Raw genomic sequence first — 234,841 nt, 5'->3', positions numbered from 1 at the left:
GTTGTCTCATTCTTGTCATTCTCTTGAATGAAGTTGTTGATTGTTTCTATAATTTGTTGTTTAATTCACTCATTCTTTAGGATTAGATTGTTTAGTTTCCAATAGCTTTTGGTTTATGTTTCCATGGCCTTTGATTACATATAAGTTTTACTGTATTATGATCTGAGAAGGATGCATTGACTATCTCTGCTTTTCTGCACTGGATTGTGAGGATTTTATTGCCTAATACATGGTCAACTTTTGTATATGTGCTATGTACTGCTGAGAAGAAGGTGTATTCCTTTCTATCCCCATTCAATTTTCTCCAGAGATCTATCATATCTAGCTTATCCAGAGTTCTATTCACCTCCTTAACTTCTTTCTTGTTTATTTTGAGGTTAGGTTTATCAAGTTCAGAAAGGGGGAGGTTGAGGTCCCCACTAGTATAGTTTTGCTCTCTATTTCTTCCTGTAACTCCCGTCACTTCTCCTCTGAGAATTTGGATGCTACACCACTTGGAGTACATATATTTAGTAATGAAATTGCTTTGTTGTCTATGGTGCCTTTTAGTAGGATATAGTTTCCTTCTTTATCTCTTTTGATTAGATCTATTTCTGTTTTTGCTTTGTCTGACATTAGGATTGCTACCCCTGCTTTTTTTATATCAGCTGAAGCACAATAAATTCTGCTCCAGACTTTTACCTTTATGCTATGTGTATCTCTGTTTTCAAATGTGTTTCTTTTAAACAACATATTGCTGGATTATGATTTTTAATCCATTCTGCTATCCATCTCCATTTTATGGGAGAGTTCATCCCATTTACATTCACAGTTATGATTACTATTTCTGTCTTTCCCTCCATCCCTTTCCCCTTGTTTATGCTTTTAGTTCTCTTTCTCCCTCCCCCTCCCCAATAATTTTAATTTTTGACCACTGCCTACTTCAGTCTTCCCTCCCTTCTTTCAGTCCCCCTCCCTTTTAATCCCCCTTTCCCTTACTACTTCTTCCCTCCCTTTTAGCTTCCCCTCTCCTTTCTTTCTTCTTTCCCCTCCTACTGCCTATAGAGTTAATTGTATTTCTATACTTAACTGAGTTTGTTGCAACCTGCTTGAATCCAATCAGATGAGGGTACCTCTCAAACAATACTCATCTCCCTCCCCTCTTTCCCTCTACTGTAATATATTTTTGTGACTCTTCCTGTGCTGGAATTTATTTTTTTTCTCTCTCCTCCTTTTCACATCTCCCATTATAATCCCTTTGCACCCCTAAATCACGTTATCATCGCATCATTTAATTTATATCTACTTCCTCTATCTAAGTATATCTCTTTTACATTTCATAATAAATATATAATTCTCAAGATTACCAAGTATCATCTTCCCTTATAGGGGTGTAAACAGTTTGCCCATATTGTGTAACAAGATTTTTTCCCCCTATTTACCTTTTTATGTCTCTCTTGAGACCTGTATTTGAAGATCAGATTTTCTGTTGAGTTGTGGCTTTTTCATCAGGAAGGTCTGGAAATCCCTTATTTTACTGAATGTCTATCTCCTTGCCTGAAATATTATGCTCATCTTTGCTGGGTAATTAATTCTTGGTTGTAGTCCAAGCTTCTTTGCCTTATGGAATATTGTATTCCAATTCCTTTGATCTTTTAATGTAGAAGCTGCAAAGTCCTGTGTGATCCTGACTGTAGCTCCTCAATATTTGAATTGTTTTTTTTTTTCTGGCTGCCTGAAGTATTTTCTCCTTCACTTGATAGTTCTGGAATTTACCAACAATATTCCTTGGTGTTTTTAGTTTGGGGTCCTTTTCAGGAGGTGAATGGTAGATTCTTTCGATGACTATTTTGCTCTCTGGGTCTAGGACTTATGGGCAATTTTCCTTGATGATTTCTTGGATGATATTGTCCAGGAACGTTTTTTCATCATGACTTTCTGGTAGGCCAATAATCCTTAGATTTTCTTTCCTGGATCTATTTTCCAGGTCAGTTGTTTTTCCAATGAGATATTTCACATTTTCTTCTATCTTTTCATTCTTTAGATTCTATTTGACTGATTCTTGATGTCTCATAGATTCATTAGCTTCTACTTTCCCAATTCTATTTTTTATCAAATTGTTTTCTTCAATTAACTTTTGCATCTCCTTTTCCATCTGTCCAATTGTTCCTTTTAAGGAGTTATTTTCACCAGGTAGGTTTTGTACTTCCTTTTTTATTTGTCCAATTTTCCTTTTTAAGGAGCTGTTTTCTTCAGTGAATTCTTTTTTCATATTTTTAAAATCATTGGCCAGTTTTTCTTCTATTTCTCTAATTTGGGTTTTAAAATCCTTCCAGAGCTCCTTCAAGAAGGCTCTTTGTGCTTCCAATCAGTTCACATTCCCTTCTGAAGTTTCAGATAGGAGTACAGTCTCAATGCTGACCTCTTTGGTATTTGTGTTTTGGTCCTTGCCCCATAGAAAGATTCTATGGTCTTTTCTTTTCTACTTTACTTTTTTACTCATGAAAATAACCCTTTTCCTGGCTTTTAAGGTACATATCTCCATCTGTGGCACAGGGAGCTCTGTCCAACAGTTCTTGTGCCTAAAACTTGAGGCTTTGTTTGTTGTGGCCTCTGGGTCTTTCAGCTAGAAATTAAATGCTGCAGCTTACCTAGTGCTGAGCTGGCTGGTGTTTGTAAGCAGAGGCTGGTTAGGTCTTTTTAGGTTTCCCTGCAGTTACCCTGGAAGTAGCTCATTAAGTGTGGTGGAGGCATGGTCTGGATGCTGGAGGCTCCTCTGCTGAGCTAGAGCATAGGCAAGTTCAGCTTTCTGCGCTAGTGACTTTCTGATTCCACTGGGTTGCTGAGGCATGCCTGGGGTCCTAGTGTTGGCAGTTGCTGGCTTCATCCCCCTGGGGTTCAGGATCTTCTCCCAGTTTGTTGAGGTGGGGCTGTCTGGGACAGCTCTGATCCTGCACTGGTCACCTTTGGCCCCAGCAAGAGAAACCTTTCTTAGCAATCTTTCTAGCCTCCTGGACTGAGAGTCTGTTTACCCCTTCTGCTGTTCCCACTGTTTTTCCTGGAGAGATTATCTCTGGGCTGGTCAAGGTCAACAAGGGGAGGAAGATAGCAATTACCAATCACTCCACCATCTTGGTTCCCTGGAAGGTATGGTAACCTTTTATTGTGGTGAATGTGGAAGGAGGGGTTGAGAAAAATGTATTCTTCAGTCACTATGTGGGTCTGGGGTAGGTGATCATACTGTCCATTGGCCAGATACACTACATACAAGAATTAAAGTATGTGACATGTAGCTGTGTCTAGCTAGCCTAGAACTGTATCTCCTAATTGTATTAACCGAACTTACTCCTTAGAAAAAGAGTGCTAGGCAGCAGGCTATGAGAGAAAAGATGTATAAAGTGATAGAGAAGTTTTAGAGAGGAATTGGAAGGTGAAAATTAAGGAATCCCACATTGTATAGCTACAATATTAATACATTGTAGGAGTTAAGGGCCACCTGTTGAAAGCATGTGTTGAGGGTTTTCTGAGTAAATCAAATACTTGAAATAGTTTCCATGAATATGAATTTGGGGTGTAAGACATGTTGAGGGAGAATTAGTACCTCTGGTGTGAGGACTGCTTATCCACCTTTGGTGTCCACTTGCCACCCAGCTTTCTCCTATGGCTCCAAGAAAGTATAGCATGCACAGAGGCTACACCCTGGTAAACTGTCTGGGATGACAGGTTAAACCAAGTTGAGGGTAACCAACAGGCCTCAAACCCATCAGGGAGTCAAGCGTGTGAAGATTTCCATGGTTTGAAGGGGCAGATGTGAACATTTTGTTTCAATGGGCCATGAAGGTGATGGAAGAGGCACTATGAAATGCTTAGAGCTTGGTTAGACACTGAAGACTTCAAGGTCATCCACCTGATCCACAGCCATCACCAGTCATCTTGACTTTTGTTATTCCACCGGACTTCAATGACTCTAAGAGAGAAAGTAAAGCTGATTGCTTCCCATAACTCTGCTTTACTTAAATTCAATGTATGCAAAGCCTAAAGTCATCACCCATGCCATTTTACTATTTCATTATTTTATTATTCAATAATTTTACAATATTATCATTTTATTATTTTACTATGTTACTATTTTATTATCTTACTATTTGACCTATCTCAAATTCCTGTAGCAATGGGCCAGTGAGTGACAAAGCAGCAGGTGTGGATACACTGGGAGCTGTAGTCACAACCCTGTACAAAGGTGGCCCAGACTAAAGAGTTGTCTTCTCACTGTACTAAAGCAGCAGTGGGATTCAGTAGCTCCCTGAGTGTCTGAGCATTCTAATTAAGGACTATACTGCTCACCTTCTGATGTGAGGAAGGAGCTAAAAAAGGTGCTTTAAAAATTGTCTTCTTCGCCTAACCCTGGCCTGCTTATTAAGGTAGGGGGGATCCCACCCTATTGTCAAAACACAAGAAAAATGTACAAAAAATACAAAAATATATATTTTTCAAATATGAGTCCACTTACCATTGGTACATAGAACGTGAACACGCTTATGAACAACATGAAATCCAGTAGACCTGAGAGACAAACAGCTGTTATGACAGAACTCAACAAGTATTGCATCCAAATAGCTGTCCTGAGTGAAACAAGGCTTGCAAATGAAGGGCAGCTTACCAAAGTTGGAGCTGGATACATCTTTTTTTCTTTTCTGTAGAGGTCACCATGATGAGGAATGCAGTGAAGCTGGTGTAGGTTTTGCAATCAAAACTAATCTAGTCAACAACTTTGTTTGCCTCCCAAAAGGAATGAATGACAGTGTCATGACAATGAGACTGTCATTTGCAGGAAAATGCCACGCCACCATCATCAGGGTTCATACTCCCAACATAATAATCCCTGATGAGGTCAAATAAAAATTTATGAAGACCTGGAAACCCTCATCATCATAGTACTAAAAGAGAACAAGCCTGTAATTGACACAGATTATCAGACATGGCAGGGAGTCCTTGGGAAGAATGGAGTTGGAAACAGCAGCCATGACTTACTATTGAAGGTTTGGGTGTCTCACAACTTTCTCATCACCAACACTGTCTTCCATTTATCTAAATGCAATAAAACTTCTTGGGTACATCCTTGAAGCAAAATTATCACTTCATATACTATGTCATTAAGTTGAGAAGAGACAAACAGGATGTGATGAAGGCTTGTGGAGCAGAGAGCTAGACCTATCATAGACTTATCCTTTCCACGGTAAACATTCACATTCTATAAAAGCAGTGGCCCCAAGGCATGATGACTATCAGAGGACTCAAAGTCAACAGATTCTCCCTTCTCCACACTGAATGGTTTGTTATTGACTTGGAGGGAAAGGTGAGCCATAACACTGTTGGTAATAGTGGAGGCCTTTGATACTATAAGTTGCAAGAACCAGTAGAAGATCATGGCAAAATTTGGTTGCCTGGAGAAGTTCAGTACTCTGGTTTCATGACAGCATGCTTGCAAGGGTCCTAGATTATGGACAATGCTCTTGTTCTTTCCCAGTCACCAATGGAGTGTAGCAGGGGTGTGTGCTTGCACCCATGTATGATGTTCTTCCCAGAGATGCTTATCAGATGCCTTCAATGAGAACAAAAATGGCTTCGAGGTCAAATACCACACTGATGGCAAATTATTTAGTTTGGAAAGATTACAAACCAAGAATAAAGACTTTTTGTTCACAGATGATTGTGCACTCAACTCAGCCTCTGAAGCTGAGATGCAACTAAGTATGAATTGATTCTCTACCACTTGTGCTCATTTTGGCTTAACAATTAACACCAAGAAAATAGAGGTTCTCCACCAGTCAGCACTGCACTCATCTATACCTGGAACCACTGTTTACAGCAAATGGAGAAATTTTAAATGCTGTGCATAAGTTCATTTACTTTAGCAGTATACTTTCCAGGGATGTACACATAGATAACGAGGTGTATGCACACATTGACAGAGCTAGCTCAACATTTAGGAGGCTCTGAAGGAAAGTGTGGGAGAGAAGAGACATTAGACTGCTTACCAGACTGAAGGTGTACAGAGCCATTGTGATGACCCCATTACTATACATACCTCTTTCTCACTCCTTCATATTTTGGGGAAGATAATTCCAACAGAATTGGCTCACATGGACGTCCTCTGTTCATGTAAATTTGACAAACTGAGACCTGGGAAAGACCGTAGCTTAAAAAGGCCAAGGTCTCCCACTGCATGCAGGACCATTGCCAGTTGTTTTGACTTATCTTGCCACTGGACTCCAATGATTCTGGAGGAGAAAATGATGCTCATAATTATGCACATCTCTTCCTCATTTAAATCCAACTCACTTGCAAACCAAGACATCACCTTCCTGATGTCATTGGTCCTCTCTGAGAATGAGAAGGAAGGATGAAAAGAACAAGTAAGGCCTGTGAAACCTGGACATTCTACCATTGCCATGCCAGAAAACTGAACCACTTCCATTTGAATTTTCTTAGGAAGATTCTGAAGATCACCTGGCAAGACCAGGTACCAAACACTGAGGTCCTTTCTGGAGCTGAAGTGATAAGCATTCAAACGCTACTGCAGACAGTGCAATTACAATGTGCTGGTCACATTGTTCAAATGCCAAGTGTATATTTGCCTAAAAGAATATCTTATGGAAAACTCACACAAAGCAGACACTCACATACAAGGACACTCTCAAACTCTGTCTGAAAAACTTCGGCATCAATTGTGAGACATGGGAGACACTAACACAGGATCATCTAGCATGGCATGCCCACATCAAAGAAGGCACTATGCTCTATAAACTAAGCAGAATTTTGGTAGCTCAAAAGAAATATAAGATGCAAAAATTTAAAGACATCTCTCTTCCAAATTGTCATACAAACTATTCGTGCTCAACCTATTGTAGAACAAAGCCTTCTGAGCTTGTATTAGTGTGATCAGCCACATTGACCCTGATATCATGATATCATGGTCTTCTTTGAACAGCAAGATAAATATGAATTTAATGGATCATCTAATTAGTGAATGATTAATTCATATTTGCTAATGTTTTATATTAATCCAATTCTAATCTAAAGATTAAAAAGATGCTCATCTCTCTACTTGAGAACAGAGTGATGGTGATTATTCCGTGGTGGTGACATGCTTAGCATGGCAAAGAAAGGTTCAGAGGAAATGTGTCCCTCTATGTAACTCCAGCATGCAGAGGTATTTGTGCAGGGCAGGGCATCTTTAAAAGGAAGAGCTCCTTGTCATGACATCTAGATGTAAGAGCAGAAACTTCTGGGAAAGACTGGTTTCTTTACATCACCAGAATATTTATTCTTTCCTAATAACTGACATGACTGTCTCATTCCTAAAATGTGACCTTTGATAATGTGCTTCCACTTCTTTTCTCTGCTAATACATTCTAAATGAACAAAAAACATACAAATATTCCATGTTTCACTGCCTTTAAGGTTGACATTACAGAGCATTTTTATTACAGGGAAAGATTGTAGCATAGATCTAATCTTAAATTAGCCTTAAGACATAAACTCTCAGGAAGTTTGAGAGGGGAGATAGTTGGAAGTAGCTAAGAAAATATCAACATTGTGTCATAACTAATGGATAGCCTGCCTACACCCTTTCCTTGTGCCACTGATCACATCCCTCACCTAACTGAATGCTCCTCCAACTCAGGAATTGCTAACTGCAGCTCTGCCAGTGCTTAACCTAAAAATTATCTGCTGATGACTAAATCCAAAAGATTTGGTATTCCTCACAAGTAATTGTTAGGTTACTGGTAAACTTACCCCTCCCCCCCATCTTTATATTCTTCTTATGCCTTACACTGCCTCCCTCCCCCCATGTACTTTTTGATCCAGTGAAACTAGCCTCTTTGCTGTTCCTCAAAGAATATTCCATCTTTAGACTCTGGGCATTTCATTGGCTGTCTCCCTTGCCTGGAATGCTCTCTCCTCCTGGCTTTTTGGTTTCCTTTAAGAACCAGCTAAAATTATACCTTTTATACAAAGGCTTTTCCAATCCCTCTTAATTCTAGTGCCTTCCCTTTGTTGGTTATTTCCAGTTTATCCTGTATGTAGCTTGGTTGTACATGGTTATTTGCCTATCATCTCTTCCATCAAGTTTTGAGCTCCTTAAGAACAGGGAGAGACTATCTTTTACCTTCCTTGTATTCCTAGCACACAGCACAATACTTGACACATAGTAGGCACTTAATAAATGTGTATTGACTAAACTGATTGACTAGAAAAATTGCTTTTTCCAAACCTCAGCAACCAGACAAAGATGTAAATATGGGTGGGAGGCCAAATGAGTGAAAAGAAATGGATCTATTTATCATCTATCTATCTATCTATCTATCTATCTATCTATCTCCATATGTCTGTCTATATCTAGAAATAGACCTACAGATAGATAGGAACCTATCTACAGATATAAATGAGAGAAATTATTTCTCTCTTGTACTAATAACAAATTATTGAATTAGGATGAAGATTTTTCCCTTTTCTACTTCCTCATTCAAAAATCAGCCTTGGTAAGTTTTTCAAGCAGACTTTGAAGTGCAGGGATGATCCTGAGAGGAAGAATCAAATCTGTTCAAAAGATAAAGTTAGGTGAATTGATGTATTCAGGTCCATTGTGTTTTACTCAGACAGGTCTGGGAAAAATGTAGATTCTCTCTTTCATCAGATAGGCGACATGAATACAAATAATTCTCTTTGACCCAGACTGAGTGATCCCCATCACATCTCCTAGCCCCTCATTAGAATGAGCTTACCTCTCATTATAATATTCACTATTCTCATTACTTGTTATCCAATCAGAGTTGAATTCCACCCTCAGAAACACCCTCTCTTCCAATGGCATATGAGCATTCAATGAGTTCAGCTCTGATTGGTGTGTTCCAAGAGAGACAGCCAAATGGCCATCCTTTTATCAATAATATGCTAGCATTATTAATAAAATGATTAAATCCCCAGAAATTATGTCTCTCAAACTTTTAATATGTCACAGATGGATATATATTATATTATTATCTCATTTCTCTACACCCATAATCATAGATATAGATAGGCAGGTAGATAGATAATGAGAGACTATGAGATATAATTAACAGGATGTCTTGTGAGGGAAAAAACCAACAACAAAGCTACAGACCTGACTGAAGTTTTAACATGCTTCCTTCTCTGAAATAGGGATTATACTCTCATCCTTCTTCCCTTCATGCCTCGTGATTTGGAGGTGTCAGATCCTATCAAACTGGAAAAGCTTTAAGAACAGTCCTAGTGATGGAATGTGTGCCTGTCGTCCAAAGACGTAGCCTGAGGTTCAACCACTTGGGTCTACTCACTATTCCTCAATTTCCATGCCACACAACTCACTTCCCATCTCTGTGCTTTTGAACAGGTTGTCCCCCTATACCTGGTAAGCACTCCTGTTTTACCTCCACTCTGTTAGAATCCCAAGTTTTGACCAAAACTTATCTCTCACATGCCACCTCTTACATAAGGCTTTTCCTGATTCTCCCAGATGCTTGTTCCCTGTCCCCATACTGAAATGACCTTGAATTCACTTTGTATATCATCTTGTGTCTGCTTATATGTGTACAGGCTTTGTTCCCTGACATAACTTTAACTACTTGAGGGCAAGAACCTTTTGTTTCAGTTTTTGTATCCTAGGGGCCTAACACAGTGCTTGGTATGTAGCAGGTACTTAATAGATTCTTGTTGATTGATTAATTGGCCTACCTATAAATTACAAACAGGTTCTTCACCACAAAAAAGTCTATACCAGATGATCTTTTGTTTTGGTGGCACTTCAACTCATAAGCTCATGATTTATAGTTCAAAAGTTTCTTAGAGATAATCTAGTCCAATCCCTTTATTTATTTAGTTCAACCCTACTTCAAGATTCTCCGCATCCCTTTTTTTTTAGACTAGGTTTCCCTGTCTTACCCAGGCTGGATGTGTTGAGGCTACTCACAGGCTCTATCTCACTGATGATTGACAAAGAAGCTTTGCCCTCTTCCAATCTGGGCTGGTTAATCCCTCTTCAGGCCAGCTAGTAGGCCCTTGCTCTTGGGAAGAGGTCAAACCACTTTTTAATTTATGAGAGTTTTGAATAACTTATTTTTTTTCTGTGGGTCAGCTATCCTCAGTATAGAAAAAAAAATTTTTTTCAAAGTAATTCATTTATAAAAGCATTTAGCTTATAAACCTCAATGAAACATGGAATCACATGCCTGAACTATGTCAAATCTTACTTTACTGCATCTAGCCACATTTTTTCTAGCATTAGTTCTCTCTTATCTTGATTGACTTTCTTATGGAGGAGGAGAAGGAAGAGGAAGAAAAGGGTGTTGAATAGCTGCCTTCACTAATTAAAGTTAACGGGTTCAATATTGAAAGAACTGTTGGCTGGTTTCTAGCTTAGCACACTGCCTGCCACATAGTAAGCATTTAATAAATATTTATTGCCTGCCTGCCTGCCTTTTCTCCCACAGGTGATTCTGGGGTTGGGATAAAGGGAGGGGAAACATCTGGAACCTTAACAGAACAACTGGGCCATCTCCTACTTTCATCCCCATTTTTCTCTCAAAGAAAGAGTCCTTGCAGAAAACATTTTTGTTTAGTCAACTTTTGGTCATGTCTAACTTTTCATGACCCTATTTGACATTTTCTTGGCAAAGATATTGGAGTGGTTTGCCATTTCCTTCTCCAGGTTATTTTTACAGATGAGGAAACTGAAGCAAACAAGGTTAAGTGACTTGCCCAGGGTCATATAGCTAGTAAGTGTCCGAGGCCAGATTTAAACTCAGGAAGATGAGTCTACCTGATTCCACTCTATCCACTGTGCCATCTAGATGCCCAGGCAGAGAACCAAGTAAGACGTAATGGAAAGATTAAGTGGGACAATAGTTAACATATGTTCCAGAGTAAGTCATTTTTAATCTCTGGGTCTCCTACTCTTTCTCTGTAAAATAAAAGAATTAGATTAGATGATTCTTGATGACCTTCCATTGCTAACATTCATAACTGACATTTACTTACTGCTTTAAAATTTTCAAAGCATTTTACATATATCATTTGGTCTTCACAGCAGAACTGTTAGAGTCTGCAAGTATTTTTATCCTCATTTCGTAGATAAGTAAACCAAGACTCAATGAGTTGAAATGACTTACTTTTGATCTTGCAGCTAATAAATATCAGTGGCAAAATTTTAATCAAAGTCATCTTGACTCCAGTGCAGAACCAATGCTACATCACCTTTTAACTCAATTCTGAATTCTCATTACCCAATATCACAATCTGTGGTTTTTCCACAGAAACCATGAGATCATAGATTTAGCCATGGAGAGAAACTTAGAAGCAATTTAGCTCAAACCTTTCATTTTACAGATTAGGAAACTGAAGCTTAAAAAGGTTTTGTGAATTGCCCAAGGACATAAGACTAGTAAGTGGTAAAATGTATCTATAAAGCAACTCCATTCATTACCTTCAAAAGAAAATATGAAGGGCCATGTTATATTTATTCTTATTTCACTATTTACTTTCTATTGTGATTTGCCTCATGTTAGACATCTTCCTGTCATGCCACCTTGCTACTGTTAATACTAGAATTCCAAATGTGTAAATTTAGAGACATTTTCACCCCAAATGCTCATATGGACTATCTGTGGTAGAACCTTCCACAATGTGTGATTAGCTACATTAGATGCACTGTACCTTTACCCCAACATAGCGATATTATCTTGGTCCTCTTTGAGAATGAGGGACCACCACCACTAGAATGGCAGTGTAGCTCAGAGCTGTTCTATTCTGATTGATGAGAACCTATGATGTATTTAGCTGTTCCCAGACCTTCCTTGACTCCTCATTCTCTCTTACCACCCCTATTCAATTTGTTGTCAAGGTGTACTGATTTTACCTTTGTAGCACTCCTTGAATATAATCCCTTTTCTCTTCTGATACTGCCATCTTCATCACTTCATTGGTGGAGTGCCTGTTGTTTGGTCTCCCTGCCTCAAGTCTCTCTCCACTCTAGTTCATTCTCCATTCAATTATCAAAGTGATTTTTCTAAAGTACAGATCTCACTATGTCACCCTCTTATTCAATAAACTTCATTGGATTCTTACCCAGGATCAAATATACAACCTGGCCTCCTTCTATCTACAGTCTTCTTAAACCTTAAAATCCATTCCATCCCTTTCCATGTAGTCTTGTGATCCAGTGATTCTTGTTTCCTTGCCATTTTGTGTAAAGCAGTCCACCTGCTGATTCCAGGCATTTTGGTTAACTGTCCCCCATTCCTCTCATTCTCTATTTTCTAGCTTCCATCACATCCCAGATAAAATCCTTTTTCTACAAAAAGCCTTTCCTGATCCCTTAATCTTAGTGTTTTTCCTCTGCTGGTTATTTCCAATTTTGCATCCCTTCTGTTCTGTTCCCTTCCCTTGTTTTCTTCTCTTCTCTCCTCCCCTCTTCCTTTCCTTCTCTCTCTATGTAAATATATATATACATACACATGTATATGTATGTGAGTGTTCTTGCATATGGATCTTGTTTGTATATAGTTCATTTCATGTTGTCTCCCCCCATTAGAATCTGAGCTTCTTGAAAGCAAGAATTGTCTTTTGCCTTTTTTATCTCCAATACTTACCATATGGGTAGGCACTTAATAAATGCTTATTAACTGGCTGACTATCTATTGAATTTCTATTGGTTTTCTTCTCCATACTTTTAAAATGATTAATATTCTTTTTTGTCACTATCGCTACCTACTAATGTACTCCCTAAACCCAAATAACCATGTATGATTACTTCATTCATTAACACATGATCATTTTTTATGAAAGTACCATATAATCCTGAGATATGTATATTCTTTAATATTATTATTTAATGGTTACCATAAGTCAAATCTATTTTTTCCTACATATTGTTTAGTTTTACATTTTCCTGCTTGTTTATTTTCTCCTTCATCTATCTAGCTCTCAAAGTTTCCTATTATCATTATGCAGGAGGTCTTGCTGCTACAGTGTTGTTCTTAATGTATTTTTGCGATCCATCTAGCATTTTTAAAGAGTTTAGATGCTGCCATTTGGTTTAAGTTAACAATTCTATCTTGTCATTATTTACAGCATCTTTAAGCATAATTTTATTGTTCATCTCTTTTGACATTATCAGTTTTTATTATTTTCTCATTTGAAATTATAATCAACTTTTTAGAGTTGTCTAAAACATAATAGATTCATTCACTTTTCACTTTGTATCTGTCTAGATATTTTAAATGTTTTTTGTATACAGAAAATTATTGGGTTTTATTTTTAATCCATTCCTCCATTCTTTTAACTTTTATTAGAAAAATTTTATCCATTCACACGTAATGTTATTATATAATATTTCTGTCTTTCATTAAATGTATGTATATATATATATATATACATACATATATATGTATGTATATATATATATATATATATAGATATAGATGTAACAAATACATATTCTTCCTCTTTTAATTGGCTCTTAACCCCTGCAGATTGTTTTGGTTATACTAATATGTATTATTCTTTCCCCCTCCCTTCTGGCACCCTTTTATTATCCTGCCCAATCCCAAACATCTTTTTTTAATTTTTATGGTTACATAAAAATACATGCTCTTCTTCTCTTTTAACTCTTTCCCTATCCCAGGTCAAATAAAAGTGAAATACATAATCCTTCCTGTCCCTTTCTCTACTCCATCCATTCTTCTATTCAGTGACATGAATTTGTAATACCCCTTTTCAAGAAATGTTGCTTTCACTATAGCCCTTCTAGGATGCTCTAGAACAAGAAATATTAATGTTTTTTTTTTCATGGCCACTTTTGGAAGTCTGATAAAATCTATGGACTTCTTAGAATAATGTTTTTAAATGCATAAGATAAAATACATAGGATTATAAAAGGAACTAATTACATTCAGTTACACAAAAGTCAATACAACTATCAAAATTTATTCTATTTATTATTTATTTATTTTAAAAGATCTGTAAAAGATCTCAGGTTAAGAATTCTAACTCTAGAATTGATTCCTGGAAAGAAAGTTTAGGACTATTCTGTATCTGTTGCCTTGCTGCCTGTCCCTGCTCAACTTTCTCCTACCACTGCCTTCCCCTTATTCCTAGTGGGTTCCAAGACACTTAGCATCCATGGGGAGAAGCTAATCTCTCCAGGAGATTAGTCTCTAACAATCTGGAACTAATAGTATTTCTCTAGATTCACATTTTCAACTTTTCTTAGTCCTTTTTATGTTTCCTACATAAGTTCATAGAGTCAGCGTCATAGAATCGTGATTCTGTGATTCTGTAGCATAAAATCTTATTATAAAATCTTGGAGCTGGAAGAAGTTTGGGGCCCATTTAGACCAATGAGTATCTGAGTAAGAATTTCTACCATTATGAACTTGACAAGTTATCATTCACACTTTGCTTGAAGACCTCCAGTGAAAGGGAAGCCATTACATCTAGAAACTCACACTGCTTTAGGGAAGCTTTAACTGGTGGGAATTTCTTCCTTACTTTGAAATTATTTGAAACCCATTGTCCTTAGTTCTGCCCTTGGAGACTAAGCAAAATAATTCCACATATAGCCCTGCATTGGCAAAGAAATTGATCACAATTGCAATGTTTCTCAGCTGGAAGGAGGAACCCAAAAGAATTTTTGCTCTCTGCAAGGAGGGGAAGGACCCAGTGGTGAGCAGGACAGGGAAGGATGCTACTCTGAACTGAAAACAATCATGAGCAGCTGGGGTTCTGTCTGGTGTACTGCCCCAATATAGGGGTACATCTGTTTGCACTAAATTTGCTGTTTCCCTGAATGTACTGCTTGCTGTGCGTTATGGTGAAGAAAGCATTTGGTTGATGAAGGTTTTTGTGAAGTGATACAAGCCAAGAAACTAGGTGGTGAAGAAAAGGACTCATGTGAATGAATTTAAGATATTTGGGAACAACTTTCTTATGAGTGCACAGTTGACTTGACAGCATAGAATCTGTCATAAAGTCAGAAGCTTTATGATTATAATTAATGTGAAAAGCCTTCTACCAGAATAGAGAACTTGCTTAAACATCAGACCATTTATACTCTAAGAATGTAACAAATGTAGGAAGGCAATTTTGTGTTAGCACACTACTTACACAATATCTGAGAATTTACCTTATGAATGGAAAGAGTGATAGGACCTCTGCCAGGGCAAACACAGACAGTTCATACTAGAGAGAGAGAAATATGTGAACTATTCAGTCAGAAGTCACACCTTTTCTTCTTTCTTTAATAACAAAAACATACCTTTTACCTTTTTATAAACAAAAAGGATCAATTCATATAGGTGCAGAAAGAATTTATTTTCTGGCTTGTAAAAGCAGTCATTAGTTTTCAAAATATTTTTGTTACATATGCAGCAACTTTTAAAAATAATCAGTCCATCCCTTTAGTCTGTCTCTCTGCTTTCCCATTGACTCGCTCCAAAAACAAATTCTGAAAAATCAATTTCTCATCATAAACATGCATAGTCCAGCAAAACAAATTTCCACATTGGCCATATCTGAAAATATATGTTTCTTGCTACATTTTAATTTCTAGTAGAAATGAGTAGCATGGTTTTTCAATATTCTGGGCTCATAGTTTGTCAGGTTTCTTCTCTTGATACTTTCTTCTTTCTAGTTTTTGCAATACTACACTCTCCTGGTTTTCTTCCTGCTTCTCTGACTGCTTCTTCTCAATCTCCTTTGCTGACTCTTCATTAAAGTCATGCCCACTAAGTGTGGATGTTCCTTAGGGATCTGTCCTAAGCCCTCTCATCTTTTCCTCTTCATACTATTTCACTTGATGATCACATCAGTTTTCATGGAATAAATTATCATCTCTCTACTGATGTTCTTAGACCTACTTCTCCAGCTCTGACTTCTATCCCAATATCCAGACTCACCTTTCCAGCTGCCTATCAGACATCTCAAATTGGATGTCCCTTAGACATCTTAGACTCAATATGACAAAAACTGAACTTATCTCTCATTATCCCCATTATCTCTTTCCCTTTCCAAACTTATTCTTTTCGAGGCTACCATCATCTTCCCATTTACCTATCTCACAACTTATCTTGACTCCTCATTCTCTCTCAGTCACCATATTCAATCTCTTGTCAGGGTTTATAGATTTTACCTTTGTAACATTTCTTATGCGTACCCCTTTCTCTCCTCTAATACTGCCATAACCCCTCTAGAAGCCCTCATCATCTCATGCCTGGACTGCGTCAGTAGCCTTCTGGTTGGTCTCCCTGCCTCGTTTCTTCCTAATCTAGTACTTCCTCTATTCGGCTATCAAAGTGATCTTCCTAAAGCATAAATCTGACCACACCACTTTCTTACTCAGTAAATTCCATAAACTCATTTTAAGCCCTCTGACTGGCATTTAAAACCTCTCATAACCTGTTTCTCCTCCCCTCCAACCTTTCCAGTCTTTATACTTTATACATATGTATAAATACATACACATGTACTCTGGGATTCAGTGACATGAGATTGTTGGTTGTTCCTTAAACAAGACACCATCTCCTGTCTCCTGGAATTTTCTCCAACTGTTCCCCATACTTGGAATGCTCTCTCTCCTCATTGCTACCCCTTGGCTTCCCTGACTACCTTCAAATCCCAGCTAAAAACACATCTTCAACAGGAAGTTTTCCTCAATATTCCTCAATTCTAATGTTATCCCAGTTGATTATTTAAAATTTATCTTGTATGTAGCTTGTTTGTAGATAGTTGTTTGTATGTTGTCTTATTCCACTGGACTTTGAGTTTCTCAAGAGCAGATATGATCTTCTACCTTTCCATCCCTCGTATTTAGCACAGTGTGTGGCCCACACAATAGGTACATAATCAATGTTTATTGACTAACTGACTGATCTGGGAGCTAAAGTTTTTCAAAATTGTTTTTCTCTACTATGCTATGATCATTGAATAAATGTTTCCAGTTCTACTCACTTCACTATTCTGCCCCAAAAAGACTTCCCAGTTTCCTCTCAGTTTACTCTAATATTTCTTATGGCACAATAATATTCCATTCCCTTCATATACCATAATTTGCTTAGCCATTCCCCACTAGGATAGCCCCTTAATTTCTCATTTTTTGGCTTCTCCAAAAGGAGATGACATATCGTTGTACATAGAGGTCCTTTTTCTCTTTCATTTAACTCTGGGTATAGGTCTAGTAGTAGAATTACTAGGTCAAAAAATGTCACAGTTTATTAACTGCAGGGGCATAGTTCCAAATTGCTTTTCAGAATGACTTAACCAGTTCAATTCTCCACCAATAGTGCACAAGTGTACTTGTTTCCTAGAAACCCTTCTAATATTTGTAACTTTTCAAATTTTCCAAAATTTGTAAATTTTCTCTTTTGTCATCTTTGCCAGTCATTTATGAGAGTAAGCTAAATCCTCAATGTTTCTTTAATTTGAACCTAATTATTGAGGATTTAGAACATTTATTTTATCACATGTGCCAACTTACCCATTTTTACAGTCCCAGCATATGTGTCCAATTCCTGGCTTCCTTTAAGAATCAGCTCATGTCCCACCTCCTGAAGGAAGCCTTTTTTGGTCCCACCAACTGCTAATTCCATCCTTTCTACTGTTGTAGCCCATCTGCATTTATCCTTTATTTTCTGCCTTTTGAATATAGGCTCCTTGAGGGCACAAGCTGTTTTTTTTTGTTTTTATTTTCTTTGTATCACCAAAACTTCACACAGAGCCTGAGAGAGGATTCTGGGAGGATGGCTGTGTAGGTCAGAAAACTGCAGACTCTCCAGATTTCCCCCCAAACAAGATAAAATATTATCTCAGAATGAACATCAAGCAGTTAAAGAAGACCTCAAGAAAAATCCCACCAAGGTTTGGTCCCTGTGAAGAGTAAACACCTCCAGGCTAGTTCAACCTGGACCCCTAGGGCTAACTGTGCTGGGAGGTATCCTCTGCCTTAGCCACTTCCCTGACAATGTTGGGAGTTCCACATCTGAGCCCAGGAAGATTAAGGAAGCCTCAGCTGATAAACTGTGCTGCCCAGATGTGGCCCTGGACCAGAAGGAACAAGCATATGCCTGGTAAGTATAGAAGCAATGAGGCAGAGATGCCACTGGCTGTAAGCACTTACAGGAGGACTTGGTTTGGTTTAAGACTAGAAGGGAGAACTGAAAGAGGATCTGAGGACAGAGGCACCATCCCTCATACCCCAGGACTAGAGGTGATTACAAAAAATAAACTGCTACCAAAAAAATGAGCAAGCAAAGGAGAAAGAACCTAATTATAGAAAGTTACTATGGGAATTGAGAAGATTGCAGTTAATCTTCAGGGGAGGATACTGAAGTAATAAAAGTCTCTCCTACCCCAAAGAATAATGTCAAATGATCATTTTCCCAAAAAGAATTCATAGAAAAACTTTAAAAAGATTTTAAAAATAAAAAGAGAGAAACTGAGGAAAATAAGAACAATCCAAGAAAAACAAGTAGATTATGAAGAGAAATTCAACCAATTAGAAAAGGAGATTCAGGATCTTAAGGAAGAAAACTATTTCTTGAAAATCAGAATTGGGCAAGGGTAAACTAGCAAAGTTATAAGAGATCAAGAAATAATAAAACAAAATACAAAGAATGAAAAAATAAAAGAGAATGTGAAGCATCTTATAAGAAAAACATCTGATCAAGAGAACAGATCAAGAAGAGAAAACATAAGAATAATCAGACTACCTGGAAGCTATGATCAAAAAAAGAATCTTGATACAATAATACAAGAAATAATTTTTAAAAATTGTCCTGATGTATTAGAAGAGGGGAAAGTAGAAATAGAAAAAATTCACCAATCATCACCTGAAAGAGATTTACAAGAAATATTTATAGGAATCAGTTAAATTCATAGTTAATTTCATCATAGTTAAATTCAAACCCCTAGCTCAAGGATAAAGTATTATGAGCAACAAGAAAAAAAACCAATTTAAATATGGTAGTGCCACAATTAGAATTACACAAAACCTAGCAGTGACAACATAAAAGACTGTAGATTTTAGAACACTATATATAGAAGAGCAAAAGAACTGGGGTTGCAGCCAAAAATATCATACCCAGCAAAGTTAAGCATAATCCTAAATGGAAAAAAAAGGATATTTAATCAATTGTCCAACTTTCAGGATTTTATTTAAAAAAAAAACCCTGAATATAATAGATGATTTGACATATAAGAACCAACAGAAATATAAGGTACATATCAAAGACTAATTAAAGGGAACTTAGGAAAGACTGGGATAGATCTAAGTATGATATGATTTTAAAAAGTAAAACCATTTAGGACAGGTAAAAAGAATAATTATTCTATGCAAGTGAGGTGTGAAAGAAAGAAATGACATGGAGGAATTAGATGGGGAAGAAGGGCTAGTAGTTCTGGAACCCAAATTTCATTCAGAATGGGTTTAAGAGGAAACAATACATATATATATATATATATTTAGAAAGGTATAAAAGTCTTCTACATTCAGAAAGAAATAAAAATAAAAGGATAAGGAGATAGGGAATGGGGAGAGGATACAGGAGGAATTTTTTTTAGAAGGGAGGGTGAGGAAATAGATTGGGGGGGCTAATAGGAGGGTGTTTAGATCAACAGGATTGGGAGAATAAGGAAGAGATTCTTGGAAGGGAGATAGGTTAAGTAATAGGAGGGCAAGGTAGTAGTAGGTAGAAGTACAGGAGTCAGGAGGAATAGGAAATAAAAGATACACACAAACATAAAATAAAGATCATCAGTAGAATTTATTAGGGAAAAAAAGCAGGAGTAGTAATATGATCTCAGACAAAGCTGAAGCTACAATAGATTTAATCATAAGAGAAAAATAAGGAAATTGATAAACCATATTAATCAATGTTGTTTTAGACTATTTAAAATAATTAGACAGTATAAGATTGGAATATTGCTGTGGTGTAGGAAATAACAAATTGGTGGACTTAGAAAAATATGGAAAGACTCGGACTTATGAAGGTAGAGGTTACTGACTCTCAGAGAGACAAAGACAAATAAGAACAGTATGGTCTTACATACATGCATATGAATGGATATGTCTATATATGAGTAGGATTATAGATATCTTAGTACATGCAAGTATACATATGTATGTGTATAATCATGTAAGCATGTTTGTATGTGCATGTATGTATATGTGTGTACATATATGTGTGTATATTATACATGTATATATGTACACATATACACACAAATATATTTGCACTTAATTGTACCTTCTTGGAGGGGAGGGAGGAGAAATGGGGAGAAAAAGAACAAAGTAAAAAGTGCGCAGCAGAGACCAAAAGAAAACTCACAAGGAAGTAAAGAAAAGATGGATAGCTCCGAACACAATACATAGTATTTATTATGTAGGCTTTCTTGAAATAGAAATTTATTGCTGTATGTTTTGAATCCTCTTACATCCTGCTGTGCACATGACAATGCTGTTTGTTTCTTTTCTTATTTTGTATTTGTTTTAATATTTAAGCTTATAATGTTTTTTCTTTTCTTATTGTGTATTTAAGTTTTTAAATTTAAGTTTAAAATGAATATATTTTTTAAAAAAAACCAGAGCCTGGCACATAGTATGTGCTCATTGACTTGATTTAGCCTAATATATACTTTTTATTGATTGCTTGAAGTGCTATTCTTCTGAAAGCAACACTGCTGAGGCAATAGTAGAAATTAGCTATACAAAAGAAAGAATGTTGCTTGCCATACGAAAATTTTTCTATAATTTAAATTTCCGTGTTACCTGATTGTTTCAATAAATCACAAGGTCATTAACAGCAAACTGAGAAGAGGGAGGTAGAGAAAATAAATGCTTATTAATTTTAAAAAATTAACAATTTAAAAAGTAAATCATCAAATCTTATGAATTGGGCACTATGAATGAGGAAGGAGAAATCCAACAATAATTTGGGGATTTATAGAGAAGAAATGGAAGATATTCCTTTTTTTTGGTAATTTGGAGAACATATTCCACATCATGCCTCTAGACAGTTATTGAACCTAGGCGCCAGCTGCTGCCTCATCTTGTTCCCTGGGTTAACCGTTGTTATCGTTCAGTCATTTCAGTCATGTCTGACTCTTTGTGACCTCTTCTGGGGTTTTCTTAGCAAAGATCCTGGAGTGGTTTGCCATTTCCTTCTCTAGCTCATTTTCAGATGAGGAACTCACGGAAACAGGGTTAAGTGATTTGCCTAGGGTCACCCAGGTAATAAGTGTCTAAGGCCGTATTTGAATTCATGAAGATGAGTCTTCCTGCTTCCAAATCCAAGGTTCTATCCACTGTGCCACCCAGCTACCTACTGAGTTATATACTCCTGGGTATTTGTGGAAACATCTTGTTGCAAAGCAATTTTTTACAAAATTGAAGACGAAGAATGGAACATTGTGATAAGTATTGCCTTATAAACAGCTAAATGCAGTGGAGAAGAAAACAAGCCTGCTGAAGCTTATCAGCATGGTTAGCTAAACTACACACACACTTGAGAACATTTGTAGATGAAAAATAAGCTTTTGATTTAGTGGTACAGAGTGCAATCTGGGAGGTTCATAGTATCACAGGATTCAAGTAGTCATTGGATCACTGATTTAGAACCCGAAGGGACCTCAGGTGCCACCTAGTTCAACCCCCTCATTTTATAAATAAGGAAATTGAAGCACATTATCTTTAAATGAGAAGTCTCTGATGCACATGTCGATATCATTCAAGATTCTTGGATAGATGCTTTAGGCCTGGATCACACAGCTCATTTGTACTCTATCCCTGGTCTGGAACTCACATATCATGAGTAGCCTTTGTGAGGAGAAGGGGGAGAAGGGGGAGAAGGAGGAGGCTCTTCCTTTCCTCTGACTGGAGGGTAGAGATCTTTTCCCAGAACCACCATTTAAGAAGGATATCATTTCTTCATTTCCCACCAGGCTGTACTCCTGAACTTCTCTATTATGTTCCAGCTGTGTACCTTTCCTTCCTTGCCTCCAGTTTTCAGTTCCTTTTTTGTGTTTTATGTTCCTTCATTAGACTGTAAACTCCTTAAGAGCAGGAAATATTGTTTGCCTTTTTTTGTATCTCCAGTGTGTGGTACATAGTAGGTGCTTAATAAATGTTTATTGACTGTGAGATATAACTTTGTTCAGTAATTTTCTTAGTATTAACATAATGCAAATAAACAACAAAAGGTGTTCATCTATGTCATGTGGGTGAACAAGGCCCAAACAGATGAGGAATTCCTTTAGATCATGTGTATCATGTACCCCTTTGGCAGTCTGCTGAAACCTAGGAACTCCTTAAAATATAGATTTTAAATGCATAAAATAAAATGCATAGAATTATAAAGGAAATCAATTATGAAGAAAACCAATTAAATGGAAATAGTTATTGAAATAAAAAAACATTCATGACAATAGGTTAAGAACCCCTTTTTTAGATAGTGAGGTTCTTTAGATGCTCCTGTTAGGAGATGGATGGCATTGTACTCCCTGCACCAATCCCAAGAACACTGCAGGGTTTTTTCAATAAAATCCACAGTCACTCAAAAACTACAGCCCCAGCAATCTTTATGGGAAAACAAAGAAACAAGAATGAAGAATGTATTTCCCTCATATTATAACATGTTGCTGGATGAGTAAACCATCAGTACATTCATCCTAGAGAGACACTGCAGATGGATGATGAGCTGAGTCCAGAGCTAATAGGAGGAAAACAAAGAACTATATTACATTTTAGGAAATCATGTAGTGCCTTTAATGATCACAATCTGTTGTTCCCCATTGCAAAATGCCTCTCAAACCAATATTCTTCAGGCAGCAAATTGAAGACCAGTACTCTAACAGAATTCAGAGTAACAGGTAATTCAAAGGGTGATAAAAAGGTGTCTAGTGGAAAGGGAACAAACAGTCATTAAGCACCTACTGGGTATCAGGCATTATGCTAAGTGCTTTACAAATATTGTATGATTTGACCCTCAGAACAACCTTGAGATGTTGGGACTTTGAATATCCTTACTTTGTAGTTGAGGAAACTAAGGCAGACAGTGGTTAAGTGACTTATCCAAGGTTAAACAGGTAGTGTCAGAGACCAAATTTGAACTCAGGTCTTCCAGACTCCAGATCCAGCGCTCTGTCCATTGTACCACCTAGTTGTTCCTGCAACATATTACTGACAATGGTTTGCCTCTTCCATCAAGCACTTGTATAACTGGAAAGGTAGGTGGGCAACTGAGAAGTGAGAAGGAAGGGCAACAGAGAGACAGTCCGAGTGCTCTTCTGAGATGTATAAAATATTTAAGGATCAGGAGAAAGTCCTTTATTGGGTTGAGTAGATTGGAATTGTAAAAGATGAGGATTTTTAAGCAGTGAGAGAGAAATATTGGGAGGAGAAAGGGAGAAATTGAATGGGGCAAATTCTCTCATAAAAGAGGCAAGCAAAAGACTTATTAGTGGAGGGATAAAGAGGGGAAGCGAGAGAAAATCATGAGGTGTACTCTCATCACATTCCACTAAAGGAAAGAACAAAACGCACACTCATTTTGATAGGAAAACCTATCTCACAATACAGGAGAGTGGGGGACAAGGGCACAAGCAGGGTGGGGGGGAGGATAGAGGGGAGAGCATGGGGAGGAGAATGCAATCCGAGGTCGACACTCATGGGGAGGGAAAGGATCATAAGAGAATAGAAGTAATGGGGGACAGGATAGGATGGAGGGAAATATAGTTAGTCCTATACAACACAACTAGTATGGAAATCATTTGCAAAACTACACAGATTTGGCCTATATTGAATTGCTTGTCCTCCAAAGGGAAGGGGTGGAGAGGGAGGGAGCTAAAGAAGTTGGAACTCAAAGTGTTAGGATCAACTGTAATGTTCTTACCACTAGGAAATAAGAAATACAGGTTAAGGGGTAAAGAAAGCTATCTGGCCCTACAGGACAAAAGAGAAGACAGAGACAAGGGCAAAGAGGAAGGATAGAAGAGAGAGCAGATTGGTCACAGGGGCAATTAGAATGCTTGGGTTTGGGGGAGGGAGGGGATAAAAGGGGAGAAAATTTGTAACCCAAAACTTTGTGAAAATAAATGTTAAAAGTTAAATAAAAAAAAAAAAGATGAGGATTTTTGAGATCTACCTTCTGTAATCTGACTTCCAGCTTCATCACTCAACTGAAACTACTCTCTTCAAAGTTACCAATGATCCTTTAATTACCCAATCTGATGGCCCTCATCTTTCATCTGGACTATTGCAACAGACTCTTAACTAAACTCTGTAGGGGATGGCCCTCATCCCCAAGTGGCTTGGTGATGCAGTGGTCAAGAAAGACACAGGCAGATGAGAGAAGATAGGATAACTCTGTTTACTGACCCAAGGGTCAGGATTTTTTTTTTTTTTTTACTATTTTTTAAAATTTAACTTTTAACATTCATTTTCACAAAATTTTGGGTTCCACATTTTCTCCCCTTTTGTCCCTTCCCCCCACCCCAAAACACCAAGCATTCTAATTGTCCCTATCACCAATCTGCTCTCTCTTCTATCATCCTTCTCTGCCCTTGTCTCCATCTTCTCCTTTGTCCTGTAGGGCCAAACAACTTTCTATACCCCTTTACCTGTATTTCTTGTTTCCTAGTAGCAAGAACAGTACTTGCCAGTTGTTCCTAAAACTTTGAGTTCCAACTTCTTTTCCTCCCTCCCTCCCCACCCCTTCCCTTTGGAAGGCAAGCAATTCAATATAGGCCAAATCTGTGTAGTTTTGCAAATGACTTCCATAATAGTCGTGTTGTATAAGACTAACTATATTTCCCTCCATCCTATCCTGTCCCCCATTACTTCTATTCTCTCTTTTGATCCTGTCCCTCCCCATGAGTGTTGACCTCAAATTGCTCCCTCCTCCCCGTGCCCTCCCTTCCATCATCCCCCCCACCCTGCTTATCCCCTTATCCCCCACTTTCCTGTATTGTAAGATAGGTTTTCATACCAAAATGAGTGTGCATTTTATTCCTTCCTTTAGTGGAATGTGATGAGAGTAAACTTCATGTTTTTCTCTCACCTCCCCTCTTTTTCCCTCCACTAAGTCTTTTGCTTGCCTCTTTTATGAGAGATAATTTGCCCCATTCCATTTCTCCCTTTCTCCTCCCAATATATTTCTCTCTCACTGCTTGATTTCATTTTTTTAAGATATGATCCCATCCTCTTCAATTCACTCTGTGCATTCTGTCTCTATGTGTGTGTGCGTGTGCGTGTGCACGTGTGTGTGTGTGTAATCCCACCCAGTATCCAGATACTGAATAGTTTCAAGAGTTACAAATATTGCCTTTCCATGTAGGAATGTAAACAGTTCATCTTTTGTAAGTCTCTTATGACTTCTCTTTGCTGTTTACCTTTCCATGCTTCTCTTCATTCTTGTGTTTGAAAGTCAAATTTTCTTTTCAGCTCTGGTCTTTTCATCAAGAATGCTTGAAAGTCCTCTATTTCATTGAAAGACCAATTTTTCCCCTGAAGTATTATACTCAGTTTTGCTGGGTAGGTGATTCTTGGTTTTAGTCCTAGTTCCTTTGACTTCTGGAATATCCTATTCCACGCCCTTTGATCCCTTAATGTAGAAGCTGCTAGATCTTGCGTTATCCTGATTGTATTTCCACAATACTTGAATTGTTTCTTTCTAGCTGCTTGCAATATTTTCTCCTTGACCTGGGAACTCTGAAATTTGGCCACAATGTTCCTAGGAGTTTCTCTTTTGGATCTCTTTCAGGCGGTGATCTGTGGATTCCTTGAATACTTATTTTGCCCTCTGGTTCTAGCATCTCAGGGCAGTTTTCCTTGATAATTTCATGAAAGATGATGTCTAAGCTCTTTTTTTGATCATGGCTTTCAGGTAGTCCCATAATTTTTAAATTATCTCTCCTGGATCTATTTTCCAGGTCAGTTGTTTTTCCAATGAGATGTTTTACATTATTTTCTATTTTTTTCAAACTTTTGGTTTTGTTTTTTAACTGCTTGGTTTATGTCATAGTCATTAGCTTCCCTGAACTCAATTTTCTCTTTCAAAGAACTATTTTGTTCAATGAGCTTTTAAACATTCTCTTCCATTTGGCTAATTCTGCTTTTGAAAGCATTCTTCTCCTCATTGGCTTTTTGGACTTCTTTTTCCAATAGTTAGCCTCTTTTTAAAGGTGTTATTTTCCTCAGCATTTTTTTGGTTCTCCATTAGCAAGCTCCTCACTTGCTATTCAAGCTCTTCTATTGCCTGAGTGCAGTTTAAGTTCACTTTGAAGGCCCTGGAGGTAGGGGCCTTGACTTTCTGTGACAGTATGCCTTGTTCTTCCTCATTGGAAAGGATGGGAGGAGATACCTTTTACCAAAGAAAGTAACCTTCTATGGTCTTATTTTTTTCCCCTTTTTTGAGTATTTTCCCAGCCAGTTACTTGACTTCTGAATCCTTTGTCAAGAGGATGGTCCTATTGCCCCTCCTCTTCCCAGTATCTTGTCCAAGGCTGAGATTCAACTCAGCTGCTAGATTCCGCTGGGCTTTGGGTGGGGGTGGGGCCATCACTCAGGGCTGAGGTTTAGATCAGCTGTTCCCTGCGACCAGAAGCTTTAAGCTGAGCTGCCTGGACAATGGATCCCAGTTGCTTCCTGGCCACTGTAGCTGCTGGCAGTCCGCTGCTGCTGCTGCTGCCATCACCTGGGGCTATTGCTGGATAAACCCTGTTACCCTCTTGCCCAGTTGGGAAAACCCTCCTACACTAACCTTTGGAGCTTTCTTTGCTGCTTGTGGGTTGAGGTATCTTGGACTTTCCCTGCTGAGAACTCTGCTCTGGAGGTCTGTTCAGGTCCTGTTCCTCCCAGTGCAGCATGGCCAGAGCTGGGTTCTGCTGTGGTCAGCATCCCATGAGATAGACCTTTCCTGTCGGCCTTCTAGGTTACCTTTGGCTGGAAACCTCTTTCGCTCTGTTGTGTTCTATGGCTTCTGCTGCTCTAGAATTTGTTGAGAGTCATTTTTTACAGGTATTTTGTGGGTTGCGGGGGAAGCACTAGAGTATATGTGTCTTTCTACTCTGCCATCTTGGCTCTCCCCCCCCCCCCCAAATTATTAAGAGAAGACTGGGCTTACTAAATGTAGAGGCTGGTTGGCTTGTGATCTCATGCTGCTGTGGCCCATCCCCTACTCTAGGTGAGGATAACTCAAATTCCCTGCTGTTCTGTAGCACTCTCTTCCCTTGATCTAATCTCAGATGAGAAGAGTTAACAGAATTTACTAAAATGTTTTTAACTGTCCTAACTATTCAGTGCATCCCTAGCTCGATGGTCAAAATCAGGACTACAGGGTAAAAAGGGTTCTAACTTTTACTCAAGTAAACTTTACTTCTATGTCCACTCTTTAAAAACTTCTTTGAAAGAGAGGGCTATGAATCTGCCAGTTGAAGTGAGGGAGAATCCAGAAAAAAAAAAAAATCCAGTGGCACCTAGTCCCCTCCTCTCTACAGGAGAGTTCAAAACTTTATCTCTGAGGTGTCTCTTTTTCAGATCTACGCATTTTCCCAATTTGCCTTAGTGCCAAATAATACAACAAATTCTGACCTGTTTTAAATATCCACGTAGGAGTGATATGTTTCACTTTAAATATGACCAGAATAATTACCTTTTGGTTGTTTCCCATTATACAAAAACTTTTGTCTTTTAGGTGAAGCATGAGATAATGAAAATGTTAGTTAGTCTGCCTTTCTAATGTAAGGGGAAAAGTTTCCCTGATTTCTTCTTGTCTTTCTCCCTACCTTCACAACCTGGCCAGGGTCAGAAAGTAGAAAGAGAGAGAAAATTTTATGAACAATTTCCAAAACTTTTACTCTTTCCTTAAACTTTGTACCCATGTTGTTCTCCTAGGAGGCTTTGATTAAAGCCCCTTTAAAACTACACATACATTATTTCTTTGTATTTCTGACCTGAAACTGCCTTTAGCAATCATATAAACTAAATAGTATAAGATTTGTTTCTCTCTTTCTCTCTTCCATCCTCCTCTCTGATTCTGCAGAATCAGAGAGAGGGGAAGAGGTGGAGGGAAAGAGAGCACTGCATTCCAAAGTCCAGCTGCAATGAGGCTGGCTGCATTAACACAGAGACACATGCATACAGAACACATAAAGACAGAACACACACACATACACACACACACACACACACACACACACGTACAATAAAAAAGAAGAATCCAAAAACTGAGAAAAGATTGTCAGGAATCCTCTGCATAAAGTAGACCTTTGGCTTGATTTCTTTTACTTTGTTCCAAACATCCTTTATAAAATTCAGATTTCCACACTTCAAGAGTGGTTTTAGTTAAATTGCACCAATCAGTGGGCCATAGAGCTGTCTGAGAAATACTGTCTAGAAGGACTTGAATATAAGGACTATTTGGTCTATAACTGGTTGCCCCTTGTTTTAATTTCTTTAAGAATTTAAAATCCAGAGGGGTATGTTCTCTTATAATCACTCCTGGGTTATTGGGATCTGGGGTTTCTATTACTGGCAAAGCTAGCTTCATTTTCAAAGGTATTTCTTCTCCTCTTTCCCTGGCCTGCTGAAGGGCCTTTTGTACAATCCCTTCAGGCTCTTGGATTTCTTCACAAACTCATGATCTAGACCTGTATTATGGAGGAGCAGTGGGAGGAAGAGATTCCTCCTTTATACTAAGTTTTTGTATGACACACTCCATCAGGTCTTCCTCCTCTCTCATATTAGAGACTACATTGTGGTTAGTGGTATTTGCTCTGGTTTTTGTAAGCATATTTTAAGCACATTCCAAATCGAAAATACTGTTACAGGAAAAGTGCTTGGTCCAACCTCCCTATAATACTCACTCATTTGATTGCCTACTATTTCCCATTTTTCAAGATCTATAGTCCCTTCCTTGGGAAACCAATGACAGCAGACATGAACTATCCCTAAAAATTCTGTAATTTGTTTAGTTGTGCAATATAATCCTCTCTCTCTCATAAGCTGTTTTAATACCCTGGCATAGGATGCCTTGTCTCTGTCCTTAAAAAGTGTCTGTCCCATTGTTAACTTTACTTTTGCTTTTTACCTGTCAGCCCTAATTTCTTATGAACAGAATCTGCTTTTTGGTTCTGTAACACAGTAAACTCCCCGTTTAAGCCTGAAACTGATGAGATACTACTGTGCCTGCATGAATGCTTGGATAAAGTAAAATGCCTCCACAGAGGTTCTTGGAGCCTTTCCCTACCTTATGCTGTTTTGGCAGCATGGAGTTCCTTCCAAGGGGCTGCTGTCACAGAAGGACAAGTCTGTTCCTAGGTCTCTGGTCAAGTCTCTGTCTTCAGGCGCCAGATGTAGGAGACAGCCCACGTCCCCAAGTGACTTGGTGATGAAGTGGTAAAGAAAGACATGGGCAGGTGGGAGAAGATAGGACAGCTCTGTTTATTGATCCAAGAGTCAATTTTTAAAGAAAAACACCACAAGTATATGTGACAAGCTACTCATCCTCAGTCTTAGTCGTTTTGGCTAGTTCTTTGTTCTCAGGAATGTTATCCTTGATGACATCTGTTGACTTTACCTATCTCCTTGTACTCTGAACATTCTCTGTTTCCCTCATGGTTACAGCAAAATCCAGAGGTCATGGAGAGCAATACCAAATGATAGTGAGCACAGTCTCAGAGAACAGGCTTCACCTAAGTTCTAGCCTGGATCTGATACTGCACTCCATCCTTGCCCTCAACAGAACTCCCTTCTGTAATTCATCTCACTGTATCATACACAGGAGGGCCTGCTGCACGGGTTCTTAGATCTGCTTTTCTAAAAGAAAAGTAATTGTTAAGGAGTCAATAATCTGCTTTAACCAAGCACATATATCATTCACTTAGTTCAGGGGGAAAAGTCAGCACCGTGAACTTCAGAGAAAACACAAACAGAAATTACAAGCAGAAATGACAAACAGAAAGACCAACAGACAGGGCTTCCAACTGTCTCACCACAGACAACACACACATCATTACCAGAGAGAGAAGCACCAACATCTGGGTTTTCGAAGCAGGGGGTCTAATCTGGCACAAGAAACTTCTTCCAAAAAATAAGCCCCAAAGCAAAACCTCACCTCAGTGTATAGGTACTCTTTTCAGGGCTGGAGGGTACAACCCTCTGACCCAGTGCCTCATTAGAAATTAACAAAATGTGTCTGAGGTCTATTAATGGATGAGAAAGATCTTTAACTCTTCTCCCCATCCACCATTAACCTTACACTCACTTAGCTGTCAAAATGATTTCCCTAATGCACAGGTCTAAGTCACTCCTCTGCTCAACTAACTTCATTGGTTCCATTTCCTCAAGGGTCAAATATAAACTTGGATATTTGACTTTTAAAGTCATTTATAACATGGGCTTAATCTGTACTTCTAAATTTTTAAAACATTGCTTCCTAGGTTCTATGGTCTAACCAGATTGGCCTTCTTACTGTTCCTCACATAGGACACTTTAAACCCTATGAGTGGCTTTGCACTAACTTCCAGGCCTTGAATGCACTCTTCCTCCTCACTACCAATTCTTAGAATCTCTTGTTTCTCTCAAAACTCAAAAAAAGACATATGAATCCTTTAGACAACCTTCCAGATGCTTGTGCCTTTTTTTGACAAAAAACATACCATGTATTAACTATTAATGTATTTACATACAAGTTGCCTCCTCTTATAGAATGTAAGCAGGACTGTTTTTTGTAATGACTGTTGATTGACAGCTGTCAAGAGAGAATCCAGCACATTCTTCCACAATAAGATTATGGGGCCCATTGTTCTCTACTTTTTCTTTTTTTTCTTTGTTGTCTATGTGAGACTCAGAACTATGTAAACTCAGGTATAAGGTCAATTAAGGTTTCACCAGGCAATCACAGACTTCTAAATCGCTCTAACAACTGCACAAGACTCACACACTCTTAGACCCACCTGGATCCATACTCACCCCTATAAACACCCATAGGAACAGACCCAGCACTCAGTTCTGAGATTCTGCAGTGCTGGGGTTGGCACTCATATACTGACTGCAGGATTTGTACTCGGGTCCTTCACAAACACACTACCTGCTTTTCTAACCTTTCAGGGCACTCAGGACAAACACTCTTCTAAACTGTGGGATTTGGAGGTGAAAGAAAGTCATTTATGTCATAACAACTTTAAATCTAACAGTTCCTCAATTTTAACAGAGGAACATATAGTTTACAACTCTTACCACTGTAGGGGGTGACCTATGTGGAAGAGATGAACAATTTGTCAAAGAATTACTGTATTTAAGACTTAGCTAGGAATTTTTGCACAACAATCCTCTGAAGTGGATACCAATAGTTATCCATAGTTATCCATACTAATACCAATAGGAAACTTATGATTTCATTGGTATTGGGACCATCTGGATGAGGAAACTTCCTTTACCAATGCCAGCCAGCATATTCTCTGTAATTTATAGTCTTAGAAAATTGCCTTGAGCAATGAAAGAAGAAGTAACTGCCCAGTGTCACAGATGGTGTCAGAGGCAGAAATGAATTCATATCCTCCTGGCTTTGAGACCAACTCTCTCCATGCTGTGTCTCACATTCAAAGCAGATAATATATTATTACCCCCATTTTACCAAGGAGAAATCTGAAGTCCCTAGAGAGTAAATGACTTGACCAGGGTCACACTTGTCAAGTTAGTGTGGGAACTGGGTTTCAAACTCAGGTCTTTAAATGCTAATCTCAGTCATCTAAGATTTCATCAGCAAGTACTTCATCCAGCAACCTAAATGCTCTATGATTTAATGGGTTGTCTTTGAGAATTGTTGTGGCCAAAAAAATTCCTCATCCTGAAACTGATCTGATGATTATGTCCTTCAGATTTAGCCATGGTAATCCTTAGAGGAAAGACAGTTTATCCCTGGGCCTACATCTTAAAACCTTTACAACCTGGGAGGGTATTTAGAACTTGTATTCCCCTAGTATAATTTTCAAAAGCATAAGGTTACCTCCATACTAGTTCAGGCCTCAGAGAAAGACTTTCCACAATGTAAGATCCAGGAGGATTAATGATCTGCAATACAGATGGTGCATAGAGCAACAGACAACACTCAGAAAATATAATTAGTAAAGATTACATTTTGCTTTCCCATGGGATCTACATTGCTCTGGGATTGCTAAACGGAGTTTCGGAGGATTCAATAATCAGCCTTGGGGACTCAGCATTCACAATTGTTTGGGATCCTTTTCGCTACTTTAGAAAGTCTTGTAGAGCCAGGAGAATCTGGGAGCTGCAGGGAACATCAAAAAGTCAGTTCTGGAATCCCCGGGCAACATTTGTCCCCTGGGCCAAGTTAGAAATGTTGAAGGTTCTGGAGGGCAAGAGAAGAGAGGGTATTTTTAATTTCATTTCCATGTGGCTGTAACTTGTTCCTAAAGGAACAAGTTCTTTCTCTTTCCCCTCAAACTAGAATTTCTGACTAAAACTAAAAGTTATGGATGACTCTTCCCTTATTTACTGAAAATATGGGGACCAGTGCAGAGAAAAACACCTACTTACTTTTGTAAGTTTGTAGACATGCAAACTTATATGAAAGTGCATAAGTTCTAGCAAAATGCAGACAATCACTTTCATACGAATCCTTGGCTGTGACTAGAGATAAGAGGCAAAGCTCAGAGATAGAGGACACAACTAGTTTAGAGGAAGAGGAATTCTTTCACTCATTCACTTAACCAGTTTTTCATGTATTAATAGATTCTAGGACAGGCCAGAAGCAAAAAGGCTACATGTAGATTTACCCTACGCATTTACCCTATGTGTCTTTAGGGAGCATAATTTGTCCCAAACTTGCTTGTTTTTGTTCACTTGAATCCTTGTCAGAATAGATCCTTGGTATACTCCATCAATTCTAGGTAACTTCTAGAATTCATTTCTCTACTGATGGCTTCTGCTGGAACAAGCAATCCTCAGCAGCCCTCTAAGCAGAAGAATCCCAAAGAAGCAAAGTAGGTGGGAGGTCATTCTATGGAATATAACGTTATAACTATTAGGTCGTTTTCTTCCTAGCTATGCTTCTGACTTTCAGGGCTTCACCACCATGACTCACCTGCTTTCTTGCTCTGAAACTTTTCTGAGCTTGAAGAACCTTGAACATCCCTATAAGGTGCCAGCTCCTTCTCCCTTCCAATTGTTGATTATGGACCCAGGATGGCCATACTTCATTCCCCTACTAGCTGCACTTCTGACTTCCAGGACTTCACGGTCTCTCCCAGGTATTTTCTCTTTCTCCTCCACTCCCAACTCTTCTGTTCCCTTTTGTGTATTGTCTTTCCCCCTTAGAATGTAAATTCCTTTTGGGGAGGGATTGTATTTCTTTTTGCTCATATTTGCATCTCTAGAACCTAGTACAGTGTCTCACACGTAATACATGCTTGTTGCCTTTTTTCTGCCATATAAGTTAACAACCCTGATTAAATACCTTACATATAGCCCCACACTATGCTAGGTGATAGGGATAGTGATTTGACCTTTGATTTTTTTGGAATAGGGAACTCCAGGAGAAGAAAACTCTTTACTAGAACACACAAGCACTTTCTTTGCAACTTAGAGTTTTAAAGACCTGCATAGAGCACTGAAAGATTGAGTTATTTGCCCACGGTTGCAGAATCAGTCTGTGTCAATCAGTACGTGAACTCAAATCTTCTTCACTCCAAGGACAGCACTCTACTATGCTGTCTCCCTGTACTAAGTGATAGGCAACAATACTAAGAAAGAAATACTTTCCCCTCTAGCCAGTTCTGCTGCTACATCTCTGTTCCAAATAACTTTTCCTTCACATTTGGAAGACAAGCAGAGTGGCCCTCTTTTGGGGCTTTTTATAAGAACTGGAGTACTGAGTCTACCGTAGGACTGAATACAGAGATAAGGGGTTCCTAAGATTCAAAGCTGGAAAGAACCTTCTAGGTCAATTAGTCTATCCCCTTTAGTTTACGGATGAAATCCAGAGATTCTGAGGAGCATAGACTTAAGAGTTATAAGGCATCCTTCAGGTAGTCTGAGTTACCTTTCTTATTTTAAAGACTAGGAACTGAAGCCTGAATTAAGTAAATTGCCCAAGGTTACTCAGATAATGATAAGTAATAAGGGACAAAGAGAAGTGTTCTTAGACAAAGTAGCCAGGGGCATAAAGGCTTCCTTGGCTTAAAAAAGGCTCCAGTTCCTAAAAGAGACTCAGCTATAAGTTTCTTCAACTTTTTCTCCTTTCTTGAACCTTGAATGAAGCTAGAGATTCTCTAACGAGGTAAAGAAGGAATGCTTTTCATGTATGGGAAATAGACTATACAAATGTAGAGTGTGGAGATGGAATCTTATATCTGGAGAACAGCAAGTTGGAAGTTTGGCTGCAACATATAATGCATAAATCATGCAATAAATCTGAAAAGAGAATGATCTGAAAGGGTGGAGAATTCTAAATGCCAAACAGAGGAATTTAATTTTCTTTTAGAAGGAAAAGGGATACACTGGAATTTCTTGATCTAGGGAGAGTGACATGACCAGGCTTATATTTTAGTATCAATTTGTGTGGAGGAGGGATTAGAAATTTGAGGCAGAAATATCAGTGAAGAGGCTATTGCAATGGTCCAAGGAAAGAGGTGATTAGTGTGCTAACCCTGAGTAGAGAGAAAAAGATGAATGAAAAAATGTGGTAGAACTGACAAGATTTGATAACTGAGTAGCAAGTGATTTTGAGGTTGAAAATCTGAGTGATGGCAAAGATGATGATGCTTTCAATAGAAATAAGGAAATTAGAATAAGGGAGGATGGGGTGAGGCAGGAATGAGTTATTTTCGGTGTGTAGAGCTTAAGATGCCTATGGAACATGCAGTTTAAAATGTTCAGTTCAGCTGGTGCTGGAAGACTGAAGCTCGGCAGAGAAACAAGGCTGGATATATAACTAGTGGTCATCTGCATAGAAATGATAGTTGAACCTATGAAAGAATCTATAGAAGGGGACCCAGGCCAGAGGCCTGTATATTGATCATGATCCGACAGAGGAGACTGACAGAAATTGTTGGGGGAGAATCAGGAAACAGTAAAGTAGTGAAAACCCATGGAAGAGAGCTCAGGGCAAAAAAAAAAGATTTTAAACCCAGATACTCTTACTTCACATTCAGCAATCTTTTAACTATAAAACACAGAGAGAAATACAAAAACTCAAATCCATTTTTTTTGCCAGAACTAGGATCATTGATTTAAAGTTTGAAATATACTCTAAAACCTCACATAACAGAGAAGGGAAGTTTACTCTCAAAAAGTGAAATGACTTACCTAAGTTCATATAATAATTTTGAGTAACAGAAAAGTGGAATTCTAGCCCAAGAACTCCTATTTTTTTTTTTTTTTTACTGTGGTATAGAGGAAAAAGTATTGGATCTAGAGTCAGGGTACCTGGGTTCAAAAGCTGCCTTTGTGATCTTACTCTCTCTCTGTGATCTGAGCTAGTCATTTAACTATTCTGGGGTTGTTTCCTCCTCTGTAAAATGAGGGATTGGTTTAGATGGTCTCTAGGGTCCCTTCCAGCTCCATCTATCATCCTAGGGAACTCTTTAGGCCTCATTTCCTCAACTATAAAATGAGGTTAGGCTTTCCAGCTCGAAATCTATGACCCTCTGCACATCTCTGAGCCTCAGTTTCCTCCTCCGTAAAATGAGGGATTGGTTTAGATGGTCTCGAGGGTCCCTTCCAGCTCGATAAGCCTCTGTGAGCCCCACTTCCTCAGCTATAAAATGAAGGGGTTGTACTAAATGACCTCCAAATCCTTCCCAGCTCCAAACCTATGGTTGGATGACCTCTCCATCATGCATTCAGTCCATTGCAGGGCTACCTCAGTCAAGAGGGACTCTGCCTTCTCATTACAAGGGTAAGAAGGAATTGGGGAAAAAGAAGGAAATCAGAAAGGAAAGAAGGACAGATGGAAGGGAAGGAGGGAAAAGAGGAAGAAAAAAAGGAAAGGAAAAAGCAGAAGAGAGGGAGGAAGGAAGGAAGGAAGGAAGGAAGCAAGGAAGGAAGGAAGGAAGGAAGGAAGGAAGGAAGGAAGGAAGGAAGGAAGGAGGGAGGGAGGGAGGGAGGGAAGAAGGCGAGAGCGGGAGAGCGCCTTCGGTAAGCAGAAAGGCCACCCCGGCAAGCTCCACAGCTGGCTCCCACTCCCAGCCTGGGGCTTAGCGGGCAGGGAAGACAAGGCGAATCAAGCACCCTCCCGGAGGGCTGGGTCTGAACGCGCGTGCGCAGGGCGCCCGCGACTGCATCGCCTGGGCCCCCGATCCCGGCGCTCCCGGCAGAGGGCGCTGTGCGCCGACCTTCTCTCCCGCTAGGCCCCGCCCGCCTCTCTCTGGCTTTAACTGGGAGGGGCTCCCGGCTCAGTCCGACAGCAGCTTCCTGCTCCGACAGCCTACCCGCTCACAGACGCTCGCTCATTTCGCTCTGGGTCTTCCCGAACCCACCCGTGCCAAGGAGCCTCCCCGAGCCGCGCTGCGCCCGCCGCCGCCGCTTGCCCCGCACCCCGGCTCCGTAGGGAGGGCCTTGTCCGCCGCCTCCGCCCGCGTCCCGCCTGCCCCGCCGCTCCCCGGCCATGCTGTCCTTCCAGTACCCCGACGTGTACCGCGACGAGACCGCGGTGAGTGCGACCCCCGGCGCCGCCGAACCCCGCCGAGGCGGGTGGGGGACATTCATTCCCGGGCGACGGCTCGAGGCTGCCGTGCCGCCCTCTCCACTTTGTGCCCGTCCTCCTCCGGCCCCCCGCCCTCGTCCCCTTCCTCGTGCCTTTTGTTTGCGAGGAAACGTGCTGGGGCGCCCGGGCCGGAGGCGCTCTGCGAACGAGCTCTGGCTCCTGGGGAGCTCTGGGGCCGCGCGCTGTCCTGGAAGGCCCAGCGTGGGGCCGTTCCCTAAAAGCGCAGGGGTCAAGGCCAAGGTGGCGGTCAGGGAGGTCCCGGGCCCCGCGGCTGGCTCCTGTTTGGAGGTTAGCAGAAGAGGTGACCTGAATGCCTGGAGAAAATCTGCTTTCGAACAGTTGTAAAAGCGTGTGCGTGCGCGCGTGCGTGCGTGTGTATGTCTGTGAAATAGACGCCTATGTTTTAAACAGTTGCAAACAAAGATGCATGTCCTCAGTAACAAAGTATACATGCGGTCCCCTCGCTCAAGTTTTCCCAAACCGGAGGGACAGGCAGCGAAGGAGGAGAGACGTAGCAGTAGACACACACACAGAAAGCGATTTCCTTTCCCTTTCCTCTCCCCCTCTTTCTTCTTCCTCTTTCCCCTCCACTTCTCTCCCCCCAGTCCTCCAATCCAGGGGTCTGTTTTGCTCCGGGTGAAGGTAGGGGGTTGACTTTTGAGATTCCCCTCGCCCCCCATCTTCCCTGGAAGGATTTGGCGTTTTAGGTTTGGATTGGGTCCACAAGTTGTGTAGCACATTGTGGAAGCGAGAAGTAGGGGTAGTTTTGGCTAAAGCTGTCAATCTAGTCCAATCCAAAAAACATTTATTAAGCAACTTTTATGTGCAAGGTTCCCAGCTAGGTGGAGGTTGGATAAAAAACAAAGCAAAAACTAGTTTCTTCCTCCAAGGAGTTTATTTTCTGCTGGGATAAGACAGATATATAAAGATAGTTCAGGAGAGAAGATGCTAACAGTTGAATCAGAATTTCTGTTATTTGGTGGTGGGTTTTATGAAGTTCACTTTAAGTGATATTAATAGCCAAATATACCGTTTGAGTTTTTAAATTTTCTTTGAGTCATTTGATGTTATAGTCTTCCACTTTAAAGAAAATCTTGCTTTATTGTGATTGAAAGGGGGCTAATACTTTAAAAATAGTGTAATATGTGTTTATATTTAAAATGTTTTCAGGTAGTTCTTATACAGAGACTTGTTTGAACAGTGATCATTTAGTAACCATGTTTTGGCAAGTTTCTTGACTGATTTTTTTTTTTTAGCTTGACCTAATATTGCAAAAATCCAAAGAACACTGCAATAGTGGAATTTCAATTAGTGCTTTCTTTTCCCTAAGAAAGTGGAGTTGTCTTATGAAGTGTACCTCTTTTGGTATCCAGATGTGCATTCCACTTTCATAAGTGGCTAAGTCCCTGGCTTTGATTCCAATCTTCTTCTGTGGTGACTTTGGCCATAACATGTTTGATATTTGTACTTTTTTTAATCTAGTATATTAAATGTTATGAATTCATTCAGGAATCATTTCTTGACCTTAAGTACAGAATGGAGAATACAACAAATATGATCCTTTCTAAGAGCACGGAATAGGTATAGGACATATAAGGAAGTATCAGCAGTTTGTTCAATATGGGGAATTCATTGTGTGGAAACTCTTCACCCACACATATCATAACCTGTTTATGATTTAAATTGATAAATTCTAGGAGGTTGCCTGAGACACAGGTTAGGTGACTTGCTTAGAATCTTAAGATCATACACTTAGATCTGGAAACAGATCTTAGAAGTAATCTGGTCCAACACTTCTAAGATCTTTTTCCAGCTCTAGATGAGGAAACAGACTCAGAAAGATTATAACTTTACCAAAGTTTTATAAATTGCAAATGGCAGAGTTATGATTTGAACTTTGATCTTGTAACTCCAAAGCCATTCTACTTTCCACCACATCATGCTATGTACAGAAGTCTGTAAATGTCAGAGGAAGATTTGAACTCAGATTTTCCAGACTGCAAGCCCAAGACTCCTATCCACAGTGCCACACCAAACATAAATGTAAGAGAGGAGAGTGTAACATGTGCCTCCTGAGTCCCAAGTTCTCTGAGTTCAGAGGAGGGAGAAAGAATCTTTTATGGAAAGATTAGGGAACGTTTCATGGATTAGGTGGCACTTGAACTAGACCTTGAATTTCAGCATTTGGGAATGTCTGGGTGGAGTGACGAGATCTTTCAATAGGTAGAAAATTGTGATAGTACTTGTGGATGATGATGTGTCTTCACGGTAATTTATAATGTAATTATATATCATTATATAAATGCTTCTGCAGCCTGGAATTTAAGGTCTTCAACAGTCTGGCTCCAACCTACTTTTCTATCCTTATTTCCTGGTCTTCTTCATGTGTTTCATATTCTAACCAGAATGTCCCATTAGCTATTCTTTGCCTTCCACTTGCTTTCCTACATCTATGCATTTGTGCCACTTGTCACGCTGGACTAGAACACATTCTCTCTTCACCTCCACCTGTTGAAATCTTTCACTTTTTTCAAAGCCAGCTCAGTGACCATGTCTTCTGTGAAGCTTTTCCTTATCTTTTCCAGGCTAAAAGTACTTTTTCTCTCAATTTTTCTTCAGAGTATTTTGTGTAGATCTCTTCTTTGTCCATATTATAGTCTACTTTCTTTGTATACCTGTTATATTTTCCCTTTTAAACTAGTTTTTTGAGGTGACAGAGACATTTTTTTTTAGAGGGTCATTTTTTTTATCATGGTATACCTAGCAATGCCTTGTGTATAGTAATTAACAAATGTTTTGTGATATTGAATATGTATCATCATCCACAATAGCTTAAAATATTTTGTATTTCTTTCAGGCTCACATCACTGTGAGAATGTGGGCATAACGGATACCTTTTCATATGGAAACTGAGACACTATTGATTGGCCTTCAGTGTTTTGGAATGCTCTTTTGAGTTTTGATAAAGCAACATCATCATTTTGCACAAGGATTTAGAGTCATGATTTTAGAGTTGAAAAGGGTCCTAGGGATAATCTAATCTAAATTCCTCATTTGACAGGTAAAGAAACTGAGGTTCAGAGAATTGAAGTAATTTGCATAAAATAACACAGTTAACCTTGGCAGAGCTGGAATTTGAACCTAATTCTAACTCTAAATCATCCCAAGACTTAATTTTGCCTCTCTCTCTCAAGTATGAGTTGTAAACTCTCTAAGAGTTTAGAGTCTAAATTAGACAACACTTAGGGAGGAGGTGGCAGCTAGGTGATACGGTGGATAGAGTGCTTGGTCTGGAATCAGGAAAACCTAAGTTTAAATATGATCTCACATTTAACCAGCCGAGTGACCCTAGGCAAGTCTATTAAACTTTGTGTGTTTCAGTTTGCAAAATGGGGGTAATAGCACCCACCTCCCAGAGTTACTGTAATGATAAAATGAGATCTTTGTATAGTAATTCGCAAACTTTAAATTGCTATATAAATGCTAACCATTCTTGTTATTATTAACATAAACATACGGTTGAGATGATGAAATAAGTATTAAAAAAAATGAATGTGTACCAGAGATACTTCTGGAAAATTAGAATAAACTTTTATTCCCTGGCTTCTTTCAGGCCTCCCCTCAGATCTCTGCAATAGGCCATTGACAGTCCTCAATGCTAGTGCCTTTTCTCTGAGATTACCTCCAGTTGACTTTGTATGTACACAGTTATTTGTATGTTTGTATGTTTCCTTGAGGGTTCAGATTGTTTGCTTTTCTTTATCTCTCCAGTGCCCTGGTACATAGTAAGTACTTAATAAATGCTTGTTGACTTTAGAAGATGCATTTCCATACAGGGCGAGAAACACTGGGCATTGATAAAGTCATTCTTTATCTTTCAGTTTTATATGAACAGCCATTTTTGATGCAGAGGTGACCTGGGTTTTCTAAGGCTATACCACCCCAGGTCAAACATTCATGGTTTGCTTCCACGCAGGTAGAAAGACTTTGAGTGAATCTATTGAATAACTCTGTCTGTTGCCTGAAAACTGACCTAGTTAAATTCAGAGTCAATAATAGTTTGGTGATAATGTAACATTTTTAACTACAGCGATTCAAAGACCATTTCCTAAGATGTAGAGGAATAAAGATTTTTATTGAGAGTGGGTACCCCTCCCTCCCCATTGATAAAATTACTATTTGGGAAGTATAAAAGTAAGTATCTGCTTACTAGATTATAAACCCTGTGTTATTTAATCTTTGTATTTCCTCTGCCCTGGATACCTATAGTAGCCACTTAATAAATGTTTATTTAGTTGAATTAATTACATCACCAACACAGAACAGAATATTTTGTCCATACTTTGAGGATGTTATTGGGCCTGTGGAATACCAAAATTTAATCCTAGCTCTACCATTAAGTCACTGTTTGATCTTGGCCAGTTTCTTTATAAGGAAGCATCTATTAATATGAGTGCTTCACATGGATATTTGTGGGTTAACTATTGCCCAATATAAATAATAATAATAATCATGATGTCATTACTTTAGAAGACTTCTAAAGATTTCCGAATGGAGACATGCAGTTCAGCAAACATTTATTGCACACCTACTTTGTGCCAGGGATTGTACTAAACTCTGAGGATACATAGACAAAAATAAAAATAATCATTGTGCTCAGGACCTTAACTTTTAACAAAACTCTTCTACTCCATCCTTATCAAATCCATTTTTTTGTTCCACCAGGAACTGTTCCAAACTTTAAGTTTCAACTCTTTGACACTCCTGTTACCCTTTCCTTCATTGCTAAATTTCCTGAAAAAAATGTTAATACTCAGTTCTTCCACTTCTTTATTACCATTCTTTCCAATCTGACTTCTGCACCCATTACTCTGATACTAAAATTACTCTCTCCCAAAGATTATTTATGACTTCCAGTGCTTTGGGTTTTTTTTTTTCCAGTCTTTATTCTCCTTTAATACTTGATGAACATCTACTGAAATCTTTCTTTTCTTTTACTTTCAGCTCATCACGCTCTCCCTTGGTTCTCTTTTTATCTCTAGCTATTCCTTTTCTCTCTTCTTGGTTGACTCTTCATCTTCTCACTGATCCCTTAAAATGGATCTCCTTCAAGGGTCTTTTTTATGGCCTTCTCTACATACTCCTCCTTAATACTCTCCATGCCTTCAGCTACCACTACTTATGCAAGTAACTCTAGAATTTCCAGTTCCTACTTCTCTTCTGAGCTCCAGACCCACACCTCTGATACCCTCTAAGATATCCCACTATAACTTCAACTCATCATATCTAAAACCAAGCTTCTCTTAAAGTTGCTTTTTTGACTTTGCAATTTTTTTTTTTTAAAGAATAGATTCCCCTCATCTGACTCAGCATGGTAGAAGTTCAGGGGCTACTCATATTGAAAGTAGAAGCTTTCATGGCTGTTTTCCAACTTTGGCCAGTTCATTTCTCTATAGGCAAATCTGGATTTCTTCCCCATTCCCATTTCCTGAAGGCTTTCATGTTAATACTGTTGTTGTTTATCCTTAGTTCTCAAAGAGAACTGTGACATCAGGAAGGTGCATATTAATGCTGAATTTAGTGTGGACACTTGATTGGTTTAGTCCACTTCAGCCAGAGCTCCCAAGCTCAAAAAAATCTGCTAGCCTTAGAAATACTGGTAGCAGTGATTATGGGTGAATACTATTACATTTGCCTTTCATTATTTTCTTCAAGACTAGCTTCATTTTCCCCTTTCTTTGAATACAGTCTTGGGGCTATCCTTGACTTATTCTTTTTCCTTAACTCATATCCATTGAGGTACCTGTCACCATCTTTCTCATCTGTGCCTTCCTGTCTCTTCTCACTGCCAACACCATACTTTAGGCCCTTACTACCACCCAATTTGTACATTATTATAATAGCTTCCTAATGGGCTCTTCCTTTCTGCATGCCATCTTTTACAATCTCTTTTTTTCATTTTCACTGTTACGTTAATCTTTTTCATGTAGAAGTTTGCTCATGTGGTTGTTCTACCACCTTTTTTACTCATGCTATTCGTTGAAATAACATTTTTTTAAAGACTACCTTAGAAATGTTTGAAAAGCACACTGAATTAGAAACTAAGAACCCTGAATTCTAGTTTATATTCTGATAACTGGTGTGTGTGTGTGTGTGTGTGTGTGTGTGTGTAAACATATGTTCTCTATTAACCTTGCAAGATTTCATTTCTCTAAAAGATGAGGGGGTTGGAACTAAGTAAACTCAGATTTTTTTTATAAGCTCCAGACTTCTTTATGCCATAATTTCTTCCACAGTGAATTGCCAGGTAGAAATTTTTAAAAATAAAATTCTTAATTGAAAATTTTTTTGCTGTAAGATATGTACATTTTGTCAGGCTTATTAAGAGGAAAGAGTCAGCACAGTTATATCGAGGATAGAGGCCTGGCCTTGGAGCCAGGAAGACATGCTTCTGATATATATTATGTCACACTGCTAAAGTCATTTTACCACTTATTTGCAGGCAAATCTGATAAGTCTAGAAAAGTTACTGTTCTTCATCAGTAGAGGAATCAGTTATTAAGGTTCCACTATGTGCTAGATAGACCCTGCTGGGCACTGGAGATACAACAACAATATAATCTTGGGAAGTTTACATTTTAATAGGGGAGAGAATGTGTGTGTGTGTGAGACACATACATGTATATAAACATATATACATATGTGTGTGAATATATACGCACACACATATAAGTACACAAGATACATATACAAGTATATAAAAACAGATAAAGCAGATACAAGGTAACTTTGTAGGGGAAGGTACTTGCAGCTATGGAGTCCAGGAAAGATTTCATGTAAAAGGAGTTATTTGTCTTGGTTATTGAAGAAACCCAGAGATTTCAAGAAACAGAGGTGAGGAAAGAGAGTTGGAGCACGGGGGGACAGTCATTGCAAAGGCACAGGGAGGAGAAATTGATTATAGGTACAGCAAGTAGGCTAGTATATCTAGACTGTACCATGCATGGAAGGGAATAATGTGTTTTGAAGGTTAAAAGGGTAGGATGCAGCGAGGCTCTGAAGAGCTTTAAATGCCATAGAGGATTTTATATTTGAGCCTATAGTCAATATGGAGCTACTGAGATTTATTAAAGCGTTGAGGGACGAGGAGGCCTAATGATATTATTATATTACTTTTGTAGCCATGGTGTGTTGGAGTGGGGAGAGGTTTGAGGCAGGAAAACTAATTAGGATGATATTGCATAAATTCATATGAAAGGTAATGAGGACCTAAACTTAAATATATGAATAGAGAAGAGAGGGCATATGAGAGCAGTGTTGCAGATAGAAATGGGAAATTTTGGTACCTGAGAAGTGAGGGAGAATGAGGAGTCAAGGATGATACTAAGGTTGTAACCCTTGGTAAAAGTTGGTGATACCCTCAACAGTAAACCAGTGCAAATTGTATAGCTAAGGATAATTTGATTCTGGTCTGTAATGAACTAGGCATCAGTAAATTGAGAAGATTATATCATAAATCATAGATTACTTAAGTAGTTTCTGTAACTGAAGTTCCATGTTGTAGTTAGGGTTTGTCCTTTCTCCCTTCCCTTTCTCACAAAATTAAGGAAGAAAATATGAATTAATATGAAAATTAGTTTGGGTAAAGGATTAAAAAGGTCTTAAAAGTTCCTGTTAGTTTCTTTGACATTTAGCAATGTGAGTATGGTACCAGTTTTAATTTCTTCTTTATTTCTTATCTACTGATTATCTAATGAGAGCATGATTTTCCTTGATTAGATCAATGCTGATTATCATAAATAACATTGCTTTAAATGTCTTTAGTCCATTTATATACTTTTGTGCTTTTTGGGAGCAGTTGTGAACATAAGAGGACCCTCTGTGGAAAACAGGAACCTGTTGCTAGAGCAACATGCACTCTTGTTAGATGTCTAATAAAACCTGCTGCTGATAGAGAAGCCCTAGCCACTCTTCTAGCAGTGATCCATTTCACTGGGACCCAGTGTGCTATTTTGATGGGGTATGATTCTGACAGCATATTGCTTGCTTCTCATATTCTGGAGTAAGCACTAGGTATCAGCTCAAGGTCAAACAGCTTTGTAGAGGGAGTGGTCCTAGCATTACTGCCAGATTCAGAGTGTGCTTTGGTGAAAGCAAGTTCCAGTAGCTTTTCCCCACCTGGTGACATGATTACTGACTAGCAGCCAAGCTTAATATTTTTTAGGCATCACTGACAGTGCCTAGTTGTTCTTTGGGGGAAATAATGTATTTTTTTGATGAATGAATGTTGCTTTCTCAGTGTTCTAGAACAAAAGATGTGAGCCAGGTAAAATAGTTGTTCATGTACTGATCAGCTTCCCCTCAACAAACTGAAACCTTGTTGCAAAAGTCAGAAATGTTCATAGAGACTGTGTTGGAAAGAAATGGCCATTTCAAAATGTGCAAGCTAGAGAGAGTTTCTAATATTTTTTTCCTGCTAAATGATTCATTTAGGCATCATCGCTGATATACAGAAGGTTATATTGATATCAGATCCCTGTCACTCTTAAGAATTTCTCTCATTTCCTCTAAGATGATAATAATCTGAATGGATAATGTTTGGATAACTTTTTCTTTTTTAAGAAAACACTGCTGTTCCAATACAGAGACTCAAATCTTTGAAATACTCTTCCACTAAATGAGTTAGATTTTTCAGTTGGTGTCAAGAAAAGATGTACTGGTAAGCCAATAGTTCATGGCAACTTTTGTTTTCCTGTGTTTTAAACTCATTTTTTAGAAACTTGTTCACATGACATAATGTAGGCATGTTTCCTTTATATTTAAGTCATTAATAAGCATGAAATGAAGAACAGTAAAGTATGTCTGTTTTCATAAACATGTCCTACCCACACCCCCAGCCATTCTCCTTATATTGTATAACTATGTACCTTTTCGGGGAGGAAGGATTTTTAGCTTTCATTAGCATAGCAGAAGGTTTTTCTATTGCATTGTTTTGCCCAAGCGTTTTCTGTTCTGACAGTTTGTCTCTCTTCTCTGAGCATCCCTCTACCTCCCACCCTCATCACCAGCTGCCTTGACACCTTTCAGAAGCTGCCAAATCTGTCTTCATGTAGTAATCAGCCAAAAGAGAAGCCATTGAGTTGATGAAGGCATTCTGTCTCTCCACAGGCCTTTAGTATAAATTTCCTCATATATTCAGTTCTCTAGAAAAACTTCCTTTGAAGCAGTCACTAATTATTTCATGCTTTATTTTGTTTGCAGGTACAAGATTACCATGGGTCTAAGATTTGTGACCCCTATGTTTGGCTTGAAGACCCAGATAGCGAACAGACAAAGGTAATTAATGATGTTTAAAGAAGAGAACACCTTGAAAAACATGAATTGACTTTGGAGCTAGTGGACAGGATTTGGCATAAGAACTTCATATTTCTTTTTTGTATTCTCCTTTTGTCCTTCTTTACTTTCCTAGCCTTTTCTGCTTCCCATTTTAGGAGCCTTTAAGCACTTGACCAATAGAGACATATGTAAATGAGGTTGATCTGACTGACATATTAAGATATAACCCTCAGTCTCTCATCTAAATTATTTTAGTAACTCAATAATGTTGTTATGCCAGTTTTAGTGATTATTTGTAGGCCTGTGTGTGTCTGTGTACACTCAGTTTTTCCTTTACATGTAATATGTTGCTTCATTGGGTGATAAACTGAGACCCTTTCTCATGGATGAACTCTTATCATTAGAGCTCTAATGATTACAGGGAAAGTAACAGGCATCTTGGGGTTGACAGCTTCCAGTTGCAAAAACCAATGGGACCAGCAGTTTAAGGATGTTATTTTTAGGTTTTCTTCTAAGTATTTATAGGAAAATATTTAGCAAAAGATAAAGTGAAGCCACCAAAAAGAAAAGCTTGAGTTCTGGTGAACTCTTAGAAACATTGAATCTGCAGAATTCTTCTTGTATTTGAAAGGCAAACTTTTTATTCATTTTATTCATACAACTAATACTTAGATTGCTTAGAGTTCTAAGTGGACCATTCCTTTGAAAATCTTTAGTTAAGAGGGAGGAAATGAAGGCATTCTTTATTTTCATCGCAGGATGCTGCAAGACAGCTGACGTTTTTTCCTCAGTGGATGTTGTAGCACTATCTAGTGTATTTGTTGCATTGTTGCTATGAGATACTCATAGTAGCATCTGAATAACATTAACAGACTTCATCAACAACTTGCAAGCACCTACTCCATTCTGTTTTCCTTTGTGTAGAGCAAAAAAAAAAAAAAAAAGGAATCGGCGTAGTGGACATACAAGACCGTGTCTCCTTTGTCCTTATGTTGACTTGATATGTTTTATGCATGTTTGTGGGCTACATATTTTTAAGCTGCAAAAGTTCATGGACCTAACTCTGGACTGCGACCCTGGTCAGTATGGTCACTTCAATCCATATTGGCCCCAGAACAACTGGGAAAGATTCACTCTAATTGAGAACCTTCTCCTGGACACAAACCTGAAACCACTTACAGACTTAGGAGAAAATTTAGGTATGAAGTGACTTTACTCTATACATTACTACCAGGAGTGACTTATATTTACAAGTGCTTGAAGTTTTACAGAGTGCTTTCCACAAAACAATTCAGTGAATTATTTCCATTTGTCATATTATTATATTGACTTTCTTGGGGTTCAGTGACTTTGGTAGGATTGATAGTTATTGTCAGAATCAGGATTCAAACCCACATCTCCAGACTTCATCCAAGTCTAGTTTCCCTAGACCCTTTTCCCCCATTTTACGGATGAGAGAAGTGAGGCTTCACGAAGAAGTCTGAGGTCACCAAACCAAGACAAAGGTCTTGGTTCCTTCTCAGGCCCAACATGGTGTCTTTTTCTGTAAATGGGAGTTCAGCTGAACTGGTATAAGTTTACTGGGATGCTATGGTGACGGCATAGCATATCGAGAGGAACAAGTCTTATGCCTGACCAGCAGGCTGCTCGTCCTCCTGTGGAGCTCACGAGTAAAAGAATGAGGCGGGAGAGCGGGTCATGAAGCAACTCCGATTTATTCAAGCAAGCACTCTGATTATATAGTCTCTGCCAGCCAGGCCAGTGAACCATGGTAACACACACAAACAAACCCGAAACTATAGTAATGAACACAAGCTGAAACTATAGTAACAAAAACAAACCAGGGGTGGGGCCGTCCCTTCCAACGCCATCTTGTTCACCCTTCCCTGCACTGGACTCAGTTTACCTGATGCCCGTCAGCGTGGCGTCCCAGATGACATGGTGGTCAGCGCCTCTTACACTGGGATCCGGTGTGGTAAAACTTATACAGACTAAAGAAGTTTTGCTTTTTAAAAAATGAAGAAAAAGTATTCATTCCTCCAACAAGCAGCGATCAAGTGCCTACTGTGTGCCATACACTGTGCTTGGTGCTGGATATCAGCAGTAGTATGAAGTCCTTCCCACTACACAGTTGAAGAACTCAGGTAGATGTGTGTTAGAATATGCAGGACCTTTATGTCCTTTAAGGGTTAAGAAAAATCTCCCCTGAAGTTTATTACTGGTATCAGTAAAAAAAAGAAAAAAAGTTAAATGAATAGGTCCTTTTTGTCACTGAATTCTGAGAACCAAAATGCATACGTAGTGGGGTTTTTAATTTGAGTTACCTATCTTGAACAATGTCTAACATTTCCAGAATAAGGATGAACTTTGTTTTTAAAAGATGGTAGAAACATGAAGCTTGCTTCACCAAGAAGTTTGTTATCATCAGTTTCCCTTTGGCAAAGTTAAACCTCAGAATAATGTTGGGATTTTCCCAGGGTCAGACATCTGTTCTGTCTACAAAGTCATTGGCCATCCCACTTCTCCCACTCACCAGTAACACCATTGAGCATGAGAGACTCTTAATAAATGGTTGTTAAAAAGAATAATAACTAATAGCACATAGAGGACTTTAAAGCACTTCATATACATTATCTTATGATATGAGTTTCTTATTATTCCTCTGTGGTTTAGTGCTATAGGTATTCTTATCCCTGTTTTACAGATGATGAAACTGAGACTCAGAGAGGCTAAGTAACTTGCCAGTACACAGACAATAAATGTCATAGATTGTGGGCTCAGGTTTTTCCTTGGTCCAGGTATAACCTTTGTTCTACTGTACTATGCTTCTTTTGATCATAAATCTCTCAGTTACCAACTAGGGTCTCAGGAATTTCTAAAGAGAAAAATGTCATATCAGCTTTGTGGCATTGGAAGCTTGAGATTAGTTGGTGACTAAATTACTTTTCACTTTTCCCTTTCCCCATTCCCTATCCTCACCCCCTAATAATCACTATTTTTCCTTCCCTTGACATTTACATGTTTCCATCCTCTCTGAAAGGGGTATGTGGTATATAGTGAGAAGAGTCCTGAGCTCATAGTCACCACACTTGTTTTCAAGTCCTGGTTTTATTACTTTAGTAACTATGAACCTGGACAAGGTAATTAACCTCTCTGAGATTTAGTTTCCTAAAACAATTTTTCAGGTTAATAAATATATAAAAAATAATAATCTATCCCTTTGCCCCCATTGAGCAAATTAAAAAAAAAAACAAACCATTAATCCACAAACAAATTCTTCAGTGTATCTCTACATAGTACAGCAAAACAAATTTCAACATTAGCCATGTCTAAAAATATGTATTTCTTTCTCCACTTTAAGTTTATCAGTGTCATATTAGGAGGTGAGTGGTGTGTTTCCTCTTCATTCTTTTGGACTCATGGTTTATCAGTTCATTGATCATGGTTCTGAAGTCTTTGAAAGTTGTTTTTCTCAATAATGTTCTTATTGTATAAATCATTCTCCTAATTCCACCAACTTGCTCAACATTATTAAGGTTTCCTTTGAAGTTGTCCATTTCATCATTTCTTAGAGCACAATAACAATCGTTTAAATTTTTATACCACAGTTGGTTTAACTATTTCCTAATGGGAGGATTTCACTATAGTTTTCAGTTTTTGGCTTGCCACAAAAAGAGCTGCTATAAATATATTTGTACATATAGATCTTTTTCCTGTTTCTTTGGGGTTATTTCTTAGCAGTGGTATATCTGGGTCAAAGGATGTGCAAAGATTGGTAACTCTGAACATGGTTCCAGAATGCTTTCCAGAATAGATTTTGTAGCTCCACCAACAATGGCCGTAGCATACTTGTTTTCCCATAGCTCATTTTATCCTTTTTGTTCTTTTATTCCCTTGTGTTAGGTCCTCTTATCTAAAAATGAAGATGATATTTTAACTGTCTTTCAGGGTTGTTATGAGGAAAGTATTTTGTTAGTCATACAGTCCCGTACAGATGTTGGTAGTTTTCATTTCTTGATCAGCTTCCTTCTTCTTGATTATCTTTGATTTTTTTCCTCTGTTATTAACTTTTTTCAACTATTACCCCCACTTAGGTTTTCATGCCAATGTATCTCAGCTCCAGTCTTCTCCATTTTAGTTTTCCACCTTGGCTAGCGTATTCCTGTGTTCCCTGTCAAACCTTTTTTTGTGAGTAAACTTACTTTTATTCAGTCTTTTTTACATGGATTATATCACTTGCTTTGCTTTGAAGCCAAATATCAGAGGATTAAGGGTTAGAAGCTACCATAGCCTAAAAATCATCCAAGATATGGGTTCTTTTTTGTGTTAAGGACCCCATCGGCAGTTTGTGAAGTCTATGGATACATTCTCAGGTTTTGAAACCTACCGATTCATTCTCAGAATAATATTTGTTGCCTACATTCATAATTGAAGGACATGCTAAATTTCTGTTAGAGATTAGTAAAAATAAAGATGTCATTTTTTACCCTACCCAACTTTATTGGGCCACTTGAAATCTATCCTTGGATCCAAGGTTAAGAACCCTTGGTCTTTGTTGAAGAAATTGATACCCAAAGAGTTGAATTGTGATCACATGGATATAAATGGCAGAGCTAAATTTCAAACTAATAAATACAGTGCTCTTTCCTTTATACTACAATCTTCTGACTTTCCTCAAAGGATACCATGACTCCTAAGGTGTCCACTCCAATGGAAAGGTCATTTTTTTTCCTTGATCTTTTTGCTTCAAAAAGAGATAAGGAGGAGCTAGTCTATTCCTTACTTTCTATTGCCACTTCTAAACCAGGGGTGTCCCATTTTCTCTTGGCTTCTTATCATGTCTTTATTTAAAATAATTTTTTTTGGAATATTTTGTTTTTATATTACCTACATTTTCCAATGTATCCCTTCCCTCTCCCTTTTGAAGAGAGCCATTCCTTATGAAAATGAATAAAAGAAAGGAAAAAAAACAATTTGAAGCTAACATGTTAAAAAAAATCTGACATATGCAGAACCTTTTTTTTTTTTTTGAGAAGTATTATCTTACCAGTCACTTGACTTGAAGTATTTCTTCTCTTTATCTAATCAGTCTGTGAATCAAGTATTCGTTAAGGTACTGTGCTGGGGATTCAAAGGTTAAGAAAAACAATTCCTTCTCTCAGGGAGCTCACAGACTAATTGGATAGTCAGTCATCTAGTCCTATTGATTCCTCTTTTATAGTATTTCTTGTACAATGGAAAGAATACTAGCTCTGGAGCCTGGAATCAAAGCCTACCTCTTGTATTTATCACCTGTATGACTTTGGACAAGTCAGGTATCCTAAATGAGGCATTCGTACTAGATTACCTCTGAAATCACTTCTGGCTCTAGATATGTGTTCTCTAACCCTTTTCATTCTCAGTCCTTATTATAGTCTAAGTTTTCATCACTTCATGTTTGGACTACTGTAAATCTTTCCTAGTTGTCCTCCCTGTCTCTAGACTCCTTTGCCTTTGATTCATTCTTTTCAGTACAGACAAATTTAGACTTGATACACAGGATTTGATCTCAATGATACAGGTATACCCTTCAGTTGTGCAGATACAGGTATACTCTCCAGTCGTGTAGATCTCAGTCTGTCCATATCTTAGAACTGTGTGATCCTTGTCACTGTCATCCTGCCAGTCTTTCATGATGGATCTATCCAGCATCCCTGGAGTCCTTTCTCTAGATGTTTTAATATATTAGGGACTAATACAGCAATTGTACACTCCATCTTTTCCTCTTTTCCTCTTGCTTTTTGACTGTTCTACTCCCTTTTCTGATCATACCATTCCGATATGATGCCTTTTATATCATTTCTTATGCACTAGTTGTTGTTGCCGGTATGTTGTATTCTGCTTACAGTACATCATGCATCTCTCCATTGCCCTTCAGATTACCCACAATTTTGACTCTTCAGAAATTGTGGTACTCTGTGATTGCAACAATATAGCATCACTGGGAGGGTATTGTTTGTGTCAACAAGTAGCTTGAGCTTACTGAAAGCACTGTACATTTCCCTAAATAGGGTCCATCCCATTTTCACCTCTTATTCATTTCTAGGCCCAGCTCATTGATCTTTTGATCCAACAGATTTATATTAAACTCCTATTAAGTATAAGGTTTGTACATGGTCCAAGGTACTGATGGACTCCTTCAGTAGGCTCATCATAACATGTTACAGTTGAACAATAGGCATTTGCTGTTCCTTTGGGGTTTTTGTTCTTGTTTGTTTTCCCTTTGGAAATATTTAGGATGTCTCATTAGATGTTCCCAATAGTACTGCGAGTTGCTGTTATTATTCCCAGAATTTAAACCGAGGTCTTTCTGACACCCATGTTTTTAGCACCTTATCATGTATGTCACATTGACTCTCAAATGATGAATTGTAGGGCGCCAAGTACATAGGTGTTTGGTAAATGTCTGTTCACTGGTTTTTAAATTTCAATTTTATTTGTAATAACATTAGTTTCCCCATAGGTAAATAGTTTTCCACATTTAGCTCTGTATTAAGACAGAAAGGCTCAGAGATAATATGTTCAGAACAATAGTAATCACAGAGCATATTGGACTTCATTTTGGATATTAATATTAGTAAATATTAATCCAGTCTGGGTGGTGTTCATAAGATCATATATTTATAGCTAGAAGAGACTTGAAAGGCCATTCATTTTGCAAATAAGGAAACTGAGAACCAGGGAGGTGAAGTGATAAATCAAGATTAAGAACTGGAAAGGACTTTAGAGTAAATGCAATGTTTTGGGAAAAATGTAAAAGGACTGCTCCTTTAAAGGAGAGAGAGACTGACAGGGAAGAAGATGATAAGTGTTTCCTGCTGCACAGAATTTAGAGCCTTCTGTATAACATGTTGCCATGGTACATTTCCTACTTTGGAAAGTTTCCTTTTTGCTCATTGAGAAGTTTTACATTACACCTTTCTCTTACAATGGTGTGGAAGAGAGGAAAAGTTTTAAAATTTTAGTAGAGCTACGTTTGCTTGGGTCTCTATGTCGGTGATTTGTTAGTATTACTGTGTGTAGCTGTTGGCTTTCTGCCTGTCATATTGATCTGGTATTTATGAAGGTCTTGCTTAAAAGATATATGGCCAGGAGAATTTTCCAGAATGTTTCGAATGTTCTTCCTAGGGCAGGGACAAACTATTGCGAAATAGATTGTGAGGTAGGAGAATTCAGTTTAAAAGATAAGCAGTAAAGCCTCTCTGACTTCTGGGTCACAAACCTCACTAGGGAAAATAATAAAAGAGAGGGACTTGTTTGTGTAGTGATGATAAAATATTAGTCTTTACATTGGGAGTTCAAAGCCCTAGGAATTTTGATAGGAAGATAATCAGAAAATGAAAGTGCAAGAAATTTAGCGAACTCCAGGGAAAAACTTTCTTGCGCTTTGTCTAGATCACTCCAACCCTCTTGGAAGCTGAATGTATGGTGGTTGGGAGGACAAAGAAAAGAATCTGGTGTAATGCCTCTACTTATGGAACAAGGAAGAGGCTCTTCCTTACTCCCTCCCTTCTCTCTCTCTCTCTCTTTCTCTCCTCTGTCTTTTTTTCTCTTTCTTTTCAAATCATTCTATAAAGAGAAGACAGAGGGAAGAGGGAGGAAATTGAAGACAGAGGATGCATGTGTACAAAAATGGACATTATAACCTACCCCCCTCCTACCTCCCTCTCCATGCTATAAGATAGCATGATATAATGGAATAAATATTGGATTTAGAGTTAGAAGACCTGGGTTTGAATCCCATTTCTCCTTTTTTTCACTCTAGTACTTGTATGACCTTGGTCAGTTGACTCGGTATCTCTGAGCCTTTGTTTTTTCATCTGTGTAATAGGAGGGGTGGGGGGAATGAGGGAGGGGTATAACCTTTAAGGTCCATTTAAGTTACAAATATGATTCTTTCATGAAAGTTACGTGGAAGAAATTTTTGCCTCAACTTGGGGACAAACTTTCTAACAATTAAAACTGACTAAAAATGGAATTGCTCCCTTGGACGTTACTAATCTTTGCCCTGTTCTTGAAGTTGTTTACGAAAAATTGTTGGAAAACCACTTGTTGGGAATGTTGTAAATGGGATTCATGCTTTTGGAAGGGGTTGTACCAGATGGCCTTGGAGGTTCCTTTCAGATTTGATAGTTCTATGATTCCGCCAAGCAGAAAAGACTAATGTTCATGAGCCAAATGGCAATCAGTTATGTAAGACTTATTCTGGAGGCAGTAAACACAATATTTGTTTGTAAGAACAAAATACATATACCTTGAAGATGGCCATTCAATCACCTATCACCTTGAAGCAAAGAAAGGCTTGTTTATCTTTTGAGGGACTGTCAGTTATAGAACACAGCTGGAGGTAATCTTAGTAATTATCTAGTTCAACTCATTTGTTTCACAGTTGAAGGAATTGATTTGCCTGGCTCTGTAGTTTTAGGAAGTCTCCCAAATGGCATGTATTTTGCTAAAATCAAACTTGGGCATGCCTTGTAGGGTCTTTCTAATCAGATCAATGGTTTTTAAGTAACTTTTTCTATCAGCAAAACATCCCAAACCAAAAAGTAGTACAGAGGAAAGAAGAAAACCAAATTTGGTTAATTGAGGATATGAGAAACTTCAAATATTCAAAGTTAAATTTTGGAAGATGAATAGCTTTTTTTTTTTTTAAAAAGATTGCATAAAGTGTGATTTGGCTCAGTGATGAATTTTTTACAGAATCCTTTTACTGTACTAGAAAAGCTTTTAAAATACCTCAATGCTGATATTTATAGCATGGAGTCTGCTTTAGAAATTGAAGCCACCCACTTTAATATTAATTCTTTTTCAGAAACATGAAGGGAAAATTAGAAAGATAATGTTGTATGACCAGAAATCTCAGATCCTTTTCTTTTAGCTTTCCTTCCCCCTCCCACCTGCCAACCCTCACCCCCATTCACATTCTGTCTTCTTAAAAACATTTCTCTTCTCATATTCTTCTATGTTTTTCGTCATAATCAGCCAGGCTATAAATTATTCCTGCAGACTAAGCAGACCATTTGGGTGGATGCATGGATTCTTTTAGATCACTTCAGTATCTTTCCTGCAGACAATCACCTTTCTTTTACAGCTATACTATATCCACAGACTTTCTATCCATTTTCTAATTTGCCATCCTGGTTGTTAGTCCTCTCCCTACATACTTACCATTAGGTGGACAGTTCTGGAAGGCAGTGCCTGTTGCAGTAACTACTTTGCAGATAACATTTCGGTAAGCTGTTGGGGTTGCCATCTTGCTGCTAAGGAGTTGGACAGGAGGTTAGGGAGGGAATGATCAGGTGGGAGAAGAGGAGTAAGATTAGAAGTCCAAGGAGGAGTTGGGGAGCTGGAGGCAAGTATGAACAGGAAGGAAGTATCCATTATATTTGAAGTGTCATAGTGTGCAGAGCTTTCTATGAAAACACTGTACTCTCTGTAATTGAGAAGTAACCCAAGTGACAGGTGATAGATACCAATAGATCACTTTGTCCAGCTTCCAGCTTTATAAAGTCATTGAAAATAATTTGAATTGGTTCTGATGCTGTTTATTACAAAGGAATCTGAGGTTATTAAGAGACTAAACATTGTTCTTGGGCAGCTTTTGATCTGGGAATGGTCATTCTCAAAATTTTAACTGAAATTTGTAGGGTAAGTGGTAGTAAAATATTGGAAGCAAAAATCTAATATTTGCCTATTTCTTTTTTTATTAATTTATTTTAAACTTAAATACTCAATAAGGAAAGAAAAAGAAACATTATAAACTTAAATACTAAAACTTAAAAACAAAATAAGAAAATCAAAAAAAAACATTGCCATGTGCATAGCAGAACATGAGAGGATTCAAAATATACAGCAATAAATTTCCATTTCAAGAACACCTATATAATGAATACTACACATTATGTTCAAAGCTGTCCATCTTTGTTTCCTTGCTGTTTTTCTTTTGTTCTCTGCTGTGCACTTTTACTTTGTTCTTTTTCCTCCCTTCCTCCCCGCTCCCCAAGAAGGCTACCATTAAGTATTTGTGTGTGTATATATATACACACATTTCATGTATATATATATACACATACATATATTTAGATATCTGTAATCATACTCATACATAGACATATACATGCATCTATGTAAGACTGTATTATACTTGCTTGTCCTCTGTGTCTTTGAGAGTGGATTGCATCTTCCTTCATAAGTCCAAATCTTTCTGTGTAAGTCCACCAACTCATCATTTTCTACACCACAGCAATATTCTAACCTTATACTGTCTAGTTATTTTAAATAGTCCAGAACAATGTTGATTAATATGGCTGACATATACTTCAGTTTCTCTATTTTTCTCTTTTGATTAAATCTTTACCCCTGCTTTTTTTCTCTTAATAAATTCTACTTCTGATCTTGATTTTATGTTTATGTGTATCTCTCATTTTTGTAGGTTTCTCTAGTAAGGAAAGGATAAGTATCTTTTGTTAATGCTTTGATTGTATTGATGAATGACATTTCTTATTGGAAACTTTTATATTTGACTTGTTTTGTATCCTGTTTTATTTTTTAATCCAGGCTTTTGTGGAGGCCCAAAATAAGCTTACAGTACCCTTTCTTGAGCAATGCCCTGTTAGAGGCTTATACAAAGAAAGAATGACTGAATTATATGACTATCCCAAGTATAGCTGCCACTTCAAGAAAGGAAAAAGGTATATGTAATTTTATTTTTAATTAGTTATTGAAAATTATTTTCCTAGACTATAGAAAAATGGTTTAACAAAAAAAGCATTTTATAAAAATTCATGCATTTATAAATTTTGTATGTGAGAATAACATCTCTTTGACCTATGAGATATTTCTCCAGTTATAGAACTGTCCCTGGAAAATAATTGACTAGAAAAATGTTTGCCAGGTGACAAGGGTCTGGATCTAGATTCTGAAGAAGAGTAAGACAAATTTCAATTTAATTGAAGTCATTGTGGTGCTAGTGTGATGCCTACAGCACCTGCCATAGTTATGCAGGTGTATTTCTAGGGTAAATTCGCAAAATATAAACTCTCTTACTCAAAGAGGAAACCAAAATATTTATTCAGGTATCAGAAAGCCAGTTCCACCCTGATAACACGGAAGTTTGTGCACATTACCAATAGAGGGAAGCCTTCCCTCCTTCAGGCCTCCCCACATGCAGGCACAATGCCCCTCTCTCACCCGGGCTAGCTCTCTGCTCTGCCTACTGCCTCTCTCCCAGCTCCTCTCACTGTCTCTTCCTGCTGCAACTTTGCTGCTCCACTTACCATGGACTTCATGTGACTCAGGCTATGGGCTGGGCCAAAAGTTCAAAGCAGGTCACATGGGCCTCTTAAGGGACAGGGAAGATCTTCAAATTCCCTTAACATTACAGTCATTACACATATGTTGAGTACCTATTACATGTTTGCAGTAGTGCATTGTGTCAGCACTGAAGCAGCTGTGTAAGTTGATTACTTATGCTCCTGTAGATTTATACCTAAGCTATGTGATTTGAAAAATTTTGTTTTTGCTTCAGTTTTTTATGTTTGTGTTGTACATTATATACAGATGTATTAACAAAACTACCTAATGATCTTATCTGTGTTCCAGGTATTTTCATTTTTATAATACAGGACTGCAAAACCAACGAGTATTATATGTACAAGATTCTTTAGATGATGAAGCCAGAGTATTCCTTGATCCAAACAAGCTTTCTGATGATGGCACTGTGGCCCTTCGAGGTGAGCAAGCCTCATAGAATATCTTGTTCAATTCACAACAGCTTAGAATTAGATCTGAGCTGGAAAGACTCTTACAAATCATCTTTTTCACTTGTGCAGATGAGAAAACTGTGACTTAGAGGGATTAATTGGCTTGCACAAGGTCCTAGGTCATATGTGTCTAAGCCAGGGTTAGGATACAGGTCCTCTGACGCCATGTCCAGTGCTTTTTAAAAAGCTGATACAGGCTAATGTGTTATTGGGAGTATGGATATTAGTTTGGTTTTTTTTTTTTTGGATGTCTTCATTCCATATCAGAAAAACAAAATTTCATCTGATATAATCAAAATAAAATTTCAGGTCATGCTTTTCCATATTGATGGTATGAAGTAGAAATGGGAATCATTCACATGCTTTGTATAGAAACTTTTAAAGAACAATATGTCTCAAACATGGAAAAAAATAAACACATTCTCTTCCCTTCTCTTACAGCTGGCTCCCTGCTTTGATTGTAATTCATTGATAGGGTGCTCTAAGGTTAGTTGTTTGTACAGGAGAAGCCATTCATGCAGCAATTAATGCATTGGGACAGTGAAATAGGGATATTGGGGGATCCAGAGAGAAGGGCTACACCTCACTTGAATCTTAAATGTTTTTGCCATGGCTACCTAATGATTTTTATAATATGTAGAATTGCTTTTATTTCCTATAAATACTTAGGCCTGTTTAGCTCTGTGACTTTCATTCTTGTGACGTGGGAAAAAACCTAGAGGCAGGCTTTTAAGTATCGGAAGAGAAAATTTTATGCAATGAAATATGAAAGAAATGTCCTACGCTTGGGAATATGGACTATTAGTTGAGCAATCAGAGTTTCTGGTGTGAAAATGTAGGAAAAAAGAGCAGTCTTTGAAAGAAATCTCTTCTGTTAGCAGTGACCCACCTCATCCCAAGAATTCTAGGGTGACCAGATTTTACTAAGTCTGCATTTTGCAGATGTAATTCAGATCGCTAAAAAGGTGATTCCTTTGATGTCCTCCTTGAGGGTACAGATTTTTCCCCCCTTATTAGTATTTTTTTTTATAATTACATGTAAAGATAGTTTTCGGCATTCATTTTTGTAAAATTTTGAATTCCAATTTTTTTTTCTCCCTCCCTCCTTTCCCCCTCCAAGACAACAAGCAGTCTGATAAAGGTTTAACATGTACAGTCATGTGAAACATATTTCCACATTAGTTGTGTTGTGAAAAAAGTAGAATCAGAACAAAAGGGAGCAGCCATAAGAAAGAAAAAAACAAACCAAAAAAAGTGAAAATAGGATGCTTTGATTTGTATTCAGATTCCCTAGTCTTTTGGTGTTGTCTTGAATTGTTATATTGTATTGCTGAGAAGAGCTGAGGCTATCATAGTTAATCATCACACAATTTATTGTTGCTATGTGTAATGTTCTTTTGGTTCTGCTCACTTCACTCAGCCTCAGTTCATGTAAGTCTTTACAGGTTTTTCTGAAATCAGCCTGTTCATCACTTATTATAGCACAATATTATTCCATTACATTTACATACCACAACTTGTTCAGCCGTTCCCCAATTGATGGGCATCCCCTCAATTTCCAATTCTTTGCCACCACAATAAGAGCTGCTATAAATATTTTTGCATGTGTGAGTCCTCTTCCTTTTTTTTTGGTGATCTCTTTGGGATACAGAACTTGTAGTAGTATTGTTGAATCAGAGGGTATGGAACAGTTTTGTAACCCTTTTGGTACAGTACCAAATTGTTCTCCAGAATGATTGGATCAGTTCACAACTCCACCAACAGTGCATTAGTGTTCTAATTTTCTAACATCTTCTCCAGTATTTATCGCCTTTTTTGTCTTATTAGCTAATCTGATAGATGTGAGATAGTACTTCATAGTTGTTTTAATTTGCATGTCTCTAATCAATGGTGATTGAGAGCATTTTTTCATAAGATTATGGGGGTATAGATTTTTAAGGAAAAATTAATAAGTAGGTTTGATAGTGTTTTTTTTCTTTTGGGCCATGTATGTGATTTCTTTGATATAAGGAATTCCCTATGAGGAAATGCCCTCTGTCAGTGTACATCAGCAGCTTTTTTGCAAAATTATAGTTTTAGAGTTTCCTGAAGCACCAAAAAGTTAAAGGACTTGCCCAGGCTCATATCCTTTGTGTGTTATAGTCAGAACTTGAACCTAGGTTTTCTTGACTTTCAGGCAGCTCTATCCACTATTCTTTTCTCCTTCTCCTGATTATTATTTCTAAAGAAGCCTTTCTCACCAGCTGATGGGGAGGGCATGTTGCCTCAGGCTTGACCCAATCCTAGGTGAAAGAATAGGTATTTCTGGTCACCCTCATATACTCTTAAGGGTTTGTCCAGTAGAAGGTGGGAAAATTTAATTTTAAGTTAAAATTCTAGCATACTTGTTAGTGGAAAAAAATAGATTCAGTCTCTTTTGTTTTTTGGAATTGCAGCTGGCATAGATTCAACCTTTCAGAATTTGAGATTTGGCACACTAGAGGAATTCTTGAAAAATTGGGTAGGTGTCATAGGCCCTTGTTTCATCAGGTATTTTCAGAGGTCCTTTTTTTCCTTCAAATGAATTACTGCTTTGAGGCATTTTTCTCCAAAAACACCTTTTTCTGAACCACTGTTCGTTTAATATATGCCAGTATATAGATGATAATCACTGATCAGTGTTGAAAGTAAAATTTCAACTTGAATTTGTATCTGGAGTTTTAATACACAGTTACCTCATATAATTTGATATTTGAGGATGTAATGAAAAGCCAAAAAACAGTCCCTGCTCTCAAGGACTTCTCAGTCTAATGGGGCAAACAGCACACAAATAATTATGTACAAACAAAATATATTGGTGATATCTCAAAGGGAAAAACAAAAGGAATTTAAGATTAAGACACAGCAGGTAATGTGTTGCTATTTATGTTGTGTTTCCAATCAAAACATTTTTAGCTTTTATAATTATTGAATGATGATAGCATCATAGAATGTTAGTTTCAAGGGACCTTAGAATTCATCTGATTCTCAGGTATCTAATGCCTAATACTTGTTGCTTGCCTTGCCTTGCCTTGCCCTGTTTGAGATAATTATTGATTTTTAAAAAAATAATCAAAATACTTAGTATTCAATGAATTAGACAAGTAGGGTCTAACAGCTTGAAATTTCTTGCTTTGTGGGCATACTACATTGTTTGGGTCCACTTGCTTATTTTATAATACGTTCTTTATCATTAAAAAACTAAAATGGAAATTTGTGTGGCCTGCAGACATAAGAATTTTGAGCTTTCTGTTAATTTCTGTCACTACCGAGAGACTTAGATACTGCTGATCTAGTTCATCCCACTATTTTATAGATGAAGACACTGGGGCTCAGAAAGGTATACTGATATATACCCAATCTATGGCAGAAATCACTTGTCAGGTGAAATTTTTCTTTCCAACTAAATCACCTTCCCATGACCATAAAGTCAGTGTAAAGAGATGCAAAATGTCTGAAACCATAAATTTTGTTTATGGTAGCTTGCACCTGCTGGACAACCTAGACAAAAGGGTAAATCTCCAGTTCCATTATTCTTAATTGAATTCCAGCTGTGAGTGACGTGGTAGTAGGGGATGATATAGATACATAAAAATATTATATATTAAGTTTGTATTATAGTACATGTAACATATATTTATGTTATAATTATTGTATGTTATTTACATATTAGCAGAAAGTATAAAAATAATATATATCTTAAGTTATTAACTATTAACATTAAATGAAAATTGAAGGAAAAGGTTACAATTCACTTCTACAGATGAATTAATTACCTGCATGTGCAAGGCACTTTATTGCTAAGATAAAAATGAAAATGCCCTCAAGGAATGTTTTTATACACACACACACACACACACACACACACACACACACACACACACCCCACACTTTAAAAAAACTTTGCTTATTGATTGGCTCTATCTTCCCATGATCCTAAAAAACTAGCCATTACATCACCAAACAGTGCTGTTTTTTCTTTCTTTTTCCCAATTGAAGTGAACACCATTTGAATGCTTATTTTTGCTTTAAACATGAACTTGTATAGTCAGAGGTAATAGGCCGTATGCTTTAATGTTTGAATGCTCAGAGAAATGTTATGAAGAGACATCCCAGTGATTTTTGAATCCATTCTCCAAATTACACAATGGCTACAAATAGTTTCTTTTATTTGATATGCCTCATAATTCACTCACTAATTCCAAGACTGTTGCCTTATTCCCTTTATAGTATAAATAAAAGATTCTAAAAAAAAATCTTAGAAATGCTTTACTTTAAATATGTATTTTATACCTGAGATCAGTGTAAAGATACCAATAGTAGGAAGATGTTTTGTTTTAGAGGGCAAAATGTATGTTGAAAAATGCTGACAATGTTGTGTGCTTCTGCTGACTTTTTCCCTTATAATCCCACAGGCTATGCATTCAGTGAAGATGGTGAATATTTTGCCTATGGCCTAAGTTCCAGTGGTTCGGACTGGGTAACTATCAAATTTATGAAAGTTGATGGACCCAAGGATCTTCCAGATGTTCTAGAAAGAGTCAAGTTCAGTTGCATGGCTTGGACCCATGATGGAAGGGGAATGTTCTACAACTGCTATCCCAAACAGGATGGAAAAAGTGATGGTAAGATCATGATGGAAATGGTGCACGTCAAAAAGGAGGCTTTTTGGAGCAGTGGATGACAAAAAATAGCTAAGTATCTTCCAAGGTTGCTTCAGTCTAGGGTAGCATTTCACAGAGTACCAGTTATACTGCCCAAGAGGGTTTTGAGATTATTACAAAACCTTGCAGTTGTTTTAGTGTTGGTTTTGATAGTGGCATTGCTGGAGGCAAGGATGTTACAGAGGTTCCTTATAGCATGTCCTCACCTGCTCTTCTTTGATCATCAACATACATGTAGTATGTTAGAAAGGTAGTATGAAATGTCATCAATCTCAAGTAGACTTACCTACTCTTCCTTTCCCCTTTTCTGCAGCGAGGAAGGATCATGGCTTGCTTGTTATCCCTTGATAAGAGGAACCATCACAGTAAAAGTTGTACCCTGTCATATTTCAGAAATCACTGGCTTGTCCATCTACCTTGACCATGATGTCATAGTGTTTTTCCTTTGCTTTCAGCTTTTGCCCTCTCTGGGTTGGATTCTTGCAACATCTTTGTCTAGAGGCTGCCTTTGAAGTAAAAAAGAGCTCATTGGGCAGCAGGACAAGAATGTAGGTTGTAAGATGGTTGGTTGCTATGCAACAGTTACCTTTGTTATGGGTGCATAGTGGTCAAGAGATGCTGAAAATTTAGAAATCACTAGCTATATCAAATATGTGTAGTTGGCATATGGTCTGTTGCACAGAGAGATTTTTGTAGTTGTGAAAAGAATAGCAGTTATTATTTACTCTTAATCTTCCATTACAGTAATAATGATGGTTAGTGATGATTGAGCTTGAGAATGCTGGTGTCCTTTTGTACTCACGATTAGGCTGTACTATTTATCAAAAGTACTTCATTTTACATTTTCATACTGTTAGATGGCAGGGTCCTTTAAAATACCAAAGGCAGTGCTGTAAGTGGTTTTATTACAAATGCCTGGAATGGAAATCTGGAATGGTAAACCACTAAGTATCCTAAAGTTGATTAAGTGAGAATATTTTATCAGTTTTTTATTCATTTAGCAGGTAGGGTTGCTATTTTTATAGAACAAAAAGTGTTAGGCTAAATGCTACTGCTTGATAACTCTCAGCAATTAAGTATAAATAATATCTGGACTAACTTCCATCTGTATGATAGATGGAAAATAGTAGTGCACACATTACTCACCTTTCTAAATGTGGGGCATTATCTGGAATGAATAGAAGAGATCATAGATGATGGCTTTCATCTGCATTGCTTAATTCTTTCAGGCACTGAAACATCCACAAATCTTCACCAGAAGCTGTTCTACCATGTTTTGGGGACTGATCAAGCAGAGGATATTTTGTGTGCTGAGTTTCCTGATGAACCAAAGTGGATGGGTGGAGCTGAGGTATTGTGTAACCCCTCGGAGCAGACAGTTTTACCCAGATTCCAAGAACAGAACCCATCTTGTGGATTCTTTATATGGATGTATTTCTGATGCTGCATGCTAACTTTTGTCCTCTCTCCTTTTGAGTCACCCAACCAGACCTCTACACTCATTCCTGGCTGTCTTCCTTCCTCACTCCCTCCCTTTCTTTTCATAGGTTCTTGCATTTCAAAATATCACTAATTAAAGTGGACTTTGTTTACTGTCACTTTGAAGCAATGAGCATTGCAAACCATCCTCAGTGATCATGTTGACAGCAACAAGCCTCTGATGGAATTTGACTCCTTAGGCTATGCCATTGATATTGAACTCATTTTTTAACTTGGCATTTCATTCACAGTCTCTGGAAAGAATCCAAAAAAATGCTTACAGTACAAACTATACCCATGAGTCTCAGTTTTGTTCTGGGTAATAAGTAGTGATTTTGTTGTTGTTTTTGAAGTATTTTCTCATGGTGAATAAATTAAATTATATGTCTTATTTTTGTAAAATGTAAATGGAGAGTAATTTTTCTTCCCTTAGAATCCTAGGATTTTAGAATTCAAAGGGACCTTTAAGGTCATCTAAGTCATTTTATAGGTGAGGAAACTGAGGCCCAGAGAGGAAACATAGGTAATAAATGACAACTATCATTCAAACACAGGTCCCCTGAAGCCAGATAGTGCTCTTCAGCTATACCACAGCTTGTCACCAAAAAGTAGAGGAAATATTTGAAATCTTTTGTTTTCTACCAAGAGTTCAGTAATACCTCTAAATGTGCTGTTTTGATTCCTTCTTACTTGTTCATACCAAAGATATTTGGTGCTATGGTAGAAGAAGAGTATATTTAGCTGGAAAGGCAAATCTGCTGCTGCTAAAAGCAGACAGAAGTGATGGAGGCTATTTCAAGGAGTATTCCAAAATAAGATGCACATTGATCTTTCTTTGTGAATGATTCTAGAAAATTACCTACAAATCAAACTTTTTCAGTCAAGTCCTACTTCCCACATACTCATGTTTTTTTGAAATCCAGATTATATTATTTCCATGAAGCAATTTTTTTGAGGTGACAAAAACAAAAGTAGCATATTCTTAATCACCTGGTGAAGGGAAGTATATTGGTACTATAGTGACAGGAACTAAACCTGTGGTTTTGTTGATAGAGAAAACTCCCTTTACCAGTGAAGGTCATCACCTTTTCTGCAACTTTTATTCTTGAAGCATTGCCTAAAGCACTGAGAGGTGAAGCTACTTGGAAAGGGTCACACAGGCACTATGTTTCGGAGATGGAGCTAGAATCTGAGTGTTCTTGACTCTGGTCAGCTCTCTATCCACAATACCAATTTATCTGTTACATAAGATGTTCAGTTTTAAGCTCTGATAGCCTATTGCAGTGGCCCTATTACAATATTAACAAAAAATGGCAGATTATTAGTACAAATTATCATAAAGATCTGAAGGAAAGGTTCTTAACCTTTTTTGTGTGTCATGAACCCCCTTAGCAGTCAGTCTGGGGAAGCCAGTAGACTCCTCAGAATAAGGTTTTTAAAACATATAGTAAAATATATAGGATTACAAAAGAAATCAATTATATTGAAGTACAGCTATCAGAATATTTAAAAAACAACTTCACGGACCCCAGGTTAAGAACCCCTAGCCATAAGAGAAGACACTTTCAGCTTAATTGAAACAAAACAGCAAACTGGGTTGAAAATCCCTAATAACTTGGCTACTGATATCACATGCAGCTTTTTGGTCATTCAGATCCTGTTTGTGATCATTTTGAAGAAACTACTGACTTTTAGATGCTAGAAGCTGTTTTGATCTAGACAAGAGGGAAGAGAAAGAACACACACATATAGACAGACAGTGATTCAGAATGCATCAGTAAATGAATAAACCAAAGGCCATGTTTACTGGACCACACACACACTGTCATAAATCAAGTAGTGGCAGGGGCACATTGACTGGAACACACAGTTTAATAAGACTTGTAAAGCGAGTCATTAAAAGATACATATAGGATCAGTGCCCTAAATGATGCAGTAGATTTACATCAATCCAGATGGGCTATTCCTGCCCTGCATTTCTCAAGGGTTCCTAACCTGAAATGATTGGGTGAAGTAGTTATAAACCTGCTAACCACAGAAAATTTACAGCAGAATATAACAAACCACATCTTTAACTGGGAATCCTTTCATGTTCACCAAAGTATGGCAGTCCCAGAAGCTCAGGAATCAGACCTGAAGGCAGACCAGAAGCATCCATTGCTGACATGTAATAGTAGGCGTCATGTATTTTAGAGTGACCTACACTTGAGGGAGAAGCAGTGGCTCTTTTGCCTGTTCCCTGGAGGGTGCTCAGTTTTCAGCCACACAAATAAATCAAATAGTTACAGTTGTTTTCATTTCTGAAACACTCCTGATGGTTCCTTTTTCTAAGGTAGCATTTGGTTTGGAAAACTCTAACTGGGTTAATGAATTTAGATTTTCTTGATGTTGTTTGGCAGCATGTTACAGTTTTGATGTGGAGGATTGGGCATTGGATTTAAGAGTTAAACAACCTGAGGTTGAATTCTAGTTCTGTTCCATACTATTTGTCATGCCACCTCTCTGGATCTCAGTTTCCACATTTATAAAATAAGGATATTGCACTTAGCTACAAATTCTATGACTATAAATATATCCAAGGAAGGTAATTTGTTAGACCTTTTGCCTGCCACTTATATTTATGTAATTCTCTACTATCTAGTCAGATCGGGTCCATTCATTACTAGGTTCCAGCCTTATGTCAGCCTATAATGTAAGTTCTTTGAAGGCATGCGGACTTGCTTTTATCTTTGTAACGTTAGCATCCAAAGCATTGCCTGCAACATAGGTACTTAACAAATGCTTGCTGGTTGATAAGTCACTTAAACCTTTCTGAGGTTAGGTTCCTCATCTTTAAAATACAAGTGGTTGAAATAGATGGCCTGGGATCTCCTTAAGCTCTAGAGCTATGTCCTATGAAGTCCTGTGGTTAGATGTCCTTGAAGTTCCCTTTTCAGCCTGAAATCTGCAATTCCACCTTTCCAACTTGGAACTACTCCCCTTTATGTACCCTATATTCCAACCAAATTCAACTACTTGTAGTTTTCTGAAGATTACTTTTCCACCTTTGTTTTATTGCTTCCATTGTTCCTTATACATAAAGTGCCCTCATTCAACATATACCTCCCTTTTAAAATAAAAAATTATTTATTTTTAGTTTTTAATATTCACTTTCATAAGAGTTTGAGTTTCATATTTTTTCCCCATCTCCGCCCTTTTCCCACCCCAAGGCAACATGCAGCTTGATGTGTGCTCTACGTGTACATTCAGATTAAGCCTATTTTCACATTAATCATGTTTAAAAGAAGCATTAGAATCAATGGGAGAAACCAAGATAAAGAAGAAGCAAAGAAAGAAAGAGAGACCAAATAATATGCTTCAATCTGCATTCAGACTCCATAGTACCTTTCCTGGATCTGGAGAGCATTTTCCATCATGAGTTCTTTGGAGTTGTCTTAGAGCCTTGCATTGCTAAGAAAAAATGTCTAGCAAAGTTAATCATTGCATATTGTGGCTGTTACTGTGTACAGTGTTCTCCTGGTTTTGCTCATTTCCCTCAACCTTAGTTCATATAAGTCTTTACAGATTTTTCTGAAATATATCTGCTCATCATTTTTTATAGCACAATAGTATTCCATTATATTCATATACTGCAACTTACATACCTCCTTTTGAAATGCTACTGTCCTTCAGGGTCCAGTTAAAATGCTACCTTCTCTGAAATCTTTCTTTATATCCTGGTTAAAAAGTCTGGTTTCTTTCTGCTAAACTCTACTGGCCTTTGATACCCCTTATGTACATTTTTCTCATTCTTTATTAATTTGTGTACTTGTCTTTTCCTTCATTCAGTTTTGAGTTTCTTGAGAGCAGGAAACTTGCCTTATTTATCTTTATATGGATAGGAAGAGTTATGAGCATGTCCACCTTTTTAACTTGATAAGATATTAGAGCATAATCCTTTCTGTATGATCACACTGGCTGAGGCCCTGCTGTACCCTTTCTTTGCTGAACTGACAGTATAGGAGAGGATCTGATATTGCCAAAACTTGGGCAGATGGCAGGTGTTGATTGGGGTGGGGTGAGGTGGAAAAGAAAGAGTGATGAGGAAGAAGAGGGGGAAGGCAGCACGAAAGTGTCTCTACGTTCCCTCATCCATCCTTTGACATCAAGAAAGAGCTACCAGTGCAAAGTAAAGGCAAAGAGGCCTAAGGGGATCCAGGATGTGGGAAGGGGGGAAGTAAGAGCAAAACTAACAAAGCGTAAGTTTGACCTGATGTTTCTATATTTTCTATCTAGTTAGTGTTTCATACTGATTGATCAATATAAACCCCAAATTATTGACAAAATAAATTTCATTTGCAAATGATAGCTGCAGGCTTTAATGTTTTATGAAACATCAAAAATATAGGTTCTTTTTTACAGCATTAGTTTACAGATGAAGCACAGAGTGGCCTATTTGATAGAGAGCTTGCCTACAATGAATGAGTAGAAAAGCATTTAAGTACTTTCTGTGTATGAGGCACTGTGAAATGTACTGGGCTTATAAGTAAATTTAAGCAAGATGGTCCTTGCCTTCAAGCAGCTTGAACTCTAAAAGAGGAAGACAGCACATAAAGTGGAACCGGTGTTAGAAATTGAGGCTGACTGGAAATGGCCAGAAGTGGTATTGTAGCTTCATTCCAAAGGAGAGTAAAAGGTGAGGTGACCAGAGTTTTGAAATGGTTTTGAAATGACTTGGCAAGACAGACTTGTTCAAGTTCTGCTTTTGAAACAGGTCCTTTGTTACCTAGTGCAGGTCACTTAACTTCAGTATTCTAAATGACTTTCTAAGACTTTCTAATGACTTTCTAAGATAGTAAGTTGCAGATAGTACTTGTCTGCTTAGGTAGAGGGAGTTTCTTTACCTAGGAGTGCCTTATTGTCTGTCATTAAGCATTTAGTAAGCACCTACACCTATTGTGTACCAGGCATTGTGCTAAGCACTGGAGGTACAAAAAAGAGGCAGAAGATAGCCCCTGTCCTCAAGGAAATGACTATCTAATCTCATTCCAGTGAAATCACAGATCTAGTCCCTTAAGTCACAGATACAAGTAGATGACCAAATACAGTTTCACATAGAAGCATGCAAGTATTTAGTGTGCTTGTCAGTCCTCTCTTTTTGTAATTCCTACAGTGCCCAAAGTTTTACAGCTTGGTCTAGTAACCAGGTCTTCTTGTCAATCTCCGCCCCTCTTCATATTTCACCGTATTATGTTCTCTCTCCCAAGGCTTAGTTCTCAAGTACTTTATTGTCCCTTTGCACATTCTCTCACTGAAATTTACCACATAGTCTAGACTTTAGCTTCTGTGCTTATGTTGCAAGTCTCATTAGACCTAGACCCTTCCTCAATGTCAGAATCACTTTTTGTCTTCAGAACATGTCTTCTTGTATGTACTATCTTCATGTCAAACTCCACATAATCAAAAGGTTCAGGATGTTCATTAGAACAGTCACAACCCTACTATCAATCAGTGTACATTTATTAAACTTCTACTGTGCACCAGCACTATAGATGAGTGAATGAAAAAGCATTTATTAAATTGCTTACTGTGTACCAAACTCTGGAGATACTAATAAAAAAAGGTGAGATTGCCTGTGCTTTCAAGGAACTATCACTCTTAACGTAAGAAAGGCAGCACATTCAGCTACTAAGTGAATGGCAAGGCCCAAGAATTCTTACGCTCTATCAGCAGATCAGACGACAGTGCCTAGGAGTCTGGAAGGTATAGAGGCAGAATAGGTAATAAGGCTAAGTAGACCTTTGGATGCAGTGGGAGTGAATGTAAGGCCTAGTGGTCTGTTCTAGGAATATAAGACTTCCCGGTCATGTAAGCAGTGTGAAATGTTATGTGGCACATAGGTGACCAGAGAGTCAAGAGAATGGGGGAGGAAGAGGGAAGAGGGAAGGGAAGTTCACCTCGACAGATAGTTTTCCCACTATGTAGAAAAAAAACAAAAGTCCCTGCCCCCAGAAAATTACAGTGGTGCCTTGTTGCCTCTCAAACTAAGGATAAATTCTTTGTCTTTTTTCTTATACCAACCTTCATTTCCATTTCTTTCCTTAACATTTTTCCTAATCATCCAGACTCGAAACCTGGGAACAGTCTTTTTATTCATACAGAATCATACACAGACTCTATAACTGAACTTTACAAAATACCCGACATGTTGTTGTCTAGAGTTTGCTTGGTTACCTAGTGAGGGTAATTACTCTTCCTCTAGAGCTAGTCCATTCTACTTTTGGATAGTTTTCATTATTATTTTTATTTTTTACATATATATGTATATAGTTTATTTATTTATAGTTTTCAGCATTCATTTCCACAACATTTTGAGTTCCAAATTTTCTCCCCATCTTTCCCCTCCCCCTGATGCCAAGATGGCATGTATTCTGATTACCCCTTCTGCCAGTCTGCCTTCCCTTTTATTATCCCCCCTTCTTATTCCCTTCCTCTTTACTTTCTTGAAGGGTAAGATAGATTTCTATACCCCATTGCCTGTTTATCTTATTCCTCAGTTGCATGTAAAAACAGTTTTTTAGCATTTGTTTTTAAAACACTAAGTTCTAAATTCTCTTCTTTCTTCCCTCCTCACCCATCCCCATTGAGAAAGCAAGCAATTCAATATATGTGTTATACATGCAAATCACCTCCATAATAGTCATGCTGTTAAAGACTAACTATATTTCTTCCATCCTATTCCACTGCCACCCAACTATTCTATTTTCTTCTTTGGCCCTGTCCCTTTTCTAAAGAGTTTGCTTCTGACTACCCCCTCCCCCATTCTGCCTTCCTTTCTGTCATCCTCCTTTCCTTTCCCCTTCCCCCCTACTTTTCTGTAGGGTAAGATACCCAACTGACTCTGTATGTTATTCCCTCCTTAAGCCAAATCCTATGAGAAAAAGGTTCACTCATTCCTTCTTACCTCCCCCCTCTTCCACTCCATTGTAAAAACCTTTTTCTTGCCTCTTTTATATGAGATAATTTACCCCATTCTATCTCTCCCTTTCTCTTCCCAACATATTCCCCTCTCTCCCCTTAATTTCATTTTTTAGATATCATCCCTTCATAGTCACCTCATCTTGTGCCATCTATCTATCTGTCTGTCTACCTATGTATTTCTTCCAACTACCCTAATACTGAGAAGAAAGCTCTCATGAGTCACAAATATCATCTTTCCACGTGGGAATATGAACAGTTTAACTTTAATAAGTCTCTTATGCTTTCTGATTCTCTTGATTCTTATATTTGAAAGTCAGATTTTCTATTCAGCTCTGGTCTTTTCATCAAGAATTCTTGAAAGTCCTCTATTTCATTGAATGTCCATATTTTCCCCTCATGGATTATACTTAGTTTTTGCTGGATAGGTGATTCTTGGTTTTTATTCTGGCTCCTCTGACCTCCAGAATATCATATTCCAAGTCCTCCTATCCCTTAACATAGAAGCTGCTAGATCTTGTGTTATCCTGATTGTATTTAGACAGTACTCAAATTGTTTCTTTCTGGCTACTTGCAGTATGGTCTCCTTGTCTTGGAAACTCTGGAATATGGCTACAATATTCCTTGGAGTTTTCTTTTTAGGATCTCTTTCCAGTGGTGATCAGTGGATTCTTTCAATTTCTGTTTTACCCCCTGATTCTAGAATATCAGCGGTTTTCCTTGATAATTTCTTAAAAAGATGGTATCTGGGAGATATCTGGCTTTTAGGTAGTCCAATAATTTTTAAATCATCTCTCCTGGATCTATTTTCCAGGCCAGTGGTTTTTCCAGTGAGATAGTTCACATTGCCTTCTATTTTTTCATTTTTTTGGTTCTCTTTTTAATTTCTTGATTTCTCATAAAGTCATTAGCTTCCATTTGCTCCATTCTAATTTTGAAGGAAATATTTTCTTCATTGAACTTTTGGACTTCCTTTTCTATTTGACCAGTTCCGCTTTTTTAAGGCATTCTTCTGCTCATTGGCTTTTTGGACTGTTTTTTGCCATTTGGGTTAGTCTATTTTTTAAGGTGTTAATTTCTTCTTTTTTTGGGTGTCCTTTAGCAAGCTGTTGACTTATTTTTCATGATTTTCTTGTGTCATTCTCATTTCTCTTCCCAATTTCCCTTCTTCTTCTCTTACTTGATTTTCAAAATCCTTTTTGAGCTCCTCCATGGTCTGTGACTAGTTTATGTTCCTCTTAGAGTCTTTTGATGTAGGAGCTTTGACTCTGCTGTCCTATTTGTATGCTCCGATCTTCCTTGTCGCCAAAGTAAGATTCTATAGTCTGAATTCTTTTACAATATTTACTCATCTTCCCAGCCAAATACTTGACTTTCTAACTCTGTCAAAGTAAAACTCTGCTTCTAGTGGGAGTTAGGGTGGGTGTACTGTCTCAGGCTTTAGGGATTTTATATCAGCTGCGTGTTCCCCCACTATCTGTGGGCTCAGAGCTCTGGAAGCAGCCTCTGTTGCTCCTGCGGCTACCACTAGCCGCCACCACCACCCTCACTGCCCGGGGGCTGACTTGCTATGACTGACTGACTGACTATGCTCCTCTTTCACCCAGGTCCTACAGTTTTCCCACGGACCTTTTTGGTATTTGTGGGTTGAGAAGTTTGGAAAGCACCACAGCTGCCAATGATTCAGTCCCTGGAAGTCTGCTTAGGTCCATCTGTGCCATTGTGGCCATGCCAGATTGGGCTCTACTCCCTTTCCAGTGTGAAAGACCCTTCCTCTCAACTTTGCAGGTGGCCTTGGGCTGGGGATTTGTTTCACTCTGCCATTTTGTGGGTTCTGTAGCTCTAGAATTTTTTTAGAGTCATTTTTTACAGGTATTTAGAGGGTTTTGTGGGAGAGCTCAGGGAATTCTGTGCTTTTACTCCACTGTCTTGGCTCCACCCCCAGTTCTCATTATTATTAGCAAGTTTTTCCTTACATCAGTCTTAAATCTGCCTCTCTACACTTCTACCTTTTTGTTATTCCTGATGCTGCCTGTTTTCTGGGACTAAGAAGAACCAGTTGAATCCTGTTTCCACATGACAACTCTACAGATAGATACTTGAAGACAACTATCAGAACTCCCCTAAGTTTTCTTTTCCAGGTAACATTTCTAGACCCTCCTGCTTCCTATCTTTTTATGGTTGGATTTAGAGCTAGAAGGAATCTTAGAAGCTATGGAGTCCAGCCCATCCACTTACACATATAGAAACAGACCAAGAGGTTAACTGACTTGCCCAAGGCCAATTGCCAATCTGAATCAGGATTCAAACTCAAGTCTTTCCGACTCTAAAACTAGTACTTTCTCCAGTATGCCATCTAGCTTCAATTCAACCTTCCTAAAAAGATTACATCTTTTGCCGGTGTGTGTTGGAAAACTTTCTAGATGAGAATAATTGTTAATGATTTTATATAGAATATCAAAAGTATTAGTGGGGGACAATTCTTGTCTTTCTGAATCTGTGAATGATGTAGTATCTTTTCTTTTAAAGTTGATTGCATTTTGTTTAAGGAGCTAGAAATAAAGAAATGAAATGTTTTTTAGTTCCTTTTCCAGCAGAGGGTGCTCTGTAATGAAGATTTCTAAAATACGTCAAGTTTCTTGTAGAAGGATTAAGGAGATAATATTCCACTGCTCTTAGTTTCATAATTATCCAACTAAATCTTGCAGATTTTTTTTTCAAATTTTAAAATTTACCAAATATTTGTATGCACTGCCTACCGTTGATCTAATTGATATAGTTCATTTATTTATATATTTGTATGTTAATCTTAATGTGTATTTATATACATACATACATACACACATGCAGAACTTTGTACTATGGGACACAAGCAGCTAATTGGGTTAAATGATGTTCCCAAGATCATTTAGAGAGTAAGAACAGCTTGGATTGGAATTCTCAACCTTCAAGTGTCCCATGTGTCCCACCTTCTCCTTAAGTGAAGAACAATTGAAATGAATTATCAGATATTTCTGGATCACATCCAGCGTGCTTTCGATTGTACTAGTTTCTATGAACACTTAGTTGGTTCAATTTTTTCTTGTAATCAGTTGTACTAGTATTATCTAAGCCTTCAGGGGCTCTGACATTCCGCTCTCTGGCATATACTATTCTCATCAGCCATTGTGAACTATTAGATGTGTGTATATTCTTATATAATATAAGTTTCAGGCCCTATGAAGGATTTTCTCCCTAAAGTGATTTGTCTTTTCACCTTTCCTGCTATTTCAAAGGTATTGTATTATATTCTCTCTATCCACCTCTGTTTCTTTTCCTCCTTCTCTCTTTCTTCTCTATTAATTTTGCATGATAACAGATTTAAACTTTTGTCCAATTGGTGACCACTTTCACTTCCTTGTTCTGTCACAGAAAGTCCAGAGCTTTCCTTCCACTACTTAAAATATGTTTAGTTCTTCATAGTTGGGACTTCACTGTTTGCTTTCTCATGATACTGACTTTGTTTCCTGATATGAGTGCTTCACTTTCTGTGAAGCTTAATGTTCATTTCTCTGATTAGCACACTAGATGCCTGATAGTCCATTACTCTGATTAGAATTCAGGGAATTCTACTTTTGTGGAAATTAAAATAGCACAGTCTAAAGCTTCTAAAGTTTTTAACTTTGTATCATGGGCATCTTTGCAATCTAGTGAAGTCAATGGACCCTTTCTCAAAATCATGTTTTCAAAAACATAAAATAAAATTTAGAGGATTATAAAGCAAACCAATGATACTGAAGTATAGTTGTTAATTTTTTTTTAAGGGGGAGCAAGGTCACAATAACCAGTTTGAGAACTTCTGGCATAGGGGCTATAAAGCTGGCATGTTCTAAGAGGGGTTTTTTCTACTACTCAGAATGAATTTGTGCTGATCCATCATGTTGTCCCCTTGTGCCTCCTTGTGATAAATAACATACATTTTCCAAGAAGCTTATAGAAATCGGGTGTGTACATGGGGACTCAGAAACAGATTGAAAGTAACTGACCCATATAGTGACTGCACCTGCAAACCTGGCCCTTTTTGCAGTTTAGCTAACTGACCAAAGTGCATGAGTTCTGTAGAGGAAACAGGGGATTTCAGTTATTTTTCTATATGTTGGATGGGTTTTTGCCTCCCTGAGGATTGTATTTTTTTCTTAGAGCAACCTGCTCTCATTTCAAATAATGCTTGAATAATTTTTTTTCAGCATGATTCTCCCAGGGAGACCAGATGATTTAGTTTAATCTCTGTAGATGCTGATAACAGGCTGGTAGAAATGTGCATGTCAGTGCATTGTCATGTGATTACATCATCACTTAGGTTTATTCTACTGAAATTGTCTCCATAGTTTTATCCTAAAACCTTGTGTTAGAGGTTTTGGAAATGGATTCTACAGATTTGTAGGAACCTATTTAGTATATTGAATTGACATTTCAAAACCTTTTTGGGACATGTAAGCCCCATGGCAGCAGTCTGAGTCCTAAATTACCTTTGGGGCAAATACATAAAATTAAATGGATTTTTTTTTTTAATGATTTAGAACTATTGTGAAAATAATCTGAAGTCCTTTTTTTGCACATAATATTATCATCTCTCTCAAAGCTATCGAAGAATATTTTTTATTCTTTGTCAATCATTTCCCAGTACCACACAAGACAATTTCAAGTGTTAACTGCTTTTTAGGCTATTTCCCATAGGGTCACTTAATTCTTCTAGCACAGCACACAAAAGAAAATCCTTACATCATTCTAAAGTGGGTGTATATATAAATATGTTGATTTCAAATCTTGAAAACTCTTTTCACCCTATACTAGTTCATTGACAAATAATAAAAAATACCCATATTCAAGAAATGGCATGTATGTGGAGATTGGATTTAATGGAAGACTATGCATTTGGAATTTAGTAGCTCTTTATATTGCTTTTATATTTTACATATATAATATTATATTACATAATATATTACATATACATTTTATATATATATAATTTTATATTGCTTTTTTATTGTAAGTGGTATATATGCTTAATGAAAGGACGAAGGCTCATATTTTTCTGATTATTTTTCAAATATCAACCATCAGATACAGTTTGGAAAATAGTCTTAGTTCATTAGCAGTTATATCTTCAAAAGAAAAGTTGCTTTTCATTTTGTTTTTGAGACTGAATCTCCCTCTTGTGCTCTGGCTGGAAGTGCAGTAGCTACTCAAGGGCCTAATGCCAGACCAAGTGGTACAGAAACTTCAAACTGCACTGTTCTGACTTGGACTGGTTCATCCCGCCTTACGCAACCTGGTGATGCTTCAATCCCACAGGTTCATCATATTGGTGTCAGACTTAGTACAGATGATTGGCTTTAGCTCTGCTGTAACTCAGAACCCTGAGATGAAGAGATCGCCCCACTTTAACTTTCTCTGGTAGGAGAGGTTACAGGCATGCATTGCCACACTCAGCTTATATTGTTTTTTAAGTGTTTGTTGATAACTCTTTTACAAATGTCCCTGTCACTTCTGACTGATTCTGGTTCCTTCCTTCTTTTAATTATTTCCTGTTTATCCTGTCTGTAGCTTTGTTTATTCATATTTATTTCTTTGTTGTCTCCCCCTTTTGAATGTAAGTTCCTTGAGTGCAGGAACATTATTTTTTGTCAATTTTTGTGTCTCCAGCTCTTAAAACAGTACATGGCACATAGTAGGGGCTTAATAAATGTTTATTAAATGACTGACTCACTGCTATTCCTTGTTCATCTTTTCCCACACCCAACCCCCACTGATTTTCCTCTCCCACAATTAGAACTCTTTCTTATAATAAGTATAATTAAACAAAACATAGTTGAACAGTGGCCAGGACTAAAGATATTTGCCTTTTTCCACACCTCTATCCCACAGCTTCTCTAATTAGAAGTAGTCTAAAGTCATGATTGGTCATGTTTTGTTTTGTTTTTCAGGTTGAAAATAACTGACAGATTTACTTATTTTGATGTTACTTAGGAGGTACAGGCATTTATACACTGTAGAAGATTGGGATTCCTTTACAATTTACTATAAAGTGAATTTTTAAAATGTTAATAGAAATTTCCTGTAGCCCTCTGGAAGAAATTTTGATCAAAAAACACTACAAAATAATAATACAATAATTCAGTAAGCATTTATGATATACTTTTTCAAAGCATTGTGCCAGGGAAAGACACAAAGTCAAATGACATCTTCTTTTGTTCTTAGTGAGCTTGCAATGATGAAACAAAAAAATTCTATTAAAAACTATTCTGAGTTAACTTTTTGAGTAAGTCATGCCTTTAAATTGAATTTATTCTTATGACACAAGAGTTTGAAAAGTTGGAATAGTCAAACCACAATTTGGTTTTAGAATGTACCAGAGGGCCAGGGCCTTCTAAATTTCTAGCAAAGACTGGAGAGCAGTGAAGCGCTGAATGTTAATTTTTGTTTCTATCTGTCCCCAGAGATGATTAAAAAAGACAATGTTCAATACCAATTCTCCTGTCTAGTGGCCATTCTTGTTACAAAGAAGAAAAGCATTGTTGAGCCACTGGCTCAGCATAGCATCCTTGGCTAACCAGTGGTGGTGATTCTCCATCTGCTCTGAACGAAGAGCATCTTGTGCCTTTCTTGCTAGAATTTCATATTGCATCTTATTACATACATTATATGTGTGGGTCATACAACCATTTAACCTTCTTTAATTGAAGATGCAACAGAAAATAAGAAGGCTCAAAGAGGCAAAGCTCCCTGAGGATATGGTATAAGGGTATTTTATAGGCTTTAAAGGTTTGTAAAGCCTTTTATGTCCTTTATCTCATTTGAACCTCACTACAGCTCTGTGGTAGAGAATACAATGCAGGTGATATGTACACACCTACTCACACCTTTTTTTTTTTTTTAAACTAAAGGGGAAACTGAAACAGAGAAGTCAGAAGACTTGCCAATTTTCACACAGTTGTCAGAGGTAGGATCTAAAGCCAGATCTATCTGACTTGCAAATCTAGCACTGTTTACTTGGTAAGGAGAGGAATTAAAGTCTCAGAGCTGCAGCCAAGACTTCAGGAGGGTTTTGAGATGTGGAATTAAGAAGGTAGAGGGTGTATGACTAACTCAGTCTGAAGGGTAGGAATAGTATTGTGGCACTTGAGGTGTGAAACAGTCTGCATGGAGTTTGATAGGGAAATTAATCAGGAAAGAATAGATTGCTGAGCAACAGGTGAGATTCTTGAAGTTAGAATGTGTAGACCTGATTAGCATGGTTGTACAACTTGCTGTAGCAGGCAATATTCAGCAACTTAGAAGTAGGAACAGTGAAGGCAGATATTGGAATGATACAGAGTTGAAGGTTAGCACAGGAAAAGTGGAAAAAAAATGAAGGGGCATAGGATTCAAGATGGAGGATAATACATATCTGAATCTATTAATACAAAGGGTCAAGGTTGAAAAGGAAAAGAAATGAGTCTAGAGCAGGAGACCAGAACAGGGAGTGAATGGTGCAGTAAGAATGAAAACTAAATTTGGGAGGAATAAGGCAGAGGAAGAGGTGGAAGGACAGGAAATTATGATCAGGGAGTGAAGTTTTAGAGTTCCTTGATGAAGGTGACACCGTTTGGGGTGATGAGGTATGAGGTAAGATTTAAAATGAACTTGGCCTTTTGTGGTACAGAATTCTTGAACATTTTTGTGGGGTAAAAGGAAGTCAAAAGACTTGGGTTCACATCCTTGTGATAACATGTGCTCTCTCTTAGCTTCATGTTTCTCACTTGTAAAATTAAGGTAATACTTGCATTTGAGTAAAATTGTAGAAGGTTCTTTATAAAAGAACTCTATAGATAGTTTAGTATTACTAGAATAAAGAAAAGTATGAGAGAGAATCTTTTGGTTTTCCTTAAACGAAACATTGTCTTTATATGTGAAAAACCATAAAAGAGTCTATAACAGATCTGGAAAGGAATGAGCAACCAGGATGCTTAAGAGTCTTGGAATCATGCTGTCCTAAGATTCGTTAAAGACGGTTAGAGGTGTTACTTGGACATGAAAAGATTGAGGCAAAGAAGAGACATGATAGCTAAGTATTTGAAGGGTTAAGAAGTGAAAAAGGAATAACTCGAGAGCAGAACAAGAAGCAGTGGGTAAAAGTTGCAGAGAGACAGATTAATCTTGTGGGGGAAAGTTTGTTAAGAATTAGAGCTATCCACAAATTGAGTGGAGCTGCCTTTAAGCTTCTTCTCCTAGGAGATCTTTGAACAAAGACTGAATGACCACTTACTAGGGATGTTAAAGAGTGCATTCTAATTCAGGTATGGGTTAGACTAGATGACCTGTGAAGTTGCCTTCCATCAGTGGAATTCTATGATTCTGTGTTATTATCAGTGACTTTTTTTGTATATTAAAGACTTGTTGATGGTTTTTTTCCTGGTAATCCATTTCTGCTTTATCTTTTAAGGGTGTGCCAAATAGTATACATCAGTGACTGTCAAGTAGTGCCCTGTATATGCCCTCCTGTACTCTTTGCATACTTCTTTGCTATTTCCAATAGTTATTTAACCAGGACAGATGTAATGACTGTTCTGTTTTTGCTCCTCTGTAATTAATTTTTTCTAATTTCTGTCTAATCAGTAAATCTAATCAGTATATTTTATTCCAGGTTGTTAAATTGAGAATGTTGCCATACTTAATCACAAACTTTAGACTTCATAAATGTTATTTTGTCATCATAAAATTTTAATCATGAAATTTTAATCAAAACTGTCTATATTCAGTATTTAATGAACACATACTTTATGCTAAGAATGGAAGGAGATACAAAATTTGCAAAAGGGCCATTATAGGGTTTTTAATCTAATCAGGAAATAGAAACAAAAAAATAATTATAATATACATCAGGAGCAAAATACTGAATTGTAAAAATAAACATTTTTTGAAGACTATGTAAATATGTATGTGTGTGACTATATGTATATGTGAATACATATATACCTACACACGTGTGTATGTGATTAAACTGGAAATCCTTTTTATATGTTGAGCTCATTAAGGAGATTATCTGATATCAGAATTCATGTGTATTAAGTAGTTTTTATAAGCAAAAATGCAAGTGATGATTCCTGAATCAATAGATGCATTTATTTTGATGGACAATTATTTAGAATTTGATTTGAGTGATTTTTAAAATATTCATCTAGAAATACATTATAGGTTTTGCTTATTGTGTTTTATTTAGGAAGAAATAAATTTAAGAAGAAAGATGTGAAGTAGTAAAAAGTTCTGACACTTTGAAGTTATGGATCATTTTGTTATTGTCAAGACTATATTCCTGGTGCAACACTTGGCTTGGATTAATGTTTCTAAGAATCATATGTACTGCCTCAAAGACTTAGTTATTTTAGTCTATCTCAGTTTGGGTAAAAAATTCCAATTTGTGGTTGAGTATAAAATTGGAAATTGTTCTGTACCCTAAGAATCCTGCTGACTCCTGTGTACGTTTTCAGCTTTTTCTGTTTACTTCTTACATGGTTTCCTTAAGTCACTAATATTCTGTGGCTTGGCACTCTCCCTTTAGTGCAGGCCATGCTGTTATTAGTTCTCCATATTGTTTGTCTCTGATGTTTCAGAAATGTTTTGAAATTCCTTGAATGTCAGGCTGTATGCAAAGGTTTAAATTTTGTGTTGGATTTTAGTTTTTAATGTTCAGGAATACACAGAGTTTACAATCTAAACTTTAAAAGTTTAGAAGTAAAGGTCCAAATAAACTGATGTTCAAAATGTTGCAATTGGAAAGCACTTTATAATATTGACTAGTCCAGAAGTGGGGAACCTGCAGCCTCAAGGGCACATGTGACCCTGGTAGGTCCCTAGGTGCCGCCTTTTGACTGAGCACAAGTTTTACAGAACAAATCCTTTTATTAAGGGGATTTTTCTGTGAAGTTTGATTGTTGTCCTTCATTTTCAAAGAGGACAAAAATGATATCACCATGATAAAGTCAAGTTTCAATGTGTGTTGGACTCTGGCTGATCAGACCAATGTGAGCTCAAAATGCGTTACCACAGATTGGGCACAGATAATCCATGTAAACATTTGGGGTGTATACTTTAATTCCTCATCCTGTGTTTCCTTTGAGCTGTTTCAATTCTGCTTTGCTCATAGAGCATAGCACCTTTCCTGATGTGGACACACCATGCTGAGCAGTTCTGTACCTGTGTCTCTCATGCCACACAATATATTCCAAAGTTCTTGAGAGAGACCTTGGGAGTGTCCTTGTGTCTCCTCTTTTGACCACCATGTGATCATCTGCCCCATGCGAGTTCTCCATAAAATAGTTTTTTTGGCAAGCATATGTTTTGTATTCGAACAACATGGCCAGCCCATCAGAGTTGCACTCTCTGAAACATAGTTTGAATGCTTGGCAGTTTAGTTCAAGTTAAGACCCCAGTGCCTGGTACCTTATCCTGACAGGTGATCCTCAAACTCTTCCTAAGACAATTCAAATGGGAACGATTCAGTTTCCTGGCATGGCGCTGGTAGACTGTCCATGTTTCATAGGTATACAATAATGAAGTCAGCACAACGACCCTGTAGACCTTCAGTTTGGTAGTCTCTTCTCTCCCATACTTTTCTTTGGAGCCTCCCAAAAACTGAGCTAGCTCTGGGAATGTGTATGTCAACCTCATTATCAATTTATACATCCCTGGAAAGTACCCTACCAACATAAGTGAACTTATCTACAACATTCAAAACTTCTCCGTTTGTTGTAACTGATGGTTCCACAGATGGATGATGTGGTGGTGGCTGATGGAGCACCTGTGTTTTCTTGATGTTAATTATTAGGTCAAAATTAACACAGGCCGCAGAGAATTGATCTATACTTCGCTGCATTTCACCTTCAGAGGCTGCATTGAGTGTACAGTCATCTGCAAACAGAAAATCTTGCACCAACACTCCCTCCACTTTGGTCTTGGCTTGTAGCTTTTTCACATTGAAGTATGGTAGTTGACCTTGATGCCGTGTTTATCCTCATTGAAAGCATTTGACAACATGGCTGAAAACATCATGCTAAAAAGTATGGGAGCAAGCCCACGGTCCTGTTTCACTCCACTGGTGACAGGGAAGGCACAAAAGCATTGTCCACTATCCAAAAACTGGACAAACATGCCATCATGAAACTGACATACGATATTGATGAACTTCTCTGGGCAACCAAATTTTGACATAATTTTCCATAAGCCCTCATGACTAACAGTGTCAAAGGCCCAGATCTACAAACATTGTGTACAGACCTCTGTTCTGCTCCTGGCATTTCTCCTGGAGTTATTGGGCAGCAAACGCCATATCGACTGTTCCTCGGCCCTTTCTGAAGCCACACTGGCTCTCAGGTAAATGACCATCTTCCAGGTGAAATATCAGCCTATTAAGGAGCACTCTAGCAAGAATCTTGCCACAGCGACGAAGAGAGAGACCCCCTTGTCATTGTCGCAGGACAGTCTATTTCCTTTACCTTTATTATAGAGATGGACAACAGAGGCATACTAGAACTCCTGGGGGATAACCTCCTCTTGCCATATGACCTGGAAAATTTCAGTCAGCTTTTGTATGAGCAATGGGCATCCTACCTTGTAAATCTCAGCTGGAATAGAATCAGCACCAGCTGCTTTGCCACATGAAAGGAATCTAGTGGCAGTCAAAACCTCTTCTTTGATTGGAAGTTCAGCTACAGAGGGATTGACTTCAACCTGAGGTAAACAGTCATTGGCTTCAGCATTGATTAATGGTGGTCTGTTGAGAATGCTATGGAAGTATTCAGCCCATCTCTTTAGGATCATGTCCTTATCACTAATCAATGTGCCTCCGTCAGCACTGAGTAGTTGTGATGCACCATAGGTTTTTGGTCCATAACTAACTTTCTGGGAATCATAAAAGCACTTTGGATTGTTACCATCAGCATAAAACTGAATTTCATCTTCTTACTGAGCCAGGAATCCTACATCTCTCTAAGCTTTGCTCATAACTTTACTTTTAGTGGAATTAAATGCTGCCTTCTTAGAGATGAATGAACTATGCTGCTGGTAAATCCTGTGGAGTTCTTGTTTTTTGTTTAGAAGCTTCTGAATTTCCTCATCATTTTCATCAAACCAGTCTTGGTGTTTGTAAGTGTTCTGACCCAGAAGAGCAAATGCAGTGCTGTACACCAAATCTCTGAATGCTGCTCACTCCTTTTCTGCTCCATCATTGCCAACTGTGTGTTGGCTCAACTTTCCTTCCAAGTCAGCAGCAAACTGTTCACACTCAGAGAAGATTTCTAACTTGTTGTCATTAATTCTTCTGGTAGTCATTTTGTCTTGGGGGCAGCACTTGATGAATGAGAATATTTAGCTTGGAAAGGATAAGTCTATGATTAGTCCAGCACTCTGCACCACACATTGCCTTTGACACTCTCACATCTTGTCTGTCTTTTCTCTTTACAATCACATAATCTATTAGATGCCAGTCTTTGCAGTGAGGGTGCATCCATGAAGTTTTATCACGTTTAGGTACACAGAAAACAGTGTTGGTGACGAGAAGGTCATGCGATGCACAAGTCTTCAGTAGTAAGTGATCATTGCGGTTGCTGTTTCCAACTCCATTCCTTTATAGGACTCCCTGCCAAGTCTGGTAGTTTGAGCCTACTCTAGCATTAAAGTCACCCCAAATTATAATCTTGTCTTCTTTCAGCACATTGATGATAAGGTTCTCTAGGTCTTCCTAAAATTTTTCTTTGACTTATGGTGGGAGCATAGTGGCATGACGTTTTCCTGCAAGTGGCAATTGCATTTTCATTAGTCTGGCATTCAGTCCTTTTGCCAGGCATACCAGCTTGCTGACTAGACTAGTTTTGATTGCAAAATCTGTGCCAACTTCACAGCACTTGCCTTTACTTCAGCCAATCCAGAAAAATGTGTATCCAGCTCCGACTTCAGTAAGCTGGCCTTCATTTGCCAGCCTTGTTTCACTCAGGGCTGCTATTTGGATGAAATACCTATTGAGTTCTCTTGCAACAAGAACAGTTCATCTTTCAGGTCTACTGGATTTTGTGAAGTTCGGGAACCTCTGAAGTCTTACGCCTTTATTTTACAAATGGATATTATTTCTCTATAAAAATGGAATAGAAGAATACTTTTATTTTTGGTAGCAAAGAATTATAGTCCGGCACCAGGAAAATGACCTTGGAAACCCTTTAGTCCAAACTTCTTATTTTACATATGAGGAAATTGAGTCCGAGGATAGTTAAATGACTTGCCAAAATCACACAGGAAACAAACTTTAGAAGTGGGATATTTGAATCCATTTTCTCAGGAAGGAGATTCACTTTTATTGGACAGATCATAAGGCTTAGAGGCGGGATAATCTAGTTAACATGTTTGACCTTGGGCAGTATACTTTTGCCTCAGGCAACTCCTTAGGACTTACTGAGTTTTAGAATGGTTTGAAAGTCTGGGGATAGAAAGTTTCCACTCCAGGAATATCATGGAAATTGCATATCCTCTGCGTATTTTTATATTCTCTCAGGAGTAGTTTTGAAGCAGGGACTTTTGATATGTGGAGAATGAGGCGCTGGTTACATTTTAGTACATTTTGTCTACTAGTCTTGGCATTTGACTTGAGTGAAAAATGGAAGAACTCTGATGGTTATAGCAAACCTAATTGACATCTCTCAGGAATGTGCCTTGGGAGTTCTTGTCTCTGATTAAGTATCAACTGTTACCACGTTTTTGGACTCGCCACTTTTGGCATCCTGAGAAAAGCCTGCTAAGATGTACTTGATATAGTTGTCATCAAGTCTTCTTGGTCACCCTTGCGAAGCATTTTTGTAGCCCACAGTTTCAGTAGTGGAATAGCATCTCCCTCCTTGACAAAACCACCAGGGAATAATAAAACATCAAAACCATAAAATAATTAATGCAGGTTCTGTCCCATATTTTAATTATCAAAAAACAAAATTAGGAAAGATGACTGATGACCACATCTTATTTATAACAGAATTACCAATACGTATGTTTTTCATCAAAAAAAGAAACTCTGCTTCATGGCTTGCTAACTTAACATTTTTTAATATCTATCAACAGTTCTCAGAGAAAAAGAAAAAAGAAAAGAAAAAATTGATCAGAACTAAGAATGCCTTTAAAACAGAATGTTTTTATACTACGACCTTGAGGCTAGCTGGGATAATTGAATGTTTTGTTTTTTTTTAAAAAACATGACACAAAGTATTTTTTACCTTTTTTTTTTTTTAAAGAAATTTCTAAAGGCTTACTTTCCATCAGCAGCAGAATATTGATATAGATAGGCTCAGTATATTGCTTAAAGAATTTAAGGGTTATGTGGTATAGCAGAATAAATGCTGGACTTGGAGTCAAGAATATCCAAGTTTGACTTTTACCTCTGACACTGCTTCATAGAAGTGTCTTAAGGTTGGATTTTTAGTTCATAGGATCATAGTCTTGGGTCTAGAAGGGTCTATAGATATTAGGGTGATAGGTTTGGAGCTGGAAGAGACGTTGGAGATCATCTAGTACCAAATGAGGAGACTAAATCCCAGAGAGGTTATGACTTTCCTAAGGACACTCTCTTAGTAAAATAATGATGTGGAATTTTTGATAACAGGGCAAAACCACCATCATCAGATATCTACAAGAAATGAGAATCCAGCCCTCTTGACTCCAAATCAAGCACTCTTTCCATGGTCATATTTTATGTCAGAAAATGAATAAGATTCTACTCCCCACAGACATTTTATTTAATTAAGCATGTATTTAATCAGAAGGGCAGATTTTATGTTGTCTGTAGTTGAAATTTAATGAAAAAAGTCACAGATATTCAGTGTGTGATATTTATGTTCAGTATTCACTGATGTTTTAGCACAGCAATCTGTCTTGTCTCAATTATAAAATAACACATTGCATTTTCAGTTATAGGGTGTTTTGTGGGAGAACCATAGGGTGAGGAGTGTTTGGACTTGTGATTTCATCAGTATAGGGAAATCTAGGTATAGAAACTCCATCTATGTATATGAATGCAATTTCTAGTTTTAAGTGAGTTTCCTGGGACATTGCAGGACGTTATTTTTCCCCAAATTAAAGAGTTAATATATGTTAGAGGAGAATTTAAACTCAGCTCTTCCTGGCTATAAGACCAGTCCTCTATCCATTATGCTAAAAGCCTTTCATTATTTAAGATAGCAATAAATACAAATCTGGTTGGATTCAAAGGTGTGTTGTTGCAGCTGTTAAAATAGCATGAGATTAAAATTTGCTGTACATCTAGTTTTTATGACAGTACTGAAATGTAATTGAGATTCAGGTTCTGTTTTATAGATACCAGAAGTTTATTGTATTTGACATCAGACTTTTAACTCGCTTTTGAATTTTATAGTAGCAGTGAGCTATCAAAGACTGCATTCTGATTCTTTCTTATTTCTTGTAGTTGTCTGATGATGGTCGTTATGTCTTGTTATCAATAAGACAAGGATGTGATCCAGTTAACAGACTCTGGTATTGTGATCTACAGCAGGAATCTAATGGCATTACAGGTAAGTTCTGTTTAAAAAGTAAGGAAATCAAATTCCCAGAAGTTTCATTAAAAAAGCTATAATTTTGACTTTCAAAGTGATTTCTGAGGATGCTTTCTTCTCTTGAGTATATAATCTTCCTCTCTCTCTCTCTCTCTCTCTCTCTCTCTCTCTTTCTCTCGTATTATCCAAAAAATTAAAGTGAATAATGGGTCAACTAAATATTAGTGTTTTGTTGTACAACATAGTTCTAGACTAATGTTGAGTAAATTGTATTCTTATTACGTGTCACTAGTTCAGTAGTCTATTGAGCTTATCAGTGTGGATGATGCAGAACTACAAAAGTGGCCCATCCCTGCCTGCTCTTGCTATATACACATACATACATATACACACCCACACAAAAACATATATAAGTGCTAGTTTGGTAGTAATTATTCCATTAATTTGATCAAAGTACTTAACCAATTACATGAACTTTTTTTTTGATAATTTTTTATTAAAAGATACACAGTACACGAAGTAGTTCATAATAGTCAGTGAACATAACTTTTCAGCAAGAGTCATGTTTCTTTATGTGTAGATAGTCACCATATAGAGTGCAAAAACGAGACAGAAATGAACTTTCTGCTTTCAACTTAGCAGAAACTATTCAATATAAATCTATTCTTCTTTTTCTCCCCCATAGTTGTGCTAGAGAGGTAGCATAGAGAAGTGTAAAGAACACTGACTCAAGTCTGGGAGCCTGGATTCAAATTCTGTCTTTTATGCTTTTTCTGGCTGTGCAACTTTAAACAAATCACTTAACTTCCCTCAGCTTTTCTTTCATCCTCTGTAAAGTATGAAGAGTTTGGGTTGCCTGGAATCACATGACTACTTTTCTCTTCTGGTGATTAATATGAACACAAATGATACTACCAGGAGGCATCTGAAAAGCATTGCTAAGAGTTGTGATGTCTAGGGTAAGAAACTGGAAATTTTAGGTGAGTAGGAGATCTTCTCATCATTCTAACCAGTTGAAAGAAAGAGCTTCAAAGAGAGAAGCAGATATAAGAACTGAACATGTGGTTAAGAAGATGGTTTCTGAGAATGGTCTTAGATTTCTGGAAATCCATATAAAACTTATATAGAAAATGAGTTCTTGGTCAGGGATAGAGTCCTAATATGGACTGATAAATATGTATTTATCTTGACTCTTGAATATCTAATTAAAAGTGCTTTAAATTGGCAGAGACGATAAGAGAACAGAGGAAACTTTGTGTATCTACCAAGTTCAGGTACCATGGAAAATATTTATAGTGTATAAACAAAATTAACTATAGAAAAACCCCAAAATTCACAGACAACAAAATTCAAAAACGCAATTATTATTAAAATCTTTGGCTTCAGATGTTAATGCAGAAATGTACAGCATAATAGTAGCAAGGAAGGAAAACTAGAGATTTCAAGACAAGGAGGTAAATTTGACCCAATGAGATTCACTAAGATTTGGTGAGCTGGGATCAGTGAATCTAAACATTGTTCTTGGAGGATAGACCTTATCCAAAAGGAGAAGTATAGGCAAAAAAAGGGTGGAGGGAGAAAAGGGTTGAAAGAGAGATTAGAATAGCACTGTATAGTTGGTGACTCATTACAGTTTCTGTTGCTGAGAGATTGTTCTTGTATTTCATATTAATTTTTTTCAGAAATACTTGGTAAATCACCTTTATTGTGTAATATGAAATCAACGGTAAAGAACAGACAGTTTTATTATGTACTACTAGTGAGTATTTAGTACTTTCATTAAGAGTCATCAGACTCTCTTCCAAAGGGCAGAGACAGGTCCTCATTTTGTACAAGGAGTAAAATAAGTGCTCAGTGCTGAATTATTAATAATCTGGTCTTCAAGGGGATTCTGCTGTGTTACTCAGAATGAGGGGGGGAAATCCTTAAATAAGCCATTTATTTGATATTTGTAATTGTTAATCATCAGTAATAATTTCTAAAAGGTAACGTTCATTTTCCTCATGTTATATTTTCTATCTACTTCATTTTCCTCAAGGTTCCAGAAAAATATAAGGAAGAAAAGTTTTACACTATTTACAAATGTTTACCATTTGCCACTTACTTAACAAAAATATGTTTGCATAGGTAAAAATTTGTAAATTATACATTTAGTTAGACACGTATATAGTAGTCTTTGGATTTGTACCTTTTTCTAGTCTCTTTCCAGTTACTTGGGTCAGTGTTGTCTATTTTAGGTTCTATGCTTCTTGAGGGTAAGAATTGTATCTGTTTAGCTTTGAGGTTGGGGCTTCCAAATTGTTCTTTTATACAAGTGTCTCTTGTGATGTAGTCAGAAGAGGATTTGTATTCTAGCTATACATTGAACATATTCTCCCAGATCCAAATTATTTCAAGAAAACTCTGCCCTCTTCCTTCCCTTCTCATAAGTTTTATGAAATGATCTACTTCCTAAACAATTCAGTTCAGTGAAAATTGATTAAGAATGCTAGATTAAAGTATTAGCTTATATATTAAGACTAAAAGAACTTTTAGTCTTATTGCCAGAAAGCTTGGTGTTAAGTCCAATTTTGACACTTTTTACTCACCGTGTGACCATGGTAAGTCATTTTAAATTCTCAAAACCTCAGTCATTTTCCCTGTAAAATGAAAATAAAATTTACACTCCCTAACACAAAGACTTTTTATGGAGAAAGCATCTTGTAAATCTTAAACCACTATATATAGGATTATGTCATCATTATAATCATTTTAAGCACCTGTTAAGTACCAGAGCCTCTATCTCTACAATATCTGTTAGGCCCTCAGGATACACAGTTGCAAAATTCTGAAGGAGAATCCTTGAACAGTGTTTAAGATGCCTACCCTGAGAACACATTAGATTGTAACAAGCACATAGGAAAATTTGAAGAAGGGTGATAGATCCAGGGAAAGAGCATCTCTGAGAAAGAATATCCCTTTTCTACATTGAGGAATTAAGACAGGCTTCTTGGAACATGTGCCACCTGAATTGGACCTTAAAGGAAGAAAAGAATTTTAACAGTCATAGTCATGAAAGGAACCTGTTCCAAGAATAAGGGTTAACCTGTGCAAGTGCAGAGCTGGACATGAGAGAGCAGTTAGCAGTCCAGTTTGGATGAAAAAGTGCACAGGGAGAAGTACTGTGAAACAAGGCTAGAAGGGTGTGCTGGAGGTAGTTTGTGGTGGGACTGAAGTGCCAGCCTAAGAAATTGGTACTTCATGTTCATCAAAGGTTTTTGACCCAGGTAATGTAACCTCATGATATCTGTGCATTGGCAAAATTGCTTTGGTAACTTTGTAAAGGGCAATTGAGAAAGGTGAAAACAAGTAGAACCATTCAGAAACTTTTATGTTAGACCTAATGTGAACTAATGAAGGCCAGAACTAATAATCACCCATAGTTATATAATGCATTAAGGCTTACAAGCTTTTTTTTTTTGAACAACAGCCCTGTGAGGAAAGGTGGTAGAAATGCTTATTATATCCCTTTTCTAGATGAAGAAACAAACTTTAAGAACTCAAGTAATTTTTCCCAAAGGAAACCACCATTTCAAGTAAGTTCAGCTTAGATTTGAGTTGAGGCCTCCTGACTCCCAAGTCCAGTGCTTCTTCCACTGTGAGACCCTGTTGTTTAAAATGTGTGAATAGAAAAGAGGAAAAGTTCCAAGTAATATTATATAGAATAACTTTAGTGAATAGGCCTGACCATATCACTGAGATTCACAAAATTTGTGTCTTGGAGTTTGAAAAGACTCTGAGGCCATCTCTTTTGACCTGCCATCCCTAACAAGTGGTGATCTCTCCTTTGCTTGAAGAACTCTAGTCAGGTCCATCTCCATTCAGAAATCTTCAGTGACTCCTCATTCCTAATTGATAAAAGTTCAGTTCTTTTTCAGAATTGAGGGCTGTGTATAGTCCATTACTATCCTCCCTTTCTAGCTTTATACAGTTATCCTTTCCATGTGACAACTTTCCCCATCATGTTTTTGATGTATTGCAGGTTGGCATAAGAAATAAAATGAGAATATTTTGAGAATTTTGTGAAAGCTATTGAAGACTCATGAAGGCCAGCAGATGACAGAAAAGTTTAGAAACTCAGAAATGCATAAAATATATATGTAGTATTATATAATATAGTTTATGTTTTAATACCATAATAATTCGAACTTCTTCTCTGGTATGAAAGGAGGGCCAAAAAATTTTACGTGTCTTTTCCAGATCTTGGGGTGCCATGAATTGGATTATTCTTTGCTCCTGTAAAAGTGATCTAGCATAGCCCTTCATTTTGCAGTCAGTGAAACTGACTCAGAGAGATTAAAGGTCTTGACCAACGTAGCAATTGGCAGAGCTGGATCTGAACCCAGCCCCTCCAGTTCCAACTCTTAACACTTTTTCCTCCTGTATTACACAGGTTACCTTCCACCACTTTTTCTCCATTTAATTTTTAGCGATTTTTTAAAGCTAGTCTTAGGATCACAGGATTTAGAACTGTGAAGAGACTCTGAAGATTATTTAGTCTGGACATGCCATTTTACAAATGAGGGTGGCTGAGGGTATAGTTCAGCCTTTGAGGAGAAAGGAGTTTTAGAAAGGCTTCAGTGGAAAATGTTGTCATAGATAAGATAATGAGTAAAGAATTGACTTTCCTCTAAGAACGCCCAGTTGAGGTTGGATGGTATGAATCTGTACTTTGTGCATTCTTTTCCTTTTATGTTTTTAGTTGCCTGACTACCCTATTGAACGCCTTCCTCATCGCCTGTTCCCTACTCTTGAAACTCAAAGAACTTATACCTTTCTTACCATTTCAGTTTTCTTACCTGGCCATTGCAAGGGGAAAACACAGTCTTCTGATAGCAGGCAGCAGTTCCTCCTCTCGTTCTTCTTTACTACGGTTTCCTCTTCTTCCCCACAATTCTCTTGCACCCATTCTCCTCTCCACACAAAGGATATATAAATCTTATATGAAGACAGATTTATTCTCATATTTTTCCAAACTTCTTTAAGAAAACCTCTCATTTTACAGCTTTACAATTTACTTGAGGAAATGAAAACATTTTCATTTTTTAAAAAATCTTCAAAATTAAAAAAGAAAAACTTGTCAGAATTTCACTTTGTAAAGCATGATTTCCACGTAATCCCCACTTTACAATTTAATATCTCGTCTACTCACAAATTCATGACAGTAATTTTGAATTAAGAACAGATTCTGATCTTTTGCATTGCAAGTCAATTAAAACTAGCCTTGTCCTTTATTTGACACCTAGAATTTTATTAGACTTTGTCACAGATTGCATCTTTCCTATCCTCTGTTTCTGTGTTGAGCTTTATGTTTCTACTTCTTGATTCTGTTCTCTAAAATCTTCAATGAAGAGATAAGGGTGTCATTAAAGGCACTGGACAAGTATGTCATTTTTAGTTCAGCTATAGAGGAGGCAGCTATGTCTTAGTTTCAATAATTCTGCCTGTGGATTAGTTGAATATTAGTTCATTCTGTACCCTTTTGGATAATGATTTACCTAGATTTTTTCAGTTCTGTGCATTCTTCTGTTTCATAAAATTATGAATGCAGTACTTTATTATATACACATTGCATTTAATTTTAAATTTTTAATGGTTCTTTTGTTTTTATATCACCTACATTTCCCCAGATAGCCTATCTCTCCCAAACAGGCCATCCCTAATAACAAAGAATACAAGGGAGTTGAGGGGAGAAGAATTCAGCAAAAGTAACCAAGGCATCAGCCAGATTTGACATATAGCCATATTCCCCTTCCTCTGCAAAGATGTTGGAGAAGTATATCCTCATATATCTTCTTTGGGGCCACACTTGATCATAATATTTTGTAGTGTTCAGTTTCTTTTGTTTTGTTGTTGTTTTCAGTTTCCATTGTTGTAGTTGCTGTGTAACTTGTTTTCCTGATTCTTCTTAACTTCACTTTGCATCAGTTCATATAGGTCTTCCTATGCCTTTTTAGTCATAAAAATTTCATTTTTGAACACGTAACTAAAAAAGAGTTAGTATAAATGTAAGACATTCATCCTTAGAGCTTTTCTATAATAAAATTAAAATTGAGTGTCATATGTCTGAGAATCAGCCTGGGGAGTCAGTCAGTTAACAAAATTCATTAAGCACTTGTTTTTTACCTTGTTTCCTGTGTGCTCAATGGGAGGGATACAAAGAAAGGCAAAAACATGGTTCCTCATAGAGTGGTCACATTCTAATAGGGAAGACAACATGCAATAACTACATACAGGATATATCCAGTGTAAATAAAATCTTAGAGACGCTAGTAGTTAACTATTAGTTGAAAAATTTTGGAGACATGGCAAATCAGGAGTTCTGGTCCAGTTTCTTTAACGTGTAAAGAATTTAATTAAATTTACTTGGAAGTTAAATTAATTTGCACCAAAAAATACTTAATAACAATTGACAGTGTCTTAATCATCCATAATTAAGTAGATGCTGTATTTCAAAGAATCTCTGCTGGAAAACTTGAGAAGATAGCTATTTGGATGAATTTTAAGTTCTTTAAAATTCTAAAATGATTTATTTGTGTAATAGTAAAACTCCCCACACAATGCAGGTCAGCAGCTGTACTATAATGTACAATCTTAGAGGATTGTTTGGGACACTGAGAAGTTAAGTGACTTGGCCAGAGTCTCACAGTTAGTGGTTGGATTTGCACACACATCTTTTTGACTCAGAATCTAGCTTTCTCACTACTATATCCTGCTGCTTTTAGTAAAAGAATGTCTAATTATTATTGCTAACTTTATAGCAGCTATGTAAAAGAAACTCATATGTAAACTTGTTTTTTTACAACATCTGTAAATATCCTTTTGGGTGGTAGGATGGGAATAAAGGAAAGAAGTTATGCAATTCTGAATAAACCTGAAGCTCTATCCCAAGATACCTAGTGAAGATGAGAAACTGAAAAGAAGCCTGTGGGAATCTAAAGAAAAAGGCACTGTTACTGGTTAAGTTCCTTGTGCCTCAGTTTTCCTGTCTTTAATATAGATCTAAAAGCTCTCTCTGACTTGGGCTTTTGCAGCATTGAACTTATTGGTTGGTATTATTGAAAGTGCTTCATGGTTTCTCAGGTGCAATTCAGTACCATCTCCTCTGTTCAGTTTTGGCCTCAGCTGATAGACAGACAGACAGACAGACAGATAAGGTTCCTCACTGCTCTTGAATATGTGAGGAGACCCTCTCCTTTATTTGTTTTATTGGGAGCTTTACATTTACATTTAGCTTCAGTAGCTTTTTTTTATTGTTTCCTATATAGTGAGATTGACTTTGACAGAGCTCAATGAATATAATTCAATTCCTCCAGGCATATGTTAGTTTCTTGGTCATTTAGGAAGGATAACACAAGAATGTTTGCCAGTGGTTTAATACTTGTAGAAGATCTGAAAGGGGCATGTTTCCTTTTATCCTTTTCCCCTTTTCTGCTATTTTATCACCATCATTTTGGAAGCACAGAAGATAGTATCAATGAATAGGAGAGAAACGAAGCAGCTAGATGTCTCAGTGGATAAAGTGCGGGGCCTAAAATAAGAAAGACCTGAGTTCAGATTCAGCCTCAGACACTTGCTAGCTGTGTGACCCTGGGCAAGTCACTTAGCCCTGTTTGCTTTAATTCACTGGAGAAGGAAATGGCAAACCATTCTGATCTCTTTGTCAAGAAAACCTCATGAGGGTCATGAAGAGTTACACACAACTGAACAATAACAAGGAGAACAAAGTAACTTCAGTGACTGCCAACTTGGAACTTGAATTTTTGTATAGGAGACCCTTAACAGTTTTCCTTTATTTTGTTATTTCTCTAGTAGTAGTGATACATTCCTGCTGATCCATCTGCAGTATGCATTTATGAGATGTTAGGCTAGAGTTGAGGGCAAACTGTGGCCAAAGGCAGTGACCACAAACCTCATGTTGCATTTCTATTTTCTAAAAGAGGTTTATTTAATTGTAAATGTGGTACCTCTTTTGTGTGGATGATTTATTACTGTTTGATTAAATCTTGGTTTTCTTTTTAGGATGATTTTTAATCCATTGTACAGAAAATGATCTCTTAAAGAACTAGAGCCAATGCCTTTTTCACGGACATTTTGTACAGCTCACTAAGCCATGTTGAGTACTTAGAATTAAAGTATAGCTCCAAAAATGGAAATAAAATGTTCATTGCAGTTTAATCTTGGAGGACGCTGAAGTTAAACTATCTCTTTTTCCACCCTTCTTGGTCACTATAAACATTCCTTCTTAGGAGGACAGATGCAACTAAGGAGTGCAAATGAAGTTTTCCTTTTCATGCAGAAGCCATGTGGAGGGAGGTTGTATTAGAAAATTTAAAAGAAAAAGATTTCAAGTCAGTAAATGTTCTCTTTGTCAAAAGACCACTTAAAGAGACTGACATTTTACTGTACTACTCTGCAAATGTCACAGACTAGAAGACTGTATTTCACAATTCCCTTTATAAGCAAATGCTTCTTCCTGCTTATTTTTATAGCTCTGGCACTGCCTAATGGCAACCCACATTGTTTTCCTGGTGTAAAGATGGCCAGGTTCTGTCAGCTTCATATTTTGTATGGCTAAACCATCATCATGGAAATAAGCAATTATCTTAGCCTTTTGTGATGTGGGATAGGAGCAGAGCATTGAAAAATATGTTTAACTTAGGGTCAGAATTTTGCTTATTTTTTTTAAATATTACAATTTCCACAGCCTTCTTTGAGCATAATCTCTGAACACTTAACCATGAATATTTTGAGAACTGTGTATTGAGGTGGTTTGAATTTTTCTCCCATTGTAGGATTTTTTTTTAATTGTCATTTTGTCTGGGTAAGGTAGCATTGTTTTCCTTAAGTAGTAAAGGTTTGTTTTTAAGATGTGTTCTTTAGTTATCTCAACATGTGATCACTTGCTTGCTTTTGATTTGAAGTGTTAGAATAATATGAGCAGCTAGGTGTTGCAATGGAGAGAGCTGTGGACCTCAGGCCAGAATTCAGAAAGACCTGAGTTCAAATTCTGCTTGAGATAGCTATGTGATTCTGGGCAGATCTCATACTTAATTGTGCCTCACAATTCTTCATCTGTGAAATGCAGATAATAATAGTATTACCTCATAGTGTTGTTGTAGTCGCAGGATCAACTCTGGTAATAGATAAAAAGCACTTTGCAAACCTTAAAGTGCTGTATAAATGCTAGCAATTACTACTATCATTATTAGTATTTATTCTCAAGAGGAGATGCTTTTCCAAAGTTTCTAAATATATTTCTTACAGAATGCCTCCACATTTTTAAGCCACTTCATTCTTGTATAATTGAACTAAAGAAAGAACGAGAAGATTGTGCTACTTGGTATCTCGTGTCATTATTGCTTAGTAAAAATGAATAAGTATATGTTGTTAGAAATTCCATATTGCAAAATTCCAAGAAGTGGCATGCACATAAAACTTCTTACATTGCTGAAATTAAATTATTTGTTCAGGTCATAATTGTTGTTTAATAATTACTCTTACCCAAAAAGGACCCAGAAATTCTTGGTATAGTCTTTCCATAGTCTCTTCATTAATCAAAGAAACCTAAGTTATAAGCTTTTATATTTGCTAAATTTTCATTGATTTTAAAAGTTACAATAACATATTTGAATACTGGAAAACTTTCTCTCCCTTCTGTGCTTTGTATTTACAAGTATCTTTCCCTGTGTGTGACATTTCCTATAGTAAAACTCCGACAAAAAAATCAGTTTTCTGAAAGCAAAGCTGTCTGTTGTTTGATATATATGTTGCTTTGAACTGAAAGATTTCTGCATGTGTGATTTTTAAGTGTTTGTGTATTTAAAAATGATGATTATGGATAGGCAGGCTTTGTAAAGTTTGTTCCGTTTAGGGGATTGTGCTGATGATCAAACAGAATATAGGCTACTGCACGTTAGGATGCAAATCATAGAAATTCATTTGCATGTAATGAACAAATAAATGCCACAGCATGAAACTTAAGAAAATTCTCCAAAGATTCAGAATTTAAAACATACTGTTTTGGGAAGGAGAAAAATTGTTTTGTTTTTGGAAATCTTAGGGTTTGAAGATAGGTAAAAAAGTGATGGATTTTTAAAAATATCTGTGGTATAAATTATCCCTCTGTTTTTTAGTTTCCCTATTTAAAAAGAAAGGAAATAATACCTGGTCCAACAACTTTAAATTAGCTCTTAAATAAATGAGGAAATAAATAAGAAATTGCTTCATCAACTTCAGAAATTTTAATTGTCTGAAATTAATACAGCAATTTTTTTATTGTGGCATTTAAAGTAGTAACTAGTTTTATTTCTAGAGTTAAACACATGGATACCAGGCATCCTACCTCTTCTTTTTGCTAATTCCATCCCGTTGAGGTCAGCGCACCTGGATTCAGATAGAAGAAAATTTCTTGTGTCCATTCTTCAAGAGTGTTTCAGTAGATCTGTGATTTCATTGATGTGGTCCATGCCTGCCTATCCTATGATATTCTGGCCCATGGCCTTCCATAAGTTTGCTCTCGAGAGCCCACCTCATTTACTAGGGACCTATCTTCAGCTTTTCCAGTATCCTGAGCACATCCTGAGCACTGGAACACTTTGATGCTTGTCAGTTGTCTCTCATAACCACTCTTGCAATGTGATCAGCCTGTTGATTTTTTTTTATTCTTCTGTACTTGTTTATTTTCTTTTTTGTATTTTAAAAAAAGTTTTATTACCCCTGCTCCAATTTTTGTCTCATAACAAATGCATATAATCCAGTAAAACACAACATGTCATTGCCATTCTAAGAATATGGCATTGGCTGTATCATATTCTACATCTCTAGTCCACTATCTCTCTGTGATAAGATAGGAAGGAAGTTTATCAGTCTTTTAAAGTCACTGTTGTTTACTGCATTGATCAGAGTTCTGAAATCTTTCAAAGCTCTTTACCTTTTTGTTACCATTGTTGCCATTACATAAATTGTTCTCCTGGTTCCACCCATTCTACTCTGCGTCTGTTCATACAAATTTCCCATGTTTCCTCTGAATCTATCATTTGTCATTGCTTGTTATACAGTAATTTTCCATTACATTCATATATCACATTTTGTTCAATCATTTTCTAATTGACGGACACACCTCTTTTGTCTCCAGGTCTTTGCTACGACAAAAAGTTTAGCTATGTTCTTTAGTAGAACATTTATTATATTTATATTATTCTTTTATATGGTTATTCTTGTATATATCAGTCCTTCCTTTCTGTCCTTAATTTCTTTAGGATATATATCTAATAGTAGTATTGCTGTCATTTAAAATTGTTTTCCAGAATAGTTCAGTCAATTTGCAGCCCTACTAGCACTGCGGTAGCGTGCCTGTTCTCCCAAATCCTCTCCAACAATTGCTTTCTTCATCTATCATCTTTGCCAATCTGATATGGTTAAGCCTCAAAATTGTTTCAGTTTAAATTTTTTAATTATTAATGATCTTGAGCATTTTTATATGGTTAGCAGTTTGAATTACTTCATTTGAGAACTGTATTCACAACCTCTGGCCACTTCTCTAGCAAGCATGCAAACAAGCATTTATTTAAATTTCATTGGTGTGTTTTGTTTTTACGTTACAAACATTTACAGGTTACTGCGGCTATATGAGAGGTCTCTTGTATTAAAGTAAAATTAATAATACAGTGACTTCATCTGAAAGTTAAAGCAGTATATCATACTCTAGTACCTTCCCCATCAATTTAAAAAATTTAACAGAAATCTATTTTCCTCTCCCCCAGACCTCCTACTCCGTTGAAAAAAAGAGAAAAGCAAATTTCTTGTAACAAATCTGCATACTTGAGCAAAATAAATTTCATTAGTGGCTGTTTACAGAAACACATGCCTTATTTTGTACCCTAAATCTGTCACCTTTCTGTAAGAAATGGCATATTTCATAATTCAGGAATTATGAATGGTTGTTTATATTGATCATAATTCTTACGGGTTTCAGAGTTGTTTGTTTTTTACAGTGTTGCTTTTGCATACATTGTCCTCCTGTTTCTACTCATTTCATTCTTCATCAGCATATTAAAGTCTTCAAAATTGTTTATTTTTATAACATTGATATTATAGGATAAATTGTTCTTATTCTTCTTACTTCACTATGTATTAGTTTATGTAAGTCAACTATTTCATTATTTCTTACAACATAATAGTATACCACTGAGATGAATGAAAAGTCCAAGAGACATAGTTTCTGGGTAATTAAAAATAAATTTACTAATTACGCTACTAGATAATCAATAAATATCAATAAATGAGGTCAGTGGTTCTGTAGGAAATCAAAGACCCTGAATGGAGACTACTTAAATGTTTAAATACCTTTGGGAAATGAGTTGTCCCAGATTGGTGTAAAGCAATTCTGATTGGTTAACAATTAATGAGAATGAATATTATAATAAGAGGTGGGCTTATTCTAAAGAGGAACTGTTCAGCCCTCTCTCAGCATTCTGCCTCCAGCAACCTATACAAAGGAATCGATCTCTACCCAGTCATACCTGAGATGGACAATGGATACAGTAGAAATTCCACCTAGATAAGGTACCCTGGATGGGGTGAATTCTTTGCTCAAGGTCAGGTATGTCCTTGAGAGACTAGCTGTGAATATCAAAGCAAAAAAAAGAGAATCTTTTGGTCCTTTCATATACTACAACTTATTGAACAACTTCTTAGTTTCTAGTTTTTTCTCACCCCAAAAGGAACTGTTGTAAATATTTTTGTATGTAAAAGACCTTTTCCTGCTAAGCAGTGGTATGACTGGGTCAAAAAGCATGTACTATTTAGTAACTTTCTGTATATACAATAAATCCAAATTGCTTTCCAGAATGGTTTTGCATACTCACAGATCTGTCAGTGTGTTTGTTTTCCCAGAGCCCCTCCAACATTTATTTTCCTTTTTTGTCACCTTTGCCATTCTGATATTTTGGAGGTAGACACTCAGAATTGTATTAATTTGTATTTCTCTTATTAGTAGTGATTTGGAGCATATTTTCTTTTTACTTATTTATTTATTTTTAGATTATGACATTCATTTCCACAAAATTTTGAGTTCCAATTTTTCTCCCCATCTGTCCCCTCCACTCACCCCATAACACCTTGCATTCTGATTACCCCTTCTCTCAGTGTGCCCTCTCTTCTATCACATCCCATCCTTCCCTTATCCCCATCTTCTCTCTTTTCTTGTACGTCAAGATAAATTTCTGTACCCCATTACCTGTATTTCTTATTTCCCAGTTACATGCAATAACAATTCTCAACATTCATTTCTAATACTTTGAATTCCAACTTCTCTCCATTCCTCCCTCCCTGGACCCATCCCCACTGAGAAGGCAAGCAATTCAATATGGGCTGTATATGTCATTTTGAAAATGATTTCCATAATAGTCATGTTGTGTAAGACTAGCTGTATTTCTCTCCATCCTACCCTGTCCCCCCTTTATTCTGTTCTCTCATTTGACCTTGTCCTTTCCCAAAAGTGTTTACTTCTAATTACTCCCTTCTCCCATTTGCCCTCCCTTCTAACATCCCCCTCACCCCACTTGTCCCCTTCTCCCCTACTTTAAGTAGTGTAAGATAGATTTTCATACCAATTTAGTGAGCATGTCATTCCCTCCTTAAGCCATATGTGATGAGAGTAAGCTTCACTTTTCCCCTCTCACCTCCTCCCTTTTCTCCTCCATTGAAAAAGATTTTTCTTATCTCTTTTATGAGTGATAATTTGCCCCATTCCATTTCTCCCTTTCTCCTCCCAATATATTCCTCTTTTACCCTTTAATTTTATTTTTTTATAGATATCATCCCTTCTGATTCAACTCAACCTGTGCTGTGTGTGTGCGTGTGTGTGTGTGTGTGGGTGTGTGTGTGTGTGTGTGTGTGTGTGTGTGTGTGTGTGTGTATAATCCCTCCACTCACTCAAATACTGAGAAAAGTCTCAAGAGTTACAAATATTATCTTTCCATGTATGAATGTAAACAGTTCAGCCTTAGGAAGTCCTTTATGATTTCTCTTTCCTGTTTACCTTTTCGTGCTTCTCTTGATTTTTGTGTTTGAAACTCAGATTTTCTATTCCTTTCTGGTCTTTTCATCAAGAATGCTTGAAAGTCCTCTATATCATTGAATGACGATTTTTTTCCCCTTGAAGTATTACACTCAGTTTTGCTGGGTAGGTGATTCTTGGTTTTAATCCCAGTTCCTTTGCCTTCTGGAATATCCTATTCCAAGCCCTTTGATCCCTTAATGTAGAAGCTGCCAGATCCTGTGTTATCCTGATTGTATTTCCACAATACTTGAATTGTTTCTTTCTAGCTGCTTATAATATTTTCTCCTTGACCTGGGAACTCTGAAATTTGGCCACAAAATTCCTAGGAGTCTCTCTGTTCGGGTCTCTTTCAGGAGGTGATCAGTGGATTCTTTCAACATTTATTTTGCCTTCTGGTTCTAGAATGTCAAGGCAGTTTTCCTTGATAATTTCATGAAAGGTAATGTCTAGGCTCTTTTTTTAATCATAACTTTCAGGTAGTCCCATAATTTTTAAATTGTCTCTCCAGGATCTATTTTCCAGGTCAGTTGTTTTTCCAATGAGATATTTTATATTACCTTCTATTTTTCAGTCTTTTGGTTTTGTTTTGAAATATCTGGGTTTCTCATAAAGTCATTAGCTTCCCTCAGCTCCACTTTTCATTTTTAAAGAACTATTTTCCTCAGTGAGCTTTTGAACCTCCTTTTCCTTTTGACTAATTCTGCTTTTTAAAGTGTTCTTCTCATTGGCTTTTTGGGCCTCTTTTTCCAGTTGAGTTAGCCTATTTTTAAAGGTGTTATTTTCTTCAGCATTTTTTTGGGTTTCCTTTAACAAGCTGTTGACTCATTTTTCAAGTTCTTCCTTGACCTAAGCCCATTGCACATTCATTTTGGAGGTTCTGGGTGCAGAAGCCTTGACTTCCTCTGACAGTATGCATTGTTTTTCCTCATCCAAAAGAATGAAAGGAAATACCTGTTCACCAAGAAAGTAACCTTCTGTGGTCTTATTTTTTTTTCCATTTTTCAGGCATTTTCCCAGCCAGTTACTTGACTTCTGAATTCTTTGTCAAGAGGATGGTCCTAGTGCTCTTCCTCACCCCAGGCCTGTGCTCCGGGCTGAGATTCAGATCACCTGCTTGATTCCCCCAGAGGCTTTAGGTGGGGGTTGGGGCCTCCACTGAATGTCAAAGTTCAGATCAGCTGCTCAATTATACAGGGGGCAGGGCTTTAAGTGCGGTGCTTCACAGATGGATGCTGCAGCTGCCCACTACTGCAGCTGCCTGGGACCAGTGCTGGGGGGGGACCCTGCTACCCTCTTGCCCAGTTGGGAAAGCCTTCTCATTGACCTTTGACGCTTGTGCGTTGATGGATCTGAGACCTTCCCTGCTGGGGATTCTGCCCTGGAAGCCTGTTCTGGTCCTGTTCCTCCCAGTGCCACACTGCCAGGGCTGGGCTCTGCTCGCCTTAGCATCCTGTGGGATAGACCTTTCCTGTCGGCCTTACCTTTGGCTGGATATCTCTTTCACTCTGTCATTCTGTGGCTTCTGCTGCTCTAGAATTTGTTGAGGATCATATTTTACAGGTATTTTATAGGCTATGGGGGAAGAGTTAGAGTATGTGCATCTTTCTACTGGAGCATGTTTTCATTTGACTGTTGATAACCTGGATATCTTCCCTTAAGAACTGTCTGATCCTTAGATCATTTATCAATTGGGGGATTACTCCTTTTTTTTGTATAAATTTATATTAAATTTTTCTTTTAAATTTATACTGCTTATAAATTTATAATGTATAAATTTATACAAGTATTTGTTAATGCTTACTATGTTCTAGGCACTGTGTGAAGTACTGGGGACACAAATGGTAAAATGAAAAACAATCCTTACTCTCAAGGAGCTTATATTGTATTGCAAAAAGACAACACAAAAAGGAGCTAAAAATATGGGGAACAGGGGAAGTATCCACATGGGAACTTGGTAAGGAAATGCTATGAGTCAGAAGCATATGTGGCCTGGATGCATTTCCAAAGTAGAGACTCCTCTGTGGGCATGCTAGAGTTAACTTTTACTGGTTTGTCAGCCGATGTTTAAATTGTCATTGTAAATATTTATACCACAAAAGTTAGCATATACTACAAATCAGAGCTTGATTTATTGTTTTGCTGGTTGTCTAGACTTAAGAAAGTGATAAAAAAATTAATAATTCTATTCAACTTTAAAGTGTCTCCTCTGTACATTTTTCTTCTAGAGAGTCATTTTACCAGCACACACCTATCTCTGAGTAGCTCACCATTAGGAGTATGTAGGAGAGGCAGAAGATGTTCAAGGGCAAAAAGGTCCCAATTACTGAGGGAGTTACAGGGTTAAAGGGAAGCTTTGGCATGATAACCAAATTTTGAGAGTCCAAATTAGCTAGAAGAAGAATCTTATCTACTATGGAATGATTCTTGCTTTTAGATACTTGTGCTAGTCCTTTATATGGCTTGTATATTAGGCCTTTGTTAGAGAAAAAATTAATAGCTAAAATATGCTAATTTTAGAGATGTTTTGGATTGAACCTATAATTTCATTGATTCTAAGGAACTTCTTGTAAGGGAACACCCCAACTATCATTGGACATCAAGGACAGCCCTACAGCTGTTCTTTGGGGCACACAGCCACTGTGTATCAGAGGCCAATGACAGCCTGTCTCTGAGGTCTTAGAGGGGTTATGGTGAATGTATTTTAAATCTTCAGTCATGACTATATCTGTAATGCTCTTGAGGATAGGTCATGTCATTGCCACCTGACCCCATCTCTCGTTCCTCTAAAGGAAAATACGTTTATATTCTAGAATAGTAGTTTTCTAATTTTTTTTTTAAATTCCCTTAAAGAATATACACAATGTATCCCCAAGTACCTTATAAGTCTTGGTGTGCAATTGTTCCAAATATTCACCTTGTGTTGTAGTTTTTAAAGTGATACTCCCTTCTTTGCCCCCCCCCCCCCAATTTTATCATCCTTTAATATTGGAGAATTGACAGGACTAATATTTCTTTTCTTTTAGGGTAAAAAAAAAATGTTGTCTTTGCCATCTTGATTTCCAAATATATCCTTTCCAGTGAGCCATTCCTTTTAACAAAGAGTAAGGTGTAAAGGTGTAGGATGTGGGGCTGTAGAGTTCAACAAAACTAACCCATTGATCTTTCTTTCTTATCAGGAATTTTGAATTGGGTGAAGTTGATAGACAATTTTGATGGAGAATATGATTATGTGACAAATGAGGGGACAGTTTTCACCTTCAAGACAAATCTTCATTCTCCTAACTATCGTCTAATTAACATTGACTTCAAAGATCCAGATGAATCCAAATGGAAAGTGCTTGTTCCTGAGCATGAAAAGGATGTTCTTGGTAAGAACACCCACTTCTCAAACAATATCCTTTATTTTTGTTGAAATCATAACAACATTTACTACCTTGTCATTCACTAACCTATCTAAAATGTTACAAAGGTAAATGTTTTTTTCAGCTCCTAAACAGCTATTGGAAGGGGAGGGGAAGGGTTGGAGAATGAAGCTGGAGCAAGAGAACAATACATTGTAAAATTAACTGCAAAAGATTTTAGACAGAGGAAAATGTGCCAAAACCCACTTTTACTTCTGAAGGTATAAACGATGAATAAATGAAAATAATAGAACTTGATGAAATTGGAATCTTTCCTCCCTGAATTTTATCAGTGGTATCAAGAGAGATCGATCAGCTTACATCTGTAACATACTGCTTTTGAAAACATGAAATTAAAGCAAAAAGCAGTAGTATTTTTGGAAAATCAATAAATCAAATGATTTTGATTTCAGTTCTTAAAAAGATGACGTGATAATGCAACACTCCATAAAAGCTACGAATATATGAATTTTAAAAGATCATTGTCTTTTCTCTAATTGGCTAGGTATTCATTGGCAAATTGTAATCACTAATGTATTTAAAAAACATTTTGTTTTCAGAGAACCTAAGCTTTCAACATTTTGAAAACTTAGATTAAATTTCAAGCTATTTTTATATTATTTATTGTTAAAGAGCTTGTATATATATTTATATTTTAGGTAATGAGAAAGAGGTTAAGTTATCCTAAATTTTAGACGAGGCCATTGAAAATACTCTTTACATTGAAATTTGTTTAATTTCTTGATACAGTAATTGTTCTATATCAGTAATTTTTATAAGTACTCAACTGCCATTTTCCATTTCTTTCAACATTCTGAAAATTGAGATTCTTTTTAAAAAATTCAAAATGCAGAAGTCACTAATTTTATTTTAGATTTTTCACACAAAAAGAATTGAGATCATCAGACCACTAACCTACAAATAATAATGGATGCCTTTTTTTTTCTGCAAAACCTCACATTGTCACTTGCTTTGCCTCTTTAAACTGAAGAGAAAAGATAATTTTACATTTTTCTGGCTAATGTTTAAGTGAGCAGATTTATAGGTAATTTTGGTCACATATTACATTTTATAGGGATTAATAATTAAAAATAATTACCTGTACTTTACCTTAGCATTTATTGGGCCAAGAAACTATTTCCTTTTGATTGTATTCAAAATCCTTCCTTGCAAATTTCTGAATCTTTATTTGACTAAATATTAAAGAATATAGGTTTTGTAGGGAAGAGGCACAGATTAATCTGTGCATCCTTGTAAGATTATAAACACATCATGTGATTGTCCGTAGCCCTACTTGAGTTGCATAAAGGAGAATTGTCATTTTCATTAAAGAACTAGTAAGGAGCAATATGCCAGATCAAAATAATTACTTAATAACTTTTTCCTGATGAAAACATTTTTTAAAATGTATATTTCCAAATTGTAAGCACTATTTTTATTTACAATTCCTTATCATCAAAACTATAGTGAATCCATATCCCAAAGAAACTTTTGATCACCATAAGAGAAGAAAAATAGGATTAGGGAAATTGGGTTAATTATAGGAATCAGGTGATTATTTTTTCAATAACTACTGAAAAGATTAAAGTTCTTCGGTTTGAAAAAAATGAGGAGTGAGAGGAGATCTTCTTACCAAATTAAGGAATACTGGAACTCAGGGGAAAACATAAACATTAGACAATTATAATAAGTTAAAAAGTTGTGAAGCCTCTCACACATATGACATGTAATACAAGCTAACAAGATGAATGGGTTCAAAAATTAATGTATTTTTATTCCACAATTAGTTATTCAGGTAAAGTAGGATGTTTGAGGGTATATCTTCATTCTTTTGAGTTTGATATTGGTTAAGATAACCATGCCTTCCTATAAAATATCCTTTGTGCCCTTGACAAAGACAAAAATGTATGGTCATTTCTCTTTTCTCATGCCCTCCCTATAATATCATCCAGGAAATATTCTTTTGGAATAGATTGGTACTTTCTCATAGATTCTTACAAAACTGATAATGGCAGTCAAATACCTTAGTTGATTTAAGAACAGTGCTAATAACATCAAGGTTAAATTATAAATACTGTGGGACTCAGTTTCACTCCAAAACTATTTTGCCCTCAAAAGTTGCATACCATATTCATGATAATAAAAACAAAAACATTACTTAGCACTTTAAGGTTTATAGAGAACTTTATGTATATCTGAGATCTCATTTGACAATCACAGCAACCCTCTGAAGGAGCTCCTCTTATTTTTCCCATTTTATTTATGAGGAAGCTGAGACAGATAGAGGTTAAATGAATTGTTGTTGAGGGTCACACAGCTAGTACACATCTGAGACTGGGTCCAGTACTCTACCCAATGCCCCACGTAAATGCCAGGGTTCACAAATGAGATGACCACCATCAGAGAGTCAGAATGGGCTAAAATTGAAAATTGTTTTAAATGGAGTAGAATTTTCTAGCCATTTCAGTTTTTTAGATGTGTGTCTGTTATAGAAATGAAAATAATTTCTCTTGAGGAGATGGCAGCAGTTTTTTTTTTTTTAGGTGTTACCAGCTATTCTCAAGACTCCTTCTCAGATCTTTGTAGACTATAATATATACTTATTTGAATTATGTGACCTTTGCAAAAGGAGAGAAATGACTTTAAGAAATCATTATTCAGACACGCACACCATCTTCTCAATTCTTTTATCTATTCATAGACCACTTTTGCCCCTGCATATCACTTCATGAAATAATACTATTTTTAAAATATTACAAATTGCATATAAACTACATTGCCCATTGAACTGTTTCACAGTCATTCAAATTTTTACCATTAATGATTGGGACTGAGTTTGATGTACTTAAATTTTTTAGTCATCTAATGGTAGGCTATGAAGACTGTTGATATAGGACAACAGATAGAAGAAATATCAGAGTTGATATCACGAAAGTGAGCATATGGAAGACTAGAAAAAATAATGTTGGAAAACTTGGTTCAAGAGTAAGAAACATGCTATAAGAGCTTATAGACCAAAAGTCTTACACCTCCATATCAGAAACAGTATCTCTTTAAAAAGAGAAAGTTGGAAGAGCTGTTAGATAACAAACATTGAACAACATCATAAAAAATGAAATTGACAGTATCCTGGTCTGAGAAAACAACAGGTTACCTATGCAGGAGTCCTGTCCAAATCAATTGTCTTTATTGTCAGGCCATAGATAGCCATGGTAGAGCAAAAATCAAAGTAAATACCAAATTGAAAGAAAAGATAAAGATGAGGAAGATATAGCAAGCAAGTGTGGCAACTTTATACTGATTCATTTAAATATTCTATAGATGCTAAAAAATGGAAAACATAAAAAGAACAGATATCACATTTCCAAAGTAAATTAAGTCGCCCTAATAGGAAACTGCCTCAGCCAGATCTCCTTGCCAAAGAGAGAGATAGCAACTCAAGGCTATCTCTTGTAGCTCTTGTATCTCTTGTTACTCTTTTGTAAAATTTTCTGAAGAATGATAGTGTAAAATTTTGAGTGTCACTTTGTAATAGTGAAGAAACATGAGTTTGCTGAAAGCTAGATTCTCCCAAATAGTTAAGAATAAAATTTTTATTTTGATGGAAAACTGTTTTCTCCATAGGTAACATCTGGATTCTACCAACATAGTCTTGGATATATTTAGATGACAAAAAGAAATTAAAGTTGGAATCAAAACAAATAGCCTCTGGTCTTAATCAAGTACATACAGAGGAGTCTTAGGTACTCTTGAAGGTTTTGAGAACATTGAGAGATGACATCTTGAGAAATCATAAGGAGGGGAAGATTACCAAATGCTAAGGAAAAATTGTGGATTTTCTTGTTACCAAATTCAATCAGTTGAGAGAATATCAATAGCTGTTAATCCAAATGCTTACTTTTTCATCTCTACAAAACTTTTATGAGAATAATCCATATATAATAAGAGCCTGAGACATGAAAAGAGGACAGGAAAGCTTTCGTAATCTTCTACAGCAGATTACTTTTACAGTCACCCACAGTTGGACTGAAGGATATAGAGAATGCAAGAACCTACTGTGCTTACTGTTTTTTTTTTAAACAATAAAATAATTTTGATTTGGTAGAGCAAAATTCCACATTAAAGGCTCTCCTTCCTCAGGTTATCTTCCCTGAATGTGTCAAAACCATTCAAGATTTCTTGAAAGAAGTTATAAAATATCTTCATTTAGTTATGCTCTGGTTGTTAATACCGAGGGAAGCATGAAACAGAGAATTATGACTATCAAAAGTGTCATATGAAGGAAGGATTCCCTATATATGATAAGGTCTTCCAGATGCTTCTGTTGGCATATAACGTTATGAAGATTGCATCAAACTTTGGGTCTTTGCAGAGCTTCTTAAATGACATGTATGATCACTCAAACACTTGAAAAAACAAGCAAGTGAAGAGAGCCTATCATCCAGATTATGATGTGCAGTTTTAGAGACTGTTGAACCAGTCTATCAATGTATATATCTTTGATGGATGCTAGTAGTGAAAAGTAAATTGCCTTCATCATTGAATTAGAATGTGGTGGACTGGATTGTACATTATTTCTAATGACCACCGTGTTTCTTCTTGAAACAAAGACTTAGCTTTTTTTTTTTTTTTAAACATTAGCATGTTTAATAGGATTGTGAATTGGAGAGATAGTTGACTAGTTAAGAAACGTAAGCTGATCATGGAGTGAGTGTGAGAGTGAGCTTGTAGACAATTTATGTGCTCCACAACGTTGAGATTTAGAGGAAGGCCTGGGTTATATTGACAGTACCTTCTGGAGTGTTTGTGCGAAGACAGAGACAAGATTTACACATGTTAAGAAATCATGAATGGTTTACAGTTTGCACTGTTGGGAAGAGAACCTAAAGTACCAAGATCAGAGATCTAAGTAATTGAATTATAATTTATTATAATAAAATATTTAGCATTAATATAGTGTTTTTTTCATCTCATTTTACCTTCACAATAAGAAGTATGTGCTAGTGTGAATGGGTGGAGAGTGTCTTCGGAATCAGAAGACCTGAGTTTAAGGGTCCCACACCCTTTTCTCCCCACATATTGTCTGTGATCCCTGGGCAAGTCACTTAATCTCTTGATGCCCCAGGAAACTCTCCTAGACAATTGCAGAGAAGTTGCCAGCCTTCATTAAAAGGGTAGGGTTTCCTTATCCAGGAGTTCCCCATGTAAGGAAATAATGAATCTAGTCCCAATCCCCTCCCCAATATTAACAGACTCATTAATGTAACACACCAAGTAATTCCCAATTCTTGCTCCCTACCCAAATCAACTCTGTATTGAATTCTGAGGAATAGATATTAAATGAATACTATTCAGACATCTAGCCCAAAGTAAGTAACAGTTATCACAGATGGGATTGTCAATCCCTATTAAAATTTGTTTCCTTGCTCTATCTATAAATATGGATTCCAGAGAATTTTCTCTACAGCTTTCCTGGGTGATATCTCTGAATGAATAAGGTTCTTCCTCATTTTTTCAAATGCTTATTTATTTATTTTTAGTTTTCAACATTCCACAAAATTTTGAGTTCCAGATTTTCTCTCCATCTCTCCTCTCCTCCCACCCCATAACGCCTTGCATCCTGATTACTCCTTCCCTCAATATACCCTCCCTTCTGTCACATACCTCCCTTCCCTTATCCTCATCTTCTCTCTTTTCTTGTAGGGCAAGATAGATTTCTATATCCCATTACCTGTATTTCTTATTTCCTAGTTGCATGCAAAAACAATTCTCAACATTTGTTCCTAAAACTTTGAGTTCCAACTTATCTCCCTTCCTCCCTCCCCACCCATCCTTGAGAAAGCAAGCAATTTAATGCAGGCTGTATATGTGTAGTTTTACAAAAGACTTTCATAATAGTCATGTTATGTAAGACTAACTATATTTCCCTCCGTCCTATCCTGCTCCCCCATTTGTTCTATTCTCTCTTTTGACCTTGTCCCTTCCCAAAAGTGTTTATTTCTAATTACTCCTTTCTCCCATTTACCCACCCTTCTGTCATCCCCCCACCCCATTTGTCCACTTTCTCCCCTGCTTTCCTATAGTGTAAGATAGATTTTCATACCAGATTGAGTGAGCATGTTATTCCCTCCTCAAGCCACATGTGAAGACAGTAAGCTTCACTTTTTCCCTCTCACCTCCTCCCTTTTCTCCTCCACTGAAAAATCTTTCTCTTGCTTCTTTTATAAGAGATAATTTGCCCCATTATATTTCTCCTTTTCTCCTCCCAATATATTCCTATCACCCCTTAATTTTATTTTTTTAGATATCATCCCATCTTATTCAACTCACCCTGCTCTCTATCTGTGTGTGCGTGTGTGTGAATCCCTCCAACTATCCAAATACTGAGAAAAGTCTCAAGAGTTACAAATATTATCTTTCCATGTAGGAATGTAAACAGTTCAGCTTTAGAAAGTCCCTTATAATTTTTCTTTCCTGTTTACTTTTTCATACTTCTCTTGATTCTTGTGTTTGAAAGTCAAATTTTCTTTTCAGTTCTGGTCTTTTCATCAAGAATGCTTAAAAGTCCTCTATTTCATTGAATGACATTTTTTTCCTCTGAAGTGTTATACTCAGTTTTGCTGGGTAGGTAATTCTTGGTTTTAATCCTAGTTCGTTTGACTTCTGGAATATCCTATTCCAAGCCCTTCGATCCCTTCATGTAGAAACTGCTAGATCTTGTGTTATCCTGATTGTATTTCCATAATACTCAAATTGTTTCTTTTTTAGCTACTTGCAATATTTTCTCCTTGGCCTGGGGACTCTGGAATTTGACTACAATATTCCTAGGAGTTTCTCTTTTCAGATCTCTTTCAAGAGCAGTGGCTTCTTTCAGTATTTATTTTGCCCTCTGGTTCTAGAATATCAGGGCAGTCCATGTTCTCTTCTCCTGGGTGAAGGAGCTTTCTCACTGACCTTTGAAGCTGTCTTTAGTGTTTATGGGTTGAGCAATCTGGGAACTGCTGCTGCTGGTGGCTCCCTGAAGCCTGTTATGGGTCCTATCCTTGCCGCACTGCACGGCCCGTGCTGGACTGTGCTCCACTCTGCATCCAGGGCTATAGATCTTCCTGTTGGCCTTCCAGGCTGTCTTGAGCTGGAAATCTCTTTCACTCTGTCATTTTGTGGCTTCTGTTGCTGTAGAATTTGTTTAGAGTCATTTTTTGCAGGTATTTTATGGGCTACATTGGGGAGTTTCTACAAGTCCGTCTTTTTACTCTGCCATCTTGGCTCCACATCATTCTTCCCCATTTGACCCCAGATATTCCTTCCTCAGTCTTAAACTGATTGCAGTCATTTTCCTCACACTTCTCTTAGATTTCTCTGTGGTATTCTAGTTCCTTATCCCTGGTCTGTTTCATTCTGACCTATTATGTTATATTTTTTTTGCTTGAAATTTGTTTCCCAGATAGTTAAGGCTGTTTTTACCTTTCATAAAATTATAAGTTGGTATGTTATAAATGAAGAAAATGGGGCCAGAAGGTTGAGTGACTTTACCCAAGGTCACAGTGTTAATTAAGATAAGCAGGATTTGAAGCTTAAGTTCCCTAACTTCAAATCCAGTGCTATTTCCTGGTACCTTTCCTTCTTAACCAAAGATTTAAGTTCTGGACCTCTTCTTGCTGGTAGCTGTGTGGCCTCTGTATTGATTGCCATCTTTTGGAGAAACACAGAATTGCATTTTAGGAGACCTCTGTATCTACCTACTTCCCTAGATTCTCTCTTATGATTCATTCACTCACAGAATCACAAAATTTTAGAGGGAGAAAGTTTTTTTCCTTGTAGCAAGCTTAAATTTGTCTCTTTGCAACTTCCACCTAGTTCTGTTTTGTGGGGCCATTAAAACAAGTTAAATGTTTCTTCTTCATCATTGCCTTTCAAGTACTTGAAAACTGCTATTATGTCCCCCAATAAACCTTTTTTTCCTCCTCCAGACTATCTTTCAGTTGATTCCCATATGGCATGTCCTAGGTGCCCTCCCTTTGAATGCTCTCCTGTTTATTAATGTTCATCTTAAACTTTGGCACCCAAAACTGAACTCAGTACCCCAGGTGTGGTTTGACCAGTGTAGAGAATGAAAGGACTATCACTTTCTTATTCTGGGAATCCATGCCTCCTTTTGATATATCTCAAGAGTCTGATAGATATTTTGGCTGCCATACCTAATAGTTGACTCATATTGAACTTGGTGTCCAGTTAAGCCCTCTGGGCTTTTTCAGACAGATTGCTGCTAACCATGCTTGCCTTAACTTTTATCTGTAAAGTAGATTTCTTTAATGCAAATTTAAGATGTTAGCTTTATCCCTATCCAATTCAGTCTTATTATGTTCAGTTCAGTTTTTAGCCTGCTTTTAGGACAAGCTGTTGAGTTATTGTGTGATTGACTTGTCATAGATTAAGTTGAAAAAAATATTTTGCCTGAATTGACTTAGAGACAAGGATGTCACAAAGTTGAAAATTATATTAATCTAAAGTGGTGTCCTAAGATGTAAAGAAAATAGAGTCTGATTGTCAGTGATTAATTAAACTATTATAACATTCATAGTTATTTCTATAATTAAGCTCTTTTTATTCCATAGCTCCTTGCTATAAATATGAATAACATTCAGATTTAACTTTCAACTTAGAGATCATGTTTTAAACAGTGTACACAGAATCCTTTTTCATATGCCTCTGCTACAGTTAAATGAGTTTTTAATTATATAGGTTTTCATATTGGATGTTTGGCTTTTATTTTCTTTTTAGTCATATGTTTCTGTAGAATATCAACTCTTAAATATGAAGAAATCATGAAATCTGGAGATGTTAAAAGTAGGGGATGCTGTGGATTTCCCCAATCATCCAAGAACGTTTTTGACATACATAATAAAGTGGCCTCTCCAGTTGTATTTGTAGGGAAGGGGCAAGTCACTCAATTTTTCTGACTTTACGTTTTCCTCATTTGTAAAATGAAGATAAGCATTATTTCACTGATATAAGGATCAAGTAAGATCATCTGCATAAAGTATTTTATTAGTGAAGTGATACATCAATATGAAATACCAGTGAAATGGAACTAAAAAATATCCCAGTCTGTTTTGGTGATTTAGAGATATTCACAAGTCAGCTGAGCCAATGATGCTCACTTTTACTGGCCTGCACCTTTTACCTCTTGTGAGAGAGGACTTGAGGCTGAAGGAGGCACCTAGGGATAGGAGCACAGAAGTCAAGGATGCAACCAGAGTGGTCTTCAGGTTACAGGAGGATAAGGATGATTTTGTGGAGAGGCTGTTCCTCAGTTTTCTCTGGAGCCAAGAACTACTATTGAGCTGATATATCAGAACCACAAACCAATACCCAGTGCTATGACCACCCTTTGTACTAGCGTAGCTTATCACAGCCTCTGGAACAGCCACAAAACATCAGTAAAACTAGGGATTTATGGAGAGGATTAGTGTCTTTACTGTCTGAATCTTGAATGATTTCCTTCTCTCTTAATTTCATAGATAGAGAGGTACTGATTTTGGAGGTTGCATAGAATTGTGCAAGTTTCTTGCATGGCAGTTTTTCGGGATAGATTGTTTTAGAAAAGGAAAGGTGTCCCTATAGGAGTAGAAGACATGCGTAGAACAGTCAGCTGAATCTTTCCTAACCTATCAAGATAATAATGAATTTTTCAGAAATGGTGAATTTTTGTGAACTCACTTAATGAAAAAGAATCATAGTATCATAATGCTATAGGCCTCTACTCATAGGCCTCATAGGCCATCTACTCCAACCCCCTCATTTTATAGATTGAGAAAACTCAGATCCATTAAAGATCAGTAATTTGCCCAAGGTCACTTAAGTAGTAAGTGTCAGAGTGGGAATTTGAGCCCATATCCTTTGACTAGAAAGATGTTCTTTCATTATAAAGTCCTATCCTTGTCTTTAGTTTTTAAAGGATGAGACCTGAAGTACTTAAGAAATTAAACACAAGTACAGTTGACTTCATTATATATCATTAGCTGTGAAATAGATTTTAAATATTTTTCTAAAGATTGAAAGGAAACCACAAAATACAGATATAAAAGAATTCTTATTAATGATAGTGTCCAAAGTAGCTTATTTTCTTATTCTTATGACTTATACCATACTCTTACTATCTGCCTCTGATTTCATCTAGCCTTTATGATCTTTTGAGTCCTGATGAAATAGCACTGATGATGATTCTTTGACAGAAATATTTTATTTGAAGAAGTATCCATATTCATTACATATTGTAATAATTTCTTTTATTCCTACTGTGACATTCAGAGACCAAAATTGAAGTAATCATGAGGAAAGAACCATTTAATACAACTTTTACCAAAATTTATTTCATTTTCACTCCTTTGAAAAAATTTTTTTTAGAAAATTACAGTAGTTGAAAAAGTATCTTTGGATGAGATTCAGGTTTTAAACACGTTTAGATAATGACAACAGATTGCCCAGCTAAGAACTAGTTTGTGGAATGAAAAATCCTCAGAGTTCATACCTGGTAAAAATAAACTATAAATAACTCAAGAGGGGTTAATTTTTGGATAAATCATGATCATCTAAAGGTTTTCCTGGCAGTTTCTATTCTGGTCTGATATTCATGTTAATTATGATGAGATGATATTTTTTTAAGTGTGCTTCAAAAAAAAAAAAAAAGACATGACCTTATTGCCACCTCAGAAATATTATGCAATTTATCCCATCAAATCTGGTTAAGTTTTTTGTTTTTCTGTATGTGATAACAATATCTTACTTTCATCTTCCTCCAAGATGTCTTCAGATGGATGTCCTACTTTTAATGTATTATGTCCAAAATTGAGTACTTTATCATTTTCCCTACCCCCAAACTAGCTTCTCAACTTCCCTAGCTTTGTCAACAACCCCATCATTAGCTCGATTAGAAATGCTGGTCTCATCTTGGACTCACTTTGCCCTTTAGATCCACTCTTGCCCCCAAATGCTGTGAATTCTCTGACGTATAATATTCTTTCCTATATCTTTCCTTCCTTCTCTATTCCTGCTACCCTGGACTAGCTCATTTGTTCCTCAGGATCTGCATGATTCTAGCAGCTGCCTTATTCTTCCTTTTTGCTAACAGTCTCTTCCCTACTCATCTCCCTGTCCCCTTCTTCCACCCCATCCTGTATGTCTGCCATATTAAGCTTATTAAAATTTGTCTTTGAATCCCTAGTGCCCAATATAGTGTACATAGTATATTATTCTTTTTTCTTTTTTTTCAGGGGTCAAGCCTGGGGTGGATTTGTTATTTCATTAGTATAGGGAATTAATTCCAGATGAGAAAAAAAATCCCTGTATGAATGCAAATCTGTACCTGTTCTCTAACTTACTGTCTAAGAGAGTTGACTGGGGTATTAAGAGGTTAAGTGACTTATGTAGGGACAGCAACCTCTATCTGGTCTCTACTAGACACCAGGTCTTTTTGACTCTAGGCTTGCTATCCCATGCTGCCTATATTGTACATGTATATTGAACTCAATGTTTGTTGTGGTTTTTTTTTTTATCTGATCTGGAACCTGTAATAGCATCCGTTTACTATCTACCAAATCATTGTACTTAAAGCCCAGGATGCTAGTTCTCCAACAACATTCACTAGATTGGAGACATGGGTTTGTATCTGGATTTGCTGCTTACTCTGTGGCATTGGGCAAATGACCTCTTTGAGTGTCAGTTTCCTCATCTGTGAAATAGGAGTAAGTAATAATAATAATAATAACTATCCTTCTTACTTAAGAGTGTGGCATTGAGCACCAAATGAAGTAGGACGTAAGGTCTTTATGACCATGAGTCACTACTGAGCACTGCCATGTGTAGATAAGAAGTGATAGAGTTTTGTTGTTGTTTTTTGTTTTTTTTTTTTTTTACTGTTCCCTGCTTGCTCCTAATTGCTGCCTCTTCCCACCCTCCACCGTACAGATTTCTTTCTCTAGGACTTTGCCCATGCTATTGTACTTCCCACCACTGCTTTCTCCCTCCCAAGAACTCTCTCACCTCTCAAGGCCCAAAAGCAAGTCGTTTCTCTTCATGAAGCTTTTCTCTATTACAACTCCCAGAGATTTCTTGTTTTCCTCTTCCTGCTTTTGCCACAAACTTCCCTCACTGTTTATGTACTCTGCTTTCCAATTGTTACGTGTATGCTATTCTTATCTCTTCCACTAAAATATCAGTATCTGGAGGCCAGAAACCCCATCTTACATTTCAGCTTTTCCTCCAAGCATCCTGTTGCCTAGGATGTTTTGCCATGCAGAAATGACCCGTGGGTCCAAAATATCTGAAAATCACTTTCCTGAGTTTGAAGACATTTCTCTTTAAATTTCTTTTTGGTTTGTTAACCATGACATTGATTTTTAAAGAAAAAGCTGAGAACGAGTAAAAAAAAAGAATAAAATTACATAACTAAATAATTATGGCTTATATTGTTTTCATCCTTTTTTAATTTTAATAGAATTTCTTTCTCCCTTTTATCTTATCAGAATGGGTAGCTTGTGTCAGGTCCAACTTTTTGGTGTTGTCCTACCTCCATGATGTAAAAAACATCCTACAGTTGCATGATCTTGCCACTGGTTCACTCCTCAAGACATTTCCACTAGAGGTCGGCAGCATTGTGGGATATAGTGGCCAAAAGAAAGACACTGAAATCTTCTATCAGTTTACTTCCTTCTTATCTCCAGGTGAGTGTTTCTCTGTTTGTTTTTCCCCTCACATTTGCTGAGGAACTGTTTAGGTTTCTCTTAATAGAGGAAATTGGAATTCAGTGATGTATACTTGCATCTTTAAAAATTAATTTATTGATTTTTAGTTTTTAGCATGTGCTTCTATAAGATTTTGAGTTCTAAATTTTACCCCCCTCTCTCCATTACCTCTTCCCCAGGAGGGCATGCAATCTTACATATGTACAGGCAATACCTGTATGACCATGTTAAACATATTTCCACATTAGTCATGTTATATTGTTGCATTTTTAAAAATGATGCGCTCCAGATAAAAATAAATTATAGAATTAGAATAAACAATAGAATTAGAAACTCAGGATGAAGGAACATAGAAAAGGATAATGACTGCCTTTGTTAACTTTTCATTGTAAGCTGCTGTTTCTTTGAAGATAGAAAAACTTTTCTAGATCTGTACCAAGATTTTAATGGACAGACATGCTCTGAGATAATAAGTGTGTGTGTGTGTGTATGTGTTTGTGTGTTTATACACAAGGGCACTCAGTCTAGAGTTAAAAGATCTGAGTTCACATTCTAACTCCATCAGCTTATGTCTCTGTCAGCTCTGTATCATTTTATGATGCTATGTGTATGTGTGCCTAGATCTGGGATTTCATCAGTGTTGGGACCTCCGAGTTGGAAATTTCCTTCATTGATGTACATCAGTAACTCAGTTTTAACTGGAGTAAATTGATCCAATAAGACAGTTTTTCCTTGGAGACCTTTGAAAGATTCCTCAGTAAACTAACATAGACATGATCCTTCTGAAGAAAGGAGCAGGGGGAAACTGGCTTGTGATGGACAATATGTATATGGGGAAAATGGGAAGTGAGGAAAGTATGGTGACCTCTCTGAGAGAGCCACCAGACATGCCTGGGACAGCAGGAAAACCAGTGACACTTGAGTCCAGAAGACTTGGATTCCAATTCTATTTCTGGTGTTGATAGCTCTGCAACCTTAGGCAAGCAAACCACTTACCTTCCTGGGTCTCATTTCCTCATCTGTAAAATGAGGGGCTTCTGAGCCCCCTTCATTTGTTAGGTCTGTGATGCCAACAACATGCAAACTTGTAATAACTTAGAGTCTTAAGAGATTTGACTGGGGTATTAAGAGATTTGCCCCTAGTCACACAGCTAGTATGTATGCATCAGGAACGACTGAACTAAAGTCTAACTGACTCCAGGATCTGAGACACACACATGCACATATGCAGTTTGGAAAACACTGTTGGTTAATTTTGAAAAAAAAAAATAAACCACAACCTAGAATTAGATTAATGTTTCTAAGAAAAAGCATGTAATTAACCCATTCTTTTGATATGTCCTTTTGTTCCTGTTAAATCTTACATAATCTTCAGGATGGACAATTTCACCTGATTTGAAATAGTACCTCTCTCTCCTGGTTCTAGGCAGCATGAGGTTATCAGATGTTATGGAATTACATCCTAAGGAGGCCAAGTCTTCCTAGCATATCAGTTTTATTGTAATACTTTAGTTTCTGGAAAATGAAGTGAAATCTTGGGGAAAAGGTAAGTCGATATAGAGCTAGTCTTCAGTGCAACAAGAGATTTAATCAGGTGATTGATGATCAGGCTGTTCTGTTTTCTGTGACTGTGTTTTCTTTCTACCTGTGACTGAATAAGCAGTCCAATTAGAATCTTCAATCTTGTGGGCAGTTTTTGAAATTTTGAAAATGGCCAAGATTATTGAAATGACAAGAATGATCTGGAGGGACTGATTGTACACTGGAAAAGCCCAGACCATTTTTCTTTCTAGAATCCTTTCAGAGCAGCTGCAAAGATCAGAGACCAGGGACTGAAGCTGCCAGGTACACTGAATCAGAGAACCCCAGTGATACCTCAAGTTGCTTATATAGAGAAGATTGTAATGAATTAGAAGAGGTGAGAATATTTTTCCCCTGACTTCATGACCCCTGCAGTAGGTAGTGGGAAAAGTTTACTCAAACTGAAACTCCAAGGGACATTTTTCTTTTGCAAATCGTTAAGACTTTGCCTTTTTTTTTTTTATCTTTATCACTACTTGCAACACCCCCCCCCCCTCATACGCACACCCATACCTTGTGCATGCACGTATAACCACAACTGCAAATCTATTTGTGAGCCTTACTATCTGCTGTTAAATGTGGGAAGATACCTAGTAGACTGTAGACTTCATCACTTGAAATAAAAAGCTGTTAGCACAAGTAATTGTTTTACTAGCTTTTGAAATGCAGAACTGTACCTGAACATTTGGCTATTTTTACCAGATAAGTTGTGGAAAGGACAATGCAAAGCATAGACTGAGCATGACTCACCTGCTCTTGATGGAAGTCAGAATCCCAAAAGGCCTGTAAACCTCCATGAAATGACACCATGTGATCAGTTATTTCGGGAACACACTCATCATTACCTCTTGAAGAAAGGGCTCATTGTCCTAATGCAAAATGAAAGATTGGGTGCCAGGCAGTGAAGAATTCTTCATGACTCTAGCTGTAAAGATTGAAAACAGGAGCCTAGTTCCTAATTTCTTTAGATTTGAAGTTAGTTGATGATAGATACAACACTTCTGAAGCCTGTGCATCTCTCCTTTTGATTGACCTTGCTTCCCTTCTCATCTTTTTCCCTAACACTATCTGATGTCTCAAACCAGGGAGGGGAAAAAGGTTTTAAATTACAGAGTTTCACCTAAGATCCAAATATAACAACATTTAATTAAAATGCATCAAATAGAAGTAACAATTATCAGGTTCTATAAATGTTGATGAAACTCTGATTTGGAAAGCTTTCTGGTATAAGGCCCTGGCATTCCTCAGCCTGGAGGATTCCATCCCAGAGGGCCCAAAATTGTAAGGAAGGTTCCTGCTTCCACAGAAAACATTACACGATCTCCACTTCCCATTAAGAATTTTGGGGTGTTTCCTTTGTTCTGATTTGATGTTGCAGAACTTATGGAGACTATTCAATTAAACAAGCATTTCTGAAGAAATTACTTCTTAAAGCATTGCTGCTGTTCAAAGAGTAACTCAAGCACATTGAGATACAAAGACAAATAAAACTACTCTTGTCTTTAAGAAGCTTATATTCTGTTGGGGTTTGGGAACTGCTAAGGCCCTTGAAAGTCCAACCCCTCTCCTTTTACAGGTGAGAACAGTAAGGACCAAGGAGGCAAGGTCCCTGGCCCAAAGTTACACAGCTAATAGTGGCAGAGTTGATATTAAAACCCGTGTTTCCAAACTAGTGCACTAATACCAGATTGCCTCATAGTGCACTGCAAATAAATCGTCAGGGCAATAACGAGCACTGGTATATTTATACCGTGTCTCAAACCACTTGGTAGTTCAGTTGCACAACTTTTACTAGTTGGAAGTTGTAAGAAATTTTCAAGATTATCTGTAGCAGATCCAATGCAGTCTTACAAGTCCAGTCCAATAGCACAGATGCTTTGATGTTAGTCACAGAGATCCATGATGAAAGAAGCTGCCATGATCTTTATGTTAAATACAGATGTCTTTGAGAAGACATTTATCTCTTTGATAACATTGGAGCAAATTCTTCTGCCCAACCAATAATCAAAGCAGAATCCAAATGGATGTTGTCTTTGAGGTTTCTTCTTCTATACCAACATATCACCAAGGCCTATTAGCTCTTTGTAGTAGCTCTCAGATTTCTCTGTTCATTCTCACTGCCACTGCTCTAGTCCAGTTCTTTATTATTTCATATCTAGATTTCCAGTCTTTCACCTCTTCCGTCCTGCGTACCTCTGTCTGAGTAGTTTGTTCTCCCTCCCTCTGTCCCTCTTTCCCTCCTTCCTTTTCTCTTTCTCTCTCTGTCACACACACACACACACACACACACACACACACACACACACACGCACAGCTTTTTATATATGTTGTTGTTCAGTCATCTGAATCTTGTCTGACTCTTCATGACCCCCTTTGGGGATTTCTTGACACAGATGCTAAAATGGTTTGCCATTTCCTCTTCAGCTCATTTGGCAGATGAGGAAACTGTGGCAAACAGGGTGAAGTGACTTGCCCTGGCTGACACAACTAGTAAGTGTCTGAGGCTGGATTTGAATTCGTGAAAATGAGTCTTCCTGACTCCAGGCCTGGTGCTCTATCCACTGTACCACCTAGCTGCCAATTTTGATGTTAAGCTTTAAGCCAGCTTTTACAGTCTCCTCCTTATTGTCCATGGGATTTTCTTGGCAAGGATACCAAAGTGGTGTGCTATTTCCTATTCTAGCAGATTAAGGCAAGCAGAAGTTAAGTGACTTAACCAGGGTCACACAGCTAGTAAGTCACACTTGAACTCAGATCTTCCTCATTCCAGACTCAGCACTCCATTCACTGTGCCACCTAATTGCCCCTAGATTTGAGGTAGAGAGAGAATATGTGTGTATATATGTGTATACATGTATATATGTTCATATATGAATGTGTGTTTACACATGTATATACAGATGTATATATGTGTATGTGTGTATATTTTTGTTTGAGAGTGTGTGTGTGTGTGTGTGTGTGTGTGTGTGTGTACGTGTACACACATATCTATTTTTGTCACTTCTCTGTACAAAGCTTTCTGGTAGCTTTTCATTCCTACCACATCAAGCCCTTACCTGCTTTCAAAGCCATCCTCCTTGATCTGGCCATCCTGTTACTATCTAACCTTTCTGTCATAAACCTTCTAATCTAGACAAGCCATTTACTGTATTCTCCATCACAAATGATGTGCTAATTCTTTTAGTAGTGCCACATGCCATTTTGTCTCAAGTACTTTCTCTGTATGCTTTTTATTTTTAACTGTAATTTTATTTTTATTTTCATGGTTGTCCTTGGCACCTGATGCCTTTTCTGGAAATCTTGGCATTTAGCCATATTCAGTTTAGTTCTTGACCAACCCATATTATCCCCTTGCCTTAAGAGTCACCCTCTCACTGCTGTACATTGTTTTCTCTTTGCTCTGAGTGTACTAAATACTTTTTAAATGTAACCTATAATAGTTAGGTTTGTTGTTGTTGTTCCCATGTTTCCCCCCATCTAAATTCTTTTCCTTACAGAAATGATTATTCTTTCTTAACTAAACTATTCCATTAATTAAAAGACTATTTTCCCAGCCATGCTGGTTAGGCAGCTAGATGGCGTAGTAGATGGAGTGCTAGGCCTGTAGTAAGAAGAGCAGAATTCAAATTCAGCCTCAGACGCTTAGTAGCTATGCAACCTTGGGCAAGTCACTTAATAATTCTGTTTACTAGTTTCTTCAACTGTAAAGTGAAGAGTTATAATAGCACCTACCTCTTAGGATTGTGAAGATCAATTGAGATAGTATTTGTAAAGTGCTTAGCACTGTGCCTGACACACGGTAGGTACTGTATTGTCTTTGTTATGATGTTAGTCAGTTAGTCAACAAGCATTTATTAAATACCAAAGTGGAAGAAAGAAAAATTGTTCCTGCCCCTTAAGGAGTTTAAATTCTGATGCTAGCCAGCACAACATCCAGCCTGAGGCACATTTATGGCCTGCACTCTGCTTACAGCCCTTGAAAGGATTTCAGACAGCCTTTGAACAGTTCTGGAGATGTAAAACTGGCGTGCACTACATACTGCCTGTGGGTCATATATTACGCAAGCTTTTTCTAATGGGAGAAGACAACACATGGTAGGGGAGGAAGAGTGGGATGAAGATACCTGACCAGGTCCTAGCAGAAAAAGTCAAAGTCCAGGGTGTATCCTTGCGAAGAATGATAAGTGACTGACGTGGGCACCCTCCTTATGTGGAAGTTTTGGGAAGAACTAGGAAGACACTATAGTACCAGTGCATGTTTCCAACATGTGAATTTCAGGGCTAGAGTCATCTTCAGAATGATAAAGTCTCTGGGACATGATAAAGGAAGTCCCTAGTACAGACTGGAGAAGAATAAGGAATACTAAGTGGATTCTTACAATATATGTATAATTTGTCCCATTTTATCAGAGTAACATGCACCAAAAAACAGAAACATGGCCCAAAGTCACATAGCAAGTTACTGGTAGAGACAGAACAAACACTAGGTTATTCTTATTCATATTCTGTTATCTTTAACATTGGCTTTCAACTCAGTACACATTTGTCAGCAAGACATTAAATAGTTACTAAGCGTTAATGCATGCCAGGTATTGTGTTAAAAAGATAGTCCCTGATGCCAAGGAGCTTACATTTTAACTGGAGAAGACAACACTTAAGCTGAAAATCAGAAGAGTGGGGATGAAGTTACCCCCACAGGGGGATGGTGAAGAAAGTCCAGATTCAGAAGCAGTGCAGAAAGAAGAATGAAGGAGAGCTGACCTGGGGCCTTACTCATGATGCAGGGTCAATCATGTTGCTCTTCTTGCCTAGTTATTGTTAGATTTCTCATTTTATAAATGAGAAAATAGGTTCAACAAATGTGAAGCTTGCCCAGGGTTCAGTAGCCAGTCAAAAGAGAAGGAGAATGGCCCCAGTGGCAGGTGCAGCCCTATGGATCTTGTATGGCCTGAAGATGGAGGGAAGCAGAGGAGGAAAGAAAGAAGGATATCCCTTCTGGGAGGTCATAGGCAAAAACATGGCCTGGGAGTCAGGATACTTGAATTCCAGTCTTTTTAAAGAGAACTTTAAAAGTTTTAAAAGAAAGAAAACTTTAAAATGTAATGTAATGATAGTAAGAGTGCAGAATTGACATAAAATTATTAGAGATAACTATACATCTATTTTAGCCTTTTAAATTATATCCTGAAAGGTACATTTTCATTTCATGACTTATCCTTTTACTAATTTTGTTTTGTTTTTATTTTAAAGACTGCAGATGAATTACTTAGGCCTGTTTGTGTGAAGCCTGAGTTTTTCACTCATCCCCAGCTCCCAGACAAAAGGCTGGGACTTTAACCTGTTATTTAATATAGACATGTATATTTCATTTGTATTTGTATATACGTGTAGTCATATGTATATGTACACATATGTGAAAAGAGAAGGGAGAACTCATGTTTTAATACTCAATGAGGCCATCTAAATGTGCCCCATGAGCAGAATCATTCATTTCTGTCTTTCCAACTTGTATTGGGAATGCTAAATTGATTTTAATGTGCTTGACAGCATATGTTAAAAAAAAAAAAAAAGTATTATGTGGCGAGATGCTGTTTCGTTGCCAGCCACCCTGTGGGTTACCAAGTCTTGTTTCATAAACACAGCAGTATAAGTGTTTTACTTACTGTCTTATTTGTTGTTGATTTTTATTTAGCTCGTTTTTCTTCTTGGGCAGTAAATTACAGCTGCATTAGATTCAGGGAATGGCATTTTAATTATCAATATTATTTAAACAAGTCAGTCATGTAGGATGTTGTGCAGTGCACATCTCCCAGAAAAACAAAAATCGATGCTTCTAGAGTAGTTACTTGTGATCTTGTAACTCCTGTAAGACTATTCCCACCAGAATGTTAGCTTCTTACAGACAGAGACTATTTCAGGTTTTTGTCTTTGTGTTCCCACTGACCTAGTAGAATGCTTGGCACACAGTGGGTGCTAATAAATGCTTATTGAATGATGTGTTAAGCCTCGCGTCTGAATGTGTGTGCATATAAGTCTGTGAGTATCTAGCTTGAAGGAGGCAGTGGCTGCATAGGTAAGTATGTGTATTTGATCATTTCTGTTTCTTCATTTTTCCCAACTATCAAATGGTGATAATCCCTCTTCTACCAAAGGGTTGATTTGAAGCCAGCAGACTTTGTAGCATAATGAAAAGGATGCTGGAGTTGGAGTCAGTGGACCTGGGTTCAAATCCTGGCTCTATACATGCAATCCTGGGCAAGTCCTTTAGCCTCTCTAGATTTAGGTTTCCCTGTTGGATTAAATGACCTTCCACATCTATGGATAATAGGGTGTTTTCTGTTTGATCTATAGTAAGATGAAATAAGAGATATCGAGGTACTTACAAAAGTAAAACAGTAAGCACTATTATACTTAATAAATAATACCTTATATATGTGTAGCACTTTACCTTGTACAAAATGCTTTGTGAATATTCCTTTGAAGTAGGTAGGGCCTAGTTATTATTAGATTTCTCGTTTTACAAATGAGAAAATAGGTTCAGAAAGTTTGAGGTTTGCCCAAGTTTCAATAGCAAGTAAAATGGTTGAGTAAGGACTAGAACCAGACCCCAGTATTTTCTGGCTTTGGATATACATATATGGACACATATGTATGTGTATGTGTATGCATGTGTGTATTGCATACATATATCTACACAGCATATATAAAGTAGATGTTTGGATATAGAAATGTGCATATGTGTCTTTAATTCTATTTTTATCTTCCTACTTACATTCATATATTTTTAACTATATTTTATTTTTTCAATTTTTTTATCTGACTCTTCTTCTTTGGTCTCATTGAAAAATATTAAGCAGTAGGAATTAAAAATAAATGAAATAAAATGTGTGCATTATTATGTCCAACTGAGAATGTGTTCAGTGCCTCACTCTTTTCCTTTTTCATCCCAGTATTATTCCTTTAATGAGTTCCTTTTACTCATCTGTGACTTTAACTCTGTTTCAGGTATTATTTATCACTGTGATCTTACCAGAGAGGAGTTAGAGCCCAGAATTTTCCGAGAGGTGACTGTGAAAGGAATTGATGCTTCTGATTACCAAACTGTCCAGGTAACACAGATGTTCCTCTTCCAATAAATAGCTGTTTATTTAACTCAGTAGCCAGTACAGCTGTTGGGTGAACATGGAATCAGAACTGAAGATTTTGGAGTAGCTCCCATTAACATTCCAGCTTTGTCAGGAGCTGCAGGGCTGGTATGTGCAGAGGTTCTGGTCCTATAGACATTGCTTTTGACCTGAAGCACAAGCTCTCCATTATCACGGTCCTTCCTTGTCAAAGCTGCAAGGGCAGATACAGTTAATTCCACATAAATTGTTCTACTTTAAAGAAGTTCAGCATTCTGCCTCATGTTGTAGTTAAAATTGTTGGAGAGAGACTGGAATCCTGTTAGAAGCTATTTCTTATGGGAGTTTTGCCCATCTGGGGTCTGATTAAAAACCTCATTTACCCAAGGGTAATCCCATCCTGAGAGGATAAGCCTTACTAACAAAACTCATGAGAGAGACTGCTTTAGAAACAAAATATGCAGGTAATAATTTACTGTGTTAGGAGATATGTCCAGCAAGAAGACTGGTACTAGTCATTCCCACCAGGTAGGTAGGTAATTCAGGAAACCAGACCAGAAGTCTATTTGATGTTCAGAGAATTAGAGAATAATTAGAAGTATCCTTTCTTAAGGGATGACTCCTCTGACTGAGAATTACTTAGCTTAATGATAATAAACTTCTCTGCTCTAAGAATATTTGTGTCTTGGTAACTTGCCCAGAGAGAACAAATGTGAAATATTGGAGAGAAAGCTGTGCTCAAGGTCAGGAAGACCTGGAATCAAGTTCCTCCCCTAACACAAACAAGCTGGAGAACTCTGAGCAAGTCATTTTAAACTCTTTCAGTGCCCTAGGCAGCATTAAAACCAGAAATCATAAAGCAGATACTAGCCTTTATTGCTTGAAGAAATTTTCTCATTATTAGTTTGCTGTGCCAGTGAACACAGATCCAGCCAAAAAAACGAAAGTAAACACACACAAAAAAACCCACACAAAAAAATTGATAGTACTCATCAGAATCGGAACATCTTCTGCCCAGGACAGTGTTATAGATATTCTAACAAATAGTTTGCTACCCATATCTCCTTTTTCAGTATTTCTTATCTTTCACCAGTTCATGAGAGTTATATCACAATAAATTAGATTGCTGGATATTTAATGGTAATTTCATTCTAAGTTAGTATGTTTCTGAAGTTTCAGGGAAATATTCAGTACTACTTGCTGAGCTATGGGCAGTATCCCTGCCTCCCATTTACGTAGTATCTCTTAGAGTGGCTCATTTCTAAGTCCAGGTTACATCATCTCTTTTATATTGACTGTTGTTAGTTCCAACTTTGGGGAGTAATATTGTCTACTTTTGTCCCAGATTCTGAGGGGTAGACCCTTGCTCAGCCCCTGAGGCATTAGTGGTACATTTACCTGAGTCTTGTAGTGAGGGTTATGGTGTGTATTTCAGCTTCTAGTTTTTCCTATTTTCAGCAGGTTCCATCCCCAACTTCCAACCCCCGTGGGACTTAGTTTTTCAGTCTGAATCTAGTAGCACACCTCCCAGATGCCACAAAAAATCCAGCTACCAGCTAGGAAAGTTATGGATTTTTAATGATAAAGGCAGAGGTAAAATTTCGCAGTTAGGAATGGTTTATTATGCCAAGTACAAATCCATCAGTTTTATAAATATGGACCCTTACTACAGAATCAGACTTGGAAAAAAATAATCCAATGTTCCATTACTGTCTTTACCATGCCATTCCAGAAATTCCCTTAACCTGCTCTCATCTCCCAAAGACATCATACTTAACACTGAGCTTTTAAAACAGCTGCAACTTTTTTGTGCTACCACAACAGAGAAAATCATAGGTAAATATGTGAAAGTTGCTGGGCAAAAATTTATTGGTTTTAGAATCTTAATGGATTTCTGCCATGTGGTGGAAAATCGTGATCCACATTTGGGAAATTTTTAGTCTTCATGTGCATAAGTTCTAATATGAATACGTATTTTTATTTTAAAAATATATAAAAGTAGGTAGTATGGCTTAAGTATGTTCTTGTCCTGTTTTTAGTTTAGAGCTCTGATAATTCAGGGTGGACAGAGACCTTGGAAAACACTTGACCCATAATGAGACTTGAACTTAATTTTTTGGGATAAAATCTAGTCTTTAGTTTTTCCTTAGTACCTGTGTGAAGTAAAGCATGGTCTAAGCAATGGACATGGACTCAGGAAAACATGGGTTCAAATTCCAGTAGAGGCATTATCTTACTTTATGACCATGGACAAGTTATTTAACTACCCTTGGCCTCAGTTTCCATATCTATAAAAAGAAATTGGACTGGACGACCTGTAAGGTCTCTTCCAGCTCCCAGTCTGTGATCCTGTGAGAGTAGAAAATGTTTTCACATCTTCATGATGTTCTTCACAGTGATGCTAGTAATTAAATATTTTAAAAAAACAAAGAGATAAAGAGTGGTATAGGAGTAAATTGAAAATATTCTAAAAATATGCTATAGAAAGCCATGCTGTAGGGGGTAGAGGAGATTTGAGGAAGAGGAAGAGTGATTTGTAAAAGGTGTTCCTTTTTTTCTTTCAATCACTTTAACACACTTGTTGGTAGTTCTTAAACTTAGTGTTTTCATATTTCGCATATTTACAGTTTGAAAAGAATATTTCTTTGCTCTAATTTTGTTCCCCCTCCCTTTCTCTGAAGTGTTGGTATTGCTTTATTGCTTTAAATCAAACAACAGAGTTCAATTATATCTTGAGTACCTATGAGACATCGATTAATGGCAGGCCATCATGATCTTCAGGCACAGCATTATAACAACATTGTTTACCTAGAGCTTCTGTTGATAAAGTAAACAAATCAAGGAGAGAGAAAATCAGAGTGCTTGAAGAGGCAGGCAGAATGATTAAAACCCATAAGAGGTCTGTTTGCTCCTTGTGTGTGCTGCTCTTGGTTTAAAAACTATAAAATACAGAAGGTACTTGTATCAGCACAAAGTCTTTCCATCCCTGATTACATTTCTAGATGGAAAACTGAACTATACAGGGGGGATATAATTTTTAAAATGAGATTCTGAGGAAATAGACTTTTTTTTTGGAGGTAGCAATTTATAGCAACAGCTTTTGTGCTGAGAATATAATTCCTTACTCCAAAAAATATATATAATTTCTTAAAATATAAGCTCCATGGAAGTAGGAGCCTTATCTTAAAGTGTTAGATGTCACTCATGACTCACTTTGTATAGTATATACTCTTTTCGAAACAGCAAAGTGGTAAAATGAATATAGGTGGCAAAAAAAATCTTAACCAAGAAAACGTGGGCATACTATGGCATGACAAGGGTGTGCTTTTTATTTTGAGAAAGGATCTTATTCTTGTTCAGCTACTGAAAGATATCTTCACCCCCTCCCCACTGACACAAACACAAATACTTTTCATAAGCTTGAAAGGGAATCATTTCCAAAGTTCATGTCGTCCTTGGCTTCACATTTTACAGGATGGAGATGATTTTAAAGCAAGTTAAGATACAAATGCTTAGATTAAATGAGAGAAAGCAAACTTCAGTGTGGAGGGGGAAAATCTCAGAAATCATGAGATTAAAATGTGCTTTTCCAGCATTATAATTTTGTACCTGTTCTCTAACACTTAAATATTCCTCTTTCTAAGGAATACCTGCGGGAATTTGGATACTATCCCTTTTGTGTAATTGAGTAAAGTAAGCATTAGTAGAGGGTTTGTCTTGACTTATGGAGAAACCTAAATTCAATTCCTACCTTTAACACACACAAACTAGCTATATGACAATGGACAAGTTACTTAACCTCTCAGTTTTCTGGGCAGTTCTCTAAGACTAAATGATGTAGAAGTCAGTCATCTGCTTGAATGTAGGGAGTTTCTGCACTGAGAGTTCCCTGTAAAATGAAAACCTGGGTCTCCCCTCCAAAATAATAATAACAGTAATAATTATATAAAAGTATTAGTGCTGAAGAGCTCCTTAATTATTATCAGAATGCTTGTTTTTTTTCCTTGATCCTCAGTGACAGTAAGTTCACATGCAATGAACCATAGTGAACAAATTGTTGCACTTTCAATCAGAGTTGGTCTCAGGGTCAGTAAATACCAAAGTTAGAATTTTAACCTAGGTCTTCCAAACCCTCTGTCTTTAACCCCAAACCCTACTAGTACAGTTTCATACACTGGTGTATTTTCTCTAAATAAGCTTCAGTTTCTCCACACTGATGGCATTTCTACTCAACAAACCTTTAGTAATTTTCTGGCTTATGCAAGATCCAGGGCAGCACTTTGTGCTCTACCATGGCAAAACCTCTTAATTTTCTGAATTAAGAGACATGTTTCTGGTCTGTGTTGGAGGAGGAAATTTCCACAATGACAAAATCAAAATGTGATGATAGTACTTTCACATAACCAGAGTTCCAGCTTTGCCATTCAGAAAACACATTCTCCAAGTGTTAACTACTGTTTTCATAATCATTTAAAAAAGCCCATGGCAGAAATGCAATTTTTGCACTATTGACTTGTCAGCTTCCTTGTTAAATCCTGTATTAACTGATGTTATACTATCATTCTAGAAGGTTAAGATCCTGAAATAGGTATTCCAATCAGAAACATTTAGAGTGTGTGAAAGTCTTTAGAAATTAATCGACAGAAAATTGCCAGACATTACTAGAAGTTGTCATTTTCATTGTGAAAGTAAATTATTTGACTGCTGCTTTAGAGTGAACAACTTCTTAGGTATTTATAAGCTGAGCTTTGAGGTTCTTCTTGATATTTATATTTGTTGGTAATACCATCTTGGTTAAACAGGTTCATGTCCTGCCTCAAAATTCACTTTGTCATACTGGCATTCAAGATTGCAGTGTTGCATTTGTAATCAGCAAGTACATTGTTTGGATCCCTTTTTCATTCTTCAGCTTATCAGTTGGGTTAAAATTGTTCAAGACTACAGAAGATAATAGAAAATATCCTTTGTTTTGTTGCTATCTTATAAGAGAGAAATAAATTATGTGCCACAGTCCTGTAACTGATGTTCTGTTAACTGGCAGCAAGAAAAGCAATTCCATTATTTTCTCCAGTAAAACTTTCACCTTATTTATTCTTTTTTCATCCTACCTCCTTTTAATGTAGGCATTCACCCAAAGCTCTGTTCTCAACCCTGGATATTTAATTATCTGCAGTAATTTTCAAGACAGTGTCAAAAATATGTTGTACTCCTGCTCAGACAATTCCTATTGCCTAAGCAATAAAATCAAAACTCTTTAACTTGTCATTCAAGACCCTCTGGTCCCAATTTACATTTCTAGTGTTTTCTCACTCATTATTTCCTTCTCAAATCTTACACTTTGGGTTCATTTATTGCCTCTTTGACTTACTCTCTGAATGACCTTCATGTCATCACTTACGAGATCTTTGGACATCATTTTCCTGCTTTGTAAAATGGTAGATGTTGAGCTCAAGAGCCTATAAAGGCCCTTTCTGCTCCAGTTTTATGATCCCAACCAAAGCAGACCACTGAGCACTCTCATCTCTGTATCTGTATCTTTACTCCCCCCACTTCCCTCATCTCAAATGTCCTACACATATAGCTTTGCCTATAGAAATGCCACTAGATCATTCTCTCTCTTCTTCCCAGCCTGGAGTGGTTGCTTTTTTCTGTATGCTACCATAGCATTCTGTTTGTGGCTCTCTTTTAAGTATTTTTTTTGCCTGTATTCTTTTTATATTTTTTGCTCTTTGCAAACATTGCATATGTCTGTGCAACAAGACATTGAACATGTCTTGTTCATATTATATCCTACAAAGTACTTCACAGTGTTTACACACATACTAGAAGTTTGATAAATTGTAATAAATTTCTTTAGTAAGGTATGGCTCATTACTAACAGAGGCATTTTTTTTGTGGGATTATGTCACTGAATAATGAAAGCCAATGTGTATTGTCCAGATCCCTGCCCCTCTGCCATGCCTTGCTGCTTAATATTTAACAATGAGATATTTAATGTGGGTTCTCTCTCCAACAGTGTTGTTGTTGTTGATTTGTTTCAGTCATGTCCAACTCATCATGACCCCATTTGAGGTTTTGTTGGTATGGGAGTGGTTTGCTTATTTTCTTCACCTTATTTTACAGTTGACAAAACTGAAACAAATGGGGTTAAGTGACTTACCCAGAGTCACACAGCTAGTAACTCTCCAATAGTACAGTTTGTATCCTCTCATTTTACATGACTTTTGTCTAGGTTCATCATAGATATTTCATAGTTCTCCACATAATGTTTTGGAGACCTTGCTCAGGTCTAGAACCTTGCTCTAGAACTCTTGACATTTCAGGGAGACCAGTAAAGCACACAGGTTTTTCACATGTTTTTCCAACTTAGTTCTAGGATCAGCAGCCCATCTTTCAGTGACATCCTTGATACCATTTCTCCTACAAAATTCTTTATAATATGAAACAGCCTATTTATGCTCACTATTTATCTCTCCATCGACCTATACATTTACCCACAACTTAAGTTCTTAAGAGTCTATGGTATTCCATGGCTATGGCTCTAAACAGCATCCCTAGGATAATATTAAAATGAGCCATTGTTCTAGAGGGGAGGAGCAGAGGAGACTTCAGGCAGGCCAGTCCACTTTCTTCCTCCTGGTTAGTCCTAAGCCCATTACACTGTCTGTGCTATATAGAGGTGTTTCTAGTTCTATAGGTTGTCCATGCAACAGCATATCATTCTCTGGACAATTGATTTTTTCCATCTTCTTGGTAACTTTACAGTGTGAGTTGTTAGACTGAACTAATTATGACTAATTATGGATCTCTGCAGCATTTTGGAACTTGATTCAAGGAGCACAATACCATCTACCTTACTTGGTATTATAAATATTGTTCTTATCAAATAGTTGTTGGGCAAAGTGCAAGGCCTTCCAATTAGATATGCCTTTTTTGTGTCATCAGTCATCGTGGTAAGTCAACTTTATAATCAAATTAAGTAGATAAAGCAAGAATAAAGATGAATACAGGTAATGTTAACCTTTTGTTATTATGAGAACTATTTTCTCCTTATTCTTCTATACAAAACAGATAAAATAGATGAAACAAATACACACAAATTCATGCAGATACTTTCTATTAAATGAACCAGTGTAGCTGCTTTGCTTAATGGTTCTTCTCTTTCTTGCTCGTTTTTTTTTTCTCCTTCAGATGATTATGAAATGTCTAGAGAAGGCAGCCTTAGCCCTCACCTTCCTCACCTTTAATCTCTGTGCATAAGGGACGAAACTTAATCATTTAAACTTTTCAGCTTCTGCTAGACCTCCAAGGGAAGCCCCCAAAGTTTCCGTTTTGGATTTCTTTCAGAAGTTTGGCTTTAATACCAGTACTGGCAGCAGGACAACTAGCAAAGCAGCTTCTGCAAGATATCAGCAGAGTGACTTAGACAACTCTGGCATGAAGCCGTTGCTACTTGTAAAGTGATCCAGACACTAACTTCTGTGTCCAAAGCATATGACCCCTTCTCTAATTGCATGTTCTCAGTGGGGGCGGGGGGTGGGGTGTCTATTCCAGATTGTTATCTTTTTATACCACAGTGCTTTAATCATTGTGTGTTTCTGTCTTCTTAATATAGATTTCTTGAAAAGTGAGGTGACTACTTCGATTTTCTTTTTGTGACAGAATAGAATGGATCAATAAGAATGAAAATTTTTATAGGACAGTTTTGCTATTCTACCTCTTCTTTGAAAGTTTCATTCCTTAACTCCACTGAAAATATTTTATAATGGGTACAAGCACCCAGCTGCTTTCTAGCTTCTTGCTTTCTCTGTCTTTTGTGGCTAAGACAGATAAGAGACAAACTCATCTGGCCTGTCAGCTTTTTCCTCCCCTTCTCTTGTTCTGATTTGAGTCTCCTTGATGGTCAGCTGAAGATAAGTCAGCACCATGAGTAAAGATAGATCAAGAACTGGAAAGATTTTATTGTCTCTCCAGAGGAAAAATATTGTTACTATCACTAGACCTATAAAGGTTTGGGTAGGGGAGATTTTTTTTTCTATTTCCACAAATCATCTTTTAGCAGAGAACTAACATCTTTTCCTAGTTTAATGAAGTGAACTTGACAATTCTGCCATCATTGTCATTTGCCGATTGCAGTTCTTTACCTGTAAGGTAGTGATAAAAAGGAAACATATTTTTTTTATGTATTTTTCAGGGACAGGTTAGAATCTGCTTTAAAAGGAAAATATAATTATAAAACTAATTGCAAACAAAGTAATACATATTTGCCAAGCAAGAACGCATAATAAATTCCAATTATCATTCATAACTCAAACCTAACCACTTTCTTGTTTTGCCAGTCCCTTCACAGTCAGTGTCCTTCCAGCCTCCACACCTGTCATGATCCTTATTTCCTACTATTCACCTAGCAAAATCTTCCTCTCCTAGTCAGGAAGGTTATTTCCTTGTTACTTACAACATGCTACATCTAGGGCTTCCTTCTGTTTGGAATACCCTGTTCATGTCTTTCACCCTTTTATAATCCTTTAAATCCTTAAAGGACCTGAAGTAACTCTTTAGAGATTATAGGGACCTCAGAGACAATTTAGTCCAACTTGTACCTAACTAAAAATAGTCTCCCATATCCCTGACAAATAGATATCCAGACTATACTTGAAGTCCTCCAGTATATAGGGGATCCATGCCCTCCTAAGGTAACGCATTCCTTTTTTGGACAGTGCCAGTTGGTAGGGGAGTTTTTCTTGTCATTAAACCTAAATTTGCCTCTTTGCATTTTCCACCTATTGTTCTTAGTTCCACTCTCTGGGACCAAACAGAGTAAGTCTTGATTTTTTTTCTTATATGGCAATCCATCAAATCCATGAAGACAGCTATCATGCTCTGACTCTCTCCCCAGATACTTGTATAGCATAACCTCAGTGACCTCACTATCCCTATTGTCCTCCTGTTCATGCTCTCCAACTCTTCGATGTGCTTTCTAAAACTTAGTACCCAAGAATGAATACAGCAATAGCTCTTCTACTTCAGTTGAATATTTTATTAGCTTTTAGACTCCATATCACAGTGTGAATTCATGTTGAACTCATAATCTCCTAAGATTTCCAAATCTTTTCTGTGCAGGCTACTATCTAGAGAAGTTGTCTTCTAAAGCCAAAATTAAGACTATAGTTATCCCTATCCAACTTTACCTTTTTTTATTTCAGTCCATTGTTTTGAGTTTCTTGAGATCTTTGGGGATCTTGAGGAGTACCAAGTCCCAGGTTTGCATTATTTACAAATATGATAAGTATGTCAGATTTATCATTATCCATATTACTGATAAAAATATTCGAAAGTTACTCAGCTTACCATTTAATAAGTGCCAACTATATACCAAGTCATGTAGTAAGTATTGAGGATACAAAGAAAGACAAAAGACCCAGGGCCAACCATAGATCCCAGGGATGCTCCATGGGAAACCTCATTCCAAGCCAAGTTATACTGTTGTGTATCACATTGGTTCTAAATATTTTTGATTATGCTATCAGTAGAAATCTGAACATTCACCCCCATTTACTTATCTACAAATTAAATACAACTGTAATGATAATTGTATATTTTATGAGAAATAATAACTTTGAAAGGATGAGAGAAATGAAATAATAGGGAGCCACTGGAGTTTATTGAGGAGGGGAGCAACACGTTCAAACTTAAGCTTGTGGAAAATCACTGGCAGTTGTGTGGAGGATGAATTGTAGAGGAGAGAGACTTAGAGTAAGGAGACCAAATAGGAAACTATTTCAGTAGGCCAGGCAAGAGGTGATGAGGGCCTGAACATGAATAGTGGCCAGGCAAAAATAGAAGGGGAAGAGTTAAGGAGGTTAAAGCAGCAAAGATCTGGCAATAGGTTAGGTGAGGGAGAGTGAGAAATTGAAGATGAAAAGAACCTGGGTGAAAGGAAGAATGCTGGTGCCTTGGACAAATTTGGAAGAAGTCAGTGAGTAGGATGGAAAATTTTATGTAAAGATGTTTGCAATGTAGCTTTTATCCCATCCATGTTTATCCTGTTTGACTTACTCTGTCCCACTCAAAATAGTAAGGGGAGAGCTAAAGCTCTTACGAGTTGCTTGATAATGATCTACCCTCTGAGTATATGAGGAGATAGAGAAATTAGAGGGCAAAGGGGAAATTTTGTCAGGAGTATCTGTGCATCTAGTCTACTGAGTACCTGAGGGGCCAATGATGTGGCCAGAAGTGGTAAAGAGCAACTGTCTTGTGCCTCTTTGCTAGGCTTATGACCTATAACCAAGCTCCTCCATTTCTTCTTTCCTCTTTGCTAGGCTTATGACCTATAACCAAGCTCCTCCATTTCTTCTTTCCTCTTTGCTAGGCTTATGACCTATAACCAAGCTCCTCCATTTCCTCTTTCTCGACTGATCTCTAATATATTATGAATTCAAAATCACTTTTACTTCTAAATTAGAATTATAGGATTGTTGATTTGAAGTTGTTGGGGATTTTAGAGGCCATCTAATTTAATCCCCTCATTTAAAAGATGAGGAAACTGAGGCCCAGAGGGGGTTAAGTTATTTGTTCAGGGTCACCCAGGTATTGTTGGAGACAGGATACAAACCCAGGTCTTCTAATGTCAAAGCTATTGCTCTTTTCCACATACTGCATGGCCTTCGTTTTGCTTCTTTATTAATTTTCATTCAAATTTTTCTGTCCTGCTTCCTGTCCACCCTCACCCCCCATTCCTGAATTTCTTCACATGAGTATGTCTTCTTTATAATGCTATCCTGTCCTTCTTTTCTGTCTCTTTACCTCTCCTGTTTCTTTTAAATAAGTTGTATCCATCTAGAGTTATATTCCAGTCATGATTTTCAGCCCACTGAGCCTCAGTGATACCTTTAATTTCAAATTTGCTTCCTTCCATTCCAATCTCTAGTTCATCTTATTTTTGTTCTGTATTTTGTACGTTTATGTAAACAAATTTGAAAGCCATGAAATTTACTAGGCTACATTTTTTCCTGTCAGCTTTTTGGTGTCTCAGCTACTATTTTTCCTACATTTAAACTCTTCTTTTTGAGATATAACTTGTTGAATATTATGACTGTGTATGTGTAGTGTGTGTATGTGTTTTTCATTTTAGAGCCCTTTTGATTAGACTTATAAGATTCAAGGCAATTATATTATTAACAATCTTTATTAAGTACACTCCATCCCTGGCTAGTTTTGTTTCATTCGATATTTTAAGCTAATGATCAGAAATCCAAATGCCAATTTTAAGACTCTGTGTGTTCTTGAGACAAGTGTTCACTTCACAAGTTTGCTTTTCTCTTTTGCACTGCTTGTAATCTATGGATAGCATTGATAAAATTGATCTTCATTTTCTTGCCTGAGACTATAACTTTTGCCAAAGCTTTCTAGATTTCCTCCTGGAAATAGTGTTTCTGTCCATAGGAATCAACAGAACAAAGCATAGTCATCACCATTTCTAAAAATTTACAACTTTCTGTCTCATCTTGGATGTATGGCCTGGTCAGATAGTAGATCTCTTTGGTGACATGATGGGATCAACAAACAGCTGTCTCAGGATCCCTTAGCAGGGATTCACCAACCACAGCTGCTCCTTTCTTTCTGTGACCCTTACTGGATAATCTCTCATCTGAAACACTTGTGGATCTGTTTTATCATGCTGCTTGCCTCTTTCAATTCTTGTGACAAATATTAGTTTGATTTACCTGACATTGTGCGATCCCATGACATTTCTGTTCTTGTCATTAATTGTCATTTAAATCTTATCCCTCTGGGCAGGTTTCCTGATCTGTAGAATAAGGATAACACTTGTACTGCCTACTTTACCTTAGGAAGAAAAGAAGATACATAACAATCTCTCTTTGATTTGTGTGTGCATATATACATACATACATACATATGTACACATATTACATATATATGTGTATATATATACACACATATATATTTTGTGTTTGTGTGTGTTCTATACATCTTAAAATACTGCAAACTTCATTATTGTATTGCTTGGGTTTGTTTTGGTTTGGGTTTTTGTTGTTTTTTGGGGGGAAAGGTTTCTCATCTCTCCTCCCTTTCTCCCTACCTCTATGATTAAAAATTTTCAGGTTATATTCATAAATAAGAAAAGGATTTATCAGAAATCCTAATTGCTGAGAGCCAAATGATCTGTATTTTAAATCCGAGAACTGTATTAACTTAGATGTTTGAGCGCTTAGGAGTTTCCTAGACATGGTTACTGGATTTTTTTAATAGCACCTTGTACTCCCTGATATTTCGGGGAGGGAGAGGAGTTAATGCCTTTAACCCTAAAGACTCTGAACACCATACATTATTTATATAGTACTGTATTTTTTGCTCTGTCTTTTTACTTAATGATGAAATTTTTGCATCTTAAATTTTTGCTCTTCACTCTGCCTTTCACATGCCTTGGTACAACTTACTTGTAATTAATAGTATAAATGGAAACATGACCAACCAGTATAATTCCTCATGCAAACTTAAAGCTCAAAGGCATTTAGAAAAGGCTTATTTATGCATTAGGACATTCACTTTTGACCATTGATATTTTTGCACAGTAAATAAATTTTTTTTCAACCCTTACACAGCCAGGTGCATCTTGGTAATCAAGAAGAATTTATTCTGTATGTACACAGTAGGATTTCTGAGCTTTTTTATTTGTCTTCATTTTTTTTTCCTTCTTTCTTGTCACCCCCCAGTGAGCTGCTTCTCAGTAGTTTTTTGTGGTGCTGCTTCTAAGCTCACTAACAAGATTCCTTCTAATTGACCATCTCTTTGCAGTTGGCCTTCCCCAGCATGAGCCCACTTCTGGCCCTAAGTTTCCCAGTGGGTGGTAGTGAACTGCACTGTGGTACTCATGGATGTCTTAATAATTGTACTTTAAGCAGCTTGCAATTATCTAGAAAGGGTTTCCTTTCTGTCCCCTGCTTGCATGGAGGATTTATTGTATGGAATTTGTATTTGTAGTTTTTGAGGAAATGCAAGGGCATAATAACTTGTTGGAATAAAAGAGTTTTGTTGCGGTGTTAATTTTGACCAGTGGGAACAAACTTAAATAGTTTGGCAAAGAATTTTGCTGCTGAAAGTTTTTAAGTCCTTTGGTTATGTGTTTTAGGTAACAATTTTCTCTATTTGCATCTCGCGTTGTTTTTATTGTTACCCCAGTTTCCCACTGTGTTTTGCTCATCTTAGGCATTCAATAAATATTTTTTAAAAGAATGAATGAATAGGTCAAATGAAAAGTTGTAAGTGAGCTCTGGTGCTATTTTTCTGATTCTGAGGCTTTTGTTAGTGCTTTCTGTCACCAGTATAAAGCAACTGAGATTTTGTTCTTTACTTTACTACAGTTATGTAGAATTGATTACTATTCAATCCACAAACACTGCTTTCATTTCTCTTAGCTAACATCCGTCTCTACTTAATATTGCACCCTTAAGCAGTGAATAGCTACCACCTTCAATCTTCCAAACAAATCTTTCACTTCTTTTTTATTAATAGAGTTTATGTCCAGACTTTATCTTTGTAGAATATTGGTTATTAACTATCATTTTATAATGCACTGAAACCAAATAATTCCATAGTACATTGTATTTCTGAGTCTGCATTTTTTTATCAGTATTTTAAATGGATTTAAGAAGTTGTACTCTGGATTTTATTAGTAAGGTACTTTCTCTGCAACAAATTGCAACTATGAGAATAACAGTGTTTAGGATGGATTGAGAAGGGGGAAAGATTATGAAACAGGGAGTCTAATTATGAGGTGGTAGTAGTAGTTCACATACATAATGATGAGCTGGTATGCTGAAATGTTGTGGTGTAATAGAAAAAGAGGGGCAGGCGATAAGTTCTTGTCCCAGTTCTACCTCTGACTAGCTTGTTGTTTGTCCTTTGTCCTTGAAGAGGACCATGACATCAGGAAGATGATGTCATGATTTGCAAGTGAATTGGTTTAAGTGAGGGAGAACTGTGCAGAGTCACCAGCCTCATCCTTCTCTGGAGCCATCTGGGTCCAGTGGCAAAGATAAAGATCAAGACAACTGGAGATAACCCAGATGCAATGGGAGACCTTGGTCTTTTTAAGCTACGGTCTTTGCCAGGTCAGAGTTTGACCAGGGCAACACCCATTCAGTGATTAACTAGGTAAGAAATGAGGCAAAGAATGGCCTCTTTTTTCTAGTCAAAAAATAAATAAATAAATCTGAGAGGGGAAAACCCTTAGGATTTCTGGACAGTACAGAAACAATTGCTATTTATCTTCACTCTGAGCCTTCGGAGCCCAAACAGTGACCAAGTGAGGTCATCTGTGAGAGCCAGAGTGATTTGGGTTTAAGACCTGGTCCTTAAGAAATCTAGCCCATAACCCCAAGGTATCTTGCGTGGTTTCAGTGATCAAAATTTATTTTCCTTTGGGCAGAGCACCCATAGGTAAGGGTGTGATTCCCTATCTGTACAGAGGAGAGGAGGGAGGGAATGAAGGAGCTGCATTGCCCAACTGGAAATGACCAGTTGGGTCCCCAGTGGAACAGTTACTACTATTCACAGATTGTTGTTTGTCCTTCATTATTGGAAAGGACCATGAGGTCAGGAAGGTAATGTCATGATTTGCAAGTGAATTGGATTTAAGTGAGAGAGGGCTATGTAAAATCACCAATCCCACTCTCTCCTCCAGAGCCATCTGGATCCAGTGGCAAGATATAGATCAGGATAACTCAGTGTGACCCCTGCCCACCCTCTTTGACTAGGAGAGTGATCTTGAATAAGTTATAACTAGCCCACCATTTATTCACATGTAACCTAAGTTTGAATTAGGTTATTTCATGGGTTACATCTAATATTCTATGAGTTACATGTGACACTGACATTCAGATCATTAACTGAGTTTCATAACTAGTGAGAGAGCAGAAAACACATGCTGTATTAGTTGCTTGCTAATCATGCCGTTTTTGTACATTAAGGGTAACAAAGATTTCTTATGTATGTACGAATTAAAATTATTTTGTATGTATGTGCTATGTTTTCCCAGTTTGAATTATCTCCAAAACTTAGTAAAGTGCTTTGTACATAGTAGGCACTCAGTAAATGTTTGTTAAGTTGAATGGAATTCTTGTTGAAATGAGAAAGAGGAGAGCTTTACTGGACCTACTGTTACAATAATAATCTTTTTCTTTTTATTTTCTTTATTGTTACCAAGTAATAGCAATTGCCCTGAAATTTCCCATTGCATAAAGCCTAGGCCAACTAAACTCCAAACACTCACCCAAATAATATGGCCAAGGATATAGATTGTATAAAACAGGTCCCTATTCCTCTTAATACATTTTTAAAACCTTGTTATTTTCTCATTTCTTAAATCACAACACATCAGTTTCATCTCTGTCTCCTAACATTGAAGGGACATAACTTCTTCCAAGGCATCTCTTAGGACAAAATTCCAAATACAGCAAAGCAGTATGGAGATTCTTAGAATATGTCATACTGATGTTTTTAAACCTATGCGTCGAGCATGTAAAATATGCCCTTCGTAAAGGCATTATAATTTTAGTTCCATCCTGGATGATTACTTTTAAAATATTTTGTAGAAAAATAATTTGAGATTCAAACTTTCTGATGTCCAGAGGATTATTCATATCATACCCCTCCCCCCACCACTTCAAAAAAAATCAGTTTCACAATGTTATAAAATAATTTTTAGAATATTGTAAAGTCACTGATTGCTTTAATTCTCTGGCACACCTGGTCTATCCAAAATGAATTGCTTTCTTCAGAGAAATGAATTTGAAAAAGATTCATAATTGCTTCCCATGGAAATTGTTCAGCAAGTGATGTTTTGTTCATAATTATCTCCTTTTACCTTATTTTTTTTTTTTTTGGAGTGAGAGGTCACTTAATTTGTCTCTTTCCTCATTTCTTGCTTTTAAAAGCAAAAGTACTGTAATTAGGATTTCTTTACTGTTTGCCTTACTGTAAATGCAAAGGGGCCTTGAAAACTCTCTGCTGCCATTGGAAAGGCCTGCATTAGAAGAATGTGAGGCCATCTTCATTTACAATCTCATAAGAATCTACTAAATGCCTGTAGTATGCCAAGCACTAGAGATACAAAGAAAAATAGCCTCTGACCTCAATGAATTTACTTCCTATTAGAATACAAAGGGGAACAAAATAGATTAAATTGTTAATCCCATATACCTTTTCTGAATTCATCCATCACAAGGAAAAATGGGTTATGATTGATAAAACTAATTTTTTTCCTTTTAAACCTTAATCCAGAACATTGTTGCTGCAGTTACATGTAATTTCAGTAAAACATTAAGCTACTCTGTTACTAGAGCCTAGGCTAAAGTAAATTTGGGCCATTTCAGAAACTGAGATGCAATCCTTTCCTTCTTGTTTGTTCGGTTGTTTCAGTTGTGTCAGACCCTTTGTGACCCCATTTGGGTTTTCTTGGCAAAGATAACGGAGTGCTTTGCCATTTCTTTCTCCAGTTCCTTTTACAGATGTAGAAATTGAGGGAAACAGGGTTAAGTGATTTGCCCATGGTCACATAGCTGGTAAGTGCTTGCCCTGGGTCACATTAGCTGCTAAGTATCTGAGGCCAAATGTAGACTCAGGAAGATGAGTCTTCCTGACTTCAGGCTTGACACTCTATCCACTGTACCACCTAGCTGTCTTTTTTGAAGCTTCTTAGGAGTAGCATTAAAAAAAAGCCCTGTATTTCTATTTTAAATTGGTTTGATTTTTCTTTCTGCCATTCATACTCTATCTTTTGAATGATGGTGTTTTTCTGGATCTCTGTGTCAAGGTAATGTTTTCTTTTGTTTTAGAGGACTCTAAATGAGTATCCATGCTGCAGTCCATGATACTTCTTACCCCTTGCACAGAAGTCCAACGAAGGAAGTAGATCCCATTAACAAATTTTTTTTTTAAAATTAATTTGTTTTCAATTTTCTACAATCACTTTCAGAAGTCTTAGATTTTCTTCCCCTCCTTCCCTAAGACAGCATGCAATCTTATATGGATTCTACACATACATTCTTATTAATCACATTTTCACATTAGTCATGTTGCATAGAATTAAAATGAATGGGGGAAACCATGAGAAAAACCCAAACAAAACATCACACAAGAGAAAATATTCTGCTTCATTCTGCATTCCAATTCCATAGTTCTTTCTCTGGCATTTTGCCTCGAGTCCTTTGGGAATGTTTTGGATCCTTGCATTGTGGCTAAGGGCTAAGTCTGCCAGAAAAGCTCCTCACACACCCCGGTTGTTGCTTTGTACAGTGATCTCCTGGTTCTGTCCCTTTCACTCAGCATCAGTTCATCTAAGTCCTTCCAGGCCTCCTGAAGGAAGACTTCATCATTTCTTATAGCACACCATTACATTCATATACCACAACTTGTTCAGCCGTTCCCCAGTTGATGGGCATCCCCTCAGTTTCCAGTTCTTGGCCACCACAAAGAGAGCTGCTATAAATATTTTTGTACACATGGGACCCTTTCCCATTTTTATGATTTCTTTGGGATACAGTTAACAAATGTTTTAAAACCTGAATTTAAACCAGTAAGAATTTTGGAAACCCAAGGGTTCTTGTAGTAAAGAGCTTTAACCTATGAATGCATGGATTCCTGTTGAGTCCCATTACACAAAATGGACAAGTGTTATGAAAACAGTTGCTACATACACAGTATCTGGGGCTTCATCCCCAAGAAATTTCACACATAAAAATGACAAATCCATATAATATTCACATTGATCTGAGACCTGGAAAAGTTTCCTCCTGGAAATCTCTTTCCTTAGAAAGGTCTTTTAGAGCCAGAGATCAGTAAATCTTTTTTAACTCGGGTTCCAGGTAGTGGAAGAAGAATAAGATTTTCCCCAAATTGTACTTAGGAAGCTGTATTTATGGTTCTAAATGATGTGATTAAAGTTAATTTCCCTATTGCCCTGACTAAACTAATAACATTTTTTTCCACTAAGGATTAAAACATTAGGTTACCAATGACTTCAATATTTTCCCTAGCAATGTGGTTATTCTGAAAACCCAGTGTCCCATACCACACTTTTACATGAAAAGTGTGCGCCTTGGCCAATATGTCCTTGCTTGTCAACTGTTCCTTTTCTTTTTTTTCTCACCTTATACCAAAGAGACTTGTTCTGACGTTAATTTTTATTTTCCTCCAGGGTATTTTAACAACCTTCTGAGTAATAATCCATTAGTTCCATTTTAGCTATGTCAAACTCTTTGATAACCATTGGATTTACTAAATTATTTGTACATTCAATATGTTACTTATATACATAATTTTAGAAGTAGTTACCCTGATCATAAGAAGGACTTTATTATTTTTTAAAGTTAACTTTGGACTTTTTCGGGACAGGAAATTTATACTATGTTTATCCTGTACTTGATATATTTCTTTGCATAGTTAGTTAATACTTGCTTGTTTGAATGAGGGATGATATAATTAATAAATGATGTCTTTGTACTATACTTTTTATTTTGTTTGGATTTTCACATCCATCTTCATGTTTGATATTCACAAAAACTTGCTAAACTAAACATTACAGATGGGATTCTGTGAATTGTTCCTGTCTTACAGATAAGAAAACTGAAACTCAGAGAGAGGTAAAATGCGTTCCTCAGAATCACAAAAGGTTAGTGTAAGAGACTAACTGTGTTACATTAAGCAAGTCACTTTATTCTCTTACCACCACTAAGGGTTGGCCATCTTATATTTCATGGCTTAAGGACTGAGGTCCCTTCCACTTTTCACAGTGTCAAGTTAAATAATGTAACAAACTAATTTGCACCTGTGGGTGAGAAGGGACTAGAGGATTGCCCTCTTTTCAGGTGAGGTAATTTTGGACAGTGGCTTTCTGGAGAAAGTTACCCTCAGTTTTCTAGTTTAATCAAAGGGAGTAACTCTTTAATGATGACAAACACAAACATAGTAAGAGGAAAGTTTCTGTAGTAGTCCAGTAGGAAAATAAGGACTTTGTGGCATTCTTCAAATCATACCATGTAGGTGAATGTCTTCTCTGCCTATTTCTAAGGTTGGCCCTTCCTCCCTGACTTACAGAAAATCATGAGAACTTTCTTACATAGAAGGATTACTCTAGTCTAAGTCTACCAGTAGAAGTTCTATGTTCTCTGAAGCTTCTTTATTACTAGTAAATTTGCCATTCTAGGTTAAACCTGGAAAGGACTCCTACTTTATTTAATGAGAAAACTAAGGCCTAGAGAACCCACAATCAAATGGATAGTAAATGGAGAACCTAGAGTCAAACCCAGCTCCTCTGATTCTTGGTCCATCACATCTTCCACTGAAGATGTTCAAAGGGAAGCTGGATGAGCAACTTTTAAGGATGCTAAATAAGATATTCCAACACTAGGTGAGAAGCTGCACTCCATGAGTTTTCAAAGGTCACTCCCAATTCTTAAGACAATAGATATGACATGGAGGGGTGAAAACTTCTAAGTCTTTCCAGTATTCCATGTCAGCTTATTTCAATATCATGTTCCTTTTAAGAAGTCTGACCTTTTCATCATCACTTCTCACTCCTTAATTTTCAATCTCATCTTATCCATTGACTTCTCAAATGAGTATCAACAAGCTCCTATCTCTCCAGTCATTTAAAAGTAAAAACCAACAAACCTGTATTTAATCCTACCATCCTTTCCAGCTATCATCCTTTATCACTTTTCTGTTATACAGCCAGACTTCTGAAAAGAGCTTGTTGTTTCTGCTTCCTCTTGTCTCCTCTTTTTCATAGATCCTTGCAAGGTGACTTGCAGCCTCATCACTCAAATAAAGTTGTTCTCCAAAGTTAACATTGGTTTCTTAATTGCCAAACCAAGGACATTTCTCATTCCTTATCCTTGATTTCTGTGCAACATTTTACACTGTTGATGCACCCCCTTAGAATGGCGTATACATGGGAGTGATTGGGTCCCCGATATTGTTGTGAATTCAGATCTCACATTTATTTGTTGTATGACCTAGGACACGTCACTTAATCTCTCTCAGCCTCAGCTTCCTTACCTGTAGAATGAGGGGGTGGATTGAACTCAAAGTTCTCTCAAGTTCCTTTAGCCCTAAATCTGTGATCTTATGATCTCTCCTCCTAGACTCTCTTATTTGGGTTTTGGCTTCTAGAAATCACAAAAAGGTATAATAACATTGGAACTTAACCCTGAGCGTCTCCCATTTTCTTAAGGAATATTAATTTGAGCTCCTAAAGTGAACATATGAAGAATCTATGATTTTGTCAGCAGGGAACTTCTTCCACTGATTACACCGTTTGTTGAAAATTAAAATATTACTAACACTAATATTAAAAAAGGTAAATTAATTAAAATGTCTGATTCACAGTAAGCCTATGTTTCATGATAACGTAAATGTAAAAGTACTTTAAACCATAAGCTTGTAAAGTAAGCAAGCTAATTTTCAAGTAGATTATATATTTATGTGAAAGTTGTAGAACTGCATTAAGTACAACCTTAATTTTTACAGATTTTTTTAAACCTTATATTTTGCTTTATATTCTGAAAAATAATACATGGATCATTGATAATAACTTAAGAATAAGGTGTTAAAATCCTTAAAATGATATTGAAATGGTTCATTACTCTACCAAATGATATGCACTGATTTAGACTAGTCCCTTCCTGAAGCCCTAGTTAAGTCCTAGGACCTGTCCAAGTCAGAACCCTGGACCTGACTCCAAGCCTAGCACTCTGTTCATTATACCATGCTGTCATCTAAGATGAAGTGAATTTTAAATTTGGCAGGTTTCTCTGAATGCAACTTTCCCAGATCTGGCTACCTTCTTCTCCCACCAAAAAAGGGGAGAAGAAAACCCCTGGACAGTTAGGGCAAGGAAGTAGAATCCCACAAAAGAATTTTTCCAGGGATTGTCATTGCTCATATCCCAGATAAACCCAAGTCCATCTGTGCATGGATGTTTCTAGGTTGTTTTTCTGCTGAGTGCTGAGTTCATATAGAATTTGTTACTTGTATGTAACTCCTATAAATTCTCAATACCTAAGAAATGTTGCCCGAGTCATATTGAGACCTGGGAAAGATCTTAGCTTAAAAGAGGTCAAGATCTCTCACTTGGGCCATGGTTTGGGCCACTTCCATTCATCCTGATCTATATCTTGCCATTGGACCCAGATGACTCCAGAGGAGAAAGTGAAGCTGGTGACTTTGCACAGCTCTCTCTCACTTAAATCCAATTCTCTTGCAAGTCATGGCATCACCTTTCTGATGTCATGGTCCTCCTCAAGAGCAAAGCACAAACAGCAAACACCTAAAACTGCAAGTAATTTAGATTTTTATATATAACATTTTTGACATTAGCCAAATACCTTAATTTTTTTTTAACGTAAAAAGACTGGCTTATTTATAAGGTAAACAATAATTTTTCCAAGAGGAAATTTTCCCTTCTTATTTTCATCCCAAAGGTAACTTTTAAACAATTTTTATTCCTCCCCAGAAAGTTAAGTATCTGAAAACTGTGACTATATTACAGTGCCCTAATGTTAAGTAAATTTTTTAACTTAACTGAAATAAAGAAATTTGCGTTAAAGAAACCTCAGGACACCTAAGGCAATTTTTCATGTTTATTTTCATTTTTTTTCTTTTTGGTTAATTGAGGCACAAAGGTTTATGTTCCCCTTTTCTCCCAAAAGTTATGTTTAATGTCGTGTCTTGGGTTTCCACGCATTTACAATGGAATTTCAATTCAGACAGTTTCTTACAGATTGATTAGCAAAATAAATAATATAATAATAAATAACATAAAAATAAATAATATAATAATAAATAATATATAATAATAAATAATAATATAATAATGTATCCCTTTCAGCCTGCTCAAAAGGGAAGCAGTAGCACACTTTCATGGACATTCTCCAGTGAAACCTGTCAGAGTCTAAGATTAGGCTGGAAGTGGTATCACCAGACATTCTTGTCTCCTTAGGGCTTGCCCTTTGCAGTCATCTCTCACATAGAAGCACTTCCCGTTATTGATGAGCATAAATAAACCATGGTATTTACATACCATCAAATCTGAACCAGATTGAATCATCTGTTTAAAATTGTCTGTTTAAAGAAGATTTAAGTAGCTTCTCAAATAGCAGTGTCTTAACTTGAATTGATTTTATTTCTAGATTTATTCTTTTCAGGGGGAGTAATCATTTATTTCAGTGAAGATAGCAGGAGTATAGGAATACTACCTTGATGTTATTTTTACTACTCTTAAAAGGGGAGGCCTTTTTAATTATTGCTTGTTTAAATAAAAACTAATTGCATAACAGTTTGCGATATGATTTTAATAGTTTCCATTCACTGCCAAATGTTTCTGCCAGGGCCTAAGCCATTTGGGGGTAGTTAGTGCCTCTGCAAAACTGTAGTTGCTACTGGAAATATTTACTGTGTCTAAACCATGAGTCCTCTAGTCCCCCTCCCTTCTTTCACCTACTTTTTAAGAAGTTGTTTCCTAGTTCAATTGATGGAGGCAGCTCTAGGATTCATGTGTGCTGTCTCTGAATAATATTATTAACCAGACTTTCAAAATACTGTAGTTTGAAATGGACAAAAATGATAAGACTCTCTTTTAACTTTACTGACACCTATGAGTTAGAATATTAAATAATGTTTTATAGAATTTTTCTTAAGATTTCCTCTTGAATTTTTTTTTCATTTTTGAAATGACTAGGATTTGCTAGACTTTGTTTGAATATTATTTAAATTGATTTCTAAAAGCTAAATGCCCTGGCAGCTTATGGTGTTTTATTTTATAGCTAGTATTCAACATAAAGATATTTGTTAACTAACCATGTTAGAGTTGATCATTATTTCCAAACAAACTTCCCCATTAGTTATTGGAGTAGCTCCTGTTTTTCAAATTACTGTGAGTCTACTTTCCAAAAGCATCAGAGAGGCAGAGAAAGAAATGGAGTTCATAAAATGGAACTCTGTTGCTCAAATGACATTTGGCTCTTATTCTTTGTTCTGTATAATTAATGTCAAAATGGTAAGTTTTTATTTTGCTTTTTAGAAAAGTCAATGAAATTCATCATTTAAGAGTTTATTGTGTTGGTGCACTGTTAATTCCTCAACAACCAGTACTTGATGTCCTAAGTGAACTCCACTTTAAAATTACAGCTTGTTTGTACCCCTAGAATAATGGCATGAGGTAAATTTATTACATGGCATTAAGGAAAAAACCACTAGAATGAGAGATAGATCTGAATTCTAGTCTCACTGTGCTGTAACTATAATTAGCACATGACCTTAGATGAACTATGTGTATTTATTGCCAGAGCTTTAAGATAAAAGGATTAGACTAGCTGATCTCTGCTGTCCTTTATAGCTTTTAACATTCTTCATGTCCCAGTTTTTGGGGTTTTTTTCCTTTATAATAATACAGACCTTGGGTAGGTCACTTTCCCTCTCTGATACTTAATTTTCTCATTTCTGAAGTGTGGGAGTTAAACTAAATCAGGAAATTTTAACCTGAGGGCTTTGGGTAGATTTCAGAAAGTTTAGGAATGTAGATGGAAACAAATATTACATCTTTATTTTCACCAATCTCTAACTGAAATTTAGCATTTCCTTCAAGTATTTAAAATTTTTTTTTCTGAGATCTTTACCAGTCTGTTGAAGGGCTCCATGACACACAAAAAAGTTTAAAAACCCATGAACTAAATGAATCCTTCTTACCCTGAATTCTGAATCCAAGTGAATGTAGTGAGTACTGTGAGGTTTCCCTTTCATGTATTATGAGAAATGACAGAGATCCTTAGGAGATTGTGTGGTCCAACACTTGCATATTGCAAGTGGACGAACATGTTTAGGGTAAGTGATCTGTTAAGGACCACACAGTTACTGAGTGACAGTAATAGGAATGGAACCCAAGTCTCCTTACTTCCTTGTCTAGTACTTGTTATTTTATTTGCATACCAATACCAAATAAACATTTTTGTCCTTTAGATCAATTAAAGCAAATAAATTGATCCTTCTTAACTCCACCCTACTCCCTAATCCCCACCCTAACCCCCACCCTTGAGCAAGACTAAACAGGAAAAAAAAGCATTACTTTATTTAGACATGAAGTTCAGTCTTATCCCCCAGAGATAACTTGTGTCACCAGCTACTTGGTTTCATGCTTAGATACAGAGACACAAAGCCTCAAAATTATTGGAATTGGTTAAGGCTGTCTTGTTCTCATTTTGGTACTTGATGCTCATTTCTATCTAAATCTGTGTCCTGTCTCACTTGGTCCCTAGGAATAGGTGTGGGGGTAGGGAAATGGTAGACAGGGTGAAGATGACGCTTACAGTGTGATGGAGAGGCTGAATCATTAAACACTGTCAGGAAACTGGTAATAAGAATACCTCAGAATATGGATGTTTGAGTAAGTTACTTGATGGTTACCAGTGATCAAGAGCTGAGTTTTATTTAGTGAACAGTGACAACAGAGAAGCCTAAGACTTTCTGGATAGCATAATAGATCAACAAACCAGTTGCTGCAACCTGCCTCATATATTGTGGCATAGTAGAAAGAAGATTGTATTTGAAGTCAAAAGGTTCAAATACAGCACTGCCCAAAGGCAGTGTTAGAATTCTATTCTTAGAGTCAGTGGGACCTTAGTTCACATCCTGCCTGTGACATTTACTAGCCATGTAACCATGGGTAGGTCATCTAATCTCTGAGCCTCAGTTTCTTATCTGTAAATCAAAGAAGCCTGGGCATGGTGGTCCCACTTATGCCTCTAGCTTCTGCTGCTGGGGAGTCTGAGTCTAGTAGATCTCTTGATTTCAGGAATTCAGAGCTACAGGAAAACTAAAACCAGTTGGGGGTCAACACTTCTAAGTCTAGCCCACTGGCTTTCCCTAGGAGCAGAAGGCCACCAGGCTTCCTGAGGAGGTATGAAATAGCCTAGGTCAGAAAAACAGAGCAGGTTAAGGTATCTTTGCCTATCAGCATTGGAATCATTCCCTGAGGGGCCACTGCACTTCTAGTTTCAGTGAGGTGAGAAGACCCAGACTCCAAAAATAAAATAAAATGAGAGAGTTGGATTTAATGGTCTTTAGGGTCCTCTCCAGCTTTAAAGGTAAGATCTATAAGCAAGTCACTTAAGTTATCTTATCCTGAGTTTTTTTTCTGTAAAATTTGGAGGTTGTCTTAGGTCCTTTCCAATTTTAAAGCTTTGTTGTGCTTTTGAAGGCTACATCTGACTGGCTTTCTGTGAACTTAGTGCGTCTTTTGACTGCCATTTAGACAAGGGAATATTTCAGTCCAGAATTGCTATTGTAAGTCTTTGTAAGTCTTCATATGGAAGACAGGGATTGAGTCAGAAAAGCAGAATGAGGACCAATAAATAGGTCAAAGCTACTCAGAGACAAATTTCTACTTAGGTGGGCAAATTCACTGACAGCATTGACCAAAAGTGGATCGGGTTCTTGAAGAAGTCACTAGAGTTCTTCAGCTCAAGCTGAATTGTTAGTTGCTCCAGATGTTATAGAATGAATGCATATTAACCTTAACCTTCTAGCTGTGAGTAGCCTACTTTGATGTAGCAGTTTTCCACTTTCCAAAGTACTGTCACATATTGAATCCTGCCTCAGGCACTGTTAGCTGTATAACCCTGGGTGAGTCATTTAACCTCAGCCTCAAGTTTTTTTTCCATAAAATGGAGATGATAATTGTGAGAATCAAATTAGACCACACTAGTGAAATGCTTTGCAAACTTTAAAGGGCTATATAAATATTATTATCTTAAAGAGTTGCCTGGTACCCTGGGCATTTAAGGGAATTGCCTATATTCATTTAGTAAATATGTATTTAGGCAGCATTTGAATATTTATTTTCCCCATTCTTAACCTACTAGGCCTTTTTCCACTTAGTAACTCTGTCTCTCTTACTCATATGTTCTTTTATTTCAGAGTTCTTAAATGGCCCTAAGACCATAGCTTCAACCATTTCCTTTTTGTGGAATTGTTCTTCCCTTTCTCCCCAGTAGTCTCTGCTGACCCTGCTATCCTTCATCCTTCCAGGAAAACGATTTTCTTTTTAAGTAGTGGCCTGCTTCCATATTGCTTCTTTCTATGGTAGCCCCGTTGGAGCACAGAATTCCAAATCCATTATTATTTAGTGATGGTGACATAATACTAAACTATAGCCTATTACTCTAAATTTTGTAACCGGGGTAGTCATGTGAGACACTTTTTACTTTTTGTTCTGATTTTGTTTAGATGATTCAGAGTAGAATCATGTGAGACTCTACTAGTCTGCTTTATAGAAGGGGTTAGTGGGCATCCTTCAGCACTCTCTCGATTCTTCCACTGCTGAATTGAAGCTTCTGTATTTTAGCTCATTAGTCCTAGCCAATCACTTGAATGTATTTAAACTTGCTGCACATTTCCTGCCACCCACCCACACAGTCGCTCTCTTCGTTCTTTCAAACATGAATTTAAAAGTTCCCTTTAAATAAAACTCTGTCCCCGTTCTCTTTTTTTATTTTCTAGAATGGGCTTCCTTTGATTCCAAAATTGCTTTCAGTTTGCTTTAATTTTATACATGAGCTTGTTTAACGTGACACAATGCAGCATCAAACATTTCTTTCCAGAGACAGATGCAGTTGTTTCTACTAGTTCAAAAGAAAAGATCTCAGGTTTTTAGCAGCAGCTTTTTTCAGCCATGACCTTCCTCTCTTCAAACATTTAATACTTACTCCTTTCTAAACTAGTTATTTACACTCCTTGACAATTCCCCACAATAGTTTTGGTATGGTAAAATCTTTAAATAGCTGAACTGGATACAGAAGGGTAGACAGAGGAATGTGATAGGCAGAAAATGCATATCTGATTCCACAACTCACAACTTAGGTATCCACAACCACTGACCACTGGATTGAGAAGCTGTGTGTTACAGTAGAAAATACTTAAGGCATCACAGACATGGGTTCAAACCCCAATTCTGCCATTTATTACCTGTACTTGCTACCTATGTGATCCTGTATAAGTCATTTAACCTCTCTAGACCTCAGTATACTTATGTGTAAGTTGGGAGGAGGGGAGGTGTGTTGAGGAGGTTTAGAGTAGGCTCAATGCCCTCTGAGGTACCTTCCTCCTCTAAAGCTTCTTCTTCTTTTTTTTTTTTTTTTTTTTTTTTTTTATTAATTTTTTTATTTTTTTAATGTTTAACAATCACTGCCATACAATTGCGATTTTATCCCTCCCCACCCACCCCTCCCTACCTCCCTCCCTCCCCACGACTGCATACAATTCTGTATAGATTCTACATATACTTTCCTATTGAGTATATTTTCACTATAGTCATGCTGTGTAGTCAGACTAAGATAAATGAAAGAATCCGTATAACAAATCAGAACTTGATACACAAACAGATACACATACACAAACATGATCTGCTACATTATGTGAGTGACTTCCATATTTCTCTCTCTGAGTGTGGAAGGCATTTTGCCTTGAGGTCCACCATTGGGATTTTTTTTTTTTTCAGAAGTTCTTGTGTTATTACAAAAATCTAAGTCTACCAGAAAAAACTCTCACACACTGTGGTTGTTGCTGTGCATAAAGTTCTCCTGGTTCTGCTCCTTTCACTCAGCATCAGGTCATATAAGTCCTTCCAGGCCTCTCTGAAGTCTTCTTGTTCATCATTTCTTATGGCACAATAGTACTCCATTACATTCATATACCATAATTTATTCAGCCATTCCCCAATTGATGGACATCCCCTTGACTTCCAGTTTTTGGCAACTACATAGAGTGCTGCTATAAATATTTTTGTACATGTGGGACCCTTTCCCATTTTTATGATCTCTTGGGGATATAGTCCTAGTAGTGATATTGCTGGGTCAAAGGGTATGCACATTTTTGTAGCCCTTAGGGCATAGTTCCAAATTGCTCTCCAGAATGGTTGGATGCGCTCACAGCTCCACCAACAATGAATTAGTGTTCCAACTCTCCCACATCCTCTCCAGCATTTATCATTTTCTTGTTCTGTCATGTTTGCCAATCTTATAGGTGTGATGTGGTACCTCAGAGTTGTTTTGATTTGCATCTCTCTAACCAATAGTGATTTAGAGCATTTTTTCATATGATTATAGATAGCTTTAATTTCTTCCTCTGAAAATTGCCTGTTCATATCCTTTGACCATTTATCAATTGGGGAATGACTTGTATGATTATACATTTGGGTCAGTTCTCTATATATTCTAGAAATGAGGCCTTTATCCCCGAGCTTAGCTGTAAAAATTTTTTCCCAATTTACTACATCCCTCCGGATTTTGGTTGCATTGGGTTTGGTTGTGCAAAAACTTCTCAGTTTAATGTAATCAAAGTTATCCATTTTGCATTTCATAATGCATTCTATCTCTCCTTTAGTAAAGAATTCTTCCCTTCTCCATAGATCTGATAAATACACTATTCCTTGCTTCTCCAGTTTGTTCATGGTATCAATCTTTATACCTAAATCATGTACCCATTTGGACTTTATTCTTGTGTACGGTGTCAGGTATGGGTCTATGCCTAATTTCCGCCACACTGTTATCCAGTTTTCCCAGCAATTTTTGTCAAACAATGGGTTCTTATCCCAGAAGCTGGGGTCCTTGGGTTTATCAAACAGAAGGTTGCTATATTCCTTGCCTACTGCATCTTGAGTGCCAAGTCTATTCCACTTGTCTACCTCTCTGTTTCTTAGCCAATACCAAGTGGTTTTGATAATTGCTTAAAGCTTCTTCTTCTGTAAAACAGCAGATGATAATAACACCTTTATCTCAGGGCTGGTAAAGACTAAATGAAAAAATAGGAATCCCAACATTTGACAAAACCTTAAAGAGCTAAACTAAAGGCATGTGAGTTATTGCTTAGTCCTCTAAAATGTTCCCACATTTTAATGTGATTTTCAGGTTGTTTTCACACAATAGACTGAAAGCTCTAGGATAGGCCAAAACTTGTAAGGATCCTGCTAGATTCTTGTTGCAGTGATATGAATCCTAGTTTGGGAGTCAGAAGAAGCTAGATTCAACTTCTGCCTCTGGTACTTAGGAGCTATGTGACCTCCTTGAGCCTCAGTGTCTAGAGATTTGGTACTGGAAGGGAACTCGGAAGATATCTAAGTCAAACTCTTTAATTTAATTTTGAAAAGGAGGAAGCTAAGAGCCAAAGAAGTTAAATGACTTTCCCAGGGTCTTCTGCTCTTTTCATTCCATCATGCTGCTGAAATCCTAGCAAGGGAGAATTCTGAGCTGGGAAGGTGGTCCTAAGGTATAGCATTGAAGTTAGAGTGATAAAATTCAGTCTCCCCAGAGAAGCAGGCTTACACATCATCTTTCAGTTATGGAGAATGCATTCAATGTTTTCATTCTTCTACTTGCATTTAATACCTCTTCCTCTTTATGATTTTTCTTCATGGAGTCACTGAGGAACTTGGAAATAGACTTAGGACGATTAAAGGACTACCCAGGTTCCAAACAGTTCTAACTGCTTTGATTGTCATTCCTGGTTGAAAGCATCTAGGCCTAACCAAAGAGCATCCGGTTGCTGCCACTTGGAACTGAGAGTTCCTAGTAACTTCCAAATTAATGAGGTAATAACCTGATAAAAGGAGAAAGACTGCATTCAGGGTTAGAATATCAAGATTCAGATCCCAGCTGACAGTAACAGCACAACTTCACAGAGAAAACTGTGAAAACATTTTTTTTTAAAGGAAAAAGACTTCATCAATTTGGGTCTTGAAGGAATTTCTAAGACAAACTGAATGTTTAACTTCTATCCGAGAAGTGACAGTTTGGGTCATACTTGCTTTTAAAAAGTGAAACGTTTCATATTTTTTAATAGCTGTTTTGGTCAGTGGTACTATATCATCATGCCACATACCACTTTGAAGGGAAAATCTAACTCAATTATAAATTTAAGGAAGTCCACACTTAGGAATGATGTGTGGAAAAGACCCTTATAGGGAAGAAGGAGAGGCTTTGTTTCTTTCCCCCCATCAGCCATGGTATGTAACAGAAGAATAGGAAATAGCCCGTTCATCAATTCAGGAATTTGGTTCAGAGTTCAACTATAATTGATGGAAGAGAGACAGATAAGAAAAGGCATAGAAAGTTGGGGGGGACCTTAGATCATTTGGTTCGACTCCTTCATTTTACAGATGGAAACTGAAGCCTATAGAAGCAAAATTATTTGTAGTGACACTGCTAGATAGTGGGAAAGCAAGGACTAAAGCTTAATATAACATTAATAGCTATCATTTATATTATCTCATTTTACACACAACTCCGGGAGATTGGTGCTGTTATTATCTCCATTTTATAGATGAGGAATCTGAAGGAGGCAGAGGCTAAGTGACTTCTCTTAAGAGTCACTCATCTATCAAGTGTCTGATGCAAACTTCGAACTCAGGTCTTTCTGACTCCACGGCCCATGCTCTACCCACTTTTCCATCTAGATTTCTAGCTTTCAGCTATAGAAAACATCGGGCCATCCATACTGTTTCTTTTCAGACTTTCCCCTTGAAGAGCACAGGAGTGCTTATATGATACAAAAGGTATCATACTGATTCTAAACTTATCCTCTCTCTTGTCCTAGGTATTCTACCCCAGCAGAGATGGCACGAAGATCCCAATGTTCATTGTGCATAAGAAAGGAATTAAATTAGATGGCTCTCACCCTGCTTTTTTGTATGGCTACGGGGGCTTCAATATATCTATTACACCTAGCTACAGGTAAATGTGGAATACTCTTGAGACCTCAGAGTTTTGTTTGTTGTCCCAGTTTATAGATCTACATAGTAAGGTCATCATACTATATTAGACTTGGTTACCTTTCAAGATAAGTAAAAGGCATTTTCACTTGGACCTCTCAAGGTAATTTTATTCAGATGTTCTAAGAATCATCTGTAAATTTAATAATCATAATGGCATAATCATTTTCCTTTCCCTGGTATAAATTAAGCATTTTCTTTTGACTTAGAAGTGTCCTTATTAATAAGTACTCATTTTCTAGTATTTTGCTTTGTTTTCTGAACAGTCTCTGTAGTTTTTGAAATGTTAAGAGCAAAGGAAATACTTTCAATGACAGTCTTAGGATTTATTCCATAGGAAATTGAAAGCTGAATATTTATTATAGAAAACTTATTTGTATTCTTTCCTTCATTTGTTCTAACATGATTTGCATCACAGGATGATAGACTTAAAGTTGGAACGAACCTTGGAAGTCAGCTAGTTCATTCCCCCTTACTTTACAGATAGAAATGTAGGACTCAGAAAGATGTAATAATGGCTAAGAGACAAAATCTGGATTTAAACCCACATCCCGTGACTCCATCCAGTGCTATTTTCCTTGTACCACTTATATTTGGGGGTAAAAGTCATAACCCAGATTGTTGGTGACAGTATGATTGACTTCCTACTTGCACAGGCTTTAAGGTCAATGTTAGGAACTGCCTTAATGCACATTTATTAAACTGTCTGTTCCTTTCAAGGAAAAGTAAACAAGGGCACACGTTGCTTTCTTCCTATCTATTTCACATCTTCAACTTGCAGCTTATTTAAGAAAGGAATACCTTTACCATATTCCCATTTATTGGACTCAGGAAATAAAAAGTCCATACTCTGTTGCTTTACTCGTCTTCATTTGGAATCACAATATTAAGGGATACTTTGAGAAAAGAGGTTTCATCTGATACCTTTAAAATGGGCAAAACTGCAATAAAGATATTATGATTTTGGAAGAGAATTTCTTGGCATTATGTTTCCTCAGTGTTGTGACAGGCAGCTTTTGGCTTCATATGCTTTGGGCACTAGTACCTTGTGACTAGTCCAGGGCTTTGTAACCTTTTTTGTGTCATCAGCCCCCTCTGAAAATAATGTTGCTTAGTGCCATCAATCAAACATGTAGGATGATAAAGGAAATCAATTTTATTCAAACATAGTTATCAAAATATTTTTAAAGCAAGTTCCCAGGCCCTAGGTTAAGAACCCCTGAATTAAAGGATATTCTGGTAGACATCCTAGTATGACAATCTGGGCTGCTGCACAGATATATTTCATTAGCCTGAAGGTGACAGACCTCCCATTATGTATTCCTTACACTGAAGGTGTTCTTACATGAACTGCTTCTATCACCAAACCTAATTCTATAGACATAGGAGCTCAGTAGATAATTAGATTAGTGAACAGTCAGCATAAAATACATCTTTTACCTTACCTTTCAAATTTTTTCTCACTTATTTTGTATTTGGGTACTTTTATATATATATGCCTATGCATGAGTGTATGTATATAAATACACACTCACACATACTCTGTGTGTGTGTAAAACATTTGCATTCCTAATGTGAATCTGATTCCACAATTCATGATTTAGGTGCTTTAAAAAAAGAGCAAGACAGGATTTTCCCTTTGTATCAGGTAACCATTTATTAAAGCCTTCCATCTTTCCCAAAAATGTTCATAGGCAACAACAACAACAACAAAAAAAATCATAGAGCTTGTCAGTGAGGAGAATTATTCGCTTTATTCAAATATTCATAATTTTTGTCTACTCTAGAACGGTTTTAGCATTTAGAGCTGGAAAGGACCTTCCAAGTCATCTAAATTAGGAAACAGACTCGGCATTCTTTGTCTTGCTAACTGCCCAAATCACAGGTGCTAGATTCTTAGTCTAGAATCTTCAAGCTTGTATAATTGGGATTATAATTTGGGGACTAGCTGTGGATTATGTGCTTAGTGATGAAGCTGTGTCCTCCTTATTGTCCAGCCCTAATGTGGGAGCTCCCTAATGTTATAGGCTTGCTATCATTGGGTTCTGGATGATGTTTCACTTAATGGTTCCATACTCCAATAACACTAAGAATCTGTCATTAAACTATCATGATCATCACATCCAATATTAAGTACATTTTCTATGCAGAGCATTACCATTCTCTATTTAAATATTCAGACAACATAGAATTCATTATTTTTCAACAGTTCTTCTCCCTTTATTTCTGTGAATATTTTCCAGCATTTCTTTTAAAAATTCATATTATCCAGGTTTGAATCATTTCATGCAAGAGACAATTATATATCCTTTTTTTCCTCTGCAAGCTTGACTTTAATTTCCTTTTTCTTGTAAAAAACAGAATTATGTACCTTAAACAGGTGGTTTGGTTTCTTATTCTGAAATGAAAGACCTTTACATTCAATTATCTGGAATTGACCTTATTAAAAAGTAATTTCCTATTTTTCCCCCATCCTTTTAAAACATGGAGTTTAATTCCTAGGCTGTCCCATCCTCAAGGACTGGCCTTTGGCTGGATTATAAATCATTTGAAATCTGTCCAGCACTTTTGCAATACATGTTTCCCTCTATGAATGGTACTATACGACTATCACATTGTGTATTAGCTTAGACTACCCATTCCAACACAGACAGTAAAGCCAAATTCAAGACATCTCTGAACCATCATTAACATTCACAACTTTTTATTGAATGACTACTATTATTTTACTTGTTGAGATGTTAAGACACACGCCGTACTCTTGTGGAGTTTCCTGTCTAGCTGTCAGTGCAGGACATACATGAAACCTTTGGCATTTTCAAAGAACAGATTCTGAGATTCCCCAAGAATGGAAGCTGTGTTTCTCTTGCCCATGTCCTGCTCTAAGCTCATCACATGGCATCCGTTTAATAGGTGTCTGACCTTCCTCCTGACATGCTCAGGGTATCAGTGAAGCGCTCTGGCCTTCTGCCTGTCATCCCTTGTCCCCATCCATAAAAGCCATTCTTTTCCCATCACATAAGTCCTTGATATCCTGCTTACTCCTGTTCTTCATTTATTACATGCTATAGCCTGCTCACCTCCACCTTGTGCTTCTCCATTCCTCTCTGTGTGATATTCATTTGGAATCTTTTGGAGACTGTTGAATTCCTAATGTCCCAGACATACAGCAATACTCTTAGAATTTTGGAAGGAAATTTTTTTTTAATGGGCTTCTGCCTTTATCATAAGCTTGAAGTCATTTTTTAAAGAAGAAGCTGCTTTGTGATTTCTTGAGGATGTTCCAGTTAACAGGTTATCTGTTTTGCTCAAAGTATTTGTCTCTTCAAGTAGTCTCTTATATCACTCTCTGGATCTTGGAATTTAATAATAAGAGTCACTATCTGTGTGATGAAGCTCTTAGTCCAGTTTGGATGGAATAGTGTATATATGAAAAGGAGTGAGATTAGCTTTATTTCAGATTGTGTAAGGTCTTGAATTCCAGGTGAAATAGAGAGTTTGGACTTTATGTAATAGGTATTTGGGAGCTACTTGTTGAATGAAGAACGATGTCCTATTAACATAAAGTTTCAGGGAGAGGAGACTTCTAAGTAAAGATATCCAGCTAATATTTGGAAATGTGGGACTGGAGTTGTAACCTAAAAAGGACAAGCACCATGTATCTTTAATTCTCTGCAGTGTCTCTTTTTAAAATATATGCTTACTAACTATATCATAACTTTTCTAAAGTAACAAAGTGTTTTAAGGGCAAGGTACATAAAGCTTCTGAAAGTACAATTGTAATGACTTTGCTCTGAATTCTAAGAAAATTTTTGCTAAGACTTTAACTGCCAGCATTATTTAGTACACCCAAAAACTTATAGAAAAATACATTCAGTTTGATCAGGAAGTCCCTGTATCATATTCACACCTTTATGAAGTATTTATCATTATTCTGATATATTTGCCTAGTGATATATTTGCAAATATAGAGAAATGAGAAGCATTAGATTGGCAGTGCTTTCTAGCCAGCATCACTCAGGAAAAATTATAAAGTCTAATCAAATTGTCTTGTAACATGATCATTCTGGGCTCCACGTTTAAATGATACTGCATGCAGCAGAGCATTTTTTGGTTGTTTAGGTACAGTTTATATTTTTGAGAGAAAAGGAAATAACACCAGCAGCTAGAAAAATAACCAAAGATAATGATTCTTTTTGTTTGTTTCACAGTGTATCCAGGCTTATTTTTGTGAGACACATGGGTGGTGTGCTAGCAATAGCTAACATTAGGGGAGGTGGTGAATATGGAGAGACCTGGCACAAAGGTAAGACGCTGCCCCTGCCGAGACAAAATGGTGTGTTAATCAAGAGTGACATTGTGATTTTTTACTTTTTCTTTTTCTACTAATATCCTTCCCTCAGCCTAACAAAGAAAATATATACATCTCTGCATGTTCATACCTGCCCATTTGTATTAAGTTAACTTTTCCACACTTGTTGTTTTATAATTGTAATATACAGTAGTTAGATTTTAGAATTATTTCTCCAAAAGAATAATCAAAATGGTTTTCATTGTTGATTTTTTAAAACGTATGGAGGTCATCTTTGTAGAGTTGCATTCCTATGGGTATGCAATACTGCATGTCAGATTTTTTTGACGTCTTGTTTAATTTCACTGAAATACTTTTCTTTTTTATTCTGTGTATTATAAGGAATGGTTCTTGAGAGGGGGAAAGTAGGTGATGCAAAACAAAGGATAAAAATTATTTTTGAAACTATATATTAAGATGACCTTTTATAGATAACTAATTTGATACAGACTTTTGAGTGAGAAATTGGATATTCTTTTTTTTCCCCCTCAGTGTTATCCTTCTCTTTTAAAGTCATCTTGGGCTAACAGATTCAAGATGAACAATTTTTCTCCTTGACTCAAAACTTTTGTGTTAGCCTTTTTTAAAATGTGCTCTTTAATCCTTAACCAACTAACTGTGTGAAGGCCAGGGTCAGTTTCTTGCAGCTATTTTATACAGTCAGAACTATGTGTAAGCCAACCGGGTAGGCCAGGACATCCACTCACTCATCTTCACTCTTCTGAATCACATGGCCCAAAGGCAAGTGCTTTGGTTTTCCCCTTCAAATGAAACCCAGTAATCAGAGATAAAGAACATTAAGTGGAAATGTGTTTGTGTTTGTCCTTCATTCGCGAAGAAAACCATGCCATTAGAGAAATAATGACATGACTTGCACTTGACTTTGTTTTTGAGTGAGGGAGGGCTGTGCAAGTCACCAGACTAATCTGAATCCAGTGACCAGATATTGATCAGGATTACTGGAGATGACCCAGGATGAGGCAGTTGGGGTTAAGTGACTTGCCCAAGGTCACACAGCTAGTGAGTGTCAAGTGTCTGAGGTGAGATTTGAGCTCAGGTCCTCCTGACTCCTGCACTGGTGCTCTATCTTATTTATCCACTACACCACCTAGCTGCCCCAAGTGGAAATGTGAACAACAGACAAAAGCAGCTGGTAGGTATCAGACAGAGTTCAGGGACCAGCCCAGGGCTAGAGATGCCCAGTCTCTATCATTTTGAACACCACAGTCTGAGAAGAATACATTTCCAGTGACCATGACATTTTGGCTTAACTCCATCCCCAAACTTAAGCAAAATACTTGTTCTTTTCCACAACCACCCTTCTTTCCCAGGACCTAAACTTAAATTGAACTGGCAAGCAAGAGCTTGATTTTAGAAACTTTTCCCTGGACCAAAGTGAGATTGAGTGCTAGGACTGGAAATGGCCCCGTTGTTTTCGTTGTTCACTGTAGGATGATCATATCTGTAGTGTGATAAATTTGAAGTAAATCTTTTGCCTGGAAAGTGACTGATAATTGAGTTTAAATGGTCACTTAAAAATGTTTACTTCTATACTGCAAGTTGTATATCTTAAGCTAAGTAATAATAGCTGATTTGTTTCTCCCAGCTTATTAAAATCTTAATAACATTTGTTTTGATGTGTAAAAAAAACTTTAGTTCTATTGCTTCCTCTTAATTGAATTTCTACAGAAGTAGCTCATTTAAGATGCATAATTAGATATGTATCTATTTTTTGTTCATTTCATAGGTAACTTTGATGTTCCTTTGAGGGTGTGCCTGTGAATCTTTGACCTTTGCCCAAAACAGAGAATCCAGAGTAATGCAGTAAACTTTTCTCCATTTCATTTATTGTTTCCTCTGGTCTTACACTTAAGAGAAATGATTTGAAAATGAATAGAGAAACCCCAAATCTCCAAAGAGGCATATTATCAGTCCTCTTTATTCATTTCCAGTGATATAAAGTTTTATTTGAGGTAGTTGGCTTCCCCCCCAAGGACCTGAGAGGTTGCAGAACTTTTTGATGGTGTTGAAATTGTGTTTTTGGCTCAAGTGTATCGATCCTTAGGTATAAAACAGCTTCTAGTACATCGTCACATAAGTATTCTTCTACCACCCCGAATTGAGCAGGCCTCAAATCAAACTCACTATTCTTCCTCTACCTCCCAACTCAAAGACATTAGTCCCTTTATCATTTTGGGGGAGGCAGAAAAGCCTGGGGCACACTGAAACAGAAATGAGGGAGGATGTTAGCTAGTCTGGGACTACAAAATCCACCGTGCAAAAATGTGGGCATAAGAGCCTCCCATCCATTGAGGTTGGTGTGAATTTGTTACTTGATTTATGAATGACTTCAGCTTGAAATTTTATAAATAAGTGTTTAAGTAAAAGGTAAATATGGCCCCAGTATTGTATGTGGTACTGAAAGATTATAGCATAAAGAAGCGATTGGAGTTGGATATGGCTAGACAAAACTTCCATAAAAGATTTTTGAAGTGTATAGATTGGCATAGAACTTCTGGACAAGGGGATGTCTGAGATTTTTATTTACAGCATTCCAAACCCCTGAAGAAATGAGGGCATGGGAGCTAATAACAAGAATGATTCATATTTGTATATTATATAAATGATTTACAAAATGTTTTCATCCATAACATTCCTCTGGGGTAGGTAATGAGAGTTCCAAACTTAGGCAACACAAAATACCCTGATCTTACTCTGAAAGGAGGGATCATAGACAACCCATGCCTCCCAAATGATGGTGTTATTTTACTAAATGAGAACTTGGTAAATTCAGGATTTCTGAACTTTGTATGTTTGGATTCTTGCTTCTTGTTTGAATTCTTTGCATTCCCATTTGAGTTTGACTTCTACAAAGTTGTAATGTTTCTCTTTGACAAAGTGCATGTTCTCATTTGTCCTCCTTCTGAGAGGCATCCTGATAGTGAGTACATTACTGGACTTGGAGTCAGTCAGTTTGAGTTGGAGTCCTGCCCCAAATATTAGCTGTGTGATTATAGGCAAGCCACAATCTTTCAGAAGCTTGGTGTCCTCATCTACAAAAGAAGGAAAATAATGCTGGTACTGCCTTTATTTTGTTTTCTGCTAGATATTACTCTTGCATGTGAATTAGAAATTATTGAACTTTGAAAGGTCTCATAGAATCATGGATTTATCAATCAATCAAAAAGCATTTCTTAAGCACCTGCTATGTGCCAAGCACTGTGCTAAGTCCTGAGGATACAAAGAATATACCCAAAAAGAGTGAAATAATCCCTTCTTCTCATATATTCTGAGAGAGTAAGATATATATATATATATGTAAATATATGCATAATATATAAACAGTGAAATTGTAGTTTTGAGAAGGGTGACACTAGCAGCTGAGGGTCAAATAGGGTTTATATAGAAGGTGTCACTGGAGATAAATTCTGACAAAAGCCAGGGATTCTAAGAGATAATGTATTTGAGGCATAGAGGACAAATACTGCAAAGTCCCAGAGATGGAAGATAGAGGATCAGGTGTGGGAAAGTGGGTGGGTGGGCCAGTGTGACTGAATTACAGAGAACATGCTGGGAGGTAATGGACAAGAAAACTAGAACCTGGGTCCTCGGAGATGTTGTCTAATCCAACCCCTTCTTTTTATGGAAGAGGAAATAGAGGTTAATTAACTTTAAAAATTATTTTGTGTAAATTCTTCATTTGACACATATGAGAAAATGGAGTTCTGGAGAAGTAAAATTATTTACCCAAGGTCACAGCTAGTTAATGGCAGAGTAAACACTACAACGGGTTTCCTATTTCCTTTGGTCGAGTTTTCTTTCTGCTATGCTCTGTGACTGAATGTGACAAAATTTTCAAATTTCATGTGTTTTATTATTTAGCATTATTATTTATCATTTAGCATCTTTCCAAATGCAGTGTTTATTGGAAAGACAAATAACTTTGAAAAATTTTAGAACTCGAATGCATTGACTAACCACAATTTCAGAGGATGGATGAAGCATGCTACCCACCCAGAGAGGGGTGATGGACTCAGAGGTGCAAGATTAGACATACATTTTCAGACACAATCATTGTAGGGATTTGTTTCAGTTGACTTTGTGTCTTTGTTACATAGGTTGTGTTTATTTTTTTAATTGAGGAGGGCACAAAAGGGAAGACAAGGTTACCTTCCATGCACCCTCCCAACAAAAGAAAGAAAAAGGAAAGAGTATCTAGCATTGAAACATTTTTTTAAAAGCACAGAAAAGAATAGAAGTAAAGCCAGAAGGTATCACAGACAAGTAGGACAATTTTGAAAGTTACGTGCTAGATTAATGATATATTTAAAAAGAAAAGCAAGCTACACGTGATAGAAATATACAGTTTTATATACAATCTTCTTTTTCTGTTCTATCTATATGGAAAGTCTCATTTTATTTGACATTCTTTTAAAAGGAAGTGTAACATTGATCTAATTGTAATGAATTAGGAAAAGTTGTATATCGAAAAGGTTTTCTATTAATTTTCATGTAATATTAAGTTCACTCTTGGATGGGGTCATTGAAGATCTGTGTAAAAGAATCTGTCCTGCAAGTCTGTTACTGAGAATTGTAACCCACTTGTCCTATAATACAAGCATTTTATTATTTAGGACTCAAGAAAGCATTAGGGTTGGGGGATACCAAATTATCTCCTCATTTCCTTGAGCTGAAATTCTTTTCTACCTTGTTGTGAGTTTCTTTTGACTGTCTGGTATTATGAGTTTTATGAAATAAACTCTCAGTATCTCCCCTTTCTCCCCTGCTTTTGACATATTGTAGGTGGTATCCTGGGCAAAAAGCAGAACTGTTTTGATGACTTTCAGTGTGCTGCTGAATATCTTATAAAAGAAGGTTACACTTCACCAAAGAGATTGACTATTAATGGAGGCTCAAATGGAGGACTTTTAGTGGGTAAGATTTCTATTTCTATTCATTGTGTCTGCTTTTTTAAATATTAAGTAAGTTTTCAAAGAATCTTATCTGAGGACACCCTTCAAATTATCCTAGTCAGTGGAGAGAAGATACACAGACAATCTAAGATGACAAACAATTCAAAAACGATTTATAGTATTTTAGATTTTATATGTTGGGATAAATCATTTCATAGGCATTTATTTAGCACCTACTATGTACCAAGCATTATTCAGGGTACTAGGCATATAAAGAAAGTTAATATTCATTAAACTATACCACACTGCCTTTCCTAAAATTAGCATGTATCAAATTTGAATATGATCTTTAATTGGTGTTACTTTTCAACGTATGATGAAAATCTTAAGACACAAAAGCTGAAAAACATACCTTAGACATAACATAGCCAAGTTGGTCTTACTAGTTAGGGCTATGCTATAGAAACTGGCTTGATTTTATAGAAGAATTTGCAAAGAATGAATCATAAAATATTAAAGCCAAAAGAGAATGTAGAAATCATATTGTCCTTCCCCCCAAACCCCTTTTTTAAAGAGAAGGACACAGAGGCCCAGAAAGGTAAATTCTAAGGTCACACAACTGTTTAGAACCATGAGCCCTCTACTCCATCTATATCAAATGTTCACATTTCCACACTTTGATCTTAAATATGCACCATTCCCCCCAAAACATTTTTATTTAAAATCCTCTCCATGCTTTAACCTCCTTGATACTAACATAAGGAAAGTTGTCTTATTTTAGAGATGCTATGTTCAAGTGTGATCTATTTTCAAATCACCAGGATATATAAAAATACAAATGGCACAAGGCAAGTATACTATAATAAAGATAACAGTAGTAAGCTTGTATCTTGGATGATTGCCACAATTCACCATGAATAATCAACTACTTGAGCCGACTTGGGAGCCAGGAAGACTTGGGTTCAAGTGCTCCCTCTGACATAAACTTGCTGTATGCCTGTAGGCAACCTCTCCAGTTACAAGGGACCTATATTGGTAGGAGAAGTTTCCTTATCCAGGCATTCCCTAAAAATCACAGTTCTGTTGGCTATCCCTGTCATAATATACTATGTAATTAATCATCCATAATTAATATTTAATGAAATTATAATTCACTTTTTGAAAGAAAAGCTTATGAGTAATTTATACATATAACCATCAAATAAAATTCTATTTTAAGAATCATGTTCTGAGTCTTTCTCCTCATTTCATCTATAAATTTCTTCCATCACTTTCTCTGATATGTCATATGCTTAATTGATTCATTAAAGTGTTTTTTTCAGCTTTCTATGACTTTTTTAATGCTAAAACAGTTTGGACACTTTAGAAAAATGATTAGCATTTTATAAGTAATAAGTTGTGTTGGTGTTCAGTATTCCACATATTATGTCAATCTCTCTAAGGTCATGGAGAGAATAATTGCATATAGATGACACTTTATAAATTCTTTGATAATCTGATATGTACTCATAGTAGAAATACCTTGTGTACCTTGTTGATGTCCTTGTAGCTTTCTTATTGGATTTGGCTATCATGTCTTTTGAGAGTTGAAAGTGAGGACCAATAAGAAGTTCTGTGGTTTGTGGGATTTACAGAAGAGAAATGGGAAAGTTCAGATAGCTTGAGCAGGTACTATAAACTGCAGATTTTTTTTTTTATATCTAGATTATACTTGGTCTTAAATAACCCACATATAAGATATGGTTTTGAATAGCCTATATAAATTTCAGTCTTCACACAAGTCTTCACATTTTTTGACTATAAAAGCATGCCAGTTTTGAGTGTTATCCTGCATTCCATTTTCTAAGTTAATAGAAAACTTTACTCCTGTCAACAATAAATTTGTGAATCTAATCCAGTCCCCCCTTCATTACCCTCTTTTTCCATTAAAAGTAAAAATGTATACTTCCATAATAATTTAAGGTTAAAGTTGTACAAAAATTTTGTAAGCATCATTTTCTTAAGTAATAAAAATGTATTCTCTAAATTTGATGGGATAAATGTGAAAAATCAAGTGATTTCAGTAAAGGCATAAATTTTCTTGTGGTCTCCATTGTTTCTTTAAATACATATTATATTTAAGCATCTCTCTCTCTTTGAAATTTTTATGTATTTGGTATGGAAAATGTCTCCAAATCAAGCCTGTGTGTGCCTAGCTTAGCATGTTCCATGTTGAGTCCAACCTTTCCCTCCTGATAGCATTTCTTCCCATACCCCTGCCATTGTTATTGACATTAACCAATTCTGGTCTTCTTTATTGTCAAGGATTAGCTAGTCACTCTGCCTGCTTCTTAGTCCACTGTTTCAGAGCCTTCAGCACTCTTTTCTCAGGTGGCCAGCTTCCTTACTAAAAAAAGATCCCTCTGGGTGGTTAGGTAGCGAACAAAAGAACGAATAAGAGCTGGAAGAATGAGAGGAGAAAGAAGATGATACAGGGAAAATTATACAACAAAAGGATGACTGGCAAGGAGAAATTGGAAGGAGGGATCAGTCATTATGAGAGGTAACAGTAGCTAGACTAGACGAGTTAAAGAATCAGTCAGTAAGTTTTCATTGAGTGCTTGTGTGCCCAGCACTATGCTAGGAACTGGGAATACAGTATATATAAAGTACACTGTACATTCAAAGAGTGAAAAAGTTCCTACCTGAAAGCAACATATGTGAGGAGAAGAAGGGAGATAAAATATTGTGGATCAAAGGATAAATAGCATGGAATGATCCATTGGAAAAATAACACTGACTAGGTACTAGTAAATCTGAGGTCAAGACCTAGCTTATCCTCTATAGCTAGTTGTGTGAACTTGGTTAATTAATGTAATACTCTGGCCTTAGTTACATTTATAAAATGAGTAGATTAGACAAGTTTATTTGAGGTCTCTTTTAGTTTAAAGATCTGTGAGCTACCAAAAAGGGTCATATTCATCCCATTGGCCTCTGGGTCACATTTGATTGTTTTTTAATAATTCACATATAACTTGAGGTTCAATCTGTCTGCCCTTCTGTTGTTTCTTTTAGCTGCTTGTGCTAATCAACGCCCTGACCTCTTCGGTTGTGTCATTGCCCAAGTTGGAGTAATGGACATGCTAAAGTTCCATAAGTATACCATTGGCCATGCCTGGACCACAGACTATGGTTGCTCTGACACAAAAGAACATTTTGAATGGCTTAGCAAGTAAGATTCTTAAGTTTCATTTGTTACCTAACAGTTAATGCTTTGATTTATGCAGTTTTGAAGTGAGTTTTTCATTAATAGCCTTTTAAAAAATGTTTTATTTATGCTTTTTAAAACATCATCTTCACCTACCAGTAACCACTCCCTCCCCTGCCACAGCAGTTCTTCCTCCAGCAGAGGATAGTTTGGATAGTTTTGCCTGATAGAGTATGCCCCATTCTGTACATACAATCAGTCCTCTGCCCTTAACTGCCAAGAAAAGAGAGATGTTTCCCCATTTGTCTTTGGAATAAAGATTGGCCACAAGGCTTAATAGCTTTTTCATACAGTGTTTACACAGTTTATTGTTCTCACTTGCCTTAACCCTCAATATTGAGGAGGAAATTCATTCCTACATTTTAGGGAGAGTAGATATTTTAGTGATAAAACGAAAGCAAAAGTAGGGCACAATTTGCCATGCAGATGTAATAGATCATAGCAGGTTTCTGATGTCCATCTCCCAGACTTTTAGCAAACATTGCTAAGATTCATTTCTTTCCTCTTCCCATGCCACAATTTTTAAAAGAAAATAGAAAAAATGGATTCCTGATAGGAGGAAAAACACAAAGGCCCATACTACTTGTCCACCTTACATCAATATGACTTCCCAGAAACCTGCAGAAAGACAGAAAGTCAAGCTTGCTTGCCAGTTCCTTAAGAAAACCACCATAGATTGTACTAGGTGTATACATACAGACATATGTGAGTCAAACATCTACTATATGCCAGGCACTGTGCTTAAGCCCTGGGGATACAAAAAGATATAAGACAGTTCCTACCTACAAGGAACACACACTCTAATGGGGGAGACAACAAGCAAGCAGGTATGTTCAAACAAGCTGTACAAGAAAAATGGAAAATAATTGATAGAGAGAAGGCACTAGAAATGAACAGCTGAGAAAAGTTTCCTGTCGATGATGAGATTTTAGTTGAGACTTAAAGGTATCCAAGAGGCAGAGATGAGCAGGAAGAGCATTCCAGGAATGGAGGACAGCCAGGGAAAATGCCTGGAGCTGAGAGTTGGAGTATTATGTTCATGGAATAGCCAAGAAGCTGGTGTCACTGGATCAAAGAGCATGTGGCGAAGAGTTAGGGTACTGGAAAGGTAGGAGGGAGCTAGGTTATGAATGTCTTTGAGTGCCAAACAGAGGACTTTGCATTTGTTTCTGTAGGTAATGGGGAACCACTGGAATTTATTGAGTTGGGGGGAGTGACATGGTCGGACCTATACTTTAGGAAAATCACTTTGGTGGCTGAATGGAGTATGGATTGGAGTGGCAGGCAAGCCCATCAGCAGGCTATTACAGTGGTCAATGTGAGAGATAATGAGGGCCTGCACCAGGGTGGTAGCTGAGTACAAACTAAAATAAAGTGAAATAGGACAAGAAAAACAATAGATATAATTAATTACTCCAGTAATGTAAAGCTAATAATATTAAAAATGGTCATATAAACCAATACTATTTAATCATAATGATTGCCCTTGATCCCAGAGAAGAAATGAGGAAATGCCCCTCTCTTCTCTCATTAGAGAGGTGGGAACTATGTGTACTTTTATATGCACTATCAGAGATGATAGCTGTGTTCATTGTTTTTGCTTAACAGAAAACAGTTCCTACCCACAAGAAGTTAATAGTCAACTGTAATTCTGCCTTGAGTTTGAAGTCATTTGTTTTAATGACATTTTCAGAGGCTCAGGGGTCCTGCAATTTGACAGTGGGAGCTTACAAAAAAAGGAAATTATATGGAGGGGGGAAAATCTTAAATTTCTTTCTGAATATTAAGGGCTAAGGAAATACAGGAGAAAGTAAGGAATATAGTAAAGTTATTTTATTCCTTCCCAAGCCTTTCTATATATGTATTAAAAGGTAATTTTTCTTCAATGCGTTGCATTATTAGAGAGATTAAAAATTTATCTAGTTCACCCTTTTCAGTTCCATCCATATGCAAAATGAGAAACTGGCAAGCATTCTGTGGAAACCATCTAAGCTAAGGTGTTTGCCTGCTCATTACTCTTATGTTCAGTCACCTGAAGCATAAACAGTTTGAGAAAAAGCATGATCTACCTAGGAAATATCTAAATATAAATAAGTGCTCTAAATTCTCAGCATCATTTAGTATTTGTATAAGCAGATCAAGTAGCATTTACTTTCTGTGCCTTAGCTTTCTCTCTCAGTAAACAGTAGATTCACATTAAGTAGATATGATTATTTAACCCGTACAACAACGGAATAACAGAAACAAGCCTCATTTTTAAATCCTTTGTTTTGCATTGTGTGTCCAGTTGGCATGGTTGGTATACAGTAAACAATCTTTTAATGTAGCTGCTTACACAAACATGGTATTTTCATCAGATAAAAAATGTTTTAGTAATGAATCCACATTTGCATAATTGAACTTCTGTTGTCCAGCAGAAAAGTATTCAGTTCCTTTTTTTTCCATTTGCACACATTTACTGTTAGAGCTACAGGTAGCCTAGTTTTCTAGGTGCAGGTAATAGGAAAAGTATTTTGCATGTTCAGTTTTTAGCTTACATGTGCCATGTAAGAGAGAGGGAGACTTAAAAGCTCTTAAATTTTTGAACTCATGTATATTTGTTAAGTATATATCACAAGTTTAATAATAACAGTAATAGAAATGTTTCATGCTTAGATTAGAACCTCCTAAAGGGGAAAGAAATTGTAAGAACTAGAAACTATGCCTACTTCTCAGAGTTTGGTGAGATCAGCCCAGAAGTTGACTGACTCACACCATTAAACTCCAATCAGTCATTTTACCATTGGCTCTTTTCACCTGATCTTTATCAGCATTCCTTATGAGGGCAGCTAGGTAGTGCAGTGGATAGAGCACCAGTCAGGAGGACCTGAGTTCAAATCTCACCTCAGACACTTGACACTCACTAGCTGTGTGACCTTGGGCAAGTCACTTGACCCCAATTGCCTCATCCTGGGTCTTCTCCAGTCATCCTGATGAATATCTGTTCATTGGATTCAGATGGCTCTGGAGGAGAAGTGAGGCTGGTGACCTGCATAGCTCTCCCTCACTCAGAACAAAGTCAAGTGCAAGTCATGTCATCATTTCTCTGATGGCATGGTCTTCTGCAATGAAGGATGAACACACACACATCAGCATTCCTTTATTTTTCTTAGTTTTTCAGTTTTGCATTCAAGAGGCTATTTATTTTCTCTTATTGCCTATGAGGCAAGTACCTTCTAGGTTGAATTAAGCTAAACTGAAGCCAAATAGGGGAAAAGTATCCAATTTGAAAAGTGGAAATATCCCATCAACCAGATAGTCTATATACAAAAGGAATCTCCCAGATAACGTAGCTGACAAAAGTTCTTCAGCCTGTGTTTAAAGACCTCAAGCAAGGGGAACCAGCCACCTCTCAGGGTAACCCATTCCACTTTTGAACAACTGGAATCCTTACCTCAAGCCTGCATTTGCCTTTTTTGCAAATTCCACCCACTGCTCCTGATTTGGCCCTCTGGGACCAAGCAAAACAAATCCAATGCCTCCACATGACAGCTTTTCAGGCCTTTAGATGCTTGGAGACAGGTATCTTGTTCCCACCAAGTCTTCTGATTTGGGGGCTAAACTAACAGCTTCAATTCTCTTATAAGGGGAAGGAAAGAAGAAGGGAGGGAGCATTTATATAAAACAGGCCACTGTGCTAAGCACTTCATTCATATCATCTCATTTGATCTTCAGATGCTGTTATTATCTCCCTTTTACAGTTGAGGAAAGTGAAGCAAATAAAGGTTAAATGACTTGCTCAGGGTCATATAGCTAGTAAGCGTCTGAGCATGGATTTGTATTCTGGAAGACCTGAGTTACATATAACGTAGACTCAAAACCTCTCATCATCCTGCTAGTCTGTCTGTGGACTCTGTAGCTGATTAGTGTCATTCTTAAAATGTAGTGAGCAGAACTGAACATAATACTCCAGATGTCATTCCATGAGGGTAGAATACAATGGGACTATCACCCTATTCCTTAATGCAGCCCAACACCACATTAAATTTTTTGGCTGTCAAATCACACTGCTTCCTCATATTGCATTTTTAGTTCATTGAAACCCTCAGGTATTTTTCAGAATAACCTGATTTTCCCTCCACCCTCTTATATTTGTGAAGTTGATTTTTTTTGCACAAAAATCTATGACTATACGTAAAGATAAATTTATCCTTGTTGAATTTCATCTTATTAGAGTCAACCCAGTGTTCCAACTTGTCAAGATCTGATATTGCTAGGTCTCCTTCCTTTCTATGTCCACCTCTTCCCTTTTCCTTTTGAGATTCTTGATCTTTTTTTCTCTAGAATCTAGATGCAAAGATTGGGGTTGGGTGAGGGGTGAAATGTGTGAAGAAAAAGGACTTAACCAGTACCAGATTCCAAACTCTACTAACAAAGCATTAATCATCCAAGCTCTTTGGTACTGGTTAAACAATAGCAAAGTCAGTTAGTGGATAGGCAGAAGTATTGTATACAGAATAGTAGAATAGTGTTCATTAATCAGTCCCAAAGATGCCAACTGCTCTGATAAGGACTCACTATTTGGCACGAACTTCTGGAAAAACTGAAGGAGCTATGTAATAAATTAGGTTATAGGAAATAGGTTTAGAACAGTAATCTCCCAGCCATATACCATAATAAACTCCAAATAGATACAGGACTGAGATATAAAAGGTAATGTCATAAACAAATTAGAGGGGAATGGAAGGAGATAACTTTTTGCAACCTTGGATAAAGGAAGAATCATTAATAAGATCTTTGCATCAAGTTTCTCTGTGATTCTGAATCCTCGGTTGCTGATATAAAAACCCTGTTCCCCACCCCCAGTTGCCCTCTCCTTGACTCCCATTTCCTTTATTCCTTGTCCTCCCATTCTTTCTCTCTCACAGTGTCCCATTCCATATCTAACCAACTTTTCCACTGTGCTCTCTGGAATGCTTGGTCCATAATTATCAGATTTGCTTTCATCTCACATCTTTTCCTTTCTTTTTCTGTCTCTCAGTACTCAGTGAGACATGGCTCCTTCTGTTGATGTTGCCTCAATTACCATGGTTTTCCAGTTCTTTAGTCTGTTCAGTCACTATGACCTACTTTTCCACTGCACCTCAGCCTCATGCAAAGGTACCCATACCCTTCATCTTGCCATCACCCATAACTGTTTCACTTCTGTGTTCATGAGCTCCAAAAATTCCTTGATCTGATCATAATCTTTATTGTTCTATCTTTCCTTATATAACCTCTGTTCTTTATTTTCTTTGTGACCTTAAATCTGTTCATCCCTTAATTTTTTCCCAGACCATCACTCCTACATTGACTAATCTTTTGTCTTCACTGTCTCAGTAACTTGCTGAATCAGTTTAACTTTCTACTATCCTCTACATAAATCCCTTGCCCCACTGTCCATCTCACCTGGACAAACCCCAACTTTGGATAACTCCCTCCGTTTGCCTCCTTTCTTCTTATTCACATAGTACTGAGAGCTGGACAAAATTAGTGGGATCCTTTACAGATTTATGTTATGTATTCTTAACTGAGCTTTCACTGCAGCAAGACACACTTCAAAAATCCACTCAATAGTCCATTCACCATAGTGGCTATTCTAAACCTTTTCATTCCTTCCTTAAACCTCCCACATCTGCCCACTTGAGGATTTTGTTTATACCTTACTGAAAATCTTGAAGTCATGTACTGAGAGCCCTCTTCTGCCTTCCTCATCTTCTCTCACCTTCTCCTTCATCCTGCTCCCCCATGAAGAGGTGACCCAAATCCTTGACAAGGCAGACCCTTGATCTTGTCACTTCCCATCTTTTCCAGCATATTATCCCCGCCATCATCCACCCCCACCTCCCAGTTCCAGTCCTTCTGGACACTGTGATTCATTCTCTCCTAGATATTCTCACCTCTCTAGATTTCTGTGACTGTTCTCTCCTTTTTCTCCTACCTGTCTGGTCAACTCTTCTTAGCCTCTGTTTCTTAAACTAGGTCACACCCAATAACCTTTCTATCCCCAAAACTCTGTGGGCCCTGTAATATCAAATCTATGATATGTTATGTAGTGATATCATCAGTTCCCATGGATTCAGTTATCTCTATGCGGATAATTCCCAGACATATAGATGCAGCCCTAATCTCAATCTCTCTCCTTTCTCTCCCTCTTTCTTTCTACTTCTCCTTCTCCCTCCCGTCTTGTATCAATAACTGCCTTTTGTACATCTCAGGTTGGAAATTTCATTGGTATCTCAAACTTGACATATCCAAAATAGAACTCATCATGTCTTCTCCTAAACCCTCCATACTTCTTAACTTTCCTGTTAATGTCAAGGGCAGTCACCTAAGCTCACAACCTGTGTCATTCTCTGTGACAGCATGGTCATAGTGACCTCATATAGCCTACCTATTGTTAAACTTGTGGGTTTTGCCTTCACAACATCTCCTCTCTATTTCTTTTCTCCACTCGTGTAGCCACTACACTTGTACAAGCCCTTATCACCTTTTTTCTAGATTATTGTAATTGCCTTCTAAATTAGCCTTCCTGATTCATCTCTTCCCAACTCCAATCTGACCTCCATTCAGCTGCTAGAGTAATCTTAAAGCACAAGTCTGACCACATTAGCCCCTACTCAGTAAGCATCTGTTCCAAATCAAACATAGACTCCTCCCAGACATTTAAAGCTCCTTATAACCTGTCTCCTTCCGTCTTATACTTTTGTCCTCCACACTCTGCACTCCAGCTGTGCTGACCTACTTGATCTTCCACACACAGAACACTTTATCTCTCAGTTCCATACATTTGCACTGGCTATCTTCACCTTGATTAGAATGTTCTCCCTCCTTGCTTCCCGCTCCTATCTTTTCCCGGCTTCCTTTACAATTAAGCTCAAATCTCTTCTGCACAAAGCCTTTCCTGGTCTGCTCACCCCCAGCTCCAGTCCTTTCAGAGCTTACCCTCCAATTACAATTTATCTATCTTATCTCAACATATTTATTTGCATGCTATCTACCCCTTTAGAATGGGAACACCTTGAGAGCAAGGACAGTGGTGGTTGTTATTTTTTTCCCTTCCTTTCTTTTTATCTTCAGTACCTAACACTATGTCTGGCACACCATAAATGTTTCATGACTGCCTGATAAAGGTCTGATATCTAAGATATATAAGGAACCCATTCAAAACTAGAATTGAAGAGTTATTCTGAATAGTCAAAGAATATGACTTTAAGGAAAGAAATCCAAACTATCAACAACTAAAAGTTTTCCAGGTCATTAATAGAGAAATGCAAAACAATTCTTAGGTTCCACCTCACACCTAACAGATTGGCAATGATAAAAAATAAAGGAAAATTACAGTTGGGATTTAGTAAAAGCAAAAAAAGGAGAAGACTACTAATGTAATAGTCAGCCATTCTGGAAAGTAATTTGGAGCAGAACACAAAAAGTCACTCAATTGTGCATCAGCAGTATAACTCCTGGGCAAATACCCCAAAGAGTTCAGGGGGAAAAAGTACTCATGTATACAAAAATATTCACAGCAGCACTTTCTTCATAGCAGAATAAGGGAGTGTCCATCATTTAGGGAATAACTTAACAAATGGTTTAGGAATACAATGGAATGTTGTTGATACTAGAAATGATAAAAGGGATCGACTTAGAGAAACCTGGAAAGGCTTGTATGAACTGATGCAGAGTGAAGTGAACAAAACTCAGAACCCTTGCTGAGTATTGTAGTGACAAAATTACAACAACATTATAAAGAAAAATATCCTTTAAATACTAAAGAACTTTGTTCAGTACTGTACAATGGCCACCCAAGAGTCTAGAGGGCTGATGATGAAATATGGTACTCTTTGTCTGACAGGGATCCATAGAGAAGCAAAATGAGACGTTCATTTTTAGATTTGACCAACATCTACATTCATTTTTCTTGACAATGTTTATTTTTTTTATACAAAAAGGTTTTGCATTTGTTTAAGGGTAGTGATGCAAAAAAACAGAAAAAAAAAAGGTGGTCATTGGTGTATTTTTTTTAACTTGCTCAGAAGACAACAGGATGAAGTTCAGAGGGAGATAAAACAGGACAACTTTAAAACTAACCTATATTAAATGGGTGTGTATTTAAACAAAGTGTAATGGATATTTGTGATTTCCTGTAAAAGCTACCTTTTTCTCTTCTTTATATATGGAAATGATGATGGTTTTAGTGTGTATCAAGTTCAACAACGTTTAAAAATTGAGATCAAAATGTCCTGGAGAAAAATGAACTCAGCAAAGTTTAAGGAAATAAAAAGGGTAGATAGAATTGTGTACCTTTCCCATTGGTTTATTTTTTATTTTTCTCCCTTTAAAAATGCTTATATTTAATATAATCTTCAAATTTTGTTTAGGGTACTGAGAGGTAAGTTGGTTATGGCCCCACTGGAACCCAAACCTTCCTGACTCCCTGGCTGTTCTTTGTCCACTAACCAGGCTGCTTCTTCTGAAAGTTATTTATCTCCAGGCTTAATTGGAGCATTTTTTCTCCTCACATTTTGGAAACAGTTATCCACACAGGTTAAGGTCATCTTTCGAAGCAAAAGACTGTCTCTGTATTTTGTAGTTAAATACCAGCAGCTTTCCTCTGATTTAGTCACAGGCAATCTATTTACCTTGATTGACTGTGAAAACTAATTATGGGAACAATCTTGCCGTTCCCTCTGCCTCTTGTGTGAATTGAAATTTAAATACTGTTGTTTCCTTAGCAGTGGTTTGTATTACAACCCTCTGATCCAGACTGCCTTAACTATGGAGTTTCATACAATTGACTTTCAAAAGCGTTTACATTCCTCTTAGAATAAAATATTTCCAAAGCACATCTCATCAGAAATCCTGAGGTCTTTAAAACCAATAATCATAAAGGGATAGGAACTGTCTGATTTTATTAGTAGAAGAAACCCTTCTCCCAATGATGTGGGGGGTACTTTTTCTTCAACTTAAAAGTCTTCGAACTGAAAATCTACAAAATCAATATTTAACTCTGTAAACCATTATTTTTTTGTGTTCCTTTACTCAGAACCTCCAAGGGTATCTGATACATTCAACTAAATGCTTTGAAATAAATAGTTCAGTGAAATGATAGACAAAAAAAGGAATTAGCCAAACCAACTGTTTAAAACTTGATTTTATTTACATCCATAAGGTGACAGAGTGGGCCGATGTTCTAGACACAGGAAATTTTTAATGAATTCTATTATTTCTTAAAAGTGATTATTAAAAAAACTATCACTAGATGTTCATATTCCTAGCTTCGAGGTAACTGGGGGTGTGGTCTGTAGGGAGGAGCATGATGAAGACATCATTGGATTTAGTCAGAAGACATAGGCCAGTCCCAGCTCTGCCACTTAATTGTATGACTTTGAGCAAATCAGTTGATTCCTGTAAGCCACAGTTTCCTCATCTTTGCTGCCTACTTACAGGGTGGTTGTAAGAATTAAATGAGAACAACACATAAAGCACCTTTTTAAAACTGTGTAAAACATATATAAAACTTGTAACAAATGTCAGACATTGTTAAAAAATGAAATTACAAAAGAAAAAAATTAATTGAATTTGGTAGTACTCACTTTCTACTCTTCATGCAATGTTCCTGAACCTAAATTCTCTTATATTCAGAAGGACATATAAGGTCAAGATATATGCCCTCCTATCAAGTCAGGTCCACAGATGTTTATTACACACCTACACAGTGCCAGGCTCTGTGCAGGGTGCTGAGCATAGTAGTCCATGCTCTCATGGAACCCACAATTCAATGGGGGGGAGGGGAACGGCAACCATTATGTTCAAAGATGACATAGGCAAGAGAAATTGAGTATAATTTCAGAGACACACATAAAGGAGGACTGGAGAAGGCTTCTTACAGGAAGTAGGATATTAACTGGGACTTGAAGGAAGACAGAAGTGAAAAGGAAAGTAATAAGACTGATGGGGGACAGCCAGTGAAAATGCACAATCAATCAGAAGATGGATGGCGTGTTTTATTCAGGGAGCAGCAAGGAGGTCTTTATCCTATAAGTGTCACAAAAACTAAGAAGGTTTGCATAACTTTGAGTGCACACCTGTGTTCTACTTTATACACTGTGCCCATCCTTATACACAGGAGAAAACTGTCCTCCTTGCCTACTAACTCAGTGACCCAAAAAATTATGATTGATCCCTTACTGTTTATTTCATTTTGAGCAGTTGAGGGGAAAAAAAATCAAAGGAATATCAAAAGAAATCAAACAGCAGAAAAAAAAACAACACAAGTGCTTTAGATTTCAGACTCAGTAATCCTTCAGGCTCTTTTTTATAATTTTTCTATGTTGAAATTGAGTCCTTGACCTTGCGCAAGTCATTTTCTCTCTGGGCCTAATTCCTTCTTCCTTAAGAAAGGCAACTAGGTGGTACAATGGATAGAGCACTGGCCTGGATTTAGGAATTCCTGAGTTCAGATTCAGCCTCTGGCACTTAGTAGCTTTATGACCCTGGGTGAGTCAACCTGTTTTAGTCGCTGTTTCTTCACATGAGAAATTCAATAATAATAGCACCTAGCTCCAACGGTTGTTTTGAGAATCAAATGAGATAATATTTATAAAATTATTTCCTCACTATTATTGTCATCATCATCATCATCATCATATTCTCTGTTAGATGAGATGTCTTCCAGCTCTACAGCCATGATCCTACTTAATCCTGTTGGACAACAGAGATCCTCTCAAGTGCTATACAGGTGTTCGTATTAACAGTAGCTTCAGTTAACAGTCATTTTCCATCCATTTATAAGGACTAGGTTAGGTCAAAGTCTCCTCTGTGTTCTGGACAGGTAAAGAAGTAAGTTGACAAAATTAACCCTACCATTACTAATTAACCACTTTTAAAAATAGAGCATGTCTTGCATGTCTGTTAACATTGATACTGAACCACATAAAATTTCTTTTGTTTTTCAGGTATTCACCATTACATAACATCAAGTTACCTGAAGGGGACGGAGTCCAGTATCCATCCATGTTACTTCTCACTGCAGATCATGATGACCGGGTGGTACCCCTTCATTCCCTGAAGTTCATTGCGACCCTGCAGTATATTGTGGGCCGAAGCAGAAAGCAGACTAACCCTCTGCTCATTCATGTTGATACCAAGGCAGGCCATGGAGCAGGAAAGCCTACTGCTAAAGTTATAGAAGAAGTCTCTGATATGTTTGCATTTATAGCACGGTGCTTAAATATCGATTGGATTGAATAAGTGAAATGCTCAGCTCCCATTATATCCCCAAAATAAACCTCAAGGGCTTTTAACCACCATTTACACAGAGAAACAAGTGGGCATAGTACTTGTATTTGAGAACACTGTTCCTACATCCAACAATCACAGTTCGTTCTTCCAGTGACCCAAACTGTTGTGGGAATTTTATCTTTTTTAGGCTTCTCCTTTTTATTATTTCCTGGGAGTGACTTTTTCTGCCATATTCAGACATATGTTTAGGAAAAAAAAAAAGCATGTTTGGACAAATAGCTAAATTGCAGCAAATGCTGTTGTTAATACTTAAAGATTTCCAGAGTTTTAAAGAAGTAGTCAAGCTTCCTATAAAATCTCTTAATGTTATTTGCTCCCATAACCTTATCCAAGTCACCTGTAAGTACACATAAGAACTGTGATAATACAAAAACAACATTTCTTTACAACATAATAAATGTTATTTAAGAATGGGAGGCTTTATTTCTGTTTCTTTACAAATTACTGGTGAGGGGATACTAAAGTTCTAATCGGAAGGGATTAAATTATTTTTCTCCCAAAATATGAGCTTTGCCCAGCTTTGTAACAAATTGATTTCTAGAAATGTCCTAAATCTTTTTTATATTCTTTGGATTAACAGCTTATAAATAATGTGATTCAAGTGATCATTTGAATATAAACTGCTTTTTTTTTCAATATTTTGCTCTTCACGGATTTGTTCCTACCTCTTCTAACAAGCTTTCTTTTATTTAAATGCCTCCTATAAAAATGGATGAAAACTGGAAAATGATGGCTGCTTCCTAAGATCCAAACTTTAATTTCTTTCCTTAAGTTAACAAGATTTCTGGAAATACTAGTCCCTGCCAGTTCTAAATGGTATGATAAGTGATTCTTGTATCATGGGACCCAAATTCCTTGAACTTTCCAAACAGATATTTGTTTTAAAATCTTCCTTTCTGGAGGGCATTTTTAGACCTATTTTAGACCTATAACTTAGTTATCTTACTATGTTTCCTCTTTTCTCCTCATCAGAACTGAAGAAATTATGCCCACATGTAAAATACCATACAAGGCCATAATAGACTTCTGCAAAATAAAATTAACTATTCCAATTCCTTTCGCTTATCGAGGTAGGTCATATTTTTCAGCACTCTGCTAATCATGCAGTCCTCTCTGTGCACACCTCCAACTGAATAGGTATTATTTTTCACAAAGGACCAATGCCAAGCACTGTCGAAGGGAAGCCGCTTGGTTTGTTTCTGTTCAGTGCACTTGTAGGATCATGGTTTTTAAGCCCTGACTATGCAGAACACTGCTGGCATGTAATTAACTTGTGTTTTGCTATCGACCTTCGGAATGCAAGGTGTCTCTCTCAGCCATCTTGTCTGAAACTGACATTGTTACCATATGACCATAGAAGTAGCAATACTGCCCAACAACCAATTAGTGTCACTCCTAAACAGCATGCTAGGAAAAAGCCAATAAAATGCATTTGCACAGTTGAGCCAAAAGGCCTTCTCTCTTTTGATCAACTAACTGATTTATTTGACTATGTACAAACATCTGAATTGTACCTGTGTTTCTCCTGAGAGCCTAAAGGCTGGAGGAGAAATATGTAATTACATTAAAAATGTCAATAAAAGCAAAATTGATTTTTAAAAGTGAAAAGTATTTGGAAGTTATTATAGAACCATCCCCATTTGTTTTTCTCTTTTAAAAAAATGGCATTTGGATTGTGTAGCAAATTGTAGACTGAATGGTATCTTTAATTTGCCCCCCCACCCCATTTTTTTAAATGTGGTGTTCCAGAATGTCTACCCTTTTGGGGGGAGTGGGGGAGCTTTAATTGATTTTAAAATGTTCTTTTCCCACTTGGTTTACTTAGGACACAAGTGTTAATTTGAAGAAAAAAAAAATACTGGCTTTTGACACGAGATAAAATGAGTCAAGTTAAAAAAAAAACTGGTTGGAGCCTCAGGCTTAGTCATTTTCCAGCTGATAGCCACAGTCCAAACCTGGCTCCCTTTTCCCTTTCTATCTAGAAAAATAGTGATAAACAACATTTATATAGTGCCTACTATGTACCATGCACTGGGCTATGCACTTTACAAATATATCATCACAACAACCCTGAGAGGTCGGGGTCTTATCCCCATTTTACAGTTGTGGAAACTGAGGCAGACAGGTTGTGACTTGTCTAGGGCCACATGTTATCTCGGGTTGGATTTGAACTCCAATCTTTTTGACTTTAGACCCAACGCCACCTAGCTGCCTCTTCTGAGATTTGCTAAAGCTAGAAACTTTCATCTCCTATGCAACCCTCTTGATTGTCCTCTTACCTATAATAATACCTCTTACCTATAATAATATTAGAGGTAGGAAATAAATCAGTACTTTATTTGTCCTTCCCTGTTAAACATCTGATAAATTTATGCATCATTGTTCTTCCCTAATGGAAGACATAACTTCCACTATCCTAAAAACTCTGAATCCAACCCATCCAACTGACTTAGGGTGCCAAGTCCTGGGAACAGCCTCCCATAGATTGTTGTGTTGTAGATTATTATTTCTCCACCATGACCTGAAGAGTTCAGTATCCAGTGAATTCATGTCTCCTTGATTTCAGGTCTAATGCTCTATCCACTGTGCCACAGTTTCCTCCACAGACCCCCTGCTTAGGTGTCCATAGTTCTTCAGACTAACAGAGGGGTCCATAACAATAAAAGGTCAAGAACCACTGGTCTAAGGAACCAGGATCCAAAAATTTTAAGATTTTTCAACTCAGTGCTTTGCATGTCACTCAAAAGCCAATCAATAGCCAATAAAAATGAAAGCTTATTGAATAATGTTCTTAAGAAAAACAGAAGGATATAAGTTAACATTATTAATATATCATTATTATTCTTAATATATTAAATAAAAATACATAAATGCTATCATCAACTGTTGTTGCTACTGTTCTTATTCAGGAAGCTTGCACCACTGAGCATGGGTGGAAGGTGGGAGGAGATGATACGTCTATTGTTGGCAATGCTTTATTAATGGTTTATTTTAGTGTATCCTCTGTGGTGGCTATAAATCAGACTGTAAAACAACATTTAGTCACCCTTACCTGGCCCATGATTGAATAAACTGGTCAATGGGATTTACTTTCCATATTTTTTTTTTTAAAAAGGACTTTTATGCCTCCATCAAGAATTTTAAGTGCTCTGTCCTTACCACATATTAGAGCATAATTTTCTCCTGGGAAACCTCTATAGGCTTGATAGGAGTGGGAAGTTAAATGAAAGGAACTCTGGGTCCTAATTTGGGTTTAGCCACTGATTACTATGACCCTCAACAAATCATATCCCCTCTATTAGCTTCAGTTTTGTTTTAGTCCTGACCTAATTTAATCCTTGAAAGGAATTCCCAGTGCAAGGTCATCAGCAGCTTACAGGCCTAAAGATTTTCCTAGGGCACTCAAAGGTCAAGTAATTTACCCTTAATTACACAGGCAGGATGTAGCAGACATGAGACATGAACCCAGATGCTTCCTGACTCCACAGAAAGCCCTTCCAAACTCTTGTCATGCTGTTTTTCTGAGCCTCAGTATTTGTTTCTTAAAAGGAACAGATGAAAGTACTTCTACCTCAGCTCCAAAATTCTGTTGTGAAAACATTTGAAAAGGTACAATTGCTAAAGTATCCTTTTCATTTTGAGCAAATGTTAACACTGTGTCACTTGCTCTTATAAAGCCTTATGTGGTTAATTATTATTTGTTATTAATTACTAATAATATTATTACTGTTAATAATTATTATTCATTGTTGATCAAGTATTGACATTATATATTATTATATTATTGACATTTATATATTTGGGGTTTGGGGGGTTTTGAGACTGGGTCTTCCCGAGATTGCCCAGGCTGGAAGCACAGTGGCCACTTGGAGGTCCAATACCACTGACTCCTTTTCTAACCAGTTTACTCTTCCATAGGCAACCTTGTTCCCAAACTCCCAACTTCCCGGTTCTCAAGTTCAAGAGATCCACTAGTATTAACTTCACTGATAACAGGAATTAACAGACATCATGCTGGACTGTATGTTGATTCGTACATTATACAAAGCGTGCTATTTACAACCACCATGTGAATTAGCACTACATTATTTTCTCCATTTTACAAATGAAGAAACAACCTTAGATATAGTAAAAAATTTGTCGAGCATCACACAGCTAAGTAAGTGACTGAGCTTTCACAATGGTTACCTTCAAAACATATTAGAAAGATGATGGGAATTACTCTGAGAGTAGGAGTATGAGTTTTCCAAGCCAATATGAAAATTTCCTATGGGAAGGCATCCACTGTCACTCAGTCTCCTGTGAGAAAGAGATATTAATGTCCCAATTTATCAAACTCAAGTTCCTTAGAAAGTCATGAAAGTTCAGGCTTCCATTTCCTATGCAGAAAATATTCTGATGGCCCTAATTTTTGTTCATGGTGAATGCAGTAAATGAGATAGGCACCAATAATTCATCCAGTAATGCACAGTTAATAAAGATACTCCTGCCCAAAGGCTCATTACAGTTCACAATCATGATCACCAAGTCCTGCTGGCTCATCTTAGTGAAAGCTCTGTGCTAGCAGTTAGATGTTAAGTCAGAAGAGGCAATATTTCTGCTTACTGGGCCAGCTTTTGTTCTTATCAGACTCTCAGCTCTTTCAAATAGTCCCCTTAGGAGGAGCTGACTTACATCATCTTTGTTTATTAATGCTACCATTAGACTCCAATTTGAATCAAGAGTCGTAGCTAAAGTTATTATCCTTTATGGTTTTCTTTCTGAGTCTCACAATGGCATTAAGCCTGGTTTTCCAGGGGTACTCATCTATAGGCAAATTATATGGAGAGAGAGGAAAAAAAAATCCAATTGGTCTAATCAGTAAACATTTATTAAAGACCCACTGTTTTCCAGACAATGTGCTAGAGAGCTGGGAATACAAAACCAAAAATGAATGTCAGCTCCTTTACTCATGGGGAAAAATGATGAGACACAGACGTATATTAAGTATGGATAAGATATATGCAAAGTAAGTGCTAAGGTATATTTGGAGGAAGGCACCAACATCTAGGGGGTTCAGGAAAGTCCTTTATGTTGGTAATGGTGTTTGAGTCCAGAGCTGAAGGAAACTATGAACGATAAGAAGCTGAGTTGAGAGAGTACATTGATCCCTGTGAAAGACATGAAGATGGAAAATAAAAGAAACACTGGAATCCTGGAAATCAACTAGTCATAGGATTATAGATGCAGAGTTGGAAGGGACCCTTCAAGGGGCCATCTACCTCCTTATTGTACAAATGAGGAAACCAGATAAAATACCTTGCCCTGTGAGAATGGGGGAAGAAGGGTGAGGAATAAGGGTAGTTCAATCCAGATCCAATGACCTGGTCAGTGTTCTTTTCACCATACCATGGAACTAACTCAACTAGACTGTAGAGCATGTTAAAGGAAGTAATAGCTAATAAGGTGGAAAGGTAGATTGAAACCAGGTTGGAAAAGACTTTAAAGGTCAACAATCAACAAGTCAACAAGCATTTATTAGGGGAATCGGAGGGAAGGGAAAAGGAATAAGCATTTATATAGTACCTACTATGTACCAACACTTTACAAATATCTTATTTAATCCTCACAATAACCCTGTGAAATATGCTATTATTATCCTCATTTTACAGTTGAATAAACTGAGGTAAAAGTTAAGTGATTTTCACAGTTACATAGCCAGTAAGTATCTGCAGCAGAATTTGAACTCAGATTTTTCCTACTCCAGGCCCAGTTCTCTATGTACTGTACCCCCTAACTGCCTCACCTACTATGTATCAGACACTGGGGATACACAGAAAGGTGAAAAGCAGTCCATGCTCTCAAGGAAGCTCATAGCCTAATGAAGAAAACAACCTGCAAACAACTACGCGCAATTAAGGTGGAAAACATTGGCGATAGTCTTAGAAGGAGAATTGAAAGGGATCAGAAAGACTTCTTGCAGAAGATGGGTTTTTGGCTGGGACCTGAAGGAAGCCAGAGAAGCCAGGAAACAGAAATGAGGAAGGAGAGAATTCCAGGCATGAGTGACAGATAGAAAAATGCACAAAGTAGGGAGATCGTGTGCAAGGAACATGGAAGAGGTCAATGTCAAAGGACTGCAGAGTAAGTAGCAGGGAGTAAGGTGGAAAAGAAAATTGGAACGAGAGGAAGGGGGCAGATTAAACAGTATTTTAAAAGCCAAAGAAGGGATTTTTGTATTTAATCCTAGAGATAATAGGGAGCCACTGGGGTTTATTAGGCAATAAAATAACAGCTGTGTGAAGAATTAAGTGGAAAAGCAGTTGATGATGCAGAACAAGAGTGAAGAGAGATTTAGTCAAATATTAAAATATTAGAGAAATGCTCCATTTTACCCATTGTTCAAGGTGAAGACCCACTTCCTTCATCAAGTCCTCCCTCACTGTTGCCATGCTGATTTCTTCTGAAATTCTTAATATACCATAGGGCTTAGTAGTTACAATTATCTAATTTCATATGTGTGCCTTACTTCCCCAAATAAATTGGAGGAATTTTGAATGCACTGATTCATTTCCCCAAACAAAATAAAATCTATCTTACCTATCTCCCCAAATAAAGGTATCTAGTAAGCCCTGAATATTTTTTAACCGATTAGAATAATTACGCACAAATTTACTGAGGTAATTTTTACCCAAATTAGTAGTAAACAAAGGGAGTGAATGAAACTAAAAAATAAGAATAAGGAGTTAGAAAATCTACGGTTGGAATAATGAAAACTTTGACATCATTGAAATTTGGAAAGACCAAGAGATTTTATTGAACTTAAATAGCAAATCCTCCACTAAAATTCTACTCTAATGCCTCCTTGTGGTCTGGAGATTACCTGGATTCTGGAAGGCTAACACAACCTTCTAGAAGGAAGAAAGTTCTGTCAGGTCTTATGTGTGTTGTTATTTGAATTTGTATCCCCAGTGCCTAGCTTGACATGTAGTAGGTGCTTAATAAATGTTTGATTATCCAATCATAGACTTAGAAATACGAGAGACTCAGGGACATCTAGTCCCATTTCCTCTTTTTTAGAGAAAGGGGAAAGAATGCTGGAGGATAGGTAAAATGACTTGGGCATTTTAATTGGGCAGGTCCAATTCTGACAGAAGAAGAATTTGAAACCACATCTCCTGATTCCAAATCCATCATTCTCCCCCTGTTTAGTCCCTAAGGCCAAAGGCAAATGTTTTGAAATTGTACAAATGAATCTGGCAAACTGTTTTTGCATTCCAAATATTTAGAAAATGGTCTATGTTCTTTGCAAGTGTTAGGTGTCTTAGGTGGTTTGCAGAACCCAAAGTTTATATGGGCATGACTTGTTATTCCTTGGTGGGGTTTATATGTATTTTAAGATTTTACTTTTAGAGGTTTCAAAGTTGTTTATGCACAAATTTCTTAGGAAAATACAAAACTTGTGCTTGCTGAATTCGATTTCATAATTATCACTACTAAATGTCATCAATTCACAATGTAGTTGAAGGTTTCACAAATAAACAAGTTAAAATCCAGAAATGTTGACTTTCAACTAAGAGAGCCTGTCTTGGATCTGGTTGTTATCATTCTCTGAAACAGACAATTTTCAGAGCCACAGTGAGCTCTGTACTAGGAGCCCAAAGAAGCTTAAGCTATTAAATGCTGTTAAATAGCCCTATCATTCGCCCCACCCCCCAAATAGCCTGTAAGTCTGTATGTCCCTATAAATAGCCAACCCTCTGATTGCAAGATGATTATTTCAGCAGAGTGGGGCTTGGGAGAGACACGAAGAAAGGGTATCAGTCAACACCTTTCATGAAAACTTGTGAAGCAGATAGGGAAATAAAGCTTGGAGGAATGAGCATGGGGTTGAAAAAACTTAAGATAGTCAAATCATGCTGCAGGTATGAAATTAGTATCTCTAGGCAAACTAAAGACTGAAGCAGAAACTGACATAGTAATAATGTCCTAAAAGGCTTAGCAACGACACGACTACTGTAAAAAAGGGGCTGATAGCCTCACTGTGGACAGCACAGGCCAAGGCTATTTTAAGCAATAATCTATATACAGGACCTTTGCATCATTGGGCAGAAATGTCCCTCTCTGTTTCTTCAGAGTGCATCCCTTGCCCACCAGAATTCAAATTCACTGACATTGTGCTCTGAGAATAACTTCCTTGATTCCACACCCTGCCAGTGCCATTCTACAGAGTCCAAAGTGCTTCAGCCATCTTAATAGACTCATAGATTTAGAGCTGGAAAGGACCTCAGCGGCCATCTGCAGCCAGGGTGTGTGTGGTAGGGAATTATTACCACTTTGTTGCCAGGGTAGGAGGTAAAGAACTATTAGTTTCTCTTTTTGTGGAAGAAATATAAACTTGCATAACATAATTTCGCTGAACAACCTTAAGGGGAATCATTAGTGAAGCTGGAGATTATTTAAGGAAACATCATAGTGATCTGATTTATGTGTTTGAAATAATAATAGGATGATTTTAACTACATTAACTACATTTAATTACATTTGAAGAAATCTCTCCACAAGCAACTACACAATGTTTTATATTCAAAATACTCAGAAACTCAGATGAATCTGTGATCTTTGGGATGTCTGGGACTCAGTAAGAAGAGCACAGTGGACCCTTCTACCTTTGCTCCTCCTTCAGCCCCCAACCATCCTAGAACCTAATCTAGGTGTACAGGGCAGAGGGAAGACCCATTACTACAGGTACTCCCTTCTCCTTCACTTCTCTCTTGGGCCTCAACACTCAACTTGGTATTCCGGAACCCATCCTAGATTCTTGACTGCTTATATGGTGAGTATGACTGCTCCAGGCTAGGTCTGACTCAGCCAGTCCCTTAGTAGTTTAGGGTCAATAGTGGAACAAAAGGAAACACTCAGATCATTCAACAGTTAACAAAAAGAGATGTATTTGGCCATAGCAGAAGGATATTCGACAAGGATAGGCATTGAAAAGACCTCAAGATGATTTGCGTGAAAGAAAACTCACTCAGTCCATAACCATAACAACAATGGTGGCAAAGGAAAGAAATCATCTCTAGGAAATCCTCACAGAGAAAACAATAGAGTGACTAATGAAATTAGCAAGAAAAAAAGTTTATTTTAGTGTAATAAAGAAATACTACCTGGTAAACTTACAAACACTGTCTGGACCAGAAATTCTTAACCTATGGTACCTTAGGGCTTTGTATGTAGATCTCATCAACTTAGATGAGGAAAAAATTATATCTTCATTGTCTCTGACATCAAAAGAAATTTGACATTTCTGAAACTTAATAATTTTAAAAATAAATTATTCAGAGATATTTCTAGGTTTCACCAGACTGCCAAAAAAGTACAAGACACAAAAAAGATGAAGAACTCCTGCTCTAGGCAAAGAAAATGAATATGCAATAACTATAACTATAATCCCAGAAAAGAGATTAGAACCTACTGTGAGAACCTTTAAAGAGATGGAAAGTCCCAACAGGAGAACAGTAAATTTAGAGCTCTTAATGAAAAACAGAAGAGGAAAGATGTAAAATTAAAAAAAACAACAATAGTGGATTCCATGAAAAAGATGATGGAGAAGGAAGAACTCAAAATGTAATGATACCAAAAACAAAAAGTTTAAGGTTAAAGACAGTAAAATTAAATTAATAATATAATTATCTATAAATATGTAATAATAACAATATAATTAATTAAATTAAAATGAATATGAGAAATGAATAAATTAACAAAAATAAATAATTGAAGAATGGATGAAGTAATAATAATATAAATAAATAATGAGAAAGAATAAGCATTTATATAGTATTTACTATGTGCCAGCATTGCGCCAAATGTTTTTTATAAATATTATCTCCTTTGATCCTCACAACAATGGTATAGGCGAAATTATTATTCCCATTTTACAACTGAGGAAATTGCATAAAATTAAATTAATTACCCACAGTCACATAGCTACTAAGTTTCTACAGTGGGATTTGAACTCAGGTCTTGATTCCAAGCCCAGCACTCTCTTCTCTTTGCCACCAGATGACTTACCTGAAATACAGGGCTTAAAGAGACTATATAAGTAACATTAGTTCCTCATAATAACATAATGAAACAAAAATCTGAATAATATATTTCAGGAAATCAAAAATCTGTCCAGAAGTATTGGAATGAGAGGACAAAATGAAGATGAATAACATCCATGGGACATAAACAGAAGAAAATCTCAGGTTTAATTCGTCCACAAATGTAGTTGCCAGCTAGAGAACTTTTGTTTAGGGAAAAAATATAATGATTAGTGAGGGAGAGACAGTTTGCACTGAAATATGATATAACCAAAAAGTAAAATTATACATAATAATACAAGAATATGAGTTTTTAATAGAATTGATGGTTTCCAAGTATTTAAGAAAATCAGAATTGGGCAGTCTTTAAATACAAATTAGTATCTTTCAGACTCAGACAAATGTAACAGAATGATCAGCAAGAGAGAAATTATTAACCTAAATAGAAACATTAGATGTAATAGACATACTGGCCTATGGCTTCTGTGTAGTTAATATTATATCTTCAAATATGCACACACATATTTATGTGCAATCCACATCCTTTCTCACCTTTAAATTCATGTTACAGAATGTTATATTGTTGAATTAATTTGGGAAGTCTGTTCATGTCACTCTTCTGCTCATACCCAAAATTCCATCTCTAGTCTTAAAGGTTCTATATAGGCTATTCTCCATGCCTGAGAAAATACCCCTCTGAACTTTTTCCTCTTGGAATTCTAAGGCTCATTTCAAGTGCTACCCATTGGAAGCATTTCCTGATTCCCCCAGTTGTTAATTCTCCTTCTGTGAAAGCTATTTTATAATTATTTTGTGTAAATGTCATATTTACTCACTTGAGTACGCATTGCTTCTACCAACAAGATTTTAAGTTTCTTGAAAGCAGGAACTATTTAACTTTTGGTCTATGTATGCCAGAGCTTAACATAGTGCCCGACACAAAGTTGGTGCTTCATAAATGTTTGTTGATTTAAATTAAATCTTATTGGTTTCTTCATAGAACTTCTCGACCTCCTCATCTGCAAAAGATATTAGTGTATAAGGTACAATTGTTTATGTTGTGGCATTTTTGCCACAAGTCCTGTAATGAGATCACTAAATGTCAGATATCCATGAAATACTGTTTCTTGTTACGTTTGGGTACAAGATAGAGTCAATTCCTCCAATTCTTTTTTTCCTTCTTCCAAGGAGAACCTGTGAGCCAGATTAAACAGCCCCTCTCACAGAGCTTTTACTTTCATGTGCTACATTTTTAAGAGAGTGGGAATGGAATCTTGAGATCTGACAGTTTTATTTCCATTTCCACTAAAGTCTATGAGAGCCAGGGTGAGTTAACTGTCATCTTTGAGAGATTCTGTATGAGGTTCAAGAGAGGGCTAAGAGAACTGTCTCCATGAGACTTGGAGAGGTAACTGTCTTGGTGAAAGTGTGTGTGAGATTACAAGAGATAAGTGTCATCTTTGAGGGAATTAAGAGACATATGAGAGAACTGAACTTAACTTTTAGTCTATAGTGAAGCTATTCTGTGAAAAAGGCATTCAGTGAAAGAAACTTCATCTGTCACCCTTCGAGAACTGTATTAGTGTTGTACTTAGGTTCCATTGTTAAAGAGGGGTTGCGACCTTTGTCCACAAAAGCAAATAACATTGATTTTTTAAATGCTAATCCTATGAGAGTTTCAATAGCCAAAGAGAGAACACTTATAGGGAACAGAGTTTTCTCCAATTTTTATAAACTAGAGTAGGAGTTAAGAATGAGAACTTTTTTGAATTTTTAAGTTATATCTGAAGAAATACTAGAAAAGAGACTCTGATTGCCTTTGAAACCAAGATGAGGTAACTAATAATGTAAAGAGCTGATTTAACAGACTGAAGGGTGTGATATTGGTGTATTTGTCCCTAAAATCAGCTGAGCAGTATTGCTTTCATTTTGCTGAGCACACTAACATTCTACATCGTACTTGTATATGCTACAGGTGAGCAGCAAAAACCCTGCTACAAGGTTTTATACCTGTTACATATATAAGTAGATAATAAAGTCCTCTTTATTTCCATTTTATGGAAACTTCCTTTTGTTTTATCTGCTAATATTCTATGATATTTGGCATATTTATTAGTGAGAGTGGTCTATTGTTTTCATTCTCTGCTTTATCTCTCCCTAGTTTAGATGTTAGCCTTTGTTTCATAAAGGGAGCTTGATAAGATGCCTTTATTCTCTTGCAAATTGTTTATCCAATGCAGAAATTATCTGTTTTTAAATGTTTGTTAGAATTTACTTGTAAATATATACAAAGAAGTTGCTTTTTACTTAAGAATTCATTTGTGACTTTCTCAGTTTTGCTTTCCAGGGTTAGGTTGTTCAGAGTCTCTGTATTTTATTTAGTAATTTTGAGGACTTTCTTCTTTCCCTCCTTTCTACTTTCCTTCCTTCCTTTCTTTGTTTTTTTCTGTCCTTCCTCCTTTCTTTCTTTCTCTCTTCGTTTCCTTTCTTCTTTCTTTCTTCCCCTCCTTTGCTTCCTTCTTTCCTTTGTTCTCCCCCTCCCTCCTTTTCTCTCCTTCCTTCTTTTCCTTCTTCCTTCTCATGTTCCACACTATGATATACAGTTGGATGACCATCTCATAGCGTTGGACTTGGAACTGAATAGGAAGTTAAGAGTGGACTGTATTGCCTTTGGAAAATTACAGTGTTTTTAATTACTCCTGAAAAAAAGGTTTGCTTTTTAGCATCAGTAGTTCTCTAGTAATACTGTGTGATTGAAAGTCGTGATATACTGCAATCTCTAAATATTTAAAGTTGAGAGCCTCCACAAATGATGGAGTCATTGATGTGAGTAGGCTGCACCACATTAATAATGATTTTCACAATAGAAGCAACATAAAGAGTTTCATTGTAGAGATATATGAGCAGAAAAGTATTACTAAAAGAACTAAATTAATAGTGTGGTGGGAATGAAGACTACCCACATATTCTTTTGATATTCACTCAATATTATATTCTACTTATTAGGCAGACACTCCCATAGACCTGGACAGAGGGTAGCTCTGGCAGAACATAGAACTAGCACCCATCAAGAGTCATGTAACATCAGCAAGATATAGTGGAAAAAGCATTGGCTCTGAAGTCAGAAGACCTGAGTTCAAATGCCACTTCTAATGCTTACCACCTATATAACATTGGACAAGTCATTCAATCTCCCTGACCCTTAGTTTCTTCATCAGTAAAATTAGAGTATTAGATGACTTCTGGGTTCTTTTCTATCTCTAGGTTTATGATCCTATGATCTCCAGATCCAGTTTGTTATACCATGTCATTGAATAAAGCCCGTCAGGATACCAGAGTTGAACCTTGAGATGTTTTTTCACATTGTAAATCACAGTATCAAGGAAATAGGCAAAAGAGACTGATCACATCTCTGCCTCCAGGTTATCAATCCTGACCTAAAACAATAAGGAATGCAAGAACAGTTCAATATTAAGTAAACTATAAATTTAATTACAATAACAAAGCTATAAAAACTATATCAATAGAAAAAGTTTTTGACAAAAATACAGCATTCACTTATGTAAAAACAAATTACAAAGCAAAAGTCTAAAACTTTTAAAATGATCAAAAGCATCTAGTTAAAGCTATGGGCTTGCTTTAGTTGTAATGGGGAATACGGTAAATTTTCCCAATCACATTAAAGGTGAAGCAAGGATACCTGTTTTCTGCCCAGTTGTTTGACATAGTGCTTGACATGCTAGCAAGAGCAATAAAACCAGGCGAGGCTATTAAGGGAATAAATGCAGGCAAAAAGGAAGCAAAATTATCTCTATTTTCAGACAATAGGGTAGTTTACTTAGAAAACCCCAGAGAATCAATGTAAAAAAATTAATCAAGGCGATGAATAGCTTGAATGAAACAGCAGGATATAACACATAAATAAATATGATAAATTCATGAGGATCATTGACTTTTCTGTATATTAATAACAAAACCCAGGAGGAAGAAAAACTCATTTAAGATAAGAAAATGCAATTAAATATCTGGAAATTAACTTATGAAGGACTTGCCTAGTTGTTATATTTATAAACCATGCAAGTAAAAGAAGACAAATAACTGGAGAGATAACCATTTATGGCTGGTCTGGATCAGGATAGTAAAAATCATAATTCTATATAAAATATTTTTTAGGCTTCTTGTCAATTCAATTCAATACGTTTTAAAAGTGCATATACTACATATATATGTGTGCATTGTATGTATGTATAACATATATATACATATGTATGTATATCTTGTTCATACATAGCTGTTTGTATGATGTCCCCTCCATCAGATTGGGGCAGCAAGGTGGTGCAGTGAATAGAGCACCAGTGCAAGAGTCAGGAGGACCTGAGTTCAAATCTCACCTCAGACACTTGACACTCGCTAGCTGTGTGACCTTGGGCAAGTCACTTAACCCCAATTGCCTCATCCTGGGTCATCTCCAGTCATCCTGATGAATATCTGGTCACTGGATTCAGATGGCTCTGGAGGAGAAGTGAGGCTGGTGACCTGCACAGCCCTCCCTCACTCGAAACAAAGTCAAGTGCAAGTCATGTCATCATTTCTCTGATGGCATGGTCTTCAGCAAAGAGGGATGAACATACACACCTCCATCAGATTATACAGGGACTACTGTTTTTTGCTTTTCTTTGTTTCCCAGCCATTAGTAAGGTACTTGACACATAGTAGGTACTTAAATGCTTGTTGGCTGATTGACTGAGATGGGAAGGGAAGAAAAACTTAGAAAGGAAATGCAGAGAGGGAGAGTATAAACAAGGTAAGGTGAAAAACATAATTATCCTCAGATCTGAGCCATAATAATATGAGTTAACAAAAATAGCATTTATATAGCATTTTAATGTTTATAAAGCATTTTACCAATATTACCTCCTTTGATCCTTACAATAATCCTGGGTGGTAGGTGCTATTATTATCCTCATTTTACAGATGAAGTAAAGAGAGGTTAAGTGACTTGCCTAGGATTACCCGGCTTGAAAGGGTCCTGTGCTAGAACTGGCTTCAAGTGTTTCTGCCTCTTGGTTCAACCTTCTATCCATGCCTAACTACCTCTAAAGATGGGGAAGATGCTAAAGAGAACCCTGAAAAATTGGGACCTATTGAATTCACTAAGTATTTATTAAGCATCTAGGTTCTAGGAATACTAAAACAAAAGCAGGATAGTCTCTGCCCTCAAAGAGCTTGTATTTACTGAAAGAAATAACAGATGCTAAAGACAAATGTAAAACATAAATTGGGGAAAGACAAAGTTAAAGAGTAGAGCTCTAACAGCTTGTGGGGAGCAATAGCCAGATTCAAGATGAGTGTGACTATCTTTACATGGGTATAAGAAGGATGATTCCATACATGGTATCAAGGAAACTTACCAACACTGAAGCTTTTTATAGAGATCAGAGGAAAGAAACAGAGAAAACAGAGAAAAGAAAATCTAAAAGCAACAGCACACTATATGAATCCAAAGTCAGCACAAAAACTTAGTTTGATTACACACAAATAGTACTAATTATATTCATTTATGCGAATTGCATACTATTTACATGTAAAGGATTAACTTGTTTACAAGTATTTTATTACAACACTAAGTCTGTTTATATGTGTTCAGTTTTCCTTTGTGCATCATGGTCCTAGCCTCATATCTTTCACAACTTAAAAATGTTAGAAGTAACAGATTTCCGGGTCAAAACTGTCTTTTCAAAATCAGCAAAATTCTTCCTTTTTTCTTTTTATCCATAAATCTCCAGTACCTAACATGGAGTACCTTCCATAATAGGAGCCTAACAAGTATTTATTAAATTGAATTGAATTGAATGATCTGGATGTCTCTCAGCACTTCTTTGACTAATTCCTCTTGATTTACTAGCTCCTGTTTGTCTTCTAGAATCAATTTCATTACCAAATACTCCCTATTTTCAAGTCTTTTTTTTTGCTAATTTGCTTTTGGTCCATCAATATTCTCCTTTTCTGGCTACCCCATGCTGTTCTGAGGCTTTCATCAACTATTGAATTTTCTTTCCAGTTTCTGTATGTTCTCTTCCTTTCCCTCTTTCTCCTTGCCCCCCGTCTCTCTTTTCCTGTGTGTCTCTGTCTCTCTCTGTTCTGTGTCTCTCTCTGTAAGTGTCCCTTCCCTCCCCACCTTACCCTCTCAAAAAAAGTTTCCTTTTTCTTCTTGGTACAATAGAAATAACACTGGCCTTGCAAGCAAGACACCTGGATTTCAGTCCTAGATGTGTCACTGACAAGATATGTGACCCTGGTAAAAACCACTTAATATTTCCAAGCCTGTGTCCTCATGTGTAAAAATTATTGAGTTGAACTAGATAACTTTTAAGGCCCCTTCTAGCTTTAAATTTTTTTATATTACAATGCAATTTAATTTCTTCCTTAAGAACTATGGAATTCTGTTATAAATTCTGCATGTCCTGGAGGATAAACTTCAGATTCTTTGAGGTGTTTTTCATTAGCTCCCAGCTTCAGAATAACCCTTTCTATTTTGTCACAGGGTCCTGAGACCATACCATCCGGTAACTCCAGATTTAAATTAATTTAATCAAGGTAAGAGCAGACTAACAAGGTTGGCATGACTTCTATATGCCTAATGTTGAGCTGTCTGAACTTGTTATAGTCAAAATATAGTTTTGGTGGGTGCAAAACAAGTATAGAAAACATGGACTCTCAGTTACTATGGAGGCCTTGTATATAATTTTCTACAAAGTGATTTTGTCGGAAAAGCATGGAAGGAAGAGCTTCCAGTGGGGAAATGGAGTGCTGTCCCATGGGAAACTATGTAGCGGAACTAACACGGATTGAAAACAAAGCCAGGAGCCATGGGAGATAAATCAATTATGTGTCTCAATTATAAAGGAGCTAATGAAATCTTTCAGTTTTAAGTTAAATAAAACAAATTGTTACTGTTTGATAGGGCCCAACTGTAATCCTAGCATGAAGTTTCTCTTCCAGAAGGAGATTTGTCAGCTTTGTGTCAGTGGTTAATTGGGGAAATTATGTAGTGATGAATGACTGAACTAGAATGGAACAGCTGAGAAGACGAAACCAAACAAGAAAAAAATGACAAAAAAGTTGCCTTGAAATGGCAACCATGGAATTTTTTCCCACTTTTGATCATAGCGAAATGGTGGAGTGGGACCAGGTGGAACATAGGCCTCACTTTCCTGATTGCCAAAAAGAGGAGTTTGGAGTAAATGCTCTTCAGGGTCTTTTCCAGATCTAATAATCATGATTACATTTAGGGGACTGAGTGCCCAATCAACTTAATGAGTTTAATGTATGGTGAGCCTTTGTTTTGGACTTTTAAAAGCATCTCCCTATAGAACACGTATTATTCTTAATCATTTTTTTTTTGTATGTGTCATGGATCCCTTTGGGAATTTAGTGAAGCCTATGGACCAATTCGCAGAATAATGTTTCTTAATACATAAAAATAAAATATAAAAGACTACAAATAAAACTAATTCTATTGAAATATAGTTATTCACAATGCTGAATTAAGAAACCTCAGCCCTGAGAATAGATTGGACTGTCACATAGCAGATACAGTGATGGGAAGAAATCCCACCCCTCCCCAGCTATAAATGGTAACCTTAAAGGAGAAGCATTAATCAGAGATTTTCCCTGATCAAATTTTGGGTGGGGATATAAAAAGTCAAAGAAAAGGTGATTTGTGGAGTGCTGCAACCATAAACACCTCAACATACATAGGAGGATGGGGGCGGGGGAGGATATTTCTATCACAGGTTCTTAGATTTGCATTCATAAAAGGAAAACCAACTTTCAAGGGGTTAACAATCACTTTAATCAAGCTCATGTATCATTCCTTTAACCAAGTACATATATCATTCAATTACTTCAGGGAGTCAGCACCCTGAATTGCAAAGAAAATACAGAGAAATCAAAAGATCAACAGACATGGTTTCCTCTGGCTGAATTCAATAGACAATTGGATCCCAACCCAACTGTCTGACCATAGCTACCAGAGAGGGAAACAGGACATCTGGGTTCTCAAAACCAGGGGATACTTTAGCTGCTTCCCAGAGTCCTTGTCTAGCCAAACAAACACTTCCAATCAGTAAGTCCCAAAGTAATCAACAGACATGGCTTCCTCTTCCTGACCATAATTCAACAGACAGATACAGCTGTCTGACCAGTTACCAGAGAGCGAAGCACAACATCTGGATTCTCAAAGCCAGGGGACTCCTTAGAGGCTTCCCAGAGTCCTTATCTGGCACTCAAATCTTCTTACCAAAACTAAGCCCCAAAATAAAACCTCACCCTCAGAGCATTTATATCTTTTTTTAGAGCCAGAGGACATCCCCACCCTTGAGAACCAGTGCTTCATTAACAAAAGCTGTGGTTTTTCCTGCAAACCTTTCCTAATCAAACTCCCCTTCATGGGCAGGTCCACTGATGGGTGGGGAAGACCTTTAATCACATTAACAATACAAATACATATACTGTTTCTAGTTAAAGAAACCCTTGTTTCTGTACTTTACTCCTAGTAAAGACTCTTGATTGATAAAGGTAAGATTCAATCAGGCACTTGATTACACTAAAACGAAAAACAGTAAAAGATCCTATTTTGATTGCCATCACAAGTGCCTCAAGATTAGACCTAAAATATGTAATCTCAGATCAAAATCTGATTCTGGATATATAAACCCAGAACTTGGGGAGGTGGATTTGAGTAAAGATCATTCTATGTTTTACCTATCATCCTAACATTTTAGTTCCCTTTTTGTTGTTCAATCACATCCAACTCTTTGTGACCTCGTTTGGGGTTTTCTTGCGAAGATACTAGAGAGGTTTACCATTTCCTTCTCCATCTCATTTTAAAGATGAGGAAACTGAGGCAAATGAGGTTAAGTGACTTAAGGGTCATACAGCTAGGAAGTACCTGAAGCTAAATTTGAGCTCAGGTCTTCCTGACTCCAAACCCAATGCTCTATACACTGTCCCACCTAACTGCCCTTCTTTATATTCTTTCCATTTCTGAATGTATTACAATCATTTTCAAAATATCCCACCCACCCTCTTCACCTTCCTTTTCCCCTCTCCCTTCATTCTTTTCACTTTACTGTGGAGAGGGATTACAAAGGAAAGGAAAGATCAGGGATGGAGACTGAAAGAGGAAGATAGAAAAAATTGAGAGGGAAAGGCCTTGTTTCATCTCATCAGATGTTGCATTCAAGGTCACACGTACTTGTAGCAAAGTAACTGAGTCATAATATGGGTTGCTTTTCCCTGGACACCAGCTTGCATGCTACTTCCTAGCTTCTGATGGTTCTGCAATGCAGCCTGGACATGCTAATAACCCTTTAGCATCTTTAAAATTACTTGTATGGCCCATCACAGTTCCACAGGGTCTCTGGTAAGCTGAACCATTTGGGGACAGCTGGATTTTGTACCTAGTCTTTCATTAGCCACTCAACCCTAATCCAGAGCACATCTGCAGAGCAGGCCACACAAATAATGATAATGAATGGCATTTGGGTGATAATTTCTGGTGTGAAAGGAAATTATCTCTAACACTGTCAAGGGTTCTGTGCTGGCTTGATTTTGGAGGGTTTTTTTAAGTTTAGATTTTTTGGTTGTTGGGGGTTTTTCATTTGTTTGTTTTACTCACTCCTCTAAAACACTGAACTCTGTTATAAGGAAATTTCTAATGATCTAAAAGAGTTCTGCAAACAATATTATGGCTTTTTGTTAACAACTGCTAGGACAGGGTAGAAGTATTTTAATTTCCATGTCATAGTACTACAGAAACATAAGAAGCACACTTGTCGACTACCCTTGAGAAGGTTCCATTGGAAAGATCCCATTGAAATGGGAGTAAGATACCAGTTTAACTCTATCACTAATGCGCCTTGGAGCCACTCAACTTCCCCATTCTGAGATTCAGTTTTCTTATCTACAAGAAGTGGGGCATGGCTTATCCACTTGTAGGAGAGAGGCATTTGAGTCAGGGAGACAAATCCAAAGGCTATTGGAATAGCCTAGGCTATTTGTGGTTTTCAATTTTTTTTTTGGTCTCAGGAGCCCTTTATGCTTTTAAAAGTGTCATTATGAAGGACTCACCAAAGAGTTTGTTCATGTGGGTTTTATCTATCAATATTTACCATAATAGAAATAAAATTGTCTTATCTTAATAATGTTTTGATAATATTGTTATGAATCTTAATATTGTTATGAAAATGGTCATGGATTCCCTGAACCACACTTGGAGAACTGCTTTCCTATATTATTGTAGTAACCTCCCATTAAGTTCCATTTACTCTTCCTACTTCAAGCCCTCCCCATTCAAATCTAATCTCTACACACATGACACACCACCTCTGATCTCCAAGCCTTTTCATTGGCTGTCCCCCATGCCTGGAATGTACACCCTCCTCCCCTCCACATCTCAGAATCTCTGGTTTCCTTCAAGACTCAGCTCAAGTGACACTTTTTACATAAAGCCTTTCCTGATGCCCCCACTATCAAAAGGGCACTGTAGTATCCTCACTGTCAAAATCACCTATATTCTTTTTTGTCTTTGTTGTATAAATACTTACATGGCACAGATCTACCTTACTATCCCGATTCCCATAAGCACTAGCAGTTTGGGTTCTCAGAGACTGACTGGCTATTGTTCCTCGGGACTCTAAGGGTAACCTTGAGGAGCTGATGATTTGAAAATGATTACCCATGAGCCCCCATCTGATATGCACTCCAATATAACTGAACGAATTGACATCAGCAAGCTTTTATAAAAGGATGTCTACTGAGAAGGTGTTATAAAGTCTCAGTATAACAACATTCTCCCTGTTCCCCATGCTTCTAGACATCTAATCAGCCCCTGGTAAACGATGGACTCAAATTTAAGTGAGTGTTACCCAGATCTCCCCTCTAACTCCCACCCAAATACAGGGTACACTCCTACCTGAACACAAGATCCCCAGAGAGAGTGGGCTATTTTGAAGCAGGAAGGTACTGAAATACACATGTGTGTGGCTGAAGGATACTTGCTGGTCCTAGAAGTCCTTTTCTCCCTTCAGAGTACACCAAATTCACTTCTGGGTATGGTGTAGCTAATGGACAAGTCACTTCCTTGCTCAGCTATGCTGACTCCTTGCCAGGCTGGGGTTGGACAAGTCTCTTCTCAGGGTTGGTTCTTTACTAGATCCACTGTTAGCTGATGGCTTTCCCTGGGATTTCAGTTGTCATTATATTCTTGGATTATTTGATAAATCTCCTGCTGAGGAACCAGATCTCCTACTCTTACCAGTCACCAGGATGCTCCCATCTCAGGTTACTCATTCACCTAAGATAAGGGAATAAAAAGCACTATAGGACTAGGGGTATCTCCATTATTTAGGACTCTCTACTTTTATTATACAGAGGCTAGGTGATACAGTGGCTAAAACGCAGCACCTGGAGTCAGGAAGACTTGAGTTCAAATCCAGCTTCAGACACTATCTGTGTGACCTTGACCAATTTATTTAACCTCTGTTTGTCTCAGTTTCTCATCCATCAAATGGAGATAATAATAGAACTCACCTGCCAGTGTTAATGTGAAGATCAAATGAGATAATACATGTAACGTGCTCTGCAAACCTTATAGCATTATATAAATGCTAACCATGATTGTTATTGATGCAGTCGAAGATTATATAAATTTTATAGCCTCATTACCCTGCTGATTCAAATAGGACTGACAATCTCCTAAAACCCCTAAGGCTTTTCACATCAATTGTGGTTAAACCAGGTCTCCATCATCCTGTACTTATGCACTGGGTTTTTAAAATCTATGTGCAAATCTCTTCTATTTTCAGAAGGGACAAGACTAGTCATTCACAAAAATGCGTATTGTCCATATTATAACCTCCAGCTGTTCAGGTGGTCCATGTTAGAGTATAACTTGGAGAGGTACAGCAGATCCACAATGATTTGGGCATGAATGTAATAGAAGAAAGGAATTAGGCTGGTCTGCACATAGAAATGGAACAGAACCTTCAAAGATCCCAAAATGCTCACTGTCATGAATCCATTTAAAAAATAACCATATTCTCTCAGTGGTATTATGTCTGTGAATCATGGATTAGCATAATCCACAAAGAATCAAAATTGCAAATGATCTAAATGTAGATGGAAAGATTCATGAAAGGCATCTATAGGTAGAATCATGTTATCCACAATTCTTTGCACAAAAGAAGTGGTTTGAAAGGCATCATCCTGATTGAGCACCGGTTCTGGAGTCAGGAGGACCTGAGTTCAAATGTGACCTGATACTTTCTAGCTGTGTGACCTGGAGCAAGTCACTTAACCTCAATTACCTCCTCTCCCAACCCCCTACAAAAAAAAAGCAAAACTACAACAAAAGGAAGGCACTATCAAGGATATACATAACATAAAAAGAAGGTGGGTCTAATCATGTAATCAGAATAAAGGTCAAGAGAGGGAAAGCTTGAGTGCCTCAATGGTATCTACAAAATATTAAAAGAACCAGAAAAGGGCATTTCAGGGTTTGGGGAGGGTTGTAGATATTGTATGGAGGATTTATGGAAAGACATGGCTAAGAATTAAACAGCCTGAAAAGATGTGGATGGGTTGTTATCTGCATTGGTGAATGAATCTTTTGAAATACTGTAGAAAGATTGGGCTTTTACATTTATCTCATTCAACATGAACTTCTTCAATTCAATTTAATTACTTATCTTAAATATCAACTATATGCAGAGCCCTGTGGTGGAGGTAGTTTGTTGTTCTTCAGTTGTTTCAGTCATGTTCGATCTTTGTGGCCCCATTTGGGGTTTTCTTGGCAGAGATACTGGAGTGGTTTGCCATATGGTAGGCAAGATAAAAAAGATAGTCACTTCCCTCGTGGATCTTACAGTCTAATAGAGAATTATGACACAATTGCAATTAACTACAGAGCAAAATAGAATATTATAAACACATAAGAATAATACAGTCCTTTGTGATGTTTTGAGATGGTAAAAAAAAAAAAAATCCAGCTAAAGCAATCAGAGGAGGCTTGGTAGGATTTTAATGGAAATAGTGGCTATCAATGAGGTCCATCCGAGCACAAGGCAAGATCCCAGGCAAAGAGGTACAAAAGTGAATGGTCCAGTTTGGCTGGACTAGTAGGGTGAGAGGAAAATAGAGTTAGTTAAAGCTGGGAAACAGGGGGCGGGGAGGAGCACATCAAATTATGGAGGGTCTTTTAATCTTTTTGGCACATCATCTGCCCTAATGAGAGTGTTTTTATACCCTGATTCCATACAACTAGCACAATGAAACAGAGACTGCTCCTAATGGTATATTTTTTTAAAAAGATAAAAAGGAATATATTAGAAACAGAAGGCTATTAACACTACACAGTGATTATGAGATTTTTACAAGAATACCTCTGTAAATCTTGGCAAGAATAGCAGAGAACATGAGGACAAGATACAGTAACATGCCATAAACAAGCAAAAATAACTGTTTGATGAACTTAAATTCTAGTCAATTCAATAAGCAATTCTATCCAATTAAATAAAAGAAGGGAAAAGTAAGCACAGGGGAGGAGAGGTTGGATGTTGTCGGTAGAAAATGGAGCAAGCAGTCCCTTGTGCCAATTTTCTTGTACATCTGTGATGGATGACAACAACCAACAAGGTGTGCGATCCTGCAGAAAGAATCTTTCTGTATGGCCCTGGGGAAAAGCAGGGCAAAACTAATCAGAACACTATTTGTGTGGCTGCCTCTGGAGGAAGGAGAGTTAGAGGTAGCCAATGTAGAATTATTTTTCACCTCGATTTTTGTGTTTCCTCTTCATGGAGGAAGACAATAATTGTGCAACCTACACTGCATTCTACCTAGGAAAGAAGTGAGTCACTGAAAGAAAAATACTCTTGTAATTCACACAACCACAGATTTAGAGCTGGACCAGACCTTAAAGATCACTGAGTCTAAATCCTTCATTTGACAGATTAGGAAACTGAAGTCTCCAGAGGGGGAAAGCGGTGTATCCAAGATCATATACAAAGTGGAAGAATCATGATTTGAACGCAAGTCCTTTGACTCCTGATTCAGCACTCTTTCTATTGTACTATATCTTCTTTTGGGAGCAACCTAAAAATAGATTTATGGTGAAACTGACAGAATGGCACATAAAGTCCAAAAGCTTAAAGGGGGGGTATATAATCTGGAGGCTGCATGATAGTTGTGGAAATCATACTAGTGTTATTTATCAAGAAACTTAGATTCTTATACTAGCACTGACTGATGCTTAAAGTCTGTTGTGGGGGATAGGGGAAGGCAACACACATTTATTAAGTGCCCACTATGTTCTAGGCACTTGCCAAGGGCTTTACAAATATTATCTCACTTTGGCAAGTCACTTAACTGCTCTGGACCTCAGTTTCTTCATCTGTCAAATAGGAAGGCTCTATACTATTTTAGAGGCAGCTAGGTAACTCAATGGATAGAGAGTTGGGCTTGCAGTCAGGAAGACCTGAATTCAAATCTAGCCTCAGACACTTACTAGTTATATGATCCTGGGCCAGTCACTTAATCTGTTTGTCTTAATCCACCGGAGAAGGAAATGGCAAACCATTCCAGTATCTTTGTCAAGAAAACCCCATGGAAAGTATTGGCATGCTGTGGTCCACAAGGACATGAAGAGTCAGACACAACTGAATGAATAATATTTTAGAAGCCACAGGAAATAGAACTAGATTCTAAAGGAACAAAGTTGTCTTGTGGACTTCCAAGTGAAGGAATAATTAAAACAATGGTGGACGTTGGATAGTTTATGGTTTACATGCTGAACTAGTTAAAGTCAACAAAATATTACAGCCCAAGAGACAGATCCTTGATCTAAAGGAAAGGAATGAGAAGACGGACAGACATAGCAGTGTTTTGATGTCCACTTGTTCTGTAAAACTTTAGAAGCAATTGGCCAATATTAAGGGAGAAAAAAATAACAATTAAACACAACCTACAGTTAAAATGCCTAGGCTTATGGGGAGTTATTAAAAGCCTGGAGAAAAAAGAACAATCCTCCATTCCCACCACAATTTTAGGGATAAAGACTTTGGTGTAATGACACAGAAGCCTCCCTATCCTACCCACAACCTATAAAAGGAGTTCTTGTAGTGAAAACTTTTTTCACTGATAAAAATCTGCAAATCCTCAGTAACTGATGTTTTCTTGAATGAAGAATTGAGTGATTATTTGACTTACCCATGGTCACACAGACAGTATGTGTCAAAATCAAGACTTGGACCCAGGTCTTTCTGATTCCAAGGTCAAACAATATATGAGTCAGGAAAAGAACTGACCAGAGGTTAAAACACAGTATTGCAATGGAGAGACTAAAACAGATGAAAGGAAACACTGAATATTAGAGTACATTGAGTTTTAAGAATAAGTTAAGTGATGCAATGGATAGAGTGTGATGAGGAAGACAAGTTCAAATCCTGCCTCAGACATTTACTAGCTGTGTGACCCTGGGCAAGTCACTTGACCTTTGCTTAAAATTAGTTATTAAAATTAAAATGAGTTCTTTCAACTGTAAATGGGGGCAAAGATAATGCTTCTCAGGGTTGTTGTGAGGTTCAAATGAGATAATGTTTGTAAAAGTGTTTATGCCTGGTACATAGTAGGTATTTAATAAATGTCTTTTCCCCTATTCCAACCATTCTGGACAGCAATTTGAAAAGATGCCCAAAGGGCTATAAAACTACGTTCCCTTTGACCCAGAAACACCTCTACTAGGTCTATATCTCAGAGAGATAAAAATAAAAGAAAAAGACCCGTATGTACAAAAATGTTTACAGTAGCTCTTTGCATGATGGTAAAGAATTAGAAGTTGAAGGAATATTCATCAACTGGGAAATGGCTGAGCAAGCTGTGGTATATAATTTTGATGGAATATTACTGTGCTATAAGAAATGAAGAGCAGGATGCTTTCAGAAAAAGATGGAAGGACTTAAATAAACTAATGCAAAGTGAAGTGAGCAAAACCCGGAGAACATTGTCCACAATTATAGCAATACTGTATAACGACCAACTGTGAATGATTCAGTTATTCTCAGGAATATAAAGATCCAAGGCAGTTCTGAAGGAGTTACAACGAAAAATGCATTAGAAAAAACTAGTGGAATCTGAATGCAGATTGAAGCGTATTCTTTGATTTTTTTAAACTTTTTTATTTTTTTTTGTTGTTTTTTGTCTTTTTTTCACAACATGACTAATATGGAAATATATTTTTCATGACTATACATATATAACCTTTATCAAATTGCTTGTCTTCTCAGTGTGGGGAGAAGGGAAGGAAAAGGAAGGTGGAAGAGAATTTGTATCTCAAAATTGTAAAAATGAAGATTAAAACTGTGTTTTACATGTAATTGGAAAAAATAAAATATTTAAACTAAAAACAGCTTGTTCTATTCTTCCTTTTTTTCTAAAAATTGATATAAATTGATAGAAAGTTTATTGGCTTCAATAGGAGAATTAGAATCATAAGTAAGCACTTACCTCATACATTTTTTAAAAACTCATGATGATGAAATTGGATAGATATGAAAGCAGGTTGGAAAAGTTAAAAAAATACTATCTAAGTGTAAGGTAGAAATATCATTACTATCATTAGTAGGAACAACTTCTTGAAAGGGTTATGACTTATGAAAAAGGTTAATGAGCTTGAATAGGTTCTCTTGATCCCCAAGGCAATGATGCAGCTACTCCTGAAAATGTAGGTTGGGATATCTGACAAGTATCTCCAGAGGTGGCAGCAGCTGACAGCTAGAATTCCCAGAATGAATGAATGAGCATTAGTATGTGTTTGGAAATCTCTTTGTAAAGCATAGATTCTACAAATGGCCAAGTTGGGTGGTCCCAGAGAAATATAATTATCTAGCAGTCGTCTGTGGGTCCTATGACACTACTTCAGCTGTAAGTTGTGGTTTGTCCTTTGTTCTTGAAAAGGACCATGATATCAGGAAGATGTTACTATGATTTGCAAGTGAATTGCGTGTTTGTCCTTCTTTGCCAAAAAAAACCCATGCCATCAGAGAAATGATGACATGACTTGCACTTGACTTTGTTTTGAGTGAGGGAGTGAGTGCAGGTCACCAGCCTCACTTCTCCTCCAGAGTCAACTGAATTCAGTGACCAGATATTCATCAGGATGACTGGAAATGACCCAGGATGAGGCAATTGGGGTTAAGTGACTTGTCCAAGGTCACACAGCTAGTGAGTGTCAAGTGTCTGAGGTGAGATTTGAACTCAGGTCCTCCTGATTCCTGCATTGGTGTGCTATCCACTGCACCACCTAGCTGTCCCTACAAGTGAATTGAATTTAAGTGAAGGAGGGCTGTACAAAGTCACCAGTCTCAATTTCTCCTTTAGAGCATCTGGGTCCAGTGGCCAGATATATATCAGGACAACTGGAGATAGCCCAGGATGCAGTGGGAGACCTTCTCCTTTTTAAGCTAGGGTCTTTCCAAGTTCTCACTTTGACTGAGGCAACTGCCATTCAGTGAATAAGCCTCTTTAAGAAGTGAGTCAAGGGAATGACCCCTTTAGTTTAAAAAAAAAATCAAAGTGGGAGGGGAAAACCCCCAAGGTTTCTGGCCAAAAGAGAATGATGGCTCAGAGAATTCACTCTGAGCCATCAGGGGCCAATAAATAATCATTAAGAGGTTATTCAGCTATAAAAGAACAAACTGAAGGGATTTTGGTAGAAGAGGAGACCTAGATAGGACTAATAATTCACAAGAGATGGTTACTAAGGAGAGCCAGCAATAAAATCCTTGATCTTAGATGTCTTTACACAAATGCAGTAAAGACAAGGCAAACCACAGTCCCAAAGCAAGGAGGGAAATTTGCTGACTTCATAGTTATCACTAAGCCTTGGAAGGATGGGACTCATGATGGAAATATGACTAGAAGGAAGGAATATGACCTTATTCAAAAGGAGAAAACTAGATAAGGATAGAGTGGAGTAATATTATATATTCATTAGGTACTCATGTAAAAATAATAGCTAGCAAATATATAGCACTTTATAGTTTGAAAAACATTGCACAAATATTATCTCATATCTCATTTGATCCTCACATCAACCGCCATTTTGCAATTTAAGAAACTGAGACTGAGAAAGGCTAAGGGACTTACCCAAGGTAACACAATTAGTAACTCTCTAAGGCTAGATTTGAACTCATATTTTCTTGATTCCACATGCAGGACTCTACTGCTCCAAGTAGCACTTTTTTGCAGTAGACAAGAACTGAATGCTCTTTGAATAGAGAATGGTTAAATAAATTGTAGGATGGTAATGTAATAATTCTTACTGTGCTGCAAGAAATTATAAATATGACTAATATAAAGAGGCATAGGTAGATTAATATGAATTGATGCAAACTGAAGTAAGCAGAATCAGGAAAACAATGTATGCAACAGCTACAACAACGTGAACGTACAATGACCACAACTACGTGAATGGAAAAACTCAACAGTCATTGAAGCTGAATGCTGTGATCATTGTGAAGCTTGGCCCCAAAGAAGAAACATAAGAAGGCACCTCTCCACCTTTACAGAAATGAAGGACTATGGGCATGCAATAGTACATAGAAAGTCAGACTTTTTCAATATGTTGATTAGTTTTAATGATCTTTTTTTCCTTCTTTTTCGTAAAAAATTGCTCTCTGAGAGGGAGAAGAGGAAGAATACATTGGGAAATATAGATGATGTAAAAACAAAAGGTATCAGTAAAATTTATTTTTAAAAAATGGAGTAACAAGAGGAATTCTTAGTCTGCATCTGATTCTGATCAATAAAGAAGAACTATTGCCTGATGCGAAAATGACCTTAACTAGCAATTTCACATAAATTTCATGTTAGAGGACAGGAAAGTCAACCATAATGTGATGAATACTTTAGACTTTTGGAAGACCAACTTCAAAGGACTCAGGGAGAGGAACAGCCTAAACTTCTACAGATAAAATATCTAAAGAAAAATAGAGATTTTTCAAGAAAAAAAATACTGACAGCACAGAAATAATTCTAATAGGGAGGAAAAGGTAAAGTTGCCTAAAAAGACAAATGCGGTTTCACAAAGAACTCACCAATTGGGGCATATTTTTTAAAAGATGTATTGAAGGTGGAAGCCAAGGGAAGATAACTGAAGATGGATGCAAAAAGATTAGCGTGGATGTAGCTGAATAGTCAAATTCACCAAAGCCTGGAAAGAACTGAGGTCATTCACTCAATAAGCATTCACTAAGTGCCTACTACATGTTGGATACTGGGGATACAAAGAAAGACAATTTTTTTAAAAACCCACCCCTTTTCCCCTCCTCCATTAGAATATGAGGTCCTTGAGGGAAGGGACTGATTTTTGCCTTTTTATGGATCTCCAGCACTTACCACAATGCTTGTTACATATTAGCCACTTGATAAATGTTTGCTGACTGTTTGATCTAAGGAGATCACAATCTAACGAGGGAGACAGCATGGAAATAATTACATATAAACAAGCATTTGATGTTGTTCAATCGTGTCCGACTCTTTATGACCTTATTTGGGGTTTTTGTAGCAAAGATACTGGAGTGGTTTGCCATTTCCTTCTCCAGCTCATTCTACAGATGAGGCAAGCAAGATTAAGTGACTTGCCAGGGTAACACAGCTAAAAAATATCTGAGATTGGATTTGAACTCAGGTCTTCCTGACTTTAAATTGGATGCTCTATCCACTGTGCCATCTAACTGCCCCTATAAAAGAAGGCACTGGTATTAAGGGGGATTAGGAAAGTCTTCTAGAAGGTGGGATTTGACTGGGACTTAAAGGAGATCAGGGAAGTTAGGAGGCAGAGATGAGGCATAAGAGGACTATAGGCATAAGGGGTACCTGGGGAGGATCTAGAGGTACCTAGAAGTGGGAGCAGTGAAAATGCCCTACGTTAAGAGAAGTAGTGTCTTGTGGGAGGAACAGTGACAAGGCTAATGTTAATGGATTGCAGAGTATGTGGAAAGTTGCAAGATCAATAAGTAGTCAATAGACATTTATTAAGAGCTTACAAGGTTCCAGACACTATGCTAAGTTTGGGGGATACAGAGAAAACAAACAAACAAGCAATAGTCCTCAAAGAATTTACAATCTAATGAGGAAAGACAACACACAAAAGAAAGCAGAAAGGTATATGAGGTGGAAGTGGAGGTGGGGATGGGGGTGTGTGGAGATACCAGTGAGGGGACATGATAGCAGAGCCAAAGAAGTCCAAAATGAATGCTTCTTGTTCTGTTGGGTTTTTTTTTCCCACCTTGATCTTTGGAGTTGGCAATGAGGAGATTATTGATAACATTGGTTTTTAGATGAGGTCAAATACTAAATTGCAGAGAATTAAGAAGAAAGAGAGAGAGGAAAGGAAGTAGAGGCAGCAATTGTATATGGCCCTCCCAAGGAGATTTAACTACAAAAAGGGGGAGAGTCTACAGAAAAATAACTGGAGATAAAGAAGAAACCAAGTGAGATTTTTGTGAGAAGAGTGGAGACGTGAGTATGTCTGTAGGCATTAAGAAAGCCACCAATGACAGGGGGAGATTGAGTAGGGATAATAGCTAGGGCAAATCACTTTATCCTGTTTGCCTCAGTTTCCTTATCTGTAAAATAAGCTGGAGAAGGAAATGGCAAACCACCCCAATATCTTTGCCAAGAAAACTCCAAATGCGTCATGAAGAGTCAGACACAACTGAAATGAGTGAATGAGCAAGTGACAATTGAAATGTTATTGGTGGCCTCAAAAAACTATGGAGTAATCATTATAAATCATAACATACAATATATAATATACAATGTTACTAGAGTACTTTTATATATAATATGATAATTCTTAACACTAATAACAAAGAGAATCTACTAATAATATAAGGTTTGTAAGGAGCTTTACAACTATCTCATTTTCTGTTTTGACAGGGCAACTAGACTTGCGTATCAAGAGAATGCTATGGACAGATGCAACTCTTGTACTGCCATATGTCCCACTGGAATTATGTTTGAGATACTTTGGCCCTTTCATGGGAACCGTTTGGATCCCAAATGAACAGTGCTGCGTATACTGGGTGTGTGGCTTGGAACAGCTGCAAGAGGACTGCTATATCTGTGCAAGCCACAAAGTGGTGCTTGAAACTACGTAAAACAACACTAGCTCACTTCAAACTGTGCATGCACAAAGAACTTTCAGCTGTCTCAGCATTCCTTTGAGCTCTCCATTTTCTTATTTATAGTCTAGGAGGAGAGAACAATTTCCAAAAATAATTCCTAACTCTCTTTGTTCATGCTCCCAAACCATTTGCATCCCCAATGTATTTCATTTTCAACTAAGATTCCCATACATTTCATTCACTTAGTTTAATGGCTAAATGCATCTACTATCATAACAAAAGTAAAATATAACAGTAAACTCCAAAGTGACTTCCCAGAGCTGCTCTTGGCAGTTTTAATTTCAAACGCTTTCACCCTGTTTTCTGTGTCCTACTCTTCACTTTCATATGGGAACAGATGCACCCAAAGGTTATTTGTAGAGGAGTGCTATCAAGCATTTTTGGTCTCAAAGGTCAAAGAGGAGGCTGCATTTTTGGCTTACCATAATTCCCTTATGCAATCTTTCTGCTCCAAAGAGACGGCACTCAAATCATCCCAGACACCAGGCAAATGTTCTGTTTGGTTCAGTACTCTAGCAGACTGTTCAATATTTCAGCAGGCTGGCCCCAGTGAGACTGAGACATGCTCACCCCATAGATCCAAGCTGCCCACGTAGCCAGCTTCTTTCTCTATATCTCTTTCCAATGTATTGCTGATGTGGCTAGAAAGTCAAAAGAAAGTCTACCATAAAGTATTGTACCTGTCTCTTTTAAAAGTTGTACCAAAAAGTACAACCAGAATTATCCCTGACATATTCCTTTTACAGACCACATACTTCCAGGTACTTAAAAGCCAGAAATCCCCCAGGCTGGGGAATGAGCCACAGACTGAAAGAGAAAGTTGCTTCAGAAGGTGGTTACTGGTTGTAAAGAAGCATTTGGGATAATCTCCCATTGTATCAATGAACTGATAATACATGGGAAGATATGGAATAAATTTAGGTGAATTTCAAACTGGTTGAATGGTCACAAAGACTAATCATTAAAGGTTTAATGTCAAATAGAGAGAGATCTTTAGTCAGCTGACTGAAGGTTGTGTCCTTGTGCCTTTTCTGGTCAACATTTTTATCAATGACTTGGATGAAGCTATGGAAGTCATGTTTGTGAGATCTGTAGATATCACCAGGCTAAGAGAGATAACTAACATATTGGATGACAACCAGAATTCAAAAAAGTCTCGACGATCTTGACTAATAGCTAAGTCAATCAAACAATAAGCATTTATTAAGTACCTACTATGTGTCAGTCACTGTGTTAAGTGCTATGGGCATAAAAAGAGGTAAAAGACTGTCCTTGTCCTCAAGGAGTTTATAATCTAATGGAGGAGATACCATTTAACAAATATATACAAAGCAAACTATGTATAGCATAAAAGGGAAATAATTGAAAGAGAGAAAGCACTGGAATTAAGAGGGGTTGAGGAAGGCTTCCTGTAGAAGGTAGGATTTTAGTTGGCACTTAAAGGAAGCCAGGGAGATAAGTAGTCAGAGTAGAGAGAGATTATACCAAAAAGATGGACAACTGGGGAAGATACCACAATAAAGAGTTTGTGATTTATCCCAGAGACAAGAAACTGTTGAAGATTTTTCATCTGGGTAGTGGAGTAAGACAGCGTACAGGACAAGGGAAGTAATTATCTAGCTCTCTTGTATCTTGGTCAGATCATATCTAGAGTACTTGTTCTTGTTGCTGCATTTTATGGAGCACTTTAAAAGGCTGGAGCTTTTCCAAAACAGGCTAATTAGTCCAAATAGAACTCAATGACCATGTCATACAAGGAGCTAGTGATTTTTCTTTGTAGCCAGGAAGACTTAGAGGGAAGATATATATGAGTTACCTTCAAATATCTGAAGAACTAACATGAGGAAATGGGATTAGACCAGGCCTGCACAACATATGCCCTGCAGGCCACTTGTGGCATGCCAAAGGACTTTGGGTGGTGCTTGAAAAATGTAGGGTTGCCACTGCGCACTTCCTCCTGTTTGTCATATGACCTGCAGCAACCAACCATCATCAGTCTGTCTCTAATCTAACCTATCTGCAGCCTGAAGAAGTTTAGCCTATTTAGTTTTGGCCCCTAACTACGGCCAAATTGTGCAGGTCTGGATTAGACTCAATCTGCTTTGTATCAGTTATAGAGAAGCAGATTGAGATTCAGTATAAAGACATCCTACCAGTTAGAGGTATCAAAAAGTAGACAGGTAGCCTTGATAAGTACTGAATTCCTCTTTCCTAGAAGTCTTTTATTTATTTATTTTTAAAGATTTTTTTTTTCCCCTAGTTATTTTTATTCCTTAACTTTTTTTTACTGCCAAATTTTCTCCTTCCTTCCAGCTCCTTCCCTACCCATTGAGAAGGTAAGCAACATGATACCCATTATACATGTAATATAACCCAAAATATATTCCCATATTAGCCATATTGAAAACAAAACAAAACAAAAAAACCCCAAAATTCATTAATTCTCTCTCTGGAGGTGTATAGTTATTTTCATCAGGAGTCCTTTGGAATTGTCATGAATCATTTCATTGAACAGAGTAGATAAGTCTTTCACAATTGATTATAGTTCAGTTTGCAGCTCTACCAACACTTCATTAATACATCTATTTTTTTCACATCTTCAGCATTTCTCATTTTCTTTATCTGTCATGTTAGTCAAACTGATGGGTTTGAGATGGTCCCTCAGAGCTGTTTTAATTTGCATTTCTCTAATTATTAGTGAGTTAGAGTATTTTTATATTAAAATTGCTTATCTTTGATTACCATTTGGAATGGGTCGTATTTTTATAAACTTGACTCAATTCCATATATATTTGAGTAATGTGTGCTTTATTGGAGAAACTTGCTATAAAAACTTTCCCCCCAACTTTTCCTTTTCCTTCTAATCTTAGCTGAATTTGTTTTTTTATATAAAGTTTTAAAATTTCATGTAATCAAAATTATTTGTTTTACCTCTCGTTATTCTATCTCTTGTTTAGTCATAAAATCTTCCCTTATTCATAGATCTGACAGTTTATTTTTTCCATGTTCCCCTAATTTGCTTATGATATCACCTTTTATTTTTAAACTATGTACCCATTTTGGCCTTATCTAAGCATATGGTGCGAGATATTAGTTTATACCTAGTTTCTGCCAGACTGTTTTCTGGTTTTCCCAGCAGTTTTTGTCAAATAGAGTTCTTGCCCCCAAAGCTTGAATTTTTTGTTTATCAAAACCTAGATTACTATACTCATTTCCTGCTGTGTATTGCATACCTAATCTGTTCCACTAATTGAGCACCCTCTTAGCCAGTCCCAGAATGTTTTGATGATTACCACTCTGTAATATAGTTTAAAATCTGGCATCACTAGGCTGCTTTCCTTCACATTTTTTCATTGATTTCCTTGATATTCTTCACTTCTTATTTTTCCAAATGAATTTTGTTATTATCTTTTCCAGTTCAGTAAAATAATTCTTGGTTGTTTGATTGGTATAGCCCTGAATAAGTAAATTAATTTAGGTAGAATTGTCATTTTTATTACATTGACTTGGCCTACTCAGAAGCAATTAATATTTTCCAATTTTTTAAATCTATCTTTAATTGTGTGAAAAGGATTTTGTAACTATATTAGCTTATTGTATATCTCGGCGTTTTGGGTATGTCTTGGCAGGTAGATTCCCAAGTATTTTATGCTGTCTGCAGTTATTTTAAATGGAATTTCTCTTTTTTCCTCTTTCTGCTGGGTCTTGTTGCAAACGTATATAGAAATGCTAGTGATTTATGTAAGTTGATTTTATATCCTATAACTTTAGCTAATTGTTTCAATTCATTTTTTAGTTGATTCTCTAAGTATACCTTCATATCATTTGCAAAGAAAGATAGTTCTATTTCCTCATTGCTTTTCTTATTCTTCCAATTTCTTTTTCTTGTCTTGTTACTATAGCCAGCTTTTCTAGTCTGGACAGCTAGGTAGTGCAGTGGATAGAGTGTCATACCTATGGTCAGGAAGACTCTTCTTCCCGAGTTCAAGTCTTATCTTAGACACTTACTAGCTGTGTGACCCTGGGCAAGTCACATAACCCTAGCAGAAACTAAGAATTGGCCTCAATTTTCTCATTTGTAAAATGAGCTGGAGAAAGAAATGGCAAGTCAATCCAGGATCTTTGCCAAGAAAGCTCCAAATGCGGTCATGAAGAGTCAGACATGGCTGGAATGACTGAACAGTAATCATTTCTAGTGCAATGTTAAGTTAATCATGGTGATAACAAACATCCTTGTTTCACCCGTGATCTTATTGGGAGTGATTTTAGATGGTTCTCAATCCAGATAATGCTTGTGCTTCATTTTAGATAGATTCTACTAATCATTTTAAGCAAAGAGCCTTTTATTCTTATGTTTTCTATTATTTTTTAGGGATAGGTGTTATATTTTGCCAAAAATTTTGTCTGCATCTATTGATATGATCGTATAATTTTTGTTTTGTTATTGACATGTTCAATTTTGTTTATTTCCTAATACATCCTAACAATTGTGTTTATTTCCTAGTATTTCCTAATGTTGAATTAGCCCTGCAGTCCTAGTTTAAATCCTACCTGGTCATTGCGTGTATTTTGTCTTTTTGATATATTGCTGTAATCTCCTAGCTAGTATATTATTTAAGACTTTTACATCTATATTCATTAGGGAAATTGGTCCATACTTTTCTTTTTCTGTTTCTGTTCTCCCTGATTTAGGTATCAAAACCATAACTGTGTTATAGAAGGAATTTGGAGGACTTCTTTATTTTACAAATAGTTTATTTAGTATTAGAATTAATTTTTCTTTAAATGTTTGGTAGAATTTGCTTGTTAAACCATCTGGTGCTAGCGATTTTTCTTAGGGAGCTCATTTATTGCTTGTTCAATTTCTTTTTCTAGGATAGGGTTATTTAAATATGTGATTTTCTCTTCTGTTAATCTGGGTAACATATTTTTGTAAATATTCATTTATTCCATTTAGATTGTCAGTTTTATTGGCATATCATTTGGTAAAATACTTGCTAATAATTTCTTTAATTTCATCTTTATTGGTAGTTCATTCACCCTTTTCATATTTCATATTAATTTTTTGGTTTTTTCCTTTTTTAAATCAAATTAGCTAATAATGTTTTATCTATTTTATTGGGCTTTTTTCATAAAACTTGTTTTTAATTTTATTTATGTGTTTAATGATCACTAGGCATCTTAAATAAAGACTGAATGACCATTGATTAAGGATGCTGGAGGGAGCATTCTTGGTCAGATGTGGGTTGGAACAGATGACCTCAGAGGTCCTTTCCAACTCCGAGATCCTGTGAAACATAATCCTTGATTTTTACAGAGTTATTGAGGTCATGCCTATTATAAATATTAGTACGAGTTTATATTTTGCTTTTCTCAAACTCTTAAGCACAGTTGGTGATTTTTCTCAAGTCTACAAAGTAAGTGGGAATTCATTTCAAAGTCTAAATAAATGGTTGTGAATTTCCCTACAAATGGCCTCCCAAGACCTGGAGGATGTAACATGCAATTTGCCCCTTGAAAAACACCTCCAATTTTTTCTGGGAATTAGACTAGTTAGCTAACTTCCTTAAGCCTTCCTTCCCCCCTGCCCCTCTCCTGTCACCTTTGCAAAAGGCTCTCAGTAGGAAAATGACAGGAGTCTTTCTATAGCTACTTTACTAGGAAGAAAGAAAATGTCGACCACTCTGCAGCACTCTATTTGCTGTCAAGATGACAGGCAGCTACATCAAGCCAGGAAATGGCCTAAATATTTGATGAAGCAAAGAAAGTCATTCTTCATTTGTAACATTTGCCCAATAGAAGTTCTGAAAAGATTGCCTACATTTGTATTAAAGTGGTGGATAAATCACTGAATTATTTAATGAGGCAGGCACAATTGGCACTGTTAGGTGACAAAGCAAGGGTCAGGTTATGGCTGCCTACAGCTCCCCACACTTTCAGAGTCGTTCAGTTTTATTAACAGTGGTAGACAGCAAAGCCTGCATTTGCAGGGTACATAAATGTGTTGGGGGAATGGGGCAGGGGATGGAAGGTTGCTGGGGGGGAGTAAAGAGATAGTTATGAAAGTGGGTGCAGAGAAGGAAGGGAAGGGAAACCATAAGTGTACTCTTAGGAGATAAAGTGAAGAATTAGGAGTAAGTTTTCAGAAAGAATGAAAAGTAAGCAGGGAATTTATTACTACCATACACAAAGGTGTCAAGAAAGGGAAGTCATCAATAATCCTTGTGATTATACTCAGAAATAGATCTCCCATCTGGCTTGTGCAGTGATTTATTTGAAGTATGAGGTACCTTGGACTAACAGAATAATCATGGTTCATGAAAAGAGGATTTCTCTTTTATTTTGGTGCCATGAGGATAAATGGGTATTTGAGGGCCTTCCTCTCTCAATGTACAGAAAAGATTTAAGAGTACAGCTGCACTTCGATTCTAATAAATTTCTGACAGGACCTAATTCCATCAGTATAGGAAACTCTCCAAGGCAACTCCCTCTAATAAAGCAGATTGGCAATATGCTCTGCAAGTGAGTCTTTGAGGGTTGGGTGGAGCACTGGGAGGTTAAGTGACTTGTCTAAGGTCACATAGCCAGCAAGGGTCAAAGATGGGACTTGATCTCAAGTCTTCCTGATTCTCTATCAATTACGCCATGCTGACACTCTGAGTCCGATGAACAAGCCCAGTTAATTTAGTTTAGATCTCTGACTTTTCTTTCTCCAAGTTTGCTTGGTTGTTTGTTCTTGCCATGGTTTATTTTTTATAGGTAAAGCATCCCTTCATACTCTAGGAGAACCATGCTTTCACTGGTATGAGAAGTTCCTACTAATATACAAACCATTAGCCTTCCAAAACTTCTCATCCAGCTGATTCTTGTACCTATTTTTGAACTGTCTCCTCAGGTGATTTTCCTGGGCAATGGTCAGGACCAGTCAAAAGCAGTTATTTACTAAATATTACCATAACCCTAGACAAGCTTCTCATATATCCCCCCAAGGTATACACACTGCATGTTGGAAAACTGACCTAGACAAAGAGTTATCTCAATCTTCTGAACTCAATTTTTGGCATTGTGTGTGTGTGTGTGTGTGTGTGTGTGTGTGTGTCTTTGTAATGGCAAGCAATGTAGGATCTTTTGCTGTTTTGTTTTACTATAATCAAGTGCCTCTGATTGAATCTTTCCTTTGATTGAATTAATCGTCTTTAACTAGAAACAGTATATGTATTTGTATTGTTAATTATTTTAAGGTGATTAAAGAAGATCTTCCTCACCCGTTAATAGGCTTGCCCATTAAGGGAGTTTGATCAGGGAAGATTTGTAGGAAGGCCCACATCTTTTGTTAATGAGGCACTGGTTCTCAAGTGTTGTGATGCCCTCGGGCTCTGAAAAGTTTATAAAGACTCTGAGGTGATGTTTTACTTTAGGGCTTGGTTTTTGGAAGAAGTTTTGTATGCCAGACAAGTTTCTGGGAAGTCACTAGGCAGCACCCCTCCCACACTCACACTCATCCCCAGCTTTGAAAACTCAGATGTTGGTGTTTCTCTCTCTGGTAACTATGTACATATGGTCAGACAGTTATCTGTCTGCTAATCTGTGATGTATGTATTGCTCACTGTCAGGCAGTTGGAAGCCCTGTCTGTTGATTTTGATTTCTCTGTGTTTTCTCTGAAGTTCAGAGTGCTGACTTCTCCCCCTGAACTAAGTGCATGATACATGTGCTTGATTAAAGTGATGGTTGACTCCTTGAAAGCTGTCTTTCCTTTTAGAAATGCAGATCTAAGAACCTGTGATAGTAGACCCTCCTGTGTATGTTGGGGTGCCTGCTTTTACAGTCTTCATGCCCAACTTATACAGGTAGCTATATCAGACATCCAACAGAATGTATACAAAAAAATTTCACCAACCTTTGGAATATTTAAAAAAGAAAAAGATTAGTTACTTTCTAAAAATGCTCTTGGGGAAATTGGTTGGAAATTTGGTGAAAAAAAGTCTAATATCTTACACTATAAGTCTCACTGAATTCTAGATAGATGGAAAATGTAAACGTTAAATATAATAACTTTTGGAAAAATGGGAGAAAGTATTTATTTCAATTGTGGAGGAAAGATGACTTTTTATAAATTCAATCCCAATACTCCAATTCTTCAATACTCAGTGGATTTGAAATCTTAGTCTATGAGAACAATCCTTTCAAGGATCAGAGTCTATACATGACTCCCTGTCCAATGTGACTTTTGCTCTTAGCTTCCATAAAAACATAACAAGGGTTCCCCAGGATTCTAGGACCTCCCTGGTTTCTCTTTGCACTGATACCAATGGAGCACATGAGTTATATATTAGTTCACTCTTGTCTCAAATTTTCTTGCCATATTTTTTTAATGATATCCTTTATACCCTTCTCCTGTATAATTCCTTGTTTGTAATATGCTGCATCCTTTAAATGCTCTCTTCCATTGCTTTTTGGATAACTTTCAGCTTCAATTGTTTGGAGATTGTAGTGCAGTGTTCCAAGGTTCATAGCAGCTATAAGCAAATTCTCACAGAAAAATGCAAATTAGACACAAGACCAACAAGAATTCCTCAAAAAGTTGAAGAAAGATATTAGAGTGGTAGAGGAAAAATAGGAAAAAGAAATGAGAGTGATTTTAGAAAACTATGGAGAGGAAAAAATACCTTAAAAGGTAAAAAAAAGGGTTGAAGAAAATAGCATTTTCAAAAACAGAATTTGTCAAATGGTAAAAGAGACATGAAAATTCACTGAAGAAAGAATTCCTTAATAAGCAGAACTGGCCAAGTGGGGAAAAAACTATCAAAGCTAACTGAAGAAAGTAATTCCTTAAAAATTAGAATTGGGCAAGTAGAAGCTAATGACTCCATTAAACATCAAAAAACAATTTTTTTAAGTCAAAAGAATGAAAAAAGTAAAAGAAAATGTGAAATATCTCATTGGAAGAACAACTGGAAAATAGATTGAGGAGAGATAATTTAAGAATTATTAACCTGCCTGAAAGCCATGACCAAAGAAGAAGCCCAGAAGTCATGTTTCAAGAAATAATTGTGGAAAACTGCCTTGATATCTTAAAATCAGATAATAAAATAAAAATTGAAAGAATCTACCAATCACCTCCTGAAAGAGATCCCAAAATGAAATCTCTCAGAAATGTTATAGACAAATTCCATAGCTCCCAAATCAAGGAGAAAATAATACTAGCAGCCAGAATGAAACAAAGAAGGAAGCAAAAATTTTTACAGCAAGTTTCTCTGCTAAAGGCTTCATTTCTCAAATATACAGAGAACTGAATCAAATTTATAAAAATTAGAACCACTTTCCAATTTATAAATGGTCAAAAGGTACAAACAGTGAGTTTTCAGAAGAAATCAAAGCTATCTAATTGCTGTGCAGTCATTGTCAGTCATGTCCAGCTCTTCATGACCGTATTTGGGGTTTTCTTGGCAGAGATACTGAAGTGGTCTGTCATTCCCTTCTCCAGTTCATTTTATAGATGAGGAAACTGAGGTAAATATGAGGAATATAAAAATAGGGGAACAGGTGAATAAATGGTAGTAAATTAATGTCATGGAGTACTGTAATATAATTATGGTTGACAAATACAATACATATATAAAATATGGAAAGACCTTCATTAAATATTGCATACTGGAAAATATAGATGCAGAATAAGGAATCATACATTAATTAACATCTTATAAGATGAAAGGTGAATGAGAATAAATGGAAAAACCAAGAATCCTGAAATGGACTTCAAGAAAATGTCTCAAAAATTATTATACACAATTCATCTAAATTTATTATTTTACATTTAAATAGGTAATAAAGAAGTTTAATTGGTCATGTTGATGTCAAATAAGTTAAAATTTAGTTTAATTTAAATTTAACAGTAGTTTAATAAAATGCTAATTTTTAAATTAAATTTAAACTAAATATCACACAATATGCTAATTTTAAGCTGATGAAACTATTCTTTCAATATGCACAATGTTTCTTGTAATGAAGGTGAATTTGTACCAGTCTACCCACAACTCTCATATTCCATCTCTTTTGGACCTTTTGTACCCATAAACAAAAATGGCAGCCTGTGGCTAACACAACAAAGTTAATTGATCCATATGAAGATAAAACTCATGACAGTTTTTTTCAATTTTTTCATCCTCCCAACTCTCTTATTTCCATGTCATTGACACCATCTATATGTGAGTCATTTGTATTCTTATAGTTATCTTTGATTCTTATGCCCTACCCTATGTATAACTGAGACTTGCATATGTCCTCCTTTATTATTTTCTTCATATCTATTTCTTCTATAATCTTATTACCCAAAGTGAGACCCTGAAGCTACCCTAGACTAGAGTCAGTGTGGCATAGCAGTGGACAAAATATTGGACTTGGAATCAGTAAAATAGGTATGTGCTGTCAAATGCTCAACAACTGGCTCTCTGCTGTGGGAGGACGTGAATGATGTATAACCAATACACTTTTAGGTATAATCTACATTATTAACATTTTCTTCATCACTTTCTTAAGTGTAGACACTCATCAAGATAATAAATCAAGTCCTAATTTGTAGAGTTGGCCAATTTTTGAAACAGAAGTGTTGGCACTGAAAATTTAACAATTAGCTTGTCTGAGTTGGTTTGAGCTGGCTCCAGAATACCCATGCAATAAGAGCTCATATCCCATCTTTTCCAGTAGCTTGGTAACCACAGATAATCCATTTACCCTCTCTTGGCCTCACTTTATTCATCTGTAAAATGAGAGGGTTGTACCAGCTGGCCTCTAAGGATCCTTTCATCTCTGAATCTATATGTAATTTTTGTTAGTCTCCCTGTCTACAAGTTTTCACTATTGTTTCTTTAGTCCAATGCACCCATTGCTCCAAGAAATGTTCCTCAACTGTTTCTTTAATAGCTTTCCTAATGTTCCCAAAAGCCTGTAATTCAAATTCCTAATTTGAATGAAGATCATTAATCCCTGTCCTCACCACTTTCACAATTAATTACATTCACCTTACCAGAATTTATCTCAAGCAATGCTTTGGTTTGTGATGAGTAAATTTACCAGGCTTTTCATATGACTCATCGACTCACATTAAATAAAGCATCTTATCTCAGTGGAATGCCCTCAGCTTCTCTTTGCAAAACCAATTATCTAACCTTTCTTCAGTAGAAGAGGGTCCAAGATTTAGCCCACTTGCCTCCAATCACTTCAGCAATGCCTTGAACACTTTTGTAAGTGTGTGTGTTTCTACCTAGAGGAAGACAGATCTGAAAGTGCCAAATAAAACCTCCAAGCTGAAACTTTCTCTTAGAGTTCATCAAAACCACTTGCATGATCAACATAACTTGGAGAGGTAATGACAATGTAAAGGTGGAACCTCTGACTTGACTTTATTCAATGTTTTTTGGAAAAACTATTGTTTTTCTAAACCAGTGACTTTCAATTTGGGGAGTGGGTTTAGACCTGTGACTTTATCAGTGTGGGGAACTCCATGTATGAAAATCTCTAACACAAGGCAGAAAAATATAGTCTTAGGAGTTATTTGTGATTTGCTAAGAAGTTGTTAAGTGATATGACCATGGTCACACAATCAGGAGAAACAGAGGCAAGAGATGAACAAGGTCTCATTGACTCCAGTATCAGTCACTCTCCTGTTACACTGCCTCTCTCTCTTTCTTGAAATTTGCCACAGTAGAATTCTCCAGGTCTAGGTCTCACAAGTCCTCTAGCATGCTCATGCTAAGACATATTCAGTATGTGCATATTGGACACATTACAAGTAGATGATTTGTTGAACCTAGAATTAAGCCGAAACAAGTGAGTGGATGGGATTATATGTAGAAAACTGCAAAATTGCTTCCAAACATCTCCCTGAAATAAAGGCCCATCTTTTTAATACCTATATTTTATTAGTGTCTCATGCATTGGGACATTAATCCAAAGAATTAAAGACTATCTCTTAGAGGAGAAGAGAAAGGAAACAAGTGACTCTGAGCAGGCTGCCATACGTTATAAAAAACAATGAAAGAGAACCAGAGTAAAGGCTGCCATTGATTGAAATATTACAATTGAAAAAGAGTATTGGCTGATCACATGGCTAGCCCAGTGTCCAGCCTGTGTCCAAGTATGCTCATAGTATGGAGGGAAAGTAAGGAAAGCCTCGAGAACATTGGATGGATAGATGCACAATTTGTTATTTACATATTTCAGGACATGGATAAAACTGATACAGGATGCTGCATCATTAAAGGGAACTTCTCCATTGATGAAATCCCAGAGACACTTGAGGACTTAAGTTCACCTCAGCACATACCTCGCACATAATAAACTAATAATAGCTAACACTTACATAGCACTATAGGCCAGGCATTGTGCTAAGCACTTTAAAATTGTTATCTCATTTGATCACATTGCATTTAGAAAATGCTTTTTTAATTAACTTCAAGTTCTAGAGACATTATTCAGTGGGAGTAAGAAGAGAATGAGAGAAAAGAAATCTTATGTTCTTTGATCTCAGCATTACTTTGTGAAATCCTTATTCAAGCTCTCTAGGCAGGTAGGTGGTACAAGGGATAGAGCATAGGGTCTGCAGTTGGGAAGATGTAAGTTCTAATCTGTCCTCAAACATAACCAGAACAAGCCATAACATCTGTCTGCCTCAGTTTCTTTAACTGTAAAATGGCAGTCATAGTAGCATTTAACTTCCAGGATTGTTGTGAGGCTCAAGAGAGAGAATATTAGTAAATTTCTAGCACGGTGCCTGGCATCCTTAATAAATGAATCCTTGATAAATGCTTATTCTTTGCATCCACTTCCCTCTGTTTTTTAGTACCTTGTAGTTCTATGTCTTGTCTCACTAGCTGACCAATTAGCATGCTGAGCAAACAAACAGTTCACTCGTACATTTAACCTTTCTCCTAGGCAGTGTCTCATCTGATAATCCCTAAACTACTCTTTTTTATAGCTTTTACTCATACAAATGTCAAATCACAAATCACAACTGAGGAATCTTCAGATTTTCAACTGAAGTGAAGGTTTGGCAGTCAGTTTCAGAATAATTTTATATATTTCAGTCTTTCATTGCCAGAGGAGGTAACAACCACACAAGTATATTTACCTTAAGCATAAAATGTATCTAGGGCACCCTTATTTCTGTTGATGTGGCTAAAGGTAGGAACTTTCATGAAATCTGAAAGGCCAGCCATCACTGTCATCATCATCCTAATTACCAAATACACTGGAATCCTGTTCTCAGGATCCATGCCCTGAAACTCCATTATCACTTCATTTGGTTGTTCAGTGATTAAGCTCCCTTGGATTGGGTCCATGTTGGCCATCAAATTCCAATCTACAAATAGTCTGGCCCCAATAGTTAAGGCCCCTGGTGTATTTTCGAAGGACAAGGTGCTACACTGGGCACTCCACCAAGCAAATAAGAAAGCATGACACCATAGTCCTTTCTAGCCTTGTATTTTCACTCCATTTGCCCTTTATTAACTTTGCTTGGAAGCTGAAATATGATCCCTTAAAATCATCCATGAGGGATGGAATTGGAAAAGAGCCTTCTCTGCATGATCTAAAAAGCTGGTTTAGGAACCCAAGAGAAAATCGTTGACCCTGTGGAGAGAGTTCAATCCGAAAACCTCAGGAACCAACCCTGCTGCCAAAGACAAGAAAATATTTAGACCACTCTGAGAGTTCAATAAGAAATTAATTTCATTCTAGCTTTTTGTAATAAGCAGTTTGCTTCTGCTATATACCACAGCATAAAAGATCAGGTCAAAGAGAGACAATATGTCTTCCATTGAGAAGAGCAGCTATTAACACCTCTCAACCGTGATCTTTTCTAATTACTTCTATATTACATTAGTACCACTACCATCACCACCACCCCCTCCTTTTTTTTTTTACTACAGAGTTACCTTTTTCCCTCTTAGAGTTACAGGACTTTTGTTTGAAAAAAATAAAATGGAGTCATTTCTTTCCACCAAGGTCCATTCAAACAAAATACAACTCACCTCTTTGCTCGGGGCCCAGGATTCAAATGTAGTTTGGAGCATCTCTGTGAAATAATCAGATTCTCAGCCTCTATCCTAAAAGATGAATTTGGCTTTCCCTGAAATTCACAAATAAGAAAATTGGGTACCAGTAATTGGAAGGTATTGTGTGGCTTGATGGCACAAAAGAGACAGTCTTATTTGATTCCAAAGAGATGCTTCAGTCTTTGACTATTGGATTTTGCAATTTGGATGAAAGGTGGTATAAAAATGCCAAATCAGGGAGGAAATATGACTTGAAAGCATGTAGCTTGCCTAGGTACAGGTGTGCAACAGCTCTTCTTGGTAATGGACCTCACGCCTGTGCATTGAGGGGGACAGTAAATATCCTTAGGTACAGTCTGTGTCTCAAAATGGACTGAGTATCTTTTTCTTCACATCTATCAGGGAAAAATGTTATTGAGGAATCTGCTCAGAAGCCTGCTTCTTTATTATTCTTTGCCCTTTCAGCCCATCAGTGAAAACAGATTATATCATTCCAATTGCAGTTAATTCTATTTCATTTGCTCAAATGTAGCATTGAAATCTCCGGAAATGAAAATTTCCTTTGGTGGATAAGCTGAGCCCTTTTCTTTTCAATCAGATAAAAGTAAACAGAAAAGCAAATATGGGCAGCTCATTAACAATACATTTTTTATTCAATGTTCTTGAGCTTGTCTACTTAGCCTGCATAAAAATGAGTTCTTTATTTTTAATGTATTATGATGGTTCTTAAGCACTTACATTGCATTTTCTGTTTCCAACTGTGATGGACTCATTTATTAGTAATATCTCTTTTTTCTTTTCAGATAGGCAAGCTAAAGTATGGTTCATCCAGCCCAACCAGCTACACACTCCTGCCCTAAAGGGATGTGGGACAAACTTGGGAGCAGGGTTTTTTTTCAAAATTGTTAATTGATGCAGATGAAATGGTAGGTGAGAAACCAGAAGATCTTGGAAAAGCATGAGCCTCTCATTCTGGCTTCTTCATGAGTCCCCAAAACTAATGTTAGCATTATCATTGTTGATGCCATTTCTATAGCACTTTGGAGTTTGCTAAGGATCGATGTATGTTGGAGATTCATATTCACCAAGGAAGGAAAGAAGAGAGGAGAGGAGGGAGGGAGTGATGGAAGGAGGGAAAGAAGGAATAGCTATTATGACCCTCCCTAAATAGCCTAAACCAGGCGTGGGGAACCTGCAGCTTAGAGGTCACATGTGGCCTCAGTCAAGGATGGCCCTTTGACCAATTCCAAGCTTCACAGAACAAATCCTTTTTTTGAGGAAATGAAGTTTGCATTCAGTCAAAGGGCCATACGTGAGGACCTAGAGGGCCACATGTGGCCTTGAGGCTACAGGTTTCCCACTCCTGACCTAAACATTTCTAATTCCTTCAGCTGGTCTTCATGTAGTATGGCCTCCAATCCTCCATAGTGTTGGTTGGCCCTTTTATGAAAGTTCTGTAGTTTGTTCTATACTTTGATACCACGTTATTAAAATGTGGTATCCAAAGCTGAATGTCATATATTATGTATGATCTGATCTATCAGACTGTATTTTAAATTCAACTTTTCAATTATGCTCCCTGAATTTGCTTGTATACAGACCAAGATTTGCACTATGACAAGTGATTTATGTAGTCACTTGTAAAGTATGAGCCTGACTTCTCATAATTTTTCTCCTACTATAAGCTTGAAATAATAATAATGATAGATAGCATTTATATAACACTTAGAGTGAGCAGCGTTTTGCTAAGTGTTGTGTTAATATTACATCATTTCAGACTCACAGCAGCTCTCAGAGGTAGGTGTTACTGAGGAAGGCAGATACCAAAGTATTTCATTAAGTGATTTGTCCAAGTTCACACAGTTAGTAAGTGTCTGAGACTGGATTTGAACTCAGGTCTTTCTGACTCCAACTCCAGCATTCTATTCACTAGACCTAGTTGCCTTAAACTTAGCGACATCTTTAACTTCTTTATGACTTCACATCTAGTCACTGAATCTTTCTTCAAAAGCACTGCTTGTATCTCTTTCTTCCCTTCTCTTTCCCTCTTTCCTTCCTCCTTCCCTCTTTCCTTCCTCCTTCCCTTTCTTTCTTCCTTCCTTCCTTTCTTTCTTTCTTTCTTCCTTCCTTCCTTTCTTTCTTTCTCTTTCTTTCTTTCTCTTTCTTTCTTTCTCTTTCTTTCTTTCTTTCTTCCTTTCTTCCTTTCTTCCTTCCTTCCTTCTTTCCTTCCTTCCTTCCTTCCTTCCTTCCTTCCTTCCTTCCTTCCTTCCTTCCTTCCTTCCTCCCTCCCTTCCTTCCTTCTTTCCTTCCTTCCTTTCTCTCTCTCTTTCTTTGTTTTTCTTTCTTTCTTTCTTTCCTTCTTTCTTTCTTTCTTTCCTTTCTTCCCATTCCCATGCATAGCAATGCCTTTAAACTAGGGAGAGGGACATCATGGAAAATCACAGATAAGGATTTATGTCAGTGACACCCAGCTTGAAGACCCACCAGTCACCATTCACTCTTTCAGCTATACTGTATAACTGCACTCTCCCTCTCCACAACAGTATGTGCCTTTGCTCAGGTTGTTTCTTGGCACTAGGATGCCCTCCTCCCTCTCTTGAGGGGCAGTGTATTGTTATGGAAAGGGCTGTGAACTCAGGAAGATATGGTTCCAGTCTAGCCTTTGACAAATCCTGGCTGTGTGACTTTGGGCAAATCACTTATCCTCTTAATGCCATAGGTAAGTCTCTGAGACCATACAGTAGAGTGAAGATGCCAACTCAAATCCCTGACAGTCCATAAGCTCTGTTGCCAACTCCACCTATTTTCTGATAGGCTCAAGCACACAAGACCCAATCCCCTTTAGTTACAAGGGAGGTCTCCATAGGTCCCCTCCCAGGATTTTCTCCAGTCTTTTTCAAAGAACAGTAATTATGGAAGAGCTACAGGATTTTTCCCAGAGAAAGAAGGGAAATTTGCCCTAGAACAGGAAATTTTAGAGATCAGTGACAGTTCTGGTATTTCCCTAAGGAAGACTAGGCAGGATGGAGCTGGTAACAGAAAGGTTCTTCTGGGGCAAGAGTCAGACTTCAATCCCAGCTGACTGAGACATTTTACTGTAACTTCTGCTCACAGTGCATGAAGTGAGGAGGGGAGGGCAGTGAGCAGGGTGAGGAGAAGAATCCTAGAGGTTAGGAAGGAAACCTAGCCCTGGTCCAGTGGCCATGACAGTGTCTTTTTCAAGGCCCATCTGGCCATTGTGACCTTTAGTGAAAGGAGGAAGCCTAGAGACAAGTTTTGCTTCTACCCATCAGCTCCCAGAAAGAAGGATTGGCTCTTTAGGAAGTGGCAAGCTCAGAAAAGAGAGATAACCCCGGGAGACACTTGGAATGAATTAAGGGCTTCCTCCCTGCTCTGATGGTTGTCTTGAGCTGTGAGATTTGGGGCCACCACTCTGGAAGAGCTAGTGTCCCTGGGCCCACGAGAAGCTACATTTCAATAACTTACCTAAAAGAGACAGACCAGAAGTCATGAGATCTGGGTTTCTAGTTCCTGCACTAGCCCTGGGCCAGTAAGATAAGGGAGTTAGTCAGGCAAAGTGGTTTCCAAAGACCTTCCAACTCTAATGGCCTAAATTAGCCTGTGAGATTTGGGCTTCATTCTACTCTACCTCATCTCAGCCTTAGTGTCAATGAGTCAGGTAAGCTTTCTTCTGGGACACTAGGCAAGTTCCTTTGTCCTCTTTGAATGCTCAGTTTCCCACTCTATAAAATGGAGGCGTTGGGTAACAGACTTTGAAGTATATCCCTCCCCCACTTCCAGGATTCAGTCTCCTTAGATGCCAAATATGATCAAATAACTGACTTTAACAACTGAGCATCAAGAGTAATTTATTCAAATGGGAAGTTACCAGATGGTCCAGTTCCTGAGGGGTGGGCTTTCTCCAGAAGTAGCCTCTTGCTGTCCCAGATTCAGGCAAGGAGAGGACATATGCTTTCCCTTCCTCCCCCTGTCCTCTCTGCCCATTATCTGAGGAGGTTATTTGCAATGCTTGCCCCAGGTGCAAAAATTCCTAATTATTCTCCCTTCAATTCTTTCTGTGCCTTGACTTTGATACATCCCCATCCTGGAGGTTCTTTAGCTGTTTTCCTCAAAGCTCCATAGTTCATTTTTCTACCCTGAATACCCTATTTCCCATGGATCTTTTAAATAAAATAAAGGAAAATTGGATTTGGTTGTCATTTTAAATTGATTCGTATCATAACTTTAGAAAGCACTGTACTGTATAATGTGCAAATATATCACTTGGAATGGGTTAGTCATGGTGTTTGTGGTCATCTCTGTGGAAGGTTGGGTAACTCATCTTTGAACAAGAATGTAACCTTTTATTATTAAATTTCCTTCACTTGTCATTCTTGGTAAGAAGTGACTTGGAAGTGAATAGGTACATGAGGAAAAACATGCAATAAATCTTTCTGTAACTCCTGAAATCTTGCATGATGTTATACTTTTGATGCTTTAATATTGCTAAGTGACCTTGGGCAAATCATTGAACCTCTCTGGGTCTGTTTCCTCATTTGTAAAATGAAGGAGTTAGACTAAATCCTCTCAAAGATTTCTTTTACCTCAAATCTATGATAATTGGCAGGTAACAGTAAATATTAAAACTGGTTGGTTAATCCAAAGTAAACAGGATAATTAAATTAACTCTGTCACAGAGGCTATTTTTATTTTCAATTTCTGTACTCTGTTAATATAACCAGATGACTAACTATATTAGTAAGAGTGATCAGGTTCCCAGACAACTGAAGTGTGAACTACTGACTTAATAATCTATTGATGAACAAGTTTTTTTTAAAGAGTTGATTAATCTTCACATGACTTGTTGACTAAGGTTTCTACTTCAGTGAATTTTCCTCAAAGCTCTTAAATAGATTTGACAATGTTCTTAATCTGAATCTCTCTCACACTTTTATTTTTAATGAATAATGTATGTCTTGTAATACTTTGTACTCCTCATTTCTGACAAGGATGCCCCTGTGCTTTTAACAGAGATTTTCATTCAGGTCATGACAAGTTGCCAATATGAAAGAATGCCTCAGCACTGATATAATGGCATTCTCTTTACAGGGTTTAAAGGAACTGGTTGTTATTCAGGACTCTGCAGTGGAGGAATACAGGACCTATCACTACTTGTAACCTACCCCTCTCTCCACCCCGTCAGGGTCTGGACCCTTGAGGAAGTTTCACAGAGTTGTGCAGGTATCTTAAAAATAAAACTAGGAAGCAGGCAGTGTAGAGAATGGGAAGGCATTGCATTTATAGTGAGAGTCTTACCTCATTGTACCTCAATTTCCTTTTCTGCTAAAAAGTGTTGGGGGGAACCTGCAGTTAGATTACATGAATTTTCTGGTCTCTTCAGAATATAAATCCTATGATCCTGTAACCTTCTCAAAGCCTCTATAATAGCCACAGTCTGAGCTATGATCCTTTCAATCTATGATATTATTTGGTTTAGACCTGTGAGTTCATTGGGTGGGAAAATACCATTGTAGAAAATCCTTCCTTGGACACAGCGTGATTTGTAATTATCATCATAGAGAATTAATTACCTGAGTGCATTGAGATGCTAAATCACTTATCCATATTCAGGCAACTAGAATATCTCAGAGGCATACTAGAACCCAGGTCTTCTTGACTCCAAGTTCGGCTCTCTGTCAATTAGGTCGCACTGCCTCTCATCAATATATTTAACATATCAATCTATCAGTCAGCTAGTATTTACTCTTATTTATTTAAATTAGTTTTTTCTTCTTTTCAAACAAAAGTCTACCTTGTCTTTTTTTTTGCTGACCCTCTGTACCCCAATTTAGAAAGTAAGATAAACAAGAATCCCTATTACAAATACACAGTCGAACAAAATAAATTCCAACACTGGCCAAGTTCAAAAAAAGTTTGCTTCAATCTTCGCTCTGAATCTGTCAGCTCTGTCTAGAGGTGGAGAGTATGTTTCATCAGAGTGCTCTGGAATTGTGTCTGGTCATCATGGTGATCTCAAGTTCTTTCAAAATTCTTTATCTTTGAATTATCATAGTTTTTGTAAAACTATGTTTTTGTTTTGTTCATTTCATCAGTTCATTCAAGTCTTCTAAGGTTTCTATGAACCTGTCCCTTCATCATTTCTTTTAGAAAAGTAGTATTCCATCACAGTCATATGCCATATCTTGAACAAGTTATCACAACAAGCCATTTCCCAATTGATGGATGACTCCTTCAGTTTCCAATTCCTTGTTACCAAAAAAAGGGCTGCTATAAACGTTTTTGTCTATATGGATCCCTTTTCTCTTTCTTTAATCTCTTTGTGCCATAAACCTACTATCAGTACCTAGGAGTCAAAGGGTACGCACAGATTAATAGTTTCTTGGGCATAGTTCCAAATTGTTTTCCAGAATGGCTCGACCACTTCACAGCTCTACAAAGAGTGCATTAATGTACCTGTTCTACCATTGCCCCTCCAATATTTATTACTTTCCTTTTCTGTCAACTTTTTCAATCTGGTGGATATGAAGTTAAACCTCAAAGTTGTTTTTGTTTGCTTAGAGCATTTTTGTTTCTCTTTGACTACTGATAGCTTAGATTTCTTCCTCTAAAAACTGCCTTTTCTTATCCTTTCACCATTTATACACTGGGCACTTAATAAATGTTTATTAATTGATTGATTTTTCAATTGAGGATTGGCCCTTATCGATTTGAATCAGTTTCCCTACATGTCTTAGAAATGAGAACTTTATTAGAAAAATTTATTGCAAGAATTTATTTTCCTTCCCTCTTATCCCTCATTTATCTGTTTCTCTTCCATCAAACATTTGTTAAGCATTTACCACATTTCAAGTAAGGTATTAATATAGATGTTTACATACTCTGTTTTCTCATGTACATTATTGGCTTGTTGATTCCTTTTTAATTTAGATTATAAACATCCTGAGGACCAAGTCCATATCTCTTATTTCTTTCATAATCCCAAGGAATCTGACATATTGTTCTGGTCACAGTGAACACTCAAAAAAATTCACAGCCTGGCTGATGAGGCTGGGGGATGGAACTTGATCGTTTACTTTGCTCTCCCAAGAAAACTGTATTAGAATTTTCTTTTATGGTCACCCATAAAAATCTGTCACTCTGAATTTCATAAGTTTATATTCCTCACTAAAACATTTATGTTCTTAAAACTTAATTTTCCAGTGTTTAATGATAAGAAATCAACAAGAGATTTAAAAGATTATATCTTATTGGGCAAAAATGTGGATTTCAGTTGTGAAGAAATCCAATTTGGATCTAGAGTTAGAAGGACTGATCTAAGCCAACATCTAACTACATAAGATTTGTTGGATATTATGTTGAGAAGTTCCCTATCAGAATTCAAGGCATGTCAATTTACTGTTATTACAAAGAGCTTGGGACCAGAGATGGGTAGGCAGAGGTATCCTGTGGGAGGATAAATAATAAACATGACGATGTATGGATTTCAGATTAAACTTTTCTTGGACAAACAAGTACCTACCTCTTTAGAGGTATCTACAGCAGTGAGTAGTCACTTCTAGATTCAGAGCACTACTTATTTTGGCCATTGATGAAAAGGAAGATGATTTTAAAATGAAGGACATTTCTGATTGTCTGAATCTGGGACTTGGATTTTATGCTAATGAGTGACTGGGACTCTTACAGGGCCAGTAAAATTTATCAATAACCTTGAGTTCACAAATCAATTGGAGGCAATTCATTTTGGGACTGGCTTCAAAAAATCACCTGGATAGGAACCAAATGAAATTGGAGACAAGAACAGAAAAGGTCCTTGCAGCAAAACAACGGTTTTGTCAAACCTGGAACAAAAGGAAAAGGTAATTTAAAATTAATTAGGCTTGTTAAAAGGCAGTGAAACCAGCTAGCCTTAATTGTGCCATTTGTGACATCTCAGGAACTCCAGGCTGGTTTTATTATTCATTTTCCATTTGCATGCTCACTATCCCAATAATTCCATTTGGGTTCTTTCCATTGATTTTTCTCTATATCACTGATTTGTTCATTTAATTTCCCTTTCCAACTGTATATGAGCAATGATTCTTATGGGCACCCAAAACATTTGACATGATAACTGACCCCCCAAAATATAATCCCCTTTTAATAATGGAAAGAAAACCCCCCCAAAACACTAGCCTACCCTATTTTTTTTTTAAGATCCTACTTGTGATTTATGTAAGGAACTTCCAGTAAGTAAACTATCTCTACCAATGCAGATCATCAACTTCAAAGCAATTTAGAAAATTGCATGGGGCAGTGGAAGTTTAAGAGACTTGCTCATGGTCACACAATCCATGTGTTACAGCTCTTTCTGATACCAAAGCCAGCTCTCCATCTACTATGCCATACTGACTCTTCTTCTGTGATAATATACATTTTAAATGTTAACTTTTAGCTAAAGGAAAGAAAATGGTTATTTTCCTCAGTCCACACAATGAAAATAATGTAAATGAATTCCATCTCAGTCGCTTATGTGACCCTGGGTAAGTCACCCTCTCTAAATGTTAGTTTCTTCATCTATCCAGTTGTTTCTATTCATCCTTTGCTCTCCAAGGGGACCAATGACACCACTAGGGCTATGTCTTGACTTGTGCATGAATTGGGTTTAAGTGGAGGGTTGTTGTGAGAAGACCATGCATGGGGTATCAAGAAGGAACACAAGTACTTGAGTCAGAAGGGATTAATTATACACAGTCATGCAAACTCATGACTCCCCCAGTCTGATTGTCATATGAGGTGGCTCAGGCTTAGCATGGGATATATACCCCATTTGAGAGCCCAGATCTCTAGTTCTGTCTCTGCCCTTTTAACTGATTGTTATTGCTGGTAGATTCATAGGGACTGACTCAGAGGGGAATTTTAGGGGGATTCAAGCAGCAGGTAATATGGACTGCAACCTGTTATCAACAGGTTGTGTCATTGTGATTAGGAAAGTTTGCTAGCCTTGCACATATGGCATAATTGAAGTTTTCTAAGCTGCTTATAATCAGGAGAGATTTACATTCTTTGCCTAAATGAAGATGATTCAAGTAATATTGGGTACCTAGGAGTTTCCTTGCACATAGAACAAGTCAATCATTGGTCAAACATGGATTTACTTTGGCCAACTAGGACTTAGCAACAGGCTAATCCTCATAGGCTTTCAAATGAGATAGCATGTATAAAACCCTTAACATACCTAAAATGTGATATAAAAGTGAGT

General features: G+C 37.1%; 1 protein-coding gene and 1 long non-coding RNA gene across 2 annotated transcripts; both read left to right on the top strand.

Annotated features, from left to right (window-relative positions):
- Window positions 1–36,439: 36,439 nt before the first annotated feature.
- PREP (prolyl endopeptidase) lies at window positions 36,440–181,826 on the top strand. The gene is made up of 15 exons (XM_072642950.1): window positions 36,440–36,722; window positions 46,038–46,112; window positions 56,712–56,845; window positions 57,756–57,886; window positions 62,350–62,559; window positions 63,828–63,949; window positions 86,510–86,615; window positions 103,878–104,069; window positions 116,627–116,824; window positions 125,432–125,535; window positions 156,214–156,350; window positions 160,600–160,694; window positions 165,543–165,674; window positions 168,707–168,863; window positions 179,873–181,826. Exons 1-15 carry the CDS (start codon window positions 36,678–36,680, stop codon window positions 180,165–180,167), a joined length of 2,133 nt encoding a protein of 710 aa, XP_072499051.1. The 5' UTR covers window positions 36,440–36,677; the 3' UTR covers window positions 180,168–181,826.
- A 9,767-nt stretch (window positions 181,827–191,593) lies between these two features.
- LOC140523768 (uncharacterized) lies at window positions 191,594–233,456 on the top strand. Its single transcript, XR_011973463.1, has 5 exons — window positions 191,594–191,690; window positions 196,827–196,879; window positions 226,386–226,508; window positions 230,692–230,823; window positions 233,287–233,456. It is a non-coding gene; the product is annotated as an uncharacterized lncRNA (long non-coding RNA).
- Window positions 233,457–234,841: the final 1,385 nt, after the last annotated feature.

The sequence above is a fragment of the Notamacropus eugenii genome, chromosome 2 (assembly GCF_028372415.1).
Source record: "Notamacropus eugenii isolate mMacEug1 chromosome 2, mMacEug1.pri_v2, whole genome shotgun sequence".
NCBI lineage: Eukaryota > Metazoa > Chordata > Mammalia > Diprotodontia > Macropodidae > Notamacropus > Notamacropus eugenii.
The sequence above is the reverse complement of the archived record's forward strand: the minus strand, read 5'-3'. Positions and strand labels throughout refer to the sequence as shown.

Excerpts from the sequence above, each read along its gene's own strand:
- PREP (XM_072642950.1), top strand. The coding sequence starts at position 36,678 with ATGCTGTCCTTCCAGTACCCCGACGTGTACCGCGACGAGACCGCG. Across the intron at positions 36,723-46,037 it reads TGTACCGCGACGAGACCGCG|GTACAAGATTACCATGGGTC; the intron begins GTGAGTGCGACC and ends TTTTGTTTGCAG. Across the intron at positions 168,864-179,872 it reads CATTTTGAATGGCTTAGCAA|GTATTCACCATTACATAACA; the intron begins GTAAGATTCTTA and ends TTTGTTTTTCAG.